At 46.3% G+C, this 213014-nt stretch overlaps 3 protein-coding genes and 1 non-coding gene across 21 annotated transcripts; 2 read left to right on the top strand and 2 right to left on the bottom strand.

Annotated features, from left to right (window-relative positions):
- Positions 1-19687: 19687 nt before the first annotated feature.
- On the bottom strand, positions 19688-25768 carry HSP90AA1 (heat shock protein 90 alpha family class A member 1). Its single transcript, XM_041759426.1, has 11 exons — positions 25612-25768; positions 25053-25214; positions 24553-24919; positions 24062-24195; positions 23462-23782; positions 23092-23257; positions 22741-22931; positions 22481-22628; positions 21996-22264; positions 21085-21418; positions 19688-20824 (listed from the first exon to the last, which is right to left on the bottom strand). The coding sequence occupies exons 2-11, from the start codon at positions 25212-25214 to the stop codon at positions 20715-20717; spliced, it is 2202 nt and encodes a 733-aa protein (XP_041615360.1). The 5' UTR covers positions 25612-25768; the 3' UTR covers positions 19688-20714.
- A 51092-nt stretch (positions 25769-76860) lies between these two features.
- On the top strand, positions 76861-139529 carry WDR20 (WD repeat domain 20). 14 transcript variants are annotated; one of them, XR_005988362.1, is made up of 5 exons: positions 76864-77157; positions 116981-117163; positions 129449-130708; positions 136792-136898; positions 138671-139529. XR_005988362.1 is itself a non-coding variant. In XM_041758416.1 (5 exons), exons 1-5 carry the CDS (start codon positions 77111-77113, stop codon positions 138722-138724), a joined length of 1596 nt encoding a protein of 531 aa, XP_041614350.1. In that variant the 5' UTR covers positions 76966-77110; the 3' UTR covers positions 138725-139529. The 14 variants fall into 14 exon arrangements, 12 of the variants coding, with proteins under 12 accessions (XP_041614357.1, XP_041614347.1, XP_041614353.1 ...); XM_041758416.1 differs by lacking the exon at positions 136792-136898 and adding an exon at positions 115546-115597 and having other exon boundaries at positions 76966-77157; XM_041758415.1 differs by lacking the exons at positions 136792-136898; positions 138671-139529 and adding exons at positions 115546-115597; positions 133242-136739 and having other exon boundaries at positions 76966-77157.
- Positions 139530-143154: 3625 nt separating this feature from the next.
- On the bottom strand, positions 143155-200171 carry MOK (MOK protein kinase). 5 transcript variants are annotated; one of them, XM_041758428.1, is made up of 12 exons: positions 200009-200171; positions 176351-176465; positions 165079-165168; positions 163519-163589; positions 151693-151771; positions 151518-151566; positions 149546-149724; positions 147816-147917; positions 146397-146570; positions 145688-145799; positions 143821-144021; positions 143155-143735 (listed from the first exon to the last, which is right to left on the bottom strand). In XM_041758428.1, the coding sequence occupies exons 1-12, from the start codon at positions 200013-200015 to the stop codon at positions 143661-143663; spliced, it is 1254 nt and encodes a 417-aa protein (XP_041614362.1). In that variant the 5' UTR covers positions 200016-200171; the 3' UTR covers positions 143155-143660. The 5 variants fall into 5 exon arrangements, with proteins under 5 accessions (XP_041614362.1, XP_041614363.1, XP_041614360.1 ...); XM_041758429.1 differs by having other exon boundaries at positions 149546-149721; XM_041758426.1 differs by lacking the exon at positions 143155-143735 and having other exon boundaries at positions 143883-145799.
- A 10666-nt stretch (positions 200172-210837) lies between these two features.
- On the top strand, positions 210838-210911 carry TRNAI-AAU. Its single transcript has one exon. It is a non-coding gene; the product is annotated as a tRNA-Ile (tRNA).
- The last annotated feature ends 2103 nt before the right edge of the window (positions 210912-213014 follow it).

Below are 213014 nucleotides of genomic sequence, written 5' to 3'. Positions count from 1 at the left end.
TCCTCGCAGGGAGCCTGCTTCTCCCTCTGCCTGTGTCTCTGCCTCTCTCTGTGTGTCTCTCGTAAATAAATAAACAAAATATTTTTTTTTTAATTTTTTAAAGGAAAACCCAATTTCAATATTGAAGCGAAGCCTCTTCTAAAACCTAGCAGCTCCACTCTTTCCCAGCAGACAGGAGGGCACACAGCAGGCCCCAAACCACTCTCCCTGGCAGCGCCTACTTGCGGGGTCGCTGTGCGGCCGGTCCCGGGACTCGGCCTGGGGACAGCCCGGCCATCCCCTGAGTGAGGGCGGCTGCAGGTCACTTTACCACGTACCTCTCTCCAGATACCTTCGATGAAGTCCGTGTGATTCTTTCTGCGGTTGGCCTGGGGAAGTTAAAAGAGAAAAGGCTGAATAATCCCTTGCGTGAGGGCAGGCAGGCAGCAGCCCAGTGTCCAAGGGAAGGGACCGGGGAAGCCACTCTCACAGGTCCCTCCACGGGGACACCCGGAGGACGGCAGCCCCCGGGGTGGGCGAGAAGGAGCAGGGCCCGGGAACAGGAAAGGCAGAACCAGGCCGCGGCAAGAAGGCAGATTCGGCAGCTGGACGTGACCCCGTCACACCGGGGCGGAGACCCTGGCGCTCGCTCTCCACCCCGAGCCAGAGGAGCATGGAAGATACTAGATCACCTGTCCTCACCCCCTCCCCTGCACAGGCGGCGAGGCCCAGACAGCGGCCAGGCCGGCTCGGGCCCCTCAGAGCCCCCGGGGCTGGTATCAGATATTCTAGAACCCTCCAGGCTGCTGGGGAGAAAGCAGCCCTTGTTCTCTTCCTCGATCAAAAGACACCTGTGGTGTCGGGGGGCTGGGCCGGTGTCGCCGAGAAGCAGGACAGCAGACCCCAAGGGGGCGCGGCCCCTTCACCTTGAAGCGACGGAAGGCGTTCCTCTGCCTCTTCTGGAAGCCGGAGCTGAGCGCGGCCCGGATGCAGTGGGGTCGGCTGTGCCTCAGAGCAGCCATGGCGCGGCGCCCGCTGCGGACAGGGGCGTGGGGTCACGGGGCCGGGCCGGGGGTGCGGGCGGCGCGGGCGACCCCGGAAGCGCCGCCTTACACGTGCTCGTGCTCGGAGCAAACGTGACACTGAGGGATCCCGGCTGAGGGGGCACCCACCAGCTCAAAGTCCTCCCCTTTACTTTACAGATGAAGAGTGTGGGCCCAGGCCGGGGCCCCACCCCCTCACCCAAGGGGACGTAAGCACCGAGAGACCTTCCCAAGACGTGTGTGGTTGTCAAAAATAATTTTTAAAAATTAAAGATAATTTTAAAGAAACATGCAGGGGCGCCGGGGTGGCTCAGGTCGTGACCCCAGGGTCCCAGGATCGAGCCCCACTTATGGGTCCCTGCGCAGCGGGGAATCTGCGTCTCTTGCTCCCTCTGCCCCTCCTCGTCTCTCTCATAAATAAATTATTAAAAAAAATTTTAGGGGACACCTGGGTGGCTCAGCGGTTTTGCACCTGCCTTCAACCCAAGGCGTGATCCTGGAGCCCCGGGATCGAGTCCCGCATCGGGCCCCCTGCATGGAGCCTGCTCCTCCCTCTGCCTGTGTCTCTGCCTCTCTCTCTGTGTCTCATGAATAAAATACACAAAATCCTTAAAAAAAAAAACTTACCAAGAGCATGAGACGGTGAACCTACCTCCGTGGACTCTCATGTCACGTGCTCTCCTCAAGAATCCCCGTGGGAAGGCGCGCCAGGCCCTGAGGGGAAGCGACAGTCACCAACTCCGCTTTCCCAAACTGAGCTCCGCGGAACACCGGCCCCGGGCAAAGGTCAGAGAACCAGGAAAGGCTAAACACCAGGCCCAGATGCACAAGACACGTCAGCATTTTAAAGGCCTAGAAAGGTTCCCAGCAAAAGCCAACGATTTTGTTTTTCAGTACTGACTTCATTGAGGTTTCACTAGTTTCCACCTTGTGACCTTTCTCGGCCCCGGGACCCCATCCGGGCCCCCACGTTCTGCGTGGTTCCGTGTCTGCCCAGGCTCCTCTGGGCTGTGACAGTGCCCCAGGCTTTCCTGGCCTCTGCTGACCTTGACAGTCCTGAGGACCCTGAGGATCTGTCCCCAAACTGCCCCACTGCTGTGTCCCAGGCCTGGCGCCGGGCAAGGCCACGAATCTTGTTGCTCAGGCTAAAAAAATCTTCCCATCACCCCGCCTCCCTGTCTTCCGGACTCCGCATCCAGTTATCAGCCAGTGTTGACTCTACCTTCCAGATGAGCCCAGCATCCCACGGCTTCGCCCACCTTCTCCACCCAGAGCCGTGCTGTTAGAACTTGCTGGAATCACACTGGATCCCTCCTGCAGCCCCGCTGCCTCCCTCCGCCTCTCCCCCTCACAGCTCTGCCCCCCACCGCTCCAGAGCTGCGGGCCCCACCTCAAGGACTGAGCCTCCCTTCGAACCTGTCTTTACACGAAGGCCACCTCTGCCGAGGCCTCACCAGCTCGCGTTTCGGCCTCCCACACCTGCTGCCCTTTCTCACGTGCACACGGTATCTGTGCGCTGCACTTTGCTCCCTGGTCCTCAGGGCTTTCTAGCAATCTCTGTGTCCTCCTGCGCTCTCTCTGGGGTCCGCAGCCCCTTTCAACTGACCGGCACTCCACCGCCTGGGCTTGTCGCTTCTCCATCCACAGCTGTGTCCCCAAAGCCTGGCACTGCCCTGAGCACCAAGTCGACGCCCAACAGACGTTTACTGGATGCACGTGTCCATGCAGGTTCCACAGATCCCCCACCTGCCACGTCCCCAGCCAAATGCATTTCCCGCAAGCCGTCCCCCTGCTTTTGCGGTCTCCAGGACAGCTACACATGTGCTAAGACCCCCCACCTGTCTGTCCCGAGCCAGACACCAGGTCCCGTTTGCTGGTTACATGTGCCAACCGCCAGATGGCAAAGGGTCAACGCGGTCATTTGACGTTTGTTATAAGTTGAACAGCTGACAAATTTCCCAAACAAAGCTTTAACATTTTTGCTTTGTAAATAGAATGTTTTGGTGTATTAAAAAAAACACTGGATCTGGGGCGCGTGAATGGCTCAGCGGTTAAGCTCTGCTTTCAGGATCAGGGCGTGATCCTGGAGTTAGGGATCGAGTCCCACGGCTCCCTGCACGGAGCCTGCTTCTCCCTCTGCCTGTGTCTCTGCCTCTCTGTGTGTCTCTCATGAATAAATAAATAAAATCTTAAAAAAAAAAAAACACTGGATGATACATAGCAAAACTTTTTTTTTTTTAAAATCATTACACTAACCGCCTGCCAATAAGGCAGGAAGAGGAAAAAGAGGATGGGCCAGTTCCTTCCCCCAAATGGTTCACCGCCCCAGAGACGGGGCTGACCTTCTCTCCGGGAGGCAGTAGAGGGGGCAGTGCAGGCCCAAGACTCTTTAAGTTTCGTTTCCAGCTCCCTGGGACCTGCCCCAGCCCCTGGTCATTCCAGCGCTGGAGCCCTGCCCAGGAAGAGTGACCCTGCAGGGGGGACAAGCAGCTCCCCAGCTGAAAGGAGCTGCATCTGAAGCTTCCTACCTGGAGTCTGGGAGCACCCAGGAGCAGGGGCCGCAAATGGAAAGTGGAGGGGAAGTCCAGAAAGCCACCTTCCAAGAGGGCAGCGGATGGGAGAGATGCTGGCCTGCAGGGAGGAAAGAAAACACGTGCAAAAAAAAAAAGAAAATAACACATGCAGAAAGGTCTTTTGACAACTCAGAGGAGCTTAGCGACTCTCCTCTCAAGATCAAGAAAAAAAGGAGAAAAAAATACGGCGAGCTGCCTTGCTTGACCCCCACCCACCCACCCACCCACTCGGACGTCAGAAATCAGAACGGTTTGCTCTAGGTTGACCACTAAACCGACCTCAGTACCTCATCAATTTTGCATTTCCGCTTTAAAGGAAAAACACATTTAAAAAGTTCTCTTTTAACAATATTCATTAATCTTAACAGTTCTAGTTCAAGAACAGCAGCCTTTCCTTAAAATAAAATTTGTTCATGGGGGTACCCGGGTGCTTCAGTGGTTGAGCGTCTGCCTTTGGCTCAGGTCGTGATTCCGGGATCCTGGGATCGAGTCCCACATCAGGCTCCCTGCGTGGGGTCTGCTTCTCCCCCTGCCTGTGTCTCTGCCTCTCTCTGTGTCTCTCATGAATAAATAAATAACATCTTTTTAAAAAAAATGTGCTGAAAGAGTTCTCAAGGGGCACCTGGGTGGCTCAGGTCCTGGGATAGAGCCCCACGTCAGGCTCCCTACTCAGCGGGGAATCTGCTTCTCCCTCTCCCTCTGCCCCTCCCCTTGTTTGTGCTCCCTCTCAAATAAATAAAGTCTTTAATAATAAAAAAGGAAGAAGAAAAAAAATAAATAAATAAAATAAAAAAGGAACAAGAATGGATGGCTCCAAATAAATAGGTTCCACCCTTTATAAGTTCCTTGCTGGGAGTGGGGGGGGGGGGTATTAGAGTCTGTACTTTGGTATAAAAATCACAGAGGCGTTTTTCTTTTTTTACCCCAGTGTTAACTTTTTTTAAAAAGATTTTATTTATTTATTTTAAAGAGAGAGAGAGTGTGTGAAGGAGGGGGAACAGAGGGGGAGGGGCAGGGGGAGGGAAAGAATCTGAAGGAGACTCCCCGCTGGGCTCGGAGCCCATGGGGCTTGATCCCAGGACCCTGACATCATGACCTGAACAGAAACCAAGGGTCGGACACTTAACTGACTGAGCCACCCAGGTGCCCCCCACCAGGGTTAATTTTTAAGGAGACCTTCATACCACATTTGATATTATTTTGACCACATTTTTTTGTGCAATTATTCTGAGATATCATAAAAAAGGAAAGAATGTGGATTTTTTTCATTTTGCCATCTCTTGTCCCTTATGCCACCGGAGAAAAGGTCATAACTAATAACATCAGGGACACCTGGGCGGCTCAGTCAGTAAAGCACGTGACTCTTGATGTCAGGATTGTGAGTTTAAACCCCACATTGGGGGCACCTGGGTGGCTCAGTCGGTTAAGCATCTGCCTTGGGCTCTGGTCATGATCCCGGGGTCCTGGGATCAAGCCCCACATCTGGCTCTGCTTCTCCCTCTCCTTCTGTTGTGTTTGTGTTCTCTCTTAAATAAATAAATAATAAATCTTAAAAAAAAAAAAACACGTTGGGCAAAGAGATTACTTAAAAAATAAAACACAAAACACCCCAAAACTCTCATTCAAGCAATGCTAACCAAACTTTAAAAGGAAGACATTTGGGCAGCTTGGGTGGCTCAGTGGTTTAGCGTCGCTTTCAGCCCAGGGCCTGATCCTGGAGACCCGAGATCAAGTCCCACGACCGACTCCCTGCGTGGAGCCTGTCTCTCATGAATAAATAAGTGAAGTTTTTTGTTTTTTTTTTAAAGGAAAACATTCAAGGGTCGCCTGGGTGGCTCAGCGGCTGACGGTTTGCCTTTGGCTCAGAGTGTGATCCGGGGGTCCTGAGATTGAGTCCCACATTGGGCTCCTTGTGGGGACTCTGCTTCTCTTTCTGCCTCTGTCTCTCATGAATAAGTAAATAAAATTTTTAAAAAAGAAAGAAAACATTTCAGATGAAACCAATTCTCATTTTACCTTGTGTTTGCGAGTCAGCTTTTCCAAAGCACCTGGGCTTGTATCAGAATCCATCAGATCACAGTCCTACAAAACACAGAATCCATCAGATCACAGTCCTACAACCGAAATAAGAACAGCCATTCAGACAGAAGGAATCTGCAGAGAAGCCAGAGCCCAGGACACTGGAATTTTATTTCTTATTTTGAATCCGTCTGCTCTAGAGGACGCTACAGGTTAAAATAATATTTTGGAAAAACGCTGTGTAGCTTTGCAGATCCGAACCGCAGGGCAATTCCCAGGTGTCCTAGAATTCTCCTGTGGGCTCGAAGGGGGAGGCCAAGGTGCCCGGCCTCGCAGCTCCAGCTGCCCTCCCGCCCCGCCCCTGCCCCCAGGCCCCGCGCCCCTCACCGACCACTGCAAGAAGCCTGGGGGCACCCCTTCTGGGTCCCTCACACTTCTGCCTGCGGGGAGACCGGGGAGACCAGGGAGACCAGGGGCCCGCACCTCGGCCCTCGCCGCACACCGGGGTCTGGCCGCCCTGCAGGCCTGGAGAGGAAAGGGGGTCTCCAAGGCCAGGGCTCCGGGCCCACCCCCACCGAAGGCGGCCCCGCGTCCACCCGGCAGGGCCCCCGCGCGCCCCCGCCCGAGGCAGCCCCCCTGCCCTGCCCGCGTGGCTGCGGGCCCTGGGGAGACGCGCCGCGGGGGGCCGGGGGCGCACCGGGCCTCCCTGCGCCTCGCACCTGCGCCCACCTGCCCGCCCGCGGGTCACCCCCGAGTAGCCCGGAGCCCGGGGGCGCGCTGTCCCTCGGCTCGGGCCACCGGGAAGGGGTCCAGGGGGTGCGGCCCGGGTGATGCTTCCACGGCGCCGCGGGGGTCGGGCGCGGGCAGGCGGCCCCTGCAGACCCACCTTCTCAATGGCAGGTCCATTCTGTCCCCACAGCGATCGCGCCGAGCCCCGAAGGGGTCCGCGGCCCGACCTCTGTGACGTCACAGCCATCTCCGCGGCGACCCTCCTGGCCCTTGGGCGCCCGCGCCCCCGCGCCCCTGCACCCCTGCACCCCGCGCCCCTGCACCACTCACCCCTGCACCCCTCACCCCTGCACCCCTGCAACCCGCGCCCCTGCACCCCTCACCCCTGCACCCCGTGCCCCTGCACCCTGCACCCCGCGCCCTTGAGCCCCAGAGCCCCGCGCCTCTGCACCCCGCACCCCTGCGCCCAGCGCCCTGCACCCTGCAACCCGTGCCCTTGCGCCCTTGCACCCCGCGCCCCCGCCCCGCACCCCCGTGCCCCTGCACCCGCGCCCCTGCACCCCAGCACCCCACGTCCCCGCGCCCCTGCACCCCGCGCCCCGCGCCCCTGCACCCCGCGCCCCAGCGCCCTGCGCCCCGCGCCCCTGCACCCCGCGCCCTGCGCCCCTGAACCCCGCGCCCCCTCACCCCGCACCCCCGTGCCCCGCGCCACTGCACCCCCGCACCCCGCGCCCCTGCATCCCGCACCCCCGTGGTCCTGCACCCCGCGCCCCCTGCACCCCGCGCCCTCGCGCCCCTGCTCCCCGGGGCTGGGACCCGGTCTCCCGTACCGCCTGCCCCTCTCGGTAGCCCTTCTAAGACCGTAAGTTTGTCACAAAACCTTGAGTGACTGCCCTGTGCCCCGGGAGGACACCCAAATCTTTGAACACGCCCACCCGGCTTCCCCTCCAGCAGTACCTGGGCTGCAGCCACTGCCACCCCTCCTTCCAGATTCGCGGTGGCACCAACCCCCCTCCCTTCCCAGCCACCCACAGCTCGGACTTCTCTGGGGAAATGCTCTCTTCATCCCTCCCCACCTCTGGCTTTCTTAATCTTTGGAGCTGAGTGTGGCACCTCCTCCAGGAAGCCTCCCGGGACCTCGGAAGTCGCGGTTAGGAGCCCCCCTCCTCAGCGCTCTCATACAGGCCAGATGAGCCTGTGCAGAAGCTGCCTATGGGTTTCTACTGGTTCACAAGACTCGCGGATGAGCCTCGGGTTCCAATCCAAGGGCCCTTCTCCCCACCTTTCCCCCAAGGTGCCAGCCCAGTATATATTTTGAATGAATATATTCAAAAATATGTTTTGAATGAATCATCGGTATTGGCGAATTGAATATGCCACAAATCATGTTAGCCATGAACTCACTAGGGTTTGTTTTTTCAGTAATTTTTGAAGTCAGGAAGTGTGAATCTCCCAACTTTGTCCCTTTTCACGATCGTTTGGGCCTTCTGGATTCTTGCACTTCCATATGAATTTTAGTACCTGCTTGTCAATTTCTGCAAAAATGCCAGCTGGGATTTGTTTTGTTTTGTTTTGTTTTTTTTTGGGCTTTTTTGGGTGTTTTTGTTTGTTTGTTTGTTTGCCAGCTGGGACTTTGATAAGGATTGTGTTGACTCTATAGGTCAATTTGAGTAATATTGCCAAATTAACATTATATCAGATGCTAAATATTATTAATCACCAGGGCCATGCAAATCAGAACCTCAGTGACCTATCCCCTTACATGTGTCAGAATGGCTAGTATCAAAAAGACAAGAAATAAATTTTTGCAAGGAGGTGGAGAAAAAGGAACCCTTATGCACTGTTGGTGGGAATATAAACTGCCTCAGCCACTGAGGAAAACAGTATAGAATTTCCTCAAAAAATTGAAAATGGAAGTACCATATGGTCTAGTAATCTCACTACTGGGTATTCACACAAAGCATATAAAAACACTCTTTTGAAAAGAGATATGCACCATGTTTATTGCAACATTATTTACAATAGCAAAATTATGGAAGCAACCCAAGTGTCTATCAATAGATAAAGAAGATGTGTGTGTGTGTGTGTGTGTGTCATCCCAGTTGTGTGTGTGTGTGTGTGTGTGTAGAAGAGAGGGGAGGGGGGTGGCGAAACAGGTGAAGAGGAGTGGGAGATATAGGCTTCCAGTTATGGAATGGATAAGTCAAGGGGACAAAAGGTAAAGCATAGGGAATACAGTCAGTGGTATTGTAATAGTGTTGTATGGTGACAGGTGGCAGCTACACTTGCAGTGAACACAGGGTGATGTATAGACTTGTCAACTCACTGTGTGGTACCCCTGAAACTAATGTAACATTGTGCATCAACTATTCTTCAAAAAACACACCACACACACAATATTAAATCTTCCAATCCATGAACATAGGATGTCTTTTCATTTTCTAGGTCTTCTTTCGACAATATTTTCTTTTTAAGATTTTATTTATTTATTCATGATAGACATAGAGAGAGAGAGAGAGAAGCAGAGATACAGGCAGAGGGAGAAGCAGGCTCCATGCTGGGAGCCCGATGTGGGACTCGATCCTAGGTCTCCAGGATCGGGCCCCAGGCCAAAGGCAGGTGCTAAACCGCTGAGCCACCCAGGGATCCCTCGACAATATTTTTGTTTTCAGTGTGCAAGTCTTGTGTTTCTTTTTTTTTAATTTTTAATTTTTATTTTTATTTTTTTATTTATGATAGTCACACACACACACAGAGAGAGAGGCAGAGACACAGGCAGAGGGAGAAGCAGGCTCCATGCACCGGGAGCCCAACATGGGATTCGATCCCGGGTCTCCAGGATCGCGCCCTGGGCCAAAGGCAGGCGCCAAACCGCTGAGCCACCCAGAGATCCCAAGTCTTGTGTTTCTTGTATTAAATTTATTGCTGAGTATTTTATTCTTTTCTATGCTATTGTAAGTAGAGCAGTTCATTAATTTTAATTTTGGATTGTTCATTGTTAGTGTTTAGAAATACAATAGATTTTTAAGCATCTGCTTTGGCTCAGGTCATGTTCCCGGACTCCTGGGATCGAGACCTGCATCAATCTCCCTGCTCAGTGGGGAATCTGCTTCATCCCTCTCCATTTTCTTCTGCCTCTCCCTCAGCTTGTGCTCTCCTTCTCTCTCAAATAAATAAATAAAATCTGTAAAAAATACAATAGATTTTTGTATATTGATGTGGTATCCTAAAACCTTGCCAAACTGGTTGTTCAAATAAGGGTGTGTGTGTGTGTGTGTGTGTGTGTGTGTGTGTGTGTGTGTATGCATCTATTCTCCTTAGGGTTTTCTATATACAAGATTATGTCATCTTCAAATAGAGGTACTTTTTACTTCTTGTCCAATCAGGATGCCTTTTACTTATTTAACCCTCCAGTATGGTGTTGAATGGAAGTGGCTGTTTTTAATTGTGCATTTAATTGTAGTACCACATACCTTGATTATGTTTGAGTTACAAAGGTATGTTAAGGAAAAGATGAGGAATGCCTGATTGGGCCAGTTAAGCCTCCAACTCTTAAAAAAAAAAAAGCCTCCAACTCTTGATTTTGCCTCAGGTCATGATCTCAGAGTGGTGAGATCCAGCCCCGGAGTCATGCTCTGCATTCAGTGGGGAGCCTGCTTGAGATTCTTTCCCTCTCTCCTCTCGCTCACTGTCTCTATCTTCTAAAACAAATAAATATTTTTAAAATTAATGTTTTTGAAAAATATTTTATATATTTGAGAGAGAAAGAGCATGAGTGGAGAGAGGGCAGAAGGAGATGGAAGGGGACAAGCAGACTCCCCGCTGAGTGCAGAGCCTGACGTGGGGCTCAATCCCAGGACCCTGAGATCATTACCTGAGCTGAAATCAATGCTTAACCAACTGAGTCACCCAAGTACCCCATAAATAAGTAAATAAGTAAGTAAATAAATAAATCTCTGTCTCCCTCTGCCCCCACCCCTGCTTGTACGTGCTCTCTCTTAAAAAACAAAAAAGGGGGATCCCTGGGTGGCGCAGCGGTTTGGCGCCTGCCTTTGGCCCAGGGTGCGATCCTGGAGACCCAGGATCGAATCCCATGTCGGGCTCCTGGTGCATGGAGCCTGTTTCTCCCTCTGCCTGTGTCTCTGCCTCTCTCTCTCTCTCTCTCTGTGACTATCAAAAAAATAAAAAAATAAAAAATAAATAAATAAAAACAAAAAAGGGAAAAGATGACATACAGATTAAATCATATGATGAAATTCAGGAATTGCTTCAGAAAGCCTGGGGGGGAAACAGGGGGCTCAAGGGGTGTGGATGGGCCCAACTGGCCATGACCAGTTGGCTGGACAATGAGAGGCACATGATATTCCATATTATTCCATCTACTTTGACCTTTGAAAGTCACATCATGAAAAATGAAAAAAGTAAAATAAGGAATATGTAGAGCCAAAAAGAAAGAACTAAGGTTTTAGGCTAAGACTGGTTGTATCCCTAATTCTCTTTTGACCTTTAATTTTGTTTTAATGGCACTTATTTGTGGGAGAGGACAGACCAAATACCCTGCAGAATCTTCTGGATTTCTCTGTTTGCTTCCTCCAAGTGTTGTTTAGCTTGTCCCTCTATCCCCTTCCCCTGCATTTCGTATTAACTAGAATTACCAGGATAGTCTTCTGTTGTTGGATATTTAGACTATGTTCAAAATTTCCATACTATAGTCTTGCAAAGACATTCTTAGATGTTTCTCCTTCCCCCCCCCCTTTTTTTTAATGAGAGTGCAAGCACTTGCTTCAGCAGCACTATACTAAAATGTTATGAGAGTGTCAGCAAGTGCACAAGTGGGGGGACGGGCAGAGGGAAAAGGAGAGAGAGAATTTTAAAATCTTAAGCAGTCTCTGTGCCCCAGCACAGAGCCCAATGTGGGGCTTGATCCCATTACCAGGACCCTGAGATTGTGACCTGAGCCAAAGGTGAATTGGACACTTAACCAACCAAGCCACCCAGGTGCCCATGTACATTTCTCCTCGTACAGGTAGATAAGACTTTCTCTAGCACCAAACAAGAGGGGGACGTTCTCCATTAGATTCACCAAATTGCTCTCTGGAGTAACTGTATTGTTTCAGCCTCCCATCAGGGGTGCATGAGAGTAAGGTACCCACTGGCCAGACTCTAGCCAAAATCTGGTCACGTCAGACTTAAATGTTTGCCATTCTGGTGGGTACAAAACATACCTCCTTGTGCTTGGTTCCCCTTTTGTGATCACCAGGGATCTTCTAACATCTGCTAAACTTTCAGGTTAAGGAAGGACATTGAGCCAGAAGAACCCATAGGATGCAGGGGACTTGCAAAAAAGCATCATTTTCTGTATCCACAATGAACAGAATTCATATATTACGTGTTTTATTGGTTTCATCTATTCAACTTTTTGAAAAAGCAGGTAGCTGAGGGGGACTTAGCTGGTTCAGTCAGTAGAAGATCTGAATCTTTTTTTTTTTTTAAGATTTTATTTATTTATTCATGAGACACACACACACACACACACACACACAGGCAGACACACAGGCAAAGGGAGGAGCAGGCTCCATGCAGGGAGCCCAATGTGGAACTCGATCCTGGTACCTCGGGATCACGCCCTGAGCTGAAGGCAGATGCTCAACCACTGACCACCCAGGCGTCCCGAGCATCTGAATCTTGACCTTGAGGTTGAAAGATTTAGACTCATGTTGTGTGTAGAGATTGCTTTAAAAAAATGAAGTAGGGGCGCCTGGGTGGTTCAGTCCATTGAGTATCTGATCTTGATCTCAGCTGAGGTCTTGCTCTCAGGGTTGTGAGATCTGCCTCATTGAACCACCTAAGCCTACTTAAAAAAGAAAACCTTAAAAAAAAAAAAGCGGGTAGATGATTTATCCTTTTTATTTTCATTCTGATTTTGTTGGTTTTGTTTTTAGATCTGGAATTTAAAAAAAGAACAGTGTTGCTTTTTGGACTAGGCTTGAAGCTCTAGAACGTCACTGGACAAGTGTAGAGGCCTTAAAGAACTTTCCTAAGAAGCTAATGTATGTTCCAAGCAGACAGATACACTTGGCAGACCATATGCTCAGCTTGTTGGCTCTGCAATAACATCATGGAATCTTTGTTCAGAGTTTGATGGTGCTATTAATACACTGTGACTCACTCCAAGCTCTGCTTCCTGGAATGTTCTTCCCAGGGAGGTGAAGCAATGTTCCTTCCTATAGAAGAATAATCTGTAATCACACTTTCAAAGGTTTGAGTAGATCTTGAAGGTTTAGCAAGAGAGAACAAAAGCTTCCTAAATTATACAAATTTATTTAAACAAATTGCCATCTACACAGAAAGGAGGAGATGCCAGTCATCTCTGCCAGTTATTCAATCTGCAGCTCTGTATCAGGTGCACCGGGCTGGCGGCGGGCACCCTGGGCATGTGCCTTCCTTCGTGGGCACACAGGTGGCAGGGAGACAGGCAGACAGGCCATGAGCTAGTCGTTGAGGGACAGTGGGGAGAGACACCAGAGAGAAAGGGAGACGGTGCAAGGAGGGTGTGGCCAGGGCTTTTCTGAAGGACAGGACAGATCTGGTGAGGCCCGATGCTGCAATTTAGCCTGGTGCAGAGGGACACGGAGACCATTTCGGACAAATTGTTGCTTAATAGGGTCAGGGTTTCTACTTGGGATATGAAAAGTTTTCCCGATAGATGGTGGTGATGGTTGCACAACATTTTGAATGTTCTTAACCCCACTGCGCAGGACACTTAAAATGGTCAAATGTATGTTATGTATATTTTACCACAATTGAAAAACAAGACGAGGGGCACCTGGGTGGCTCAGTCGGTTAGCCTTTGGCTCAGGTCATGATCCTGGGACCCTGGGATCGAGCCCCAAGTAGGGCTCCCCATCCAGCAGGGAGTCTGCTCCTCCCTCTGCACCCCTGCCCCAGCTCCCTCTCTCAAATAAATAAATAAAATCTTAAAAATAAAAATAGAAGAATAACAGGATGATCCCAAGCAGAAGAGGTTTGGGTGTGTGAAGTCCTTGAGAAAGAGCAGCCGTCAGTTTGGGGTTGCTGATCTGTGTTCTGGGGACACCCCTGCCGCTGGCTCACAGCCATTCACACGCTTCGCATGGGCTCTTGACCAGGGAAGCTGGTGCGGGAAGGGGCCGGGTCTGCAGCCGGTGCCCGGGGAGTGAGCGCTGGGAGACGCCGTCTGTCTGTCTGTCTGTCTGTCTGTGCTTCCAGTGCTTACTGGCCGCGTGACCACCCGGCACTCCAGTTCTCTCATCTCCCAAGAGGGATTGATAATGATCCCATCCTCAGAAGATTCCAGACTCGACCGAGAACCCATAATGATCGTCGTTGCAGCTGGCTGGCGGGTGTGCAGGGGCACAGACACCAATTCCTTCTACTTCGTGTGTGTTAAAATATAGAACATGGAATGTACCATTTTGACCCCTTTTAAGGGTAGAGTCCAGGGGCATTAAGTACATTCCCAGCGCTGTGCGGCCCTCACCGATCCTTCCCCAGAATGTTTTCATCTTCCCAAACCAACCTCTGCCCGCGGTGCCAGCCTGGGTCTCTCCATCTGACCACCGTCGGGACCTCAGAGGCGGGCAACCACCCGGCGCTGGCGCTTCGTTACTCGGCATAACATCTTCAACATCATCTACAACGTTTATCCACGTTGTACCCGTTTCAGACTTTTTTTTTTTTTTTTAGGATTTTTATTTATTTATTCATGAGAGACAGAGAGAGAGGCAGAGACACAGGCAGAGGGAGAAGCAGGCTCCCCGCTGAACAGGGAGTCTGACACAGGACTTGATCCCAGGACCCTGAGATCATGACCCAAGTTGAAGGCAGATGCTTAACTGACTGAGCCACCCAGGTGCCCCAAAGCTGTTATTTTTTAAATGTAGAGTGACTATAGGGGTCCCACAAAAAATTAAATTATCATACCAGCCAGCGATTTCACTTCCACCTATATACTCAGAAGTGAAAGAAAGGACTTGAACAGACATGTGTCCACCTGTGTTTATGGGAACATTACTCACAGCGGCCAAGAGGCAGAAACAACCCAAACATACATCGATGGGATGAAGGGGTAGACAACAGGTGGTCCACCCCTATAACGGCATAGTGCTCAGGATTAACAGGGAAGGAAAGTCTGAAATGGGGTGCCTGGGTGGCTCCGTGGGAGCCTTTCTCCCTCTGCCTGTGTCTCTGCCTGTCTTTCTCTCTCTCATGAATAAATAAATAAAATCTTAAAATAAATACAAACTTCCAGGGACACACATGGGTGGCTCAGCAGTTGAGCGTCTGCCTTCAGTCCAGGGCATGATCCCAGGATCGAGTCCCCACCTTGCAGGGAGCCTGCTTCTCCTCCTGCCTGTGTCTCTACCTCTCTCTGTGTCTCTCATGAATAAATAAAATCTTTTAAAAAATAAGATAAATAGGGGCACCTGGGTGGCTCAGTCAGTTGGGTGTCCGCCTTTGGCTCAGGTCACGATCTCAGGGTCCTGGGATCCATCCCTGCATCAGGCTCCCTGCTCAGTGAGGAGTCTGCTTCTCCCTCTGCCTCTGGCCTTTTCCCCTGCTTGTGTGCTCACTCTTAAATTTTTTAAAAAGTAAAAATACCGGCTTTGAAAAAAATAACGGCTTTGAGTTAAAATTCACATACGATACAGTTCATCTACTTATTTATTTAAGATTTTATTTATTCATAAGAGACACAGAGAGAGAGAGAGAGGCAGAGACACAGGCAGAGGGAGAAGCAGGCTCCATGCAGGGAGCCCGACATGGGACTCGATCCCGGGGCTCCAGGATCACGCCCTGGGCCGAAGGCAGATGCCAAACCAGGGGCCCCCATGCGTCCCTGTCCTTATTTTTTTTAAAGACTTGAGAGCATTTTATGCAACCATCACCACAATCAATTTCAGACCATTCCGATCATCTCAAGAAATTCTGTGCCCGTTAGCAGTCACTGCTCACCGCCTCCCTGCATCCCTGGCAACCATGCATCTTCTGTCTCCATGGATTTGCCTGCTCTGGAAATTTCATATAAATGGGATCATAACAACAAACCGGTGGCCTTTTGTGACTGGATTTAAAAAAAATTTTTTTTATTTATTCATTCATGATAGAGAGAGAGAGAGGCAGAGACACAGGCAGGAGAAGAAGCAGGCTCCATGCAGGGAGCCCGACGCGGGACTCGATCCCAGGACTCCAGGATCACACCCTGGGCCGAAGGCAGCCGCTAAACCGCTGAGCCACCCAGGGATCCCCTTGTGACTGGATTTTTTTCACTTAGCATATTGTCGAGTTTCATCGAAAGTGTGGCATGGATACAGCTCCCTTTATGGCAAGAACACAGTATTTGGGAGAATGCTCCACTGTACGGATCACCACATTTTGGTTTCTCTGCTCATCTGTTGATGGACATGTGGGTTGCTCCCACCTTTTGGCTTCTATGAATAATGCCATGAAAATGTGTGCGCGCGTTTTTGTGGACATTTTCGTCTCTCCTGGGCAGACGCCTAGTGGTGGAGTCGCTGGACTCCGTGCTAAGTCTATGTTTAATTTTTAGAGGAACTGCCCGACTGTTTTCCAGAAAGGCACCGCTCCACATCCCGGGCGGCCGTGTGGAGTTCCAAGTCCTTCACGTCCTCACCAACACTTAGTGTCTCTCCCTCTACTGTTGCACATGTTTAGGGAATTGCAAAATAAAAGTTAGAAAAAGGTGGAAGAAGTTAGAAACTTAGTGTTTGCAAACTGAAGTGCTCTGGCCAATCCATCAACAAACGTTTGATTGCCCGCCACCGGCCAGATGCTCCGTCCTACGCATTTGGGATTGTGAACAAAACAGAGAAGCGTCTGTAATTCAAACTCAGGACCAGTCGGATGGGCTCGGCCTTGAACTGCCATCCTCCTGCTTCCAGGAAGCAGAGCCAAGCCTGGCCCCTTCATCCCTGCGCTGGGTCCTGGCAGGTACAGGGAGACGGCCGAGGGGAAGCTGGCGAGCTCTCACCCTCCACTGGCCTCCCTCTGCAGGTGGGACACGGGCTAGTGCGGAGTAAGGGCCACCGGGGACAAAGATGAGGCCACTCAAGGAACAGGATGGTGGAACCGCCCTACCAGTTCCCGGTCGGACACTGCACTCAAGAAGTGGGCACAGGCCCATTTTGAAGGGGCTGCCCACGGGCTACCGCCTTCCCACCAGGTGCATTGGCGGCCAGAGGCTCCGTCCGAGGCCATGGCTAACGACCAGCGTCCAGGGTCCGTGGTTACCCGCTGTCACCCCCCCAGCTCTCTCCTCACTCGGCCTGTGCACGGGTCCCATCCGCAGGCCGCATGTCCGGGGTCTCAAGCCTGGTCACGCACTCTCATCCCCTCTCCTTTGTGGAGATCAGGTCAGCATTGTCAGCAGGAAGCCCCTCCCAGAAGCTTCCCCAGACCCTGCCTCACCCAGAGCCCAGCCTCGCTGTGCTGGCGCCTCAGCGGGAGCCCGAGGCCTTCCTTCGTGCTGGTGCCATGGTGCAGCTGGCCTTCCGCCAGGACGCCGTTTCTTCAGTGTGGCCATGGAGCCAGACTGGGCTGAGTTCTTGGTGGCTTTGCATACAAACTCGGTGAGTAGGTGCCTGGGAGGAATTACTAAAAACTGGCAAGACAGAGATGAGGAGGGCAGAGGTCATGGAGAAACTTCCTGGACGGCAGGAGGCTCAGGCTGCAGCTTGGTTACACCCAGGAGTGTGTGGCACAGGAGAGCTCCTAGGACAGGAAGGAACGGCCCTGAGAAGAGGAGCGTCCTTGCAAGTAAAAGTGGCATCTGTGAGGCCGACTCCCAGGAAGTGCCAGGACAATCCTCCAAGCGTTGTTTCTAATTTTCAATCCAGGTCAGAGGCGTGGGAGGCCCAGTGACTCGCTCAAGGTCACTTTTGAACACCGTTAGACCTTAGACCACCTTCCATATATATATACATTTTAGTAATTTCTACGCTCAATGTGGGGCTTGAACTCAAGTCACTTGCTTTTCTGAGCTAGCCAAGTGCCCCCCATGCTTGTTTTCATTTGCTCTTTTACACACACCATTAAGATCCACCCAATTTTAAGACCCATCCATGGATTTTAAGAGTCACGCAGTCGTCACTTCATCAGGCTTTTGACACCTCCAACCCCCCCTTCCCCCCCCTCCCAGATCCCCCTCTTGACCCTCTGCAGTCAATCCCCACCAGGACTTCTGGCCCTGGGCAACCTATTGCCCACCTGAAGATGCAACTGGGGGCGCCTGGGTGGCTCAGGCGGTGAAGCGCCCGCCTTCAGCTCAGGGGGCTCCCTGCTCAGCGGGGACTCTGCTTCTCTCCTGCCACTCCCCACCGCTCGTTTTTCACTCAAGTAAATAAAATTTAAAAAATGGTATCAGAGTATGGAGTTTGTTGGATGTTTCTTCACCGCATGCTAACACTTCTGACAAGAATCCAGAGCCGGGAGCGCGCTCTCACGCTCTCATCTCCAATTCCACTCAGCAGCTTTTTTTGTCCTCAACAGGTCCTGCACAAAGACCTTCAAAAAACATTTCTAGGGGCGCCTGGGTGGCTCAGTGGTTGAGCGTCTGCCTTTGACTCAGATCGTGATCCTGGGGTCCTGGGATCAAGTCCCACATCAGGCTCCCTGCACGGAGCCAGTTTCTCCTCTCTCTTCCTGTATCTCTGCCTCTGTGTGTCTCTCATGAATAAATAAAATCTTTGAGTAAAAATGTTTCTATTGGGCAGCCCTGGTGGCTCAGTGCGTGATCCCAGGGTCCCAGGATCGAGTCCCACATTGGGCTCCCCACATGAAGCCTGCTTCTCCGTCTCTCATGAATAAATAAGATCCCCAAAAGAATAAAAAAAAGGTGTCTATTCAGTACACTACTATGAATAATTTCTTTTTAAGAGAGTGAGCTAGGGGCAGGGGCAGAGGGAAAGGGGAGAAAAAGTTGACTCCCCCCTTGAGCCTGATTCGGGCCTTGATGTCAATGACTGAGGGTCATGACCTGAACCAAAATCAAGAGCCAGCCACTTAGGCTGCACAAACCACTGAGGCCCCCAGATGCCCCTGAATTACTTTTGAAAGATCTGATAACTCTTGGGACGGTGATGGAAGTTCAGGAGGTTTCTGTATGTTGAACTTAAGGGCGTTGCTGGAGTCCTGCCTTCTCACTGCAGCTCTGCAGATGCCTTGCTGGTCGCCTCTCCACGGAGGGCCCGTAGCTGGGAGCCTTCACTCCTCTGGTCTGCCCTCCTCAGGGGGACCCCACCAGTTTCGGGAGGGGTGAAGCAAGAGTTGAGGCTACCATGGTCTCGCGTCAGCTGGCTCCACTCCCCCCCTACGGTGTCTAGCGTCCATCTCTTGGCCCAGGTTCCAAGCAGGCTACCTGGGTGATGGCTCCAGATGCACGGTTGGTACATGTTGATCCGCTTCAGGTGCTCGGACTCAGTGGGGAGGTCACTCGCACGGGGCCTCTGTGGATTCCCTCGCGGGTCTACAGCAACCTTCAGCATTCTCACTGGACTCCGGGAACATGGAACAAACTTCCCCTTTGCCCTTCTTGGCATTCGTTTTCTGGTAAACCTCACACTTCCTCTTGGGTGGTAGCGTGTCTCACTAATAACGGTAGAAAGACTGGGCTTTGGAAGTGAACCTGGACTCAAACACGATCCCTGAAACGGAAGCAATTCCTGCGTGGCTGAGGAGGGCACCTCTGAGAGGGCTTTACTGATTAACGGATTACCACTCACCAGGCACGCAGGGCCTGCAGAGCGCCAGGGAACCAGCCTCGCCCCCCAGGACACAAGGCTCCCAAGTCTCTCCCAGCCCGCTCCCCCAGGTTAACACGGTCATGGCTTATATGGGACCTTAGCCTCCAAGTCAGACCTGCTACCACCACCCACTTTCCAGGAACATGCTATTTTCGGATTGGCCATTGCTGCCCCTGCCCCAAGCTGGTTTTTAAAACCTGAGCTCAAGGGGCAGCCTGGGAGGCTCAGTGGTTTGGCACCTGCTGTCAGCCCAGGGCCTGATCCTGGAGTTCCAGATCGAGTCCCATGTCAGGCTCCCTGCACAGAGCCTGCTTCTCCCTGTGTCTAGCATCTTTCATGAATAAATAAAATCTTAAAAAAAAAAAAACAAAAAAAACCCCACACACCTGAGCTCAAGCTCCCCCACCTCAGCACCTGCTGCTCACAGGAGTCTCAGCCACCCCTCCACAGAGCTCACCTGAGACTCAGTAAAGAACCAGGGAGTAAGGATTTCAGGTGGGAGGCAGTAAGGAGATTTGGCAAAGAACTCAGATATTCAGGAGGCTGAGGTATTAAGGAACTATATTTAGGACATAAAGCAGGTTTTACAAATACTACAAAAAAAGCAGCTTGGACATGAAAACCCTAAGAAGAAAATAATTATCCGTGAGGAACTGGAACACAGGACACAGAGGATGCACGTTGTGGGACGCTCCCCAGGATGCTCACCACCCCGCGGCTGTCACTGGAGCGCACACCGCAAGGTCGCTAAGACTTCAGGGCGTCAACGTCCGCCACCTCCCTCATCCCTAACACATGCCAACACTAAAGTTTTTACATCCTGCGGCTGCCCTGTCATCTAGAATGCCCACCTCCCCCCCCCCCCAAACAAAACATTTTCACAGAACTTTTTTTAATTTGTTTGTATTTGTTACAACCTCTTAAAGCAGAATGTGACTTGAGCACTACACATTTCCACTCACAAAACTTGTGGAGTTACTTCTTGAACAGCTTTACAACATGCCTAAGGAGGCTTAGAATTTAGCTACTCTAAACAACGCTCTTTGGAAAACAAGCCCTATCCGTGGCTACTCCCATCCAGTTGGTTCAGTTTCACTACTAGTTTCTAGAGGCCTGGTACATGCAGTTGAGAACTACAAGGGACAGAAGATTTAAAAAGTAGATCCTAGAAGGTGAAAGTTGTTTTAACCAGTATTTCTTCTTTTACACATCAAGGTACAGCTCAGAACACCTCAGTGACAAAAACACTTGGTCTTACTACGGAATCCACACGAGACCACACGGCTAACATTAGGTTACGTACACCTTACAACATATGTTACCTTGTCCGGTTAAAATAAGCCAGCATGGGACTAGGAAAGAAAAACTAGCCGAGCTTTAGTTCCTACACGTCACAGTATCACGCTCAAACAGAAAGAAATCTTATCTTCCCCTTAAGTAGCTATATTGTCATGCCTTACAGATTCTTAAAATGTTAACAAAAATAAAGAAAAACATCCTTGAAAATATATTATCAGAGGGAATGAAGATAAAGTATTGAATACATATACAAGTAATTCTCAGGGCAGCACTTAATCGACTTCTTCCATGCGTGACGTGTCGTCATCACCTTCGAGGGGCGGCATCTCCTCACTCACCGCAGCACTGCTATCGTCCGCTGTGGGGTCATCTTCGTCGATACCTGTTTGGACACAAAGCCCTCTCATTGGATTTCTCGAAGCCAGCTAATTAATGAGCCTAACAGCAGGTCTATACCTAACTTCAAAGGGTGAGCAATTCCCTGGGGGTGAAAACCACTTTCGTTTTTTAGCCTTTCTGATCAAAAAGCCCTATAACGTCCTTAGAAGAAAACTTTAAGAGGTCACCCAAACCGGGTCTGACACCCCCCAGTATTGTTGCAGGAGCCAAAAGTCACACACCACTGTAACATGGGAAGCTTACCGAGCCCAAGCTTGATCATCCTGTAGATCCTGTTAGCATGTGTCTGGGGATCTTCCAGACTGAAGCCGGAGGACAGGAGAGCGGTTTCATAGAGCAGGATGACCAGATCTTTCACAGACTTGTCGTTCTTGTCGGCCTCTGCCTTCTGCCGTAAGGTCTCGATGATGGAGTGGTCAGGGTTTATCTCCAGGTGCTTCTTTGCTGCCATGTAACCCATGGTGGAGTTGTCTCTTAAGGCTTGGGCCTTCATGATTCTCTCCATATTTGCCGTCCAGCCATATGTGCTTGTGACAATGCAGCACGGGGAGGTCACCAATCGGTTTGACACGACCACCTGTAACCAAAGCATGAGGTGAGAAATGGACCTGGGAAGATTCTGCTGTCCTAACTTTTCATTTTTCAGTACCTCTATCCGCTTTATTAAAATGAAACCTAAGGGGGATCCCTGGGTGGCGCAGCGGTTTGGCGCCTGCCTTTGGCCCAGGGCGCGATCCTGGAGACCCGGGATCGAATCCCACATCGGGCTCCCGGTGCATGGAGCCTGCTTCTCCCTCCGCCTGTGTCTCTGACTCTCTCTCTCTCTCTGTGACTATCATTAAATAAATAAAAAATAAAAAAAATAAAAAAAATAAAAAAAATAAAATGAAACCTAAGGACTCCAAGTACTGTATTCACGAATCAAGAAACACCACCTACAAACTTAAGTACCTAGAACTTTCTTCCTCCACATCCTAACTCTTCCCAAGTCCTAACAAAACTCGTGAGTTTTCTCAAAGTAGAAAAACCTAATTTTCTATTTGTATAGAAATTAAGAAAAACCTATGGAGAAGCTTGGGAAACCCCCACGGGCACTCCACAGAACAGCCCACCAGCAGGAGACCCAGGCACACTGAAGCACTGTTCTCACACACCTTTTCTACTTTTTTCTCCAAGATGTCCTTCATGATCTTGCACAGGTTTTCAAACTTTGTTTTTTTCTCCTCCTGTTTCTTCTTCTCTTCTTCGTCTTCTGGAAGTTCCAAACCCTCTTTGGTGACTGACACCAATGTCTTCCCCTCAAATTCCTTAAGCTGTTGGACACAGTACTCATCGATGGGTTCGATCATATAGATCACTTCCAGGCCATGCTTCCGAAGACGCTCCACAAAGGCAGAGTTTGCTACCTGGTCCTTGGTCTCACCTGAGGTGTAGGTACAAAGTTACAGAACTTTAATAGGAAATAGTTTCATTTCCTTTAGACTTGTACTTGGTCTAGCCAGACCTAACCACACAAGGGAGCCCAGCCCACATGGTCCTGCCTAGGCTAGTCCCTACAGGCTGACGCATAAAGGCACGTGTACACACACTTACCTCCTAGGAAGTTGTGAGAACAAGCTAATTGTACACCTGTTCTTACCTGTGATGTAATAGATGTGTTTCTGGTTTTCCTTCATTCTAGTGCAATAATCCTTGAGAGAAACCATCTCATCACCAGAAGCCGATGTGTAGTATCTTAACAGCTCTGACAGCTTCTTCCGATTTTGAGAATCTTCATGTATTCCCAGCTAAAAGAGAACATTAGCTTTGAATTTTCTCTGCATTGAAAAAAAAAATCACTTAAAACTTGACAAAACACAAGGACAACCACTCCTAAGGATCAAATGTGTTTACACCTACCTTGATGTTTTTCGAGAACTGCTCGTAAAACTTTTTGTAGTTCTCTTTGTCTTCAGCCAGTTCGGTGAAAAGTTCCAAGCACTTTTTGACCAAATTTTTTCTGATAACTTTCAAAATTTTGCTTTGCTGCAACATCTCACGGGAAATATTTAGAGGAAGATCTTCAGAGTCCACCACACCTCTAATGAAATCTGAAAAAAACACAAAGTCATCCTAAAAACGAAACCTACAAATATATAAAAGCAAAACAAAAAAACCCAAAGACGATCCCATGCCCCAAATGCTTGAAACTCAAGTCTAGAAGAGATTGACCACAGGGCGGGACAGAGCCTCCCATCTAGCCACACTTACTCAGATACTCAGGGATCAGCTCCTCACAGTTATCCATAATGAAAACTCTGCGAACGTACAGCTTAATATTGTTCTTTTTCTTTCTGTTCTCGAATAGGTCAAAGGGAGCACGTCTTGGCACAAAGAGAAGGGCTCTGAACTCCAGCTGTCCTTCAACTGAAAAATGCTGTAAAAATATACACAGGAGGTCATCAAGGGACACTGCAACCAACCATCCCTGAGGGCTACCTTGCCTGACCACCCACAGGCTCTGTCCCAGAACTTCCAGCACTTTCAGGGGCTGGGATGACCAAGCCTTTAGCAGCACCCGCACCCCAACCACCTCAGGCGACCCCGAGGGTAGACTAGGTCTAAAGCACTGGGTGCTCACCTTCACTGCCAAGTGATCTTCCCAGTCATTGGTCAAGCTCTTATAAAATTCCCCATATTCTTCGTTGGTGATGTCGTCAGGGTTCCTGGTCCAAATAGGCTTGGTTTTGTTCAGCTCTTCCTGGTCAATGTACTTCTCCTTGATCTTCTTCTTTTTCTTCTTGTCTCCATCCTTCTTTTCCTCCTCCTCCTCATCCGAACCAACATCTTCTATTTCAGGTTTGTCATCAGACTCTTTCTCTTCCTTTTCTTTTTCTTCCTCTTTCTCCTCCTTTTCTTCAGCCTCATCGTCACTGACTTCTTTATCGCGTTCCTTCTCCACCTTCAAAAGAAAACGCAAAAATCACATCACCTCTGCATCCTGGAGCTGAACAACACGCTCTGAATGCAGTGTGGGCACTTACACCAAAGCCTGAAATACTGAAGTAACAAGTATTTATCATCCAAAATTTAATGTCTCTAAACCACCCTGTGTACATTGACAGAATATTTCTCACTAATCAAGTCAATGCCAAGTTTGAATCTTTCATCCATAGATCTAATAAGTAATAATTTTAATTCACTAGTTTCAGACTCTACTACACCCCATGTGGACACTCACAAAGAGAGTAATGGGGTAGCCAATGAACTGAGAATGTTTCTTCACAATCTCCTTTATCCTCCTCTCCTCCAGATACTCAGTCTGGTCTTCCTTCAGATGCAGGATAACCTTTGTTCCACGACCCATAGGTTCACCTGTAAAGGTAAATGGACTCAATTTCAATCTGAACAAATTTAATCTGGAATTAAAAAGAAAAAAAAAAAAAAACCAACAAGCTCCACAATCCCGCTCTCCACACCACATGCAACAATTTCAGAGCAACTTTACCACGTGGGGTTTAGTTATACCGATGTAGATACCAGAGCAGTTCACGACCTGACCTGACTGCAGAAACCAGAGGCTCCTTGCTACAGTCACGTGCTACGTGCCACCACCCAGCTCACTCCAGGACAGGACGGAGCAAACACGTTTTTGCCAATCCCACAGCATCTCCAGCCCCCTCCCCTCCGCCCCCACGACCGAGTGACCCAGGAAGCCGTTCGGATGCACACCTGTATCCGTCCTAACCGTGAACGACCCTCCAGCCGAAGACTCCCAGGCATACTGCTCGTCGTCGTTATGCTTGGTGATCACCGTCACTTTCTCAGCCACCAGGTAGGCAGAATAAAACCCGACGCCAAACTGGCCAATCATGGAAATATCTGCGCCAGCCTGCAAAGCCTCCATGAACGCCTTGGTGCCCGACTTGGCGATGGTACCCAGGTTATTGATCAGGTCGGCCTTGGTCATGCCAATGCCGGTGTCCACGATGGTAAGGGTTCGATCTTGCTTGTTCGGAATGAGGTTAATGTGCAGCTCCTTCCCAGAATCCAGCTTACTGGGATCGGTCAAGCTCTCGTATCTGATTTTGTCCAAAGCCTATTAAGCAAGCAGCAAGCGGCTGAGTCGGGCGCTCCCGAGGAGGGGTGGGGGGGAAGGGAGGAGGGGGGAGGGGAGGAGGGGAGGGCTCCGCCGCAGGCCGCGACCCCCGCTCCCCGGCAGCCCCACTTACGTCCGACGAGTTGGAAATCAGCTCCCGGAGGAAGATCTCCTTGTTCGAGTAGAACGTGTTGATGATGAGGGACATCAACTGGGCGATCTCCGCCTGGAAGGCGAACGTCTCCACCTCCTCCTCCTCCATGGGCTGATCCTGGGTCTGGGTTTCCTCCGGCATCTACAAGGGCCGCGAGGCCGGTTAGGCGCCCCCGTCCCCCCCGCCCCCGCCGGGCCCGAGCCGGGGGCCCCCGACAAAGGATGACCTCATTTCCAGCTGCGACAACGAGGGCCGTGCGCTCGCTGTCGCCGGCCGCCGCAGGCCCGCGGGGACCCCCCGCCCAGCGCCCCCGCCCCCGGCGCCCCCGGAGCTGCGGCCCGGTCGCCCGGGGTCCCGCCCGCGGGGGTCGGGGTCGGGGCCGGGGCCGCAGTAGGCCCGAGGCCTCCCCCGCCGAGCGCTCGGCCGCGCCGCCCCGCGGGGCCCGGAGGCTCCAGGAGGCCCACCCCGCGCCGGGCCCCCGACCCCGCGGCCCCCGACCCCCGGCGCCCCCCTGGCCCCCCCCGGACCGCCCCCTCACCTCGGCTACAGGACCACACAGGCTCCGCGACGACGCAGCACCAGGACGCAGAAGCAACTGGCGCGCCGCCCCCGCGCTTCCCTTATATAGACGCGGGCCCGCCCGGCGCGCGGCGCCTTTTCCAGAAGCCTCCCGAACCTTCCGGAAGAACCCTCCCCAACCGCCGCCGCGGCCGCGCGCCTGCGCCTGCGCCCTGCCGCGGCCCCGCCCCTCTGCCGGCCGCGCGCGGGCTCGCGCCGAGCGCCCCACCCCCGACACCGCCCCGCGCGCCCCCGCGCCGGCCTCAGTGCGCCTGCGCAGCCCGGAACTCTCGCGAAGGTCTCGCGCCTTCCGGGGCCGCCGTCTGCCGCGCGGCTCGCGCCGGGGCCCTGCCCCCACCCCGGCCCTGCGCCGCCAGCGAGGCGCGCGGGCGCACTGGCGCCTCCCAGGCCCGCCCTCGCTGCTTCCGCCGCGGGAGCGCGGTGCTCCCAGGCCGTGTCCCCACTAGTGTGCACGCTTCGGGGCCCCGCGCGCACGGCCGCCCCAGCACAGTCGGGGGCTGCCCCGGGGAGGGCGGATCCAGGGGCACAGTCGGGGTCTGCACCCGGGGAGGGCGGATCTAGGGGCACAGTCGGGGTCTGCACCCGGGGCCCCGGGGCAGGGGCGGGGCTGGGAGGGCGGATCCAGGGGCACAGTCGGGGTCTGCACCCGGGGCCCCGGGGCAGGTGCGGGGCTGGGAGGGCGGATCCAGGGGCACAGTCGGGGTCTGCCCCGGGGAGGGCGGATCCAGGGGCACAGTCGGGGTCTGCACCCGGGGAGGGCGGATCTAGGGGCACAGTCGGGGTCTGCACCCGGGGCCCCGGGGCAGGGGCGGGGCTGGGAGGGCGGATCCAGGGGCACAGTCGGGGTCTGCACTCGGGGCCCCGGGGCAGGTGCGGGGCTGGGAGGGCGGATCCAGGGGCACAGTCGGGGTCTGCCCCGGGGAGGGCGGATCTAGGGGCACAGTCGGGGTCTGCACCCGGGGCCCCGGGGCAGGTGCGGGGATGGGAGGGCGGATCCAGGGCACAGTCGGGGTCTGCACCCGGGCCAGGTGCGGGGCTGGGAGGGCGGATCCAGGGGTCACAGTCGGGGTTTGCACCTGGGCCAGGTGCTGGCTGGGAGGGCGGATCCAGGGGCTCGAGGGGCGGAGCGGGGTCGCCCCGCATCTGAACGCCCGGGCGGCGATCAGAGGCTCGGTGCTGCGACTGGGGGCTCAGGTGTAGGACGCTCCATCTCTCTGGCCGGGGCAGCGATTCTGGGTTCAGGGCCCTGGAAGTGGGGCAACAGGAGCCTGCCAGAGCCTCGTGATGCGGAGGCCCCGGCTCGCGGCCTGCTCCAGGGGTGCGGAGACGCCAGCCCCTGGCCGCGTGTGGGGTGGAGGCCGGCCTGTGCGCAGTCCCTGGTTTCTGCCTTGGCCTGGAGGGAGCCCCGGACCGCGGGGGGATGTTTGGACCAGGGGAGCCCCAGGGACCTCCAGGGGGCCGGTCCTGAGGGCGGGACGAGGGGCATCCCTGCCTCCCCCCTTGGCCGAGGAATCTCCAGACCTGCAGGCCGCTGCTTGGATTTGGGGGCTGGTCCTTCTCTTAGGGTGCACCCTGGGCAAGGGAAAGTTCTGAAGTGGCCGCACAGACCCCCAAATTCTCCGAAGCTGCGCTCCATCCTTTGGGGATTTCTACCTGCTGTGCGCCTGTGTTTAGGAGACTGCGTGATTCATCACACATGTAGCCACACCCAGCGCTCATCTCAGCGCCCTCCTATCGCCCTACTTGCCTTTGGGTTGCCCTAAAACCCTGTCCTTCACACTAGCCTGGAGTTCCAGGATCACTGAACTGCGTGCTCACACAGCACACCTGCCGCGATTTTGTAAAGTCCATCTTCTTTAGTGCCCCTTTTACACAATTTGGGGCCTCCATGTGAAGCATCTAGCTCACCTTTTGGGGGATTAACTCTCCAAAAGCCAGTTTCTAAAGAACAATGGTAGATGAGAGACCTGAGAATCTCGGAGCAGAGGGGCCCTTAGACACCACATGGCTTCATGTTTGAGGACCCCACTCCCACCCCCGGCCTGGAGCTCCGCGTGTTCCCATAAACCTCGCCCTGCCTTGGGCTCCTTTGTCGCTAGCTCCTCCCACCATTGATCCTCCTCCAGCTCCTCCCAACACTCCAGCCTCCACTACCCACCCACCCCCCAACAATCTGGAGGCTCCTTACGTTGTAAACAAACCTGTCTGAACCCTCCTTCACCCCTCCTCTCCGGGGAAACCCAGCATTTCCAGGAACAGGGTTTTCAAACTGGGGCTTGGGGACCCATTAGGACCGTGAAATCGACGCAGGGCTTCCCAACGAGCATCACATCGGAAAACAGGACGGAAACTTCCAGCCACGTGGGCAGGGGAGGCGGGCGTTGTGCGTTTGCTGAGGCACCTGGTAGCTGCGTTTCTGCCCCAAGCTGCACCCGGCAGCCCTCGCCGGACGGGTTTTCCCTGCAACCTGGGCTGGAGGCGGGGTGGGGAGGAGGGGGAGCGTGGGGCGTGCACCTGCACCCCGCGCCCGCCAGCCGCGCCCCTGCCCCGCCTCTTCCTTTCCACCCCACTTTTGTCCTGACCCTGGAAGTTTAGGATTTCTTGTAGGTGGGCCGTTCAGAGCCCCAGCTGTGAACCTCTCCGCTTCCAGAGCCTTCCCCAGCCTGCGCCCCACAAACTTGCCCCAGGGCCGCCCCGGAAAGCTCCCTTCCCCGCTGGCCCCGTTCTAACGGCCCCTCCCGCCGCGGCCTCCGGGCCTCCCGCGCTCTCCCGCCCGCCTTAGTTGCTAACTACAAGAACCTTCTCGGCCTGCCCCCGCCCCACCCCCCTGACCGGTGACTACATTCCAGGGTAAGCACCGCGCCTTCCCTGAGGCCTGTGCCTCGCCGCCCCCCCCCCACCCGCTGCGGTCCCCCTGCCTGCCAGCTGCTCCTCCTCGGCCGCGGTCCCTGCACACTTGCCCCCTTTTGAGCCTTTCTCTGGAGCTCCTGGGATGATGTCTTGGTGCAGATGGTGCACAGAGGAGCCTAGTGCCACACCTGGACACTGAGCTCGCTGCCCCACTTACCTGCTCTTCTTCCAGGACTGGCTATCAGGTGATGACACCACCACCTTCTAGAACCCTCTAGAACCCCCAAGCATCCCCACGGGGGATCTGGCAGGAGCCTTGCCATTTCGGCCTCCCAAATACCTCTTGAAGCCATCTGCTTCTTTTCCCCCTTCATGCTCCACTTCCTTCCCCCACAGCCGCTGCCACCACCACCAGCGGCTCACCTACACCTCCGTAGCCCCCTGACTGCGCCCGTCTCTGCCCTGTAGCCAGGGTGGGCTTCGAGAACACAGATGCCATCCGGGCAATGCTCTCTTCCACAACCTCCCCAAGCCCTCGCGGACACCCAGCATTCCCAAAGAAAGATCACCGCCTTACCCAGGCTTACGGCCCCCCGCAGAGCCCCCACCCTCCTATTTGTCTCTGCTCCCTCTGTGCTCCCTGTCATCTTTTTTTTACTTATTTATTGTAAAAAAATCATTTATTCACAAGAGACACAGAGGCAGAGACACAGGCAGAGGGAGAAGCAGGCTCCATGCAGGGAGCCTGATGCGGTACTTGATCCCAGGACCCTGAGATCAGGCCCTGAGCTGAGGGCAGATGCTCACCCGCTGAGCCGCCCAGGTGCCCCACCTTGTCATCTTTTTAAACTTCACTCTGCGAACTAGCCCCACAGGGCTGTGCACATGCTGTTCCTTTGGCCTGGACACCATTCCCTTTCTTTTTCTTTTAATTAATATCCCAGTGGACGTTCAGCCCCCTAGGGTCCCTTCCCACCTCGACTGGCCTCCTACCAGGGCGAATCCCCTTGTATAAATAGGTTCAGGGGCACCTGGGTGGCTCAGTGGTTGAGCCTCTGCCTTGGAATCAGGGCGTGATCCCGGGGTCCTGGGATCCAGTCCCTCATTGGGCCCTGCATAAAGCCTGCTTCTCCCTCTGCCTGTGTCTCTGCCTCTCTCTCTGAGTTTCTCATGAATAAATAAATAAATAGGGATCCCTGGGTGGCGCAGCGGTTTGGCACCTGCCTTTGGCCCAGGGCGTGATCCTGGAGACCCGGGATCGAAACCCATGTCAGGCTCCTGGTGCATGGAGCCTGCTTCTCCCTCTGCCTGTGTCTCTGCCTCTCTCTCTCTCTCTGTGACTATCATAAATAAATTAAAAAAAAATTAAAAATAAATAAACAAATAAAATATTTAAAAGTAATAATAAATAGGTTTATACAAGACTGTGGGGCCCCACCCCCCAGCATGGTATATGCTCTCCTACTTCAAGGAGCCCTCCAAGCCCTGCCCTTCTGTGCCCTTCACCTCCTTTCTTATCAATCTCCTCCTGCTCCCTCCACTGTGTTTCTCTTACATGCCCAAGTCCTGCAGATTAGCTCCTAAATATTTGTTGAGCTGGTCCCAAAGCAATCACCTTCAGTGTCTCTCCATTAAGCTGGGACACAAGGCACAGACTGGATCCAGATCTCAGGTCTGCTACTGCCTACGCATGTGGCCTGGGCAGGTCACTTACTGTGTGTCTGCATTTGTAGCAGGAGCAGGAGAAGATTGTTTTTCTTGTACGGTTATGAGGCTTAAATGAACCAAGTCTGTTTTTGGAAATGACCCAGGACAGGACCTGGCACATAGAAACTGCATGTTTATGAAAGTAAATAAATAAGTTTCGATTTCCCTTTTGATTTCCAATTTGACTTGTGGATTATTTATGAATGTGTTAGTTTCCAAATATCTGGAGGTTTTCCAGAAATCTTTTAGTTACTGATTTCTTTCTTTTTTTAAAATTTTATTTATTTGAGAGAGAATGTGAGCATAAGTGGAGCAGGAAGAGGGGCAGAGGGAGAAGCAGACTCCCCATGAGCAGGGAGCATGATATGGGGCTCGATCCCAGGACCTGGAGATCATAACCTGAGCTGAAGTCAGATGCTTAACCAGCTGAGCCACCCAGGTGCCTGTTGCTACTGATTTCTTTTATTTCTTTTTAGATTTCATTTATGTACTCATGAGAGAGGCAGAGACACAGGCAGAGGGAGAAGCAGGCTACATGCAGGGAGCCCAATGTGGGACTCCAGGGACCCCAGGATCATGCCCTGAGCCGAAGACAGAGGCTCAACGACTGAGCCACCCAGGGGTCCCTGCTACCGATTTCTAATATTTCATTTCATTGTGGTCCAAGAACATATTCTGCACGATTTGAATCCTTTCAAATTTATTGAAACTTGTTTTATGGCCCAGATTATACTGTATATACTGGTAAATATTTTGTATACAAAATTATTATGGTGAAGAAAGGATGCCAGTCATTGACATAATTTTAGAAAATGCAAGCTAACCGTTAGTGGGAAAACAGATTTGTGGCTGGGGGACGTGGGTGGGGGGCAGGAGCTGGGGAGGAGGACAGCGGGGCAACGAGGAAGCTCCGGCTGATGAATCTGCTCACCGTCTTGTTTGCAGTCACAGTTTCACAGGTGTATGCGTGTGTCAACACATATCAAATTGTACTTTAAACACGTGCAGTTTGTTGCATGTCAATTATACCTCATAAAGGTGTTTTCTAAGAATTAGTGTTTAGCAAAGAGCTAGGAGAAATGTTCAGAATTGAGTTATAATCATATAGGAAAATTCAGTGGTTCATATTTTGGAAAGAGACACAGCTAACCTGGAAGAGGATGGTGTTGGTTAAAGCACAGGTCTGCAGCTGGACCGGGAGCCTGTCCCTGCCACTGAACAGCTGTGTGACTTCGAGCAAACTGCTCAACCTCTCTGTGCTTTGGTCCTCTCATCTCTACAACAGTGATGATCACAGTAAGCTGATCCCGGGAAGCCCGCAGCACCTGGCAGGCGGTGAGTGCTCAGAGGATGGATGTACTGTTCTCTTAATGGAAAACAGGGAGATAGGGTGACCCGCGCTGACAGTCACCAGGTCACCATGATGCGGTCCTGCACTTGTGCCCAACTGCTGGGTTCAGGATCACATTTGAGCGGGAAGGGGAGGGCTGAGGGCAGGGTCCCGAAGTAAGTGAAGGAAGGGATAGACTGAGCGAGGGGAGGTGGGGTGACGTGGCCAGCATCGTGGCGGAGTGGGGTGACTTGGTCACTTAGCAGTTGGCCCTGAAATGGATTCCCACACAGCAAACCATTTCCCACTGACCGACTATAACACTGGGGGCACTTTGGTACCAAAACTGTTCCTCTCCTGGCAAGTTTTAACCCATTCCTGGAGGCCCGGATAGGTTCGTGACTTCCCTGTCAACTTGCACATGCTGTCACCAGAAGGAGGCACCACAAACACTCCCTTACCGTCCTGTTGTCAGCAGAGTGTGGCCGTGTCGACAGGAGAATGGGTGTTTTCAGTGAGCGCCATCCAGTTAATGCCTGTGGACTGAAAGCCCATGTCCAGGCCCTGGGGTGCGGTGGGTGCAAAATTAGGTCACCGCATGCTGCGTGGTGGAGACAAGATGTGAAGCAGACGCTGCACAGACACATGGATTTGTAAACTGATGAGTGCTGGCAGGGCTCTGAGAATGGAGGAGAGCTGTCTTAGCTGCTGGTGGGGGGAGGTGGGCAAGGGCATTTGGACCAGGAACTGTGTCTGCAAAAGTGAAATCTAGAAGGAATACGTGGAGTCGTAGGGGGTGACGGGGAGAAGGCCAGGCAGGAAAGGAAAAGGAGGCCAGAAAAGCGATAGGCGGGATGGGGGACACCGCCTGCAAGGGGCAGGGTGGCCACTGGAGCAGAAGCAGGAGGTGGGTGCCACATCCTGCCATGTCCTGCATCAGGGGACTAGAAATGTGGCCCGAGTGTCAAAGGAGCATTGGAGGCTGTCCCCAGAGCCCCCATTCAGACTCTGTCCCACTCTGACTGGTGTGCATGGAGGCCAGGCCCAGGGAGAGCCGAGTAGGCTTGCACCCCCAGAGAGAAGGGGCCGCCTCGCAAGAGACCTAGGAGAGCAAGCTGACAGTCCGGGTGAGGGGAAGGATCCCATGGGATCCTGCGTGGGGGACCCTGTGGGGGGCTGGAGGGGGAGGACGCTGCAGTCACCTTGGGGACTGCGGGGCCCTGGCCATCGCAGCAGGTGACCTGTTCAGTGTCACCCTGTTGGGCTGAGCTGTCTGCGGGGCATCCAAGTGGATGGGCACCCAGCGATAGGACCCTGGGGGCGAGTAGAAAGGAGCGGGAAGGGTCGATGGGAAGGAGGGAGCTGGGTCTGCTGGGCAGGCACAGGACTGCCCCAGGATGCAGGCCCAGTCTACGGACAGCTGAGAAGCTGGAGGACAGGGGTGCAGTGTGACCCCTCCCTGTCCCTCCTAGGCTCCCCATCTCCTCTCGCAGAAGCCCTGGGCTGCCTCTCCTGGCCTGCGGGGGGGGGGGGGGGGGCAGGCGCTTACAGCAGGACGGTCTCAGGTAGCACCTTTCTTTCCAGTGGGGGAGGGGCGGGCTATAAACATGCAAATGACACGTGGGACACTCCAGACTGGTTCTTCAGGCCCCAAAGAACAGCAGCCCTGGGCGTGGGCTCCAGCTTCTTCCTGGAAGCCCCGTCACTTTCCCTTGATTCACCTTCAAACCGTGTGAGTCATCTTTGACTCATCCGTCGGCCCCCACATTCTGAATGCTGCAAAGCCTGGTGGATTTTTCCTTTAAAATGCCCTTCCTCTCCGTGCTCAGGGTCCCACCCTGCCCAGCCCCTCAGCCCCCTGCCCTGGCCACCTTCAGCTGGTTCTTGCCGGCTTTACCTGCCTTGCGTTCCTGTTCTCGTCTGCCGCCTCCCACTGCAGGAGTGCCCAGGGCCCCGGGGATTCAAGACCTGGGACCCCGCGCCCAGCTCAGGTCCCTGCCCGAGACCCGCGTCCCCCATCTCCGCAGCTGTCCTCGGGGCTCTCCGGCCTGGAACGCTGGCTGCCGACTCCCCCCGCCCCATCCCTCACGCCCCCTCCCGGACTGTCTGCAGGGGGAGGCGCCACTGTCAGCCCTGACCAGGTGGCGGGGAGGTGAAGGTACAGCAGGGAAGCAGATGCAGGGGGAGGGAGAACAGGAAAGGGTGACAGCAGCGGGGGGGCGGGGGGGCGACTACGCTGCTGCATTGAGCTCTGGTTCTGCTCCAGCCTCCCTCCTCCATTCCCTCAGCCTCCACAGGCGGCGGGAATGATGCTCCTCAATGAAACGATCACCCTCAGACGGAACATCTTCAGGGCATGCTTCATTCCTTCGCGGAACAAAGAGGATTGCCGCAACGCAGGGACTTCGTGGCCTGGCCCTGGTCATCCTTCCCAGACCCTTCTCTGTCCGCATTCAGTTGTTCCCCGAACGTGCCTGGAACCTCAGAGCAGTCCTCCCGCAGGAGGACCCTTCTCCAGGTGACAGGTGTCCACCAAGCTCAGCCGAGAAATCCCCTCCCTCAGGCCAAATTCACTCTACGAGCCTCCTCCCCTTCCCGTGGGGCTGAATTAAAGTTAAACTTTGTGTTTTTCACCTCCTCACTGCCCCCCTCCCCCTGCCACCCCTCACTCCCCTTGACTCAAGACAGGCAGGCGGCCCTCTGGGTAGGGCAGGCTGTGAGCACGTGTGTGAAGGCCCCAGGTTAGAGCCCTTGGGTCCAAAGGCAGGGCCTGACCTTCGGCGCCACCTACTGGCCCGCGGATGGGTTGCTTGAGGTCTCTAATAGGATCGCGTTGACGTTCAGGGATTTCATGTTTATTTCTCATGAACCGGAGAATTGGGAAAGAGAGAATTATGTGAGATCCAGTCTAGAGGGCCATCATTAATGTGTCACCCTGAAAAGCTCATGGCAGAGCTTCCAGCCTTTCAGTGACCAGGGAGGAAACTGTCTGGAAGAAAACAAGAGGCAATTTTTTGAAATTTAAAAAAAATGTATTTCACTATTAAAACCTCACACAAGAGGAAAGGCAGGAAGGTTAAAAAAAAATGGAAATTCGGATCATCTGGATCCCAACATGGAGCGTTAGTGTGTCTAGCCTTCCCTGCTCCTCTCCTCACCCTCCCTAGGATCTCCCTTGGGCGATCAGGGTGGTGGCCTAGGCTGGTGGAGTGGCCCCATCCTCCCAGCCCCCTTCTTGGGCCCGGCTGTCACAAGGGCAAAGCCCTTCCGTCTGACACCCGCCTGGATGCAGCCTCTTGTTCAGCCGGTGGGATAATGCCCAGCCGGCCCTGACAGGTCCAGACGGGCTGCTGATCCTGACACCCCAGGTAGGGTGGGGTTGGGTCCAACACTGAAATTGGGGGTGGGGAGTGAGCAGGTGTGCGGTCCCTGGCAACAGCTCCTTTCTGTCTGCACCAAGGCCGGGGTCATCTGCGTGTCAGGATTCTGTCCATGTGGCCAGCTGACCAGGCCGTGAGCACCTTGGTCTGGCCACCTTGCCACGAAGGGGGTTGTCGTTGCCAGGTCCTGACCTGGCTTACCAGGCCCTCCAAAAGCTGGTCCTGCTGCTTGTCCCCTCACCTTCAAACTGCAGTGAAGTGTCCCCCCTGCCCCCCAGCATCCTGCTCCTTCACACCTTGGCCCATCCCTTTCACCTGCCTGCAAAAAGCCCACTTCTGGGCAGCCCGGGAGGCTCAGCGGTTTGGAGGCCGGGGATCAAGTCCCACATTGGGCTCCCTGCATGGAGCCTGCTTCTCCCTCTGCCTGTGTCTCTGCCTCTCTCTCTCTCTCTCTCTCTCTCTCTCTGTGACTATCATAAATAAATAAAAATTAAAAAAATAGATCTGAACACCCAGTGGGTTACTGGAAACTTGCACACACTGCAGACCCTCGTACCTTCTCCGAGGTCAGGGCAGACAAGCGTGTAAATGTTTTACTTAATTGCGTCCCAATGAATATGTTGTGGCAAATCATAATGGAAAGTTCAGAGTTGAAGCTGCTAATGGCTGTATAAGAACAATTTGTAAGCCACTTCACAATTACTCTGAGCAGCACTACGGCAGCAGACGACATGCTGCCTATAAATCCAGAGGCCTTTTAGCAACTTTGCATTCTGCTTTGAAATTCAGGATGGGGGCGCCTGGCTGGCCTTGATCTCAGGGTTGTGAGTTCGAGTCCCCTGCTAGGCATAGAGATTATGGAAGAAAGAAAAAGAAAGAAAGAAAGAAAGAAAGAAAGAAAGAAAGAAAGAAAGAAAGAAAGAAAGAAAGAAAGAAAGAAAGAAAGAAAGAAAGAAAGAAAGAAAGAAAAAGAAAGAAAGAAAGAAAGAAAGAAAGAAAGGAGAAAAAAGAAAAAGAACAAAAGAATGAATGAACAGGAAATAAACCCACCCGACACTACATTTCACTCAACATTCAATCCTGATATCCCAAGAAAATAACCAGTGAATTATTTTTTTTAAATTTGATTTATTTATTCAGGAGACACACACACACACACACACACACACACACAGAGGCAGAGACACAGGCAGAGGGAGAAGCAGGCTTCATGCAGGGAACCCAACGTGGGACTCGATCCCAGGTCTCCAAGGATCACACCCCGGGCTGCAAGTGGCACTAAACCACTGCGCCACCAGGGCCGCCCACAACCAGTGAATTAAACTGAACAAGTGTATGAAGAAGCTGGTGAAGAATAATATGCTTTATGTGGGCTCTTTTTTTTTTTTTAATATAAGCTCTCTGTCCAACATGGGACTCAAACTCATTACCCTGAGATCAAGAGTCTCATGCTCTATCAGCTAAGCCAGCAGGGTGCCTATAAGCTATTCTTATGGGTGAGAAGCCAGGGACCACGTTTACTTCAGTGCCCACCACCCAGCTGTGGATCCCCCTGCCTGTACCTCACTGGTGTTCCTGTCATTAGTAGGATCTCTTCTAATTTTTAACTTTAAAAAAAAAAAATCTATAGGGGCAGCCCGGAGTGGCTCAGCGGTTTAGCACCGCCTTCAGCCCAGGTACTGATCCTGGGGTCCCCAGATCGAGTCCCGTGTCGGGCTCCCTGTATGGAGCCTGCTTCTCCTTCTGCCTGTGTCTCTGCCTCTCTCTCTCTTTCTCTGTGTGTCTCTCATGAATAAATAAATAAAATCTTAAAAAAAAAAGAAAAATAACTGGATCTAAGGTTAAAAAAAATTCTATAAATGAGGGGCGCCTGGGTGGTTCAGTCAGCAAAGCATCTGCCTTGGGCTCACAGGTCATAATCCCAGGGTCTGGGATAGATCCCAGATTGGGGATCAGATTCCTGGCTCCGTGGGAGTCTGGCTCTCCCTCTGCCTCTGCCCCTCCCAGCTGCACATGCTCTCATTCACTCTCTCTCTCTCTCAAATGAATAAATTAAAAAACCTTAAGAAGGGGAAAAAAATAAAAATCTATGAATGAAATAATTACATATATAATTAAAATTCCCCCTTTAGGGGCACTTGGGTGGCTCAGCCAGTTAAGTGTCTGCTTTCACCTCAGGCCATGATCCCGGGGGCCTGGGATCAAGACCTGCTCAGCAGGGAGTCTGCCTCTCTCTCAGCTCATGCTCTCTCTCACACACTCTTGCTCTCAAATAAATAAAATCTTTATTTATTTTATTTTTAAAAATATTTTATTTATTTATTCATGGGAGACAGAGAGAGAGAGAGAGAGAGAGAGAGGCAGAGACACAGACAGGCAGAGGGAGAAGCAGGCTCCATGTAGGAAGCCTGATGTGGGACTCGATCCCGGGACCCCAGGATCACGCCCTGGGCTGAAGGCGGTGCTAAACCACTGAGCCACCCGAGCTGCCCAAATAAAACCTTTATTATTTATTTATTTATTTATTTATTTATTATTTATTTATGATAGTCACAGAGAGAGAGAGAGAGAGGCAGAGACACAGGCAGAGGGAGAAGCAGGCTCCATGCACCGGGAGCCCGACGTGGGATTCGATCCTGGGTCTCCAGGATCGCGCCCTGAGCCAAAGGCAGGTGCCAAACCGCTGCACCACCCAGGGATCCCCCAAATAAAACCTTTAAAGACAAAATTCCCGCTTTAAAAGAGAATTGTTGGTGAGCCTCCCAATTTTTGTTCTTTTCGAGGAAGAGTGGTAGCAGTGAGGGGAGCCAAGCTCCCAGCTCTCCCAGGATTCAGATCTATCACATGGATCAACTATAAATGATAATGGGCAGCCTGGGTGGCTCAGTGGTATAGCGCTGCCTTTAGCCCAGGACATGATCCTGGAGACCTGGGATCGAGTCCCATGTCGGGCTCCCTGCATGTGGTCTGTTCTCCCTCTGCCTGCGTCTCTGCCTCTTTCTCTGTGTGTCTCTATGAATAAATAAATAAAATCTTTAAAAAAATAAAAATTAAAATTAAAAAAAAAGAATGATGATAATGTTAGCAGCCGAGTATTGGCCACCCTGCTTCAGATATACAACATTATCGATAGTGCTGAACTGTTTTACCATATACATACATGTGTCCTTAAATGATGGATGTGTTTGAATTTAAATAAATAAATGGTTATCATATGTGTTCAGCAACGTTTTTTTTTCCCTCAACAACACTATGTTTGTGAAAATGTATTCATACTGATTTTTATAACGGTAGTTTACTCCTTTTTCCTGCTGCATGATATTCTACTATACAACAATACTATGATTTGTGTATCTGTTCTGTTGGTAAACATCTGGGTTGTTTCCAAACTTTGCTACTATAAACAGTGCTGCTATGGACATTCTTTTTTTTAATTTTATGTATTTATTCATGAGAGAGAGAGAGAGGCAGAGGGAGAAGCAGGCTCCATGTGGGAAGCCCAATGTGGGACTTGATCCCGGGTCTCCAGGATCATGCCCTGGGTCGCAGGAGGCACTCAACCACTGAGCCACCCAGGCATCCCATCAATGTGTATTTCCTTGATAGATCTGACTCCTGGAGGAACTCACTGGGAACCAGGCTCCCCTCATCACTGCCACCCTTCCTTGAAAAGGACAAAAGTTGGGAGGCTCACCAACAATTCCCTTTTAAAGGGAGGATTTTTTAAAAAAGATTTTATTTATTTATGAGAGACACAGAGAGCGCCAGAGATGCAGGTGGAGGGAGAAGCAGGCTTCTGGCAGGGAGCCTGATGTGGGACTCGATCCCAGGACCAGGGGATCATGCCCTGAGCCAAAGGCAGATGCTCAACCGCTGAGTCACCCAGGTGTCCCTAAAGGGAGGATTTTTAAAAAATTTTTATTTATTTATTTAAAACAATATTTTATTATTTTTATTCATGTGAGACAGAGAGAGAGGGGCAGAGACATAGGCAGAGGGAGAAGCAGAGAAATAGGCAGTGGGACTCCATCTCAGGACTCCAGGATCAAGCCCTGAGCCAAAGGCAGCCGCTCAACCACTGAGCCACCCAGGCATCCCTCAACGGGGGACTTTTTAAAAAATATTTTATTTATTTATTCATGAGAGACACACACACACATAGAGGCAGAGACACAGGCAGAGGGAGAAGCAGGCTCCATGCAGGGAGCCCAATGTGGTACTCAATCCCCGGTCTCCAGGATCAGGCTCTGGACTGAAGGTGGCACTAAACCACTGAGCCACCTGGGCTGCCCATAAGGGGGGATTTTTAAATAATTATTTCATTTATAGATTTTTAAAAAAAGATTTTATTTATTTACTCATGAGACACAGAGAGAGAGAGAGAGAGAGGCAGAGACACAGACAGAGGGAGAAGCAGGCTCCATGCAGGGAGCCTGATGCAGGACTTGATCCCAGGAGTCCAGGATCACATCCTGGGCCGAAGGCAGGTGCTCAACTGCTGAGCCACCCGGGGATCCCAAATTTATAGATTTTTAAAGCTAAAAATGAGAAGAGCCATCTTTCCATGTCTTTATGGGCACAGGTCTGCAACCGTGCTCCATTGTCAGGCTACGGGCCCTTGAGGAGATGAACTTCTGTGGGCGTCCGTTTCCTGACCTGCGAAGCTCCTCTCTACGGTGACCACTTTCAAAGATCTCCAGACCTCACTCCTGCTGGGTCCTCACCCACAAATCACAAAAACTCTCCAGTTGGTATTTCAGCACCTCCCTCTCTCGTTCTAATTCCCCAGAGCAGTGGAGGTGACTACGAGTGTCCCACCCACTGTGTCCCACCAGAGGCCAGAGGGACGTCCCTAGGCACCAAATGGGAGTCCCACTATGGCTCAACTCCCTCTGTGGTTCATTTTGACGTTAGGATCAAGTCCAACGTCTTCAGCACAGCCTCCCTGGGGCCCTACCTCTGCTTCCCTGCTCACCTCATGCCAATACTCTTCCAAAACCCCTCCTGTGCCTCCTCCCACCTGTTTTTTTTTTTTTTTTAAAGATTTTATTTATTTATTCATGACAGACACAAAGAGATAGAGAGAGGCAGGGACACAGGCAGAGGGAGAAGCAGGCTCCATGCAGGGAGCCTAATGTGGGACTTGATCCCCGGTCTCCAGAATCAGGCCCTGGGTTGAAGGCGGGCCCAAACCACTGAGACACCGGGGCTACCCTCCCATCTGTGTTCTTTCTCATAGAACTCTCTCCCTCTGCCTCATCTTCAACTGAAGCCTGAGGACGTAGGGACGTGGAGCACAGAGACCCAGAAGAGGTGACAGCAGGGAGACAAGTGCTGGATCCAGACACACGTGTCTGACACCCAAGGAACGGTCAGGACTTTCTTTGGGCAAAGATGAGCAAGAGCCTTGATGGCAACACAAGCACAAGAAAGCCATGGAATACTCTGTTGGTAAAGGTTAAGGCAGATCTCAGTGATGGAGGTGCCAGGATTTCTCTAGGTATTAGTAAGAAGAGTATTCAACCCCAAACAACTGGAAGCCTGCCTTGGGATTGTGGCCACCAAGTGCCCCAGAGGCCAGCTGGCAACAGAACAAACAACACTGGCTGGGGGCGGGGGGTGAGAGCAGCCTTGTGGGAGGGACCCCTCCTGCATTGGGCAGAAATACATCTAGCACACGCATACTGAGCACCTGCTGCATGCCAGGCCTGTCAGGGGCACTGGATGAGCATGGGCCTGACCCCTCGGGCCATACCCTGGCTTCCGGAGACTTTCCCAGTTACCGTCAAGTGGATTAAAACACATAGTATGTTCTCTTCCTACTTGGGAACCCAAGCACGGGTCTGAAGGGCAGAGTCAGGGTGAAAGGCGCTGGGTGCCTTAAGGGATGTTGTTCGGCTCATCCCCATCCCCCCGGGCTACTGAGGAAGGTGGCACTTCTGCTGTCAGTCGGGCACTGTCTGTTGGGCTGGGCTACAAGGCCAGTGGCCAGAACCAGAACCAGAACTTGCTTATTTTCCCAGGCTCCGTCGGAGCTCTGTTTTGATGATGTAGGCAAACTGCACTGAAGGGTGGAAGGTTCTGGTTGGGTTCAAAAGTTAGTGGCTCTGGGCAATCCCCTTTGAAAGTCCCTTAAGAAGGCACCTCACGGGGGCCGGACAGACTGCCTCGTGGTAGGCACATGCCGCACAATTTCCTCCAGCCAGGAACGGCTGTTGGCGCTTCTCTGAGCGCTGACTGGGTGGGCAGGGGGCTAACTTGATTTTAGGGGCTGAGTTGTATGAAAAACAGGCTCTTTGCTCTTGGGATCACGTGAGGCCATGGCCGATGATGCCCAGAGCATCTGCACACAGCGGTGGGCACGATGCCCGCACTAGTTACACAGCTGGTGCATGTGTAGACTTTGGTGAGCGAAGTGCTTTCATGACTTCGCCCCCGGAGATCACAAGCTTCTATACTCTGTGTTGAGGGGCCCCCGAATCAGAAACCTGGTTCACATTCAGGCTCTGTCACACGCTTGCCTTGTGAGAGCTCCTCCTCGCATCAGACAGGAATAATTATACCTCCTTCCTGCGAGAATTGGTGGGGATTAAATTAGATGTAGGGGAGAATGCCTTGTGCATAGTAAGTGCTCAAGAAGTGGTGGTGGATTTAGAATTGGGCATGTGCTTCCTCTGGTTTGGTCTCCAAAGTAGCACCATTATGAAGAGCCTCTTAGGAGGGCCTGATGCTTCTCATTACGAAGGAAATTGTGCCCGTGGACAAGCCAGAGGCGAGGGACGTCCCTAGGCACCAGATGGGAGTCCCACTATGGCTCAGCTCCCTCTGTGGTTCATTTTGGCCTCAGGATCAAGTATAACAAGGTGGGGTTTTCCCGAAAGGAATGAAAAGCCCCCTGGGTTCTAGGAAATGGAGCTGAGCTTGGGACCAGGAGGGAGGGATGGCCTCTGCTCTGGGCAAGGGCTGGCTCTTGGCCCAGCAAGAGGCCACGGGACATGCCTCGGGGAAAGGACGGAGGTGCACCGGGCAACAGAGCTGTTCGTGGGGTGTGGACGGGCCCCTGGCTGCACGTGGCCTGGGGGCGTGGTGCCCTCACACAGCCTGAGGAATCGCCGCTGGCGGGGAGCTGTGAGGACAGAGCCCCACGTTAGCAGCCCTGGAGTCGCGGGGTGTGGTCTCGCTTGCGCAATAGCTTCCGTGAGTGGGGCCCCCCACTCTGCAGAGGCTGCGAGTTCCTGCGGTGGCCTGGAGGACCGGGCCGCTGGCCAGTGTGGGGGGCGGCCCGTGGGCTCCGTGCTCATCCTCCTCCTTGCTCGCGGGCGTGTGCTCGTACCCATCGTAGCCTGGGACTGGCAGTGGCCCGTGTCGGTACCTCACCCTCTCCTCCGGGTGGGCGCCTGGCCGAGGCCGTGGGGCCCGGTTTGGGATCAGACTGCATCGCACCAATCGGAGCCCTTCCCCGGGCATTCTCTCACTGGGATTGATGGGGAAGAGCTTCTTTTCTTTTTCACATTCAAGGTTATACTGAAGCCACCAGGGAGAGTTGGAGAGGAGAGATGGCCGGTGAGGAGCTTCCGAGATGCAGGCGGGGAGGCCACGCTCTGCCCTGTGCCTCCCGTGGCTCAGCCCTGGGAGGCAGCGACCCCTGTTCTGTTCAGGCTCCTGGGAGTTGGGTTCCTGTTTCTGGCAACCAAAGCTTTGAATGGCGCGCCAGCGTTCCCAGGAGTTTGCTGTTGGGTGGGCGTGGGGAGGATCTAAAAAAAAAAATGACTTTCCTTTCTTAGGAAGAGCTCAGAGTGCCTTACAGATTGAAGAGATGTAACTTTATTTGCTAGTGACTTTATTTGCAGGACTCCTGGGTTGAATGAGAAAGGAACCTAATTAATGACTTAAATGCTATTTACAACATTCAGTGGCAGACACTCCTGGTTGTCTACTCAGTCATTTCCAGCAGCCTCTACCTGAACAGCTCCCACCAGGCAGACAGACAGACAGACACAGTGCCTGCTTCCCCAACCTCTTAGCCGTCAGGGGCCACGTGACCTGGTCCTGGGCACCAGGACAGTTGTCTGTTGCCAGTGGAGATTTAAAGGTTTGATATTTTTCTCTTCTATTACAATGGGCCTCAAATAATTTTAGAACTTAGTGGGCGTATAAAAATAATGAAAAAGTTGAATAATAGATTTTTAAGTTATAAACATTACTAATTTCTTTTTTTATTCTGGATAAAAATAAACATAAGTATTTCAAACACTCCAAAATCATTTACAGGGTGGAAGAAAGATAGAGAATGGAGGGGCGCCTGGGTGGCTCAGTTGGTTAAGCATCCAACTCTTGAATTTCGGCTCCAGGCATGACCTCAGGGTCCTGAGATCGAGCCCCTGATATTCCTTCTAGGCGGCAAGAGATTTCATTCAACCTTCATTTGACACACACTGATCTAGGTCTGGGGACTCAAAGGTATACCAGATACACTTCCTGTCCTGGGAGCTCACGGCCGGGGAGACAGACACAAGAATAGGTAATTGTATACTCTGAGGTAAGTGCCAGGATAAAAATAGGCTCCTCGTGTTATGGGAGCTCGGTGTGGGCCGGAAGGCTTCCCGATGGCCACGACACCCGAGCAGAGTCGTAAGGGAGATCTGGTCAGGGCAGAGGAAGGGCATGCCAGGGCAGGGGGCTGCACGTGCAGAGGTGCAAAGGTGAGAAGCAGCGGGGCAGGAGCACGCTGTGCAGGAAGGCGGCCTATGCTGAGGGCAGAGCCCATCTGGGGAGCGTGGTCTCCATCCTGCAGGGGACGGTGGGGAGTGGGGAAGGCCATGTGGAAATCTGTGCTCTAGGTAGATCATGGAGGCTGGTGGAGCTGGGATTTGAGGATCACAGGGCTGGGCACAGGGAGACGATGAGAAAGCTGTTGCGAGGGCCCAGGGGGAGAAGGGGCACTCCTGTGAGCCAGGAGCCTGGCAGGAGTCCTTTGCATGCCATCTTTGCATGCACAGTGTGAGCATATCCAGCTTCTCCAGTTCCTTTTTCAGAAACAGACTCCTGATCGATGGTTCTTGATCTCTGAAAGCATCGGTCCACACAGCCACTCAATCGCTCCTGGAAGTTTTTTTTTGCTATTTTCATAGAATGGATATCAAAATTCATTTTGATCAAAGTATTTCATTAGCTTTTGACTTTTCAGTGAGTAGCAAAGAGTCACCACTGAATCAAGAACCTTTTGTTCTGTCAGCTAATATCAAGTAAGGAGCTTCTTTAAAAAGAAATCCTGATTATACAATCATGAATAATCATGATGAAGATAAAAAGAGGGAAGGAACAGAGGAGTCCAGTGTGCCAGCACGAGCTCCCTGTTGAGCTAATTTTTTGAGAGGATGGACAAAATGTAGAGGAAAGAGCGTAATCAGAGATGAATCCTGGAACATGACACAATCCCGAAAAATACCGTCAGGAAGACCATGCTGTGGTTTGCTGGAAATCCTAAGGAAAACAAAACAGGCCTTCACAGTGCCTTCACTCCCCGTCGTGGACAGAAGAGCAGCCACCATACACCATCAGGCTGCTGATAAGAGGGCCTGGGGCTGGGGAACTGGAGACTCCACTGATGCAGGTGGGGGGCAGGAGAGCAACTGGCCCTGGCACAATCCTATTTCCATGTGGCAGGACTTCAGCTTAACGACTATAAGGAATTCCTAACCTTTTGGAGGTGGTAATGTCCTGTGGTGGCCGGAAAAAATGATCACAACCAGGGGGGCTTAAAATAAGGCATTTATTCTCTCGTGGTTCTGGAGGCCAGAGTCAGGCATCAAGGTGTGGCAGGACCTTCAATCCTGCACAGACTCTAAGGGAGGATCCTTTCTGGCCTCTCCCAGCTTCTGCTGGCTCTAGGCATTTCTTGGCTGGTGGCCACCCAGTCCTGCTGCAGTGTCTGCCTCTATCTTCACAGGGCCACCTCCTCTCTGTGGGTCTCTCTACTCCACAGGTCTCTTTAAGGACACTTGCCATTGGATTTAGGGCCCACCTGGCTAATCCAAGATGATCTCATCTCAAGGTCCTTCATTACATCTGCAAAGACCCTTTTCCCAAATCGGGTGACACTTGCAGGTTGCAGGGATTCGCATGTGGACATATCTCTTGTGGGACCACCATTCAACCCACTACGAGATCATAAACCACTTTCAGAATCTGATGAGAACCAGTGAACTGTGAATCATGTCACTGCTGGGCACTGAGGCTGAGACGAGGGTTCTTGAACAAGCAATTTATGGAGGGAGCGCTCTAAGAAGGGGAGAAAGGAAAGCGAGGGCAGGGGTCAGAAGCTCAGTAAGAAATGGCCTCAGCTGGAGACTAGCTTGCACCTGGTCTCATGAGCTGCCCTAGAGCATGAATTACACTAGTGTTGTTCCCACCTGGAAGCAAGGGGTGGCCTTTGTACCCCCAAGTCAGTCAGGTTCCCTGGTGGGGGGCAGGTAGAGTCTCTGTGGCCAGGAGCTCCCTCTAGGCCAAGGAGAATTCATAAAAGAAGTGGGCAGGAACACTCACAGCAGCCTTTGAGGGTAGGTCAAAGGGATCTGGTCAAGGCCCCACATCTGCAGACTCTCTAGAAAAATCACACACACACACCCCATTCAATCTCAGGGACTTAGACCCTCTAAGGCCTTAGACTCCAGGTTTAGGACCTGTGACCACTGCTGACCTAACACTTTGGATCCCTCATCTCCCAGAGGAATGACTGGTGATGTCTGGGAGGTGGATGGAGCACCCTCAAATTGGTCCTCTTCTGACTGAACTTCCTGCGGAGCAGGCCTCCTGCCCTACGGAGGGGCCTGCCTCAGGGTGAGGGAGATGACTTCAAAGGAAAGTCCCTTTGGCCACAGATGCACGGCCCTTTCTAATCAGCTTTTCAGTGATACAGCTAATAGCTTAATCTCCACCTGTCCCGCTCCTACCTCTCTCAAGCTCTCTCAGTTCTGAATCCTGGCAGGATATTCACAAACCTGCTAAGACCCCAAGTCATGTCATCAGACAGTGCCTCTCAAACTACGATGGGTAGGTTGGCTACCCGACCGCTTGCCCTAGGGTATGATGGACCCACTGCTTCTTCACTGGTCAAGCTTGTGCCAGAACAGTTGGCTGACCTCAACAGTGTACGCTGTGAGGCAGAGGGCTTGCGTGCTACGCAAACTCACTTCCTTGCGGACAGGCACTTTGAGCAGCACTTACAGAGGCAATTGTGGACAATCTTGGGAGGCTGATGAGACAGGTGGGCACCACCTGAAGGGCTCTCATCTGAAACAGGGGGGAACAGTGTACTGAGCATAAGTTAAAAAGGGGCAACATCTGACTCAAAATAATGCTATGGTAACATTAATGCTTAATGGGGAATCGTTCAGAGCCTTCACCACCGCTGCTGGATCCTGGAGGCCTTGTCAGGGCAGTGGGCAGGTATGAGGGCCATACGGGGAAGGACCTGGAAGTACTTGTGGGGAAGCAGACCAGAGTGGAGACAAGGGAAGGTGCTGGAAAGGGAAGTCCTGTGGGTGAGACGTGGGAGCAGAGTGGGGGTTGCTGTGTTTTGGAGAGCAGCTGCCACCGTGGGGGAGGGGAGGGACTAAGCGGAGACGGAACTGCCATGGAGGGTCTCTCATTAGCCTGGGCCCTTTGGCAGGTCCTAGTAATGTGCTCATGTTTTTGTAAAATTTTTTTAAAAGATTTTATTTATTCATGAGAGACACAGAGAGGCAGACACAGGCAGAGGGAGAATCAGGCTCCCTGTGGGGAGCCCGATGTGGGACTCGATCCTGGGACTCAGGATCACACCCTGAGAGCCAAAGGCAGACGCTTAACTGCTGAGCCACCCAGGCGTCCCTGTTTTTGTAGATTTTGAAAAATTACGATATTTCACCACAAATGGCTAAGACTATGGTCTCTTTCTGCTCCATTTCCACTTCTCCTGTTGAATGGCTACCCTTAGTTAAGATGTAGTGGGCTGTTGTGGGCATGGCTCTGTGGCTTCTTGTGTAGTCAAGGGTGTGGGGCCAGAGGTTTCAGGGATGTGAATGGGTGCCAAGGTGCCTGGCAACAGAATTGTGTGAGAAGTTGGGGGAAGCAAGGTTTGAAACACGTGAAGCTAGGGGATAGCTGGTGGAAAATTCTCCCGGTTACCAGAAGTCTGAGATGTAAGTGGAAGATTCAATTCTTATCAATGCTTAATCAGAACAGATCTCTTCAGTTAGGAATATACTGGATAACACAGCAGACACAACTATAAACACATCACACATTTTTTTCTGCTAGGAGTTACATGAAATAGATTTGATCAGAATTCCTGTGTCCTATGCAAGAGCCAGGAGCAATACTGCAAAGAGCCAAGTATATCTGTGTGCAAAGACGTGTGTTTTCGACATCCCAGTCTTTTGGAATGCAAATCTGTGTATCTGATGCGTCTTATTCCCATGCCGTCTGGCATGCAAAATTGTCCCAGAAGCAGCAAAACCATCTCAGAAATAAGTGCTTTATGACAGAGCTCCCACACATTTTCATTAGTAAGTCAATGTCTGTATTATAAGAACAATTTGATTACAATAACATGGTGCACTACAACACAGTGGCTGACACATTTGAATTTGTATGTCTTAATTTCAGATAAATTTTGTATATTCTTTTTTCTAAAAGATTTTGTTTCATATAGAGAAAGGGGGAGGGAGGGAGGGAGAGAGACTAGCGAGCATGAGTGAGGGGAGGGGCAAAGGGAAAAGGAGACTCCCTGCTCAGCAGGGAGCCTGATACAGGGGGCTTGATCCTGGACCCTGGAACCATGATCCAAGCTGAAGGCAGGCGCTTAATTAACTAAGCCATCCCAGTTTTGTATATTCTTTCTGAGTTATTGATCACACCAAAATTCGTATGTGACAAAAAGGTAACCTAGGGGAAGCAAAACACATAAAATGAAAAAAAAAAAAAAGATGAACAGAAAGTTAAAACATTAAAATATAAATCTATATTTATAAATAATTATAAATATAAAATATAATTATTATATCACAATGGACACTAAAAATTCTAATAGTCAAAATCATGAGGATAAGGGAAAAAAATCATGACAGTCAGGAAAGGATACAATGGAACTCAAAACCATAGAAATAAAGATTATGAGAATCAGGACACTCCCAGACAGGAAACCAAAAAGCAGAAGGTGGATGATATAGAGACAAACTTGGTACACTCAACAGAATGTATACACAGGTCAGCAGCACCCTTCTGCTCAATTTGTTAACTTTGACAAATATCATCATCTTGCATTATGGCCTGTTACAATGAGCACTCATATATATATTTTTAATATTTTATTTATTTATTCATGAGCGACACAGAGAGAAATGCAGAGACACAGGCAGAGGGAGAAGCAGGCTCCATGCAGGGAGCCCGATGCGGGACTCGATCCCGGATCTCCAGGATCACCCCTGGACTGAAGGCAGGTGCTAAACCGCTGAGCCACCCCAGGGATCCCTGAGCACTCATATTTTTAAATTTAACAAATACTTTTGAAATCCCAAAAGCTCTTCTTTACACCTATGTTTTTCACCTGAGCAACTACATGTGTGCCAGCTGTCGTTTAAGGAGATGCAAAGGGCTGGGGAAGAAGCAGCTTGCATAAAACCAGGAGTCCTGTACTGTTTCCATCCGAGGGAACTAGTAGCAGGACTGAATTATAGGTCATTTAAACACTTCTAGGTTGTCAAATAGCACACTAGATTCCTCTGTACCTTTCCTTATTTTTTAAAAAATATTTTATTTATTTATTTATTCATGAGAGACAGAGAGAGAGAGAGAGAGAGGCAGAGACATAGGCAGAGGGAGAAGCAGGCTCTTCACAGGGTGCCTGAGGCGGGACTTGATCCCAGACCCTGGGATTATGGCCTGAGCGGAAGGCAGAAGCTCAACTGCTGAGCCATCCAGGCGTCCTGCCTTTCCTTATCTTTTATACATGTACTATCTTAAAGCTATCTGTGGGTGACATGGAGATGTTCTGCTCAGATCCCCTTCCAGAAAGGACCCACTGCCCAGATGCAAGGAGTGGGCTTAGCTGATGGGTTCCATCTCAGGTTTCAAACTAAGGTCATGCTCTTTTGGGGTATCTCCCAATCCATGACTGGCAAGCCATGGTAGCTAAGGGCCCTGTCTTTTCTGGGCAGTCCCTAGTCAATGACTGAGGCAGACAGCAGTATGAGTGTCTAGCTGTTTTCCCCTGACCCAGGACCTCCCTTCAAGGAACTGGCTCGAGAGCTCCCTACTGGGCTGGCTGGGACTTCACTGCTGTCTGATGGCACCATCTTTCCTTCACCGGTGTTATTCTTCAATAAACCTTTTGTACTCCTTTATTTTTTTTATTTATTTTTATTTTTTTTTTATTTATGAGAGTCATACAGAGAGAGAGAGAGAGGCAGAGACATAGGCAGAGGGAGAAGCAGGCTCCATGCACCGGGAGCCCGACATGGGATTCAATCCCGGGTCTCCAGGATCGCGCCCTGGGCCAAAGGCAGGCGCCAAACCGCTGCGCCACCCAGGGATCCCTAAACCTTTCGTACTCCTAACTCCATCTCAGCATCTGCTTCCTGGAGAACCCAACCTGTGGCACTATCACAGACCAAAATAAAATCCCACTTTTCAGCTCTGTGCCATGTATTAGTAAGATCATAGAAAAGATTTACTTGGAATAGGTATGGGTCAGATATTGACACGATAATGCTGGGTAACAACCAACCACGGAAGCTCAGAAGTATACGGTAAGCATTTATTTCTTGCCCATGCATATGAGAGTTAGCTGGGCAGCACTGCTTTAGGCTGCAGGCCTCTGGAACAGCTCTGTTCCATGTGTTGCATTCTGAGACCTGGGGTGAAGTTATCAGAGGGAAGCTCTTATCGTGGCAGATTACTGGAGTGATCTGAGAGTGCAAGCCCAAATGCCCACGCACAAGCACATTTCAAGCCTCTGCTCCTATCATGTTCACTAGCATCGACTAAAGCAAATCACACGGCCAAATGTGAAGTGAAGGGGTAAAGAAAGACTTGACCACCTTGAGGCCATGGCAAAGGGATGGGATGTAGATGTATACACTTTAATGGGGACTGATAATTCACCTACTGCCAATAACGGTTCCTCAAGCTGGTATAAGACTTGACATAATCATCCTTAGCTCATACTCTCCCGGTTATGAATCTCTTCTGGAAAACTGTTAATGCTTATTTGCAGGGTTTTCTTTGGGGTTAAGGCACATGTAGATGTAGAGACAACTGGATAGCGGTAAGATTTCTGGGGGACTCCAGAAGATTATTCAGATTAAAATGCTTTCTGGGGCAGCCCGGGTGGCTCAGCGGTTTAGCGCCGCCTTCAGCCCAGGGTGTGATCCTGGAGACCCCGGATAGAGTCCCACGTCAGGCTCCTTGCATGGAGCCTGCATCTCCCTCTGCCTGTATCTCTGCCTCTCTCTCTCTCTGTCTCTCATGAATAAATAAATAAAATCTTAAAAAAAAAATAAAGTTGATGTGCAAACTTTAAAAAAAATAAAATGCTTTCTGGACATGCAAAGGCAAAATCTAATGCTTCTTTATCATCAGTGTCATATAAAGACTGACCATGCTTTCTAGTTCAGTGGAATCTGATTAACATTTTTGGTGGAATATATACTGTGAATTTGTATTGCTGTTAAATACCAGTTTCAGGATATATACATTTAAACCACTTTATTGAGGTATGTTTGACATACAGAATGTTGTGCTTATTTAAGGTTTTTTTCAAGGATGCCTGGGAGGCTCAGTGGTTGAGCATTTGCCTTCGGCCAACAGCATCGTCCTGGGATCGAGTCCCACATCAGGCTCCCTGCATTGAGCCTGCTTCTCTCTCTGCCTATATCTCTGCCCCTCTCTCTCTGTGTCTCTCATGAATAAATAAATACAATCTTAAGAAAAAAAATTTTTTGGGGGGGAGGGACAGGGGCAGAGAGAAAGAGAATCCCAAACAGGCTCCCAGCATGGAGCCCCACATGGGGCTTGATCCCATGGCCCTGAGATCATGACCTAAGCTGAAATCAAGAGCTGGATATTCCACTGACTAAACCAGCCACCCAGGAGCCCCACAATGTTGTATTTATTCAATGCATACAACTTGGTAAGTTTCAGGATATTGGTGGACATTTTTCTACTGGTAGCCTTGATCCACATCAGTGTGAACACTGCAGACCTCTAAGCTCTCAGGTTCTAATGTTCCTGATTCTGATCTACTACATGGATCATAAACACCTGTTTTGAATCTGTTTTCCAAATTTATAGGATTACTAGAAGATAGCAGAATGTTCAGAACTTTTTTTAAAAAAGATTTTTATCTATTTATTCATGAGAGACACAGAGAGAGGCAGAGACACAGGCAGAGAGAGAAGCAGGCTCCTTCCTCACAGGGAGCCCAATGTGGGACTCCATCCCTGGGCCCCTGGACCACATCGGGATGCTGACCACATCCTGGACGCCAGCCACCCAGGGGTCCCTGTTCAGAGCTTGTTATTACTCATAGTTCTTACCATGATCTAAATGTTTTAAATTAGGGCAGCCCGGGTGGCTCAGAAGTTTAGCGCCGCCTTCAGCTCAGGGTGTGATCCTGGAGTCCTGGGATCGAATCCCACGTTGAGCTCCCTGCATGGAGCCTGCTTCTCCCTCTGCCTGTGTCTCTGCCCCATTCTCTTTCTCTCTGTGTCTGTCATGAATAAATAAATAAAATCTTAAAAAAATAAACATTTTAAATTAATTTTTTCCAAGAAATAAAGATTTGAGAGAGAGAACGCACACAAGCGAGAGCATGTGTATGTGTGTACACACGTGGAGGGGGGTAGCAGGGGGTGAAAGAGAATCTCCAGCACACTCCCTGGTGAGCAGGGAGCCCGACAGGGGGCTTGGTCCCAGGACCCTGAGATCATGACCTGAGTCGAAATCAAGAGTCAGATGCTAAAAACAAACACACAAACAAACAAGTCAGATGCTTAACCCATTGAGTCACCCAGGCACCCCCAAGAAATATATAGTTTAAAAATAAAATGGTTCTTAAAAGCTTATAATGCGGGATCCCTGGGTGGCGCAGTGGTTCGGCGCCTGCCTTTGGCCCAGGGCGCGATCCTGGAGACCCGGGATCGAATCCCACGTCGGGCTCCCGGTACATGGAGCCTGCTTCTCCCTCTGCCTGTGTCTCTGCCTCTCTCTCTCTCTCTGTGACTATCATAAATAAATAAAAATTAAAAAATATATATATAGAAAAAAAAAAAAAGCTTATAATGGAAAATAGCAGTCCCTGCCCCACCACTCCCCCTTCCTCTACCCTTACACACAGCCACTGTTCACTCTTCCAGCAGTTTCCAAGTCATAGGGCCTACACAGCTATTTTGTAAATTACCAATAGATAGATATTACTGACTTCCTGTTATGGCAGATGAAGATTTAGCACTTTTACCACCAACAACCCCAGATTTTGCTTCCCCATTCTTTCATAGTTTATGATAAACTTCGGCTAAATCAAGTCAGTGTTTACATTATCAAGGACATGTAACAATTGCTCAATGATAAGCCAGGAAGTGTACCATTACATGACCTTCAATTTTTTTTTTTATAACTTCCAGTTATTCTGTTATTTCAGTTATTCTGTCTTTTATGTTTGTATTGTTTTTGTTTCATAAAAGTTTTTTTTTTTTTTTAAGTTTCCTCCAACGGATCCTTCAATTACCTATCAATGGAATATTTTCAAAACAGCTAAATGCAGCACATCGCCTCTTAATTTCCTGGATCCCTCCTTCCCACAATCGTGTATCCTTCTGCTCCAACTTAGGCTTGTTGCACATCCTGGTGATTACTTTCACCACTTTTCTTGATTATAATCCTTTTTTCTTAGATCCCATGTCATCCTCTTTCTTGGTTTAGCCCCTAGTTTTGCAGAAGCACATTCTCTGGGGTACATGGCAGATACCAGCAAGGATGCTGGCGGATGTGTCAGCTGGTGCAGCTGTTTCAGAGAGCCATCTGGCAGTTTCAATCAAATGAAAAATATGTAAGCCCTCTGACCTAGCAATCTTACTCCTGAGCACATACCAAAGGCAAATGCTCACATGAGTCCACAAGAGGACATGTATGAGCATGGTTGCCGTAATGCTGTTTATCTGTTTGTGTGCCTAAAGACTTGCATGTGCTGTAGATAATTGTATCCCTTATTACTTCATTGAGTTCTCTTAATAGCAGTTTTTTAGTTGATTCTCTTAGGTTTTCTAAGTACCTGATCATACCAACAACAAATAGCAGAAGCTTTACTTTGTCTTTTCTACTTTTTATGTGTCTAATTTCTTCCTCTCGTCTGATTGCTCTGGTTAATAACTTCAGTACAATGTTAAACGGTGGTAGACAGAGATTCTTGTCCTGACTTTAATAGGGCTATGGGCCATTACATTTCATTTAATTTTTATTAGACAATTGGATTTCTTCTTTTTTTTAAAAAAATGTAATTTCCAGGGATCCCTGGGTGGCTCAGCGGTTTAGCGCCTGCCTTTGGCCCAGGGCGTGATCCTGGAGTCCCGGGATTGAGTCCCACGTCGGGCTCCCGGCATGGAGCCTGCTTCTCTCTCTGCTTGTGTCTCTGCCTCTCTCTCTCTCTCTATCATAAAGAAAGAAAGAAAGAAAGAAAGAAAGAAAGAAAGAAAGAAAGAAAGAAAGAAAGAAATCTTAAAAAATGTAATTTCCATATCCAACATAGGGCTTGAACTCATGACGCCAAGATCAAGTCGCATGTTCTACTGACTGGATCAGCCAGGTGCCCCTCATTATCACTGTATTTTTAACTTTCTCTTTAAATTGTGGAATGATTCATACACACATATAAATATACAAAAGAGTGTGTGTAAAATACATACGTATAATTAAAAAGACTAGGAATAAAACCAATACCAGTGTCTTATCACTCAGGTTAAACAAACACTATCAGATTTTGGAAGTGCCCTGTGAGCCTCTCCCTAAGGTAGTTGCCAGCTTGTCTTTTGCGTTATCACTTTGCAGTAGATGAGGATGGGGTGGGGATAAAGTGGTATAACAAAGACATTGAAAGACATTCGAGGATACTACATTAGAGGGGTGCCTAGGTGGGGGGCGGGGCTCAGTCAGTTAAGCACTGACTCTTGATTTCGGCTCAGGTCATGATCTCAGGGTCCTGGGATCAAGTCCCATGTTGGGCTCTGAGCTCAGTGAGGAGTCTGCTTGAGGGTTCTCTCCCTCTCCCTTGCCATCCCCACCCCCTGCTTAAATAAATAAATCTTAAAAAAAAAAAAAGATATTGCATTAGAAAATAAGTGTTTCTTCTTCACATCTACATGAATGTGGACAGTCCAGGCTGGTGAGGCAGCTCCTGCTCTAAGTGGTGATTCAGGGAAACTGATTCTTTATACCTTTGTTTTCTGTCGCTAGGATGTTTTACTGTGTGTCATTGGCACTTCTGGGTGCCAGCCAGTAGTAAAGGGAAAGGAATGCTGGGAAAGGCACCCTAAAGTCAGACTCAGACCCAGAAACAGCACATACTTCACTTAGGCTCCAGAAGCAAGACTTTTGTCACATGGCCATCCACATGCTGCTCAATTACAACCCTGTTACCAGGGGAGATGGGAGAATCGGCTTTGGTAGACAAAATCCAGCACCCATTTCCTTGATTTCCTTTGTGGTTTTACCACCTTGATGTGTATCTCAACAGGATCTTTCAGTAAATAAAACAAAAACTAAATGGCAAGCACATATCTACCTGTGTAAGGAAAAGGCAACGTTACCACTATCCAACTGAAGGCTTCCAGGAAAATATAACTAGAGATTCTATATCATAGTCTGGTTTCCACTTCCCTAACTAAACTGCTTAGAGGAGCCCTTCCAGGTAAGATTGGGGGCAACTGTGAAGAGTTCACACAGCAGGCCCAGAGTGCTCTCCTTAGAACAGGCTATTTGCTTCCAAGGTTGCTCCTTGGAACTTGGATCTTAGGAGGGTTCCGAAGTGATGAGAGTGGCCCTTTGTGCATAATCTGTGCAAACACTAGCATTAATGCTGAATACTCACTTTCCTTCTGGGACTGTGTAAGTTTGGTATGTGCCTATATGACTGGCCTCCAATAAAAACCTTGTGTGCTAAGTCTGTAATGGATTATCAGACATTCGGTGCTGGAGGAATTAAGCATGTCCTGCACAACATCACTTGGAAGACTCCTGGCTCACACCTGATTTCCTCTAGACTTTGCCGTTGGCCTTTTTCCTTTGCTGATTTTGTGTCCATTCACTGTAGTCAAGCAAAACCTTGAGTACAATGCTGAGTTCTGTGAATCTTCCTAGTGAATCACCGAACCTAGGGGTGGTCTTGGGGACCCTTCACAAGGTTCTGAAACATGGCAAACCTAGGGCTCACCACAGTTGGGGACCATTTGGCTGGACTGCAGTGTGGGGCCGGCTGGGTTCAGCATGTCTCTCAGGAATAGTGCCAAGATGAGTGGGCGGGCTTTGCTGAACTTTCTGCTTCTTAGCTCATCTTGCCCTACCTGTCGCTCTCAGGAGGTGGTCAGAGCAGGATATTTCTTTCCTTTTTAAGATTTTATTTATTTATTCATATAGACACACACAGAGAGAGAGGCAGAGATACAGGCAGCGGGAGAAGCAGGCTCCACGCAGAGAGCCGGACGTGGGACTCGATCCAGAGTCTCCAGGATCACGCCCTGGGCTGCAGGCGGCGCTAAACCGCTGCGCCACCGGGGCTGCCCCCACCCAGGCATTCCTAACTCCATTCTTGATTGATGGGTTTAGTTACAGGCTGGAAGAAACGTTTCCTCAGAATTTTGGAAATATTTCTCCATTGTTCTCCTTCATTCAACGAATTTTTATTGAGACTCTAATACACACCTGGCAGTGCTCTAAGCACTTGGGCTACATCAGTGAACAGCAGAGACTAAGATACAGAGTCCAAGAGCTTATATTCCAGATTGAGTTCTGGCTTTTAGAGTAGTTTCTGAGAAATCAGCCAACCTGATTTCTGATCCTTTGCATGTGATGTTTTCTCCGCCAGCTTGTGGAATCTCCTCTTTATTCCGAGTGTTCAAAAAGTTCCCCATGTTGTGCCTTGTATGGATTTATTTTCATCCATTTCGCTGGGTACCTGGTGGGCTCATTTGCTCTGTAGACACATGTCCCTCAGTTCCAGACATTTTTCTTGAACATTCTGGGGATGATTTCCTCCTCCAGTATTTGCATGCAGGACCTCTCACGGTGGCACTCTTTCTTATCTCTATTTTCTCCTACGATTTATCTTGTTGCTTTACCTGGGAGATTTTCTTAATTTTCTTTTCCAACCCTTCTACTGTTTTTATTCCTGCTATGCACATTTTTAATATCTAAGGTTTCTTATAAAAATGTCCTGTTTGTTTCATAGATGCATTATGAACTTATCTGAAAATATCAGCATGTTTTAAAATTTTCATATCCCTATATAGTCTGTTTTCTCCAACATTGCTTCCCCTCTGCCCTGGTTCATTTGTTTTCATTTCTAAAACTCATGTTTAGAGGCTTTCCTCAGATGTATGGATAATCCTTGGTTGCCTGCTTATGATTTAGAGCCAGGGACTAGAAAAAACATTCTGGAAGATCTGAGCACATGGTTTTAGGACTTCTGGACTTTGGGGTTCACTGCAGGGTATCTTTATGGGACCTTTGTTGGGGAAACTTATGCCTATACTTTGGGAATTGCCAGAGTCTCCAGAAAATAATCTTTTAAAATTTCTGCATGGAGAATAAAGATTTGGTTGTGTCAGCTTAGTGGGGAGAAAAGGATGAGGATCCTAGCATTCAATAATCACGTGCCCTCTTAATCCTTATCTTCAAGTGACTACTTGTGACCTGAATTTGGCTTAGTATCCCCTGTACAGAAATTCTTTCACTTTGCCTTTTCCAGAAAATAAACATTTAGATTTCTGCGAGGATGAGGAATCTACATTTATGAAGATATATGCAGGATAAATTCCCAGAGTGGGATTGCTGGATTGAAGAGTGATTTTATTTCAAGCGAGTCCCATGCCCAGTGTGGAGTCCAACATGGAGCTTGAACTCATGACCCTGAGATCAAGACCTGAGCTGAAATCAAGAGTTGGATGCTTAACCAACTGAACGCCCCAGATGGCCTGAGTGTATACATTTTCACTTTGTATTAGTTATTGTCAAATTATGCTCTATTGAGCTTGTATCATACATATCACCAACAGCAATATATGTTTTCTCATACCTTGTAAATTAGTCGTCAAACTTTTTGACTTTGAAAAAATGTGAAAAATATTTTACCTATGTTAATTTACATTTCTCTTAAGTTTAAGATTGGGCATCTTTTCATGGTTGAGACATGTTTCCATTTTTTTTCCTCTGAAGTATTTGCTCACATAACCTTTGCCCATTGTATTGTTAACTGATTTATAGGAGCTCTTTACTTTTTCATTTCTGGTTTGTTGAATTTGCTTATAGTAGTTTACTAGAAAGGAAAAAAAAATTTTTAACAGAGCACTTTTATTTTCTATGCAAAGGTGATTCAGGAACTTACATAAAGATGAGATGCGCAGCTAAGCAGGGAGCTTCCAGTGTGGCTTGGTTGGGCAAAGCAGGGCCAGGCCCCCCCATCCCACAGGCTGCCTAATGGGCCTTCTGCTTTTCCTAATAGGACATGGCCAAAGGGACAGTAGAGAGAGGAAAGGAGGCAACCCCAGCCTCCACTGTGACACCCTTTCCTAACTGCCCAGTTAGTGAGGCTTTGGGCCTTGCCTGATGAGCTCCATTGTGTCTGAGTTTGGGGGTATTAGAAATAGGGGGAGATGGGATGCCTGGGTGGCTCAGTGGTTGAGTGTCTGCCTTTGGCTCAGAGCATGATCCTGAGTCCTGGGATTGAGTCCCGCATCAGGCTCCCTGTGAGGAGCCTGCTTCTCTCTCTGCCTACGTCTCTGCCTCTCTCTGTATGTCTCTTATGAATAAATAAAATCTTAAAAAAAAAAAAAGAAGAAACGAGGAGAACTGGAAGGAAACTGCCTTCTTGAAACATGTATTTCCTTGTGTATTTTTTTTAAAGATTTAGAGAGAGAGAGAAAGCACAAGAAGCAGAGGGAGAGAGAGTATCAAGCAGGGTCCATATTCAGCATGAAGCCCCATGTGGGGCTTGATCTCAGGACTCTGAGATCATGACCTGGGCCAAAATCAAGAGTCATATGCTTAAATGACTAGGCCACCCAGGCACCCCTTGTTACTGTTTTGTCTTAAAGGCATTTTGGGGATCAAAATGCCATTATAGTAGTAGGGACTACAGCTTTTTTTTTTTTTAGATTTTATTTATTCATGAGAGATACACAGAGAGAGGCAGAGACACAGGCAGAGGGAGAAGGAGGCTCCCTATGGGGAGCCTGATGTGGGACTCAATCCCAGGATTTCAGGACCACACCCTGAGCCAAAGGCAGACACTTTAACTGCTGAGCCACCCAGCTGTCCTGGGACTATATAGCATCTAGAAGTACTGGGAGGGGAAAACATTCTTCAGTGTGGTCAAATGTCTTCTGCATCTTGTGTTTTGTTGAGAAAGACCTTCGACATTCTGATATTATTAAAAATGTCTCCTTTTACTGCTATTTTTTTTTTTTTATGATAGTCACAGAGAGAGAGAGAGAGAGGCAGAGACACAGGCAGAGGGCAGAGGGAGAAGCAGGCTCCATGCACCGGGAGCCCGATGTGGGATTCGATCCCGGGTCTCCAGGATCGCGCCCTGGGCCAAAGGCAGGCGCCAAACTGCTGCGCCACCCAGGGATCCCTGCTATTTTTCTTTATTGTATTTTAATTTTTCATTCACTTGGATTTTTCCCCTAGATGGCTACCCAGTTGTCCTAATCCTATTTGTTGAACACTCATCTTTTACTTACACATTTTTAAAAATATTTATTTATTTATTTATGAATGAATGATAGACAGAGAGAGAGAGAGAGAGAGAGAGAGAGAGAGGCAGAGACACAGGAGGAGGGAGAAGCAGGCTCCATGCAGGGAGCCTGACGCAGGACTTGATCCCAGGACTCTAGGATCGTGTCCTGGGCCAAAGGCAGGTGCCAAACCGCTGAGCCACCCAGGGATCCCCTTACTTACACATTTTATTTTTTTTATTTTTAAAGATTTTATTTATTTATTCATGAGAAACAGAGAGAGAGGCAGAGACACAGGCAGAGGGAGAAGCAGGCTCCATGCAGGGAGCCCGATGCAGGACTTGATCCCAGGACTCCAGGATCACGCCCTGGGCCGAAGGCAGGTGCTAAACCACTGAGCCACTCAGGGGTCCCTTACTTACACATTTTTTTTTCTTACACATTTTAAATAACATTTTAAAAATCACAAAATTCTTGCATATTTGGGTTTATTTCTGGAGTTCTTGTTCTGTTGACCTGCCTATTTGTGTGCCTATGCTACACTATTATGTTTATTATAGCTTTGTCTCATCTTTTTTATTTTTTTGCTTTGTCTCTTTTAATTTTTTTTAAAGATTTTATTTATTTATTTAAACTTTTTTTGTTTTTTTTATTTATTTATGATAGGCACACAGTGAGAGAGAGAGAGGCAGAGACACAGGCAGAGGGAGAAGCAGGCTCCATGCACCGGGAGCCCGACGTGGGATTCGATCCCGGGTCTCCAGGATCGCGCCCTGGGCCAAAGGCAGGCGCCAAACCGCTGCGCCACCCAGGGATCCCCGATTTTATTTATTTATTAATGAGAGATTCAGAGAGAGAGAGAGGCAGAGACACAGGCAGAGGGAGAAGCAGGCTCCACGCAGGGAGCCCGACTTGGAACTTGATCCTGGATCTCCACGATTACGCCCTGGGCTGAAGGCAGGGGCCAACCGCTGAGCCACCCAGGGGTCCCTCTTTTAATATTTGATAGAGCTAATTCCGCATTTATTCTTTTTAGAATTTTCAGGGCTCTTTTTCACTTTTTCCACTTGAACTTTGAAATCATCTTGTCTAGTTTCCAAACATGGTTTGGAATTTAATGGAGTCACATTAAATTTATAGGTTAATTTAGAAAGAATACATTTATGATGTTGAGTCCTTCTATTCAAGAACATGGTGTACCTTGCCACTTGTTTAGTTGTCCTTCTGAGTCCTTGTGTAACATTTTGAAGTTTAAAAAAAAAATATTTAAAAAAATTTTTTTTGTACTTCATGATAGACATAGAGAGAGAGAGGCAGAGACACAGGCAGAGGGAGAAGCAGGCTCCATGCTGGGAGCCCGATGTGGGACTCGATCCCAGGACTCCAGGATCACACCCTCGGCCAAAGGCAGGCGCCAAACCGCTGAGCCACCCAGGGATCCCCAGAAGGTTTTACACTGAAGATTTTACAGTTCTGGGGTGCCTGGTGGCTCAGTGGGTTAGGTATCTGCCTTGGTTTCAGCTCAGGTCATGATCTTAGCCCTGAGTCAGGCTCTGTGGGGAGGCTGCTGGAGATTCTTTCCCTCTTCTCCTTCTCGCCTGCCCCATCCTGCCTGTGCATGCTCTCTTTCTAAAATAAATGTCTTTAGGGATGCCTGGGTAGCTCAGCAGTTGAGCATCTGCCTTTGGCTCGGGGTGTGATCCCGGAGTTCTGGGATCGAGTCCCGTATTGGGCTCCCTGCATGGAGCCTGCTTTTCCCTCTGCTTGTGTCTCTGCCTCTCTCTGTCTCTCATGAATAAATAAATAAAATCTTTAAAAAGAAAAGTCTTTAAAAAAGACTCCAATAAGCCTAAAAAGAAAAAAAATATCTTAGAGTTTTTACTAAGTATATTCCTTGGTATTTTACTTTATTCATAGCTATTGTACATGGAGCCGTGCATATATCTCCTAACTAGCTGTGGCTTGTCCATATAAAATATATGGATTTTGTACAGTAAGCTTATACCTAACTACCTTACTGAATTTTCTTATTGTTATGTTTCTCCATTCCTTCTACTGCATTTTTCGAAGCAAACAATACCATTTGCAAATAGTAATTTTACTTTTTTTCCCCAACTGGCATATTTTGCATATCTAAAATTCACTTCTTTTTTAAGAGATTCTTTTTACCAATAGCATCTGCATTAATTTCCTAGGTCTGCCATAACAAATGACCACAAACTAGGTGCCCTAAAGCAAGACATAATGTCTCATAGTTTTGTAGGAGAGGTCTGAAATGAAGGTGCTAGCAGAGCCATGCTCTGAAACTTGAAAAGGGAGAGAACCCTTAGGTCTCTTTCTAGCTCCTGGTGGTGTGCTGGCAAGCCTGGGGGTCCCGTGGCATGCAGCTATCGCACTGCAGAGACTACCTCATGTTACATGGTCTTCCTCCCTCATGAGTCTTGTGGTCTGTTTCCTTCTTATTATGACATCAGTCATATTAGATCAAGGCCTGCCTCAATGACATCATCTTAATTAATGTACATTTGCAAAGACTATATTTCCAAATAAGATCATATTTACAGGAAGGATCAGGGATTAGAACATTAATATACCCCTGGGTGGGACACAGTCCATTTGTAACAGCACTGAACTGTTTTCCTCCTCCTCTTCTTCTTTTTTTAAAGATTTTATTTATTTATTCATGAGAGACACAGAGAGAGGCAGAAACACAGGCAGAGGGAGAAGCAGACTCCATGCAGGGAGCCCAATGTGGGACTCGATCCCGGGTCTCCAAGATCACACCCTTGGCTGCAGGCGGCGCTAAACTGCTGCGCCACCAGGGCTGCCCAATATAGATAATTATGAAAGTCATCTACATTTAGTCACTTTTGATTACCATGTATTTATGTAGCAGACTACTGCTGAAAAAGAGCTTTTATATACATCTTATCTTTTGAGCCCTTTCATATATATATAATACTCTAATTTCTGGCACAGGAAAATAGATTCAGAGAGGTTATTCTCTAAAAAAAGTGAGGGGCTGCCCTATCCTCTGAATGGTCAGTTCTCAAACTCCGGGCTTGGGGCGCCTGGGTGGCTCAGTCCATTAAGCATCTGACTCTTGGTTTTGGGTGAGGTTGTGATCTCAGGATCCTAGATGGAGCCCTGTGTCGGACTCCCCACTCAGCTCAGAGTCCGTCTGTCCTTCTCCCTCTGCTTCTTTTCCCACTCTCTCTCTCTCACAAATAAAAATAAAATCTAATAAAACAAAACACCTCAGGGCTTAAAAGAACTCTATAGGTACAGTCGTCCCCCTTTATCCAAGCGAGATACATTCTAAGACCTCCAGCGGATGCCTGAAACCATGAAGAGCACTAAACCCTGTGTATATGCTTTTTCCTGTACATATGTACCTATGATAAATAAGGCTTAATTATTACCACTCAGGCACAAGAAGAAATTAACATAACAAAACAGAGCAATTATAATGAAATACTGTAATAAAACATAGTGAATACGGTCTCTGTCTCAAAAGATCTTCTTGTACCGTACTCAACACTTCCTCTTTTCGGGTGAGATGTGAGATGATAAAATTCCCATGTGATGAGATGAAGTGAGGTGAATAACACAGGCATTGTGATGTAGCACGAGGTGACTACTGACCTCCTGATGATAGTCAGAAGGAGGATCATCTGCTTCTGGACCACAGTTATCCATGTGTAACTGAAACCACAGAAAGCAGAACCACGGATAAGGGAGTAACTACTATATACACAAGTTTTAACTTTTCAGAAATGAAACGATATTATACTTACTCATCTGCAACTTGTTTTTTTAACTTAATGTAGTTTGGATAGCTTTCCACGTCAGTACTTATGGGCTTATGCATTTATTTTTTAATTCCAATGGAATTTCCATAATATATCTAACTCCTTTTTGATGGGTATTTAGGTAATTTCCAATTTTTCACTATTAAGAACAATGCTTCAGTGAAAATCCTTGTGTATGTAAACTTTATACATTTGTGGGGCACCGGGGTGGCTCAGCAGTTGAGTGTCTGCTTTCGGCTCAGGGCGTGATCCTGGAGTCCCTGGATCCAGTCCCACATCAGGCTCCTTGGAGAGAGCCTCTTCTCTCCCTGCCTGTGTCTCTGCCCCTCTCTCTGTGTCTCTCATGAATAAATAAATAAAATCTTTTTTTTTTAAAGATTTATTTATTCATGAGAGAGAGAGAGAGAGAGAAAGGAGAGGGGCAGATGGAGAAGCAGGCTCTCTGCAGGAAGCCCAATGTGGTACTCGATCCTGGGATTCTGGGATAACGCCCTGAGCAGAAGGCAGATGCTCAACCGCTGAGCCACCCAGGCGTCCCAAATAAAATCTTAAAAAAAATTATATATTTGTGAAGATAAATTGCTAAGAAGTGGAGTTGTTGACTCAAATCATGTAACTACAATAAATATTTTGACAGTCATTCACAAATTGTCCTCCAAATAATGGCAATTTACATTCCTACCAATGCCTCTTAGAATACTTTTACAAACACGAAACTGTGGCAATACTATGATCAATTATATATTGGTAATTGATATTTTCCAACATGATAGTAAAAAATTGTTTTAGTTTGCCTATCTTTCATTAGAAAAGTTGAGCATCTTGGAGTGGGGAAGTTCTTCCTAGGCATGACAGGAAACACAGAAGTCGAACTAAAAGTCTGATAAATGCAACTTTTGTGAATTGCTTGCTTATGTCCTTTGCCTGTTTTCTCCTACTGGGTTCTGCTTCCTTTCTAATTGATATAAAGAAGCATTTTCAAGTTTGGGGATTCTACGCATTTGCCATATGTGTTACAAATATTTTTTCCAAGTTTGTTGTTTTTTTTTTAAATGGTATTTTGTATGCAAGATACAGAATAAAAATATCCTATGGCTTATTTGTTTAGGGCTATGTTTAGAAAAGTCTTCTCTATTTCAAGATCACAAATATATTTATTCAAATAGTTTTTTTCATTCTTATGGTTAATTTTTATATTTAAATCTTTGATCCATCTGGAATTTACTTTGGAATGAGAAGTAGGAACCCGCATTCATTTTATTATAAACAGTTAGTTGGTTGTTCCAATACCTTTTATTAAATTAACCCTGCTATCTCTAACATATGTCCATTTTTATTGTGGTCTAATTCTGTATTCTATTATAAGTGCACTGATGTTTTAGTTACAGAGGCTTTATAATACATATTAATATCTGGGAGGCAACCATTACTTTTCATTTTTTCAGAATTTTCCATGACTCAATTTTATTTTATTCTGCCAAGTGAAATTTAGAACAGTTTTGACAAGTTCTAAAGCAAATTCTGTTTAGATTTGGATTGCATTCAATTTATACATTAATTCAATTCAGAAAGAACTGGCATTTTCCCACAACTATATGGTCACCTAATATTCGACAAAGCAGGGAAGAATATCCAATGGAAAAAAGATAGTCTCTTCAACAAATGGTGTTGGGAAAACTGGACAGCAACATGCAGAAGAACGAAACTGGACCCCTTTCTTACACCATGCACAAAAATAAACTTAAAATGGATTAAAGACCTAAGTGTGACACAGGAAACCATCAAAATCCTAGAGAACATAGGCAGGAACCCCTTTGACATTGGCCATAGTAATCTCTTAACTAGACAGGTCTCTTCAGGCAAGGGAAACAAAAGCAAAAAAGAACTAGGGGTTTCATCAAGATAAAAATCTTTGGGCAGCCCCGGTGGCTCAGTGGTTTAGCGCCGCCTTTGGCCCAAGGCGGAATCCTGGAGACCCAGGATCCAGTCCTACATCAGGCTCCCTGCATGGAGCCTGCTTCTCCCTCTGTCTGAGTCTCTGCCTATCTATGTTCTCCTGAATAAATAAATAAAAATCTTAAAAAAAAAAGATAAAAATCTTCTGCACAGCAAAGGAAACAATCAGTAAAACTAAAAGGCAGCCTACGGAATGGGAGAAGATATTTGCAAATGACATATCTGATAAAGGGTTAGAATCCAAAATCTATAAAGAACTTATCAAACTCAATACCCAAAAAACAAATTATCCAATTAAGGAATGGGCAGAAGACATGAATAGACATTTTTCCAAAGCTGACAAACAGATGGCTACTAGACACATGAAAAGATGTTCAACATCACTCATCATCAGAGAAATACAAACCAAACCCATGATGAGATATCATCTCACACCTGTCAGAATGACTAAAATTAACAACACAAGAAACAACAGGTGTTGGTGAGGATGTGGAGAAAGGGGAAACCTCTTACACTGCTGGTGGGAATGCAAGCTGGTATAGCCACTCTGGAAAACAGTATGGAGTTTCCTCAAAAGTTAAAAATAGAACTATCCTACAACCCAGCAATTGTACTACTAGGTATTTACCCCAAGGATACAAAAACACTGATTGAAGGGACACATGTACCATGATGTTTATAAGCAAAAAGGTCCACAATAGCTAAAATAAGGAAAGAGTCCAAATGTCCATTGACTTAATAGATAAATAAGTTGTGGTATGTGTGCATGTGTGTGTGTGTATTCACACACACACATACACACACAATGGAGGATTACTTATTCATAATAAAGAATGAAATCTTGCCATTTGCAATAACATGAATGGAGCTACAGTGTATTACGCTAAGCAAAATAAGTCAGAGAAAGACAAATACCGTATGATTCCACACATATATGCAATTTAAGAAACAGCATAGATGAACATAGGGGAAGGAAGCAAAAAAAGAAAAAGAGAGAGGAAGGCAAACCATAAGAGACTCTTAATGACAGAGAACACACTGAGGGTTGCTGGAGGGATGTGGGTGGGGGGTGGGTTAGATGGGGATGGATATTAAGGAGGGCACTTGTGATGGATGTTATAAGTTCACTGAATTCTATTCCTGAAACCAATATTACACTATATGTTAGCTAGAATCTATATAAAAACTTGAAACAAACAAGGACTAACATCTTCATAGTGATCTTATTACCCCAAAACAAGGTATTTCATTTAATTATTTTAGTTTCTTTAGAGTTTTGTAGTATTTTTCAAGTAGTTTCTGAAAACTTTCTAAGTATATTCAGAGACATTGTGTAGCTCAACCCCAGGGAGTACCACCCACACTGTTAAAGGCCCTCCACTTCCCTTCATGATAGGTACTAGCAACTGTGAGTTAATTCTTCCTTTTTGTTATTGTGAGAGGAGTGATGTTTACTTTTGTTTTATTTGAAGTAGTTACTATTTTCATATGAAAACGTTTGGGGGATCCCTGGGTGGCGCAGCGGTTTAGCGCCTGCCTTTGGCCCAGGGCGCGATCCTGGAGACCCAGGATCGAATCCCACGTCAGGCTCCCGGTGCATGGAGCCTGCTTCTCCCTCTGCCTGTGTCTCTGCCTCTCTCTCTCTCTCTCTGTGCGACTATCATAAATAAAAAAAAAAGAAAAAAAAGAAAACGTTTGAATTGCTACCCTATTACTCTGTCTTAAGACTTTTTCAATTGATCCTCTTACATTTCCCAACATATAGTTCTACATAAATTATGGTAACTTCATTTTGAACTTTTTCCTACAGTACTGGCTAGCACATCCAGTACAATATTAAATAATGGACTCATGAGTAGAATTCATGACATGTCTTTTGACCTTAAGTCCAACACTCTTTTTTGGGTATATATTCAATCCACAAAACAGTCCTGAGCACCAATTACCTTTCATAGTCTTTTCTTACCCCAATAAACAGATCTGGAGCTGAATATACAGTTAATAATTCTTATGTGAAATTCTCCAGCAAATTCAATATTCTATCTTACAAAATTGAAATGTGACCCTAAAGAAAGAATATTCTCCAAAGATCTGTTTTGGGTTTTTTTTTTGGGGGGGGGAGGAAACTGGACCAAGTTAGGCATGTCAAATACGTATTTACTTGAAAGTCAAATGCATAAAATAAACAAGGGGCTCAACTACCCTCTACCACACCCACCAAAAAAGGCTAGAAGCAGAATTACTTGAAAGTACAAGTGCTATGACCCTAAAGTGAAGTTTAACCTTAGGGGTAAGTAAGGTAGGAGAAAAGCAAGCATGAATGAGCATGTTTTCAAGTATGTGAACTGCAATCATGTGTAGCTAACAATCTAGTGAGATGAGACAGCAATGTAGTAAATGTCATAATAAAGTATTAACATGAAGTACTAAAAGTCAGAGGATGTTTAAGGTGGGTCATTCATTTGGCAAATATATAGTGTACCTACAGAATGCCAGCCGCCAACCTAGAAGCAAAAGGCTGAACAAAAAGAGGGGGTCCTGTTCTTGGAGCCTTTCAGCTGGCATCTGAGGGACAGTGAGGCAGAGTACAGGGTATGTGAGGCAGAGGCAATGTGGCAGGTGAGGTCTGAAGGGTGAGGCAGCAGTCTAGCCCCTCCAGTGAACACAAGGGGAGAGAGAATCTAGCTTGTGCAAAGGCACAGAAGCGCAGGTGTGACAGGTATGAGGGACTACAAGTACCATAGCTCAGTGAGGGAGCACGCAGAAATAGAAACTCCAGGAAGGGAAAGGAGAGAAAACCCACAAAGATATCAGCAAGAAGGAAAGGGAGAAAACTGGAAATTTAATTCAGTATGTATTGAGCATTTACTACATGCTTCAGGATATCCTAGGGATTCTTCCAATTCTAAAGAGTAAAAAGACTGGTTCCTCCTTTCAATAAACTCAGCCTGACTGGGTTCCTAATAGGAACATTCTCCTTTTAAGATAATCTTTCAGAGAATACTCCCTACCCCATCCTAGGCTAGATCTTTTTAATATCATAAACTGTTTTTACTTTCCCAACAGTAACTCTTTTTTTTTTTTTTAAGATTTTATTTATTTATTCATGAGAGAGAGAAAGGCAGAGGGAGAAGCAGGCTCCATGCAGGGAGCCTGACATGGGACTCGATCCTGGGTCTCCAGGATCACGCCCTGGGCTGAAGGCGGTGCTAAACCGCTGAGCCACCCAGGCTGCCCCCAACAGTAACTCTTAAAATGGAACTCGAAGTTAACAAACGCATCTTCCTTTCTGTTCGAAGCCCCCAACTGCTACTTCACTGAAGCCTGTGGCTAGAAATCACCCAGTTTTACTGGTTGCTTCTCAACAGTCCCAAAACTTTGACAACAGCTCTCCAGGGAGGGACTGGGAAGTATGTCTAGTAATGTATAAGCAGGAGTATGTTAATTTTTTTCTTTACATGGAGCATACTAGCTCTTTTTGTTCAATCTCCTTTTCTCTTTCCTGTTTAAGGTTCTCAGATAGAAGAAGTTAGAAACTGTAATTGAGGTTATTAAGCTTGAATGCCCTTGCCCTAATCTCTAAAGAGATAAAATCCACAATGTTTATTGGGCTGCCTAGAAAGCCTGTCCCTGAACCTCTAACTGGAGAAGCTTAACAATGAAAAGCAAAGCTCTACAAGATCGAGCTACAAAAAGTGATGTCCTAATTTGGGTGCAGTTCTAAGAATACTCTAAGTAATAATTCAACTGGTTCTGTGCCTGTGAGTGACGGAATGTCACAGCCTTTGTGACAAGAGATTCCTTCATTTTCTTCCTATATTTTTTCTTTCGTTACTATGGTATGGAACCCACATTTCTGTCTTATCCCTAGAGTCTAAGATAATTAAAACAGCACACATGGAGCTGTCTTGATATGAAGGGATGGGAGACAGCTGTGGATGTCCTAAGGCTGGGACTGGAGAAGGGTGATACATAGAGGTGTTTCGTTTTTAATCAGAGAAAGAGAGCAATTCTGTTGACAACCGCTGGCACCACTGCCAAACTCTCAGGCAGAACTGACCCCCCAGGCCCTCTTTGCTGTTACTGCTCTTGCTCAGATAACAGTTTATACCGCAAGGAGGGAGGCGGTGGTAGCAGTGCAGTGTGAGAGCTTGCTCAGGAGACAGGGTAAGATACTGCTGGAGCACGTCAGCTTAGACAAGAGGAACTTGTTAAAAGAACATGGTGGAGAAATCAGTTTTGAAAAGACCTTTTTCTTTGATTCTAGAAGAAAAGAGAATAGATTCAGATAGAGATAAAAATGCAGGTATATCTTGGAAATCAAGGGAGATTGCCTTATAGCACAGACTCCCAAAGTTAGTAGGTTCTCAGACCCGTAACAGTTCTGTTTATTAAATGTCCAGTTGGGGTGGGGTGCCTGGGTGGTTCAGTGGGTTAAGCATCTGTCTAGAGCTCAGGTCATTATCTCAGAGTCCTGGGATTGAGCCTCCTGAGCCTGCTTCTCCTTCTCCCTCTGCCACTACCCCCTGTTCGTGCTCTCTGGAACACCCCCAAATTTATTTAATCTTAAAAAAAAAAAAAGCCCAATCTATGGGCAGCCCAGGTGGCTCAGCGGTTTAGCACCGCCTTCAGCCCAGGGTGTGATCCTGGAGACCTGGGATGGAGTCCCATGTCGGAGCCTGCTTCTCCCTCTGCTGTGTCTCTGCCTCTCTCTCTGTGTGTCTCTCATAATAAATAAATAAAAATTTTTTTAAAAAAGCCCAATCTAGTAAGTATTTATTCCTAATAACTTAGTAGCTGTTTGAAAAATAAATTGGGCACTGTACAGTTTGTTCGAGGTATCATTTAACAGCACATACAATTCATCCATTTAAAGTGTATAAATCAGTGGTTCTCAGTATATTCGAACTGTGCAACTATCACTTCAATCAGTATTAGAATATTTTCATCATCCCAAAAAGAAGTTCTATGCCCATTAATAGTCCCTCCTCTAGGCAACCACTAACCCATTTTCCATCTCTATAGATCTGCCTATTCTTGACATTTCATATAAATGGGATCACGTCTGCCTTCTTTCACTTGGCAGAGGTTTTCAAGGTTTATGCACGTCACAGCATGCATCGGTATTTTACTCCTTCCTATGGCTGGATAATACTCGATTGTGTGGATATACCACATTTTGTTTATCCAGTAATCAGTTAATGGGACATTTGGTTTGTTCCTACTTTTTGGCTATGATGACTAATGATTCAATGAATATGCACGTGCAAGTTTTTGTGTGGCCGTGTTTTTACTTCTCTTGAGTATATGTCTAAAGGGTGGAATCGCTGGGTCATATAGTAACTTCAAACTTTTGAGTAATACCAGACCAATTTCCAAGGTGCCTGCACTTTTTTTACTTTCCTACCAGCAGAATAGGAGAGCTTAAATTCCTCCACATGCTTCCCACTTATTACGTCTTTTTGGTCATAACCATCCTAGTGAGTACGAAGTGGGATCTGACTGTGGATTGTATTTGCATTTCTCTGATGATAATGATGTTGAGGCCACTTATACATCTTTGGAGATATGTCTATTCAGATCCGTCACCTATTTTAAAATTAGATTATTTGCTTTTTGAATTGTAGTTCTATGTATATTCTATAGGAGTACCTTATCAGGTGTGATTTGCAAATATTTTCTCCTATTCTGTGGGGTTTTTTCTAGTTTTGAATTTCAAAAAAACGTGAATTATAAAAAACCATGTTTGCTTCACTTGAATTGCTATTCTTCCCCTTTTAGTAATGTGTAGTTTAAAAACAAGTATGTGGTTATTATTATTTTTTATGTGGTTATTTTACTCCAAGATGTTTCTCTTTGGAGACCTGAACTCAAATTTTATTTCTGCTAATACCTACTTCTAGGGTAGTACCTTGGACAAGTCATTTCACGACTCTCTTAGTTTTCTTTTTTTTTCCTCTTAGTTTTCATGTGTATAAAAGGGAATAATGGCACCTACTTTATAAGATCATGCATGAAAATGAGAGCATGTATAAGCACTGAACATAATGCCCACATAGTAGGCTCCCACAAAATGTGCTGATTGGAAAACTTTTTTTTTTTTAAGATTTTATTTATTTATTCATGAAAGAGAGAGAGAGAGAGAGAGAGAGAGGCAGAGACACAGGCAGAGGGAGAAGCAGGCTCCATGCAGGGAGCCTGCCGTGGGACTTGATCCCAGGTCTCCAGGATCACACCCCGGGCTGCAGGTGGCGCTAAACCGTTGCGCCACTGGGGCTGCCCTGATTGGAAAACTTTAAAAGACCTTTAAAAAAGGGATGCCTGGGTGGCTCAGTGGTTATGCGGCTACCTGTGGCTCAGGGTGTGAGCCCAGGGTCTTGAGGTCAAGTCCTGCATCGGGCTCCCTGTGGGGAGCCTGATTCTCCCTCTACCTATGTCTATGCCTCTTTGTCTCTCATGAATAAATCAACTTTTTAAAAAATCTAAAAAAAAAAAAAAAAAAAAAAAAAATTTTTTTTAAAAAGATCTTTAAAAAGTACCTATACTTCAAAAAAGAAGCACTTATATTTCTAGATATGTGTGAAACATTAAGTATTATATTTACTTCATAACAGTTATTGAAGAAAGAATAAGATGTTTTGTGCAAGATCAATTTGCATCTAAAAACACTGTAATTTAGTAATCCTGATTGTGTGTCAGTTTTACCACTTTGCAAATCTGAGGCAGAAAGTAGGCTTGCTATATTAAGGACACTATGTTATGTGATGTTTTCCAAATTTGTTTTCAAGTCCCATAATGGTCTTATAAGGAGGTACCGAGTCATAATATAATAATAGAATACGCACACCCAACAAGATAAATTGGAAAGATCGGTTACTTTACATGAGTCAGTAAAGGTTTTTAAATGTGGCTCCTAAAGACACCTGTGTATGCCTATTTCTTTCTATTTTCTAATTTTATTTTTTTAGGTGGGGGATGGGCAGAAGGAGAAAGAGAACCTCTAAGCCCATCTCGGAGCCAGATGGGGCTCAACTTCATTACCCTGGTACCATGACCTGAGCCAAAATCAGGAGTCAGATGCTTAACAGGCTAAGCCACCCAGATCCCACCTATTTCTTTTAATAAAGTCACTGTGGGGGGCAGCCCGGGTGGCTCAGCAGTTTAGTGCTGCCTTCAGCCCAGGGCCTGATCTTGGAGACCCAGGGTCGAGTCCCACATCGGGCTCCCGGCATGAAGCCTGCTTCTCCCTCTGTCTGTGTCTCTGCCTCTCTCTCTTTCTCTCTCTATATGTCTCTCATGAATAAATAAATAAAATCTTTAAAAAAATAAAAAATACAAAAAAAAAAATAGTCACCGTGGGGGGCACGCCCGTGTGCATACTCTCCAGAGCGAGAGGGGAGAGAGAAGGGAGATAGAAGGGGGAAAGAGGGAAGGGGACATAAGCTGGGGGGTGAGGGAGAAGCAGATTTCCATAGAACAGGGAGACTGACTCAGGGCTTGATCCCAGGACTCTGAGATCATGACCTGAGCCAAAGTCAGACACTCAACTAACTGAGCCACCCAGGTGTCTCTATCTTGCTATTTTTTGAACATGTTAGGTACACTTCTGCCTTGGGAATTCTGTATGGCTCCCCCCAGATCTTCCCATGGCCCACTCCCTCACCTCTTTCAATTCTTTGCTGAAATGTCACTTTCTCACGGAACCTTATCTTTTTTTTAATTTTTTAATTTATTTATGATAGTCACAGAGAGAGAGAGAGAGAGAGAGAGAGAGACAGCGAGAGAGAGGCAGAGACATAGAGGGAGAAGCAGGCTCCATGCACCGGGAGCCCGACGTGGGATTCGATCCCGGTCCTCCAGGATGGCGCCCTGGGCCAAAGGCAGGCGCTAAACCGTTGCGCCACTCAGGGATCCCTCACTGAACCTTATCTTGACCATGTTATCACAAACTGCAAACTACCCATCGCATTCCCAATCCCCCTTATTCACTCTACTACTTTTTCCTAGCACAATCACTATACAATTTACTAACTTGTGTTTATTGTTTATCTAGTCTTCTCCTTGCAAGAATATAAACTCTGAGTGATTTTGTTTACTGATGCATTCCAAAGGCTAGGACAGAGTGGCACGTGGGCATCAAATAAATATTTGAGGGACGCCTGGGTGGCTCAGCAGTTGAGTGTCTGCCTTTGGCTCAGGATGTCATCCTGGAGTTCCGGGATCAAGTCCCATATCGGGCTCCCTGCATGGAGCCTGCTTCTCCTTCCTCTGCCTATGTCTCTGCCTCTCTCTGCGTCTCTCATGAATAAATAAATAAAATCTTTATTAAAAAAAAACCTATTCGAAGATATAAACAACTTTAACATGGTCCCTCGTATCTTAGAATGTACTTAAAATCTGGTTGCAAGTCAGCATATATATACTGAAACTTAAATATCAACACAAGATAATTAGCATGAGCTGACAAATACCAAAAGAAGATAATTTTTTAGGATATTACATGTGACAAATGAAAACTCAGGAAAGTGGGCAGCCCTAGTGGCTTGGCGGTTTAGCACTGCCTTCAGCCCAGGGCATGATCCTGGAGACCCCAGGTTGAGTCCTACGTCAGGCTCCCTGCACGGAGCCTGCTTCTCTCTCTGCCTGTGTCTCTACCATTCTCTCTGTGTCTCTCATGAATAAATAAAGAAAATTTTTTAAAAATTCAGGAAAGTACCACAGAAGTTTAAACATCTGGGGGCCCTGGGAGGCTCAGTGGGTTATAGATCTGCCTTCGGCTCAGTTCCTGGTCCCAGAGTTCTGGGACGGAGACTTACATAGGGCTCCCTGTTCAGTGGGGAGTCTGCTTCTCCCTCTCCCTCCCTCCCCGCTCATGGGTACTCTCTTGCTTTCTCTCTCAAATAAATACAATCTTAAAAAAAAAAAAAAAAAAGCTTAGAGAGGTAATTATTAATATTGGCGGGGGGGGGGGGGGGGCGGTGCCGGGGTGGTTCAGTTGGGTGCTGGACTCTTGAAAATCTGATGAAAACTACACACTCCAATGATATAATGAACACGTACATAAAAGTTTAATACAATTACTAGGACTTCAAGCACTCCATGAAGCCAGCCATAATGCTGAATAGACAATCTTTTGTTTCAAGTATGGTTTTTAGGGTTGGAAAGGCTTCGTGAAGATGAGACTCAGCTAGTTCTTAAAGAACAGGGTATGATAAAGAGGAAAGGAAAGAGGGGATCCCTGGGTGGCTTAGCGGTTTGGCGCCTGCCTTTGGCCCAGGGTGCGATACTGGAGTCCTGGGATTGAGTCCCGCGTCGGGCTCCCAGTGTGAAGCCTGCTTCCCCCTCCTCCTGTGTCTCTGCCTCTCTCTTTCTCTCTCTACATCTATCATGAATAAGTAAATAAATAAATCTTAAAAAAAAAAAAAAAGAGGAAAGGAAAGGAATAGCTTTCTACGCCAGAGAAGGAACTAAGGGTGATGGGAGTACAGTTTGACTCGAATGGGGGATTTATGTAATATGTAAGAATAGGCTGTGAATTGCTCAGTGTAGGATTTAATATGATTATTGCAAGTCATTGAGAGTCTTGGGGTAAGAGAATATAATATCTAAGGTATTGTTTAAAAAATTAATTTGGTAGATGTTTACAGGAGGAAAGCTGAGAGAAAAACTAAAATCAAGGAAATCATTCATGAAGCCGTTATATAAGGATTCAAGTTTGAGAATGGAAAGGAAACAATCAGGTTTAGAGATGGATGACTGTGAGGCACCAACCCATTCAGAAACGCCTGGCTTGACAGAGAAAATTAGAAATGAACTGTTTTTAGGTCAGGTCTTGTTATATAAATTTGGGTGTTATTACTGAATCCTTGAGAGTGTGTGTGGGAACTACGAGAGAAAAACATATTAAGAATAGACATTATTGGGACGCCTGGGTGGCTCAGTGGTTGAGCGTCTGCCTCTGCCTCAGGGCGTGATCCTGGAGTTGCAGGATCGAGTCCCACATGGAGCTCCCTGCATGGAGCCTGCTTCTTCCTCTGCCTGTGTCTCTACTTCTCTCTGTCTCTCATGAATAAATAAAAAATCTTTAAAAAAAAAAGAATAGATATTATTGAAAAGCTCTGAATAGGACAAAGGGGACAGCCTATTATTGTGATAATATGTTGAACTTATATAGAATAAAACCTTAACAGAAAGCCTGAAGTATTATTGTTAATTGTCGTTAATTATGGTTAATTGAAGGCTAATAAAATTTGTATTAATTTTTGCTTGCTGAGCTTTTTCTTTTCTCCAAAAAAGTATGCTTTATTCCCCCTCTTGATAACTAGGGAACACAGCTGAATTATTATTTTTTCGATTTTATTTATTTGAGAGAAAGACATGAGTGAGAGCGAGAGTGGGGGTAAGGGTGGGAGAGGGAGAAGCTGACTCCTCACTCAGCAGGGAACCCAAGAAAGGGCTCCATGCCAGAATCCCTGAGATCATGACCTGAGCGGAAGGCAGACACTTAACCAACTGAGCCACCCAGGTGCCCACACCTGAATTATTTTTAGAGGATTCCAGACGTCACTATCCCTCAAGGGTCTCATTATAAATATGTATTTTCAATGTAAAATAACAGAGGAAATTGGAATAAGTCCATGGTGACCGCAGCACACATCCTGGCATTTTAAGACTTTTGATATCTATTTGACTTTTAGAGAAAGGCAGAGAACATAAAAACAATTACAACCAAAAACTGTAGCTATTTTAGGGGTCTATTAATTAAACAGGACTTTGCTCTAGTGTTTTTTTTTGCCAACGCGAACAACGGATACAGGATGTTGGTGTCAAAGGCATTGTTACGTCATTGGCAGTACCTACTTGCCTTGTACTACATAGGATGTTTGTGATTCAGGCTCCTCTACCTCCATCTACTAATTTTGCGACCCTCCAGCTATGATTTGAATTTAAAGAAACAGTTCAGGGCAGGCGGGTGGCTCAGTGGTTTAGCACCTGCCTTCAGCCCAGGGCGTGATCCTGGAGACCCAGGATCCAGTCCCACGTCGGGGCTCCCTGCAGGGAGCCTGCTTCTCCCTCTGCCTGTGTCTCTGCGTCTCTCATGAATAAATAAACTCTTTTTTTTTTTTTTTAAATAAAGACATAGTTCATTCTCGGTGTAACAAACGTCGGCTTCCTCCACCCTGTAATTCTCCCATGAAATTTCTGTCGCTTTAGAAGCTTTAGAAACTTTCTTACTTTAAGTGCAACCTGCCAAGGAAACCCAGCTATAAGATAGTGACTGTCCAATCCTCGACCCGGGCGGGCGCCTGTCCTTCCACCTCTAGATCTAGCATAGCGTGTGCACACGACTCTGCGTAGGAATCTGGCAGGTCCCACTTGAGCTGGTTTTTTCTTTTTCTTTTTCTTTTTCACCAGTGGCCTCTCATGGTCAAGCTACTGCGCATGAGAATAGCGCCTCCAGCTTGCCCTGGGTCTCTGGTTCCGAAAGCCGCTGCCCGACCCGACGCTCCCTCTTTGCTCCCAACACCTGGAGAGGACACACTTAAGCAGCGGAAGCGCCAACACAACCTACTCCGCCCGACAGGCCGCCAGAGAGCCCACCTGCAAAGACGCGCGCCAGGACCCACGTGTGCACCCGCGTCCAGGGCGCCCCCGCCCCCCGCCCCCCCGCCGCCGTGAAGCGGGCACCGAGGGCCCTCGGTACCTTCTCGGAAACTGGCTTGGGGAGGCGCGGAGGGGTCCCCGAGCGTCGTGCGGGAGGCCCGGGGCAGCGGCCCCCCAGCTTCGGGGAGCCCCCGCCGTCCCCGGAGGCAGGGCGCCGGGGCTCCCCACGTGCCCACCGCGTACGGGGTGCGGCCCTCTCCCTCCGCTCCTCCTCAGGTCGCCTCCGCGCTCGCGACCGCAGCCCCGCCGCGGCGTCTGCTTACCGGCGGGGCGCGGGGCGCGTGGCGGGGAGGCGGCGGCCGACAGCCTCACCTGCACCGCCCAGGGGCCGCCCCGAGGCCGCGCCCGGGGGCGGGGCCTGCGGACGCCCAGCCGCGCCGGGCGCGCCAGGTGAGCGCGCCTGCGCAGTGCGGCCGTAAACAAGCCCGCCCCTGCCCCTCGGCCGGCCTCCGCGGGGCTGCCTCGCGGGTGGGCGGGGCCAGGACGGAGAGGCGGGGGGCGGGGGGAAGGGACGGCGCCTGCGCGGTGGGCGTGATCCGGGCACTTAGGGCAGGATGAACGCTGCTTTCCAAGATGGCGACGGAGGGAGGAGGGAAGGAGATGAACGAGATTAAGACCCAATTCACCACTCGGGAAGGTCTGTACAAGCTGCTGCCGCACTCGGAGTACAGCCGGCCCAACCGGGTGCCCTTCAACTCGCAGGGATCCAACCCCGTCCGCGTCTCCTTCGTAAACCTCAACGACCAGTCGGGCAACGGCGACCGCCTCTGCTTCAATGTGGGCCGGGAGCTCTACTTCTATATCTACAAGGGGGTCCGCAAGGTACCGACCCGGGCGTCACCGGGGCTCGCCAGCGGCGTGGGCGGGGGCCGCGGGCAGGGCGGTGACAGCGGGGGCCGGGGTGACCGGCAGGGGCGGCGGTCGCTCGTACTTCGGAGTGGGCCGGCAACTCCGCTGCGGTGCTCCGGGGGCAGGGGGATTCGCGAGTAAGGACGGTGGTGCTTCGAGGGGTGGGGGCGGCGGCGGGGGCGGTGGGAGGGGCCCGCGGGGTGCGGGGCTGGGTCCGGGAGGCCCCGCCGGGCGCCGGCTGCTTCCCCCTCGCAGGGTCCGTCAGGCTCCGGCACGGCCAGGGAGCGGGCCTGCGAGTCCCCGGAAGAGGTGGGGTGGCCGTCGCGTCTGCCTAGACTGCCTGGCCTCCCGGGGGACTTGGGAGCCTCGCCGCGGGGTGGGAACGGGGGCGCCGGGCGGCTGGGGAAGGTCTGCAGGGCGGAATCCCGGCTGGAGGCGGAGGACTGGGGACTGGGTCAGGAGGGACCTGCTCGGCACCGGGGGCTCCTCCACCTGCTACCGCACTGACACTTCCTAGGAGCCTCTCTCTCTGCTGTTGACACTTTCCCCCAGAAACCTCGGAAGGAGGACTGGCTGTCCCTTTTCTCTGCCGGAGAACCTTCTCCGGAGAGACTTAAGAGGGGTCATTTTGGCCCTTACAGAATGGAAAAGACTTATTATATAGTTGGGAGGTCGAAGGGATGTTTCTTCAGTGATCTAAGCCAGGTTCATAGGGGTTCTGTGTCAGCGTGCCCGGATCATTCTTGTCCAACAAGTCAGACTGTGTCCCAAAAGAGGGAGGGATATGCCTTAAAAGCTACTTTACAAGAATCGTTTTTTTTTTTTTTCCCCCTCTTTTTCCTCTTGGCGGGCGACTTAACATTAATTCTGTGAAGCATGTAATCATCCTTTAAAAATATCTCTTCGAAAGAAGCAACTTATTAGAGCTTTTCCTTTATTGGCTATGTAACTCTGTTCTCCTTGAGTGCTGCTTACTTTTCAGAGGTGGTCTTTGACTTGGAATTGATGTGTCCCCACAGTACCTAAGCCTGGAGAAAGGTGGCAACGTTCATTTACAAGTGTTTTTTTTTTTTTTTTTTTTTTTTTTTTTTTGGTTAGTGCGAAAGCACATTGCCCGTATTGAAGAGCAAATATTCTCTAGGATGTAATCTATCCAGATGCAGTAAGTTTTTGCTTGGTTTCAAGAACTAGGACGGGACAGTAGTATCCAGAGGTAGCAAGCGGTCTCATTTGTTCAAGGTGCATCTTTTTTTGGTGAGTGTTCGTGATAAGCCTTCTACTGTGTTTGAGATATGCTGTTATTACTGAAAGTAATTCCCTTCGGTTCATTTTTTTTTTTCCCCCTCTCTCTTTTGGAACTGGGAAAGTGTGAAGTAGTTAGTAGTCCAGGAGCTGAAGTTTTAGTTCTGCTCTCAACTTTTTCGCTGACTTGTTGGGTGACTTTGGATGAGTTTCTTTAATTCCAATCTGCTCCTCTTTAAAAAGTGAACATTGCAGTACTCACGTTGTAATTTTTAATAAAATAGCTGTAGTGAACTTTAAAGCCTGAAATATTTGGTAGGTGTAAAATACAGTTAAAATAAGCATTAAGAGTAACTGTCAAACGGGAAGCTGCTATCCTGCCATTTATACGAGGACTGAAAGGATCAACTTTTTCTCTGGAAGTAAGTTTAGAATTTTAAGTTACTAACACTCGTATAAGATTTTAAACGTGCTGAATAGCTAAATTTATCAGCAGTTACTAGTTTCGACGTTACCTTTTTTATAAGAAAGTTTTCTTTGAAAGTGTGTTATTTCTGAAGCATTGTCTAGTGGCAGACCTTATCTGGACCTGGTCGCCTTGGTTTGCATCATAAAACAGATCTCTTGCTTGGAAGTATCATAGTTGTGTTCTCTTAGTGGGATGCTATTTGACGAAGGTTAAAACAAGGAGAGCTTTTCAGAACCACAATCCAAAATTATTTTAAACAAGACAAATCTTAAATATGTAGATTTCTTTTTAGCTGCATAATTTGTTTGAGCACTAACTTTTTTTGGTAAAATTTCATTTACATGCAGTGACATAGCATTGTCTGGTGGACATTTTAGTTCTCTTCTAGCCATTGTAATTCTTTTAGAAAAATTGTTTTCCATGAAAGAGTTTGCATGTATTTATTGTTATTTTTGAGTATAAGTGCATGTTTTTAAGACTGTCTTTTTTGATTTTAAAATAGAGCAGATAATTTTTCTTACTCAGAGAACCGAAATTTACTTTTTGAGGTTAGGAGTTATAACTCTCTTCTTGACAGTTGGTCATTTTGACTGTTTTTATTAGTTTTTTTTCATTGGGGCATACAGAGTTTTACAACAATCATTTGGATTATTCAGAAGGTCTAATATAGATGCATACATTCAATTTAAATGTAAAATAAGTGAAAAATAAGTCTTTGAAAAACTTAAGTCATTTATTTTTATTTTTATTATTTTTTAAAGATTTTATTCATTTATTCATGAGAGACACACAGAGAGAGAGAGAGACTCAGGCTGAGGGAGAAGCAGGCTTCCTGAAGGAAGCCTGATGTAGGACTCGATCCTGAAACTCCAGGATCATGCCCTGAGCCAAAGGCAAATGCTCAACCCCTGAGCCACCCAGGCGTCCCAGAAAACTTAAGTCATGAACTATGTACTGCCATTCCTGAAGGGAAGTATGGAGTCATGGGGGGAGTGGAGTGGATGAGGAGGTAGTCTCAAATGTGAGTCAAGGAGTGTATTCTTGGCCCTTTAAAGAGATGTGCAAATCCGTTTCTAGAACTAGAGGGGACTTGACTTTTGAGTTTTGCAGTTTCACCGTTTTCCAGAAAACCAAGACTAGAGAAGGAGTAACCTGTGTTACAGTTTTTTTTTTTTTTTCTTCTCATGGTCAGGAAAATGAAGCACAACTGAATCTAAAGAGCTGTCATAGTGAGAAGGGACTGATCAAGCTTTTTGATCGCACGGATGCCATATCCTCCAAGCATTTCAAGATCTGCCCCAGCATTTTGCCATATATTATCTCATCGAATCTTGATAGCAATCCTGTGAGGTACAAGAAAGCATCTTCTTTTCACAGTTGAAGTTCGGGATGGAGTTTCTTGTGTAAGGACATGTAGTTTTGTGAATTTATTTTGCTTACCTGAAGATAATCTGAGTATTTATTTATTTATTTAAAAAGATTTATTTATTTATTCATGAGAGAGAGAGAGAGAGAGAGAGAGGCAGAGACATAGACAGAGGGAGAAGCAGGCTCCTCACAGGGAGCCTGATGTGGGTGGGACCTGATCCCAGATCCTGGGATTACGACCTGGGCCGAAGGCAGGCACCCAACTAGGCAGGCACCCAACTGCTGAGCCACCCATGGGTCCCATATGAGCATTGATTTGTTAATCATTTCAGCAAATATTTGAGTGACTATAATGCTAATAATTATACAAGGTGGGGTATCTACAGTAGAGTATGACCCTATCCCTCTCTCCAAAGAACTTATCAATTCTTAGCCTTTAAACCTTCTTATAGAATACTTGGCCTTCCTTTTTTTTAAAAAGAGGTTGTTTTGGGATAAAGATGCCAAAGGTAGCTGGGTTTATTGGACCAGTGCTTTCATTTTATGAGATGTTTTTATATAAATGTGAATGGCCACCATTCGGATCTCAGCTTAAATGTCACTTCCATAGCATATCCTGCTTTGAATTCCAAGGCTAGATCAATTTTCCTTCATATTCTCATAACATCCTGAACTTTGCTTTTCTAGCACATTTCTCAATTTGTAATTCTCTGGGTGATAATCTGTCTCTTCTATAAACAAAGATTGCTTAGAAGAGGGACCATGTGTTTTCTGCTTTCACTGTTTTCCTAGCACCCAGCAGAGTGTCTGGCATGAGGTAGGCCCTTTACTATTTATTTGTTGGGTGAATGAATGGGTAAAGCATCAGTGTCCATCTATACCATACTCTTAATTAATTAATTAATTAATTAAAGTAGGCTCCATGCTGGGCATGGAGCTCATCACAGAGCTTCAACTCACAACCCTGAGATCAAGACCTGAATTGAGATCAAGAGTGAATGCTTAATGGACTGAGCCACCTAGGCACCCCATATGCCATACTTTTAAAAAGATCTCTTCAAGCCAAATAACCTATTTAATTTTGGGCTCCCAAATAATGGATATTTTTAGTGGCTCACATCTTTGTAAAGACATTTTGCTTTTTAAAGATTTTATTTATTTATTTATGAGAGACACAGAGAGAGAGAGAGTGGCAGAGATGCAACACAGACAGAGGGAGAAGCAGGCTTCATGCAGGGAGCCCCATGTGGGACTCGATCCTATGCCCTGAGCCAAAGGCAGCTGCTCAACCACTGAGCCACCCAGGCATCCCATTTGTAAAGACATTTTAAAATTATTGTTAGTAGGTAACAAATTTAGCTTTCTTACAACTGGGAAATTGTGTAGCAAGAGACCATGAAGTAGTGGAAAGTAACCAAATGACACGTTACTTTTTTTTTTTTTTTTTAATTTTATTTATTTATGATAGGCACACAGTGAGAGAGAGAGAAGCAGAGACACAGGCAGAGGGAGAAGCAGGCTCCATGCACCGGGAGCCCGATGTGGGATTCGATCCCGGGTCTCCAGGATTGCGCCCCGGGCCAAAGGCAGGCGCCAAACCGCTGCGCCACCCAGGGATCCCTGACACGTTACTTTTAATCTATTTCTGCCACACCATATTACCTATCAAGATTTATGTTTTTTTTTAAATTTATTTTTATTTTTTAAAGATTTTATATATTTATTCATGAGAGACACACAGAGAGAGGTAGAGACACAGGTAGAGGGAGAAGCAGGCTCCACGCAGGGACTCGATCCCGTGTCTCCAGGACCATGTCCTGGGCTGAATGGGGTGCTAAACTGCTGAGCCATGGAGGCTGCCCTCAAATCTGTGTTCTAATAGACAACTTTTAAAAACTACACTCAGAATTACTTAACATTCAAATCAAAGAGGCTACTTCCCCCCCCCCCTCCCATCTTAAGATTCTGGGGCACAAATGTGTTGCCCAGAGATGTTATTGGAGCAATTCCTACAATGGTGGGGGCAGGGGGGAGGAAGAAGGGGCGTAGAATTAGATGGCTTCCAAGGCCTTTTCAACTCTTAAGGTTGTGGGAGTCTGTGCTCAAGTTTTTTAATGAAAATACATCCATCTTTCTATTGGGAAGATGTCTTCATGTCTTGTATTCATTGCCTACTCAGTGGGAATTGAGGAGTAGGGTGTGTTGTGAAAGCAAGTGGAACTTGTGATTCTAGGTCTTTTTACTAGAAAAAGCTTCGTACTCACTATGTTGACATGAAGCTGGGGCCAGAAGAAGAGTCATATAATAACAGCTAAAATATTTTCAGAGCCAGAGTTTATCCAGGAGTGCAATGGGTTGACTTGGGAGAGAATGAGTGTTCTATGTGAAGGTAGTCTGTCTCTTTCTCAAAGACTTCAGGACCACCTGTTGGTGACTGAGTAATTCATGGGGGGGGGGGGGTGAGCTAGAAGCCTTTCAAAGGTTTTTCCCACAGGCTAGTTTTGGCTACTGACCTCTCCAGAGAGGGTCATGTCTTGTTCACACCTTTGACTCCATTTGTTTTTTTTTGTTGTTTTGTTTTTCTTTTCTTTCTTTGACTCCATTTGTAATTGTCACATCTCTCTGCTCCCCATTTCTAGTTTAGAAGGAGGCGTGGATGATTAGGATTTTTTATATCAAATTTACTTTGAGAAATTTTGTACTATATTTAGTAGGGTACATGTGGAGTTGAAACATTTTTCCATTCAGAAGACATTACTTAATGTCTTCTGAAATATTGATAATTGCTTAGTTATTTGGCTGTCAAATCTTGTATACTAATCTGCCTTATCTTCCTCATCACTTAAGAGCAGGCGAGAGAAACTTTTATATGATACCTTGGTCTCTTGACCTTGAAGAGGAGGATGATGATGAAATTTTGAAGGACAGAATGGATGGATATGAGCAATGATAAGCTCTACAATATATCTGTGAAATCCATGAGATATTCATGAATGTCATTGTTTTAGCAAATATTTTCAGGGCCATGCTTACCAGATAAGAGATACTGTTCTAGATGCTGGGTATAGACAAAGCCTTTTGCCCTCAAGAAACTTGTTGCCTATGTTTATTATTATTGAGTTAATTTAGTGACTTCATTTTATTTAAGTATTTATTGTGCTAGAAAACTTGAGCAAGAATCAAAACATTGTGGATTTTATCACTGACTAGATTGGCTATATGCCTAAAGAACCTTGTTTTAAAAATGTGAAGATTTGGGATCCCTGGGTGGTGCAGCGGTTTGGCGCCTGCCTTTGGCCCAGGGCGCGATCCTGGAGACCCGGGATCGAATCCCACGTCGGGCTTCCGGTGCATGGAGCCTGCTTCTCCCTCTGTGTCTCTGCCTCTCTCTCTCTCTCTCTCTCTGTGTGTGTGACTATCAAAAATAAATAAAAATTAAAAAAAAATAAATAAAAATGTGAAGATTTTTGTACTGGTGTTTGAGGTCTTAGAGAACTATTTTATTTATATTTCAATGAGGTTAGTTTGTACAGAAATATGAAATATCCTGTGTGGTTATTTAGGAGTAAACATCAAAAACAGAAATAACTTTAATTGGTAGACATTCTTAGTCTTCATTTTCAGGACATTTTAAGTTGCCTGGGAAGATCAGTGATAAGTTACCTTATTCTCTGAACATTTGGCATCTGTTATTTATAATAAAGCACAAGATACGTCTTGTTCTTTAAAAAATAATCCTGTGGGGCACCTGTGGGTGGCTCAGTCTCTGTTAAGTGGGGGCTTTCAGCTCAGGCCTTCATTTTAAGGTCCTGGGATTGAGGCCCCAGTCACGCTCCTTGCTCAGCGGGGAGTCTGCTTCTCCCTCTGCCCCTCCCCCAGTTCATATTCTCTCTCTCTCTCTCTCTCTCTCTGTCTCTGTCTCTCTCTCAAATAAAATAAAATAAAATAATCCTCATTCATGAAGTGTTTATTACAGAGCTTTTATTTACAAGGTACTGCTGTCTGTTGTGGATGATGTAAGGGTGAAGTAAGATACTTCTGCCTGTAAGGGGCTTGTATTTTTGTACTGGTAATTGTAATATAAAGTAGAAGGTGTGTGCTGTGCACATGTTATAAGCAATGCAAGTATCAAGTGGAATTAAGGAGTAAAGCTGAAGTGGAGAAGTATTTCTCTGCCTACAAGGAGAAGGATATTAGATTGGATTTCACACGTGATGGATTGGATTTCATGATTTGCCATGAAATACTGTGTATAGATCATGTTTTTATAAATTCAAAAACTTCTGTCTTTATATTTCTAATTTCAGAAATGCTTTATCTTTGTTTCTGATTGAGTTGGCAGTTGCTCTTACCTTGTAGCATTTTTCTCAACTTCACAACTTCTCTGCCAGTTGGTAATTTGTAAATTGAGTCATGGTTTGCATTCTCAATTCTATTTTGTAATATGGATTTTTTAAAAGTAGGGTATATTGTACTAAAAACATGCCAAATCAGTCTTTGCTACACTTTTATCTTGTTTTGTACCAGTAGGAAAATTTTCTTGTAGACTTTATAAGAAAGAAGAATGAGGAAGGAATTTATAAGATTTTTATATTTTAAAAGTAAGAATAGAAATACTTTTCACATATTCTCAAGTAACCACATTATAGATGATCTCTGTGGCTTGGATCTGTCTTTCCTTTGGTTGATTCACATCCAGCCTCACTGCTGTAATGCATTTTTTTTTTTCCTGGTACAACAGAACTGGTACATGGGCTCATTCTCTTTACTTACTTTGATCTTCATTTCAGAGGCTCTGTCTCGTCTTAATGTCTCATTTAATAAATATTTGAGTGGTTTTACGTGAAAAGCAGTATACTAGACTATGGGAAATCAAAGAAGTATGAGACATGATCTCTGACCTTCAGAGGATTATCTCCAACCCAGAAGATAAGATATTCACATATGCATTCATTGTATCAGATTTATTGAGGGGTTGCTCTGTGTTGTTGTTGAGACAGAATCTGCCATCAAGGAGTTCACAGTCCAGTGGAATAATAAATGACTAATTCATTGAGCTAACATTTATGGTAGACCCAAAGACAAATAAGGCATAGTCCCTGGCCTAAAGTGCCTACAATCTGATGGTGGGGTGGACAAGTAAGTAGTGGTGAGATGTGCAGATGGCGTCTTATTTTAGACAATATTCACTTAATAGTGCTGCTTAATCTGAATAGAGTTTAGGGGATATGTCAACCTAGATGGGAAAAAACTCTAACTGCATTCCAACATGTCCTCCCAATTATGGATCTAGGCAACAAATCACAATAGTGACAGGCTTGTGACTTTATCACCAGTGAAAATCACAGGTGTTTGCATATCACATTATGGTTGTTGTGGATGTATCAGATGCCATTTACACTCATCGCTACTTTAAAATTGCAGTAGTTAGTGGATCTGCACTAGAGCTTTTCGTTCAGTGGGAAAGAAACTTTTAGAGATCCTAAATTTTAGTAGCTACTTTAATGATTGATTTCCTTTGTAATCTTTTGTATTTAAAAACATCCTTGTGAGAAGGAGTCCATGGCACAGAAAGCTTAAGCACCCTGATTTTGATAATCTTGGCTTACCTTACCTGCTGTTATGTGTGATTGAACGTAAGAGTGACAGTTCTCTCCTGTCCTGTTAAGTGACACTTCTAGCTCCACGAAGAGGCCTCTGTGGTACTTGTGGGTGTTTTTGACTCAGTAGCTGATTATCTAGAATTCTAAGTTGAACATGTCTTGTGTTGCTTTTCTTTTTCTTCTGGATCATTCCTTTGCTCTTGCTGCCACTAACTAGAGGGAGGAATACAAGAAGTATTTACAAAATTGACTCTTGTAAAAGTGTTTCTCTGGTTTTCAGATCATAGATGATTACAATACGATGTTACAGTGTGATGTTTGCCTCAGTTGCAGCGAGAACTTAGAGAGGTTTTAGCAAGTTGACATTTGAACTGATTTCTGATGGGTTGTTGGGCTGAAGAGGGAAGGGGTTCTAAACCAAGACAGCTAGAGGCCAGAGGCCTGAGGATGTGACATGGCTCCTCCAGGGGTCACTGTGAGGATTGAAGCTTAGCAAGGCTTGATTAGGGAGAGCAAGATTATCTTCTTTCATGTTTAATGTTGGCTATATCCTAGCTTCCAGAACTCTTAGTGTGGTTTTTAAAATGATTTTTTTAAATGTATTTTCTTTCTTTTGGTACTATTTCTGAGGTAATGTACTACGTTAGTATATTGTCCTCCTGTAGGACTCCTCCTAGCATATTGTCCTCTTTCAGGACTCAGGTCATCACATTGTATCAGCACCATCCCTGTTGGACCCTCATCGCTTCCCTTCATTTTTCAATGATTTTGGCTCCTGCTATACTGCCGCTCTTTTTAGCATTCTAAATGCTGTGATTAGTCCTTAACCAACCCCTTTGTACTCATTTTCAGTTCTAACCCTGGCTCAGTTGAAACCTACGGCAAAAGGGAAGAAAAAGCTCCCTTTGGCCCCCACCAACTTGTTACCCGTCCTTTGCTACCGACAGCCACTGCTCCAGTTTCTTAGCTACTTCGCAGAGCAAAGCTCCTCTAGGTTGTCTGGATCCTCACAGTTTGGTGCACAGATTTGTGCCATCAGTGTCATCACGTGGGAACTTGTGGGAAGTACAGAATTAGGCCTCATTCCCAGCCTCCTGAATCAAAATCTGCGTTCTAAGGGTGTCCAGGTGGTTTGGGTGCTCACTGAAGTTGGACAGGCTTTGGTCTTCACTAGCTTTCTTTAGTTCTTTCACTGCCTCTTCAGACTTAATTCCAGCAAAATTATTGCACCTTCCTGCTGTCTATTTTAAGTGTATAATTCAATGATTTTTAGCAAACTTACCAAGTTGCACAACTGTTACCATGATCCAGTTTTAGAACATGAGGGATTGTTTTTAAATTTAATTTTGTGTAAGTTTCAGTTATGCTAGATGAATAAATTCTAGAGATCTGTGCAGCATAGTGCCTGTAGTTAACAACATGGTATTGTGCACTTCAGAATGTTAAGAGGGTTAAGTGTTCTTACCACAAAAACAAAAAAATAAAGGGACATAAGGAGACTTTTGGAGGTGCTGGGTATGTCTTTTACCTTGGTTATGGTGATAGTATCATGGGTGTTTGCCTATGTCCCAACTCATCAAGCTATACACATTTAATATGTGCACTTCCTTGTATAGCAATTACTTATACAGACTTATACTTCAATAAGTCTATTAGGAAATAAATTTAATTTTGTGTTTTCATTATATAAAACATTTATGTGCATCCAACATCAGAATTATAAAACAAGGTTCTGTTCACAGAGGTTTAGCTTACATTTCTCTCCTCCCTGCAGAGTTTCCTTCCTCTCCTTATAATCATTTTATTTGTTTTTGACTCATCCTTCTGTTGCTGTAAGAATAAGATAACATTTGAGCTGAGAAGAAGTTGAATAAGCATACTATGTATGGTATTTTGCATCTCGTTTTTTTTCTGCTTAATGATATATATTGGAGATCTTACCATATTACTAAGTAGAGAGCGTCTTCATTTTTATAATTGTTTGATACTCCACGATGTAAATATATGTGTCACATTTAACCAGGTGGTTCTTGATTGTTAATTTCTTTTTATATTACAGATAATGCTGCAGTAAATAACTTTGCATGTATATTATTTTGTACGGAAGCAGGTAGACTTACAGGATATGTTTCCAGAAGAGGTTACTTCTGGGTCAGAGGGTTAATGTGTGTGTGTGTGTGTGTGTGTGTGTGTGTGTATATTTGATAAATATCATTCAAATTACCCTTCATAGGGAGGAATTGTACTATTCTGTACTCACACGTGAGAGTACCTGTTTTCACCACAGCCTCACTGGCAGAGCATGTTGTCAAATTTGCATTTGATCTGATAGGTGAGAAATTAATTTTTTTTGTTTTTCCCTTGTGATGAGAGCAGTTGAGCATCTTTGTATATATAAGAATGGAATATATTTTTTTTCTATGAAATGTCTGTTTCATATCTCTTGCCCATTTTTGTGTTGGATTGTTGGATATCTTTGATTTTTTTTTTTTTAAAGGAGTTATGTAGTGGGGAGATCAGCCTTTTGTGATATGAATTACAGATTTTTTTCTTTCATTTGTCATATGTCTTGTAACTTTGCTTAGGGGTGTGCGTGTGTATTTGTTTTTGCCTTGAATAATTTTCATATTTTTGTAGTTAAATTTATAAATTTGTAAATTTTTAAAATAAAATTTTCTGGATAAATTAGAGCTATGGTTTTATTATTTAGGTTATTACCTAGTTGTCGTTCTCCAAGATTTAAAGAAGAGGGAAAAAATTTACATTTTAATATTTGGACAGGTTTAAGAAGGACTTCTAGGAGTAAGAGGTGAACATTGATTGAAAGGTGCTATAAAAGGAGGTGGTGGATGGTGATTCACTAGTTTTTACAATTTGGTGTACTTCATATATATTATAATGTTAGGGATGTTTTGGTTTGCAAGAAAGAGGAAACCCAACTCAAACTAGTGGCTTATGTCGGTGAATATTCCACAGGTAAAGTGGGCTTTAGGCATGGTTTGATTGAGGCACCAGCTCAATTTTGCTGAGATCTACTTGATTTTGCCTTATGTCAGCCTGGCCTGAGGAGCAAAATGGTGGTAGCGATCTAGGCTTTACATTTGTGTGACGCATGGTCCAGAATTAGAGCTAGTATACAGGACGAGAGTGAACAGCACTTCTAGACATTTTCTCAGAAGAATAAGAAAGATTGTTTTATTGAAGCCCCCAGCAAACCTTTTTCTTTGACCTGTTGCCCTGTATTGGATTACCAGCCCACTCCTGTGACCTTCAACAAGGAGATGAGATTACCTAATACCCTCATTGCCCTGGAGCCCCCTCTAGGGCTGCAGTGTGAGTAGATAGCAGATAGGAGAATAAATCTATATGTAGATACTGGGTAGTCAGCCAAGAGATGGAAACTACATTGAGGGTCTTATGCTGGCTTAGGTATTAGCAACCCACAAGTAACAGTTTTTCCCTTGAGTTCATGGTAAGATGTATTGGTAAGAAAGGGAAGACAGCACACCGTAGCTGAAGGACCACTTGGGGTGCTCTGTACTCATGCATGGTTTAGAAACCTTCCTTCTTTTGCTCCTGCTATTTGACTACTATGAATCTCCTCCCACTTTTTCACACAATTTGGAATTTTTTGTTTGAATCTGTCTCCCCCACTAGACTGAAATCTTGAGGGCAGAAACCATCTTATTCATCCACATCACAGTGCCTATACATAATGGGCACATTGTGTCCATTTTAAAGGAACTAGTTGGTTGAGATTATAGTCCTGTAAGGATTTGCTTGAGTAAATTAGATGATCTTTCAAAATTCCTGTCACAAGCCAAATATGGTCGCTGTTAGTAACCAAAGCTCACAGAGGCAGGGTTGCCAGCCCCTTTTGCTTTCATTGAGAGGCTCTTAGAAATTAGCCACAGCCTCTAATCTTGTGCTTTTCTTCTGGGCTAACCTAGGAGGAAACCGTGGTTAGTGTCTTGATCATCTGGAGCTAGCTTGGTTTGGAAGCTACATCTTCCTTGTCCTGTGTCCTAGACAAAATTGCTCATACTGTTCCTTCCAGTCCCTTTTGCTTCTTCCTGCTTAATTATAGGAACTGCACAACTCCTGACATTGCACTTTTCTTTCCTCTGGATTTTGGAGTAGGGGTGCATGTAGCTATCAAGACTGAGGGCAGCATTAGCTCAGCTAATTAAAAAAAATGGTGGGTATTATGCTTAGGGCTTTCCTTGACAGGGCAGCAGTTTGCATTTCCCCGATTGCTCAGAAAGTGAGAAGCAGGTAGAGCTGGAAAGAGTCCTGACTGCTGTACTTCAAGTGCAGCACTGACTAGGTGTAGATCCATGGCCACTCCTCCTGGGGTTCCTTTGGAGCCTCTACCCTTTTAGACCATCCGCTTTTCTCTCTTCCTTATGGCCCATACTGACTTACGGTCACCTCTGTTCATTGACTTCGGGACTCCCCTCACAGCCTTCCTTTCCACTCCAGGCCTGCTATCATCTTGGGTGGTTTTATGTCCACCACAAGACACTAGAGGTACCTTGGCTACCACGTCCACCCCCATCGGCCTCCTCTAGTCCACCTCTGGCACTGATTCCCATAGTGATGCTCTGGATCTCAGCAGCAGCTGAATCGGCTTCAGCTCCAAAATGACTAATTCAGATGGAAAATTGTCCTTCTGCTCCAATGTGACCTTGGTTCCCACCCTTCTAATTTCTCTAGGATACTCAACTTCCTGCTGCCAAATCTATAGATACCATGGGTCCTGTAGCTTCCTTGCCCTCTCTTCAGCAGCATTAGCACAACTGATCATTGGCTTTTCTTTGAAACACTCCTGGTCATGACACTTTAGTTTCGACTCTACCTTTCTGGCCCACCCCTCTCCGGCCATTCAGTAGTACTTCCTTGCCTTTGCTGCTTCCTTCTACCCCACCTCATCTTGAACTGGGCCCTGTTCCCATTTCCTTTCTCACTCCTATTGTAAGTCTCTGTTTTCACATCAGTTTCTCTGATGTGCTGTTTCCCTTTCATAGAAAGTCTGTTTTCTAATATTGTTTGGTTATGCCCCCCCCAATCCCCAAAGGAAAAAGTATTTATTGCAGTAGATTAACCCAGTGGGTCTTCCTTTGGACACATGAATCTAGTTGTGATGGCTTTTAAAATGTACACTGCATGTGCACCTCTGTCACTGTCAGCTCTAGATCTTCCTTCTTGATGGTGACTTTGGCCGGCTCCTTCTCCTGTTGCCTTTTGCTGTCTGGACCATCTGTCTGCAATGGTGGATATGGGCATCACCGGGTTGGATGATGCCCATCCCCTCCTCTGCAGAGCCGTGGCCAGCTTGGGGCTCCTTGGCAGCTGGTGGACTCAGTCACCAGCTGGGCTTCCCTTTCTCATTCTTCCTTCCTGAGTAGACTTGCAAGAGCTCCTCAGTTAAAATGTTGTTTCAAAGAATCAGCTACTGTTTGTTTTCTGTTTCTTAATATGTTGTAATCTTTATTTCCTTTCTAGGTTTTCGCTCCCCCTCTTTTTTATGATGTGTTCAAAGCTGTAGAATTTAGCAGTTATTTTTTTAGCAGTTTTTATATGTTAGATATGTGGTAATACATACTACTGTTATTAAAATCTAAATATTTTGGGCAGCCCGGGTGGCTCAGTGGTTTAGTGCCACCTTCAGCCCAGGGCGTGATCCTGGAGACCCGGGATCGAGTCCCACGTCAGGCTCCCTGCATGGAGCCTGCTTCTCCCTCCGCCTCTGTCTCTCTCTGTCTCTGTCTCTCTCTCTGTGTCTCTCATGAATAAATAAATAAAATCTTAAAAAAAACCAATCTAAATATTTCATTATTTTTATTTTTATTCCCTCACACTTTAATTTCTAAGCGGACGTGTTTTTAGTTTCTATTCATGGTGTTTAATTTTGTTATTGATCAATTTGCTTTCATTGTATGGTCAAAGAATATGCTTTTTTGATATTAGCTATTTGAAATGTGATGAGGCCTTCCTTTGTGATCCATTTAGCATGTTCCATATGTTTTTAAAAGAAGGTATATTCTTGGGTTGCTTGGGTGGCTCTATCACTTAAGCATCTGACTCTTGTTTCACCTCAGGTCGTGATCTCAGGGTCCTGAGATGGAGCTGCATTGGGCTCTATGCTCAGTGGGGAGTCTGCTTGAAGATTCTCTCCCTCTGTCCTTCCTCTGAATTCTGCACATATTTTCTGTGAGGCTTAAGGTGATGTAACTGTGTGCATGTTTGTTCAAGTTTTTAATGCCGTTCCTCTCTTTACAATATTTTAACTGCGTTATTTATCAGTTTCTGTTAGTTGTGATAAGTATCTCATTATTCTGGGGACTTGGCAATTTCTCTATCATTTTTTGGTTTATATTACATTTAGAATTGGGAGTCTTTGTGAATTGTTTTTGTGCTGGTATATGTACTCTTGATTGTATCTTATTTTATCCAAAATTCTGTTTTGAGGATTGGAAATCAGTTTATTTTGTTAGTATTTGTATGGAATGACTTTCTTTTCCTTATTTCCAACTTATTTATGTAGCTTTTGTTTTCTATGTGACTTTTTGATCCTTTTAAAATGATTTTTATTTTATTTTTGTCTCTAACACTTCTCTTGTCTCCCTCTCTCTCCTACCTACTTTCCTTGTGTCAGGAATCTCGGTCATTATTTTGTTTTGTTTTTAGTAATCTCTACATCCAGTTTGGGGCTCGAACTAACGACCTTGGAGATGAAGAGTTGTATTCTCTTCTGGCTGAACCAGTGGGGTGCCCTAGGATCTTCACTGCCCTCACACATCTCCCCTGGCACCAGACAGGCCTCTGACTGGCCCCCTGCTATGCCTGTGCTCCCCTCTATCTTGTTCTCTATACAGTAGCCAGTGTGGTCTTTAAAAAGTGAATCTGATTGTCACTCCAGCCTCAAATCTTTCAGTGGTTTGAGTTGCTTTCAACATTGAGAACAAAATGGCTAATGTGGCCTGCTACCAGGCCTCGCACAAGCTGGCCCCTGCTTGTCCTCTCTTTCCTTCGCTCTATCGTTCTGATGCACTGCCTTCCTTTGGACTCCTCTGTCCACACTTTCTTACCCTTCTTGCTGCAGATTTTGATGTGCTGTTTCCCTTTCGTAGAAAGTCCTCCCATTCCCCAGCCCTTCTCCTGTTAATTCCTACTCCTGTGCATCTTAGCTTCTATGTTGTTTTTTTGTCCAAGCCTGTTACCCGGACCCCTAGACAAGGTCAGGTCTCCTCTCACCCTCTGCTGGGTCATCTCTCTAGCACATGTCACAGTGAAAATAAAGTAATTTGAGATAAGCATCCCTGCTCTCCCCACCACCTAAACTAGGTTACTGACTCAGGAGGGCTGATTTTCTCCGTTTCATTTTTGAGCTCCCTGTATCTGGCTCCTGCTTCTGGTGTGTTACAGGCACTCTGAATATGCGAATGAATGGATACTGTGTAAGTGACTTGTTGCTTGTTTAGTGACAGTGGGAAAATTGCTGTGATAAGCGTGTCTTGTATATGGTTGGCTTTTGGTTACATGTTTTTAAATGAATCAGTTACTGATCTTTCTCATCTATGTTTTGTGAGATAATGCATTTAGAGTAACAAACAGTTGTGTGTACCCCATCTCTTCCCTGACTCTCTCCCTCTTCTCTACTGTCTCCTACATGTACCTTACCTTAGCATTGGCAGCCAGTGGAGGCATGGGAGGAAATTGAGAAATTTGTTCATTTTTAAGTTTTCTTATGGGCACCTGGGTGGCACAGTCAGTTAGTGGCCAGCTCTTGATTTCAGCTCAGATTGTGATCTCAGAGTTGTGAGATCGAGCCCCACGACTTCGTCTTCGACTTTGTTGTCAGACTCTGTGCTTAGAGGGGGTCTGCTCCAGCATTCTCTCTCTACTTCTCCCTGGCTTGTGTGTGCACCCTCCCCTCTCTCTGAAATGGATAAATAAATCTTTAAAAAAAAATTTTTTTTTCTCAGAGGGGCATCTAGGCTGGCTTGATCAGTAGAGTATATAACTCTTAATCTCTGGGTCAGCTTCAAGCCCCATGTTGGGTGCCGAGCCTACTTAGAAAAGGTGTGTGTGTGTGTGTGTGTGTGTGTGTGTGTGTGAGGGGAATGCCTGACTGGCTCAGTCAGAAGAGCATGTAACTCTTGATCTTGGGGTTATGAGTTCAAACCCCATGTTGGCTGTAGAGATTACTTAAATAAAAATTTAAAAATACATTAAAAATAATACAAGTTTTCTTTTATTACTAGTAAGTTTGCTTTGTAGGAATTTGTCTCATTGGCGGCACTGAAAAGGAAAGTTTTTTCCCACTATAGTTCAAAGTAGGGTATGTTTATGGTAGAAAATTTGGAAAATTCAGAGAAGAAAAAAAAATCTCATATCTGGCAACTGTTAATGTTTTGTTATTTTTTCTGCCAGTCCTTTTTTGGTGCTCTGTTACACCTTTGTGTAACTTACGGGCAGCCAAGGTGGCTCAGCGGTTTAGTGCCGCCTTTAGTCCAGGGCGTGATCCTGGAGACCCGGGATCGAGTCCCACGTCGGGCTCCCTGCACGAAGCCTGCTTCTCCCTCTGTCTGTGTCTCTGCCTCTCTCTCTCTCTCATGAGTAAATAAATAAAATCTTAAAAACAAACAAACAAACATAACTTAGGTCCCTGCAGTGTAGATGCTCATTCAGTATTTAGAAAATTAACCCAGGTATGGATTCTTTTTTAACTTTAAAATCTCAAAAAAAAAAAAAAATCTCCTACAGCTTCCTAATTTGGAATGCAGATAAACATTGCTTTTTGTTGATGGTGTTCATAACCTATTTTAGAGTGGTTGAGCTTTGTATGAAGGTGTGACTTTTTTTTTTTGAAATGAACCTATGAGGTCATTGTATAAAGTTGCTTGGGCTAAATTGGAATCGCCAATGACTTCTTTCTTTTTCTCAGTGTACTTCCAAACCTTTAGTAAAGGCTTGTAGCTCTGCCTTAAAATATATCTGGATCACTTTCCACCTCCACCATTACCTCCCCAACGTAAGGAAGCATCATTCCTCACTTAGACTAGGGTGGTTTCCAGATGGGCTCCCTGCTTCTACCCATACTTTTTACAATCTCTTCTGATGGCAGCCAGAATGACATTTAAAACAATATAGGTCAGATCATGTTTTTCCAGTGCTGAAAAATTTCTAATTCTTTTTCATGTCACTTAGAACAAGATCTAAATTCATTATTAGGATATGGTGCCTTCTCTCTCCCAAACCCCCAGGGTGATTTGCTACCACACTCTCCCTTACTCCTTCCATTCTTTTCCTTGAAGAGAGGAGCCCAGCGACCCTCGTGAATCTCACTTGTACTTTCCTCTGACTAGAATCCCTTCCCTGACCAGCCACAGGGCTGAGTCTCTCACTTCTTCAAATCTCTGCCCAAACACGATCCTGTCAAAGAAGCTTTCTGTTACCCTACCTAGAAATGCACTACAATAACTCTTCTACTCTCAGTGTCTGACTCCCTTGCCTGGCCTTACCACTCTCTGATACTCATTTGATTACTTTATTACTTACTAGAGGGCTTCTAAAACACAAAAGAAGAGGGCTTTACTGTCATCATTGCTGAAACTCCAGTGCCTAAAACAGTGCTTGGCACATATAGTAGAACTCAGTAAATGTTGACTGAGTGGATAGTGAAAGGAATTTATCTCAAGTAACTTAGTATGAAAATCTTTATTTAGGATGTAGGTGTTATGACTTCTCATAGCATATTTTATTTTTCATTTATTATTATTATTATTATTATTATTATTATTATTGTTTTTAAATTTTATTTTTAAAGTAGACTCCAGGGATCCCTGGGTGGCACAGTGGTTTGGCGCCTGCCTTTGGCCCAGGGCGCGATCCTGGAGACCCGGGATCGAATCCCACATCAGGCTCCCGGTGCATGGAGCCTGCTTCTCCCTCCGCCTGTGTCTCTGCCTCTCTCTCTCTCTCTTTCTGTGACTATCATAAAAAAAATAAAAAATAAAAAAAAATTATTATAAAAAAAAAATAAAGTAGACTCCATGCCCATCATGGGGCTTGAACTCACAACCCTGTGATCAAGAGTCACATGTTCTACCCACTGAGCCAGCCAGGTGCCCCCAGGCATATTTTATTTTTAAAATAGGTAATAAATTCACATGGTTCAAAATTCAAAGGACCTGCAGTGAAAAGTTTCTTATAGCCTGTCCCCTAGCCACCCTCTTCCCCTTCTCAGAAGTAACCAGTGTGAAATTCTTGTGTTTATTTCCAGAGATGGCCTATGGTTCTATATAAAGAATCAGAAATCTATTCCTTCCTTTAAAAAAAAAATGCAAATTTTAGCATCACATAGTTTTTGCACCTTGTTTTGTTTTACAGAATGTATTTTGAAGATTATTCTTTGTCAGTTTGTAAAGAGCTTCTTTATTTTGTTAATAGCTACACAGTACCCCATTGTAAGAATGTACAATACTTCCCCCTTTGATGGACATTGAAGTTGTTTCTAGTCTTTAGCTATTACAAACCATGCTGCAATAAATAACCTTGTACATATATCATTTTGCCATGTTCCTAGTATTTCTGAGGAGTAAATTCCTGAGTAGAATTGCTAGGTCAAAGAACATGTGCATTTGTAATTTTGATAAACATAGTCACATTGCATTTCACAAGTTGTGCTGGTTAATACCTCTGGCATAACATACTATTGTTTAATCTTTGCCAGTTTGAGATATGAAAAATAGTATAACACTGTAATTTTATGTTTCTTCTACTGTGAATTAAGTGTCATTTCATATATTTGAGACTTTTTTTTTACATATCTAACATATCTTTTTTTTTTTTTTTTTTTTTTTATATTTATGATAGTCATACAGAGAGAGAGTGGCAGAGACAAGGCAGAGACATAGGCAGAGGGAGAAGCAGGCTCCAGGCACCGGGAGCCTGACGTGGGATTCGATCCCGGGTCTCCAGGATCGCGCCCTGGGCCAAAGGCAGGCGCCAAACCGCTCCGCCACCCAGGGATCCCTAACATATCTTTTTTAACTGAAGTATAGTTTATGTATTATGCTATATAAATAAAATATATAAAATATATAAAACTATTGTGTTTCAGGTGTATGCATTTTCTTTTCTGTGAGTTGTCCATGACCTGTATCCATTTTTCAACTAGGAATTTGGTCCTTTTATGTAAAATAGCGCTTGATCTGTGATTGGAGTGTCAGCATTTGGTTCCATTTGTCAATTGTGTTCTGATTTTGCTCATGGTAGATTTTCTAGGTAGGCTTATTTTTGTTTTCATAGGCAGTTGTATTAGTCTGTTCTCTCATAGCTGTGGGTTTGGGACAATTTTATCTTTAAAGATTCCCATGGTTTCTTCTTGTACTTTTGAGGTTTCACTGTTTATATTTAATGTCTCTTTGATATTGCTGAAATTTATTCTGATACAAGGTATGGGATGGGGTTTCAAACTCATTTTTTTGTTTTTCTTTCCTGGAACAATCCTAGGATTTCCTGATCTGTTCTTTATGGAAAATAATCTGTCAGCAATTTTCTGCTGAACTTTGAGTGATAAAAGGCAGTGCACCATGATGTCCTGTGTGTTTTTTCAATATAAGTCATGGTTATCTGTATCTTACCACTGTTGACCTAAAAATACAGACTGAAATACAGTCTGTTTGTGAGCACTGTTTTGAAACAAATTTTTCTAGAATTTTCAGATGGTAAATAAAAATTGATTAGGTAGTAATAATAGATGCAGTAATAGCTAATTAACAATATGATACTTAGGGAGCTCATTCAGTAACTTATGAAATATGACATTTTCCTCTCTTATTTGAATGAATCATATTTGAGGTCTCTTAGTGCCCTTGATTAATGCTTGGTAACACCAAATTAATAAATGGTAGACTCCAATGGGGCTTGATTCTCACATCTGTTTCTCATGGCTAGTGATCCCTTTTCTGGGCCATCATCTTGTGGAATGAGAGTTCTGAAGGTCCTGGCTGTTGTGAGAAAGGGTACTTTGGGCCTTTGCACCACAATCAATGATGGGCCTTCACTGCTTTTGCTGTTTTCTTCCCTGTTTCATGCCGCTTAGCCTGGCCTTACCTACTGTCCCATCTGTGCTTGTAGGTACCATTTTCACATGTGGTTAACTTTTCCAAGAGTTGTAATAGCTCACTTTAACCATCAAATCTAAGTTGAGCCTAGTAAGAAAGTTAGCTTATGAATGACTTCTTCAAAGCCTGTCAGTTCTTGGAGCGCCTAGGTGGTGCAGTTGGTTGGGCGTCTGACTCTTGGTTTTGGCTCAGGTTGTGATCTCAGGGTTCTGAGATAAGCTTCCTGTTGGGCTCCGCACTCAGTGCAGTCTGCTTGAGATCCTCTCTCCCTTTTCCTTTGCCCTTCCTGCTTGTGGGCACTCATTCTCTCTCTCAAATAAAGATTTATTTTTTAAAAGATTTTATTTATTTATTCATGAAAGCCACAGAGAGAGAGAGAGGCAGAGACACAGGCAGAGGGAGAAGCAGGCTCCATGCAGGAAGCCCTATGTGGGACTTGATCCCGGTACTCTAGGATCATTCCCTGAGCCAAAGGTGGACGCTCAACTGCTGAACTACCCCAGGAGTCACTCAAATAAATCTTTAAAAACAATTTTGTCGGTTCGTGTGATGAGTTTCTTCCATGCTTGTATTCATTGGCCGAGCTGACGTCTTGATGTCCCTGCGCACTTCTTATGTCTGTTTCTCTGTCTTGATTTTCTTTCAAGCACCATTTCCTACCTTTCTACTTGACTATAGCATTGCCTAGGTATTTGACTTCTTACATTTACAAAAACAGGCTCCTCTTCCTTTTCTCTACACTTTGAGCAGTGGTTCTCTTATGTGAGGTCTGTCACCAGCAGCATCAGCGCGTCTTCAGAACTTGTGGGGATGCAGATTGTGGGGGCCCACCCTAGACCAGCTGACTCAGAAATACTGGGGGTGGGGCCCTGCAATCTGTTTAACTAGTCAGTGTCTCTGATGTACTGAAGTTTGAGAGCCACTACTTTATGGGATCTGATTCAAGGCTCTCTCTGTACAGTAAACACTCAGTAAACGCTTATTGGCTATTTAATATGTAGATCACATTAATAGCCATTGATTACTTTGTATATCATTACAGCTGCCATTTATTGAACACCTACTCTGTGCTGGCACTTAACTAGGTGCTTTCACATATGTTGTTTCACCCTCAGACACTTTGTAAAATAACTAGTGGTGTTCTCCACTTCAGACAAGAAGGGAGGCTGGCTCTAAGGAGTGAGGTACCTTGCCAAGGCTACACAGCTGGAAAGTGACACAGGAGAGCTGTCAGGCTCTGAAGCACACACACTACCTTTCTCGTAAATCCTTTTTCCCACAGAGTGCATGTGACTGTGTGGTTGTTATTTGGTCACATAACAAATTATTGTAATACCCATATTTCTGGATTTCCTCATTGTATTCTTTTTTTTTTTTCCTTAAGATTTTATTTTTAAGTAATCTCTACCCCCAAGGTGGGGCTTGAACTCATGACCCTGAGATCAGGAGTCTCAGGCCCTACTGACTGAGCCAGCCAGGTGCCCCCCGCCCAACATTATATTCTTAATCTACTGAACAACATCTGTTTTTTGTTGTTGTTGTTTTGTTTTTTAATAGAAATAGGCTGGGATGCCTGGGTGGCTCAGCAGTTGAGCATCTGCCTTTGGCTCAGGGCGTGATCCCAGAGTTCTAGGATCGAGTCCCACATTCGGCTCTCTTCAGGGAGTCTGCTTCTCCCTCTGCCTGTGTCTCTGCCTCTCTCTCTGTGTGTGTCTCATGAATAAATAGATACAATCTTAAAAAAAATAAAATCTTTTTAAAAATAGGCTATTTTATTTCCTTTTTCTAATATGTATTTACCTATAGTCTGTCAGAGAAGCAGGAGGTATGAGAGACTTTGACATCATAGTCCATCCTCCATAGATTCACATATCTAGCCCTCACATAATATGTGCCACTTGGTAGTTTTGTCTCAGAAATTTACTTTTATTAAGGTATAAGTTGGTATACTTACAACAGTTCTCGCCTCTGAACTTATATTTACAACTTCAAAAAATAAGCTACGTTGAATTTGGTAAAATCTTAATTGGTTGGAAAAAAAATCTTAATTTGCTGGCTTTGCTTTAGTCCAGCTGCGTTATGAAAGTGAAATGAATAAGTATCAGCAAAGGGAGCACTGCTGTGACCCAGGGGACAGTTGTCATCTCTGGTGATGGGAGAGGGCTTGTCATTTAGGTTCTGTGTGCTCTTTCTTCTCTCTTTGACCCCCCCCCCCCCAACGTCCCCACACCAACATTTCTGGACAGGCAACTCAATAGAAAAATGCATTTATCTTTAAAATGCCTCTGAGGAATCCCATGATTTTTTTTTTTTTTGTAAAGATTTTATTTATTCATTCATGAGAGAGACAGAGAGAGAGGCAGTGACACAGGCAGAGGGTAAAGCAGGCTCCATGCAGGGAGCCTGATGTGGGACTCGATCCGAGGACTCCAGGATCATGCCCTGGGCTGAAGGTGGGTGCTAAACCACTGAGCCACCCAGGGATCCCCCCATGCTTGTTTCCGTGCTCACTGTAGCCCTGGTTTGAATGCATTTAGCAAGTATAAATTGGATGTCATTTACTTAATAATGGTAATAGCTGATAATAGCGCATACTTACATAAGCATGTTGTGTTGGCTCTACTCTGACCACTTACATACTGTCACTTCTAGTCTTCAAACACTGTATGTGGTAGAACTACTGTATTATCCTTATTTTCCCATTTTGTGGAAACAGTAGTGCAGAAAGGCAAATAACTTATCTAAGCTTAGAGGGCTGGGAATGCAGAACCTGAGTCGGACCCACACATCCTGGCTCCATAGTCTGTGCTCTTAACGCTCCTCAAAATGTAATGTAGGTTTTCAATCAGAATTTCTCTGAAATGTTTTACTTTACACTTTTGATATGGTATACTATTCAGTGTTTTTGTTTTTCTGGGTTAGGACCTGTGTGGAGGATGGAATGGGCATGTGAGTTCACACAGAGAAATAATTCAGGTCCTTGAAAAATCTTAAATAATTGAGTTGTTTGCCAGGGTCTCAGGCAGGAGACATGTGTCCTGCAATGTGGGCAGGTGGCCTTCTGGCCGGGGACGCTGTGGGCTTGAATACCAGCCTCCTAGCACCTTACCCTGGCTGGCTCTTTCTGCTTTGCCATGCTCTTCCTCCTTTGGGTCCTTGAGTGTGCCATGGTTCCTTGCTGCCCAACCTTCATGCATGTGGCTTGAGGTCCAAGGACTTTGTACTTGGATTTGCTGTAGATAGACAATAAGACATTTGGGAGTGTTAGGTTGTGTATCTCTTCAAATTTAAAGATAAATCTAGTTGAAGTACTCTGTGTGGAGGAGAGATCAGAGGTCTTTCCATACCACCCTAGGCTAGGCTAGACTTTTAGTTTGTAGCCACAGGTGATACTTATGGGACTGACTGGTATTTGGAGTCTCAGCTTTTGTCATAACCAAATGCACCATCAAGCTGAGCTGCAGGCTGGTATTTCTTAGCTTTCGGTATCTTTGCAGCCCAACTTAAAACTACTGCCTGTTGTGCCATCCTTTTGTATTTGCATGCATCCCTGCTAGCCAGAACTTTATTAGTGGGCAATGGCTCTGCTGCAAAGGGAGGACTTTCCAGAAGGCAGTTAGGAGGTTTGGAAAGAGCTGTGGGAGTGGGCTTTGGCCTTAGTTGCTCAGGACACACACAGCCAGCTTGAAAACTCTGAATTAATCAAGAAGCAAGCTGCTCCTTTCTCAGCCAAGGGAAGGCTGGCAGCGGTTCGAACTTACCTGTGAACTTTGCACCAGCTAAATGAGTGTCATTGGGTTTATGCTAAACTTAATGAGTTTTGCAGAGTCCTTGTATTTCTTTATATTATAAATACTAGAATTTCAAGTTCTGACAGCTACTTACTGTTTGATGTAGAAGCAAGAATGCCACAGGTGAAAGAAAGGAAGACAGAAGTGAGGGCTTTAGGTTTGGTTATTCTGTGCTTTCTCCAAATTGCCTGGGATTAGCCCACATACCCGGAATAGGCCCAGAGCTCCAAGGTCAGCTGCCATGTGAATCGATGATACTATTTTAGGCAGTTAACATCTTTGGTCTTAAGTTGCAGCATCTTGAAAGCAAATGTGGCTTTTTAGAAACCACCACTTTTATTTAGCTCTCTCTTCCAATTCCGTGAATGTGAGTCTTAGGCTACCTCCCTTATATGAGACTGTTGTATTATAGGGATCTGTTACAAAATTATTCACACTGGGAAATAAGTTGCTTCTTCAATCCATTTCTTTGTGAAGGGCTTTATATTTAACTTTTTAAGCTACTAATTGCACATTTTTAATTATGTATTTGATTACATGAGATAGTGAATGATAAATGGAGTGGAGCAAAAGTGCAGTTGTTGCCAAGTGTTAACTTTTGGGTTATGGTTGATTCAGCCCTGGGTGTGGAGCTTCTTAATCAGTTACAAACTGGTTGGCCTGCTAACCTACATTTAAAATACAGTGCTGTCCCCATTTAGACTATGAAATAATACTGTCCCTATTGAGCCTAATAGTTTAATTTCAGGCCTCAGAGATCTTAATTTTTAAATGCTAAAATATTTTAAAATATTAAATATTCTGAATTCAGAGAAATGAATTCCACCGTATTACTCTTAGTTTCTTCTGGATTAAGGATAATTTACGACTGAGTTTTCCTGAAATATCTAGAAGAGCTTGGGAAGAGCATGGGATGATGATGAATTCTCAGTTCAATTCTTGTAAGAAAGATAGGGATTCAATTTGGAATTTACATTAGAGCAAAAATTAGGAGATAAACTTGGAACAGATCAGATTTCCCAAAGAGGACTCTGAGACAAGTTATCTTTATTTGTCACTGTAGCAAATTAGGAACACACAGCGAGCCCTTCTCACACTGTGGTGCTGTTTGAAGAGTGGAACAGTAGAAGCAGCTATGGCCTCCTTATTTGTCCTCTGAATGGTTGGCTCCTTTAAAGAATTTTCCTGTCCTTTCTCATCTCATTGAGTGACATCACTGGTGCCACAGAAACATTAATAACAGACTCCAGCAGTCCTAATTGGTGTGAAACTTATGATTTGGCTAGTTCAAAATATATCATCACCTGCTGGTGATATATCATCCTGTTCATGCATTTACTCGATAGAACAGTAAGATTTATTTTATGGTGAATTTTACTGTTTACAAGGCACGTATTTTTCTGTGATCTTGTGCTAAGCCATGACATGCTTTTAAGCTACTTAGAATAATTTTGAAAGAGTTTTAGTGGTTTTTGGCCTTTTTTTTTTTTTTTTTTTTTAAGGATTTTATTTATTCATGAGAGAGAGAGGCAGAGACACAGGCAGAGGGAGAAGCAGGCTCCATCCCGGGTCTCCAGGATCACACCCTGGGCTGAAGGTGGTGCTAAATCGCTGAGCTAGCCAGGCTGCCTGTGTTTGTTTGTTTGTTTGTTTGTTTAAAGAAATTACACAAATAATATATAATTATTGATGAAAAGTTAGAAATTAAGATACACAAAAAGTTATCACCTAAATACTACTGCCAAACCTTTAATAACATTTAATAGTTTGATGCCTATCTTTTCAAAATTTTTGGTGCAAATATATACATATAAATAAATGTATATTCCAAAAGGAATTACACTTTATAATTATGGAAAATTTCCAGCTTACAGGACAGTTGAGAGAATGGTGTAGTGGACTTCCATACCCCTGTCTCCCAGCTTCACCACTTGTCAGCATCTGGCCAGTCTCACTTCATTGATTCCATCACCCTTCCTGCATTATTTTAAGGCAAATCCCAAACATCGTATCGTCTGTATTTTATCTATGATACATGGACTCTTCTGAGAAACAACCATGATTTTCGCACGTAAAAAACTTACATTTGAATATAGTCTGTCTTTTGACAGATTCATACTCTGTGTAGTTTCTTGATTCATAGGATCTTATTAACTTTTTAATTTGAAATAATTATAGATTCATAGGAAGTTTCAAAAAAATGTGAAAAACCCAGTTTTTCCCAATGGTAATATTTTGCATAACTTACAGTACAGTATCAAAGTCAGGAAATTGACATTGGTACAATCCACAGAGCTCATTCAGATTTCAGCAGTTTCAGATTCACGTGTGTGTGTGTGTGTGTGTGTTTCTGCGTAATTTTGTCCCATTTGTAGATTCATGTAATCACTACCACAAACTTTTCTTTAAGACTTTATTTATTTGGGGGTGGAGAAAGAGAGCATGAGCAGGGAGATGGGCAAAGGGAGAGGGAGACTCCCCATTGAGCAGGGAGCCTGATGGTGGGGCTCCATCACAGAACCCCAAGATCATGACCTGAGCTGAAGGCAGATGGGCAAAGGGAGAGGGAGACTCCCCATTGAGCAGGGAGCCTGATGGTGGGGCTCCATCACAGAACCCCAAGATCATGACCTGAGCTGAAGGCAGATGCTTAACTGACTGAGCCACCCAGGTGCCCCACAAATAAACGTTTTATAGTTGGCTTACATACATTTTCAAACTTCCAGACAAGGACCACGCGTTGCATTTAATGTACATGCCTCTTAAGTCTCTCTTTTGTAAAAATTACTTTGCTGTATTTTCACTCTTACAGAAAAGTGACAAGAATAGTACAGAGAACTCCTATATATCTGTCACCCAGACTAATTGTTTCTCATTTGCCCATTTGTTTTATCACTTGTGTGCTCCCTTCCCTTTCTTGTGTGTGTGTGTGTGTGTGTATAGTATATATCATTTGAGACTAGTTTGTAGACAATGTACCCATTTATCCATATAAACTTCAGTTCCTGTTTGCTGAAAACAAGAATTTTCACTCTATAACCACAGAACATTTATCAAAATCAGAAATAAAACATTATCTAATCAACAGTTCACATTAAGATTTTACCAGTTACCCTAGTGCTGTCCCTTAAAAGCCATTTTCCTCTGGTTGAGGACCTGGCCAAGTTCAAACATGGCAGGCTCTTCAGTCTTGTTCATTGTGGACCTGTTCCTTAGCCTTTTGTTTTCATGATCTAGACATTTTTAAAGGTTCATACCACAGTTATTTTGTAGAATATCTGTCCATTTGGATTTGTCCGATTTTTTTCATGATTAGATTCATGGTCTGCATTTTGGGGGGTACCACAGAATTGATGTGTCCATCGCAAGGCAATTTGTCAAGAGGCACATGATGCTAATTTGTCCAGTACTAGTAGGTAAATTCATGTGAGCCTTGATTAAAGTTGTATTTACTAAATTAATCTGTTGTAAAGTTCCATTTTTCTCTTTGTAACTGAGATGTAATTTGTGAGGGAACACTTTGAGCCTACTATATTTCCTGTTGCTCTTGAAACCGTCCTTCATCCATTAGTTTTAGCATTCATGGATGATTTTGGCTGAATGATTTATTATTGTATTGCAATGGTGGTTGTAAATGGTGATTTTCAAACTCCATTACTCTTTGTACACTTATTAGGTGTTAGTCTACTGTAAGGAGAAGCTTTCTTCATTTATTGATATCAATAGGAACTCATTCTTTATTCAATGACAATTCTGTAGTATCATTTTGATACTTATTTTTTATTTTTTCCTAAGTAATTTCCCAACATGGGGCTCAAACTTATAGGCCCAAAATGAAGAGTCGTGTGTTCTACTGACTCAGCTACCCAGGTGCCCCTCATTTTAATGTTTTTCCTGCCCCCATCTTTGCCTCATGGTAGCTCCTTTTGCCCTTTGAGGCTTTGATAGCTTTCTTGCTCAGAGGTACAAAAAGTTGTTCCAAATTTATCTTGTTCATCTTTTTTTTTTTTTTTTTTTAATTTATGATAGTCACACACAGAGAGAGAGAGAGAGAGGCAGCGATATACGCAGAGGGAGAAGCAGGCTCCATGCACCGGGAGTCCGACGTGGGATTCGATCCCGGGTCCCCAGGATCGCGCCCTGGGCCAAAGGCAGGCGCCAAACCGCTGCGCCACCCAGGGATCCCTATCTTGTTCATCTTTGCCCCATACCTGATATCAGGTTCCAGGAGCCTTGGTGACTTTGAGTGGCAAATACCATTTGAGCTATACTCTAGGCAATAGGAATTGCTAATCTGGTGTTGTTTCTATACCTTTTTACTGGACTGAGCTAGAAAATGCTTTTATTTTATTTATTTATTTATTTAGAAAGAAGACACATGAGTTTGTATTGGTCTTTCCTAGTCAAATTGAAGATGGAACGATTTTACATTTATTCCTCATATGTGCAGAGTCCCAGCTTCTAATGACATTCACAATGAGCTTTTTGGCCTTTTTCTATAAGATATATTTAAAACAACAATACACTAATATTACTAACAATATGATTACGGTGTGAATATGATTTTAGATTTCTTTGCGATTTTTCTGTCTTTAGAATCTTAGTTTTTATTGTTTCATTTTTCCCACTTAATATAGCATGTAACATCCTTCTTTGCTAGTAAGTATCTTCATTTTAAATGGCTACATGATATATTTACCCATTTCCTTTTTGGAGCACAAAAGATGTTTCATTATAAGCAAAGTTCAGTTGGCTGCCTTTGTACATGTGCTTGCTCATTAAATTTTCTTTTTAAGAATAGCATACAGACAGAAATGTATTTAACTGTTAATTTTTCACAAAGTAGAATCAACCCCAGATTAAGGAACAGCATTTCTGGCCACCCAGAACTACCTCCCCTCTGGCCCTTTCCCCACACTCTTCAGTGGTAACCACGGTCCTCACTTTTAGCATCACAGATTAGTTTTCCTTACTTTTGAACTTTAAGTAGAATTATTTAGCGTATGCTTCTTTTATATTTGGCTTCTTTCAAGATTATTTTTCAAAGTTTGTCCATATTTGTTCTCAGTGCAGATATTCCATGATTAGTATACTGTTGAGCTGGACTCCTGTTCCTGGACATTTGTGTTGGGCCAGTTTGGGGCTATTACAGATTACACACTTGAAAAATAAATTCTAAGGAGGCATTCCTAGGAGCTGAATTTGTGTTTAAAGGAAGGAGGGCTTTTGCTACATGCTGTCAGATTGCCCTGCATAAAGGCAGAGCCGGCTTTATAACTCCTTCACTGGTGAGGTGAGGCCAGCCTCTCCCCATTCCTGTTTGTGCCAGTTTTACTGGTCCATATTTTGAAACTAGCCACTATTGCATTACTATGCCTAAGGCAGCTTATGGTACATTTCAGGTGCCTAGAAAGGCTTTCTTTAATCTGGTAGGGAAAAAAAAACATCAGAAATGTTTGCGTAGGGCAGCCTGGGTGGCTCAGGGGTTTAGCGCCGCCTTCAGCCCAGGGTGTGATCCTGGAGACTCAGGATCGAGTCCCATGTCAGGCTCCCTGCATGGAGCCTGCTTCTCCCTCTGCCTGTGTCTCTGTCTCTCTCAATCCCTCTCTCTTTCTTTCTCTCTCTCTCATGAATAAATGAAAATCTTTTTTTTAAAAAAAGGAAAAATGTCAGAGTGGCCATTACTGAGGTGTCTTTTAAGACAGTTATTCCCTTAAAATTTTGGATTAGTTGGGGAGATAAGTCATACAAGACAAGTAACAGTGTAAGTGCCAAGTGAGTAGTTCTGGGGATGCTATAAAAGTGCAGGTGATGGAGAGGTTAGAGCCTTTCCTCGTGATAGTATTGAGAGCAGGTCAGCTCTGTTGCTCTCATCCAGCTGAGGCTGCTTTCTTCAGCTGTGCTCTGACTGGAATAGAGACAAACTCTTTGAATTCCAGAAGCCAAATAGAATATTTTGGCCATGTGTTCTAGTGGCTCATCTCCTTTCACTGTGTAAGATAAGTTTAATGTTCTCTCATTCTCTCTAAGCTGTCTTCCTTCCTATTTGAAAACACAACAATGTACTGACTCTAGAGTGCTGTCATTTGGTATCTAATTACTGCCACACATCAGTGGCGTTTTAAAAAATGTCTTATGTTACAGTGGCGTCTGGGTGGCTCAGTCGGTTAAGTATCCAATTCTTGGTTTTTGGCTCAGATCATAATCTCGATCACAGCATTGGGCTCCCCACTCAGTGTGGAGTCTGCTCTGGATTCTTTTTCCAGTGCCCCTCCATGCTTTTGCACATGTACACATGCGTGCACTCTTTCTCTCTCAAATAATGTAAAATAAAATCTTAAATAAATAAATAATTTTGATGTTACAGATTCAAATAGTTCACTGTTCCAGTTGAGTTTGAGTGATTGCAAAGTTAGCAGCTTGATGTGGTTTAAAACACAGTTCTAAGCTCAGTGAAATCTTGGGCTGGTCACCTCTGCTCCCTGAGCCTCAGTTTTTCAGTAGGATGGGGAAATGATTGCTGGGAAGTGGCAGGGCTGCTACACAATAGGGGATTTATAGTATTTCTTACTGAAAATGGGAGCTACTCTTCAGATTGCTTAGATTACAAAGCAACCTGAATCAGAAAATTTAAACATGAGCTCTGTGCTGTGCCAACATAAGCTCATGGATTGTCTCACTGTCAGGAAGATAGTAATATAGTAGTTAAGCAGCATGGGGGAACCACTCACTGCCTTGGAATGGTTTGCAGTTCACCATTGTCACAACACTGTTAGGTCCTAGGTTTCCTTCCCAAGCCCCTTTAAGAGGGAACTTAAAAAAAATATTTTCTAAGAATGCAAAATGAGTATCTTTTGCAGAAATAAAACATTTTGCCTTTTCTTCCATGTGGGATGTTGGTATAGGAATGCATATTTTATAAATATTTAACAGATTTAATTTAAAAAATAGGTCATTTGAATATGTCAGCATTTTAATGTACTGAGATCTGATGTTAGAATGTGTGCAAACTGAATTTATCTAATGTGTATTCATAGTTTCTCCCTAATGAAGAAGTCAGTGCTCTGTTAGCCTGCACGATGCACCACAAACAGCCATCCAGATTGTTCCTCGGGGTGGGAAGAGGCTTCACCTGAACGTGGCATTCCACTCAACAACATGAAGAGTTGAAGAGGTGGCAGTTTAGCGGCTTATTAAGTTTGGTTTTTAAAAACCAAAAGAAGAGTCAATTTTCCATAGCAAACTGTTTTTAAGTGACAGGCTGCCTTGGGGGAAGAAATGACTCGTGATAGCAGAAGCTGGTTGCTTCAGCTGGTCTTTGGCTCGCAGTGCTGGGCTGCAGGAGGGGATGCAGCAAGTCACCTCGGTCCTGCTTCCTCCCCCAGAGAGGGCATCTTCCCTGTTCCTTCAGGAAGCCTTTTTTTGGATTACAGTTAGCAGTTCCCCAGATTGTTGCTGTGAAAGTTCAGTGAACATATTTTAAACCTTCTGTGACTGGGCACCTCTTCCCATTCTGGAATGACCACCAGGTGGGCCCTTTGTCTTTTACACCTCATCTGCCTATATTCTGATGATGTTTGGCTCGTTGACCTTCCCTGCGCTCTCCCTGCAGGGAACTCTCGGCCACTTCTCACATCCTGGCTGCTGCAGCCAGGTACCCAAGAGGAGCTCTGAGATGCAGGTGGTGGGTACTCATTCCGGGGCCAGAGCCCAGCACATGCATGCTAGCAAGTGACATACTGCTGATTTGTTTTTTAGTAATGGGAAGGGGTCCAATGTGTCCGTGCAGGTGGGGGCATGTGCTGTGTGTCTGAGGAGGGAGGAATGGAAGCTAAGGGAGGGAAACTGCAATCTTGTTTTGGAAAATTACATTGAAAGGAAAACATGCCCTCGACTTGGTTTCTGCTGTTATCTTTCTCCAGGAAATTTAGGACAGAAAGAACGATCTGTTTTCCTTATTTATATTTCTTTGAAGGTGTAATGAATGATGAGAATTTTCAGAGCCTGTAAGCAGCAAATTCTTATGTATGCAGAAGGAGAAATACAAGTTACAAAGAGGAGAACTAACTTTCCCAAGTGCCTTTGAAGTGCCAGGCATTATGCTCGGAACTCTAGCCTGTAACCCCATTTTAATAAAACAGCTGTGCGAGCTAAACACATTGAGAAGGTAGGTCTGGAATCTGGGCCACACTGATCAGGGCTGGACTATTTGATTCCCACTTGGGCAAGAGTGGGCACCTGCAGTCACACAGTGATGGGATTTCAGCTCTAGCTTCCTCACAGCAGCCTAGCTCACTGGAAGGAGCGCAGGGGCTGGCATTGGGACCGGCTGGACTCCACTGTTTGCCTCTTGACAGCTGATTCTGTTTCCCTGTTTATAAAACGCAAGTGTCAGTAGTCCTCAGGGCACAGGTTTGTACCAAGAGCCAGAAGAACCAATGCGCAAAGGTGCTTTGTAAACTGTAAAGTGACGTACCAGTATTTGCTAACAGAGATTGTTTTCTTTCACAGATGGGTACCCAAGAAGGCATTAGTTGTTAGTCAGGATTTTGGTAAGCAGAAGGATCACACATTTGCTTTTATGTATGTCTGGCTATGGGACTTTTTCTTCCATTTTCAGAATTGTTTCATTTTTGCAATAAATATTGCTGATACCATTTATATGCCAGGCCTTCTTCTATTAGGTGTGGGAGATAGAGTGGTAAATAAGGCAGAAGAGTTTCTGTCCTTTTTGAAACACTGAAACTGTGCAATAGATTCATATTTTTTTTCCCCTACTGGGATAAGAGATTCCATACCTGATTGACTCCTTACTACCCCTGGTACATATTTTAAAATCAGTGTTAGACTCTTTAAATACCGTTTGTGCCAATTATGTAGGTATTTTGGGTGTAGCTGAAGAAACCATGAGAAAGATGGCTTGTGTGGGTGTTTCACACAACCAGCCTGTTTTGTTTCTGCTTCAGGGCAGGTAGGTTGTACTGTAGAGTTGGTGTCTGTGTCATGCCTTACAGCTGATTGATCAGAATGCTAAACTGTTCACCTGCATGTGTGGTATGGGCATGAAGATATTTGAAAATTGCTGTTTGGTATTTTTGTCACTGGAACCAGGTTATTTTCCACCGTGGTAAAGAACATTTCGGTTAGGGATGCTTGGGTGGCTCAGTGGCTGAGCGTCTGCCTTTGGCTCAGGACGTGATCCTGAGGTCCAGGATCGAGTCCTACATTGGGCTCCCTGCAAGGAGCTGCTTCTCCCTCTGCCTGTGTCTCTGCCTCTCTGTGTGTGTCTCTCATGAATAAATAAATAAAATCTCTTAAAACACACACACACACACACACATTTTGGTTGAATAGTATATTGAACTTTGTTCTCAGAGTGAACATATCTCAGTGGACAGTCTCCTTTTGTTTGCACCAGGATCAGAAAGCTTCAGCACTTCCCCAGGATGACCAGCTAGTGGTGGGCCAGCCCCAGACTGTGGGCTGCTCCCTTTGCTTGCACTGGAGACCCCAGGCCTGACTAGGTGGAAAGTGTCCCCCCCTCCCCCCCACCTAAAGACTAGAATGGTCTGTGTAATGTGGTTTATTTTGGATCCCAAGTCTTAAAGAAGGACTCCAAATGTTCCCTTTCTTTCCAAATAAGTGATCCTTTGTGGACCTGGAAGTAATTGCTTGCTCATTTTGGTTGTTTGAGATGTGGTCCAGAGGAATACTAATAGAAAGCATGGTATCAGTTCTCTTCTGATTTTCAGATGGCATAATGGAGACCTTTCATGTCACTAGGGCTGCTCCAACTATTTTTGATTAATTCACTCAGGCCTTCAGTGACTCAGCAGCCTCTTGACTTTTTTTGTTGTTTTTAAAAGGAGCTGGACTTTCACAGTATATGGAATACAGTTAACGTCAAAGCTAGTAAATGTGGCACTTAGTGATAGGCACTCAGTGAAGGTCAGGTTAAAAAGCATGCTTCCCAGAGGTGAGAGTAGGAAGTCATGACATTTGTGCTGCCATGAACAGAATTTATTTGGAAACTGCATGAGGAAGGTATTCTAAGTGAAAGGAGTGTAAGGAAAGGCAAGAAAGAGTAAAGAGCACAGGCAGCGTGTGAACAAGTGCCTTTGGAGGAAATGCGTGTGAAGGAGAAGGGATGATGAGGTCCATATTAGGAAGGCCTGTGGGTGCAAGCTGAGGAATTCAGCCAGTGTTAGGGCACAGCCATGGAGGTTTTAAATGGAAGAGTGACCTAAGGCTTCATGAAGATGAATCTAGCATTATGTTGGATGTGGGTAGATATGGGTGGATAGACTCTTTTCTGACAAGTTCTATGCGACTGGTTCTCTCTGAAGTGATTCTCAGATGGGGAAGGAAAATATAAAATTTAGGGAAAATCCCACCTTATTACTGACACTGCCCTCCCCCTCATATATCATAATCTGACATGCATTTTCAAAAAGATGTGTTTCTGAGATATTTTCCGTATCACATCAGATGCTTCTAGGCATTCAGGAATGTCAAGTAGCAGGTTCACATGAAGGGGGCTTGGCACAAGCCCACATGTCTTCTCTGAGTTCTGCTAAGGGCTGTGCCAGGGTACGGGGGCCCTGGCAGTGCAAGCAGACCCATTGAGCCTGTGGGAGCTTTCCTTGCTGAGGCATTCTCCAATAGGGTCAGGTGGGGGCCTGGGGTGAAGAGTGAGTTGGAATAAGAGGACTTCTTTTGCAGACCTTTATGACATTTTTGTTTGTACTTATTGATCAAGGATTTTGATAACCAGCTTGTGTCTGTGGTAGGAATTTATAAATCATCATTTAAAATTTTTCCATTGAGAACAAGACACAGATTATTTGTAATCAGTAACTTCTTATGCAGAAACAAATGAGCATAAAATACAATTTAATCTTACCCCTGAAAAATTTGGAATACTTGAGTTTCATTTGTTCAACAGACAGCACTTGTGACAGACCAGACACTGCTGGGGCTGAGTAACCAAATGTGATGTAATTCTTAACATTGGTAAGATTTTTTAAAAATACATTCCGCTATAAATTCGTATTTAAGAATTCAGGTAATTAACAATAATTAGGATGCAGATGCATTAAAAAAAATTCCAAATGATCTAACTCATCTATGCAGAATTCACCAGAAAGCTGAAACATAAAGGCTGATTTTGTGGAATAATACAGTGGTTATTACTTAATAAAGAAGTTCTGCTACTTAAAGGAGTTTTATTGTAATTTTTTATAGTAATTATAATTTTATTGTAATTGATGATAATAGACATAAAACAATACTATAATCATATAAGCGATTAGATACTAAATTTTGTGGAACAAATTAAGGACTTGAAAATTGAGATAAAGGAGCCAACCCAAAGAATGGGGGTTGGGAAAAGCTTTTTGGAGGTGGGGCTTGAACCGCTGGATAAAATCCCCACCCCACCCCCCAGCAGTAGGGCCGCCCTCCCGCAGAGGGCCTGCCCAGGGCTGGCGCCTGGGCCCTGAAGGACTGAGTCCCTTCCCTGTCCCTCCCCAGAGGATGGCAGGCGAGTGGTATCAGTGCCCCCAAGGCAGGGTATTTTGGGGGCGGACTGTGATGTGAGAGATGTGAATGTGAAGCCACTGGTGCCCAGCAAATGTTTATTCCACAGGTGGTAGTCAGTGTCACTCCAGTGTAAGGGAAATTAGGAAGGTATGACAGGGACAGATTAACAATGGTAGCTGCCAGTCAGGTGAATCTGCACGCCCTGTGCTTTGTAGATCCATTCCTGGTGGGCTTCACCACTCCCTTGCTGTGGAGCACTTTGCCCAAGGCCACCCATCTTCCCAGAGGGAAGGCAGGCTTTGAACCTGGGCCTGCCTGGTTCCAAAGTCTGGGTTCTTTCTCCTGACTTCCTCTCCCTGGGAAGCCATCTAGCAACCCCATGCAGAAGAGGCATGGCTGGTCAGGTGGTTATTACTGCTACTAAAAGGTGTGTGAATTCAGTGTCTGTGTTGGCACCCCTCCACCCCCAAAGAAGAGAGGAAGAGGAGGAAGAAGAGATAGGACAGCAACACATCAATAGGAAAAGAGATCGAGGGGCAGCCCCGGTGGCGCAGCGGTTTAGCGCCGCCGCCTGCAGCCCAGGGCGTGATCCTGGAGACCTGGGATTGAGTCCCCCGTCAGGCTCTCTGTGTGGTGCCTGCTTCTCCCTCTGCCTGTGTCTTTGCCTCTCTCTGTCTCTATGAATAAATAAAAAAAAACTTTAAAAAAAAAAAAAAAGGAAAAGAGATCGAACTTGGTGATTGGTTGCAGAAGAAAGAGGACAAAATGGGTCAGAGATGACGGCATTGCTCGAGATGAAGGCAGGCACTGGTAACCAGACTTTCTCCCTCTGGTGTTGGGCTCCATATAGCTCAGTGACCTGTGGTGGAGTCCATGGGTTTCTCAGAAGTCGAATTTCTTACGGACATATACCTAGCAGTCACATAGGGCTTCACCGTAGTTCGTGCTTGCTGTAGGGGCCACGTTGCTTGCTGTTCTAGTAAGGCTGGTGCCCTTGGGGGTTGGGGACAGGGAGTCACCCCAGATGAGAGAGATTCTGAGTGTTTCTTGGGCCTCGGTTTACTTTTGTGCCTCCTAGGGCAGTGCTTCTCACCATGTTGAAGGACCAATTGTTAAAATTCTCCATCTGTCTAGACTGCTACTTTATTAAAATTAAAAAAAAAAAAGATACTGGGAAACAAAATGATAGAGGTGCACAATACAAATTCGAATTTTTATTATTGAGTCAACAGAAAGTTACTCTGTCCGATTGCCATAAAAGTTTCTAAATGCTTATTCTCATCTCTGTACTTAATCTTGCCTGTAGACTGGCGCAGACTGGTACACTGTGAGAGCCCTGGTCTGGGAAGAAAGTTGTTAAGCAGATTAGTAAGCAGGATGTTTTGGGACTATTTACATGATTTAAGAGTAAAAGTAGTCTTTCTATTGGCATTTAAGATACATGTGATCTAATTACAGATGACATCTTTTCAATAAAGTTCCTTATTAGGCAGGATATATAGTAAATATACCAAGAACTGAGCTAATATAGTTACTGGGAGGGGTCTGTAAGTTTAACTCTACCCTAACAATATTCAGGAAAATGGATGTGCTTACTTCCTCTGTTGTTTCTGAAAACCATTGGATGTTCTTTTGCTCATTTAATTTATATTGTTTTCTCTGCTAATTTTTGTCTTGCCTTTGAATTGATTTTTATAGTTTTGTGCATAATTTTAGATATGTTCTTTAAGGGGGAAATTCTCTAAGCAAACTTTAAAAAAATTCTCAGATATATGCTGGTGTAGAGATCATGTAATAATTGTACGTATTTCAGATTTGGTTTTTGTCTCTAGCTGCCAATGTCTTTTTCTAGTTTGGGCTCTTTTGACATTTACCAATACCTTCTCTGCTCTGAAATTATTTGCTAAAGGTCCCTTAGTCTAGCTGCTTTTTCCCTGCTTTCAGGACCCATCCTGGGAGCAGCTTCCCTCAGGTGGCCTGTCCCTGGCCTGTCCCTGTGGGGCATCGGAAGGGTGGCTTTCTCTGGCCCCTGAAGAAGCTCCCTCATACCTCCTCAGGGCACAGCCTTCAGCCTGCCTCAGCACTTATTCCCTTCTGAACTGGCCCCATTTCGCCTTGCTGCAAAGTCAGGACTTCCCTGTGTTTTGTATCGTGCTTTATATTACACTTTTCAAGCCTCTTTCACGTATATATTCTCTTATTTCATCCTCCAGACAATCCCATGAGGTTGGTAGAACAGAGATTCTCATCTCCGTTTTAACCGAGGTGAGGCTGGGAGAGTGTCCGCATGGCATGTATCTTCATTCCTCAGCCCTGGGCTCTCAGAGATCCTGTTCCACTCGGGTCCACACTTCAAATGCTCGGGTTTGGAGTTTGCTCAAAGATGCCTGTGATTTTTGAGGTCCTCTTTTCTACTCAGTATTTGTGTTTGTTATTTGGAAAATGAAACAGAATCCTCGGCACAATGTCACAGGCCTCTTTGGGGGAAATAAATTTTCAGAACCTAACTCAGGGTTTGGTCAGCAGATAACGAGAGCCGTGGCCCCAGTGGTCGTGTCAGAGGATGGGCTCAGCAGCCTGGTGGTCTGCACCTGTGACTTCCCACTAAGACTGGAGGGTGGTGTTCTTAATTTCCACGTGAATCCAGCACATTAGATTGCACAGAACATTTCTCATGAAGAAAAAAGTCCTGCTTTAGGGATTTAGGGGGAGGCAGATTGAAAAATCACTTTTGGCCCAAGTCAGAAATATTTGCTTCTGACTTTGGGGTGTGTGGGTGTGTGTTCTCCCCATCCCCTTTATGGTCAAACAGACCTGGGTTCCACATCCAGTTGCTTATTTACTTAGGTAGGTATGGTGGCCGAGTTATTTAACCTCCCTAAACTTGTTTTCTCATCTGCAAAATGGGGGAACGTTCTCTACTTTGAGGGATCATTGTAAGGTTTAAAGATGATGCGTGTCACGCACTTTGGAGTGTGGCCTCAGTAAGTGAAGGTACCTGGAAGCTAATGCAGAAGAGGGACCGGGACCCACTAAGAAGGCACCTGCTTATAATTGGCTGCAGCAGTGGTTCTCAAATCCGGAGTGGGCATCGGGATCACCTGGAAGGCTTGCTAGGCCCACCCCTGTAGTTTCAGATTCATTTGATGTGGGGTGGGGCTTGAGAGTTTGCATTTCTGAGTTTCCAGGTGATGCTGCTGCTGCCACCAATGGTCTCGGGACCACACTTTGAGAACCCCTGGGCTACAGGTAACTCACCAGTGAGCATTTAGATGCCGTAGATACATTTGCAAGCTGAGTTTTTATGTGGTTAGAGGTACTCTGTTAGAAATTGCTTGGAATGAATGCATTTTGCAAATACTGAATTAGTTATCTCAAGGAGTTTTCCTCCTGAAGTCCAGGAGCTTATGTTAAAGATACTTGAAGAATAAGTCATGGAGGTAACAGTTATATTATGAATAGTTTGACAATATCGAATTGGCTTATGTATGTGAAAGTGCTTTTACAAAATGCTGAAAACTGAAACAAAAATTTAAATACCTTTGTTTTTAAGATTGAACATCGTAATGGAGTATAAAATAGTGTAACTATTAGATTTCTCATCTCAATGTGCTGTTTACCGTATGTATTTTTCTCTTTCTCCTCCAGGCTGCTGACTTGAGTAAACCAATAGATAAAAGGATATACAAAGGAACACAGCCTACTTGTCATGACTTCAACCACCTAACAGCCACAGCAGAAAGTGTCTCTCTCCTAGTGGGCTTTTCCGCAGGCCAAGTCCAGCTTATAGATCCAATCAAAAAAGAAACTAGCAAACTATTTAATGAGGAAGTAAGTAGCACCCTGTCTTAGCTGTTAAGAATCCCTTTAAGAATTTATACGTTCTTACCAAGGGCAGTGGGCCTTATTTTACACGCCGAGCTAAAGCCCATTTTTCATTCTTTCACTTTCCTACCTAGTATTACCCGTTTAAATGTGGTGATTAACTTGTTGACATATCTATCCTTCCTTGGGGGAACTGTTTTGTGCAATTTTTATGGAGCGTGCTCAGCTGCCTTTAGCAGGTGCTTTAAAACTCTTTTATAATGGAGACAGGGACAAAACCGTCACTTGATATTTATAGCTTAAATAAGAAAATACAGAATTCTGGACCTTGTTCACATCACCAGAAAATTTCATGCAGATTGAAGAACTTGATAATATTTCCTTAGGCCACTTAAATTGTAGCTCAGTCTTTTGTGTCTCCATTTGACAGGTGTTTGGCTAAAGAGTAGCTTTCTTTCTCTTAGAGATATTTGCTGTAACATCACCTTTGACATATTTGAAATGCTGGCATTTAAAGATGGATCACAGGACGTAGCTTTTGCTAGTCTTATAGCATGTGTTTGATTTCTAGCGTCTCCAGTTTTGTTCTGGAAGGAGCCTGAGCTATGTGAGCTGTGTGTTCAGGAACATGTCAGAATTGTTAGATGTGGCACGTAACAGTTGCCACATAGATGGTGTATGGTAAAGCTGTCGGGGGTGCTTTACGGCCGCAGAATTGCCATTTGTAGATTCAGTGCTCTCACTTCTCTGTTTCAGTGTGACTTTCTCAGCAAATGGAAAAGTTGTAAGGGGCTTGCCAGTTTAGAAGCCCAGGGCCCCAGGGTTGACTTGTGACTTCGACCCTGATGTGACAAGAGTCAGGTTACGTAGGACCCCTCTCTTAGGAAGGACAAATGGCTTTTTGCTGTTTCCTGGTTTTGATGTTATAAGCTTGAAATAGAAGTGCATTATAGGTTCTGGTTTATAAGAAATAATTTTTGGGGGGCAATAATATTCAAGTTGACAGATTGCAGTTAAAATGTGGATTCTTTTGCAGTGTCCTGGCCCCGCACTGTCCACACACAGCTGGTCCCCATCCACAGTGCTTCTCTCTGGCATTGCCAATGGATTTGGTGAGATCTCTTGAACCAGGCCATCTCCTTTTCTAGTTTCAACTGGGTTGACAGGAAACAACTTGCCATGTGGATTGACAAAACTCTAGAAGAGAAGTATTTATCCCATTTTCTGTTAAAAATAAGTCTGAAGCAGAAAACTTTTATTTACCTAAATGTTTTATTAATAACATCTGAGGAAGTGATTTCCCGGTAGCTGAATGATTTTTTTCTCCCCTCCTGGTGGTGGTTGTGGGGGAGCAACCACTCTTTGCATTGTCACCAGAAACTGAATTTGGAGTCATTGTGGGATTTTGTTTGTATTCAGGTAGGGGGCATGTTGTTGAGGAGGAAGGGCTATTGGCAAATGAGATCAGGAAACTCCTCCCGCTGAGGATGGCACAGAATGCCACTTTGAGAACAAGAGGGGCTTGTGTGTCATCATGAGGGAGGCAGGAGTCTTGGGGCTCTGAGAGTGCTCAGATGCATCAGCCAGATCTGTCTCTTGCTCTGGACAGCAGTAGGGATTGCAGGCTAGAAAGCAGCTCCTCACTTGGTGATTCAAGCATGAGCGGTTTCATCTTTGTCTTATATTTTACTTGAAAAATGTCTGTTCACCATACTAGGGCTCTGTATGGTTAAATGCCAGCTTGGCACTTATAGCTTGAGGCTTTCACAGTAAGGAAAGTCTTTGGCTGTGTGGATATGATTTTCATCAGATTTTGGTCAGGATGTCTAAGAACAAGGGTCATTAGAGGTTTGTTTCTCCAAGAGTGCCAGGAATAGTGGTGAAAGCCATCATCACGCCATGCTTTGCATTGGTATGAGACTAGAGGTTTCAGAGTGTTTAATATTTGTCCTCTTCATGGTCGGGTGGGTAGCTGTTACCATCTCACAGATGAGGAAATAGAGAAGGTAAGTGAATTGTCCAGGCAGGTAGTACATTGACTACAGAGGTGGAACTGAAATTACTTTCACAGACTGTAAGCCCCACCACATGTGGTCACCAGATGGCTGGGCTCTGTGTTCCTAGAAGCTCACAGTTCAGTAAGGCAGATGGATAGGGTACTGGGGCATGTTATCAGGGTGTCAGGAGCAAAGTGCCAGAGGATATGTGTTAACTGTATTCTTCAGTGTGTATCAAATACCATAAAGCAGAAGTTAAGTTTGATGGAGGAAGTCTGAGATTTCCAGAAGGTGACACTTAATCTGGGTCTTGAAAGATGCACAGGAATTGGGGAAGGGTGAGAGAGGCTCTCAGAGCTGAAGCAAACTGCTTGGTGTGCAGAGGAGTGTTGGGTGGCCAGGCATGACCATGGCAGCAGGTAGGCCTCAGAGAGGTGGGAGGCGGAGCCAGCGGGTGCGTCGGAACCAGACTGTAAATGCCCTGACATGCTGAGAGGCTTGGATCTGACGCTGGAGGCTGTAAAGGTAGTTTTGGGCTTCTGATCAAGAGAGTGACTGTGTCAAGTGTGTCCTTTAGAGTGCTTGTCAGCGCTTGTGGAGGGTGGGTCAGAATGTAGAGAGAGTAGCAGGGTGACAAGTGAGGAGGCTGGTGCCTGTTCGTGTGAGAGCTGAGGGCTTGAACGAGAGCAGCGACCATGTCTCATCCAGGCAACAGACCTTGGTTACCTTCTGTGTGCCTACTTGAGCCTGCCCGGTAGATACCTGCTGAGAGAGGGGTAGGTATGTAAACAGTAGCACCCCTCACACACGCTTGGGGCAAATGGTGACATGTGCCGGATGAGGAGGCAGAGGCCGGGGGGGGGGGGGGCCAGGGAGAGGCACAGGGGTGGTGGAGGACATTTCATGAAGTAGTTGCTGTGCTCTAGCTGGAACCTCCCCTGAGGAGGCGGCCAGCCATGGAACAGCTTGAGATGGAGAGTTTCCCAGAAGGGAGAGCAGGTGAAGGCCTTGAGTAGGAAAGAAGCTGAAACCAGGAGAATGGAGAGGAGGCCATGGACCCGGGGAGGGTGGTGTACCAGGAGGCTGTGAGACCGGAGTGTGGTACCATTTAGGGTGGTGCCCAGCTGTTGCCTCTTGGCTGAGGCATGTGATTCCCACAGAAGGAAGCAGGAGCACAAGGTCAGGCTGTTTTTGAAAATTCCCTGGCTACTGCTCCGAGATTGAATTGGAGAGAGGCATGAACACTGTTTCTGGCTGTCCCTTCCACACTGGGGAAGACTGAGAAGGAGTAGGTTTGGGGAGTGGAGGGAAAGATCAGAGTTCACTTCTGTACTTGACAAGCGTCAAAGGCTGGTAGATGTTAGATACATGGACCTGGAGCCCAAAACCAGGGATGAAAATTCAGGAGTTTGGCATGTAAATAGTCATCACCTCCCTGAGATCAGACGAAAGATCTGCGGAGAAAGTGTAGTGAGAGCAAAGAAGACTACCGGGCTCTTACTGTGCCCCCAACACTCTGGCCTGCTCGTCATGTGGCCTCCATAGGGCACTTTATTCCCTGCAACTTAGGGACTCAGCCTAGTGGCTCAGAACACTTGAGCCTATATGCCTCCCTGCTCCCACCTGGAAAGAGCGGTGAGGATGGACATTGTTGAGCAAAGGTCTGAGAGCATGAACCCTTGGCTGTTCTGCAGTTTGCAGACAGAGGGGAAGCCCACGGAGCACCTTCCATTCAGGGGTGGAAAGAAGGGCTCCTTGGAAGGGGAGATACCAGCAGTTTTGAAGGAGAAGCCAGTAGGTGTCCAGGACAGCCCAGGCAGAGAGTGCCCGTGTGTAAAGCTTGGGGGGGGGGGGGGGCTGACTACTTATCTCATTGGTCCCGAGTGCTCACCCGAGTGCTTCTCTCTGCTGCCCGTCATACACATGTACACACCCCAGTACCGATTTCCACTTTTGCCTCCCTTGTATGGGTTCTTGGCCCATGAAAATATGGCAGATGGTTGCGTGGCTTGATGGGTGGATGGAATTAGAGTCCAGAAATCCACGACATTAAAGATAGATAGAAATATCTGGGAATTGAGTATATCTTAAAAGGTGATTTTTTTTTCCCCCCTCCAGTAACTAAAAAATTAAAAAAAAATTTTTTTAATGCTTTATAGACGTATAAAGAAAATGGGAAAACATCACCCCGGTGCTCACTATTTGCGTTATTTATTGTCTTTGTAGTTTTTACTTTTTTAATGAGGTGAGACTGGTATGTTCACATGTTCCATCAGAGGTCCTGTGACCTCCTCCTCCTGGTCTGGCCAGCAGAGTGAGAGAGGTGAGCCCTGCTCCCTTCATGCCCCACTGCCCAGGTGTCCTTGTCATGCTGCGGAGCCTGGCTGTCTGTCGTACTTGTTCAGTCCAGAAGGAAGAAAGTGCCTGGTCCTTTCCAGCCTCCCTGGGGGTGACGCCCACAGGTCCCCTGAGTGTCTGCTTTCTCTAGTGGATCCAGGGTATGTCTGCAGCATTCTATATGTACTGTGTCCAGGGGCCTCTGCTGGGTGTATGTGGGCACATCCCATGAGCTCCCAGCCCAGGGAGCACACCTTCACTTTGCAAGCTCCCTGGGAAGCAGAGCCCCCCCCCCCCCCCCTCCCGCCGGTCAGCTGCCTTGTTGTGAAGGACCTCGTGTGAGGAGCTCACTGTTTACCACCAGGGGTTCTGGAGTACTGGGGAGGGGAAATTATAAAGGGACAGTTTCTAGATGATGAACTCAGACTTATTTGTAGAAATTCTCATTATTTCTGGGTTGTATCCATAGAATAGTAACTTCAAAGACTTTCAAGTATGTTTTGATTGTTGGGTAAGATGTAAAATCTAAGATGTACTTGTCCTTGTGGCTGCTTTCATTACTGACAGGTAAGGAGACCCTCTGCTCTTGACTCTGTTCCCTCTGGCGGGTTGCAAGCCTGGGGCCATCACACTGGATGGGTCCTCATCTGATGTCTTGAAGGGCCCCAGGCTGCATCTTTCCTCTCCTTCCTGGTGCTCAGAGCCCTCGGCTGGAAGAGCCAGGCCCAGCTTTGTCATCCTCTGTCCCGTTCTGGGATAAAAGAGTGGTTATTGGCATTTTGTTAGTTTTTTGTTGTTGCTTTTTTAATCAAAGGAAGGAAAGGAGCATGTAATGCTGGACTCCTTAAAGTTTTAGCATTGTAAAATGGCATTTGATCTTCTTTTACATGGCTTTGAAATACTCTTTCCTCACACTTAAGGGAAGCAGCTCTCTTTAAATGCTTTTATGTAAGCAAAGACCTTGGTCACCAGTTTTGCCTGTGGCTATATTATGGCTCCCCCACCCCCACCCCCTAGCTGTGGTTTTGAATTGTTTGCTTTAGTATTTTTGTTACAAAATAATACTTGCATTACAAAATGCATACCCACTGCTCCCCAGATAATTTTTTGCTGCTTGTCATGTTGGTAGTAGTAGATTCTACAAAAAATAAAAAGACAGGTAAGGGACGCCTGGGTGGCTCAGTCATTTGAGCATCAGACTTGGTTTTGGCTCAGGTCACGATCTCATGGTTTTAAGTTCAAGCCCCGGGTTGAGCTCTGTGCTCAGCAGAGAGTCTGCTTGAGGATTCTCTCTCCCTGTCACTCCTTCCCCCAAAATAAAAAGTAAACAAGACAACTGAGTGCTTTAGAAAGTTTCGTCTTAGCAGTGACACTGTAACATGATTATAGATTTATTTTTATCCTTCCTTCCTTTTAACTAGTTTTTTTTTTTTTCAAAGATTGATTGATGATAGAAAGAGAGAGAGAGAGAGAGAGAGGCAGAGACACAGGCAGAGGGAGAAGCAGGCTCCATGCTGGAGCCCGACGTGGGACTCAATCCTGGGACTCCAGGATCACGCCCTGGGCCAAAGGCAGGCGCTAAACCGCTGAGCCACCCAGGGATTCCCCTAACTAGTTTATTATAGTTAGAAAAATCTTGTCTCAATGCCATTAGTGATGGTAGTTTTAATGTTAGATTTTTACCGGATCTGTATCAGCAAAGGGACAGTTTCTTTGGAATTCGAGTGGGGATTGTGTGGGGCTGCTGGTGTACATTATAGTGAGAGGCCGAGTGGGTGTGGGAGCCCATTTCCATGACATGCAGAGATGGCAGACTGGATCTCCAGAGTTTGTGTTTGGTTTTTACAAAAGTGATTATAGAAATTGGCTCGGAGCATTTTGGAATTTGACTTTTTAATGGAAGCCCAGTGCCTGAGCCAAGTGACCTCACAGAGAGTATTTTAGCTACTGAACCTTCTCAGCTGCCTCCCTGCCCTTTCCCCCTCCTTGAGCACTGGTCCGGCTCCATCCCCCTTTTGGTGCTCCCCTCCACCAGTAGGGTATCCCCTCAGCTTTCTTCTCCTGCCCTCCCCCTTCAGATTTGCTCCTCAGCTCTCCTAAGGAAGCCTCCCTGCACCTGTTTTGCTTGCCTGGGCCCTGCTGGGGTCACTGACCCCTTGAGACCCTCACATCCTGGTGTGTAGACTGAGGCAACCTAGGAGAAGGGGAGGGCAGCTTGATGCCTCTGAGCTCCTGGCCTGTAGAGGCCACTCAGCATTAGCTCCTTTCTCTCCTCATGAGGCGTAGGCGTTTTCCTTGGATTTTCCTTCGGCCTGGCTGATTTTTGTCCTGCTCCCTGTGAGTGGAGGGTCACAGTGTCCTTTTCTTCCATGCTGTCCCTTCCTTGGGGGTCTTAGGAGGTCACAGATCTGGCTCTCACTGTTCTCAGCTGGTTCCCCGTCTCCTGGATGAGGACACTTGGATTTCTCCCCAGCATAATCCCACCCCCAGACTTCTCTGTGTGTGGCAGTCCTTCAGTCCCCAGGCCCAGAAGAATTCACATGCCCTTCCCCACCCCCACCTCCTACTCCCCACCTCATCATTGTGAACAGCCCATCTTGCCATGGTCAAGTTCGAGACCTTTCTGTCCACACAGGATTGTCACAGCCTCTTAACTGGTGGCTGCCCCACCTGCCCCACCTCCATCCCTTCTGTACCTTCTGCCGGAGGGATTTTCTCTTCATTCTGTCACTCCCCCCGCACCCCCCAGGAGCCTGAACTCCCTGACTGTGCAGCCACACCACCGGTAGAAATATAGCATGAGCCACACATGCAATCTTAAATTTTCTAACAGCACATTAAATAAGCAAAAAAAATGGGTGAAATTAAGATTGTTTTCTCTCTATAACCAAAATATTGTTTCAACATATACGTAGTATGAAATTATGAATGAGATCGCTTCCATACTTTTTCACATCTTCAGACTCCAGTGTATATTTTACACAGAAAGCACGGGATCCCTGGGTGGCGCAGTGGTTTGGCGCTTGCCTTTGGCCCAGGGCGCGATCCTGGAGACCCGGGATCGAATCCCACATCAGGCTCCCGGTGCATGGAGCCTGCTTCTCCCTCTGCCTGTGTCTCTGCCTCTCTCTCTCTCTCTCTGTGACTATCATAAATAAAAAAATAAAAAAATAAAAGAAATCGTGTCAGGGGATCCCTGGGTGGCGCAGCGGTTTAGCGCCTGCCTTTGGCCTAGGGCGCGATCCTGGAGACCTGGGATCGAATCCCACATCAGGCTTCCGGTGCATGGAGCCTGCTTCTCTCTCTGCCTGTGTCTCTGCCTCTCTCTCTCTCTCTCTCTGTGACTATCATAAATAAATAAAAATTAAAAAAAAAAAAAAAAAGCACATCTTACTTCAGGCACATTTCAAGTACTCAGGGCGGTGCGATTGGATGGCCCAGGGCTTCAGGGTCACGGCCCAAAGTCCCCTTAGCCTGAGACTTTGCTGTCCTGAACCCCAGCTCACAATTCCAGGCCTAATTCCCTGCCTCCTCTTAGGTGCTCCATCCAAAACAGGTGCTGTGCACATCCCCTACATCCCCTGTCTGCCCAGACTGCTCTGTCTTTTTTTTTTTTTTTTAATAAATTTTTATTTATTTATGATAGTCACAGAGAGAGAGAGAGAGGCAGAGACACAGGCAGAGGAAGAAGCAGGCTCCATGCACCGGGAGCCCGACGTGGGATTCGATCCCGGGTCTCCAGGATCGCGCCCTGGGCCAAAGGCAGGCGCCAAACCGCTGCGCCACCCAGGGATCCCTTTTTTTTATTTTTTATTTTTTTTTATAAATTTTTCAGACTGCTCTGTCTTGAGCTGCTCTCCAGCACAGCCCTTCCCACCCCTGCCTTTCTCAGCCACTCCCACCCCAGCCCTGCTCAGGAGCTCCTCAGAGGGGCCAGGGTTCTGCTGAGGTAGTTTTATCACTGTGCTCATCCAGCTCAGGGTGCCATTAATGGTACTGGGTATTCAAGCCTAACGGGGTCATCCCGTTATTTAACGAGGAGCATTGAGATTCTTTACTTTTTTGCTAGACATTTTCAGCAACAGAAATATATATACCTTTATGGTGTAGAAACTGGGCTTTGTTCTTTATATTTATTGAATAAAATGTTCCAGGGATTTGTTTCTTAATTAGAAAGACAAGAGTGAAATGCTTTCTTTTCTCTTCCTTTTTTGTTAAACCCAAACCAAATAATAACCAGAGTCGTTTAAATTCCGTGAATCTCTCCTAGCTGCCCTGGAGTTGTGCCTCCTGCCCTGGCTCAGGGTCCGAGGCAGGCCTGTGTCCTGTTGCTGAGAACCAATGTGAGCGGCCCTGGCCTCGGTCCGTGTTTGTCGAGGCGTAGGACGGGGCAGCGCCCCTGGCCCAGTCTTCCCTCTGCTCTGGCTCCCTTCTTTCAGTGTGATGGCCGTTGCTGGGTTTGCTCCCACCTCAGCACCTCGCAGCTGTGGTTCCCTCTGTGCTCGCCACATGCTCTCGGCCTACCTCTGTGTGCTTTCAGCCTTAGCCCGCCCTCGCCGCTGGAGGAGTCTTGCTAGGCCCTCCTGCCTGAGATGGAACGTGCTCCAGCCTCCTCCCCATCAGCACTGGGTCTCCTCCCTCTGGTTTGTTTTTCTCCGCAGCTCTCGTCACCCTCAGATCTTGCAGGTTTTACTGTCCTCTCCTCCCACTTGGACATGAATGCCTGTCTGTTTTAATCAGAGCTATTTCAGCACCTGGCATGAATGCATTGATAAAGAATGAAGGAATGATGAGCAAGCGTGCGGGTGAGTGAGTGGGGCTGCCGGCAGGTTTCTTGGCTCTCCGAACCTGTTTCCTGGTGGTAATGCAGTGATCATATTGACCTTCCTATGGGGAAGCGGGTGCTCTTACATTGCTGATGAGAATATAGCGCTCTGTCCTCTGGGGGAGGTTATTTGGCAATGTCTATAAAAATTATAGACGTATATACGTTTCAACCCAGCTATGTTATTGGGAATTCATCCTGTGGGTGTTCTCATACACACGAAAACTGCCATGTGTGCAAGGTCATTCGTTGCCATGTAAATGTCCATCAGTGGGGACTTTGAATACTCTGCACTTTAGAAATGAATGGGGAGGCCATCCTGGTACCAGCACAGACACCTGAGTGGAGCAGGAAGGCGCCCAGTGCCTCGTGTGCTCTCTGGTGTGAAGAAAGGAGGGTGGGTGGATTTGGATCCACATCTGCCTTGTGCATGGATGGAGACACTGTGGAGAGAGAAACAGGGAGCTGAATGCCAGTGACCTGGGGACAGGTGACCTGCAACAGAGGACAGGGATGTGAATGCACTCTCTACTGCATACTTTTATGTGAATTATTAATAGATTGCCTATTCAAACAAAACAAAAGCTGGCCTTATAGGGTCCTACTGAGGTTAAGAAACGTGTGCAGAGTGCCTTACCCAGTGCCTGGCACACGGAGTAGAGCCTCCGATGGGAAGTGAGCACTGCCTTCCCAGTATGTGTGCCTCATGCCCCAGACCTGGGGGAGACCTGGGTACCACCACTCGAGGCAGATGCTTTCCCCACATCAGAGAGCACGACCTGTCAGGAAAGGCCCCTTCCATGTCAGAGCCGGGTCCAGGGGCCTGTGCTTGTTTGGGTTTGCGGTCGCCTACACAGCCGGACCCGGTGCCCAGATGCCACAGTGTGACTGCTGCGTGCTTGGTTGCCGGGCTGGGGGCCCAGGAGGGGAGGCTTGTGCTTGTCCATAAGTTACTTCCATGTATCTACTTACGGTCGTCTCGAGGCACCTTTTAATAGGGAATGAAGTCTCTAAGTGTGTTTTATGGTCCCAGTAACATTTATGGTAACAGCAGTGCTGTAATTCTTTGTCTTCATGCCTCACAGCTGCAGAGCAATACTACATTTACTTGACAGTATTACAATTTTGAGTTCTAATGGAATTATTTTTGTCGTGTCTCTAAGCCAAAAAATAAATTTTTCTCCTAAGCGTAGTGCTGAAAGTTTTTATGTTTGTCCTTAAAAATTTCCACAGGGTAAAGTGGCAGTAGTGTTTTGTTGGTAAGACCGCCATCTCTGTGGTTGTGGTGACAGGTGGTAAAGGTGCAGGAGCCAAGAGCCACGGTCCTGGGGGAAGGATGGCAGCCTGGCGGCCAGTCCAAGTTAGCGCTGGAGCCACCTGACAAGGCTGCTCCGCATGGGGGTGAGCCATGGTGGCCTGAGGCCTGCAGGGGCAGCAAGGTCTGAGGGATGGGGGTGGGCCCCCCCAAGGTGAAACCTCCAACCTGGCCTTGCAAGTTACCTCTGTAACCTCTTTAGGAAGAAGCAGTGAAGGCCTCATGCCAGAGTGGTCGCTGGGCTTTCAGGTTGTTGGCATTGGTGTAGGTCAGATGCCTTTTAGAGGTAGGAAGGGAAGGAGGCAGGGGATGAAAACGGTTGTGTTCCCAAGGCCAGCTCCTGTTTCTCTCTTCGGAGGGCCAGCGGTGCTGCCCTGTGGCTCCCACACTGGTGGGGCAAGAAGCAGTGTCGCCTGCTGAGTGACCTCTGCCGTGCCCACCCTTCCCCTGCACCCTGGGCCCTGCGTGCTGTGTGGGGCTGGCCTCCTTTCTCTTCCCCAGCCCGGGGGCCTAGTATTCTGCAACAGCCTGCACAGTTCATTCATCGCTTCTCTGAAAAAAAAAAAAAAAAACCCAAGTGATTTCATGTTCTTTTCATGTGGTTTTCTGTAAAGTTGTAGCACACGCAGCATATGTGTGCAAAGCCTACTGTGGGGCAGGGAGGTTCACATCTGTGCCCCAGGGCCCTCTGAGGCTCGGGCCAGGAATCCCAACCAGTTAGGGGAAGTGGGAGTGTTTAACGCACCCGGAGCCTGCCGGGCTCCTGAGGCACCCGGCTCCTGGGGAGATGGCCGGCCGTGGAGGACGTTTGGTAGGAGGAGTTTGTAAAAACTTGGGAGTCTTGGGAACTTCTGGATAGTTTCTGGTGATGTGATTTGGAAGGTGGAGAGGGGCACCCATGTGGAAGCTGCTGTGCCAGCAAGCCCCACGACAAGGTCCGCAAGCAGGGAAGCACACTTCTGCCTTTGGGTGGTTTTTACTTTGGCCTTTTGTTCTTTGGGTTTTAAAGGCAGCACTCCTGATCTTTGCGAGTTGAAGGAACAGCTGGTCAGTGGACCAGAAATTAGCCCTGAGTGGAGCGGCAGTGATTAGGCACATACTCCTGAATTAATCCTCTGTTTATTTCTTTAAACACCACCTTGTTCCAAAGAAGATTTGGAGGAATTGCTTATAAAGATGCACACAGGACAGCAAATCTGAGTGAGGAAGTTTCAGTGAAGCCAGAGCTGAGGTAGAGCCCAGCGAGTGTGCGTTGAAGTCCTGTGTGCTGCTGCCAGTGGCTGCACGTTGCCTCCCCCCGACCCTGGAGCAGCCCAAGCAGAGGGGCAGGTGTAGTCGGCACATGACTTACGTGACGATAAAATGCAGAGAAACTGGGAGGCATAGCTCTCCCGGCTGTGAGGACTGCGAGATTTCCCCCGGGGGTCTTCGTAGAGAGGATGCTGTGTGTGGGTACGGTGAATCACAGATTCAGATGCTCCTAGCGTAAGAAGTGAAAGTTGCCCGAGGGCTGGCCCTCTCACCAGTGTGTCCCAGCGCCTGGTACAGTGTCTGGCACGTGGTAGGCTCTCAACAGTGTTGGTTGAATGACTGACTCCCTCAGCGAAAGCCAGTGACCTAACACCCAAGTGCAATTCTAGAAATAATTCTACAAGGGGCCCAAATGCTCTTCGCTGGTTTGGCTGACCACGGGATAGAGTGTGCAGTGCCCGGATGGACTCTTCCCTTCTCACCGAGAAGCAGACAAGTTTCTTGCTGGAAAAGTAGACCTTTAAAGCTTCTCCATTGTGATAACTTGTTCTCCTTTGTCTTCACAGAGACTAATAGACAAGTCACGCGTAACCTGTGTCAAATGGGTTCCCGGTTCGGAAAGCCTTTTCCTAGTAGCCCATGCAAGTGGGAACATGTACTTGTATAATGTGGAGCACACTTGTGGCACCACAGCCCCCCACTACCAGCTTCTGAAGCAGGGTGAGAGCTTTGCCGTACACACTTGCAAGAGCAAATCCACGAGGAACCCTCTCCTTAAATGGACGGTGGGCGAGGGGGCCCTCAACGAGTTTGCTTTCTCCCCAGATGGCAAGTTCTTGGCATGCGTGAGCCAGGATGGGTTTCTGCGCGTGTTCAACTTTGACTCAGTGGAGTTGCACGGTACGATGAAGAGCTACTTCGGAGGCTTGTTGTGTGTGTGCTGGAGCCCGGATGGCAAGTACATCGTGACGGGCGGCGAGGACGACCTGGTGACGGTCTGGTCTTTTGTGGACTGCCGAGTGATAGCTCGAGGCCACGGGCACAAATCCTGGGTCAGCGTCGTGGCATTCGACCCCTATACCACGAGTGTGGAAGAGAGCGACCCAATGGAGTTTAGTGGCAGCGACGAGGACTTCCAGGACCTTCTTCATTTTGGCCGAGACCGGGCGAACAGCACGCAGTCCCGGCTATCCAAACGGAACTCTGCCGAGAGCCGCCCCGTCAGCGTTACATACCGGTTTGGCTCCGTGGGCCAGGACACACAGCTCTGCCTCTGGGACCTCACGGAAGACATCCTTTTCCCTCACCAGCCCCTTTCAAGAGCAAGGACACACACCAATGTCATGAATGCCACGAGCCCGCCCGCTGGTAGCACCGGGAACAGCGTCACGACACCGGGCAACTCCGCACCCCCGCCCCTGCCCCGCTCCAACAGCCTCCCACACTCCACCGTCTCCAGCGCCGGCAGCAAGAGCAGCGTTGCTGACGGGGCCGTCGCTTCTGGGGTCAGCAAATTTGCGACGCTCTCCCTGCACGACCGGAAGGACAGGCACCACGAGAAGGACCACAAGCGAAACCACAGCATGGGACACATTTCCAGCAAGAGCAGTGACAAACTGAACCTGGTTACTAAAACCAAAACGGACCCAGCAAAGACTCTGGGGACGCCCCTGTGTCCTCGGATGGAAGACGTCCCCTTGTTAGAGCCGCTCATCTGTAAAAAGATAGCACACGAAAGACTGACTGTGTTAATTTTTCTTGAAGACTGTATAGTCACTGCTTGTCAGGAGGGATTTATTTGCACATGGGGAAGGCCTGGTAAAGTGGTAAGTTTTAACCCTTAATGCTGCACCAGATCTAGAACTTGAATAGGTAGTGATTTTTTTTCTTGTGGGAGGGGCGGGGTGTACAATGAATGTGAATGGCACTTCTTACTCTTAATGTAAATCTAAATGCATCAGAGCCATAATTTTGGATACTGCATGCCATGTAATTCTGAATCATTTGATAATTCAACTTAGAACGTTTAAAAAAATATAATCAAACTAATTGCCAGCCAAGTCAGTCACCCTCCTGGGAGTATATAGAGTCCCAAGGTTAGCGCTCCTGTATTAGACTATTTCGACTTTAGGAAAATCATGACAGTGTGGGAAAACAATGACTTTAAAAGCTAAAATTAAAATTTCTGCTTTAACTGGAATATTTTTGCTTAACTACTCAATTAGGATGTTGTACACCTGATCAGAGCGTGTTCAGTGCAGATGGCCATTAACTGTCATTTATAGTCCGGTTTTTATCTTAATCATAAAATGTTTAGGAATCTATGAAATTTAACTTTAGGAACAAAGCATTCAGCAGGGTTGATTGATATTATTTTTACATTGTTCTGGCAATCCACAGAAAGAGAAGAGCCTTAATTTTTAAAACCCATTTTAGTCATTTTATGACAATTAAAATTGTTTAATAAACATCTTTTTTCAAAGAAGCAGTTTGTAGCACTTTGATTGAGATTCTGTGCACTGAATAAACACCCACATTCCTCGGAGCCTGGACAGCTCCCGGAGCCGCGGCCGAACCGCCAGCAGCGCTTGTCAGAAGTGCCTCTTGCCACATAAGCCAAGACCTTTTGTGTTGGATGCGCTTCGCTTATGTTTTTTTTTTCCAGCAAGGGAAAGGAGGTTTTGGTTTCTTGGTGGTTTTCTGTGGGGTTTTTTGTTGTTGCTGTTGTTGTTGTTGTTGCTGTTGTTGTTGCTGTTTTTGGTCAGGAAGGCCCAGGACAGAGGCCTTGTTTTATAAAGACTGACAGGCTCCCCGAGGGTCAACATGCTTCCCGAGGTTGCCCTGGTTTGGGTTTTGTTTTCCTGCCCAGACTTCTCATCCCGGGGTGGCTGCCGTGATCCCGCTCGGGCTCCGTCCTTGGTGGCTTCCACCCGGCGTGTCTCACTGCTGGCCTCTCGGCCGCCTGCGTGAACTCCCATAACTGGGAGCTGCTGCCGTGGGGCCTGCACAGTTCTGATGCCTGTGGTCCTTATCAGCTGTGTGAGGAATTTCAAATTCCAGTTTCACGTCAGGGGGCAGGGGGGGGGGAGGTGGTTCTTTGAGCTACGTGTTTCCTGTCAAGATGATGGTCACCTTGTTAACTTATTTTGGTCATCTCAGTTTGTTTACTGTTTTGCACGCCTTTATAATTAAACGTAGAGATGCTGATTGTTTACACTTGTTTGAGTAGTGGATGCAATTCAGCCAAGTGGGCTCCTGGAGACATTCGCTTCTCTGCAGTGTTCAGCTGTGGTGACGGAGCAGTAGCTCTGTGCGCTCTAATGCAGCCCTCCCGGAAGGCCAGCCCCCACTTCCCTGGGCCTGCTCATGCCACCCCTCCACCCCACCCAGCCCCCGCCCAACCCGTCCGCCCTGCCCATCCTGCTCCTGCAATGGGAGGGGTTTCTGTTGGATGGCAGTGTTCCAGCACGGGAGAAGTGAGGAGGCCTTCCCGGTGCATCCCACCCCCACCCCGTCCCCCGTTTATGCATGATGTCCACAGGTATATGTGTTAATGTCCTGTTTACTCTTAAGATACGGTCCTTTGTTCCTAAATGTTAAGTGACCTAAAGTGGCAAAGACAGCGTCCTTGTGGACTGTTTCAACATTGGAGGCTAAATTGGGATGTCAGACGGAGACAATCGGAGCCAACACTCCAGGTGCAATTTTATGTACCCACATGGTTCTAGAAATTTCATTTCAAATGCTTCTGAGGCATTGAGTATGCAGTTTCAAAATTCAGGACTTTGTATTTGGCCCAGGCAATGAATGGCTGATCCCAGGTAAGTAGCCTTTATGGGGACGCTTATTGTGACCTTTCGGTTCTGAGTGCCTTGCTCACTGGCTGCCGCTGCCTGCGCTGCCGGCAGGAATGTGTGATGTGCGCGCTTTCTGTGGACCAGGCGCTTCCTGATCCCACACACCCCTTGGCACGCTCAGCTGCGCAGGCTGCGATGAAGGAGACGGGTGGCTCGGGGGCACCGGGGGTGACTGGTATACCTAGGAGGAGTCTGTTGGTGGGGTTGGGTGTGGGAGAGGCAAGAGATGATTGTTCCCGTAAAATCAGGCCCTGAAACGTGCTAACAGAAGCCCGGGGTGTCTCTCTCCTGTCCCCCACCTCCACTCCGTTTTAAAAACTGTGGTCACGTCACAGTTTGGGATTTGGGGCTTGGTCACAATCTTGTTCTTCCAGTTTCTGCTGGTGAGTGTATCCTTGAAGTCTGTCCCCATCCCCTCTCTGGGCCCCCATTGCTGGGTGTCAGGTGCTGGGGAGGGGCTGCATGGCCGGCCCTTCTGACACCCACCCCCTTTTTTCGACAGCCAGCAGAGCACTTTTCCTGCAGTCAGGAGGACAGAATGCGAGGTGTTCTCCGAGACCAGGACTAAAGCTGCCCAAAGCTGCCCGCAGCTTGAGAAGAGGGCGCTGGAGGGGCGGGCCTGGCTTCTGTCAGTGGCTCCTGCAGCCCTGGGATGCGGGGAGGGGGCCGCCCGGGGGACCGGGTCTCAGGTGCCGAAGGCCCAGGGCCACAAGGACACATCTGGGGAGCACTTTTGCAGTTTGCTCACCAAGCTTTGAGCTTCCTCATTTGATACTGTTCAGTGTTCTCTCTTAAACATTATCCGGAGCAAGAATATCTTTTCTGACCTCACCTCTGGAGTGAAATCGCTATGGGCAAAAGGCGGACCACGCTTGGCGGGCACAGCCTGTCTGCTGGGCGCTGAAGAAGAGCGCAGAGTGGCCCTCGAAGCCTGCTCGCCCCAGCCTGCGTGCAGGGACCGGAGCCCTCAGAGGGTCCATCCCGCCTGCCCTGCCCTGCCCTGCTGTGGCTTTGGGGGGCGGGCTTCTAAGCCCACTGGCAACTCCAGCCCTCGTCTTAGATTCTCCTCTTCCTCGGGGGCAGGAGGTTAAAATCGCAGAGAAGGAACCTTGCCTTTGGAAAACTCTGCCACCTTTTAAAAGCAAACGTGTAAGGGGGAGCAGGCCAATTCTTTAACTGGGTTCTAAATTCACTTAAATAGTGATAAAGAGTCTTAATTTTGTCTTTTGTGCTAATCGAACCTTCTAGCATTTTTGAAGTGTCCTGTGAGCCATTGCCTTGGGACTGAGGACAAACACCTAGGATAGGACAGGGCAGGAGTGGGAAACACGTAAGCGGTCACCATGATTACTGCCCAGCCATTCGGAAGCCACGAGGAACAAAACGCCACGTGACCTGACCTGCCTTTATGGGCATACACATGCGTCCCAGGGGGACTCAGGCTTCGCTGTTGGGCTTAACACCCGAGTCCTAGCTGGCAGGTTCCCTCACTCCTTCCACGTCCTGTGGTGCAGCTTGCATTCTTAAGACATTGTCAAGTGTTGAGTTTGAGCAGAGATTGGTGAAGCTGCTTTATCAGATGCCTTCACCTGCGTCCAGGGTTCACCTCCGGCCTTGGCAGGGAGGCTTTTGGGTTTTTTGTTGGGGAAGCTCAAAGTGTGAGGGGAAAAGCCACAGGGACAGGGAGGGCTGGAGAAGGAGTCCTTTGGGAAACCCAGATGCTGCGTTTGTGTATCTGACTGTCCGAGGAAGACTTAGAAGCAGAGTCCAAATGGCTTTCCCGGGAGAGCTGCACGGAGCTCGGCGTCCCTTCTGCACCCACAGCTCGGCCGAGGCCAACCAGTCCGTGGCCTCTGACTGACTTTCCTGTTGTACTGGTGTGTCCGCTGTCGGAGTTTCCTTCTGCAGCGGGGAGCCTCTGTGCATGTGTTGTGGGCCTGACACCTAACCTGGCGGTGTCAGCCATGCTGGGGACGTTCATCTGTCCGGGTCATCATTGGCCCCAGGGATGGCCCGTGAGCATAGACGGCAGCCTGGAGAGTGGAGGCCAGGACAGTGCGTGTCTCGCATTGAAAAGCATTTGTGTTCAGAGCCCAAGTTCAAAGCCGCGTGAAAATGCCCGCCCCCAGTGTTGACCGATGCATTGCTGCACCTGTTACATGAACTTCGTGTTGTGCTCACACTGCTGCCTCTCAAAGTGTAAAAGGAAGAATTTCCTGCATTTTTTAATTTCTGTATACCTAAGTTTATTAAAGTCTGCTATGTTAGGTGACGTTGTATAAAATTGTATGATTATTTATCTTTAATGAAAACCAAAAGTAAAATCCGCATTTCCTTTTTTTACATTTTCATCTAATTTCTTGATGAATAAATTTGATAGTCTTCCTACCATGAAATGTTGATTAAGTTCTTAACTGTTAAAATAATTAGTGAAGCTTTCGTATCAGTATTGTTAATTTATCGTTTTAAGAAAATCACGTTTCTGTTTCACTGTCTTGGTTTTTGGCTGCTCTCTCGTCACTCTCCCAGCTCCAGACTCCCGCACACGCGGGTCCCAGGTGCCGGGGGGCGGAGCGTGGGGGGGGGCAGCCCCGTGTTCGCGGACAGGAAACGAACAGGAGCGAAGGAGAAGGAGAAATGTACTAAAGGAAATGTTCGCCGTGTCGGAGGTACTGGCGTGGCGGGCGGCCTAGGACGCCAGGCCCTCAGGCCCCGCTGCGGAGGGGGCGGTGGGGAAGGCGCCCAGACGTCTTGTCCAGCACCCGGATGTCCTGGCCCCCAAACACCTCGAGGCCAGGACCCCAGCCTAGATGTTGCAAGTTCCCGAGAGGCCGAGAGAGGTGAACGTAGGACTGTGCCCCGGGTCAGGGCCTAGGGTCCCTCGGGGCCTGGACCCCGTGCCTCCCTGACCCTGCTGACCCCTGCTGACCCCTGCTGGCCCCCTGTTGACCCCCTGCTGAGCCCCTGCTGACCCCCGACTCCCCGCTGACCCCCCTGCTGACCCCCTCACTGAGCCCCCAGACTCCAGGGCCGCCAGGTGCACTTGGCGTCTGACGCTGAGCTGCCCCGAGCAGGGAGCGTGGCGCTGGGGGCGCCCTCACGGCGGCCGCCTCCCACCTGGGAGCAGGACGTGTTTCTCCCCAGCATGGAGATTTCAGGTTTAAAAGGACTCACGCGGCATTTTGATCTTTTAAAAATAGTTTGTGCCTTGAAAAAATGCTCTAGGTCCCTCCTTCCGTGGGGGGCTGCCTGTTGAAGGAAACCGTCGATTCTGGACCCGTGAGTCTCCTGCAAGGGACAGAGCCTGTCGGGGCGCTCGGCCCCGCCCCCTCCTCTAGTGTTGGGGCCTCCAAACCAGCCTGTCGCTTTCGGGGGGCGCCGGCCTGGGAGGGACCCTCTGGACGCGACTCCAGCCCGAGCGCCTTGGTCTCTCTCGGTCTCTCTCGTGCAGAGAAAGCCTCGCTCCCCGATGTCTGCAAAGAGCATCGCCTTCCCCAGGTGACTCTTCTCTTTGGAGACCAGGCTGAGTGGCCTCTCTGGGGGAGTGTGTCGCCTTCGGTGTGACCCGTCGTGGGGCATCAGGTCTGCCGCCCAGCTGGGGGCGGGGGGGGGGGGGGGCAGGCACGGGCCCCTTCTTCCCCTCCGGCTCGCGTGCCCTGGGGTCCCTGCCACGCGGGGCAGCCGCCTGGGCCGATGGCCTGGGGAAAGGCATCCCCGGCGGGACCGCGGAAGGGACCTCACTTCACAGATACCTGCCGCTTGGCCTCCGGGACTAAGAGCTGGAGTAGCCCCTCACGTAGCTTTCAGAGGAAACCCCGCAGGAATAGGACGCAAGTCCGGCGAGCGCAGGCGGCTCGCTCCGTAGTAGATTCAGGACCGGTCCCCGCTCCGAGGACAGCTGCGCTCGGGGAGGCGGCGGGGGTCCGCGGGCCGGGCCGGCCAGGCTCTTCGCTCAGCCCCCGCCCCCAGGAGTGACCACGGGGCCACCGCGCAGCTTCCTGGCGGGAGCGTGATGGGGCCCGTGTGTGGCCCATCTTTCCCTTTGTCCCCAGGGAACCTGTAGACCGAAGCGTAGCTGGTAGAAATCAGGGGACCTGGACGTCTCTGTCTGAAGGGCAGTGTCCCCCGACGCCTCCGCTGTCCGTCGGGAAGCGAGCAGGTGCGTCCCGCCCCACCTGTGGCCCCCGGCGCCGCCTAGGCAGGCTGGGTGGGGGCGGTTGCTGGCCTTGGGGACCCTGGCGATCCCTTGGGACCCTGGGCATCACGCGGACAGGACGACAGCAGGGAGGTGGTTCTCACGGGTGGAGGCTTCGGGCCTGCAGCTTTGTAGGGGTGAGCAGGCTCCCGTGGCCGAGGCTGCGCGGCACTGCGGGGCGTCCCCCGGGGAGAGCCAGGCGGGGAGGGCGCAGGGCGGGGTCGCTGCAAGCCCGCGGGCGCCACCGCGTTCCAACTGGGGACACAACACATGCCACTGAGAGGCCTTACCTGTCGAGGTGATAATATGGGATGTACGGGGTTAGATATATTGGGATCTCATTTCTCTTCAGTGTTCCATGTGCTACTAGAATTTTAAACGTCACGTGAGGCCTGCCTTGTCCCGTGGGCAAGGGTGACAGAACTGCGGGCGCCCGGTCCCCGCTGGCCCACCGCTCCCGTTAGGGGCCCAGGCCCGCTCTCGGGGAGGAAGGGACCCCTCATCCTGTAGGCGCCGCCCCGGTCCCCGACAGCCCATGGCTCCGGGGAACCGCCTCCTGTGATCCGAACCCCCTGGAAGCTTGGGGACTGGGAGGCAGAGCATCCTCAGGAAGGGGCTCGGGCCGTGCCCCCCCTGCCCCCCCGGAAAGTCAGCGTCCCAGGGCAGGGCTCCCGGCCCCCGATCGCGTCCTGCTGAGCACACGGCCTTGTAAGAAGGGGTAGAAACGGGGTAGAGTGGCGTGGAGTGGCGGCGGGACAGGGAGTTTCCCACCCCCGGGTGTGGGCAGAGCTGAAGGCCGGTGTCACAGGCCACCCCTCCGTGTGCATCCACGGTCCCCTCGTCCTGTGTCACCAGCTAACCTAACCCGCTGAAGCAGGTTTTAGGACAGCTCAAGTCTGTGTTCGCGGAACTGAAAACTTGTGGCTTCAATGTCACTCCACGGTGACCTTAAAATGCTTAATAAACGCCAAATGGTGATGTAATTACGTGCGTGCATCCCAGTGAGTGCGAAGAAGTGTAGACACTGCCGTGTGCGGGGCTGGCTGCCAGGTGCCCCAGCTCGGGCCTGCACTGCCCCAGGCGCCCCGCCTCTCCGTGGAAGCCACCCTGGTGACCCACATGCCACCTCCTGCACCCTGTCCCCAAATCGAACACAGCCCAGGGCCTAGATCCTTCCGTATCTACCTGCTGAGCCCTGGACGCTGGTCAGGGGGGCGCCACGTCACACCCCAGCCAGAGAAAGTGAGACACACACACCCCCCCCCCCCGCCAGCAGGAGGAAGTCACCTTTAGACAGTGCTAAGCCCCATCTGTGTGGCCGCCCAGCTGTGGGGCGAGGCGTGAGGTCCCAGGGTCAGCGCTGTGAGCTGCTCCAGGCCACAGCCTCTCCTGGGAGCCTCACCGGGTCCTGAGCCGGGGCCTCTGGGGAAGGTGGTGAACGGCCACCGGCTTGCTGCCCTCGCCTCTGGGCCCACAGTGTCCCGAGGAGCCCAGGCCCGAGAGGTGCCTGCTGCTCCCCAGGCGGGGCCAGGCCCAGTGGATCCTGAGCAGTGAGGCAGGTGACACAATGACGTGGATAAGAATTAAGTAGATGAAAAATGGAGGATTTGTTCAAACACTGGCTACCAGTTGGACAGAAATGACTTTGTTCATGTGAACCCGCTGGCAAAGGATGAGTGTGGCTTTCTTGGCTGCCCCCCGTTTTGCTGGATTAATGTAAACTGCTTTGTTTGCAGGGTTTATTGTCATCCCAAAACCAGGCCAGCTCTCCAGGTGGAACTGTAGTATAGCGACCCACCACTGCTCGAGAACCCTCGGCCCGACGTGGTCCTGCGGGAGCGGCGGACGGACCCGGGAGCTGCACTTCAGCCCCGAGCGCGGACACTCGTGGAGGCAGCGGTCACTGGAGTCACGTGGGAGGCCCCCCGTGGGGCCCGCTCGAAAGGGCGCCCTCCGCCTTTCACCCAAAGAAGCTGTTCCCATTTTTAAATCATTATTTTGGGGCTGCAGTAAAAAATAAGAAATGCGATTTTCTTGCTTTTTACTCAAAAGTTCAGTGTAATTAAAACCTTTTATATATATATATATATATATATAAAAAATATATACATATATACATAGTGTAAAATTATTTCCTGGACAAGAAATCCCCTTTAAGTTCAACTGTTATAAATAGTACTTCACTCTGTTTTTGCACTGATGTTTTTTACACGTAGGTGGTCAGAGAAAATCTGGAATGCACTTGTGAAGGAAGTTGTGGCTTTCTGACTTAAATCTGTCATTCCAGAAGATGGATGCTGCAATCATAGATTTTTACAAATTGTTTGCACTTAAAATAGTTTCATGCTATTAGGGACTTACTTTAAGTATGGGTCTCACGGACTAGCGACCCTCTGGGGTGTGAAGATGTTCTTTTTTAACCTTAACATTTATTTTAATACCATTGTTTCCAATGCAGTCAGCTCTGTATTATATGTATAAATGATGTGACTCTGCTACTGGGAGACGTGGTTACTTCACCAGTAATTTCCATCATTTATGAGTGATATTTCTAATTCACGAAAGAATATTAATATTAAAACTATCTTGATTATACCATTTGTTTATCTTCCATTAAGTTGGCTCAATTTTTAACATAACTTTTTGTTCAATTAAAGTTTGGGATAAAATGATTCATCCTTTTTCCCACCCTCTTCCTGGGGACAGGCTGCTCGAGAGCGGCTCTTCTGGAGGGTTCTGTGGCTCTTTGGTCCCTTCCGCTTCACTGCCTGTGGCCACCGTGGGCGGCTGCGCCTGTGCGGACAGGCCAGCGAACCGTTCTCTCCTTCCGGCTCTAAGTCCCTGAACGCGTCCGTTGTCGCCGAGAGCCCGTGACCACACGTGCCTCTGATGCGGATGGAATGCCGTGTTGGCTGCAGGACTGCCCGGCCCATGGGAGCATCTGGGATCGGTGTCTTCTGGGACTGGTGTTTGCTTGAGACCAGCCCGGGGACAAGTCCGATCGGAGGTCGCACCCGCAGCCACGCACTCGCAGACTCCACGATGGCGGGAACCTGATGCCGCATGGCTCCAAGCAGAACGCTCTCAGCTTTACAGAGTGGTACACAACTGCGCCCTTTGAAGACGTTATTTGGTGTGACCGTAAACCACAAAGTGTTGGAAAGACATTTCTCTAAAATCTGGGGCATGTCCACACGACTTAGATAGAAAACGGAGTGCACGCTGTCCAAGAACTACACCGTGTTCGTGGTCTCCGTGCGTGCAGCCGGGGATGGCCACCTTAGCCCAGGTCGCGGTCGCTGCTCAGAGAGAGGCCAGTGCAGCCGGGGCCGAGCCACTGGGAGCTCCCGCTGCCTGCAGAGCCTCTGGGTCCCGGGGACACCAGGAAGTAGTAAGACACCCTGTCGTTTCAGTGAAAGAGTCAGAACTGATAGATCATATACCTTCAACTGCACATTCTAAATGTCATCCTGGTCCCAATGCTGGCTCCTGGGTGCTGCAATCACATAAGACCCCACCCACGCAGGCCCAGGGACACGCAAGGAGGCCCACGTACAGCTGCGGGCCAGCAGAGGCCGCCTTTGAAAATGAAGCCCAGAGTTCATCTTGTGATCCTGTGGTGCTGTCTCCCGTGAAGTGACAGGTAGAAATCTGGTCGGCACGAGGGCAACGGTCACGTGTCAAATTCAGCCTTGGTTTGGTCAGATGACCTGGCCCGTGCTCCCTGCTTCCACTGGCCCTGAGATTCATATCCAGGCTCGGTCCCCTGCTTGTCCCCTCCCGCAGGCTCTGGAGCACAGACCGTCGCTGACCGTCTCCGCTGAAGCTGCCAGACATTTTGGTGTAGATTTGCTGTAGATGCATCTGTACTAGGAACACGTCCATGGCTCTTGTACCTAAGACTGGTTCCTGGCCAAGTCGTCCAAGCTGCTTCCAAAATCAGAGTGCCGTGTAACTGCCGCCACCCCCGCCGCCACAGACACGCAGCATTCAGCACGCCCTGGGCAGACGGCACCCAGGCCAGCCTCAAGGCCGGTCACGACCCTCGGGAGCCAGGGAAAGAGGTGGAAGTAGGCTCAGCTCACCTGGTATGACTTGTGTTTCCTTTTATTCTTGCCCTGAGCTTTCTTACACCTTTGGAGCTGGTGCATGCATGCTCCACGTGTGGGGATGGGTCTAATGGAAGCTAAGAGGAGACAGATGTTTCAGGGAGTGGAGTCAGCGAGGCTGCTGGCTGGCGGCGTGGCCTGGCCAGAGGGAACAGCAGGCCCAGGAGCATCCTCAGCACCTGGGGGGAGTGGAGGGGCGGGGGCAGCAGAGCCCAGGTCTCTTGGGTGGCGTTGCCTCTGCTTTTTCCGCCCACAACTTTGCAGTGCTAAGGTGCTGTCAGACCTGGAACCCTTGGACCAGCGCACCAGGCCACACCTCCACGCTGGGGGCAGCCAGGCTGCGTGTGCTCGTGCCTCCCTGCCTCGCGCCCTCTCAAGCTGAGACCAAGAAGACCTGGTGGGTGAAGAGCAGAGGTTGGGGCACCAGGCAGGTGCTGGGGAAACACTGTACAATGAGCCAACTTGACAGGGGGATGGAGGAGCATGACTTCAGCTCTGCTTCCCTTCTGGAGCTTTTTGGCAACAAAAAGTGCTCAGGAATAGCGTTGCTTGCAAAGGCTCAGCTGGCCTTCACGTCCCCTTCACGTCCCCTTCACGTCCCCTTCACCACCCTTCCAGCCGGGAGTGAGCAGAGACTCCCCCCAGGCTCTGGCGGCAGGCTGAGGCAGCCTCCCATCCCCGTCGCAGGCCTAGACGCCAGGCAGAGAGCGAGCCAGTCATTCCAGCTGCCCGGGACTGGCTCCCATGCTGAGAGTCGGTGGGTGCAGGAAGCGCGAGCATGGCCGGAGGATCACCCTGCTGCTCCATGGAGACCGGTGCGCGGGGCTGGAGCAGCCGAACCTCGTGTAGCTGGGCCCTGGGCTGGCTGTGTCACAGCACTTGGATCCCAGAGGCCAACAGGAAGCCAAAAGAGTTTCATTTGCTGCACAGGTCACACCCCAAAGGGCTTGGCCTGCCCCCGAGAGGCCCCGTGGGGGAGTGGTAAGTTCGCTTTCTCACAGAGGTATGCAGGAGAACTTTAAAAGATTTTCTGCTCAAATTTTATACATATGAAGGGGGGAACAGTTTTCCTAAATACACAAATTCTTGTCAGTCCTTAAATGGGTCCTTAGAGCCAATCCTGGAGGACAGGAGCTCGCTCCCCCCGAGCTGCTGCGGCTCAGAGGCCTGGCTCCCTAGCAGCCTCTCCTGCCTGGGCTCAGAGTGGGGGCTCACTGGCTGTACAGGGCTCCCCTCCATCCCAGGCACCCGCTCCTGTCTCCCCAGCCTTCCTGCTGCAGAGCTGCAGCCCCACCTGGCTCTGGCCTCCTCCCATGGGACCTGGAACTCCCAGATCCCCTGCAGAGGCTGAATGGCACCCTGCCTGTCCCCCATGCCCCTTCCCCATCGGGCATCCTGAAGGACCTGCCAGCGTGTTAAACCGGTTCAGAGGAAGCTCTTTCCATCCCTTCCACATGTGTGCACCCAGCTCTGAACATCCCCATAGCCTGGTGTCTGGTCTTGAATCTGCCCCCAGGTGGCAGGTGGGTGCAGAGGTCGTGGCCACCGGAGAGCATATGGAAGACTGTTCTAGATTTGTTTAAAAGAGGGAACAAGACGCCAAAGACTAACCTGGGAAATTTCCTTTTTCTAACCGTTGTAAGTTTGTGAAGAAGAGAAAAAGAAGGCGTCATTATGTTACATCCCAAGACAAGGGCTCAGGAGGGTCATGCCCCCGCCCACAGGCGGCCCAGCACCACTGCTCCTCTGCGGCGCCCCGCCCCCCACCCCCATGGAGAAGCAGGTTCCCTTCTGTGTCCAACCTGCCGCCGGCACCCCGGAAGCCAAGCAAAGCGCCATCGGAAGCAGCGTCTCTACTCACAGGCAAGGCTGGGCCTCCAGAGCTAAGCGACGTGGCCTCGGGGAAGCCCGGCGCTCCGACTCGCCTCGCGCTTGGCAGCCTCGTCCGGCCGCAGCTCCCGGGGGCACCCGGGCCGAGCCTGTGCTGGGTCCTTACTGGCTTTCCATGTGCCACAAAATTAAGCTGTACCAAAGCCTTCCCAACAAAATAAATTCCCCAAATATGCTCACACAACCTAAAATAAAGAAATGGATGTCAAGACACGTGTTTAACTCAGAAAATATTAAGCTATTGTAACGACAGCTTATTCTTTAATAAAACTCCCAAGAGCGGGATCCGTAAGCTGTAACGTGCCGCGGCACCACCGTGCCGTGGTGGACTAAAGGCTCGACACGCAGAGCGCGTGGTGAAACCAGGCCTGAATCACACAGCATGTAAACTCTGATTTCTGTTTGGATTTGGATTAAAAAATTACAAAATATTCTGTCCCAAAATCTTAGGTTACAAAAGTGAAATTCAAAAACCCCAGAATGAGGTGGTTTTACGAATGTATTCGACTGGAACGTACAGTGCAGCTGCCCTCGGGGTGCAAAGAGCCACAGGCTGGGGGCTCCGGGCTGAGTGGGTACCGGCTGGCCTGTGGGGCAGCGGCCTCGGGGGACAGCGCCAGGCCTGTCCCCGGAGCCCTCCGTCCGAGGCGTCCGAGGCGGGCGGCGTCACGGCCTGGCCCGGCCCAGCTGCACCTGGTCGTGCTCCGCGCAGGTGAGCCCGCGCTGCTCAGTAGCCTCCGCCTTTCCTCTCTATCGTGGGCAGGTGGTACTGTTTGGGCTTAACGTCCTTCTGGGCGTCTGTCTGTCAAAGGAAACAGCAGACGCTCAGCGGGGCGGGCGCGAGGCGGGAGCCGCGGGGAGCTAGCGGGGAGCCAGCGCACGGCTACCTTCTGGTTGGCGCCGCCGCACTTCAGGGGCCTCAGCACCGGGGCTTTCCTGTGGGCCCCGGGGCCCCACGCGGAGGGCAGCGCGGGGCTGGAGTACGAGGACAGCTTGGTCACTCCTGACAGCGTCAGTCTGGGCAGCTCCGTGGGGCAGGCCGGTCCGGGTCTCTTGGGATGGGCCTCTCCTGGCCTTAGGGGCTGTTTCTTGGAACAAAACACAGGTCGGGTGAATGTACAACGGTGTCCCCTTTATGGAATTCAGGAAAAACAAGAGTGGCTCTTTTGCACGACTTTCACCTAATGTAACCCGACCAAGAGGTGTGACCATACGATGACCAGATGGTATCCCTGCCACCCCGGGACGTGGCTGCTCAGAGTCCCCTACGGAAGGCAAAGCCTCCACACTCAAGTCTCATGCGGAGTCGGCCCCGAGGGCAGCGCCCGTGACCTGGCCCGATGCCACAGAGGCCACTGAGACGTCCCAGCAGCGCGCCACGGGCCACAGCTGCCTGGTGCCCCTCTCCCAACCCCGGACACCAGCCTTGCGTTAGTGTGGCTGCTGAGCTAAGAATTTTTTTTTTTTTTGAAGATTCTGTCTGTCTGTCTGTCTGTCTATCCATCTAGGAGAAGGGAAGGGAGAGACTCTGTCCCCGCTGAGTGGAGCGCCTGTTACAGGGCTCGATCCCACGAACCCGAGACGACAACCTGAGCTGAAACCAAGAGTTGGACACTCAACCCACTGAGCCACCCAGGCACTCCTGCATTTTTTAAGAGCTAAAAACAATTTCCTGGCATGTTAACAATTACGTGAAGTTCAAGTCGCGGCGTTCCGTTTTCCCGAGGCAGAGCCCCACTGTTCATTTACGTATCCTCCGCGGCACCGAAGAGGGCAGCTCTGACGGGACTGTGGTCCACAAAGCTGGAAAGGCTTCCTGTGTGGCTTGTGCCCTACAGACGTGTGGGGACTGTGCTGGGTGCCGGCAAGGGTGACGGGGTCAGCCCCGTCTCACCAGGAGGGAAGGGCCGAGCAGGGACAGCAGTGAGGAAGCAGAATGAGGGAGGCTCAGGTGGGGGGTGCTGTTGCACTGTTTGGGGCCTGAGCAGCTGAAAGGGAGCTGCTTCCACCCTTAAAGGGAAGGTGCAGGGAGAAAAGCACGTTTGGGGGGAAAGACCGGGAGATTGGGTCTGAAAAATCCAGCCTGTTAGACAGCCAAGTGGAACCTCAGGCGGGCGCTAAACACAGCAGACCGCAGTTCCAGAAAGCAGGCTGGCTGCACATACAGCCGTGACCTCAGCTCCTAGCACGAACTGACACTCGGGAGACACTGGGCTGAGTGACGGAAGGGCACGGTCATCACACAGTGCGGTGCCAGCCCAGAATGTGGACCGGGGGGCTGAGCAGCGGGGACCACTTGGGGCGCCAAAGGATGACAACACTCCAAAAGGAAGCTGCTGTTCCTAAAGCAAACATCTGTACCCAGGAGAGTGCTCATCTGGGGCCCTCTGCACGCGTGGGGGCATGTGGGCCTGTCACCGGGTCACCCGGGCCAGTGTCATCCTCTCTGGCCCCCCGTGAGGGTCAGTCAGAGGGCACAGGCAGGTGACAGCTGTGAAGCACTTTTCCAGAGAACCTGGCACCTGCCACCCTGCCTCTCCTCGCCTGTGCACACGGGACGCTGCCGTCCCTCCAGCTCGTGGACAGAAGGGGCAGGGGTGGTGGGGGCCGCACTCCCTGCGTCCCGGCACAGACGCCACGGGCACAGGTCGGGCCTCGTGCTGGGCGCCCCCTGGCCTGCCGCGGGGCGTCCTCCGCAGACACACAGGCCGCCAGGGCGTCCGGTGCTCGCCGCTCACTGACTTCGCTCGGTACCTGCTTTCTGTCCTTTGGAATTTGCCAGCCGTTCCTGAGTAGTTCCGGTGCCACGGGGCGCTCTGGAAAGAAAGCTTTTCTGTGGCTGGCCACAGCCTGCTTCTCCGCTGCCCTACGGGAAGGGAGAGAGAGGGTGCGCTCCCCTGAGAACGTGCCCCGCGCCGTGCATGCGCCTTCTCCCTGTCCCCAAACTGCTCTATTCTCTCCCACATGAGCTGTGACAAGGAGCCTGTCTTCCCTCCTCTGTCTCAGTGCCCAGAGACGGCCCCGCAAGCTGGGGACACGGCTCTGCCGGAGGCCCGCAGCCCCCGCCCATGGAGGCTGGGTCACGCGTCACCCTCACGCATCCCCCCACGCTCAGGCTGCAGGAGGGCACAGAGACGTGGCCTGAGACGCCGTCGGGCAGCTCCTCCCACCCCAGGTACCACGCAGCAAGCTCTCAAACCTCACACCGAGGGGCCTTTGCTGTCACTGGTGGGCACCAGGCTCCTCCTGGAATCTTAACCACTGGAGCCTTGGCACCAACCTCCAGCAGCCACTGAGCCCTCCTGCCCGGCCGCGGACCACTAATTGCCTCCTTTTGGGGGGTTACACCAGAAAAGGGAGGGGTACATCCTGGGGGCACCCAAGTTCAAGACAGAGCTGGTCCTGGACCCGCTGCTTCAGCACGCCCTGCCAGGGGCAGCCCCGGCCCCACTCGGGCGCCCACCTCTGCTCGTGGAAGTAGGGATGCTGCAGGGCCTGGTGGGCGGTGATTCTCTCATCAGGATCATAGGCCACCATGGCGTGCAGGAGGGAGAGGCATTGCGAGGACCAGCTGGCTGTCAGTAGAGGTATTCCTGATCCCTTTTTAAAAGGAAAATCAAAACTCATAGCTCTCGACCTGTATTAAAAGCCCAATGATAATAAATGATCATGCCATTATTTAGAGCACTTGGCCATCATGATTCTACAGGGGCCTGTACTGGTGACAGCAATTTACGCTCTAAGGAGGGGGTGTGACCATGCAGTTGTCCAAACCCAGAGAATGTACAGCAGCAGCAGAGGAATCCCGCGGGCAGACTGAGAACTTGGGGCGGGGATGATGGGTCAGCTGGGGTCCTGGGTGGTGACCGATGTGCCATCCTGGCGTGGAGGGCCATGGTGGGGGAGGCTGTGTGTGCCCCATGCCCCCAGGTGGTCTACGGGAAATCTGTGGACCTTCCACTAAGTTTTGCTCTGAACCTAAAACTGCTCTAAAAAATAAAACTCTTATTTTTTATTTTATTTTTTAAAAGATCTCTTTATTTATTCATTCATTCATTCACTCATTCATTCATTCATTCATTCGAGACAGAGAGAGAGGCAGAGACACAGGCAGAGGCTCCCTGTGGGGATCCCAATGCAGGACTCAATCCCAGGACCCCAGGATCACGACCTGAGCCAAAGGCAGACACTCCAGCATGGAGCCACCCAGGTGCCCCAAAAAAGTCTATGTGTTGAAATGAGGCAGGCGTTGTGAAATCTGTTGTGCTATCAATGTAGGAAAATGACTTTTCCCCGAGAAGACTAATAGCACATTCTTACCTGAGAAGAAAAAGATAAAGCTTAAAAGTAGAAAAAGAAAGAATCCAGAATAGTTGTCTTTCCCTGTCTCCTGAGGGCCCGGAGATGCCCACCCCCATAGAAGCCCCCAGCAACCCAGATTCAGCTGCATCGCTGACCAAAATCAAACCCTACCCAGTCCTGGTCTAGGTATCAGTGTTGCTGGCAATGCTGGGTGACGTCACACAGTCCTCCCCACGCACAGCCTATGTGTGGGAACCTTCTCTGCCCACAGGTCTCTCAGTCCTGGGTAAGTCTTCAGAGGACAAAACCTGACTGGCAGGCCCTGAGCAAGACCACCAGAACTCTTCTGTGGTGCCTGAGGGAGAGCGGCCCTGGCAAGACTCCTGGGGCGACAGCCCCGAGCAGCTGCTACACTGGCACCCCCACCAACCTATGGCCCCCTCAGCAGCAGTGGGGACCCAAGCAGACGGAGGACCTACAAGAGCAAGAGAGGCGCAGCCTGGTCCACTCGGCTGGCTCCCACCACCAGCCCAGGCAGGGGGCAAGTTCACACGGACTGTCGGGTGCACACCACACTTACTGTTTGAACTTGGTGAGGGTCTTCTCGGCAGGTGTGCCAATGACATCGTGGATTTTTGAGATCTGGTCCAGCTCATTGGCTCCGGGGAAGAGGGGTTGCAAACTGGAAGAGCAGGACGGGGCTGTGGTTAGGACAGGCCGTGGCCTCTTCATCCCAGGAACCCCCCTTTGTGAGGCAGCTAGCTCACACAGGAACCCGAGGACACAACCCCATCTGTGGGGTACTCCTTGCAGCTACAGGGTTTCCGTTCCCCCTTCACCTACAGGCCCGTTCCTCCTTTCCTAACAGGTAGGTGTCACTCTGAGAGATGGCTCCGTTCTCTCTTTCCACCCTGGGATCTCCGCAGTGCCACGTGACATTCACGCTGTGACACACAACCTCCACAAGTCTCCTGTCACAGGAGAGGTTTTTCAACAGATATTCAGGTGGGTCAAGTCTGGTTCTGCTGACAAATGAATTCCAAGGAGTGTTTTGGTTTTTGGAGCTTTAATGGATTTTGGAATCGTGGGTAAAAGATTTCAGGCTGATATAAATAAATTCAGTTTGCATGCCACGCCACAAAGCAGCGTTTGGACCTGCAGTTCTGCACAGGAAAGCCACCGTGTCCATGGCTACAGGACAGAGGAGGAAAGCCCAGGCAGGCCAGGTGTATGTGGACCCCCGCAGGCTGGCCCGCACCCCCGTCATCAGGTTCTCAACAACAAAGTCCTTTCCCACCCTCAGGGATTTCAGCACAGCAGAAAGGACTGTCTGTTGGTACTTTAACCATCAATGAAACTGCCACTCGGCTTTCCAGATTTAACATGTCGAACACCAACTTAAAAAAAAAAAAAAAACCCGCCCAGGCAGAAATAAAAAAAAAAAAAGACACGTCGAACACCTGTTCCAAATATCAACAGGTGTGTCCTGAAGGACATGCATGTCTGTGTTTACGAAGTGGTCAGTCGAGCTGGCGAAAGCAGATGACCCAGGTCCCCACCTATGAGGCATGTCGCCCAGACATTAAATTCACCTGCTCATCCTTAACAATCCACTCCAAGCAGGTGAGTGCTGGCCCTCCCCCTCCGCAGGCCTCTTCAATCCCATGTCCTACTCACCCCTGAGCGAGACAAGCCCACTTCCCTCCTCCTGGGCCACTGCTCCATCGGCAGTGAAGCACAAAGGCTGGGGGGGGGGGGGGTATGGAGGCCAGGGAGGATGGTTGACTGGGGTTTTCTAGAATCCAGCTGTGCCACAGGTGACCCATCCTCACCCTTGTGGCCAGAGCATCCTACCTGACAGACCATCTCCCTTAGGGTAGGTCTCAGGAGCAGGGGCAAGGCTCACATATCCCCAGGGCACGCCCCCACACGGTGGCAGTAAGCATGTTTTTACTCTATCCCTGAACTCGCTAATCAATCATTCACAGATGAAGCCTAATGGGGAGGCCCACCCACCTAGGGCCAAGTTATGCCGGTAGGAGGAAAGTAACTGATATTCTTCGTACTTTATGACAAATAAACAAGGAAAAGCATTTGGCCAAAAGTAAAATGAAAGCCTAGGACATTTTCTGTGAAGTTAAACAGTCACATCATCAGATGATAGCAAAGTCTGTTTGGTAAAGGAAGGGATGGCATGAAGCCACTCGGTCGGCTGAGCCCCGCTATGTGACTCACTTCAGGACATTTATTACACAGAGGTCCCCTGGCACTGAGTGGGAGTCCTCAGACAAGAAGTGCGCCCAGCTCTACCTGGTGATCTCGTAGAACACACAGCCAGCGCTCCACAGGTCCATTTTGTAGGTGTAGAACCCGTCAGTGAGGAGACACTCTGGGGCACGGTACCAGCGGGTGGAAATATACTCTGTGTATGGCTGCTTGGAATAGACGCTCCGGCAGGATCCAAAGTCCCCTAGTTTCAGGACATCCTGCTGCAAGGGGAGAAAAGCAAGGATAAGTAACATCTCATCTAGCAGCTGTTACAATACAGACTGCTTTAAATATTTATCCATTAATGGGAAAGTTACTGGCATTGAAACTAGCTTATAAAATACAAATTACTTCATAAGCACCCAAACGTGCCTCTAACAGATAAGCAAGTAGTGTTTCTACTCCGTGAGATACGTTTACAAATGTTCTGGTTATGTTTTACAAATATTCCCAAATGCCTACAGGTTTGGGAAAATTGTAAGTCACAGCATGAGTCTACAAATGAAACAAATACCATAGTGGTTCATTTGTCCTATTGTGTCTCTAACTTCCCAGTTGTCCAGCTCCACTGGCAGCTTTGTTCTCCGCTGGGAAGGGGGGCGGGTGGGGAGCTTGGCAGCTCTCTGGAGCCACGGGCTCTTTGGAGCAAGTCAGACAGACTAGGGAGACATGTTTCGGGATATCTCTTCCATTTTGCTTACCCCTCAACATTCAGGTAAGAGCATACAGGCTGTCAATGAATTTGGAGCAAACGTTAAACACATGTTTCCCAGCCAGGTTATTAAGAAACGTCATTCCAAAGGCCTTTCACCTGATCCCATTACCCAATGCATCATGTTGGACCTCCAACAAAAATTGTAAGGCATGTTAAAAGAAAAGCAAAAACAGTCTGCAGAGACAAAGCAAGCGTCAGAACCAGTTTCGGATGTGGCACGGATTTAAGAATTTTGGAATTACCAGTCAGAAAACTTAAAATCACTATGAGTGATTTGTTAAGGGCTCCAGTGGAAAATGCAGATGATGGGAAATGCACACAGAAAGATGGAAACTCTTAGAAAGAATCAAAAGGAAGCACTAGAAATAAAAACACTAACAGAAATAAAAAATGACTTTGATAAGCTCAGCCACAGACTAAACAGCCAAGGAAAGAATCAGTGAGCTGGAAGATGCACCAACAGAAACTTCCAAACTGAAATGCAGAGAGAACAAATCATGGCAGAAACAGAACAGCCAAGAACTGTGGGACTTCAAACGGTGTGACACTCACCCTACCACGTGGATAAACAGCAGAGTGCTGACACAGAGGGAAAAATCCAGACTAAGAAAGAGCACATACTAGAGGATGCCATTTAGAGAACATTCCAGAAAACGCAAGCTAATGTATAATGACAAAGTCAGTCTTTGCCTTGGGGACAACAGAAAGGAGGGATGATGAGGGAGCAGGGGGAAACTTCCAGTGGCAAAAGGTTTGTTTGCTTAGCTGTGATGATGGCTTCATGGGTGTTACACACACCCAAATTTAGTAAGTTGTACACTTTAAGTATGTACAGTTGACGTGGCTACGGACTAGGACAGACCTGAGTGCAAATCCTGCCTCTTCCACTTTCACATACACGGGGTTTGGAGTGATAATCTGAATGGAGTTTACTGATCTCTTTTTTTTTTTTTTTAAAGTAGCGTCTATACCCAACATGGGGCTCAAATTCACGACCCCGAGGTCAAGAGCTGCTTGCTCCACCAACTGAGCCAGTTTATTCTTGCCCCTGCAGTTTATATTTGCGTATTGTAAGAGAAGAGTGCCTTATTTCCTTCCAGAGGTATAGCTACGTTCACAGCACTTATTAAATAAACTACTTTTTCCAAACTGGGAGAAAAACAAAACAACAGCATAACAAACATGGTACCCAACTATCTGGGACTGAAAACCTATCTAGTAAAAAGGTTTCCAAAAAAAAAAAAAGGTTTCCCATTCCACCTTTCTTCTGATAGCATTTTTTAATATAGACGTTCTTACCTTTATTAATATATTTTCTGGCTTTACATCTCTGTGAAATATTCCATTTCTGCATTCAATAAAAAAGGAAGGACAGAATTAATTTATGCCTCATTCAAATTCTTTCACATTTTATTTTTAATGAATGTTAATACATTTTATTAATTTGAGAGCCACCAAGTCCCCAAGAGCATACCTGTGTATATGATCAAGGGATTTACATAACTGGTACATATAGTGCATAATTTTTTTTTCTGATAATGGGTGTCTTCTCCCTGTGAGATCAAGGAAATAGCCAAATATGGTTAGCAGCGATACATATTCTGTGTTTTGAAAACAAAAATAGAATCCAAAAATGTTATTTAATGATGTGTGAAAATCTAAAAATAACCTTTAGTAATTTCAGGAAATACGGAGGAGTGTACATACTAAATACGCCATTTAAAATTTTACATACTGGTATGATTTCATGTAAAATCCCCTGTGCACGCGTTCTGATCACCACAAGAGTAGTACCGACAAATATGTGCAGAGTAGTTTGGTCTGATAAACCCCACGTGAGGCCCCCAGCCCCTGGGGCAGGCCTTCCAGGCTACACTCTTCCAAAAGGTTTGGTATGAAGTGTCAAGAGTCACTTGAAAATCCAGGGTTTTCCTCAGCTTCCAGTCTGGATTTTTTTTTTTAAAGGTTTTATTTATTATTTATTTGAGAGAGAGCATGCTTGAGAGCAAGGCGGGAGGAGGGACAGCGACAAGCACTGAGCAGGGGGCCGGGCCCCATCTCACAACGCTGAGATCATTACCTGGGTCAAAACCAAGAGTCAGATGCTTAACTGACTGAGCCACTCAAGCACCCCTGGAGATTTCCATTTTAAAGGGGGGTTTAAAAGTTCCACAGAAGTGTGTTTTTAATCAAAGACCCATGATCGCTTTGAATTTCACAGCCTGCTCTCCTGATGGGAAGCAGCCATCGTTTGGCTCCTGTCCGCTCGCACAGCTGCTCACCAGGCCTGCCTGCCTGCACGTTATTACGTCCTACAACTCCTAATGCCACAATCCAGCATTACGCTTACCCTCGTTTCAGATGTCACATCTTGCTTGATTTTAATTTCAAAGGTGAGTTTTTAAACCACCTTCCCCAGTGTGAGCACATATCTTGGGTGACGTGTTTGTTCCTAAGTGTGCGATTTCTGTTGACAAATACGTTTATTCTTTTTCTCTCACACTAGACAAGAATGTTTTCTGTTAATAGAAATTCAAATCACAAAATGTCGAAGTACAATTAACTTTTTTGTAATACTGTAATCTTTTTATTCTGTTTGAAATAATTTATTACCCACTTTCTAGAATTTAAAAGAATTTAAATGAAGACTTAGTCATCTTTCCCTACTTTGAATAATTTTGTACTTTAAATTCCTATCTGTATAAAGATGAAAAACAAAATTTCTATTCTCCATCATATGTGCTTTTTTTTTTTTAAGATTTTATTTATTCATGAGAGAGAGAGAGAGAGAGAGAGAAAGAGAGAGAGAGGCAGAGACACAGGCAGAGGGAGAAGCAGGCTCCATGCAGGAAGCCCGATGTGGGACTCGATCCTGGGTCTCCAGGATCACGCCCGGGGCTGAAGGTGGCACTAAACTGCTAAGCCACTGGGGCTGCCCCCATATGTGCTTCTGAATGAAGCTTCCGGAGATCTGGTTCTCATCCTGTGACAAGGGCCTCACTGCCCACTGAATTACCCGGCACTCAGGACCCCCTTCCATCTCAACCAGGCTCTCAGGGTCCAGGAGCACCTGACTCTCCTGGGGGCCTGTGAAGACACAGGATGCTCCCCCACACCCCTAGGCATTTGTGGTTCAGCAGGTCTGCTGTGGGGCCTCAAAAGCTGCCTTATGCACTAATTCCCAGATGCAGCTGCCAGGCCTGGACCCTCACTTTGAGAACCACGCCCACCACATCCTTCTGTTTACTGAATGCTCCAGCCAAATTCACCTGTAGATGCTTATGGACACGCCTCCAAAGCTCTCCTGCTTCATACCTGTGCTCATGCTGTTCTGTTGCTAGGAGCACCCTTCCCAGCCATGCCTACGCACCCAGTTCTTACAGTACAGTCTTGTCAGGACAGTCACCCGCACTTTCACTCAAGAAGACGGGGTCTTTTAGGGAAAGTCTAACCCGCCCAATCTTCATAATAAGCTAGGGATGCTCTAAAATAGTGATTCCTGGGACGCCTCGGTGGCTCAGCGGGGGAGCATGTGCCTTTGGCTCAGGGTGTGATCCCAGGGTTCTGGGATCGAGTCCTGCATTGGGCTCCCCAGAGGGAACCTGTTTCTCCCTCTGCCTGAGTCTCTGCCTCTCCTGTGTCTCTCATTAATAAATAAAATCTTAAAAAATAAAAAGGCCATAATCAAAAGTTAAAAAAAATAAATAATAATAATGGTGATTCCCATAGGGCGCCTGTGGGGGGAGGGGTTCAGTCAGTTCAACCTCTGACTCTTGAATTCAGCTCAGGCCATGATCTCAGGGTTGTCCCTTTTCCTCTGTTCCTACCCCTACCCATGTGTGTGCTCACACATTTTCTCTCTCTCTCTCAAATACATCTTTTTTTTTTTTAAAGATTTATTTATTTATTCATGAGAGACAGAGAGAGAGAGAGAGAGAAGCAGAGACATAGGCAGAGGGAGAAGCAGGCTCCCTGCAGGGAGCCCAGTGTGGGACTTGATTCAGGGACTCCAGGATCACAGCCCGAGCCAAAGGCAACGCTCAACCACTGAGCCACCCAGGCATCCCAATAAAATCTTTTTAAAAAGAAAAAGAGGGGTATCCCTGGGTGGCTCAGTGGTTTAGCGCCTGCCTTTGGCCCAGGGCGCGATCCTGGAGTCCCGGGATTGAGTCCCACATCAGGCTCCTGGCATGGAGCCTGCTTCTCCCTCCTCCTGTGTCTCTGCCTCTCTCTCTCTCCCTCTCTCTGTGTCTATCACAAATAAATAAATAAATCTTAAAAAAAAAAAAAAAAAAGAAAAGAAAAGAAAAAGAAAATGGTGATTCCTAGCTCTAAATCCAGACCTAATGAATCACAAAACCAAACATAGGGGCCAGGAATCTGCATTTCTCAGCTGCCCTCTGTCCCCAGCATAAGAGCCCTCTTTGGGTGCTGACCCTTCCTTTCTTCTTTGTTCCCCTCTACCACCCATTAGCCCTGCAGGTAAGGTAACGAATGGCTCCTCCCACCCCCGTACCCCTCCATGAGAACCCCTGCCTACAGAAGGAGCCCCTGAGGGAGTAGGGTGCAGTGTGAACCGTGCAGGACTGTGGTCTGAACAATCCGAGTCCACACTCTTGACCAAGAGGGGGTTGGCTATCCATTCTCTACAATGGTCTTTCAAAAACAAGATCCTAACTTTCCAGGCCCGAGACTATCTGGTTCCTAACAGATGCATGTTTTCAAACATCTTGAAACAAATGGAGACAGAATTAAGAAACCACTCGTAAGCTCCTGTGTGAGCCTTCCTAAATACCAACAGACCATGAACAGCCCTTCCTGGTCTCTTGTAGCAATCCTGATCAAGTTAATTTCTGCAAGCTAATTGTTTTAACCAAATATCCTCATTAAGAAGATTCTAAAGAAAAATGAAATACTTTTCATTTTTGGGAATGGGAAATATCAGAAAGGGAGACAGAACATGAGAGACTCCTAACTCTGGGAAACGAACTAGGGGTTGTAGAAAGGGAGGTGGGCAGGGGGTGGGGGTGACTGGGTGACGGGCACTGAGGGGGGCACTTGATGGGATGAGCACTGGGTGTTACTCTATATGTTGGCAAATTGAACACCAATAAAAAATAAATTAAAAAAAAAAAAGAAAATTCTAAAGAACATCATATACGGGGATCCCTGGGTGGCTCAGCAGTTTGGTGCCTGCCTTCGGCCCGGGGCATGATCCTGGAGTCCCGGGATCAAGTCCTGTGTCCGGCTCCCTGCATGGAGTCTGCCTCTGCCTGTGTCTCTGCCTCTCTCTCTCTCTCTCTCTCTGTATCCCTAATAAATATAATCTTAAAAAATAGAACATATACAATATCAATAATGTAAAAAACGTTTATAGGAACACAATGATAAACCGTGCCATTTGTTGCTGGTGCTAACTGAAGGAGCGTGGAGTCTGCAGTGTAACAGAATTTCTGGCACACACCCCTTCCAACAAGAGACCCCACTGGCAGGCCTGTGCCCAGCTCTCCCAGTCACGCTTGGAGCCCATACTGGGGTCCACCATGGCACAGGCAAATGGTCTACCATATACACCTCGGTCCAGAGGCTGTGCCTGTGGCACCAGGCACGTACACACCTGCCACAGCATCTTCCAAAGGAGAAGTTTGCATTATGACACATGGATCTGAGGTTAGAGACCCTGACCTGCAGGGGATAGCAGGCGGGATGTCAGCCTCAAGTGGAGCCTGAACAATCTCCCACCCCCCCTCCCTTATCAACCATGGCAAAACTCGAGGACAGGTCCTCCAGTTCTGCTCTATGAAGCCAGTTCATCTTCAGCAAATGCCAGACCTTCTGTGAAATTCCACTTCCTCACGTCCACAACGGAGGCGAGCACACAGGATGGGGAAGACCAGATGCAGCCATGCAGAGCGAGCACACCAAGCCGTGTTAACATGATATTAATGATGACAGCGATCAGTGTTTACTGCAGACTGTACAAGTGGCCACTGCTCTAAACATGGCACATATTTTATTTTCTCCTCACAATACTCCGAAGAGTTAGAAACTAGGATCACTCTCATGTCACAGACAAGGAGCAAGGCTCAGGGGCCTGACCCAGACCTACCATCATTAAACACGCAGGACAGGGGAGATGTGTGCTGCACCCACACAGCCAGACTGGAGCCACACTTCCCATGGTGGCATTGGCTACGAAGAAAATTCCAGCAACAAAAATGTTACATCCCTCACACCTTGTCTGAATGGGACAGAGACCTATCACGTAAGGAAAACAAGACATCGATCACTGTCAAAATGTTTCCAGGAAGTGCTAGGAATGCCAAGATACATTTTATTTCACTTCCACTTTCCTTTTATAAACACACGAAAGTGATCTGGGGCCGAGGGCGGGGGGGGGGGGCGCTGTCTAAATGGATCCAAAGAGCTCTTCTAGTAAGGATAGAAGTAAAATTGCTAAGTAAATAAGAAAGCTATGTCACAGCCGACTGGCAACATTTCCTCTTTTGTTAGTACATAAAAATGCTGCTTCTCACAATCAGTGGGTCAGACTGATGAAATACAAAAATACACTGAGTTGATCTGACAAGTAATGTTAGGCGAAAGAGTTATGTCGCAGGTAGTAAGACACACTGCCTAAGCTATTCATGGAAATAAACTACAATGCTATGTTTATAGTCAAACCAAACCTATTTTGCTTTTTCCTACTTGGTTCATTCCCCAATGTCATGGATTTATTTCAGGGTGCCTGCCCCATGCACAGCCTCTAAAAGGTATAACCCTAAGGGGACATGGCCAGCCCACTGGACCTGCAACAGCCAGCACTCTGGCAGGGGACTAGTGACCAGGATTTCTAGGCCTGGCCCATCTGCTGCCAGTGGAGGGTTCCCAGGGTCTCAGTGGCCACGTCTACCAAGAGAAGAGGAGAGGGATGGGACCACGTGGCTCTGAGGTGGTCAGTGGTGGCCTTGACAGCCTGAGCTTTCCTGCTTCCACCTCCCAAGAGGCCTGACTGAGCATCCCACAAGAGCTCTGAAGCTTTACAATAAACTCCCTCTTTCATATGTGAACTAGCCGAATGGCATGTGCTCCTTGCAATAAAATCGATCTACGACACTCAGTAGCTATAAACATTATCCAAGTGGACAACTAACACCATCCCACCCAGGGGACAGTGCCGGGCACTCAACAGGACACCAGTGATAGAGCCAACAAGGCCGCACTACCGGAGAGCAAAAGGCCCAGCAGACAGAGTGCAAACAGTAAAGAAGCTGAGACATGGAAAGGAAACAAGAAGGAGATGCAATGGAGAAGGGAAGGTGAGTGAGGGGGCAAGCACCAAGGCTCTAAAGCAGGCACCCGAGGTTTGGGGGCAGAGTGAACTAGCAACTCACAAAAGCAATTTAACTTGAAACAGTTCAAAACAAAACAAAACAAAGCAAAACAGAATCAGATACGAGTTAAGATAACAGATGCCTGTAGGGGCACCTGGCTCACGTGGAAGAAGGTGCGACTCGATCTTGGGGTCATAAGTTTGAGCCCCACATTGCTGTGAGATTATATAAATAAATAAAACCTTAAAAAATAAAACAATAGATGCCTCTATAGTCAGGTTCTTATCTTCATCAGTTTTTCCTTATAAACTCCAGGACGGCCTTTCCTGCTGCAGGTGGCAGATGCCCAGTGTCACATGCACAATGCACCCACATAAACAAACCAGGATTGCTATGGTGAGGCTGGTGCCCAGGCATGCCATCTACTCACTCCCTTCCATGGAAACTCTTCCTCAGTGTCAGGCAAAATACCTTCACCATCTTTTTGCTGGTCTCCCCACCACCATTCTTGCCCTTACGGCTCACAATGCAGACCCACTCCAACCTTGCAGGCCAGGTGTGAAAGCTCAAAGCCAGATCCTTCAGGTTGCTTGTAGCTCGGAGCTCCATGTATGATTGGGTTCTGCCTAAGTCAGACTACTTGAGAAAGAGGATTCAGGCCCGCATTACGGGGCAGACGAGAGGAGGGAGAGCATTCAGTGTGAGTGCAGATGCTGGTGGAGGCAGCTTCCTGACTCTGGCAAAGGCTGCCTGGTTCTAGAACTGGTGGCTGCCATAGCAACTTCTTCACTTTGAGCATCCTGTCTGTGCAGAGGCAGCAGCCTCCTTGGCAGCCCAATTCTGCAGAATCATTTTCAGTAGTTGCTTCCTGGGTGCCACACCCAGAGTGTCTCTTCAGCCCACCCAGTAACTCTGTAAAATCATTCATATCACTTAAGTCCCCTGGGGTTACACTGGCAAGAATAGATCTGTTGTCTATTCATTCGTTAAACAGAAATATCGTGGGCAGCCCGGGTGGTTCAGTGGTTTAGCGTCTGCCTTCAGCCCAGGGCCTGATCCTGGAGACCCCGGATCGGGTCCAACGTCGGGCTCCCTGCATGGAGTCTGCTTCTCCCTCTGCCTGTGTCTCTGCCTCTCTTTCTCTCTGTGTGTGTCTCTCATGAATAAATAAAATCTTAAAAAAAAAACAAAAACAGAAATATCCTTCTAAAAAGTGTAGTCCATGAACTGATACTGGTCTAGGGGCTGTTTAAGATTTTTTAAAAGATTTTATATATTTATTCATGAGAGAGAGAGGGAGAGAGAGACAGACAGAGAGAGAGAGAGAGAGAGAGAGAGAGAGAGAGAGAGAGAGGCAGAGACACAGGCAGGAGAGGCAGGCTCCATGCTGGGAGCCCGACATGGGATTCGATCCCGGGACTCCAGGATCACGCCCTGGGCCAAAGGCAGGCACTAAATCGCTGAGCCACCCAGGGATCCCCAAGATCTTTTTATTTATGAGAGAGAGACAGAGAGAGAGAGAGAGAGAGAGAGAGAGAGAGAGAGAATGTGTATGTAAGAGCAGGGGTGAGAGGCAAAGGGAGAGGGAGAAGCAGACTCTGCTGAGCAGGGAGCCTGATGCAGGGCTTGATCCCAGGACCCTGAGATCATGACCAAAGTCGAAGGCAGACGCTTCACCAATTGAGCCACCCAGGTGCCCCTGCTTGTTACTGGTTTAAGAGGAGATGACAAAACAAGAGTGACTAAGGAACTCTTATGGCAACTCAACATCACTGCGACACCCAAGCACATAACCATTTTCCCAATAGTTTTTACATATTTTACAAAAGTCCTGGTCCACAACTGATTAGAAAGAAAAATGAACAAACAAAAAACTGGTCTTCCACTATAGTTTTAGAAACACTGGTCTAAACACCAACCAAAAGATGCTTTTCCTCTGCTTTAAAAGCCACTAATGCTTCCCATTGAACTCTAAATAACCGGACTTCTTACCCTGGCCCTACCTGTCCTACTACCCCCTGCCCACCTCATTTCCTATAACTGTCTTCCTCATGTTCCAGCGACACTGGCCTCTTAACCTCACAGTGGCCTCAGGACCTTTGCACTAGCTGTCTCTGTCTGGATTAGTTCATTCCCATCACTCTGACATGTGGCCTGTTTTATTTACTCATAACACTTATCCCCCTCTTGAACTGTTTCTTGATCATTTCTTCACTTGTTCAGCATCTCTCTCTCTTCCTCAGAGTGTGAACCCATGTGCGTGGGACTATGTCCACCATGTCCCCCACTGTGCCCACCTGCAGAGCAGCGCCTAGCATGTAGCAGTAAGACATCCTCTCCTGCATTTGCCTACATGTGCCACTCTTCCAGATGAAGACCACAATCATCTCTGCCTCATCTGACACCTACTGGACAAAGAGAAAATAACCCCAAGCAATTCATTTTCTCTAATGATTGACTTTCATATAGTTTCTCTCTTCAACAGACTCTACACTCTTTATCGAAAAAAGCATCTCCTGGGGCACCTAGGTGGCTCAGTTGGTTAAGTGTCTGCCTTTGGCTCAGGTCATGATCCCGGGGTCCTGGGATTGAGCCCCACAGCGGGCTCCCTGCTTGGCGAGGAGTCGGCTTCTCCCTCTCCCTCTGCCTCCTGTTCCCCCTGCTTGTGCTGTCAAATAAAAACCTTCAAAAAACAAACAAACAAAAAAAAAACCAAAACCCTCAAAGAAGCATCTTCTATTCTTCCCCTCTACTTTCACCAGACCTTGACCACTGGTGTGCATGTAAGTGGGCAGCTCAATGACGACAGTGTGATCACCCACTCATGCCATTAACTGGCTCTTCGATACCTGACTGTGCTACTCAATATTCTAACCATCTGAGAGTAGTCATTTAAGTAAAATGAACTGTCATTCTAATAGGAAAAGCTTTAGTGATTGATCAGTTTTCAATTAAGTCAATGTTGTCATCAATAAGCACAGATAATGAGCAGGTGCCTATGCACTAGAGGCACTGAGCGGGGGCTGTGGGGGCCAAGGTAGTGGGTACAGCGGGAAAGTTAATGATTCAGTCAGACCGGAGTGTAAGTTCTGGTTCTACTATTTATTAACAACTTCACCTTGGGTCATCACTTAATCCTTGAAGCCTCGATTTCCTCATCTGTAAAACAGAGATAATGATGATGATCATTATCTGCACTGCGGGACGCCAGGAGGCTGTATGTGTGATGGTTAGGAACAGGCACTCTGGAAGAGGCTGTCCAAGCCCAAAACCCACATCCACCATTTACTAGGTACATAACCTTGGACGAGTTATTTATCTCTCTATCCCTCCATTTCTCCATCTTTAAAATGGGGAGAGTAACAGTGTCTGCTTGAATGGCTGCTGTGAAGGTAAATTGAGTTAGTTCCTAGAAAGTGCTAAGAAGAGCACTTGACAGGGGGTCAGCATCCACTAACTGTTGGCTGTTACAGTGATCACTGTGTTTCATCAATTCTCAGAAGATTTTTTCCCTCACACTTTAACAGCTCTGAAATCATGACACAATATTTAGCATCTTACAATGACTGCCGGTCATCTTCCCCATGTTTTAACATCTCTAAAACTATGGTGCCTCTGACAGCATCTTAGGCTCTGTGCACTGAGCCCAGCACTGGCCTATGAGAGGTTCTCAACATTTATGTGATGAGTCAATGTCTGTTGATCTACAATATAACATTTTTTTTTAAAGTAGGCTCCACACCCACATGGAGCCCAACAAGGGGCTCAAATACATGACCCTGAGATCCAGACTTCAGCTGAGACCAAGAGTTAGATGCTCAACCAACTGAGCCATGCAGGAGCCCCATAACATTCCATTTTCTATAATCTCTCTCTGTAGACAAATACTGAAAGAAATGAATTTCTACAATTATACAATTCCCTTACTACTGGAAATTAAAGATATTTATTTCTAAACAAAGATTTCTCAAATGTCTAAACACATAGAAACTTGCTGGAAATTACTGCCCCCTCCCCCTGAGTTTTGAAATTTCACCTCTAGGAAGCAACAATCAGAAATCTAATATAAGACACATCTCACACCAAGAGGACTGCTACTAAATAAAGGAAGTGATTATGTAGGTACATTAAAAAGCAAAATATTGGCTCACTGGTAAAAAAAAATATAAATGAAGTAATATAAGGTTTGGTGGTTGTTTCTCTAGATCGTATTTGGGGCCCTGTCCTGATCCTCTGATGGACAGACAGGACCAAAGGGCACAATTTGTGTCAGACAGAATGTATGAGAAAATGAAACCATGGAGCAACACCTCATTTATCCAGACTATTTGGAATAGATTCTTAAGAAGGGAAATTTCCAGATCAATAAGGCTTACTCCTTGAATATAAAACTCTTTTCTACTGCAATCATTTTAGGCAGGAATCTTTTTAAAACATTTGCTTTCTTTACTTTCCTACTTTCCATCATGCTGCTGACGTGGTATGCTTACCACCATGCATCATGCGGGTGTGCGTTCTCTAGCCCATCCTGGGGGACCTGGGATCTCTCAGCTGTCTGCCCAGGCTGCTCTTGTTTGTGGTGGCTTTGTTGTCATTTCCTTGTTTTATATTTTCAGTTTCCTCGCCCACTGTGGGATTGTCACCTTCACTTTCTATTACTGCTGATGGGCTAAATTCTAGAAGCTCTTGTTTTTAATAGGTTTTAAACCAAGAAACCTGATAACTAACTTGTTAGAACTAGACTTAAAACACAAACAGATCCCAGAGTGATGGGCTTACCTATGAATAAAAAAAAGCACAAGATTTGTAACATAAATATCATATATGCCCAGATATAAGGCAATCTCCTATTTTCTCAAAAAATGTCCTAAAGTTTTTAGATCCAAAAGTTTTTCATCAACTTTTATGGATGTAGAAAAATTTGCCTATCTTTGCTTTTTTTTTTATTAGTAATTTACTAAAGCATACATTTCAAATCACATATACTAATTTGATAATTTTTTCCACTTTCCCGCTTCATAATAATTTTATTTGAGCTCTTCATGTGCATCTTCAACATCAGTGTCTTCATCACAGAATAGCTTCTTGGTCTTAAAAAATGTTACATAGCGCACCTTCTTCGGTTTGGCCTAAATTGTTCCAGAAAATAGCATGCAGTGGTTTTTAAATCCACTACGCAGCTGCCACTAAAATTCTATTCCAAGCCATAAATAATCACTCACAGAACATGAAGCAGTTGATTCGTTTTCATCTGTCCGATAAGCACAATGTGATCTGTAAAATACCACACTTCCTGTGCCGCTTCTCAGCGACGTCTCCGAGGCTCATTTGTCCTGACATCTAACACAACTGTGCAGTCAGACCCCCAGGGATATTCGCTAAATGTGGGCCAACCATCTGCCTCCTTCTCTCTAGTTTCCTTCAGGTGACCTCTATAAGCCTCCAGAACCAGCTCAGGCGCATGTACTTACAATAAAACAGTGCTTTATTGTTCAAAAGAAAGTAAATAAGTGAGCACCCTGTGCCCGGGAGAGAGACTGTGTAAGGATCCAAATAGAAGGAGGTCTTCTCTCATCTGGCGGATGATGTCTGGGGGCAAGCCTTGCCTTATTTTGAGGCACAGAACAGAATGCTGAACAGCGGCAGAGTCAGAAGAGGGAACCTTGGAGTGGCACAGCGCCCCCTGCAGGGAGCCGCGGTGAGGAAGGCCTGTCGCGGAGCCATCCTCATCCACATCACCGGCCAGCCTGAAGGCACGTGGCTTTACTTTTCTCAAGGGCAGCCCTATTCCGAGTAGATGAGAATGCCAGAAAAAGATCTCTCAAGAGGGAAGTAGTTCAGTACTATATGTTACTATATGTAACTACTGCACTCTGGTGACTAATAATTTTGAGAACCAGAACAAAGTATATGTGCACTACAAGCTTTGAAAGATCTTAGATTAGCTTGCAAATTATTCTACGTACCTTGTATTAGCTCATAAATATTCATGTCCATAAGTTCACATATTAGTGCAAGAGAACCAGATTTTCCGTCACTGAAGAAGAAAGCAGGTTTGTAAAAATGTTTTTTCTTATCTTGATCAGAAAATATAATCAAATATTTAATCCATTTGTAAATATTTCTGGTAGACATAAAGCACTCCCACATCAAAGACTTAACTGTACTGACTGAAAGAGAGCTTGTGATTTTTCAATCAATACTTCAGGTAAAATTAACTTAATAGTAAAACCTTAACTTTAAGCAAAAATTCTAAACAATTCTCTTTTTAATGACATGTGTCTTAAACATATAAAATTAACTCCCAGCAGAAAGAAGAAATGAGGTTGAGGAGTTGGCTAAGCAAAAAAGAGGAAAAAGATCAATTCATGTTCTGTGACTACAAATTTAGTTTTAATTTACCTAAATTCCTTCCATGTCATTGGGATAAATTATAATGGGGTAACAAAATCCACAAAGCAGTCAAGGGAAAAGGGAGGAAGACCGGTCACGTGATGCCGGTGTGGCATCTAGGCCTTACACAGACTAGGGATGGAGGCCCCTGGCCAAGCTGCCGGCATCTGAGTTCAGACAGCTCTGAGGGATCCTGAGCCCCAGGAGGGGAAAGCGTGTCACTGCAGACCCTACTCAGGGCACCTCTGGCGGGGCTATCAGGAGACCCACACGCAATCCCAGGCAGAAATGCCTGTGAAGTGTGCACGAAGCACCATCCCCACGGTGACTGCTGCACCTCGCAGTCTCTGGACCTGGCCCGCACTGACCGCTCAGAACACTGCAGGCCAGGAGGCCACACAGCTATGATGAGACATTTCACTTTGAGTTTAAGACAGCTCAATCCTCTAATTAAAATCAATCGCACTTTCATTGTCAGACACCTGGCTGGTTTAAAAGCAGCCTGGAGAGCCACAGAGAAACTTTACATGGTGTGCACCTTCTCAGGGCCCACAGAAGGGCAGGTCCCAGGACCCTGGGTCCAAGTTCCTGGCTCAGGGTCCAGAAGTATGGTGCAGAATTGCCAACACCTAGGGATGAGCTGTGCTCTGCCTTCTTGATTGACAGGTAAGCTTTAGGGAAACTATTCTTAGAACTAGAACAGAGATGAAAAGTCCCCTGAATTGCATCAACCATAGTAAGGTAGGAGGTCTCACTGCCTGAGACTGTGCAGACGTGGCAACTGGCAGGGACAAAGCAAGTACAGTCCCTGACACATGACAACAGTATTTTCCCATTAGGCCTCAGATGCACAGGCCACTGTCTACAAAGAAGCCTCACGGACCTACAGCAGAGGAACCATTTGAATTTTGTATGCTTTTATAATACGAAGTCACCTAAACGAAGGCATTTCCACAGCAGGAATCAGTTATACATTTGTCCAAGTAAAGAAATATGTGACAAGATAAAATGAGTATCATTACTCCCTGAGCTACAAGACAAATATTTTAAATGTCTACCATGGTTTTCTTTCTTAAAAAGACTTAATCAGGTAATCAAATTGAGATAATTTGTAAAGCCCCAAATATACTTACAAAACCACTTCATGCAACGTAAGAATGTTTGGGTGTGGATTCAGGCGCCTCAGTGCTTGTATCTCCCGCAGACTGTTCACTTGCTCAATACTATTGTGTAGGTAAAAATAAATAATTTATAATTTAAGTCAACTTTCAATTAGGGTTAGTCAATCATTATTTATTACCCATGGTCACAACTGAAAAACTCACAAATATTTCAAGCAAGTTAATCAGCTTATATTTTTCCCGACAGCAGTTAAAATTCAACACGTCTCAATCTGCATTATCTGATAAAAACCAAGGTTCTTATAGCTTTGGACATACATTCAAATTTTCCCCATCTAAACTCCTGAAAGAATACCTTGGTGGTTTCTTTGATAATTAATAAACATAGGAACACATACTAAAATTTCTTATTACCAACCAGCTGAGCAACATGAATACCACCTGAAGTACACATTTCAGACTTCCATGAGCAGACAGGGGAGTTGAATAAAGATACCAATCAGACAAAAGGAAGAGGAAAAAAAAAAGATCAAGTGGAACATTCTTTCAGGGGCACTTAGGCAACTGATTATAGAGCATCTTTCAATCACCTTTCCTGGGGTCTGCACTGGAAGAGACGACCGAGGCTCTTCTCCAAGGTCCCACACCTCAGGACTAGGGGAGCCCACTGACTCAGGACTAGGTTGCTGAAGACTCCACCTCTACCTGGTACCTGTCATGCCCCTACTTGTGGCATGCTGTAGGTCAGTGGGAAGGACCACTGGGAAGGACCTAGCCCCTCAGGGGAAATCTGACAATTTCTGGAAACATTTTTAGCTGTCACAGGTTCTGTAACATGCTGTTCCATACTGGCATTCAGCGGTAGCAGCCAGGAAGGACGCTAAATATCCTACAAGGCACAGGACAGGCCCCACAACAAATAATAATCTGGGCCCAAACGTCAATAGTGCCAACGTGAGAAACCCTGCTCTAGGTGGAAAGAGCAAGAAACCAATGGAGCTAGTGACAGTTCTGATTTTATAATTATCCGTATGAAAAAAAATTAGTTTTTAAAACTGGATAGTCAAACAGTGAGACAAACAACCATCCACTCTTCTCATCTTTAATATGAAAACCAGTTATCATACCCTAAAACATATTCTGCTTATTGCAGACATAATTCTTTTATGCCTCCACAAACATTTCACTCAGAAATAATGAACTAATATATTTAGAAAGGTACTTTCATCTAAGCGCCACAAACCTTTGTTCAAATAACAATATTTTATTTTAATAAAATACAAATAACCTCTGTTCTTTTAAAAATCATGAAAATAGGGCAGCCTGGGTGGCACAGCGGTTTAGTGCCTGCCTTCCGCCCAGGGCGTGATCCTGCAGTCCGGGGATCAAGTCCCTCATCAGGCTCCCTGCATGGAGCCTGCTTCTCCCTCTGCCTGTGTCTCTGCCCCACCCCCTCTCTGTGTCTCTCATTAATAAATAAATTAAAATTATTTTAAAAATAAATAAATAAATAAATAGATATCACGAAAATAATCTAAAAAACTGGAATTAACCAATCTTCTGTGTCTTGGAGCTGCTTCGAATTTTGTGGTCAGGTGATATCCAGGGTTTTATTTGTTTTCACTATCCTGCTGGAGACAGAAACAATCCTGGAATTGAACACAGTGGAGTTCAGGCAGCCTTTGCTCCAAAAAGAAACAATGATATCTACCATAAATGGATTTTTTCCTACAGCCAGAAAAAACTAAAATTACCAGGTCCAAGTCTAAAAAATAAAAAACATTGAATTATACAATTTCAACATTTCATTTTATCGGAAGTGGGTTTTTTTTTTTTAAGATTTATTTTAGAGAGAAAGGGAGAGAGTATACATGAGTGGGGGGAAGCAGAGGGAGAAGAAAGCAGATTCCCCGCTAAGCGCAGAGCCTGACATCACAGGGCTCCATCTCCGGACCCAGAGCAGGACCTGAGCCAAAACCAAGAGTGGGACACTTAACCAACTGTGCAGTCGCCCTGGAAGGGTTTTTATCGAAAAGTTTATCTAATCCTTCCAATCTGTAGGAAGAAAGTCCTCAAGCTGAAGGGGAAGAAGTAGTTATATTAATACCAGACAAAGTAGATTTCAAAATAAAGATTATCACTACCCATAACGACTTTGTGATGATGGAGCAGTACGTCAAAAAGACAGGACAATGTGCTAAATAAGAGAGATTCACACACAAGGAATAAAGCCTGACAGCAGAAAGAAGAAAAAGCTAGAAGTTCCAGTACTCCTCTACATAACTGACAGAACAGTCACTGAGAAAACTGGTAAAGATGCACAAGATCCTAACAGTACTGTTAACCACCTTGACATAACTAGCCTTCTACCGCACCCATATTTAACACCTTCATTCAGATGTTCTTCAGTCAGATGAATATGCTGGACCCAAAAATAACTCTTAATAAATTTCCAAATACAAAGACTTATGGAACATATTCTCTGACCATGAGGGACTTAAATTAGAAATCAGCGATAGCAGAGGGGCACCTGGGTAGCTTAGTCAGCGAGCCATCTGGTTTAGGTTCAGGTCATGATCCCAGGGTCCTGGGATCCAGCCCCGTGTCAGGCTCCCTGCTCGTGGGGAGCCTGCTTCTCCCTCTCCCTCTCCCTCTGTTTCCCCACTGCCACTTGTGCTTGTGCTCTCTCTCAAATAAATAAGGTCGAAGGAAGGAAGGGAGACTAAACTAGGTAGAAAAGCCCTAAATATCTGGAAATCAAACAACACATTTGTAAATAAACCACAGGTAAAGAAGAAATCACAAGGCAAATTAGAAAACATTTTAAAGCAAGCAATAAGAAAACAACATATCAAGACATATGGAATGCAGGAAAATAGGCCTTAGAAGTGCATTTGTGGCTTTAAATGCTTATGTAGAAAGGAAGAAATGGATACAAGCAATTATCTATGTTTTCACCTCAAGAAGGTAAACAAAGAATTAATTAAAACAAAGCAGAAGAAAAGCAACAATAAAGAGCAGAAATCAATGGCACAGAGAGAGACAAACAGTGACGTCTGAGTAGCTCAGTCAGTTGAGTAACCAACTCTTGGCTTCAACTCAGGTTGTGATCTCGGGGTGGTGAGATCAAGCCTTGTGTCAGGCTCCACGCTTAGCAAGGAGTCTACTTGGGACTCTCTCTCCCCTGCTCCCCCCACCAGCTCTCAAATAAATAAATAAATAAATCTTTTAAAAACAGACAAATAATAGAGAAAATGAATAAACCCAAAGTTGGTTCTTTGAAAAGATTAATAAAACTGATAAACCCCTAGCAAGACCAATGGAGGAAAAAAAATGAGATAAAACACTACCACCAACTCCTAATATCAGGAATGATGGAGGACATCACTAGAGTTAAATTATTAAAAAGATAAAAGAGCGTATTATGAACAAGTGTATGCCAATAAATATGACAATTTAAATAGACAAATTCCTTTAAAAATGTAATTACCAAATCCAACACAAACTTGAAAATCAATGTAGCCCTTTGGGGATCCCTGGGTGGCTCAGCAGCTGAGCACCTGCCTTCAGCCCAGGGCATGATCTGGGAGTGCTGGGGTCGAGTCCCATATCGGGCTCCCTGCATGGAGCCTGCTTCTTCCTCTGCATATATCTCTGCCTCTCTCTTACTGTGTCTCTCATGAATAAATTTTTTTAAAAAATCTTTAAAAAATTAAAAAAAAAAAAAGTAGCCCTACGTTTACCAAAGAAACAGAATTTGTTATCAAAAGCCTCCTCACAGCTGATGGAAGTGTTCTAAAATGGGATCATGGTGAGAGCTGCACAACTATGTTTCCTTACAATGGGTGGACTTTTATGATATGTAAATTATATCTCAATGAAGCTTTGAAAAACCTTATGAAAATCCCAAATTACTTGGTATGGTTCTATTTGACTGTAACATTCCGTGGGACCAGGGTACCATCATCCACTGCCCTGCTTTGTCTCCAGCTCGTCACCACTATGAATGATGCTGTGATAAACATCACGGGGTACGGGGGTGAAGCTTCCCCACGAAGGAAACTTCTAGGCCCAGGTGATTTCACAGGTAGATTATTTCAAACATTTAAGAAAGAAATACTCTCACACATTACAAAAGGTACATGAGTGGTAAATAAGCAGCACATGAGTATTCAGCATCACCAGTCATCAGGGAAGTGGAAAGTAACCAAAATAAGACTCCACTACATACTCAACAAGGGGGGCTAACATTTGACTAACACCAAATGCTGGAGTGGGAGGAGGTGTGCAGAGCAACTGCAACTCTCATTCTTTGCTGGTGGGGATGCAAGCAGGTGTAATCACTTTGGAAAAAGGCTTGGCAGTTTCTAATAAAGTGAAACACCTACCCTTTGATTCAGCGATTCTGTTCTAGGTAACTGCCAAGAAAAATGAAAACCTATATCCCAACAAGACTTGTACATGAGGTTTAATTAATAGCAGCTTTATTCATAGCAGCCTGCAACCAAAACCGCTGAAAAGTCTGTCACCAGGAGAAGGGATAAAGATTGTGTCATGCTACGAATGCTACTCTGCTACTCAGTGGTAAAAAGGTTGGTAAAAAGGTATAAACTGGCCGGAGCCACAGTGTGGATGAATCTCAAAGACTTCATGCTGAGCCAACAGAGCTGGTCAAGAGAGCATATTCAGCACTTTCTAGGAGATACCATTTAGTACGAATTTCTAGAAGAGGATAAAGGAAAAAAAAGCCAGAAGAGTGATTGCCTCGGATGGGGGTGGAGAACTGCCATGAAGGAGCTTTCTAGGTGACAGAAATGTTCTATCTCTTAATTACACGATAATATCCATTTGCCAAAATTATAAAGAAATGTGCATTTTAACATATGCAAATTTTGCCTTAAAAAAAGAACCGTATACTAACAAGCAAGCAGGGAAGGAGGCCCGGTGGAGATGCACAGGAAATCAAAATCACAGGCGTGCTGATTCTGGCTGCTGGGCACCTGGGGTTCATTATACTGTTCTGTTTACTTTGTATACGTTGGAATTTTCTATTATTATATTCTTTGTAAGTAAAAGAGCTTTTAAAGTGACTCACGAATTTCTTCCCTTTGTTTTTATTTAAAACCTTACAAAGCAGACTTTATTTTTGTAAAAATAATTTGAGGACCATGTAGTCATGTGACTTGAGAAAAACCACGTGCCAAGTCAAGACCAGACGGCTACATGGCATTCTGCAGCAGTGAGGAGCTCTGGAAAGAACAAGGCTCTGGACCTACAACAGACTCGGGTCCCACGCTGGGCTTTACTGCTTGCCAGCTGGGTGATACCGGACAGGTGAGGGGACTGGGCTCTCCAATCAGGCTTCCCTAACCTGAAAGAAAGCCACGATAGCATCTTTCTTCTAGGGCTGCAGTGAGGATTAAATGCTATATGTACGTAATTCACCTGGCGCTGGGCGTGGCGCCAGACCATTGGTGAACAACTGCTGTCATCTTTATCACGATTTCTGCTATCGCCCCGCTTCAATTTTCTCAAGTCTTCAAACCCCACTCACCTGCACTGTTATATGGCAGGCTGTGACTGTGGATCAGAGCACAAGCACTGTGCTGAATGCCTACCTGCCCTCAGTCAACCCTCACAAGGGCTGATCACAAGGCTGACCACAGGACACTATGAGGGAGATGTTGGGTAGATACCCCACATGGTATATACAGAACAGCTGAGACACAGAGAGATGGAGGAACCGACCAAGGTCACATAACTTCAGAGCCTGAGCTAGTCCCTCTGCCACTAGGAGTGGCCCACGTGTGTTATTCTTATTGCCTCAGGACACAGAGAGATCCTATAAATATCAAGACCACAGATTTTTTTTAAAGAAACTCATTCTGTCTCTTCATAGTATTTCTATAGGAAGAGTATGGAATACAATCATAGCAAAAAAGAAAGGGGGCCCTCTAGTTAACCATTGCACTTGCGGGGAGTACAGGTGGAAACTATGCTGAAGATTTACCAAAACAGGTATCAAAAGGGCTGGGTCTGCTGGCTCCAGCAAGTAACTCCCTTATCCCCAAACTGAGCCTTCGAGCCACTCTGGAGAACAACCCTTGGAAGCTGAGAGTACCCTTCCCCACAACAATCCTGATGAACTCGCTCATCCGACCTCACCCGGACTTCACATGAGCAACTATTATTGCAGGTGCTGTCCAGTTCTATTTCAGTAAAAGGGGGAGGCAAGGATTGGAAGTAAAACCTGAAGGAGGTGGGAGTCACAAGCTCCAAATACCAACCTCGTTTTGCCGTGTGACTCAGCGTGATTTTCCTGTTACTGCTTCTCGTTTCTCATGCCACCCACACAACTGTGCAAGGTGACTCTGAGGATTTACTTAGACGAGGATAAATCAGCAAAAATTGATTTCCAAAGAACGGAAAATTATTCTTCAAGCGAATAAGATTTAACGATGATAGATACTCCAAGAGCTAGAAATATTATTTTCATGGTTAAAAAAAAACAAGAGAACATTAAATTTGTGGATCAAGTATCAGTGACACTGGAGCATCCAACAAATTTGCAATCTGCTTCCTAAAAATGACCCTCAAGGCAGCTGTCTTTCTTCTAGAACTTTCTTCTAGAAACAATAAAGTCCAATTTTTCCAGCACCATTTATTGGAGAGACTGTCTTTTTTCCAGTGGATAGTCTTTCCTCCTTTGTCAAATATTAGTTGACCATAAAGCTGAGGGTCCCCTTCTGGATTCTCTATTCTATTCCATTGATCTATGTGCCTGTTTTTGCGCCAGTATCACACTGTCTTGATGATCACAGCTTTGTAGTACAACCTGAAATCTGGCATTGTGATGCCCCCAGCTATGGTTTTCTTTTTTTAATATTCCCTTGGCTATTCAGGGTCTTTTCTGATTCCACACAAATCTTAAGATGATTTGTTCCAACTCTCTGAAGTAAGTCCATGGTATTTTGATAAGGATTGCATTAAATGTGTAAATTGCCCTGGGTAGCATTGACATTTTCACAATATTAATTCTTCCAATCCATGAGCATGGAATATTTTTCCATCTCTTTGTGTCTTCCTCAATTTCTTTCAGAAGTTTTCTGTAGTTTTTAGGGTATAGGTCCCTTACCTCTTTGGTTAGGTTTATTCCTAGGTCTCTTATGCTTTTGGGTGCGATGGTGAATAGGACTGACTCCTTAATTTCTCTTTCTTCAGTCTCATTGTTAGTGTATAGAAATGCCACTGACTTCTGGGCATTGATTTTGTATTCTGCCACACTGCTGAATTGCTGTATGAGATCTAGCAATCTTGGGGTGAAGTCTTTTGGGTTTTCTATGTACAGTATAATGTCATCTGCAAAGAGAGAGAGTTTGACTTCTTCTTTGCCAATTTGAATGCCTTTTATTTCTTTTTGTTGCCTGATTGCTGAGGCTAGGACTTCTAGTACAATGTTGAATAGCAGTGGTGAGAATGGACATCCCTGTCTTGTTCCTGATCTTAGGGGAAAGGCTCCCAGTGTTTCCCCATTGAGAATATTTGTTGTGGGCTTTTCGTAGATGGCTTTTAAGATGCTGAGGAATGTTCCCTCTACCCCTACACTCTGAAGAGTTTTGATCAGGAATAGATGCTGTATTTTGTCAAATGCTTTCTCTGCATCTATTGAGAGGATCATATGGTTCTTGTTCTTTCTCTTGCTGATATGATCAATCGCATTGATTGCTTTACGAGTGGACATCCACATGCAGAAGAATGAAACTAGACCATTCTCTTACACCATACACAAAGATAAACTCAAAATGGATGAAAGATCTAAATGTGAGACAAGATTCCATCAAAATCCTAGAGGAGAACACAGGCACAGCAACTTCTGAACTTGGCCACAGCAACTTCTTGCAAGATACATCCATGAAGGCAAGAAAAACAAAAGCAAAAATGAATTGTTGGGACTTCATCAAGAAGCTTCTGCACAGCAAAAAAAAACAGTCAACAAAACTAAAAGACAACCTACAGAATGGGAGAAGATATTTGCAAATGACCTATCAGATAAAGGGCTAGTATCCAAGATCTATAAAGAGCTAGTTAAACTCAACACCCAAGAAGCAAATAATCCAATCATGAAATGGGCAAAAGACATGAACAGAAATCTCACAGAGGAAGACATAGACATGGCCAACAAGCACATGAGAAAATGCTCTGCATCACTGGCCATTGGGGAAATACAAATCAAAACCACAATGAGATCCCACCTCACACCAGTGAGAATGGGGAAAATTAACAAGACAGTAAACAACAAATGTTGGAAAGGATGTGGAGAAAGGGGAACCCTCTTGCACTGTTGGTGGGAATGTGACCTGGTGCAGCCTCTCTGGAAAACTGTGTGGAGGTTCCTCAAAGAGTTAAAAATAGATCTGCCCTACGACCCAGCAATTGCACTGCTGGGGATTTACCCCAAAGATTCAGATGCAGTGAAATCCCGAGACACCTGCACCCCAATGTTTATAGCAGCAATGTCCACAATAGCCAAACTGTGGAGGAGCCTCGGTGTCCATCGAAAGATGATGGATAAAGAAGATGTGGTCTATGTATACAATGGAATATTCCTCAGCCATTAGAAACGACAAATACCCACCATTTGCTTCGACGTGGATGGAACTGGAGGGTATTATGCTGAGTGAAGTAAGTCAATCAGAGAAGGACAAACATTATATGGTCTCATTCATTTGGGGAATATAAAAAATAGTGAAAGGGAATAAAGGGGAAAGAAGATGAGTGGGAAATATCAGAGAGGGAGACAGAACATGAGAGACTCCTAACTCTGGGAAACGAACAAGGGGTGGTGGAAAGGGAGGTGGGCGGGGGGTGGGGTGACTGGGTGATGGGCACTGAGGGGGGCACTTGATGGGATGGGCACTGGGTGTTATCCTATATGTTGGCAAATTGAACTCCAATAAAAAGAAATTTTTTAAAAAATGTAAGAAAAAAAAGAAACAATATAGTCATTTCTTCCTGTAAGTTAGAAATAACAGCAATACCTTTACCAATTGATACTGTGGGGTGCAGATTTAACAAGAGAGGACCATATGTTTAAATAACATATATTTACTTCTCAAAGATGGATGACAACTACAGAGAAGAAAATAATGAAACATTAGTATCTTTGATATCTTTGAAATATCAGGAGGAAGCTTAGCAGCAACAGGAGTAATTCCATATTGTCAGTGGTTACTTTTATTTATTTTGATTTTTTTTTACTTTGAAATCATTTTAGACTAACACAAGAGTTACCAGATAGAAAGTCCCCATAACCCAGCTTCCCCTAGTGTTAACATCTTACGCAACATTTATCAAAACTGAGAAAGTAATGTTCGTACAGTTCTATTAACTAGACATTTTATTTAGATTTCCCCAGCTTTTCCGTGAATGTCATTTTCTCTTCCAGGACCCAGGACACATCATTATAATTAAGTCATCATGTTCCCATACTCACCTCCAGTCTGTGACGGTTCCTGTCTTTTGTTTTTTGCTACCTTGACAATTTTAAGGGGTACCAGGCAGGCATTCCATAGAATGCCCCTTAATTTGGTCTGATGCATTCTCATAATTAAACAGAGATTACGGACCTTCGGGAAAGAACACCATCTTTGATGGACACCTTTCTGTACCATGTTACAGATATCTCTATCTTCCTGAAGGCACACCCATGACCAAGTGTGATTTCTCCTGACGGCCAGCTCAACAGAACAAGTGTAACTGCATGTTCCTCTGACATACAAATAATCCCAGAAATGCCTCAAGTCTGCAGGCTCTGTCCAGTCCACTTTTTATATCTATCTCTAAACAAAATAACAACCAGCAATCATTGCTATAAGCACATCCACACCTGAGCCTGACAGTGGAACCTGATGGGGATTCCAATCCTCTCCTGATGTGTAAATGCATCACATCCTGCCTTTCAAAGTCCTTTCTCTGTTACTCCGGGGGTGCGGTGCTTCTCTCAAACGTAGCTGTTTCAGGAAGCCTGCTCTTTAGGTATGGGATAGTTGGTACACTGTGCATCAAATTCTCCACCCCAAGTAGTTTAAAGATAAAGGTGGAGTAGGAAGAAAGATAAACCCAGAGATGCAGCATACACAGAGGAAGAATGGAGGAACAGAGGAAAAGCTGAAGACCCAGACACTTCAGAGTCCTGGCAGCAGTAGGTAAAGAACCGTATGCTCTGGGCAGGGAAGGGGGAGGATTCTGGGTCGGTGAAATCTGGATTCAAATATGGTTCTGCCCACCTAGTGATTTACAGTGACAACTTGTCAAGCTACTTCAGATCTCTGAGCACCTCTCTTCGTGTGCAAACCAGAGATGGTTACAATTACCCCGTGGGGAGGTCACAAAGGTGACATTACTATTCTCAATATTCTCTAACTGTCCTGTGCTCCTTTCTGATCTGAGAAACAATCTTTTGTACTAAGAGTCTAAAATCAAGGTTTATATCCTGAAGCACTTCAGAAGACTACGTGTGGATGTTAGGGAATGTCTACTTTTTTTACAACTTGCTTTTACTATTTAGAGACCTCAATCCCTTTGATATTAAACAAAGGCTGAGCTTCAAGCCTCTCTACTGAAGTTTCCCAGCTGCCGTGAGGCAGCCGCTGCTTCATTATTCTGACAGAGCTGCCTAATCACATCTGCTGTCCGGCTCATTAGTGCCCTATGTTAAGAAGCTGCAAGTGTGAGGGATTTAAGAGACTGCTCTGAGGGCCAAAGCCACAGCAGTCCTCCAAGGGATGAACCTAGAATAAGAGAGCTTCCCTCTCCACAAGTGGCAACTGATTCCTTTCAGGGAATAATTTTTCCAACTCTATCTGGAAATTGTTTTCCAATATATTAATTGATTCACAAATAATTAAATCATAGGTACCTGTAATATATGGAGACTAAGGTTTCCAATTTATATTTCAACTATTAAGATTCCATTATAAGAGTCCAACATACAACTTTCAGGAATATATAGATTATTTAAAGTGAGGCATACTTTTACAATTTAAATGTTTTGTGACCATTAATTACTGATATTACAGTAAGCCTGGACATGAATAAAATCATAAACAGAAGAGTTATCATAAACATGAATAGTATCATAAACATGAAATTAGCTCATAACTATCAAAAACATAAGTTAGTCCATAATAGGTGTTATTACATGAATAACTTTTCACACTAAGTGGCCCTTCCTGCTCTAAACCTGTAGCTGCATTTAGTTGTGAGTACATATCTGCCCACCTACCTTTCAAAGTGCTGCTTCATCTGTTTGCATGCATAGTAGCTTCCGTCTCTCAGGCTCTGCATCTTCATAACTTCAGAAAACGTTCCCTCTCCTATTTTGCCAATGGCTTTATAGTCTACGAATAAAAACAATTACACAGATGAAATTTATATGCATATACTTTGTACTCACTTCCAGAAGCAAGCTTTTTTACCCATTTATACAATAGCCCAATGCCAACATACAGAGGACTATTACTCTGGTTTCTAGGATTCAGGGCTCCCTTCAACTCACAGGAAGCTGCAAGCACAGGGGAACTGGAGAAGATGGTCAAGAAGAGCAAACTTCCAAGTTACAAATAAAAAAGCACAGGGATGGAACATGCCACAAGATGACAGACCACAGCTAATACTGCTGTATGACATACAGGAAAGCTGTTAAGAGAACAGTCCTAAGGGACCCTGTCACAAGCAGAAAATTTTGTTTCCTTTTTTCTTTTTATCAAATCTACAGGGGAAGATGGATGTTAGCTGAACCTATAGTGGTAATCATTTCACAATATGTAAACCAAGCCATCATGCTGTACTCCTTAAACTTACACAGTGATGTGTGCCAATTATTTTTCAATACAACTGGAAAAAAAAAAAAGTAAACAGGATTTTCTTACATTGGGGAAAAAAACCCCAGCTAGGTTGTGTGTTGGCAATGAGCACTATTTCCTCCTAGTCTGTCTGTGCTCCTCCTCGTACAGCAGGGAACCTCTCAGCCTGAATGCCGCCAGCGGCCAGAGGCTCAGCTACCCTATAAGGGCTGGAAAACAGGCAACCAGAGCAGTGGAGGCCAACTGGGGCTCTCTAGCAGGAGCACCTGAGCAAGGGCTTTGGCTATGGTGATCTTGCACCAGCAGCCTCAGGGCATTCTACTGAACATCAGCCCCTGGGGTCCTACGGAGGCCCAGGTGATCTGTGGCAAGTTCCTCTCATTCCTGCATTTCCTGATATTCTGAAAGCTGATAGTAGCTTTCCTGGTTTTAAAACTGCCACCACCACCATCAGTCAGTCCAGTGCAGATAATGGTTTCACAGTCTCTCATTCACTATGTTAAATCTCATCCTGTTTGAAATACCTAGAGCAGTTTCTGTTTTCCTGACCAAACCCTGACAGATGCAGGCATGAATATCTTGAGGTGAGGTGCTGAGAACAAAAAATCTCAACAATCTAAAAAATGCAGTCAGGTGGTAGACAGCAAGTTGGGGCACTGGAGAGCCTGGTGTACCACGGCAAAGTCCCAAGTGCTGCCTGCAGTAACTGCTGCCTTCACAGAGCGATGTCTCCAGGGCCTGCCAGCCTCTGGAAGGTGGTGGAAAGGAACAGGGTGGTGGGGTGTGTGGAACACTACTGATTGCCCCAGCAAAAGATTTCATACAACAACAAACTCAGGGAAGAAATGCTACTTTAAAAAAAAAAGAAAGAAAGAAAGAAATGCTACTTTTCAAGCAGAAATGGAAGGAGTGAGAAAAACCCAGAAAGGGGGCACCTGGGTGGCTCAGTGGTTAAGCACCTGCCTTCAGCTCAGGGCGTGATCCCAAGGTCCTGGAATCGAGTCCCACATCAGGCTCCCCACAGAGAGCCTGCTTCTTCCTCTGCCTATGTCTCTGCCTCTCTTTCTGTGTATGTCTCATGAATAAATAAATAAAATCTTTAAAAAAAGAAAAACACAGAAAGGAAAGTCTTACTGGGTTGAAAAAGCTTCGGTAGTCCAAATAATAGGAGCGTAAGTCTGGAAAATAATGTTGACAGGAGCAGTCTGAGAGACCTCACAGTCGTACAAATGGTTCAGGATGGCACCAAGATCACAGAGAGACAGCTCGTCCCCATCCTAGCCAGGTATTGGCTTCACAGAGCTTTGAGGGAGGTTCCACAGATTGGGACGAGACACAGAAAGCAAGGCCTAAACGAATAGGGTAGGCTTTTGAACTATGTCTAGGAAAGAACCTTGAGTGTGGAGCTAACCAGAAATGAACAGATCAGAAACCTATTAAACAGACTCAGTCCATAAAAAGCCCATTACCTCTGGGTCCCAACCCTACACAGGCAGAGGGCACAGCACAACTCCAAAGGAGGCCATCCTCTTCAACATCTCGCTCAGACAAGATACTTTTTTAATGCCTGTGTGACTTCTGATTGGAACAAACCAACAATAAAAGACACAATTTTTTGAGAAGTGATAATGTTTTTAAGAAATGTAGGGGATCCCTGGGTGGCTCAGCAGTTTAGCACCTGCCTTCAGCCTGGGGGGTGGTCCTGGAGACCTGGGATCAAGTCCCACGTTGGGCTCCCTGCATGGAGCCTGCTTCTCCCTCTGCCTGTGTCTCTGCCTCTCTCTCTCTCTCTCTGTGTGTGTCTCTCATGAATAAATAAAACCTTTAAAAAAATTTTTTTAATTAAAAAAAAGAAACATAAATGTTATTAAACTCAACACCAAAAGAACAAATAATCCAGTCAAGAAGTGAGCAGAAGACATGAACAGACTTTTCTGCAAAGAAGACATACAAATGGCCAACAGACATATGACAAAAAGCTCCACATCACTTGGCATCAGGGAAATACACATCAAAACCACAGGGAGCTACCACCTCATACCAGTCAGAGTGGCTAAAATTAGCAAGTCAGGAAAACAACAGATGTTGGCAAGGATGTGGAGAAAGAAGAACCCTCTAATAATGGTGGGAAAGCAACCTGGTGCAGCCACTCTGGAAAACAGTGTGGGTCCTCCAGAAGTTAAAATTAGAGCTACCCTATGACCCAGCAATTGCACTATGGGTATTTACCCCAAAGATACAGATGCAGTAATCCAAAGGGGCACCTGCACCCCAATGTTTATATAGCAGCAATGTCCACAACAGCCAAACTATGGAAAGAGCCCAGATGTCCATGCACAGATGGATGGATGAAGGAGATGTAGTATAGGGACGCCTGGGTAGCTCAGTGGTTGAACATCTGCCTTTGGCTCAGGTTGTGATCCCAGAGTACCAATATCAAGTCCCGCATTGGGCTCCCTGCATGGAGCCTGCTTCTCCCTCTGCCTGTGTCTCTGTCTCTCTCTGTGTCTCTCCTGAATAAATTTTTTTAAAAAAGAACATGTGGTATATATACAATGGAATATTACTCAGCCACCAAAAAAAAAAAGAGAAAGAAATCTTGTCATTTGCAATGTCATGGATAGAACTAGATAGAGGATATGATACTGAGTGAAATAAGTCAATCAGAGAAAGACAATTATCATATCAAATATTCCATATTATCATTTCATTCCCACATGGAATCTCAGAAACAAAACAGGATCATAAAGGGAGGGAAAAATAAAACAAGATGTAATCAGGAGGGAGACAAACCGTAAGACACTTTTATTCACAGGAAACAGACTGAGGATTGCTGGAGGGGAGGGGAATGGGCATGAATGAGGGCACACGATAAAATGAGCTCATGGTTTTATATACAACTGACGAATCACTGAACTCCACCTCTGAAACTAATAAAACACTATACGTTAATTAATTGAAGTTTTAAAAGGGGAAATGTATAAAAATGAAAAAAGTCCTTATCTGTTAGCAAGAAATATTGAAGGATTGCCAGGTTATGATATGATGTGTAGGGATTTGCTTTAAAATACTCTTATACATTCTCATTTGCCACTGCTGAATGTGTACACTGGGATAAGCATTTGGAAGGTAATGTGACAATACCTGGGGGTTTTTGTTTTGTTTTTAAGATTTTACTTATTTATTCAGGAGAGATACAGAGAGCAGCAGAGACACAGGCAGAGGGAGGAGAAGCAGGCTTCCATGCAGGAGCCCGATGCGGGACTCGATCCCGGAATTCTGGAGGCAAAGGCAGATGCTCAACCGCTTAGCCACGCAGGTGTCCCGACAATACTTGTTAAATCTGTAAGACATTCATACCCTCCGACACAGCAATTCTAAATAAAGAATTTATCCTATAAAAAATACTTGCTCAAATAGGTATGATACGAGGATCTTAGTTCAACATTATTTAATAGGGAAAAACTGATGGTTCCCCCCATTGTGGAACTAGACAAATTACATATGGTTATCTACATAATGGAATATATTTAATATATTTTTTAAAATGACACAGATTAGAGGTGCCTGGGTGGCTCAGTAGGTTAAGTGTCTGACTTCTAGTTTCAGTTTGGGTCGTGATCTCAGGGTCATGGGGTCGAGCCCCAGGTCAGGCTCCTTGATGGACATGGAACCTACTTGGGAATTTCTCTTCCTCTGCCCTACCCCTACCCTCTCCCTCTCAAAAAAAAAAAAAGAAAAAATAATAATGACACAGATTATCCCTTAAAGACAAAACATTTTGTGGCTCTCTCTGATGGGTAAGGTTACAAGTGTCTCATCCTCATCATCTAAGTTAGAGATTTTCCATGAGAATGCTGTTTCATTAAAAAGCAACAATAAACACTACAGACTCCAGGAAAAAAAAAGGGGCAGGGGTAAGAATGGCAAAATGTCATCACTGTTGAAACCAGGTGATGGTACACATGAGGGCTCACCATATTATTTTCTCTACTTCTGGCATGCTTGAAGTTGTCCATAATAAAAAGAATAACAAAGTAAAAGCAGAGGAAGTGGCAGTCGCCGTGGCAGCCACAGCATGCTCAAAGACAGCAGGCAGAAAAAAAGGAAAAACCGAACCGCTGACACGTGGAACCCCCCCGCCACACACACACCCACATGCTCACACCTCTGACCAGCTGTGAGAGAAATGAACCCCCAGGATACCTGAGAAGATAAAGGTAATGGAGAAACTACCAGGAAAGTCTCCCAATGGGGAACACCCACATAGGACTTCACATGAACCATGAAAAATACCTCTCTTGTGGAAACCCCCTGAGATTTGGGGGTTTATGTATCCATTACAGCACCTAGTAAGCATACCTTAATATGCCTGATATGTAAACATCGTGTCACAAAACAATGATAGGCTTTTCAGAATTTGTATTTATAAAAAAAAAAAAAAGAATTTGTATTTATAAGATTTTTTTTTTTAATTTATTTATGATAGTCACAGAGAGATAGAGAGGCAGAGACACAGGCGGAGGGAGAAGCAGGCTCCATGCACCGGGAGCCCGACGTGGGACTCGATCCTGGGTCTCCAGGATCGCGCCCTGGGCCAAAGGCAGGCGCCAAACCGCTGCGCCACCCAGGGATCCCAGAATTTGTATTTATAAGATTTTACACACAAAAAATAATCTTTTCGGGATGCCTGGCTGGCTCAGTTGGTAGAGCATATAACTCTTGATCTCCACTCAGGTCTTGATATCAGCGTCATGAGTTCAAGCCCCACTTTGGGCTCCACGCTGGGTATGGAGTCCACTTTAAAAAATTTTTATTTTCAATAAATATTCAGTGACTTTAGCTAAAAAATTCAATCTATACCTAATTTTTCAGAACGAACTTATATTGGTCTCAGATTTTACTTACTTATAAGTTGTCAAATTAGTCTGCTACTGTTTCATGAGTACTAGCAGAAGACATAGACTCTTGGATCAGAGACAAAGACCTTATGACTCATGATACAGCAAGCATCAGCACATTCACATTCGTCCCCCTGCCCCAAAGTCTCATTGTGGTGACGTGATGGGCCCAGATGACACCTGTACATGCAACGGACTGCTTTACAGGATTGGAACCCAGGGCCAAAGGCCCAGCACTTTTTGAATAAGCAGCACAGAAGCCAGATAAGTCCTGTCATCTGGCACACTCAGCAAGAACTTGTAGGGAAGCTCAGGGCACACAGCAAACTGCTTCCCCCAACAATTCATCACAGTGTTAATACATACATCAACCAATTTTACTGATACAGAGTATTTGGTATGGTATTATTCTTACCTATAAATATTCATATATGTGTAATATTCACTTTAATGCTACTTTGCAATCTTACTCAAAATAACAATCAATTTCAGTGTATATTTTCAAATACTTTAGCTTCAGGCCACACAAAATGAGAAAATCCTATTTGTAATTACATATTTGGAGAAAATGCTTTTCCCCAAGAACAGCATCTAACCATGTTATTACCATTCAAAATACCACATAATACTGCCATACTGTAGTGATTGCCACAGGAGGAAATAAGAACCTGTGCATATGGTGGATGTTCAACAACTCCTGAAAGGAATGACAAGAAATCATTGTTAAAGCTTCTCACAAAAAAAAAAAAAAGATTCTCACAAAAATTTATTTTCCAAAGACGATTTCTAGGGAGGGAGATAAAGAGCACTGAGAGGATGTAGTGAGTTGAGTGGTGGACCCCAAAAAGATATACCCTCGTCCTAACCTCTGGAACCTGTAACTGTCACCTTATTTGGAAGGTCTTTACAGGCATAATTAAGTGAAGGATCTTCAAACAAGAACATCATCCTGGATTATCCAGGTGGGCCCTAAAATCCAATGGCAAGTGTCCTTATAAGAGACACACAGAGCAGAATGGTGGTTGACAGGGGCTGGAGGGAGAAATGAGGAATTATGATTCGGTGGGTATGGAGTCACGCAAGGTAAAAACATTCTAGAGATTTCTTGTACAACAACGTGCACACAGTTAGCAATAACATACACTTAAAAGCTTATTAAGAGGGTAGAGCTCATGTCATTATTTTTCCCCACAATAAAAAGAGAGACAGACAGACAGACATATTAGAGGAGGCCATGTGACGACAGAGGCAGAGTGCTAGAGCTGCTGGAAGGGGAAGGGACGGACCTGCCCCTGCAGCCTCCAGAGGGAGCTCAGTCCTTCTGACACCTTGATTTCAGACTTCTGGCCTCCAGAACTGGGAGAGAATACTATTCTGTTGTATTAAGCCCCCAAACATGTGGCACTTTGTTGCAGCAGCCCCAGGTTACAAACAGAACATAACATTTTCCTACTCTAAGAAAAACATTATTTTTCTTCATTAAAGGAAAAATATTTTCTAAGTATAACAATATAAGCAGTCACTCTGAAAAGACTCATATATTTGACTACATAAAAACATAAAACTCTAGCACCTGAAGAAACACTCTAAAAAACGGCTAAGTAAACTATGAAAATGCCATATGAGGGAATGTTATATAGCACATGACAAGAAATAAGGTAGCTCTGTAGCTTCTGACAAGGAAGAACATTTTGAAATATACTACTAAACAAAAAAGACAAATTAAGGAATAGTATGTCAATTATGTTAACATTTGAAGAAAGAAAGAGAAAGGAAGGAAGAGAAAGAAGGAAAGAAAGATAGGCATATACATGGTATCCAACAGAATGGCCCCTCAGCAGCGTCCACGTCCCTGGAGCCTGGAATGTTAGGCTGCATAGCAAGAGGGAACTAAGACTACAAAGGGAATTGTTAAGATTGCTAATGAGCTGACCTTAAAATAAGAAACGATCCTAAACTTACTGGGTGTGTCCATCGTAGCCCCAAGGTCCTTACAAGCAGCAGGAGACAGCAGAGGGGACGAGTCAGAGAGACTAGAAGAGGTGACACTGCTGATTTTGGAGACGGTGGAAGGGTCTACAAGTTAAGGAATGCGTGTGGCCTCTAGAAGCTGGAAAAAGCCAGAAAACAGGGGTCCCTGGGTGGCTCAGCAGTTTAGCACCTGCCTTTGGCCCAGGGCGCGATCCTGGAGTCCAGGGATCGGATCCCGCATCGGGCTTCTGCATGGAGCCTGCTTCTCCCTCTGCCCCTCTCTCTCATGAATAAATAAATAAAATCTTAAAAAAAAAAAAAAAAAAGAAAAAGCCAGAAAACAGACTCTCCTCTAGAGCCTCCAGACGGCACACAGCCCTGCCAGCACCTTGATTTTAGCCCAGTGCAACTCATTTCAAACTTCTGACCTCCAGAATTCTAAGAGAACAAATTTGTATTGCTTGAAGCCACTGAGTTTCTGACAATTTATTACAGCAGCAATAAAAAACTAAAACACACATACACATGTATGCTCATCTATATACAGAAGGAACTAGAAGAAACATAAAGTACCAACAGTGGTCACCTCAGGGGAGGAAATCTAAATGGCTGGGGATAGGAGCAGAAAGGAGACCCATTTTTCACCATATAACCATCTATGCTTTTTTTAGGTTATACTTTGTATTTGTGTTCTGTTTTTTTTTAAGTGATTAATTAAAAACAATTTAAGGGATAATGGAATATTTTTCTTATGGTTCCTTTAAGGAAAATGGATTATGAAATTAAAAAGCATTTTAATATCATCTTAAAGCAAATGGCAATCTATTAAATAAAAATAATTTATGAGATGATTTAAAATAACAAAACAGGGCAGCCCCAGTGGCTCAGTGGTTTGGTGCCGCCTTCAGTCCCGGGTGTGATCCTGGAGTCCCAGGATCGAGTCCCATGTCGGGCTTCCTCCATGGAGCCTGTTTTTCTCTCTGTCTCTCATGAATAAATAAATAAAATCTTTTTTGAAAAAATAAAATAATAAAAAAATAAAATAAAACATAGGATACCACTTCATACCCACTAGAATGGCTAGAATCAAACAAGTGTTGGTGAGGGACACCTGGGTGGCTCAGTGGTTGAAGGTCTGCCTTTGGCTCAGGGTGTGATCCTGGGGTCCTCGAATCAGTCCTGCAATGGGCTCCCTACAGGGAGCCTGCTTATCCCTCTGCCTGTGTCTCTGCCTCCCTCTCTCAGTGTTTCTCATGAATGGATAAATAAAATCTTTAAAAAAAGTGTTGGCGGGGATGTGGAGAAGGGAGAACTCTGGCACACTGCTGGTGGAAATGTAAAATGGGGCAGCCACTGTGGAAAACAGTTTAGAAATTCTTCAAGATGTTAAACAGAATTGCTATATGACCCAGCAATTCTACTTCTCAAGAGAAATGAACATTTCTGCCCAAACAAGAACCTGTACACAAATTCTCACAGAAGCATTATTCATAATAGCCAAAGATGGAAGTGACCTACTCAAATGTCCATCACCTAACAAATGGATAAACAAAATATGGTCTATCCACAGAGTGTAGTATTATTCAGCCACAGAAAGGAATGACATCCTGACACAAGCTACATTATGGATGAACCTTGAAAACATGATGATAAGAGAAGTCAGACACGAAAGGCCATTTATATGAAATGATGAAAAGAGGCAAATCCATGCACACAGAGAATAGATTAGTGGCTGCCTGGGTTGGGTAGGTGGGGAGGATGGAGAGTGACTGCTAATGAGTACAGATGCTTTCTGGGAATGATGAAAACGTTTTAACAGATTATCATGACAGTCATTGCACAATGCAGTAAAAAACACCTAAAATCATTGAGTTGCAGACTTTATTTTTTTTAAGATTCTTTTTTTTTTATTGTATTTATTTGAGAGAGCATGCGTGTGAGAGCAGGAGGAGGCAGGGACAGAGAGGGATGCAGACTCCCCACTGAGCAGGGAGCCAGATGTGGGGCTCGATCCCAGACCCTGAGATCACGATCTGAGCCGAAGGCAGACACCCAACCGGCTGAGCCACCCAGATGCCCCATTTTTAAAAGATTCTATTTATTTATTCATAAGAGACACACACAGAGAGAGGCAGAGACATAGGCAGAGGGAGAATCAGGTTCCCCACAGGGAGCCCAATGCAGGACTCGATCCCAGGACTCCAGGATCACACCCTGAGCCAAAGGCAGATGCTCAACCGCTGAGCCACCCAGGCATCCCAGAGTTGTAGACTTGAAATGGGTGAACTTTATAGTACGTAAATTATACCTCAGTAAAGATATTAAAACAGATAAGTCTGTGGCCTTAGAAGCCAGAACAGTGGTTCCTCTGGGGAGGTGGTGTTATTGGAACAAACCCAGGGAACTGCCAGGATACTGGTAATGCTGTTTCCGATCTTGGAGCAGGTTACATGGACCTGCTCACTTTATATATATAAGTGGACCCACAGTTCAAACCTGTGTTGTTGAAAGGTCAACTTGGTCCTGGCATTATATCACCCAAGAAAGAAACAAACAAACAACAACCGCAAAAACAAAGAAAGCTTCGGCAATAGGGTATTATGAATTTAGTATTAAGACTATTCCATTAGTACATAAGGAAATCTGTATATGATAAGCTGGTCTGCAGCAAAGACCATGACAGAAGCCAAGTCTCGAGACTGATCTGCATTACAAGAAAAGTAGGGGCGACTGGGTGGTTCAGTCAGTTAAGCATCTGAATCTTGACTTTTTTTTTTTTATTTAAAGATTATTTATTTATTTATTCATGAGAGAGAGACAGAGAGAGAGAGAGGCAGAGACACAGGCAGAGGGAGAAGCAGGCTCCATGCAGGGAGCCCGACGTGGGGCTCAATCCCAGGATCAGCCCTGGGCTGAAGGTGGCGCTAAACTGCTGAGCCACCTGGGCTGCCCTGAATCTTGATCTTGTCTCAGGTCTTGATCTCGGGGTCATGAGTTTGAGCCCCGTGTTGGGCTCCACACTGGGAGTGGAGCCTAATTTAAAAAAAAAAAAAGAAAAAAAAGAAAAGAAAGAAAGAAAAGGATGGGCTATCAGACCAGGAAGGGCCTCCCTGCGTAACATCAGCAGGGAGAACTACCTGTGCTGAGTCTTCAGACTAGCACTTTCCAAATTGGGTTCCACAAAACCTAATGAGTATTCCACAAAAGAGCGCTCCAAGAGCAACTATATTTAGGAGATTCAGGGTAAAATAAGGAGAACCATGTTTAACAGCAAAATTCCTGAGTGCCTTCCCTTGAGTATGTGGTGAGTCTCCAGGGTAAGGAAGGGCAGTTGGGAGGGGTGTGGGATGCATAACCAGGCCTGTCTCCAAAGAAAACGTTCAGGATCCCCAAACTGAAGATCTGTAAACAAAATTATTAGAATTCCTCTTGTCTAAGTCTTCTCTGAACAAAAAATTAACCAATCTAAGCTCCCAGCAAGGCAAGATTTCAAATCTATGCACTGGGGAAGAGGGTATCTATGTTGTCAGCTCCCAGTAAAAATCCTGGGTCTCTAATGTGCTTCCCTGATTGAAAACATTTTACACCTTTTGTCACAATGTATTGCTGGAGGATTAAGCAAATTCTGTGTGATTCCATTGGGAGAGAACTCAGAAGCTGGTGCCTTGACACTAATATTGGGTCCTTTTCTTTTATAAAAGAGAGGAAGAGCCACATACTTGTGTTTAGGTAATATTAAAGGTCAGATTAGAGACACCTGGGGGAACCCTGGGTGGCGCATGGGAACCCTGGGTGCACAGCAGTTTAGCGCCTGCCTTTGGCCCAGGGCGCGATCCTGGAGACCCGGGATTGAATCCAACATCAGGCTCCCGGTGCATGGAGCCTGCTTCTCCCTCTGCCTATGTCTCTGCCTCTCTCTCTCTCCCTGTGTGACTATCATAAATAAATAAAAATTAAAAAAAAAAAAGATTAGAGACACCTGGGTGGTGCAGTTCGTTAAGCATCTGACTCTTGGTTTTGGCTGATCTCAGGGTCGTGGGATCGAGACCCATATCAGGCTCTGCACTTAGCTCAGAGTCTGCTTCAGATTCTCTCTCCCTCTCCCGCTCATGTTTTCCTTCTAAAATAAAAATAAAATCTTTAAGAACTAAAGGTCAAATTAATAAATTCCTGTGTATATTATTAAATACATGGTGCTTTAGTTTCTAACCTCCTACAACTCACCCAGTGGGCCTTAAAGCATGTCTTTCCCTCATTCTGTGTGCCCCCTGTCTCTGTTACAGAACAGCTCACGTTCCACTTTGCATTGCTCCCAGGTAGGCCATAAGCCACTTAGAGGAAAGGTCTACAATCTGTTCTCTTCGTGCCCTGTACATACTCAACAAATGAATCAGAGAAAATGCCTGGTCATGTGCCTCTTAATCTAATATTCCTATGGTCTCCTGTACACATATAATGGGAGGAATTTCCCTGACAAGAGAATCACAAACTTATTACTATTGACTAATTGGCAACCAATCCTTTTCTATTCATCTCCATCTTTAAATGCTGAGTAGCCCCAAGGCACCAGGGTGGTGAACTTGGTTAAGCACTGGACTCTTTGTCTTGGCTCAGGAGCCAGGGTCACAATCTCAGGGTCATGGGTTCTGGCCCTAGGTTGGGCTCTGCACTCAGCAGAGTCTGCTAAAATCTCCCCCTCTCTCTGCCCCTCACCTCCCCCCTACCCTATCCAAGCATATGCGTGCTCTCTCTCACACAAATAAATAAATCTTTGAATACTGGATATCACCAATCATATTGAGAGAGACCTCTTGTCCCTCAGGTTATCTCCTTTCCCAAGTCAGACCATCCATCTAAATGCAACAGTAAGGCAAAAGGGATAAGAAGGAATAAAGTGTCCAGAAAGTCCTTAAATTACCTTAAATAAAAGCTTTAGAGTCCTCTATTAAGCTGTCCTTTAGGATATGTTTTTCCCAATTACATGCCAAGAAATGATGCATAAGGTGAATTCAGCCTCACTTACAATCAGGTCCCAGGAAACATTAAAGCAAACAAAACCAACCTAGGCAATCACAGCTATCTATCATTGTTGTGCAGTTACCACATGTCAAGCACCATTTTTAAAAATAAACTTTTGGGGCAGCCCCGGTGGCTCAGCAGTTTAGCGCTGCCTGCAGCCCAGGGTGTGATCCTGGAGACCCAGGATTGAGTCCCATGTCAGGCTCCCTGCATGGAGCCTGCTTCTCCCTCTACCTGTGTCTCTGCCTCTCTCTCTGTCTCTCTCATGAATAAATAAATAAAAGCTTTAAAAAAATAAAAATAAACTTTTAACTTTAGAATAGTTTTAGAGTTACAGAAAAACTGTACAGATAATATAGAAATTACCATATACTTCATATGCGGTTTCACCTACTATTAACATCTTACATTTGTCACAATTAATGAACCCATATTGATACATTATTATTTTTTTAAGATTTTATTGTATCAGTTCCTTACACTTTCCTTGTTTTGTGACATCAACAGTTTTGAAGAGTACCAGTCAGGTATTTTCTAAGATGTCCTTCTACTGGAATCTGTCTCTGTCTTCTTCATCATTAGTTTTGGGTTATGGGTTTGGGGAAGAAGATCACAGCACTACGATGCCATACTGGCACATCTTAACTAGGGCCCATACTATCAGCATGGCTTGTCACCACTGATGATGATCCATCACCACCAGGCTGAGGTCTTGCTTGTCAGGTTTTTCCTCTGTAAAGTGACTCTTTCTCCCCACCCCATTCTAGCCTGTACCCTTTGGGAAAAGTCACTACACATATCCTCCACATAGAGAGGGAAATAATGTTCTTCTCTGTGAGGATGGAGCATCTACATTATTTGGAATTCTTCTACATGGGAAGTTACTCTATTCTCATTTATTTAATCATTTACATTAGTATGGACCTATGGATATTTATTTCATACTTTGGGATTATCCAATACTATTTTATTTTAAATTAAATAATTCCAGCTTTGGCCACCTAGGAGCTCATTCAGTTGGTTCCTGTGTCCCTTTGATATGCCCCATCTTTGGGTTTATTTTTGAGTATTTTCTTACTTCCTGGTATTACAAAATCCTGTGTATATCCTGTCTCAGTCCTAGGATCAGCCATTTCTCCAAGAAGTCCTGATGTGTTTTACAGGAGAACGGTATTTATTAAACACCAAGCTCTGAGTATTAGGTGTCAGGCACCATTTTACACTTAATCACCTCAACAATCCCATGCAATAGGCTACCCCATTAATCCTCTCTCACAAGTGAGGTTAAGTAGCCTGCCCAAGGTCATATCAATGAACAATAGAGCAGGGCTTTCTTTAAAAGCAAGGAATCTGACTCCAGAAGCCATTTCCTGGCCACACTGCCACTACTGTTCCCCATAAGCAGAACACTGCCAAGGGGATGCAGATGAAGTCACGTCAATGCACTTTAAGAGCACTGACCTTGGCAACAGATTCTTTTCAAGATCACTGGCTCAGCTAACAAGGTCCATGAGAAAGGCAGAATTTGGGAACACCACAATATAGGGGCACATTCTCTGGTGTGAGGAACAGTAAAAACACAAACTCCAGTTGTTAGTAGCCTAACCCTTACAATGAACCAGAGTACTGTTGGGTCTCTCCTTATGCGGTTTTCAAACTCTTAAAGCAGTCAGTCCATCAAGCAATCTGGCCACTCAGTATTCCATGATGTGGCCTACACTGAGCTGTAACTTCATGCCCCTTACAAAATTAGATAGTTGTTTGTTTTTTAAGATTTTATTTATTTATTCATGAGAGACCTAGAGAGAAGCAGAGACATAGGCAGAGGGAGAAGCAGGAGCCCTGCAGGGAGCCGGATGTGGGGCTTGATCCCAGAACCCTGGGATCACGACCTGGGCCAAAGGCAGACACTCAACCACTGAGCCCCCAGGATAGTTTAACAAAGTGAGAACAACCAACTCTTAAAACTCCTTAAAGCACATCCACTAGAACGTCTAAAATTAAAAAGGCTGAAAATGCCAAGTGTTAGTGAAGATGTGGACTCAACAGATCTTTCATACGTGGATAAGGGGTATAAAAAATGGTATAGCCACTTTAGAAAACAGTTTGGAGGTTTCTTAGTTAAGTAGGCACTTAACATACATACAATCCAGCTGGAGTGCCTGGGTAGCTCAGCTGGTTAAGCATCTGCTTTCTGCTTGGGTTGTGATCTTCAGGTCCTGGCATCAAGCACCATGTCAGGCTCCCAGCTCGGTGGGGAGTCTGCTTCTCCCTCTCCCTTTGCCACTTCAGCCCTACTTGTGCTCTTTCAAATGAATAAAATTTTTTAAAAATCTAAAAAAAAAAAAAAAATACAATCAGGGGATCCCTGGGTGGCTCAGCGGTTTAGCGCCTGCTTTCGGCCCAGGGCATGATCGAGTCCCACATCGGGCTCCCAGCATGGAGCCTGTTTCTCCCTCCTCCTGTGTCTCTGCCTCTCTCTCTCTCTCTCTCTATGTCTATCATAAATAAATAAATAAATAAATAAATAAATAAATAAATAAATAAATCTTAAAAAAATACAATCAGCAATTCCAGTCCTAGGAATCTACCCTAGAAAAATGAAAACATATACACATGCAAAGACTTCTACATGAGAATGTTCATAGCAGCATTATTAACAACAGCCAAAAAATGGAAACAACCTTCATATATACTAATTGATGAATGGATAAACTGTGGTATATTCATACAACAGAATACATACAATGTAATATTGAATTACATTTAGTAATAAAAATGACCAAACTATTGACATATGTCACTATACGCAGGAATCTCAAAAACATCATGCTAAAAATGAAAGAAGCCAGGTTTAAAAGGCCATATACATTTATAAATACATTTATGATACTTAATTTATATGTAATTTTAGAAAAGGCAATATTTTAGCAATAGAAAGCATAGTAATGATCCATGGAGGCAGGAGTAGGGGAAGGAGATTGATTGTAAAGGGGCACAAGGGAACTTGTGGCCTGTGATAGAAGCATTCTACATCCTGATTGTGGAGGTGAGACACTATTGTCTACATTTGCTGAAAATCATCGAACTGTACACTTAAAATAAGTGAATTTTATTGTGTGGAAATAATACCTCAAAAGAGTTGTTTAAATCGGGAGACTTCACATTTAAAAATTTAAGTCAGATCCTTGCTCTACAACACATTTCAATATTGGTTAATATTGGTAAAAGGTTGAATGTAAAAGTCACAGTAAAAGAAAATGCATTTGTATATTCACCAGCCCATCGGACAGGGATGGCCTTTTAACAATGAAGTTCAATGAATTCACAAAGAAGGAAGATCTAGAGGGGAGCCTACCCACACATTTAATATTCCTATATCAAAAATTTAACAAAGTGTAAAGGCAAAGAACTTTCTTTTTTTTTTTTAAAGATTTTACTCATTTATTCATGAGAGACACAAAGAGAGAGAAAGAAAAAGACAGGCAGAGGGAAAAGCAGGTTCCACGCAGGGAGCCCAATGTGGGACTCGATCCCGGGACCCCAGGATCACGCCCCAGGCTGAAGGCAGGTGCTAAACTGCTGAGCCACCTAGGGATCCCCGGCAAAGAACTTTCTGGGAAAATATTTGCAACAAATATAAGGACAGCTAATATATTTAATTATGAAGACAACTTACAAATAAATAAGTTAAAATACTAGTATCTCTCAAAGAAAATGGACAAAAGGGCATAAGACGATTCACTTAAGAGATACAAATATCCAGTAGGTAAAACTACTGGTACTTAATGGAATACAAAAAGAGCTGCCTTTTTTCGTTTAATCCATCTATCAAACTGGCAACGGTCTGCAACATGTGTATTCCACCTAGGACAAGGTTGTGGTGAGACAGTGGCCATGTGACATGGCACATCTAATGGGGAAATGAGATGTGCACAGCGAGAGCACTGAGAACACCTGCTACCTTCCCTGGTGATGACAGGCTTCCTGGGGAAAGGGGCTACGGCAGATTCTCACTTTCTGATTAATCATTCTGTATTGTGTGAATATTCTCAGTGAACAGAAATTACTTGTTTAAGTAGGAAAATGACATTAGAAAGAAAAGAGCTCATATCCTTCAGCTCAGCAATTACACATCCAGGTTTCTATCCCAACGATACCAACAGAGACACAAACAAAATTTATAGACAGTGATGTTCATCACAGTACCGCGACAGCAAGAACGCTAAAAACTTAAGTATCTAATATCAAGGAATGATCTAATAATAATTTCAGCAACATGCTGAAATATTGTGTAGCCATTAAAAACAATTTTTCAAGTACTATTTAATGATATAAGAAAATATTCAGCCATAATTTAATATTAAGTGAAAAATATGGTAACAATCATACAAATACATATACATCAAGAATGGATATAAATACGTAAAAAATTGTTTTTTAAAGATTTACTTATTATTTTAGAGACAAGAGACAGAGAGCATGAGTGGGAGGTACAGAAGGAGAGGGAAGCAGAACTTAAGCAGACTGCGCTGAGTACAAAGCTGGACATGGAGCTCAATCCCAAGACCCTGAGATCGTGACCTGAGCTGAAACCAAGAGTTTCAGTTTCTACCCAGGCACTCCCATAAAATATATTTTAAAGATTTATTAAGGGACCACCACTTGGGTGGCTCAGTGGTTGGGCGTCTGCCTTAGGCTCGGGGTGTGATCTTGGGGTTCCAGGATCGAGTCCCACGTCAGGTTGACTCTATGGAGCCTGCTTCTCCCTCTGCCTATGTCTCTGCCTCTTTCTGTGTCTCTCATGAATAAACAAATAAAATCTTTAAAAAAAATATTAAGAGAGAGAGAATAAAAAAAAAGAGAGAGAGAATAAGTACACAGGGCAGGGGGGTGAGGGGCAGAGGGAGAGAGACAATCTCAAGCAGTCTCCTAAAATGGAACCTGATGCAGGGCTCGATCTCATCACCTTCAGAATCACAACCTGATCAGATATCAAGAGGTGGACACTTAACCACCCCAAAGCTCCAAAATATCCAAAATATTTTAAAATATCTGTGTCTGGATGGGATCAGTGATGATTTGAATTCTCTTCATTATTCTTGTCTATATTTTTCAGTGTTCACAATAAATGTATATTACTTTAAGTGTGTCTGGGTATAAGCATTCTCAAGGACTTTAAGAAATCAGTAAACTTATTGGGTAACCAACAGAAATGGCTCAAAATGGGCTCAAAATGAACTGTCTTGATACTATAATAGCAGTTTAAAGGGAGACAAAGTTCATGGGAAGGATGAAAGTCAGTTACCGAAAGTTGGGCTGTGGACTGAGGAATTCAATTTGAAAAGGGAAGAAGGGAAATTTTACACAACAAATCTCAATTTGTGTTTCACCACAGACAAGTTAAACAGACTTACTAAAAAATAAAAATAAAAAAATAAAAAAAATAAACAGACTTACTTTAAAAACAAAAACAAAACAAAACCAGTCAACTGTACACTTTAAAGTAGTTTAAGCACAAACTCCAGGGATCCCTGGGTGGCTCAGTGGTTGAGCGCCTGCCTTTCACTCAGGGTGTGATCCTAGAGTCCTGGGATCGAGTCCTGCACTGGGCTCCCAGAAGAGTCTGCCTATGTCTCTGCCTCTCTCTCTCTCTCTCTCTCTGCATCTCTCATGAACAAATAAATAATATCTTTAAAGAAAAAAAAGTACAGGGCAGCCCCGGTGGCACAGCAGTTTAGCGCTGCCTGCAGCCCAGGGTGTGATCCTAGAAACCTGGGATCGAGTCCCACATTGGGCTCCCTGCAGGGAGCCTGCTTCTCCCTCTGCCTGTGTCTCTGCCTCTCTCTCTGTGTGTTGCTAATGAATAAATAAATTAAAATCTTAAAAAAAAAAAAGTACAAACACTGACTGTGAGCCAACATCCCTGGGTGGCTCCAGACAACACAAAGAGCAAGTGACAAATGGAACCCATGGCTCTGGAAATGGCCATGGTGGATAGAGGGTCTCTTATTTCCCCTATGACTCTTTCAAGTATAAAACAAGAATGAAAGGCAAGGGAGAGAAAGAGAAACACCCTTAGGACAAAACACCTAGGAAAAGGTTTTTCCCATTCTCTCCAACAGAATCTGGTAGGTTTCCACAAGGCTTTCAAGTTGCATGAAGAACACTAACAAGTACACAAAGCATAACACAAAGCTATGAAGGGTACAGAGCTGTACTAGTAAAAAAAAAAAAATCCTACCCCACATTACTGGGAATACATTCAAAATAAACAATCACCAACACCCCCCCCCCAAACCACCCAGACTCAAGGACAGAGAGGAGTTTAATAAGATAGCTGTATGAAAGGATAGAAAGAAGGTAAATGAGACTGTCTGCATTAAGATTCTATTCATTTTTATTAAATCAAGTCTTGTGTAAGTGGAATTTAAACCTTACTTAATGCATGAAAATGGAGGTCAAATTCACTTTTTGTGAAAAGGGACACTTGTAATGCTCAAATCCAAATATATGTGTTTAAGTAATGCTTCTAAATCTCAATCAAGGCAGGTGATAGGCAACAGCTATGGGGGCTTCACCAGTGGAAGGGTGAAAAGAATTGGCAGAGGTTAATTACGGAGTACAATTCTCAACTAGAGTTGGAAGGAAGAGGATTCAGCTTCTAATTTCCACTCTCTTTAAGAGATTAAGTAATTCAAACCAAATTACTAAAATAAGGTCAGGAACCTTCAATGAAGAGGGCTGTACCCAATTAATTACTTGGTATAGTGAAGAAAATTGTGACTTGAATTACCAAACATCATGAAAAAACAAAAGGACATAAAATTATTCATAAACTCATAAAATTTTTTCATTTGACTTATACCCTTTAATAAAGTCCACTGCTGGGAATATAAGCCACTGATAAATGTGAAGAATTACTTAAGAAATGTGTTCAAACATATTCATTGAAGAATCATCCTAGCAAGTTCCAGTACAACATATTTAATAGAATTCCATTTAGTTCTGGGTATCTGTTTAAGGAACAAATACATATTCATGTATATATACACATATATATACACACCTACGTACATGTACATATACACATGTACACACAGAATGTGCACAGAAAATTCATGGGAGTACATCTAAGAAAATATATCTTCTTTTTTTAAGATTTTATTTGAGAGAGAGTGAGAGTGTACAAGCAGGTGGGGGGGAGGGCGGGGAGGCAGAAGGAGAGAGAGAATCTCCAGCAGCAGACTCCCCACTGGACACAGAGCCTGATATGGGGCTCAATCCCATGACCCTGAGATCATGACCTTAGCCGAAAAGGAGTCAGATGCTTAACTGACTGAGCCCCCCAAATGCCCCACATCCAAGAAAATGTTAACCAGGATTGACTGTTGAGTAGGGGAGAGTCCTGAGACTAACTTAAAACCTTTCACTGTTCAAATTTATTACAAAGCCAGTATTACTTTTACTGAATTTTGTTTTAAAGAGAAAAAGTTGCTAGTTGATGCATCTATTTATAAAAACAGAAGATGAGATGGGCACTAGGGAGAGAGAATTAAGATGATCTGAGGTACCTTGCAATTTTGATTCTATAAAAATACATTTATGAGAGACACAAAGCTTAAATCTCTGCAATGATAACAGATAATTTTAAAAATTCTCTGTGATATAATAGGAAACTATGATGCCTTCAGAACGTGCAGGATTTTTTCTCTTTTTATAGGTATGTTTTGAATAATCCATTAAAAAGTTCACAAAGTAAAATGCTGGCACTCCCACTAGGTTAGATAAGGGTAAATTTTTTTCAAAACAAGGATCTGACAGTCATTCTTTCCCCTTTTACACCCCTGCCTTCTATCCACTGGGATAGCAAATAATAATTCATTTATAATTTACCACTTACCAGATGCTATGCTATGAGCTTTACATAGTTGATCTCATTTAATATTTGAAACAATCCTATAAAATAGGTATTATTATGCCTGTTTATTTTTTGAGAGGGAGGGGCAGAGGGAGAGAGAGAATCTTTTTTTTTTTAGATTTTTATAGCCATTTTATTTTTTTTATTTTTTTAATAAATTAATTTTTATTGGTGTTCAATTTACCAACATACAGAATAACACCCAGTGCTCATCCCATCAAGTGTCCCCCTCAGTGCCCGTCACCATTCCCCCCCACCCCCCGCCCTCCTCCCCTTCCACCACCCCTAGTTCGTTTCCCAGAGTTAGGAGTCTTTATGTTCTGGAGAGAGAGAATCTTGAGCAGCCTCCACAATGCACAGCTCAGAGTCTGGTGTCGGGCTGGATCTCACAATGCTGAGATCATGACTTGAGCCAAAATCAAGACTTGGATGCTTAACCAACTGAGCCACCCAGGAACCCTCTTATGCCTGTTTAAAACTGAGTGTGGAAGATTTTATTTTCTAAAGACAGCAGCTTCTAGATATCCCATCCCACACAGTCATCTGCGTGTGTCTTTGCCACTCCATCAAGAGGTGGGATCTACGTTCTCTACCCTCAAATCTGGGGAAGGTGGAAGAGACACTATGACATTTCTGATGCTAGATCAGAGAAGGTGATGCTGCTCCTACCTCACACCCCTGGAATGCTCATCCTCAGAACCCAAATGCCACCCTGTGAGGAAGGTCAAGCCATGAGGAGATGTAGTGTTCTGGCTGACAGCGCAAGCTCCGGGCCCAGGGGACAGCCGGCATCATTCGCCAGGCATGTGAGTGAGAAACTTTCAAGAGGACTACGAGTATATGAGAGACTCCAAGTGAGACCCGCCTAGTTGAGTCCAGGCCACACACAGGACTATGAGAGAGATGAAGATGTTGTTATTTTAAGCCACTAAATTGTGGTGATTTGTTAGAACAATGAAGAAAATCCGTTTAAGAAAGGTCAGTAACCTGCAGGAGAGACTGCCATGTCTGCCTGGTTCTAAAGCCCATGCTCCTAACAATGTCACTCACTGTGTTTCTCCCTCCTCCCTACACCGCCAACAATGCAAAACAAAAAGGAGAAGGCGATCAATGATCAATACATTCCTAAACACTTAGGCATTGTCTAGAAAACAAAATAGAAAATACACGTAGAAAACCAGAAGATAAAGCCCAACATGATAACCTAGCATTCCCGACCTGAGCCAAAGGCAGACGCTCAACCACTGAGCCACCCAGGCGCCCCTGACATTCTTATTTTCTTTTGGTAGATATTGTTTACATGATTATCTTTTCCATTAATGCACCCAAAGCTGTAATTAGAATACAAGGCCTACAAAAGGCTTTACACTTTTATAGTGTGAACTTATGTACACTTTTTTTCACTGTGTTCCTTTTTTCCTTTCAACACTGTATTTTGAAATTTTTTGAATCTACATGAAAGTTGCAAGAATTCATTGAATATTTATAAACCTTTCACTTAGAGGCACCATTTTGCCTTTTGTGTGCTTGCTCACTTGCGCTCTCTAAATTACATACAGTATTTTCACTGAATCTTTTGAGAGTTGGTGGTAGACATCAGTATCTTACACCACTAATAATTCAGCAAGTATCTGCTACGAAAAAGGACGCTCTCCTACATAACCACAATACAGGTAATGTGTTGGCATAGTGCTGTTATTCAGAATGCAGCCTATATTTCAGATTTTTCCAGTTACCCCAGTAACATCCATTATAGGTGTTTTTATTTTTCCCAGGATCCAATCAAAAACCACAAAGGGCATTTTGTTGTCATATCTCTTTGGCCTCCTTTAATTTGGCAGTCTCCTGCCTTCTGTGCCTTTGACTTTTTAAAGAATTCAGGCCTTAAAAAAAAAAAAAAAGAATTCAGGCCTTATGTTTTGCAGAATGTCCTTCAATTTGGATTTGTCTGATCATTTTCTCATGATTAGTTTTAGATTAAATCTTTTAATCAAGAAATGCATCGGAGGTGATGTTATGTGCCTGTCAGTGTGTCCCATCTAGAGAGCCTGATGTCAGGGTGTCTCAGTTTTGTTGAAGTTAGGTCTGATCATTGGGTCATTCCCTTTATTCACCTTTGCCTCTTAGACCCTGCTCCTTTCCTAGAGGCAACTGCTCTTTTAGTTTCTTTTATGTCTCTATATATCTGTATTTATAAATGTGTATTTATCTCTACATATGAAAAAATATATAAATGTATATCTATCCCCCCTTTTATTTTTATTTATTTATTTTTAAAATATTGTATTTTGGGGTGCCTGGGTGGCTCAGTGGTTGAGCATCTGCCTTCAGCCCAGGGTGTGATCCCGGAGACCCAGGATCGAGTCGGCGTCAGGCTCCCTGCATGGAGCCTGCTTCTCCCTCTGCCTGTGTCTCTGCCTCTGTGTGTGTGTGTGTGTCTCATGAATAAATAAATACAATCTTTAAAGAAAAAAATAAAATAAGAATGTCTTGTAAAGGGCAAATGAGATGAATTAATTCTTTTTTTTTACATATCTTTCTTCCACAACATGCCATAATCAATTACCGTTGATTTAGGTAACGTTTAGGGTATAACGTTACCTAACGTTTAGGGTATAATGCAAATTGTACCCTGTAACTGTATCTAATCGAAATTAATGTTTTCACAGGGGGAGGGGGGAAAAAAAGCCCACGCTAGTTGGTTGCATTTGAAGGGCCCATAATCCACAAACCCAAGCACAGGAAAATTTTTTTACCCGTCACATTTTCCAGGACGACCATCTCCTTTCCCAACTTCACAATTAACACTCATTTCACCAAAAGGTTGTCTCAAAATCCCTATTAAAAAGCCCTAAAAACACTACTGCTTGATCCAAAAAAATTAAAATAAAAATAAATAATTAGAAACAAAACAAAAACAAACAAAAAATAGCCCAGCTCTCCTCCCAAATGTTCCCTAAACCGATGTCACGAAAAGGCAGGAAGGCACACAGCAACCTGCCCAATGTTCAAGAATCTGAGCCTCAAAAACCAGCATTTTAAAACAACAAGACCCCCCAGACTCCTAACATAACCTCGCCCTGAAATATGGGGGGCGGGGCCTGGGGGGGTCGCTGAGCCCCCGCTGCCCCCGCCCCGCCCGCCCCGAGCCCGGGGGCGCCAGCGGCTCCGACCGCCCAGGGAGGCGCGGGGTCCCTAACCCGCTGCGGCCCCGGAATCGCCCAGCGGCCGCCTCGGCCCCTCCAGCCCCGCCCGGCCTCGCTCACTCTTCATCCTGGAGGCGGAAGCCGACGACAAGCCCTCGCCGAAACTGGACCGAGAAGAAAGGGGCAGAAAGGACGACCCCCTGACCCTGACTTCCACTCCTCTAAGGCAGGGTCCCTAACCCCGGACAGGAAGCGTTAGGATCCGGCCGCCATGTTGTATCCCTGTCGCCCTAGCAACCGTCGCGCCCCGGAGCGGCCGCCCGCGCGTGCGCAGCACGCCACGTCCGCATCCGCCGGGCCTACGTGTACGCGTGCGCAGTGCGGCCCGCCTCCGTAGCCCGGTTGCTAAGCAACCTCCCCAGCGGCTCGACGCGAGCGAACGATTCCCGGCCTTCGAAAAGTGTAGGCGGCGACCTCTGGGATCGCTATTCCTTCCCATCCTGCCTGAGAATTTAGCCACTTGAGACCTAATGCTAGAACGATGGTCCAGCTTTAGCTGCGCTGGGGACGCACTAAATGACTGTCAGCGGGTACCTGTTCTTTGCAGTCTCATCCTGCAGTTGAGCATCTTCTAACTAGCGGGTACCTGTTCTTTGCAATCTCATCCTACAGTGGCTTCTAACTAGTCAGAGGCTGATTTTGTAATTTGTCTTTTTTTTTTTTTTAAGATTTTATTTATTTATTCATGAAAGACACAGAGAGAGAAAGGCAGAGACGTAGGCAGAGGGAGAAGCAGTCTCCAAGCAGGGAGCCTGATGTTGGGACTTGGTCCTGAGACCGCGGATCACGCCCTGAGCCAGGGGCAGGTGCTCATCCGCTGAGCCACCCGGGCGTCCCAGTTTTTGCTTTTAATTTAACAAACATGTATTGACCTCAGGCACTGTCGCGGGTTTGGGGAAAATAAGGGTGAGTAGTGCGGACAAGGCCCTGACTTCTTGAAACTTCTACTCCAGTGAGACATTGAAGGAACGAGTATGTGAATCTGTACAGGTGGAGTGACTAAGCCAAGAGTGCCAGCCTTCAAGGAGCCCACTATGCACTACAAGCAACAACTCTCTATCGGTGTAGCGTTCTATGAAGCTCACTGTCATGCATTTGCTTTTTTCATCCCCACAACTACTCCGTAAGGTCAACTCTCCCTATGTTTTCCAAGTAATTTTTGAAATTCAAGAAGCAAAATAGATCCATTGTAAAAAAAAAAAAATCGAAGTACGTTAATCAAGTAAAATTTTAAATAATTCATTTGAAGCACTTCCATTCTTCTCAGTCCCCATCCTCCCCAGAATTAACCACTGGCCACAGCTGAGTGGCATCTTTTCAGAATTTCTGTGCATGAATTTGCAGACTTTCCCTATAATTGAAAATCATAGGTATTCTATTATTTGCTTTTTTTTTTTCACCTAACAAGTCATAGTCATCTTTTTTTTTTTAATTTATTTATGATAGTTACACACAGAGAGAGAGGCAGAGACATAGGCAGAGGGAGAAGCAGGCTCCATGCACCAGGAGCCCGATGTGGGACTCGATCCCAGGTCTCCTGGATCGCGCTCTGGGCCAAAGGCAGGCACTAAACCGCTGCGCCACCCAGGGATCCCCATAGTCATCTTTTAATATTAGCACATGGAGCACTACCCTAACTTTTCTAACTGCTGCACAATATTCTGCAGTTTGGATATACTCTTTTTTTTTTTTTTAACCATTTCCCTATTAATGTTTCCTGTTTTTACTATTACCAACAATACTTCAGAAAATATCCTTGTGCATATCTTTGAGTACAAAGTGTTTCTGCTATAACTGATAGATTAGAAGACATCTACAATTTAAATGTGGACCTATGTGAAATCATTTTCCAAAAACTCTGTGCCAACACACAGAGAGATCCATATAAGAATTCCCTCCCCCCCACACACACTTGCATGGACACAGGATATCTAATAAGATTCAGGAAAAGAGGGATCCCTGGGTGGCGCAGCGGTTTGGCGCCTGCCTTAGGCCCGGGGCGCGATCCTGGAGACCCGGGATTGAATCCCACGTCGGGCTCCCGGTGCATGGAGCCTGCTTCTCCCTCTGCCTGTGTCTCTGCCTCTCTCTCTCTCACTGTGTGCCTATCATAAATAAATAAAAAAAATTTTTTTAAAAAAAGATTCAGGAAAAGATCAAAACATAACAATGTGCAATTTTTAATTTCTTTATGCTTCCCAATCATTCTCACTTGTCCTTCCTTGAGGACATGTTCTTCTCCTCTGGAAAACTGGAAGCTTTCTCCTCTCGGAGCCCCTAGAAATGAGACCTGAACACTCCCAATGCTGTCAGCCTCTCTCACATGTCCCCTACCCTCTGGATCTCATCTTGGCAGGAAACAAAAACGCCTGCCCAGGTGCACTCTAGCCTCAACACTTCCTTCCTCCCTGTCTCCTCAAGACACCTCAGCTTCCTGCACACTCCTCCTTTTTCTACCTACCCTGCTTCTTGCTGCTCCCAGCCTCCTCCTTCCAGTCCCAGGGTGACCAAGTCTCCATGGCTGCCTGTCATTTACAGGATAAATCCCCATTTCTTACCCCATATACAGTCTCCCTCCACCTGAAATCTTTAGGCCCAACCGTGTGCCCATCCCATCTTCCTCTTACTTCTTTCTGCCCAAAGTCATTTTGGTTTAGAAAGTTACTTTTTCTTCCTCAAATAATGTTTTTAATATATTTAACATATATTTATTTTAGTTACTGTAAATTATAATTTAAATAAATGTATTATTTAAATTATTGTATAAAATGGATATGTTAATGTTTTCACTGTTATATTTAATATATAATGATATATAAGATAATATGATGATGGGGACCCTGGGGTGGCTCAGCGGTTTAGCCCCTGCCTTCGGCCCAGGGTGTGATCCTGGAGTCCCGGGATTGAGTCCCACATCAGGCTCCTGCATGGAGCCTGCCTGTGTCTCTGCCTCTCTCTCTCTCTCTCTGTGTCTCTCATGAATAAATAAATAAGATCTTAAAAGTAAATAAATGAATGAAGGGTAAATATTTTTTAAAAGATATAATATGATGTATTATATTACATTACAGTACATATTTGGTGTCTATTCTGTTTCCTGGTTGCACCATCCCCTATTTAATTGTTTCCCTACTGATAGACGTCTGGTTGTTTCTAATAGTCTGATCTTTCAAACATTGCTGCAGTGATCAACTCTGTACATACATTATTTCCTGTATATTCATGTGTACCCAGAGGAGAAATTCTTAAACTGGAGCTTTTGAGTCCAGAGTTTCTACTTTGAAATTTTTTACTTCTTTTTTATTTTTTTTAAATTTATTTATTCATGATAGAGAGAGAGAGAGAGAGGCAGAGACACAAGCAGTCTCCATGCACCGGGAGCCCAATGTGGGATACGATCCCGGGTCTCCAGGATCACGCCCTGGGCCAAAGGCAGACGCTAAACCGCTGCGCCACCCAGGGATCCTACTTCTTTTTTAAAAATTGAGTCAAGATCATTTAACATAGAATCAACCCTTTTAAAGAGTGACATAAAAAAACAAAGTGACATTTAGTGCATTCACAGTGTTGTGCAACCATGATCTCTATTTTGTTCCAAAACAGTTCTGTTACTCCAGAAGGGAGCCCTGTACCCATTAAGCAGTCTCAGAAACATGGTGTTAAGTGAAAGAAGCCAGACACTAAAAGCCGCATGTGTACAGTATGATTCCATTTATTGGAAATGTCCAGAATGGGCAAATCCATAAAGACACAAAGTGGATTAGTGGTTGCAAGGAGCTGATGGAGTGGGGGTGGGGAGAAGGAGGAGTGAGAAATCCTGAGGACAGTGTTTCTTTTTATGGTGATGACAATGTTCTGGAATTAGATTACAGCGGTGGTTGCACAACTTTGTAAGTCTACCAATAATTACCGAATGGCACATATTAAATGGTTAAGAATAATATGTGAATTTTATCTTAAAATAAATTGAAAAAGCCCCACATTGCTGGTATTATTGTTGTTGATGGTGCTATCTTTGTTGGCTCTGAAGGGCCATATCTAATCTCTACAGACCCCTGGGATTTGATCTCTCCCTTCTTCTCTCCTTGTGGTCTTTCCCCTTATTTGGGGACTTTGTCACATTTATCTTTCTCTCACTGTCTCTTTGATGTGTCCCTTAGGTTCTAAGCTCCTTGGGCTGCCAACCTGTCTTTTATCTCCCCTGCAGGCAGAGGGCATTCCTGGATAGTCAGTGAGTACCTGCATTTGGCAGGTGAGCTCCACCCCCATTGTTTTGGACTTTCATGGGCTGAGGGATTTTCTGCTCATTTTTACTATGGTCAAGTTCACTGTGGCCTTCAGGAGTGAAACTGTAAAGACCAGGTTGATCGCAATTCTGCAGAGGGGTGCGTTGCCCACCGTGGGTACACGCAGCCTCTGGGCTTTATGTAGGCAAGCAGGGACTGCTGGACTTCAGCCCTCACCAGGTGGTCCAGCCCATCCTCCTGGCATGCAGTGTGCATCTGGTACCCCAAGGCCCTGGGAGAGAGGGAGGAAAAGAGCTTCCAGAATGGAAGATCAAAGGATACAAATGTGGGACCTCAGCAGGAAGTTTACAAAAAGGGGAACTGAAAGATTTGGCCTAGAGCCTTGGTTCTGAAGTTTTAGCAGCACAAAATCACCTGCCTGCAGGTGATTGTGATCTGTTGAACCTCAATTGCCATGCCCCACCGGAAAGTAGCTGTGTCTGTAATTCTGGGATGTGGCTTGATAATTTGCACCTCTAACAGAATCCAACGTGATCCTGCTGCTGCACCAGTGACCATATTTTTGAGAATCACTGGCCTAGAAAATTTCTCATTCTTTATTTAATTCTTTTTTTTTTTTTTTTTTTTAATTTTTTATTTATTTATGATAGTCACAGAGAGAGAGAGAGGCAGAGACACAGGCGGAGGGAGAAGCAGGCTCCATGCACCGGGAGCCTGATGTGGGATTCGATCCCGGGTCTCCAGGATCGCGCCCTGGGCCAAAGGCAGGCGCCAAACCGCTGCGCCACCCAGGGATCCCTCTTTATTTAATTCTAAACAGACTAGGAAATGCTACTTCAGAAAGAAAAAGCAAAAAAAAAAAAAAAAAAAAAAAAGAAAGAAAGAAAGAAAAAGCAATTTATGGAACTGTGTCTCCCTACAGAAACACTCAAACATCACACAGGCACGTCAGCTTTCTCGGGTTGTGGCTGTTTCGTCTGGTCACCTGCTCCCCTGGACCACTCATGCCCTAAAGGACAAGAAGAAGAATTGACAGACAAGAAACAATAGGCTGTGAGCCCTTTGCCTGTCCAGCACACAGTGACCACACAGACAGCAGCCAGGCTAGAGGCCGTGCTCAAGAGACGCTTGTGAGGGGCACCTGGGTGAGTTAAGCGACCGACTCTTGGTTTCAGCTCAGGTCATGATCTCAGGGTCATGAGACTGAGCCCCATGTCAGGCTCTGTGCTTAGCTCGGAGTGTGCCCTCCCCACAGCGCTCTCTCTCTAAGATAAATAAATAAATCTTTTTAAAAAAATGCTTGTGGAATGGAACCATCCAACACGTGAGAGCTCCACTCTTGAAATTGCTTGAATACCTACCTAACTACAGCCACTTGAGCTTTTTGGTTCATTCTAAAACTGTTCCTCAGACAGTTCTTCCTGAATCCTAGCATAACTTTTCCCTATTTTCCAATGTCAAGAGATTTAGCCACAAGGCATGCTTAGAAGATATGTTTACTTCTGTTGAGCATCTTAATAAATGTTCCAACCAGGAAATAGGCAGAAGTTAGAAAGAAAAATTAGAGATGACAGAAATTTCAAATGTGGTAACACTAGTAAGGTGGGCACACACATCCAAATCAACCTAAAGGAATAGAAAACAAATTCGTTTTATTTTTATTATTTTTTTAACAAATTCATTTTAGAATAAACACATCTCAGAGCAAATTAAGCTAGCAAAGCTGTGAGATAAAGAGAACCAAGAAAAGCAATAGCCATTTAAATTAACATGAATAAGTAAAAGTAGCTAACCAAGCACTATAAATGAGATCACAGTGTAACGTGTAACGTGGATGCAAAAATAGGTAAATTTCAGACACATCTCTCAGAAAAAGGCATTCATAACAACAGATATAAAGTTTAAGGAAACGTTTCTTAAGAGGAGGATAGAAAGAATTAAAATTCAGCTGTTAAAGTGATAGAATCACACCAGGTGACCCCAGCCAAATCACAGGACCAATCTCCTCACTTCTGTAAAATGGGCATAAAAATATCCACTCCAAAGGGTGGTAGTGCAGATTAAATTAGATGTCTGTGACGCACTAAACAAAACTGCTTGATTTTTGCCCAGATGCTCAATAAATGTTGTTGACAAATCAAGAGGCCTCATCAACTGTCACCTGCTGTTACTCCTTCCTGAGAAGGGCAGGCCTGATTTTCAATGATTATTGAGCATCCAGGACAAACTTTAACCCTTGATAGGGAAGAATTAAACAGGCCAACTGACAGGTTGTAGAAGCCATGTGGCCTGTTGTTGGAGACCCAGAGAGGGTCTCGCTAGTGACCATCCTGGGCTCAGACCGAAGTCTGCAACATCCAACTCCCTGTGCTTCTGAGGCTCTCTTACATCTAAAAGAGACCTTTGTAAAAGCTTTGCAATCAATGTACATGCTTTAAGGGAGACACTTTTTAAAATTAATTTGTTTTAAGATTCTATTTTTGAGGGCACCTGGGTGGCTCAGTTAAGTGTCTGCCTACAGCTTGGGTCATGATCCTGGGGTCATAGGATCAAGCCCCACATCAGGCTTCCTGCTCAGCAGGGACCCTGCTTCTCCCTCTCCCTCTGCCTGCCACTTCCCCTGCTCATTCTCTCTTTCTCTGTGTCAAATAAATAAATAAATAAATAAATATCTTCTAAAAAATGAGTGTATTTTTGAGTAATCCCCACATTCAACATGGATTTCAAACTCACAATCCTGAGATCAAGAGTCACATGCTTCACCCACTGAATCAGCCAGGTGCCCCAGGAAGGGCAAATTTTTTTTTAATAAAGATTTTACTTAGGGGCACCTGGGTGGCTCAGTGGTTGAGCATCTGCCTTCGACTCAGGAGGCAGGGTCCTCAGACTAGGTCCTGGGATCAAGTCCCACATCAGGCCCCCCACAGGAAGCCTGCTTGTCCCTCTGCCTATGTCTCTGCCTCTCTCTGTGTGTCTCTCATGAATTAATAAATAAAATCTAAAAAAAAAAAAAGATTTTACTTTAGGGAGAGATAGCATAAATGCAAGGAGGAGCAGAGGGAGAGAGAATCTCAAGCTGACTCTTCGTTGACTGCTGAATCTCACAGGGCTCCACACAGGGCTCAATCTCATGACCTTGAAATCGTGATCTAAACTAAAAATCAAGAGTCCAACACTTAACGACCTGAACCACCTATGCAACGTCGGAAGGACACTTTTTTAAAGTTTCTAGAACCCACCGATTTGTTGTAGCAAATCAGAAGCAACATCTGAAAAATCCTTCTATTTGTCTATTTTTCTTTCATGTTGTCTAACAGCTTTGACATAGCACATACTGTACAATGAAGCATTTCATTTCTGCTCCACCCCTCCCATTTCTTTCCTTCTTTTTTTCCCCCGCAAATCAATTGGCAAGAATTCAGTTTCAACATTCAAAGTGTTTTGCTCTCTCCTTGTCTGTGTGCGTCAGGGTTCCAAGTCAAAACACAAAATATAAAGAGAAGGTTGGAAGATAGTTCAAGGAAATTGTTCCGGAAATAGACAATAGGCATAGGCCTGGACCAAAGAAGAGAGAACAAAAATCAGAGATTCAACCCCAAAGTTTTGGCCTCTGAAGAATGGTGTTCCAGAAAAAGAGGAGATCATCAAATCTCCCTCGGAAACATTCCTCCTCGGAAATGTTGCCAGAGTGGAAGAACATTTTTCTGAATTGAATTTAACACACACTGAATTTAACACCAACTCAACAAATATGTATCGAACACCTATTTTGTGCCAGGCACTGTTCTGAGAACTTGGCATCCATGAGCACGATGATGGAGGCCACAAGAGCGGCTTCCAGGAGCACAGGAACACCAAGGACTGTGGGCAGACCACCAGAAGCTGGCAGGGAGCCCGCAGAGCGAGCCCACCCTGAGGACACCTTGGTCTTGGACTTCTGGCTTCCAAAACCGAGAGAATACATTTCTCTGAGGTCCCCCAGTTTGTGGTTGGAGGCAGCCCTGGGGAAGAGTACAGCACACCTTTATCATCATACTGAAGCTCCCACTGCTTAAACAGAATGACAGATTTTGCAAGTAGGTTAAGGCAAAGGGTCCATTGAAAATGCAAGGTAGCTGCCTGCACAAAAGGACCCCTCTCCCCAGACATGTAAAAACCCGAACAATGACCCTGCACCATTTTTTAGTGCGGATCATGTACGGGTTTGCATTTTCCTAACTCGGAGAATGAAAATGAGGACACTGAGATGGGGCGAGAACTGGCGGGAGCAGCTGCAGAAGTTAGTGCCGCAGGGGTGTCCGCGAGCCCCGGCGCCAGGTGCGCAGCGTGGGGCTCGGCTGCCCCCTACCGTCTGCGCCGGGGCACTGCGTCCGCCCTCCGCGGGCGGGCCTCTGGGCGGCCTGGGCCCACCTGCCCACCTGCCCACCTGCCAGGTGATCCGGGCCGCCCTCTCAGGAAGCCAGCCTGCAAGTTGGCCTATTTGTGCCAGGGCCAGAGCTCTGAGGGCTGATCTGTCCACTGAGGCTCGACGAACATGGCTCACATCTCCTATGTGCCAGTCACTTGCAGGTGCTGCGGATGCAAAATACAGGTTGCTGCCCTCCTGCAGTGACGAAATAAGCAAGCTCTGGACGAGACAGCAGGAAAAGCAAGGATTCTGAGTGCGGGGGGTGGTCAGGGAAGCCTCCCCGAACATGTGACATTTAGGCAAAGACCTAAGGACCTGAGGGAGGGCGCCTTGGCAGTGCCTGGAGGAAGCGGGTCCAGGAAGAGGGAGCAGAAAAAGTGCAGGAGCCCCAAGGCAGGAGCATTGGGTGATGAGCAAGGTCCAGGAGGGAGGCAGGGGGGAAAGGAGCAGGTTGGGGTGCGTGTCTTTCAAATGGGTGTCGCTTTGGGTGTGGGGTTGCCAGGTAGGTACAGGATGCCCAGTTAAAGGTGAACTTCAGGTAAACTAATACTGGTTTTGCACGGGACATATACAAAGTTATTTGCTACATCTGGCAAACATCAGGGCTGGGCCGGAGAAGGGAGCGAGGGTTTGAACAGAGAAATTACTTGATCTGACTGGTTTTAAATGCGATTTTGCAATTGTTCATTTGTCCATATGATTCCCATTTATTATTTTAGGTACAACCTACCCCACCCCTCAACGTGGGGCTCAAACTCTTGACCTCAAGATCTAAGAGTAATTTGCTTTACTGACTGAGCCAGCCAGGCACCCCTAACTCCTGTTTATTAAATGCTTTCTATTCCATATAGTGCACCAGGCTCTGGACTTTTAACCATAAGCAAAATGGACAGGATGCCAGCTGTCACAGGCAGTTCCCTTTGCCCAGAGGGCTCTACCTATTTTGGCCTACACTTGTGCATTCTTGTCCTTCAAAACACAGCCAAGTGTCCCAGTCTTCAAAAACCTGCCCGGTCCTTCACCCCCAGCACCGTTTACCAACATGCCTCCACTCACACTCGCTAACACACCTGTGTTTGCTAAACTCTGGGCTCCATGAGGACAGGGTCAGGTCTGTTTTATTCACAGCTGATTCCCTGGGGTTAGGACACTGTTAGACTTAATGAGTATGTGTTGACTAACCCTGATTCAACAGCCTTCCTGGTGGTGGGGTGAGCTTCCTAACCTCCCTTCAGTAATCTGTTAAGATCAGCTAGACGGGGCTTCTGCTGTTTGCAACCAGGGACCCTGATCTACATCCACCGTTTTGTTTTGAGGAGTCAGATCAGAGGGGATGGACAGTGTGAAAAGCTGGGGCTCCCTTCTCCTACCCCTGGAGCATTTGCCACCGAAGCACAGGATATCAGAGCCTCAGAGTCGGAAAGGCCTTGGGACCTGCAGATGGAGGAATCAAGTTTTGTCTTCCCAGCATATTTTTTACTTTTTTTTTTTTTCCCAAACAGACATTATCCCTTTGAATTGGGTACTGTTGGTTGCCCACCCAGCAGCTATTTTATGATTTATTCAAGTGCTAGTTAACAAGAGAAGGCAAAATGAAAACATTTTCCAGACATTTTTAATAAAGGGGGGGGGCGGGTAAGGACTGTGGCTTACCCACTCGAGGAAACACCGACGAGCCATTTAAAATGACATTTGCAAAAAAAAAATAATAATAAATAAAATAAAATAAAATGACATTTGCAAAAAAAATAAAAATAAAAAACCAAAATGACATTTGCAATTGCATAGGAATATAATGATAGAGTATTAACTACAAAAAAAAAAAAGGGATAAAACAGCTACATTCTTTTTAACGAGGTTGAATTGGATGCCAAATATATATTTTAAATACACCTGCGCTGTGAAAAAACATTGTCAGGAAAGACCCCAGCGGCCGTTGGTACACGAGGTTCCCGAGCTGGAAGGATTCTCAGAGATAAATCAAAATAGCATCCATTCGCAAGGTTTGAAAATGCTGCTCCCGAGCCAGCCTCCCGGGTATAACTTACATTCCCCGGTGAAAGCCTCCGACTCGCAGTGAGAAGCCACCTGCCTTCTCTTTAAAGGGCCTCGGGGTTTTCCTCTGGCCAATGGGGACGGCGGCGGGATGACGGCAGCTGCACGGCCCGGGGAGGCGCAGGGCGCGCGGGCGGAGAAGCCTTGTAAGGTTCGCGGAAGCGCCCCCGCCACCGGGTGGCCGGTTAGCTCAGTTGGTTAGAGCGTGGTGCTAATAACGCCAAGGTCGCGGGTTCGATCCCCGTACGGGCCACGGGAGCAGCTTCTTTTTTTTCCCCCCTTCCTTCAGCCGTTTTCAATTCACTTTACAACTTAAAATTTTTTATTTTACTTCCCAATTTTTGTTTCTTAATATGCTTTTCGAGGGCTGCGAGCCGCAGAAGCGTTCCGGACTCGGCCCCGAAGTTGGCGCGCGCAGCCAGGGGGCAGAAGGGTCAGGATCCCGCGCGCGTTGCTCACTCCAAATCCCCGCACGCTCGCTGTGCACACCTTGCAGCTGCCACCTGGGTCTGTCTTTCTTTCTTTCTTTCTTTCTTTCTTTCTTTCTTTCTTTCTCTTTCTTTCTTCTTTCTTTCTTTCTTTCTTTCCTTCCTTCTTTCTTTCCTTCCTTCCTTCCTCTCTTTCTTTCTTTCTTTCTTTCTTTCTTCTTTCTTTCCTTCTTTCCTTCCTTCCTTCCTCCCTTTCTTCCTTCCCTTCTTCCTTCCTTCCTTCCTTCCTTCCTTCCTTCCTTCCTTCCTCTCTTTTTCTTTCTTTCTTTCTTTCTTTCTTTCTTTCTTTCTTTCTTTCTTTTCTTTCTTTCTTCTTTCTTTTCTTCCTTCCTTCCTTCCTTCCTTCCTCCCTTTCTTCCTTCCCTTCTTCCTTCCTTCCTTCCCTTCTTCCTTCCTTCCTTCCCTTCTTCCTTCCTTCCTTCCTTCCTTCCTTTCCTTTCCTTTCCTTTCCTTTCCTTTCTTTCTTTCTCTTTAGGATGCTCTCGGATGCCACCCCCGGTTGCTTCCTAATGCAGAATTTCTGTGGGCCCTGGGTGCTGTCCCCAGGGTTCATGGAGTTAGTGGTTAGGCTTGAAAAATCCAGGCCTGGAATTCATTCATTCCGCACGTGCTTAGGGAGCGCCTTCTTGCTGCACACCCTTCGTGACTCCGAGAGGGAAGCAGAACAGTAAGAGAGAGATGCAAATCCTGCCCCTCCCTGGAGACAAGGACCAGCCAGACTGCCATGTTTTCAGTGAGGTCTTCTGGTTGTGGAAGCATCTGGAAACCTTCTCTTGCCGCTTTCTTGCTTTTCAGACAGGTCTCAGGCCTCACATCTTTTTCTTTCTTGGTCCTGCAGTTTGCAGTCAAAAGGCAGCTGGATGATTTCTCACTCACGGTGCAAGAATCCAGGTGCAGTTAGGCACGTCTAGTTTACCGCAAAAACCAGTTATTTTTTGGTGAATGCCATTTTGTATCAGGGTCTAGCAGGAGCTCTAGCCATGTTTGAAAAATATACAGGGAGAACATCTACTAAGCCATTCATTCTTTTCTCAAATATGTGTTAAGCTCTGATGGAAGTCGGTAATAGCTCAAAGCTACAGACCAGAGGACCCGAGGCCTTGGCAAGTGCTCAGTGTGGAGTAAAAGTGCTCATTGAATGCCAGGGATGGGACCCTTGTTCTAATGAACACTTGGAAGGCGAACCTGGGGCTGCTGACAGCGAGTATAGATACTTTGGATGTCATGTCTTGGATACACATGCCAGGCACCTTGTTAGACCCAGCAGAGGAGGAGCTAGCTGTGAAGGCTGCCCTCAGAAGCTGCACGGTGTCCTAAGCAAGGCCTGCGGTGGGGGGGTCCAGCATACACCCGCCTGGTATAAAAATTATTTTCAGCAGATGCCATATGAATTCCTGAAAAGTCTTATCTGCCTAAAAGTAGAGGCTTCTCAAAATAAATAAATAAATAAATAAATAAATAAAAGTAGAGGCTTCTCAAAGAATTCAAAAGAATCCAATTGTGATAAATCTCCTTCCCTGAGAGCAATCAGGAAAAATGGTCTCTTGTCACTGGAGAGAAGTTGCCATCATATCTACACAGGCATTGTCATAAAACTGTCCCATCTCCCACCTACTCTGGTAAAGGGCCATTTATCTTTCCTAAAAGGTATCTGTTTCCCCATAAGTGCCCCTCCCCTATTAAGATCATATATAGACCCCACGTTCTAACTGCCCCTTGGAGTCACATTTTTCTGTGAACTCCATAGGTACATGAATAAAAAGGCATGATTAAATTTTGTTTTTTCTCTTGTTAATCTGTCTTTTGTCGCTTTAACTCACGGACTCTCTAAAGACTGAACCTAAAAGCATAGAGGAAAAGTCTCCCTC

The sequence above is a fragment of the Vulpes lagopus genome, chromosome 6, assembly GCF_018345385.1.
Source record: "Vulpes lagopus strain Blue_001 chromosome 6, ASM1834538v1, whole genome shotgun sequence".
NCBI lineage: Eukaryota > Metazoa > Chordata > Mammalia > Carnivora > Canidae > Vulpes > Vulpes lagopus.
This window is presented reverse-complemented; position numbering and strand designations above follow the sequence as displayed.

Excerpts from the sequence above, each read along its gene's own strand:
- WDR20 (XM_041758413.1), top strand. The coding sequence starts at position 76,909 with ATGGCGACGGAGGGAGGAGGGAAGGAGATGAACGAGATTAAGACCCAA. Across the intron at positions 77,158-116,980 it reads TCTACAAGGGGGTCCGCAAG|GCTGCTGACTTGAGTAAACC; the intron begins GTACCGACCCGG and ends TTTCTCCTCCAG. Across the intron at positions 117,164-129,448 it reads GCAAACTATTTAATGAGGAA|AGACTAATAGACAAGTCACG; the intron begins GTAAGTAGCACC and ends TTGTCTTCACAG.
- HSP90AA1 (XM_041759426.1), bottom strand. The coding sequence starts at position 25,214 with ATGCCGGAGGAAACCCAGACCCAGGATCAGCCCATGGAGGAGGAGGAG. Across the intron at positions 24,920-25,052 it reads TGATTTCCAACTCGTCGGAC|GCTTTGGACAAAATCAGATA; the intron begins GTAAGTGGGGCT and ends CTTGCTTAATAG. Across the intron at positions 23,783-24,061 it reads GCTACCCCATTACTCTCTTT|GTGGAGAAGGAACGCGATAA; the intron begins GTGAGTGTCCAC and ends TTTCTTTTGAAG.
- MOK (XM_041758426.1), bottom strand. Across the intron at positions 149,725-151,517 it reads CAGAAAATATATTAATAAAG|CAGGATGTCCTGAAACTAGG; the intron begins GTAAGAACGTCT and ends CTCCCCTTGCAG. Across the intron at positions 147,918-149,545 it reads GTGTTCTACGAGATCACCAG|TTTGCAACCCCTCTTCCCCG; the intron begins GTAGAGCTGGGC and ends CTGCTCTTCCAG.